The following is a 288,358-nucleotide window of genomic DNA, read 5'->3' on the forward strand; positions in this document are numbered from 1 at the left end:
CCGAAAAACACAGACATTCACATACTCCAAGTGCCCAAGGTTGGTCTCTTGAAAGCCCGTAGATTAGGATGGATACATGTACTACCCTTACAGATGCCAAGAATATGCAAGTTACACCATGTCAAAGAATTGGAAGTCGTACGGTCACCTGCTAGATAAATGTTTTAATTTAAGGAGCAGAAAATTATCTCACCTTTGGTTTTAGAAGCTCGCTAATAGTTGCCTTTTCACTTTCGCTCCCGAACAATATTTGCCTAAATGTTGTACTCCACGAAGAGTTATGCTGACTTTCCGTTTTACTGAACTGTCTTTCTTCCGAAAGAAAGTTGTTTGACTTCTATCTACTTGTCCTCACAAAAAACTTCAAATGTTTCGCACGTTCTCGACACTTCCGCATCAATCCAACCTGCTTCTACTCGACACCGCACAAACAAATTGACTTCAATCTAAATTCGTTGTGATGAGTAAAGTACGGTTGGCAAGACTGTGCCGTATCCGCTTAGTTGAAAACGATCTTCACCGAACGAATGCCAGAGTCGTTTTGCTGTAAAGATGAGGTAGTCTACACCGTTGTCCTGGCATATGTGAGATAAACGTACATACCACTACTGCTACAATTTCTTATCACGGAAGCTCTCATCGTAATAACATGTCAATCGCATGTATTATAGGGTGCGTGACGAATTTTCACAGTAAATTCAAACAAGTTTTTCTCATCTTGGCGTACCAATATTTGATAAGTTTAACAGCACTGAACAAGGTATTGTGTCAACTATCAGAAAAAAAGAACCAGGGATTACTAAACGTAGCGATGTCGAACTAAGAGAGCAATCGATTGGTGAATCGAATTGGTTGATTGAACATAATGAACTGTTTGCTCGATTTATTATTAAGAGGGCAAGCCTTAAAAGCAATTTGTTATCCACATTAGCAGAACAGTTACACTCATGAAGGTATCGTTAAATTTCGGTACCGAATAAATAACTTCTATAGGGTGTCTTTAAACTTTATAAGAAAATTATCAGACTGGAGTGCGGTTTGTTTTAGATTGTTATACAGTGTGTTACCCTAAAATTTGCTGGTGTAGTTCAAAATTACTCTTTTTCGTAGTTTAAGGGTGCACTCCGTACATCCGACATATTTACCTACAGATGCACGATGCGTTGGAATGGTAAATTATGCATGGAAACCCAATTCGTAAATGACTGGCATCTGAGCCGGCTACATGTGCACCGATTCAGCTACATAGTTTCTTATCAAACGAACAGCAAAGGAACGAACGCTTAAGAAAAAAAACCTATCTCAAGATACTGATTCCACGCGAACTATAAACCTCGAACTTCGAAAAGCTGTTCCCTATCATTTCTAAGATACGCTCAAATGCGTACAAATTTTAGATGTTGTGCTAGCAAAAAGTGCGATTGTAGTTGTGGAAGTCACTACTCCATAGCTGATAATTTATATCTAATCACACCCCACAAAAGATAAGTCGGCTGATTGTAAAACATTCTGTTTAAGGATTAATTAGATTGGTTATTCTCCAGCTTGTTTAACGCCAGGTACCGCCACCGTCAACGTTCCACGTTTCATTTTCGACGTGCTTTACCATGGATGAATACCTGCTCCAATCTCTTATAGGGATTTTCAAATGATATCATAACAGTAGCAGCATTTATTCCAACTGCAGCACATACCTTCTACAGAAAGACCTAGAAAATGTAACGTTGACTGCATGGAACATTCCATGGGGCGGTAGGGGAACCTAGGATTGCCAACGGGCCAGGTACCAGGCCTCAAAAACCTAGTTTCTCAAAATTAGTCAACAACACAAAGTCTCTTTTTCGGCTGCAGACCTAGTGCAGTCCGCTCGTTGCGCTCGCGGCCAAACTCATTGGTTCATACTGTCTAGTATAATTTACAAGGTAACTTAATCTGTAAAAGTATATTAACCTTCATTCAACCTCCACTGCATGATTAGATAAACCTAATGCTGTTCTTTTAACACACACCCGAAAGTGGGAGGCAGCAAAATTCAGTTCCAAAAAGTTTTTGACCCATAAATAAATGAAAGTGCAACATAAAAAGTAAAGTAATATTTTATATCTATTCTTTGAGAAGCTAAGGTTTTGCTTAGCCCTCAAAAATCGTTCATCGTCATGTTAATTCTTATCACATGCATGCAACGCAAAATCTACTACGTCTACTGTACCAAACTTGGCTGGAATATTGCTAATTTATTATTCTTTCGTATGTCCTCCTTCCCATCCCCCTTCCACCAATTATGAAGTGGAGTTTACAAAAATTTGGTACACATATTACTTAAATATGTAGCCTTCGTCTAATAAAATTTCATCGCTCTAGAGGAAGGGGTAAGAGGGGCTACCATTTTACCGCCTAGCTCAGCCTTTTCGTAGTATTTGGGGTCACTAAATCAAATGATCACAGTTTGAGTGTTTAATCTCATCTTAAGCTGCGGATAGACGAATGCAAGTTTCACTGAAAGAAATTTTCTAGTTCTTGCAACGAAACGTCATTTCTCATCGTGAAATATTTATTTCAACATACACAAGTACACGGGTAAAATATTGCAATCAACTGTCACTCTATTTCATGGGGTTATTGTTGACAAAACAAACGTACAAATTTAAATAAACATCGTATTGTGTTGTTGTAGTTTGTTTCTATTGCTTGAAAATGAGCCGTTTCGAATTACTTCTTGCTTTGTCGGTGGCTCAGCATCGCTTGAAACATTTAAAAAATGTTACCGCCGACTAGCAACAATTGGAAGGACGCCGTTTGCGTCGAAAATGGGTGAGAAATATTTTCCTACATTGAAACCAGTCTCAGGTGGATGATGTGATGACGGAAGCTGAGACAATCCGGAACTTTTTAAAAATGTCCGTGGTAGATTTTGAATGGCTGCTCGCTTGCGTCACACCAAAAATTAAAAAGCAAGACAGAAATATGAGACAAGCGATAAGCCCTTTGCAAAGGCTTTGGCTTAGATTTTTGGCAACCGGAGATTTATATCCCAGCTTGCAGTAAACCTTCAAAGTAATTACGACGAAAGTACATAATTTTTGATCAGACTGTTTCAATAACTCTTCAGACAATCGACATTGTTGGTACTGTCAATTCAGAAATGTCATCACAATATTGCAATGAAACTTTCATTGCTCAACCACCAAGTTTGGATCATTGAAATATTGCAATGAAATGAAATTATTTCATGTTTCCAGCTCGATACACGAAAGCAATGAAATAAGCTGTCAAAATTTATTTCATTGCAGTGAAATATTGCATCCGTCTATCCGCAGCTTTAGACTTCTTCTATCTTCTTCTACGTAACACATATTTTCAATGACACAAAATTGGTATAATCAATTTACACCAAACATAATTATAAGAAAGCCATTGTTTCAAGTGTGAAATGTCCGACATTTTTATGCCTCCTTCCTGCCTATATCTTTCAGTCACCACAACAATAAAATTTATGTAAAAAATTATGATGCTACCTTACGACGGATGGCCTCAGTTCCAATATGCAATCCTTTTTTTTCCTTCTTTTCCTTTTCTTCAACTAATCATAATGTTGGTTTGATTCAAAAAGCTTTAAGTCTGTTGACATGCATACAACTGTATTACGCAAAATCTTTTGGTCTGGTGTGCACCAAACTAGATTTAAGGGTAGTCAATTTTGTTGTTGAACTTAATTTTGTAGATGTGATCACCTTTCATTACCTCTCCCGCAAACTTTCAAAAAACCTTATTCCCAAACGACCAAGCAAAAGAAATTAATGAAACCTTAAATCGTGCTACAAACATAGTACATAAACTCTTCAATTCTCATAATTTTTCTTTACTTTATGGATTGGGTTTTCATTTCTTTAAACTGCCGGGCGTCAATTATATGTTGTCCTGGTTCAACTGAGGTTTAAGCACAGTTTTACTCATACTAGCTTCAATTGATTAATTTTAAATGGTTTCAATAAGCTGGAAGCACATTTAGATAATGAATGCAATATGTATTTTAACATGGTTTCGTCGAATAAAGGTAATACTAAAAAATAGTATTTTCAGCAAAATTTAAGTTTGTCAAAATCGAGATTTTGAATGAAAACACTCTTTTGTTTGGAAATTATTTCTACCCGGATGAAATCGGGTTAATCAGCTAGTTGTTACTAAAACTAAGGTCTTGAATCACTACAGTGTACTACTAGTATACTTTCTATACGTCATTGAAAGTTGAAAGACAAAATGATTCAGAACATGGGACAGAACGCATTATTTCACTTATATTTTCAACTAGCACTATCAATTGAGTTTAACTTTCGCTTTTCATTTGTTTACGCAGAAAAGTTTTTTGTTGCAATGCAATTGCCTTATATTTTTCAATTGAAGCGTCAAAACATAATAATTTGTGATTTATGAACCCAAAACCTTGAGTTAGTTCGGTTAGTGCTACATTGAAAAAGTTGTAAAAGTTAAGTACCACATAACATACAATTGCTTCCGGATGAGAACATTTTATGTTTGGCTAAACTAGGTAACATAAAAAGGTCATCATCATAGGTTGTGCGATCGTAATATAGCGCCCGGACCACGTTTGTCAGAAAAAATCTGTGTATAATCATGCATAACGGTGAACACTGGCTTCTCGAACGCGTTAATCGCGTCGACAACGCTGTTTTCTAAAACGAGGCAGTGCTCGTGAAAATAAATTAGGGCCTGAACCATACTCGTAAATATCTTCGCGGCAAAAAAAACGCAGGTGTTAAACATCGGAACCCCACCAAGATCGACCTCCCGCCAATACGAAAAGCCAGCAAGTCTTCTTGAAAAACATCCTGTTGCGACGATCGCTCGACACCCCAGGAGTGAGTGTTCCTACCCGATTAGGATCTTGCACCGTATAAAAGGGAAAGGCAGGGTCTCAATCGGGTAGTAGCGGAATAGCAGTACATGTGATTAGTGCGCCCAGAGTGAAAGTAGTGAGTGAGTAACGTTAGTAACGAACCACCGAAATTAGAAGGACAGAGGGGAAGAGGAGTAAGTAATAAGGACAAGGGAGGAATAATGTAAAATACTTTACTATATGTAAAATAAACCAGTTTCAGAACCCTTGTGCCCTGTGCCCCCTGTGCCCGAGGCCTGGTTAGCAAAAACATCCCAACAAATCCAGAAACCGTCGTGAACAAAGGAAAATCCGGGTTGCATTCTATATTATGTTAATGAAAATAATAAAATTAATAAAGTATAAATAAATATAAATAGAATTCACTGTCAAGCGGTTACTCCGGTTAGAAAATTGGCCCATGAGCGCCGAAGCGATCCCTCCACGGCTCGGGTTCGAATCCGAGACCGAGTCCTCCCCTATACGAGAGAACTGGCTATAAACGCACACAACGAGGAAAAAAAAGTCTAGTAAGCCCATTAAGGGCGGTTGAGGATGACCGAAAACGGTCGTTACGCCAAGAAGAAGATTAGAATGTTAAATTTGACATTCTAATCTTTTTTTTTTGGCGTAACGACCGTCTTCGGTCATCCCCAACCGCCCTAATCAATCAATTTTTTTAATGCACGATTGAGAATGTTCGTAAGATTAACTAATATGAAAAATTGAAATTTGTATCATGCTTTAATTAATAACTTGTTTACAATTAAATTTAATTTCCGTTTTGTTGACCTTAATTACTTACATAAGTGGGGCTGCAACCGTTGGATGATCATGGTATGAAGAAGCTCCAAATCCGAAACTACTCACGGTCGCTCGCCAAATTGGTCCAATTCCGTATCCCGGCTCTTCTTGTGGCGCGGCCTAAGTCATTTTCCACCTTGATTTAGACCTACCACCTTTTCTCTGTTCTTCGGGACAGTTTTCCAGGATTTATCGGCTTGGTCGTCTGATAGCATTCTCATGAGTTTGACTCGCTCCTCGAGGGTGAGGTCTACGTACAATTCGTAGAACTCGGCGTTTTGAAAAAACAGTCCAAAAATTTGCATGCGAACAAGATATCTAAAATAAATTATATAAGAAGTAATCTCTACTTTACTTCTTAAAACAATATTTTAAAAACAAAATCTTTCGACGCCGAACATATTGCGTCTACGTGTCGGTTATTGCATTTAGGTTAATAGCTCTTGAAAGTAAGATCTTGCTGTTTTACTTCAAGTTCCCTATGAGTTAATTTACTGTATTTATCAAATTACAATTTTAACTAACAATGTTCACTCAAATGTTTCACTCAACACGTTTTTCACGAACGAAATTATCGTACAACATGTAGACGAAGCTGTTAAGGTAGTCCTAACCGAAACTCTAAGAAGAAGATTAAATTGAAAAACAAACAACAAGAGTAATGCTTGTGAAAGCTTTATTTGGCTTCCGCTTGTTCTTTACACCACCGTTTGACGATTCCTTGCGCTCTTTTATTTAGCTTCTATACAACTAGACAGATGGTTACTTCATTCATGAATAATATAAGTATTGAATAACACATACTAACTTTAATGCTTAGTTTCCCTTCGCATATGTCACACGATAGAAATTGTTCAAATCCCTCTTCTCTTCTGCTTCCTGTTTTCAGAAAAATCATGTTTTGAATGTGAAGCAACAGTACCACCGATTTTTCAACTACAAGACAATTTATTTCATTCATCCGTACTGATGACTTCACAGCGTCCTTCTGCAACGAAAAACTTATCGCCCTCATACCATGTCCAGTCCACTGTAGAAGCAGTAAATTGGACAAATAGATTACTTGACATTCATTCCAACTACAATTGAGTTTCTATCGAAGAAGAAAATAATTTTACATTGACCTACGTTCCGGAAACCTTTGCAGTCCTTCCACAATGAACGGTGCATTATTTTATTCCATAGATATACGTTGTTCCACGTGTTTATCAGTAATGCATGGCGAAACATTTGAACGAGTGCTACCAGTGTCCAAGTGTTGTATTTAAACTACTCATTCCTACAATATGCTTTCATTTATGCTTATTGTGCTAAATTGTTTTCACTTTTGGATAACCCTTTTTCATCATTATACGTTTTACCTCGTAATATACGGTTTTGTTAATCCCTTACGCAAAGCGCTAGAGAAAGTAGTGATTTTTCTTGCTTAAGCAGATGCCATACGTAAACTAGGTAACATTACAGATCGATACAGATATTAACCTGCTTTATCATGTCTACGATGCTCGGATTATCATACGTTTGAACATTCCTTCTGTGTTGGCTTAGCCTTTTATCTCTTACCATTCACTTACTAGCTTAATGCATAATAGGGTACACTTTTGTTCCATAGTTCCACCCATTTTTATGGAGCGAGAAATTAGCCGCTACAAACTTCCGAATGGTCGTCCCATGCGTTTACCTTCGAAAAGAAAATGAAGGCGTTAAGATGCAACTATCTTGCAGCAACCGAATGATGGCCAATATCTCACCTGACATTCGCGGCTACAGTACCACTGATGGTTGCACCCGGCACAGACAAACTTGGCCTCGTTCTTCTTGCACCCCTGACACTGTGGCACTTCGTTTTCGTTTATTTCGGCAACGCGCCGTTTGCTTATGGCGTCCCTGTGCGATCCAGCCATGTCGTCCCCTTCGTCGATCACCAACCGGTCCGCGCTATCGTCGGCTTCGTCGTCCTACGAAAAGAAAAGGGTTCAAAGAATTTTCATTTGAGATTTAAACAGGTTTCCAAAAAATCATTGCCAAACGTACTATGTTGAGATATGATTCTCCTTTAAACAAGTGTTGCTCTCGAAGGCGTTGCAACTGTTGATGTTGTTGCTGCTGCTGTTGCTGTTGTTGGGCTAGCAATGTTTGCTGGAAGTTGGATCCGACGACGGGAGTTATCGAAATCTCACTGTTGTTTTTGGACAAGTTTAGTCCACCGATAACACCGGCCGTTTGAAGGTTTGCCAAAGCACCGGATGTCACCGTGGAGGATGAGGACGTTGTCGGTTGGGCGGCATTCATCCGTTCCGGTCCGGTGAGCAATCGGGCCAGGGTGGGCGAGAACGAGTTGAAGTTGTTGGCTGTGGCCGCTGCACCGTTTCCCGGTCGGGAAGCCGATTTGGTGAGAATTCCGTGAAGCAGTGAGTTCGAGCTGGTGTTCACCGCACTCAAGTTTGCCCCGACCAGCGTACCGGTCGTGTTGTGAGATCCGATGATGTCCGAATGGGCGGTCGAGTTCATCACCGGATGCAGCGTCACCTCTGGCAGGGATGCTTTGGATAGGAGCGACGAATGGAGCTGAGGCATTGTTTGCTGCTGTTGCTGTTGTTGGTGCTGGAAGTGCTGCGGGGACTGCTGGGGGGATGATACGGTGGTGTTAGTGGTGGCGGTACTTTGCCCGGTCGAAGCTAGAACGGCATTATTGGCCAGCAATTGCAGATTCGACAGCAAGCTCTGCTCATTTTGGCTCATCTTGGCAAACTGGACCAGCACGTCTTTAAGGAACTGCTGCTGGGTGGTGCTGCTGGCGTTGGCAGCCCCACCGGAAGCGGTCACCAGTGACGAGAGCAAGTTAGAGCTGCTCTGGCTCGAGTCATTGCTAGATGGACGCGAATTCTGTAGAGGAGGTGGGAATGACGTGGACAAGTCACAACGGGTTCTCTTCTAATTGAACAAATTCAAACACATAATATTAACATGAATGTAATACTAAAATGAATTGTATCGTGACCTTGTAAAGTGCAATACTTAAATTAATTGTGAGTGAATGTTTATGTTCTACCACATGATTACTATGATCTCTCTTTTTATGCCTCCTTTGTTTTACAGTGTCTTTAGAACGAAGCAAACAAATGAGCGGATATTTGGAGATAAAATGTTAAAGCAAGCTTGGTAGCAACAGTTGTTTTGCATCAGAGTATCCTTAAAGTAAGTTTAGTAGTGCCATTTTATACCAGTTTGCCAAATATGATTTGAAATGTCAAAGAAAGTTGTTTGGGGAGATTCGATTTGATTTCGATGAAATGCAACTTCTTCCTTTGCTTGGTTAACATAATCCCCCAAAAAGCCTTCAACCAACCAAGAAAATTGCTCCGCAATTGTTGCGAAGAGATTCGTTTGCAAGACAATGTGTGACACGAACCTCTGCAGCTGCCAGAAGATCGGAAAGTCGATTGGCGACGCTGTCTGTTGAACTGGACCGTGCCGCGCTTCCCATTCCAGCGGCAGATTTACCGCCGGGCAGTGCAGTCAAGCTGATGGCGCTTCCTTCCACGAACGATCCAATACTGTTGCCCGTAGATGTTCCTCCATTGTTGCTACCACTGGAGCCCCCGACGTGCTTCATCCTTCGGCCGCGACGTGGTACGTTCTCGGGATGCTTCTGCCGATAGTCTGCTATAATACTGCTAACGTCCTTGCGCATACCTTGGCGACCGATTTGGAGCTGTTGCTGCTCTCGGCTGGTAGTTCCGCCGCTATTTACCGACGATACGCTTGGATTGTGGTGGCCGTTCAGAAGTGCCTGAAGTAGAACAACAGATAGAGGGTTTTAATAAAGCTAGTCTATCAATTTAACGCGATAAATCAATTTTTAATTTTTACAACCTTTAACGATTGTATTTACAGTTCGCGGAAGTTGTAGGAACCTACCGTATTGGAAGTGTTGCTATTTCCAGCCCCGGACGTAAGCGACGTCAAGCCGGCCGACATGGCTAGATTGTTCAGTATTTGCTGCTGATTACTGAGAACCGGCTTGGGGAACAGCTGTCGCTGGACCTGCATTGCGGCCGCTTTCTCCTTCGCAATTTCCGCCGAGTTCATGCTGGCCCGGGCCTGCAAGATCATGCTGGTTGTGTTCGGTAATGGCACCATCGTTACGGCATTGTTGTTACTATTAAACTGTGATACAAAGTTGTTGGTGTCCCTCGTGGACCCACTTCGCCTGCCACCAGCGTTGCTGTGACCGCTGCTGCCGGTCGTGATACTACTGTTTCGGCGATTGGGGATCTGTGAATGTTTACCTCCGAACGAATTCAACCCATTCGAAGCGTTATTATTATAATGCATCGAGGTGGACACGGAAGCCGGACGGATCTCTACTTCCGGCGGTGGTGTCGGTGGACGCGGCCCAACCGAGGACGATCGTTGTTGGTTTAGCTGATGATGGCTACTCAGGTTGGACGAATCTAGATGACTAAAGGCCGACACCTCCCCTAGCCTCGTCTCCGTAATACCGATCACGTGCTTTCGGCGATTTAACCGCAACAGAATCTCCTCCTTTACTTTCTTCAAGTGCAAGAGATTATTCCACTTTTGCTCCGTGTCACGAATCATATCATTGAGGGTTTGAATTTCCTTTACTAGCGTATCGGCATGGCATTGAATTTCGTCCACGGACGTGTTCGGTGTGGCCTCGATGTACTCGTTCACGACACGTTCGTGCGTTTGATAGTTCGCTTCCACCTCAAGCTTTAGCTTTTTGGCCGGTTCAACCGGTTCGTCCGGTTCTGGACCCGAATGGTTCCCATCGTCTTGATCCACCGAGCGCCTTCGTTTCCGACTGACCGCGTCGGGTTGATTGTCCGCACCACGCACAGTGTCGCTCCGTGCCGTCGGTTTACTCGTGGAAAGATTCTGCACCTCATCCTGCACGTCCGCAATCCGTTGAGATTTTCCTCCGACTTCATCGACTTCGCACTTTACCTCCATCATGCTCCCTTCCTGTGATGGTGAAGACGGTCCTTGAGCACATTCCGTTCGCTTTTCCGATGCAACAGCAATTGGTGTTGATGTGATAATAGTTTTGTCGTGCATTTCTAAATTATCCTTCTTCGAGGCCAAAGCAGCCAACGAGGATTGGCGTTGGCCGCATTTCTCCGGAGAACTATCCACTACATCGACGAGCACAGGACACGCGCTAACGACGACACTGGTGGCGACATCCGCGTTCGGTTCTTTTGCATTTACGGAAACCGGAGTATCCCGTTCCGGTTGTTGCGGTTCGGAGAGGGTGGATGTTAAATCCATGGCACTTTCTTCTGGATGTTTTCCTTCGTCTGTTTTATCGCTTTGTTCCACCACTTGCTCCGAAACAGATTGTTTGTCCGGAACGCGGTCATCAACATCCATCTGGAATGCTAGATCATCGTTGAAATCTCTCTCGTCCTGTCCATTTGGTTCCTGTCCATCGCTACCGTTGTGTTCCATAAAGTCATCAATGCCTTCCATTATCTCATCCGCCGTTGGTTCATTTTCTTCTCCATTGGTTGGCGGTTGCCGCTCGTCCTCTTGTTCCACTGCATTATTCTTCCTCGAATTAGTACCTACTTTCTGTACTACCTCAGCAGCTATGGTCGTGTTGGTTTCCTTTGCCTTCCCATCACCCGGTTCCATACTGGTAGCACTATTTACCGACGGTGTCGTTGCTGCTGAGATCGATTTCTTGCACTCAAGCGCCGACACGACGTCGTCGCTCGAGTCGGCAATCCTTTCCGACACCTCTATCGCTGTCGCCGTCGGCATTTTGTCGCCGCAGATAGTACTCGAACTAACTTCCTTCGACTCTCGTTCGGTTTCACGTTCACCCACAGCTTGTTTTACCGACTCTGCTTCTTTGGTTTCACTTTGGTTGTCGGTGCTACTGGCGGTGGTGATTTCGGATACTCTTGGTTCCACGGTTGTTTCTATCTTCTCTTCTGGTGATACAGCAATCGATAGTTTACCGACGGACGGTGATACCTCATCCGCGTGTTCTGTTGGCGATGGTTTTAGGTTTGTTGTAAGATTTGCTTCCGAACACACCACGAGCGCATCGCTGCTGTCTTCCATAACGTGCATGCTTCGTTTGTTTAATCTAGAACGAGAAAATAAAAAGATAATTAGGTTGACAGTTCCTTAAGTGAATGATAAAATTTTATCAATTTGATGAGTTGGTTGGAGTATTTTTTCTGTTTCATTTATACAACAATTAAATTAATTTTTAATTAGAAGTAAATATTATCAGTTCATTCATTCATAAGTGTGTCTAGTGCATTTTCGACGAGATTCGTTCATATAAATTTTCCTTCCGCGAGCTTCAAGTTAAGTTTAGCATTTCACACTCATCCAACACAAACATTCATTAATATCCATGATCTTCAATCAGAATTAACAATATCACGATAGATAATAATGTTGTCTTAATGAAAACATCTACAATCGTTTACATAACTTTTTCTTGCAAGTGCTCTAGCCATTCTTACTTTCGCACATACTGGAGACGTAATGCTACTAGAAGCCAATCGATTCTGATTGCTCCTTGTTGTTTGTCCAACCGGAATGCAATTCCAACCCGCCTTACGAGTCCCACAAAGGATTCGATTACATTGAAAATCAATAAACCGTATGTCGGCTTTGAAGGGGCTTTGATCTTTTCTTTCCTTGTCCAGTTTGTTACTTCCGATGACCGAAGGTTCTACATGTCAGATCGAGCAACATAACCTAGCGTGTTTTATACATACCACTAATCCCGAGACAAATAGTCACAAGGATAGATTAATTAACATAAAACGCATTCGCAACGTACATCCTACCAGCGTCGATCGGGGTATGAAGTTTAGTTTTGTGTTTCTTTGAATGCCGAATGGTCTAAAACGCTAGATTAGTTAGGTAGAACCGCATCCGCGTGGGAAACTATTTTCAAGGAATCGTAAAACCTTGAAAGGCACTAAGACCACGAACATCGTTAGATATGTACACCACCTTTCCGAGGGCATAGACAGCAATGCAATCCAATCAGATGCAGTGCTGTGCTGCGCCGGGTTTCAAACATCACTTTACCTTCACGATCACGCTCTGCCGACCTTCGAATGCTATTACACCATCGCTGCGCATGCTCGCTGCGGCTGACTCGACGTGGCTGCCATGACTAGGAAAAGGTAAAGAGATCGTACCCGTACTAACCCCAAAAATCAAAGCCCCGTTCAAGAAAAACGAGGTGTAGTAACCACCGTATCTATCTTCGTGATCGTTCTGCTGATTCCAATGCTGCTCAGAGAGCATTTCTGGCTGGAGTAGCGGTTCTAACCATCCATCCGTAACCTTCTGACACACTTTCTGGAAGATCGGAAAAACCGGCGCCAGTAAACTTCTGGTAGCCAATCATCTCTTCGAATGGAGTGCAGCAAAACGGGGGGGGGGTTGTTTTATTTCTATGAACTTCAGCCGGCACTAAACTCTATATTCCACTGCCCTCGTCGATCGATGGCCGTTGGGAAGGAAACGTTTGGGTAGGTTCGATTAGCGAAAAAAACTGTTTGCTCGTAAAAATTTTGGAACACTTAAGAGCAGTGATGTCAAACACTTAACTAGCGAGTGTAAACGTATATCGCGCGAATGACACTACGGGTTCATCTCGAACGAATCTCTTTGGTTTCATTAGACTTAAGGAAATTCTAAACAGTCAGTACTGATTTATTTTCATGTTAACTGCATGTCTTTTTTTAAACTTTTGTTAGTGAGCTGTTTCGTTCCAAAATCGAAGAGCTTCATTTAATATGTTCAACCTGATATGTTGATCAACCTTGGGCTGTCATTAGTGCGATATACGTATACACTCACTAGTCGCATACTTTGCTCAAGCTGCTGTACCAGGATTATAGAGGGCCCGGTTGACAGAAAATGACATTGTTGCTGGTACTATGTAGTTCCAGCAAGAGTCCCAGCAATCTGCCATGGAAAAACTTGCTGGTACTACATGACAGCTGCAAAAAATTTGAATTTTTGTCAACCGGGGGGTTTTCAGATAACAGTAGCAGCATTTTTTTCTAACTGCAGCACTTGATATTCCAGCAGTATCAGTTGATTTTATAACGCGATCATGTTTATTATAGCGTTAGTTTATTATAACCCTATTCCTTACAGCGAATCATGATCAGCAAAAACCTATATTACTACGATCAAGAGAAAGTTTCTTGAATTGCTTAAACCTGACATTTACCTGTAATGAAATGCAGAAAGACGCATTTTAACCCATAGGAAACAGTGAGCAATAAGAACTTTGTCATAAGAACATCAGTTGCATGAAACCATTTTCCAAACTATTTACGAAATCATATCAAGTTCATTCAAATTCGTGAAACCCCATTCACCAAAAAAAAATGCTATTCAAACGAAAGTCAATACCTAAGGATCAAAACTTGCCATGAATTGTTTCAAAGGGATCTCGCGCATCCAACGATCTTGCACGCCGCATGTTTGTCATCTCTGCTTTGGAGAGTCGAGGAAGTTCTTAACATCTGTGCGGTGGCAATGTAGGCCAATTCTTACAACAATTCGAAATCATGGTTCGATAAAAACCATTATTTTCCTAGCACACCGACCATTATTTTGTTTTCCTTCCTTCTTGCAACTGTCGCAATGTTATGGCTACGTTTTATCGCACAATATTACACATAAGCCTAGCGGTGAGATAAGCAGTCTATCAAGTTATTTCTTAACGCGCGCGCTAAACAAAAGTGCCCATTTTAGTTTTAAAAAAATAGTCCAGGACAAAAAATAGTCCAAGTCCAGGACCTCCCTTCCTTTAACACTACGACTATCGGACCAGTCATTTTGACTGGTCTTGTACAGCCACCAGTGATTTTGATAGGTCGCAGTAAAGTTGCTCGTGTCTACATCCTGGTAGTTCTAGTGCTAAGTCTTTCATCGCCTTCAAAATGTGCATAAAATGTGCTCATTACATTCACCGCGCTTCATCAAGGTTGGACGACGGAAGGCTGAAGTACTCCCAAGAACGGGCAATCGATTAGATATGTTCACGAAGTTAGAGCTGGCGACGGGAGGGGCGCTAAGGGTACATGTGACCGTGAGCAGCAGCATGCCCATAAAACTGAACCCCGGGCAAACGTAAAGAGGGCGCACTCAACGACGGCGTATGCACGTACAGCCGCAGAGGGAAGCTGTGGTGCTGGCGTTGACAACCATCTCGCCGCCAAGAATCGCAATCAAAGACGACTTCCGATGCGATGAAGTCATGTGCGTTGACAGCAGCGTTGTCCATCCAGTTCCGAGGCCTGATAAGCTCGGCGGGAACGCGTTTGTCACCTGGAGAAGGCACGTTAGAAGACTCTACGAGCAGTCTGTGGCATTTGATGGCGGTTTTGCCTGTGTGGTTCGGAATATATCAGACTGAAGGGGAAGGGTAGGGACAATATGCGCTTCTAGCCGTAGCCTCAATGGGCTAGGGAAAAAAAACTAACTCACAGCGAAGGTTATCGAGTCGTCTGTGGTTTGCAGCGCTGAGGTGACGGCATGGCAAGCGGGTTTTGCTCTGTAATTATTATTAGTCAATCATTGATCTACATGAAGAGCGCTTGTAATTGGCATGGCATTTGCGGTTCCAAGAAAGTTTCTTCTGAAAATGGAACGGAGATGACAATCTGTAGAGAATGCTTTTCTCAAATGGTAACAATATAGTATACTACCACAACTCACACAGACAATACCCATACGGGCAGTCTTGTTGAAAACCTATATTTAAACTTTAAACTACTTAAGACATTTTTATACACAATAGCATCAAAACTGAAAAAAGAAGAAATACAATATAAATAGCTATAAAACATAATAGGATGTTTTATACTATATTGAAGTATTGAAGTAAACCACCAAGCACAAAAAAACTAATTATTTGTTAAAGGAAAGATTGATAGTTTTAAGCTCACAAACGCTAACAAGCTGGAATATGAAATAAAAGTAATTTAAAAAAAAAATTAGTAATTTATTCCTTATTAGTTTTTTCCATTCGTCCAACAGTTATTTCTGTACGCTAAAATAAATATTTTATTTAGATATTGTTGAGTAGTAAATTAAAAGAAAAATGCGGAATGACACTGGGGATAGTTTCATTTCGTCTCTTTCTGTATTTATATAAAACATTAAACCGTAAATATGTTCCCCGTATGTTTGGATAAACATTTTTAGTTCTTCATCATGCAATACATTACGTATTAAATCTTTGAAATTTAACTTCCAACGCATGTTTTGTTTCCTATGCCCATGGCGTTCGATACTAACGTGGGCGTTCACATTTTTATTAATTCATCAATCCGTACCTGAATCGTGAAAATTTCCTACAATTTAAAAAATCCAATCAACAAAGCTGTCTTTAAGTAAACTTCAGTTTATTTATGCAAAACATACCGTATTTTTAAACCACCTTTAAACGGTGTAGCAGCCTTAGCACCTTAAAGGTTTAGTATGACGGATTACGAACTAACCAACATTACGATACGAGTATATCTAAAGACCTTGTTGCATTAAACTAAGTGTAACTGCACCAAAAACTTAAGACGCCTTATAACATCCGGTTTGGCTTATGGTCACGAAGTTCCCGAAAAAACAACTCTGCAACACGTTCGCGTCGCACTCAGCGAAGTAAGGGAGTGTTGCAAAACGCTTCCCGAGTGCGAAAGAAAAATAAACACATACAAGGCTGAGTGATTGATAAGAAACACCGAAGCGGACAAACATCGTGGGCTTCTGCGTGGCTGTAGGAAGCCAAAACAAAGACGTTTTTTTATTCGTTGAAGTCGCTTCCAGCCACGGAGTTCGAACGGTCGGCTACTCTCGATTATCGAATAGGCATAAAGTATGCTCTATGAATGGTACGCCAGGGGAAATAATGCATAAAACGGAACATCTTTGAACGACCACATCCTGTGAGACATTTTCTTCGTCTCATTGATGACATCTTTCTTTTGGCAACCGGGTCTGACACTTTGTTCCGGTTCCTTCTTTTTTGATTTGTATGGTCCATCTTCAAAATCACAATGCGCCAGACGTGGCCTGTATGCGACGAAGGTATCAGCCATCGGCGTGACCTCGATGAGTCACCACGCACACAAGCGGACCCGGGTCCGCGGTACCCGCTTCCGACTTGCAGAACAACAATACCGACAGACCACCGCCGGTGATTCCTCCCTGTTTCATCAGCTCAAGTGTACCGACGCCGTCAGCAGCAAACCGCAAACCTTGGGAACCGCTTCCTCGTCCTACCGCACCACCGTATCGCGTCGCGGAGGGGCTCGCTTCGCCACCCATGTCAAGGTTGTGTACTTAAAATGTTAAACTAACCCATATATTCCCGAGTCACTGCACGCCACCGACTTGTCGTGCATTTGCCGACTGCACCGTCGTTGTCATTCACCGCCGGCTCGCTTGCAATCGACACTCGATCTCAGGAAATTAAACGAGCGGGCAGAGTGTTGTAGGTCTGGAGGTGTGAAAGAAGTAGAAGAAAAAATGTCAAGAGGAACATATCCAGTGAGTGTGGGGCCTTGGCGTTTCGTTTCGTGATGTAGTAAGGCGTCAACTTCCAACACGCACAACACTTGTGTGTCCAACGGATGACGATTCGATGATGTACCGCCAAGCTCACGGTGAATCCTTTCCTTCGGGTAGCATCAAGTGTCTCGATGCCGTGTTGTTTGCGTGGGACAAACGCAGAAAAGTGCCGCCCGAAGGACTTGGTTGGTTGGAGGTACATAATGAGAGGCCATTCGAAAGCCCCGTACCTTGCCGGGTACAACGGTAGAAAGCGATGCCTTTACTCAGCTGCGACTCAGTCGTGTACAAGGATTTTTTCCACGCGCATACACACACACACACATGAAATCTTGCGATCGGCTGCAACGAGCGTTCGTGCGGACGGAAGCCGTCTCAAGGATACGAGCAGAACCTCCGCGGTGCTTCTGCCCGAGAGATCTTAGAAGCGCGCGACCAGCGCACGAGAAGTAGGTGAAGTAGGGGTCAGAGACTTGTTCGGTGACCTCCTACACTTCTTTTACGTTCAGCCTGCATCTCCACCTCCTCGCGGCCGCAAGCCCCGTGACCCTTGTGCGTGGGCCTTGATCTCATTCAACGCTGGCCACGAAGAGAACGTTCCAAAGAGGTACGCTCACCCGATAGGCAACGGATGTATCTAGGTCTCTGCATACACTCTGACGCACGTTGACCTCATCGATCACCAATAACGCATGGGCAGCATAACACCCACACACTGCACCGACCCCACCGCCATCTTCATGCTGCACTGGTTCATTGAACGAAACGCCGCAGCTGTCCGTCAAAACTGTGCTACGAAGAGCACCGAGCGGCGGCGGCGGCGGCGTCGGGACGGTCTGGTGGAGCTACATGGAAAATGCATACATGGCTTGCCCCCATGCACAAGGGTGGATTGTCGCGTCCATGTGGTGCTCGCGCTTCTGTGTGTGTGTGTGTTTAGCGTGGCCTTAATTTGGCTTTGATTGGTTGAAGGTTGGGGTGCTTTCCGACAGCCGGCCGGCCAGGGGTTATGGTTCTGCTGGCTCGGTTCTCGGTTGCTGGGTCAGTCGGTTACCACTCACGGGGTCACGGAACGGGGTACACGTTCCTGCCGGTGCAGTTGGTGTGCCGGAGGGTACCAACGAAGAATGGTGTCACCGGTTGGGGCGGCGAATGCTTTAAATAAAACGGGAGCAAAGCGACCAATTGCATTCTATTTCCGTAGCAAAAACCCCGCTGGGCCGTTCGTCAGAGAGTGGAGCGAAAGTTCACAGACTCGACTTGACGTGCATCCTTGCACCATTCCACACGTCCACTCGCGCCGTGGAGAATCAACGCCCAAGGTTTAGGAAGTTGCCCAGTTAAGCTAAAGATCATCCTTCACGCACGAAGCGCTCTAAAATTCGACAGAGACTGACCAATGCAATGGACATGTTTACCATATGACTTTCCACACACCATGTGCCCGGGACGCCCATCGGAGGGGTGGGAAACGGGTGAATTAAACCGACGCTGCTCTCCGACGTCTCGAATCTGGCACAACGTACGAGAGTTAAACTTTATGGTATGTGGTTTGCATTAGATTTGGGTGCGAAAAATCGAATGAAATGTGAATAGGGATCGCTTTTGGAAAAATAAAAAGCACTGTTTCTTCACATTGAAAAACCTATTTTAAAATAAGCTTTCTTCTGAGTATAAGCAAACGACACTAATTCATCTTCACTCCATTGAGTATCAATTTCACAGAGGTTCAACTTATAGATTACGTGCTGATCAGCTGTGGAGTGTTTCCCAATAACTAAGCATAACATTAACTTTCATTAGAAATATAATTAGTTCATTATTTCTAAAAATATTGATACCGGTGGAAATATTGTAAACCAACACAAAAACATGACAATGCAGATGGTGGAACTTTTTACTATAAATGTCTGACATTAAAAGCAACTAAAGCTCGTAACGAAAAAAGTTAGTAATTTGAAACCCACTATGCTTTATTTTACAGTGTTAAATGCACTGTGATCACACTTCTTATGCATGCGATATTGCCAGTTCAGTTCTACTTTTTTAAAAAGAAAATAAGCCAAACAATAGTAATGACATTTCTCATATGTTTTGACGCATTTTTTTTACATGTAAGTGCCAACGAAATGGGGTTTGTTTAACCGCTTCACAGTTTTTGTTACCTATTTTGTTTCAATTTTCGTTGTGCAACGTTGATTCAAAGTGTACCATCCTCAAAAACACGTCATTACATGTTTGTACATTTTAACTTATGTATGCGATACCAATAAATGAAATTGAACAAAATTTTACACAGTATTGATCTAAATCACAAAAAATCTAAAAAAACACTGATACTGTGAAGGGGTTAATACGTTTGACTTTACATAGTCGAAAATTATCATATGTCTTTTTTGTATATATATGTAGAGTGCTAACCGTTTTAAAGCGTTTTGATTAGTATTGCTAAATAACAATACTAATCAAAACGCTTTAAAACGGTTTGCACTCTACATACATATACAAAAAAGACATATGGACTATTAATTTTATATTCGTTACTTGGTTAAAAGTATCAAAACTATTTTACTTTGTTTCTGAAGTGCGAACAAAAATGGTAACACCGACTAATCGTTCTTCACAGGAATAATGGAGATCCACATTCACTAGACGTATAGCAATTCGAGTAAAAAAGATGGATTTTTAATTTGGTATACATTTTCTTGTATGTGATTTGTCTTAACGTACAAAAACATTCCTATAACATTCCTTATAGCATTATTCCATTTTCTCAATCAATTTCACCTCCCAGTTAGAAGAAGGTAAATTCAGAGATTAATGACTGCAAGCAATATCACTAGTTGTTATCAAAGATTAATTTTTTTTAAATGATACAAGATACATTTTATCTATTTGTTACAAATAAAAAACGGTGCCATTAGATGTGGAATAGTATGCAATTATGTTAACGGACCGTTTGTAGAATGAATTTGTAATGTGCGGATAAAAACAACTTATAATGAAACGATCTATGGACATGGGGGATTTCTGTTTCGTTGTGTAATTATTGTACTCCCCCCCTTCCATTTCAGGGCTAGTTTTATCTTTTATTTATGATCCTAATCGTTCTCGTTCTTGTGCTACCTTTTCTCGCACCTGTGACTTTTTCCTTCCTGTCATCGCACCACCACGTCAACCGCGATCGATTTCATTCTGGTACTTAGATGTATGTTTCACAGCTTCATTCATCTGTCTGCGATATTTGCAGCGCACATACGAATATCATACCTCGTCGCCTGGCGACAGGGTAAATTCCCATACAGAAACACACGCAATGTCGTAGGCTGTCGAGGGTGGACAGAGAAGAGCACACAGAAACCGGCAAACTGGGAGGCGGAGCGCGAATGCAAATGCATTCTTCATTCGAGCGCTACACATCTCCGTCAACGGCCACCGTTGCATTCCACCACGTTGCCGACGGTCCGCCGTACGTGTACCATAAGAGCGTGATGGTAATTAAAATTTATACCTTTTCGACAACTGGTTTACTGGAATATTCCATCACAATGACAGGTTACTACTGGAACACGGAGGTTACGGAAGAAGTGTGCTGGTGGGAAGGCATCAAGCTGCCACCCTGCATCTGAACGTTTTTTTCTCAATCCGTTCCTCAGGCTGGGAATGGATATATAATTGTTATTAACATCTTGGCGACTATCGCACCACAATGTCCGAAATTTTCGATGCTCTAATCCCCGCCGGTTTCGCCAACAAAAGCCACCATGCGCCTCCACCGACCGCAGTATGGATCACGTGGCGTGTGCTCAACGAATAACACTTTCGATTAAGATTGGGTAAACACACTTTTCTCAACTCAGTATAGTCTGAAGCCGTTAGACCATTTGTTTTTATTGTACTAGGCCTCCCAAGAGAGTTACTGAGACCAAAAGACTTTATATTATAGATCGGTGGTCAGACGTTCGTAATACCGAAGGTTGCCACAGACTAGAGATTCGATCCCTCATCTCTAGAGTACTGTTTTCTCATTTGTTATAGTAAAACATAAAAAGTTAGAAAATTTAAGTACCGTATTTTTTCTTGTATAACGTACCCTTTTTAGTTAAAAAATGATCAAAGTCGGATTAAGAGGGTCTTTATATACTAAATAAAAATTAGAAAAAAAAATTGTTTTTGTCATAAACATTGAATATTTTTTAGGGAGTCGTTATACACGGAAAAATACGCTAGCTTAGTAGTTAAGTATCTAAAGACAAATAATTGAAGTTCATGCAACAAAGCCATAAGACAACAAATTTATTGAAAACTGCCATTATTTGTTATTTATTACAATTTAAAAATATAAAAACAATGAAAATTGTTTTATGAATACAAGACAATGTTTTTAGGCCAAAGACGATTTTTGCAAAAGGACATTCCGAATATAAATAATCAAAGAAGTTCTACAATGAATCACCAGATCATGAGATTGATTCTGTCTTTTAAATTCTGCCACATAATATCGTAACAAATGATGTCATTGGGAGGTATATTGAACCATTTTAGAAGTATCCTATTCACTTGTGGAACTACATTTTTATGCGTTGTTAGCTTCGCACTAGTTTAAGCTTTTAAATTTCAACCATTGGAAAACCACCTTCCATTAGACTCCTTCGTTTATACCTGCAGACACAAAGCGAAACAATCCGGAGCGAGCGTAAACCGATCAAACTTTACGCCGGGGTATGAAAAGGGGCGTCGTGTGGGGCGAAACTCGTTCTAACCATGTATAATCGCGATAATCTATTCTTGAAGCAACAGGGAAGAACACGCTCCGGGTTCATCTTGTGAGAGAACGCAAACAGCCGCCGCTGCAGCTTTTGTCATTTTTTTTCTTATTTTTTACTAGCACTACCTCGGGTAGTGGTGAGGGGCGGAAAAAACCGCCCCACCAATGCGCGAACGGACGTGTTTTGTGTTGTTTCGGTTGCGGAGATGATAGCGAGATAAGCGGGTGTACCGTGTTCGGAGAAGAGGCAGGGTGGAAGGATGCTGCCCTTCGCCCAACCCATGGGAAAAGCAGAAAACATCTCGCGCTCCCGTGCCAAGCTGCAAACAATCGAATGTGCACTCCCGGCAGAGAAATGCAACCTCAAGATCGCGAACGTTAGAGAGGGCAACTTTAAACGGTCCGCCTTCGATGGAAATGACGATCGGAACCGGAGCCTCACCGTTTGTCGATCCAACTGGCGAAGGTCAACACCGACGTTATTATATGGACTTTGCGGAAGGGCTGACTTCGCGGTCAGGTGATCCATCCGGTCGGTTACATAAAGCCCCATACCTAGGTCGGTGGTGCGACCTTCCGTTGGCGTGCACAGGCCCTTAGCCGGCGTTCCCGTTTTGCAGTGCCGCGAGTGTACGCTAGCAAAGAACCGAAGGCAATCTTGGCAGAGAAAAGGCGACCGAGCGGTGGCATGGTCAGCCTCCGGTTGGGCATCCAAGCCGATCGCCGAGGTGAGGATTAGAATAAGGTTATGGTTTGCCTTTGCCAAACACAGCACGTCCGCTTAAGGGAAACGAAAAGATACAAGTACAAAGGCTTGCATCAAACACAACTGTCACAACTGCCGACACGTGCTGGAAGTGTTGCATAAATTATTTAAGAAATAAAAATGGCAGAACTAAAAAAGTCAACACGCCTCAGTTGGTTTCGCGGATGTATTTCATCTGTAACTTCTAGTACGATAGGACTCAAAGCTTGAGTACAACAGAACAATGACTGATGGGAGAATTACGCCATAATTTACCAAGAAAAGGAGAGAAAGGAGAGGTGGCGGGGGATGCTGAGGCGATGAGTCGAGCACACGAATCTAAAGCACGGCATCAGTTGTTTCTCTTCGTGCAAATTAAAATCAATTTACACCATTTTTCCCACCGCCGTTCAACGCGAGCAGACATGTTTCTAATACTTGCATTCGTTTTTCCCAACATACTCAGAAGACCCTAGCTCTTCTAGGTAAAGCAATATAAACCGCACTCCCGGGAGGCCTATCTATTCCTGCACCTGAACCATCTCCTACCGTTCAGCGGCGTCGAGTTTCCTGTTACCATTGTTTTCGGGATGTGCACAGTGCCCTTATCAGCGGCAGCACATCAAGAACGCAATCGACGGCATCAGCGCTGGATGACGGTAGTGGAATTGTTTGGTTAATCGGCGGCAGCGATGGATGGGCTGCTCGATCACGTCGGACGGCAGCGTCGTCGTAATTGATCTCGTCATCTTGCGCTACTCGACGAGCAAGCATTAGAAATGGCTGGGCTCGCTATGGGAACAGCGAGTGATCCCTTCGCGATTAGATGGAGAAGCAGATCGAGGTGAAAGAAAGAACAAAACAACCCGATACCTATAGCATGGATAACAGAAAAGAAACTAGAAAGATATGGGAGCCGTATCAGCAAGAATAGGCGATTAAAATGATCTAAGAAATCAAATCTTGTCGGGGTTGATTTGCAATGAAACGATAAAATGCATTTTTTATGACCAACAATGGAAGCGCAGCAACTGGAGGACGGTGAATGGTGGTCGATCTGTTGTAGTGTTAAGAATAACAACTCTTTTTAGAAATTGGAATCAGACTGAAAAATCATAACGGAGATTCAAATCTGTTAATCACTCTTTTGTAATTTAAAACGCAAAAAATGAGTTCTTAGTCGCCAGAGTGATTTTAATCCCTAACAGCGATTCAAATCCCAAAAGTTTGAATGAGTGAATGAAAGAGCTACTCGTTACCACAATGATTTAAATCCTCAAACATCAATTGGTTTTGCAACCAGATACAGCACGTTCAATATCATACGAGTAATTGTTCAAACTATAAAACCCGCATAACAGTGGTAAGCTTATCCCCAAAGCGTACTTTTATACCTGTAAAACAAATTAAAATCGATTGTTAATACTCAATACTTTAACTCATTTAACATTAACGTCCGATTTTAAGCGTTTTTTTTTTCAATCTAAGTAAGGCATTCAAAGTTACATTCCTTGTTGCATAACAAAGTTACTGTAAAAGTAAAATTAAAAAATGAGATACCAAAAGCATGTAGCCTAATGCATTGAAGCTTTAGCCTCAAAAATGAGTGCATCAGTAAGAAGAATTGGTGCGCTGTTTCAAATATCGCTTCAGAAGAAATAAAATGTTGTAGCAACCGCTGTATAGCGATATGATCACAAGAATGAGTGAATACCTAATGACAATTCGATGATGATTGATTTATTTGGGATAGTCAAAAATGGTTCCGGAACCAAAGGACTTCCCTTCAAGAGTCGCTTCTCTCTACTTAAAAAAGCACTAAACAATTTTAAAATGAAAAAAAAAAAATCAAAACTATGAATTTAAATTCATCGTCTCAAGCACTGTAGTCACCGGACACTAAGATCCACACCCCTTGCCAGGAACATCCAAACGTCCCACCGCGCGATCGGTCATGGTTTGTTGCCATGTGTTTGCAATAAAATGCAAACCCTTTTTTGCTCCTCTCCCCATGGCCATATTTACGACCCATGCAGCGCCTTCGTCATCGTCATCGGCGGCCCCGGAGCAAGAGTTACCTCCACACTGCAGCTTGCAAAGGGAGTTGAAGTTGTGCTAGGAAGGGAAACAAAGACTTCAAAAATAACACCCACGCCATCTTGGTAGTTGGGGATCGAAGGGCCGTGTGCAAGCTTCGCTTGGCCGGACGGAAAAGTCTAGAGAATCGATTCTGCACAATATTTGTTTCTTTTGCCACAACTAACTTCGTGCCTTTTTAGCGGTGAGTCAGCGTGCGAAGCAATTATCTCGCATTTGTCACACATCATCGTGAAGCAAAGGGCCCGATGGCTTCCGTAGCGTTTAGTGCGGCGGAGTTCGATGCTCTCCCGCCCACAATCCCTTATCCGTTGTCACGATTTAGATAAGCCTCGGTCAACTCCCTTGGTAACCGAACTGGTCGATCTTTTCTTCGATGGCATAACACCACGAGTGGAAGTTAACTCTTCGGAAACTGCTGCTGACGAGGAGAAGCACTCTGCTGCCGATGCGTTTTTTTCACTTTATTTGCCCCACTTAAAACTCATTGAACGTGCTGCTGCATGGTGCCGTTGCCGTTGCCTTACTCGAAAATCACACCGCTTCCCGAACCCGACGCACGCCATACTGCGGACACATGCGTCCAAATGGCCCGAATGGCACGTCCGCGGGGTCTGCGCGAAATGAATTGGACCTTATTCATCGGCACCGTCGTCGTCGTCGTCGTCGTCGTGCAGTCATAACTCATCAGCGCCTGCAGCCGAACTCCGGCTTCACACCAGGGCTCCCGCGGCCATCCCATCGCCGCAAGAATGAGGTTAACCGAAGGGAGAAAACGCATCAGAAAGGAAGCAAATAAAGAAGAAACCAAAACTAACTCCAATGTAGAAATAAAAGACAAACATGCTGGGAAGAAGCACTAGTTTCTGCCACTGCTCGGTAGTACTCCGGATTCAAAGTGTATACACAGTGGCACAACTAATTGACTGGACACAGCCAACTTTGGCCTAAATTTTTCAATCAATCAAAAGCAGTACTAAACCATAAGATTAGGCTTTCAACGGAGTTTTTTTTTTTTTTTTTTGTATAAATCATAACTTCAGTACATTTGTTCATACAAATCAAGCATTATTGGACGTAAAACGGAAAGTATAAAATAAATTACTAACAATACATGTGTTCCATGGAGAACGTGTCCACAAAAACACGCGTTTGAAAAAAAAGAGGGAGTCACCATGGATCAGAGTATGAAAAACCAAACAAAATTTGATTAAATAAAATACACTAGTCGTTCGTAGAACTGGAAAATAACTAAAAAATGTTACGAAGCTGTAGCGTTTTGAAAATGGACGGTAAAATTACCGGATTTCGAACGTTTGGGCATAGTTAAATATTTCTGAAAAGTTACTCATTAGAAAAAGGCAAATAAAAGATTATTGGATCTAGTTTTGAATTTAATCCAACGTTAATCCGAACCACAAACAAGCCAAAATATGTAAACGTTTGTGCATTCCGCTCAAACGTTCTGTAAACATTGACTATCTTGCGGATAGTATAGACACGTCATATCATGTTTGAAGTTATTTAAAAAAACAAATTACCTTTTCGCCAGCACAAATCCACCAAACAACCAGAAGATTTTACCCTTTTCTCTTCTGCTGCACATTCGTAGGATGAAACGATTCAGTCTTTTCAAAAATGTTTTTTTTCTGTTTTGAGTGAACTTCGTTGAAGAAAGGTCTTTAACTGTGTTTGTGGATATATTCGTGCATTTGAACCGAGATAGTTTAAAAGAAAACACAATTGCTCGAATGTTTTAGTGTTAGTTTGGAGTTTACTCATCAATCTATTGAATAATATAATCTATGTTAGGTATTGATGCTTTTGTTAAAACCATGTACTATAAACTCGTTGATCCACTGTCCATTGTGCATCGTTCACGGGCAACATCATTTTGTAAAACGTAAGCGTTCACCACCTACCAAATGCAAAGGAACAAGTACTGTGCTGTATTTACGTGACCCAGTTATCCTCCATGTAAAGGCGTTTGCTTCCCCCAGTCAGATGAATCTAAATTCAGAACCCGGGGCTGAAGGGCTATTTTTCCCGAGCCCACGGTGAAAACGAACATTGCTTCCCGATGCTTGCCATCTAGTGAACGAATTGTAAACGTTTCACCGGGTTAGATCTGTTTTCCTCTTCTACCCTGCCATACGTCGAGCCACCAGCGACGCGAACGGAAATAGGTCACTCACGACGAGTGGCTCAAGCCCCCTTCGGCAAACCATAACCTCTCCCACGCGTTAAGAACCTCCACCTCCCGGCTTGTGATGTCGGCTTTGACTAATGACAGGTAACAAGCGCGACCGCGAGACTTGGACACTGGATTCGACTTCCCTTGCAGCCCACCCCACCCCATTCTCAATTCCCCCCTCCGTTCTTCCTGGTTCTAGCCCGTGGGACACTAGCCAATCGTAGCGCTGCGCTTGACTCTCAAGGTCGCTGCACAAGTACTTACGTAACGCGCGACACGGCGAGTCGCCCCGCAGCAGGCCTTCGGACACACCGATGGATGATGGTCACGAGGCCACCACCGACGATCGCGACTTAGCTGCTCGCCTAGTTGATGGTTGGATATACGACCCTGCCCGGATAATGATGTGGCGATCTCGCGGTGACTCGCGCACACGTACACCCTACTCTAGGCATATGCAACGAGATATGCCATTTCTGTGCGGACAAACAGCGTCCCAACGACTTCGGAAGGTGCCACCCACCACCGCCAGGTGCAGCCGATAGCGGGATTACTGCAAAACAATTGGCAGTGCAGAAAGGGGCGCAATAAAAACGTCCGACTCATCGATCCAGACGAGCGTATACTCTCTGGAAGATCGTCACCAATCTACACTGTCCCCACCTGAGGGCCAGCAGCAACAATTGCGCCTCTCGCCACCCACAGCTAATGATACACGTCCAAGAGAACCGAACGATCAGCGAGGAGGGGTGGTTTGTTGTGCCAAAGAGTGAACAATATCGACATGTCATTGCGAGCTCTGTTTGGCTCGGATCCGAGCTATAGAAGAACGTAAATAACCTAGCACAGTGGGCAGGAACCACGAAACGAACGAAAACAATATCCAAAACACAACAAATGGACTCAGGAATGACAAGAATTTAGAAGAAATTTCCAGTAAGTACACTGCGCACATTTCATTAATTTGTGGTAAAACGTTGTAAAAAAAACACTTCTGATATAAGCGAGTAGGCTTAGTAAAAGAACCTACGTCTTGCATAACGATTCTTTTTTAAGAATTATTTTCAAAAAACGAAATTTTAACAATAAATTAAGAATAGGAATAAATGTACAAGTAAATAAATTTCTGAATTGATTGAAACAGTATTGGACGCCTTCGGCAACAAAGATGGAAACCATCTATAACAGGGGCCGGCAAAGTCTGGCCCGCCAACTGATTTTATCCGCCCCGTAGGAAAACTTTAGAGCTTCATACAAAAAACCCATCCCGACTTTTATAGGATTTTTTCACGATATCAGGTTTGTTTTCTTCCCAAAAATGAAGATTAAAATTGTTTAACGAGGTTCAACGAAAACAAGTATGAAAATGTTTAAAAAAGTTCATCGATAACATTTTAAATATTTTATCGTTTGCCACTTTGTTTATGACTTTATTATTTAAAATTAAACGCTCCGTTACAAAGGGTTTGAAAACATTAAAGTATTAGGATTAAGGTATCCGGCCCCCGCTTTGGGTTTCTTTTTAACTACCTTGCCCATTGAGAAAATGTAAAAAAAAACCCTTCAAATTAAAACATATAGGGTAAGTGTACCCATAGTGGAGCTAGTACCAATAGTGGTGTTAGTGGAATAAAATCCTAGCTCTACGCCGATATATAAACAATGGAGTTATTTGTTCTTCTATGAAATGTTCTTTGATCTTCTGCGGAGTGTTCAAAAGATGAACCATCTCATTCCGTAATATAGAAGCTCCAAAATTCATATTTTCAAAACAGGTTGTCTCAACATGCTGCATTCCTTAAGAATCTGTAACGAATATCATGATTTCTCTAAGGCTATAAATCACTGCAAAATCATTAAAACTATATGATTTCGCTACTTACATACTCCAATATTTGATTTGATAATTGATTTACACGAACTTAGTGCATTTTAGCGTAATTTTATTATATTTTCATAGTTTTTACCATAGTGCCACTATAGGCACAAAAACCCAAGTTGTTCCTATAGTAGCCATAGATTTTTTCACAAGTATATTTTAGTTTTATTCCGGTTTTGGCTAATATAATCCGATAAATTTGATGTTTTTTTTCTGTTTCTACAAAATAAACAAAGCGGAACTGGAGACAAGGCTCAGCAGAAGAAACAGAGGACAGAAAAAAGAAAGCGGGCGAAGGATACGCTATAAAGCATATACTATAGTTTTAGCTGTAATATTCAGAGCATTTTTTATGAATTAAAATGTGACATATTTCGGTAAAACAATACAGTCTTTTCAATTACAACGCATTGGTCAAGGAGTATTTTACCGTTCTGTTTGAAATATGCTTCAAAAATAAGTAAAAGTCAAAATATATTCAAGTTTTACGTACTACCACCACTATAGGAACACGATACCACAACTATAGGAACCATACCACCATAATAGGAGCAACCGACTAGGAAGAAAAATACGCTTTTTTTCCTGTATTTTGTATGGTTTACGGTGAAAATAGATATTTTTCAGAAGAAAAGTCATGTTTCGATCATAATTGATTCAAATATGTAGAATATTGTGTTCTTAACACTCATTAATAACACCTAATTGGTATTTACATTACTAAGTGCACCACTATTGGTACAGTTACCCTATTAGCCTAACATAATAATAACAATAGCTAAACTTATGATAATAATAGGTACTAGGAATAATAATACCAAAACGAAACGCATACCCTAAGAAACACCTTTGCCAATATTTTTTTAAAATTTCCATAAAATTTTTACTTTTTCCAGCTTGGAATGTTATTGCACATATCAATGTTTTGTTAGGTATGCATCTTACAATCAGCATAAACTTGTGACTTCCGGAATTATTCTGCTGGAAAACTAAGTTTAACCCCATCAAAGACTCGTTTTGTTCAAATAAAATTGGTTCTAGTGTATTCGACTTCATTCTCACTGAGCTGAAGCTTTTATCGCAATTAGAGAGCTTCTTATATTCTTGGTTTAACACCACCAATATTCTGGCTTATGTTAACGCTAGTTTTTGTTGAAGATCGTACCAAAAGTATTGCCAAACATTTAGAAAACGAAAAATAAACTTTAATTCGAAAAAATAACTGTATCATGTGTCGCAGCAGAATTTATTCCTTACAGCGAACTTAAACTGATTCACTGCATGTCGCTCTGTCATGTTGGGCCTGCGAAACCTTTGGGGTCACTTGTAGATTTTCCCGATAAACATAATTTGCTGCACATGGTTTGTTGGCACCTTAAGTATTCCGCATTTATTTGCGATGCTGTTTTTCTCTGATTTTATGCTTTTTCATAAATTATTGGTAAAATTATTCCAATCTGGAAAATGCTCAAGTGTTGTTATGGAAATTAAAAAATATATTGAGCAAAAATAGGACTATGCTATTCTTTTATCCTTCGGTGTTAAATTTGGTTAGAAATGACGAATTGCTACGACCGTAGATTCTACAAGTATGAAAACTTCCCTAGAGTGGGAGTTCGCTCACGTTGCATCTCAGGGAAGTTTGTCTGTATATTGAAAAGATCAGTGTCGATTGACCATCGCTGGGGTAGCGCGGTTGGGAAAAGAACTCGTCAAATGCAGCAGAGTTTGTCAAGGGAAGAAGCGAGAGGGCGCAACGGAAGAGGGGCAGAGCAGAGGGCAGGGCCAGTTCGCGCACTTCAGCTCACCTTCAGGTTGTGTGTTTCTTTGAAAAAAGTGCTATCGTTCCACTGCCTGGTACTGTTGACGCGCGTCCGTTTCCTGCCTTCCCGAGACCTTCAACCCTCTCCGTTGCCCCCTTCTACCCTACCATAATCACAGAAGACGGAGACGGATGTCACCGCGTACTGGGCGGGTTTGAAAAACAGGGCCCGACGAAAGGTGGCACTGGTCTGAAGGCGATGGCAACCATCACGCACACTGAGGCCGGTGCGATAAGAAAAACTAAGCGCACAGAATGGAATTGGCTGTGGCGCCCTTCGACGTCGTTGGAGCGGATTCGAGCATACGGCGCAACAGTGTGTTAGAACGTGGCTGCCCTTCGAGTCGGCTTCAGATCACCCGGTGTTGGCTCTTTCCGGTGTTTGGAGAGCGCACCGTGCCGTCCTCCGGCCGATCGATGACCATAATTGTAGCCTCGCGGATGCATTCGATAGCCGAGGGACGGCGAGGGCGCGCACACCAACCGTCGATCGTATGATAATGGGCCGGCACTTTTTCCGCAAAATGGTAACCTCGAGAGTTAAGATTTTTCCCATCGATGAGAGCGGGCACCTGCGAACATATGCCTTCACTGGGAAGTTTCCGGTTTGAACCATTCTTCGTTTGACGATCAGATGTTTTGATTGATTAGGAAGATCGCTAACCTAAACGAATTAGTAAACCGAAGCCGTAGCCTGTTTCCAGGTATGTCCAAACCACTGAATCTTTGAATTCTGAAACAACACTCTTTATGTTGTTTTCTGATAAAGTTGCTTAATTCTAGAATGCACAGTACACTATACAGATCGCTGGTTTTCAGCCAAGATATTGTGTTCAATGGGAGTTAAGGGACCCCAAAACATTTTTAATATACCATAACAAGCTTCAAAAGCAACTTAAACTACCAGGGTTTTTGACCACTTGTCGCCGTCTGGCTTTAAATAATCTTTGGTCCGCGATAAAGCTGGATGTTTTAACGCACAATCAAAGGTAGATGGTTTTATTTTTTGATCTCAGCGTATTAAATTTAAATGATACAGTTTTCAAACTTGTTCTAAATTGTCTTTATTTTGCTTTTAACAGAAAGTTGTTAGCGTTTTCCATTTTTGCATGGAGAACCGTTAAAATTTGTCTATTTTTTTAATGCGTTTGCATTGAAATATTATTCAAATATTATTAACTTTACTGTAACTACCAATGTGTTAGTAGTTTGTGTGTAACTTAACTTAGGAGCTGCAAATTCTTCACCGATGACCAGTCTTTAGTGTTCAGCTTTACGTACCCCTTTCTCTTCAACTCCTCCCAAGCGGCAGAGTGACCCAGAGGCGGCAGCTAACCGCATACCGCAACGGACACGACGGTATTAATCATTTTCCAATAAATGCGCTGCCTTCCGGACAACAAAAAAAAACCGGGCCCTTCAAAAGGCTATTCCATTCCGACAGCGTGGGCCTTACGAAGGGATGAATCACCCAAATCGTGTTGCTACGAGCGAAGCTCGTCAAAATATTCGAAATGGTGCTAAAAATAGTGTTTTATCCAATCTCGGTGCTGCAGCCCACCTTTAGCTTCTTTCTCCCACCGGAACCAGGATTCGGCGGGGGATTTTTTTAATGGTAAAAATAACAATTTAACGAGTGCCAATAACGACTGCTGCTGCTTACAGTCGGTCGGTTTACAATTTGTCCATAAGTTTTTATGGGAAAATGGGAAAAAGGCAAATCTAGCAAAGTAACTAAATGATTTTCAGCTAAAAAGCTTGCGCGCAACATTATAAAAGAAACTTATTCGTGATACTGTAGGATTTTTTTTTATCACTTGTAAATAATATAGTTTTGGGGATGAACTTATCGAAATGGAGACGCTTGGTGTTTCACCTGGAAATGTTAATTTTTTTTTTAATATAGCCCTCCACCGCAATGAACTATTATTTTTGCCACAACAACAAAAAACACGCGCGGCGGGTTAGAAACCAGATTTTTATTCACGGATGTGCAAATCAATGCTGGACGTACCTAGCGTTTCGGTGAAGTGTAAACGCTCCATGCAGATCGTACCTCATCATTGTTTCGCTGTAACGAGGTGACGTGACATGTGGACACAATGATGGAGGAAAAGAGATAAATAAAGGTAAGTAAGTGTGAGGGTGAGTGCAGGCAAAATAGGTGGGTGGAACTAAGATCGAGAATCATCCCATGGTGGGTTTATGTAATTGAGTGAACTAAATAATTGAAGGAAAAGCAAAAAGGGATACAGGGAAAACTATCCTCCACCCACACGGAATGTCCGTTGCATCCGTACGCCTACATGGGAAAATAAACGCCGATCGGGGATGGAAATGGAGCAGCCCGGTCATTCTGAGAAGGCGTACGTAATGGACTTTTCTACCATCGAGCGTTGGACGACGCCCAACGCAGCAATCAGGAAACGGAAAATTCCGCACAAGTTGTGACCGATTTTCAATCCCGCCTGCGGAAAAACCGTGTCGATGAACAGCGTATGTAGTGGTGGTAGTTAGGATTACAGTAAAATTAATTACAGTAAGTGCAAATGATGAAGTTTTCAAGAATTGACAGATGAAATAAAATGTCTCCGACGTAGAATTAGGTCGAAAGAGCTACAAAACTTGACGGAATGGAAAACATGGGATGGAAATCGTCCGTTTATTATAGCACTTTCGGCATATGTACTAGAAAAACAGCTTCCAGATGGGAAAATGCAACAAATCGCAGCTGCACGGAATGTTACACACCTTGCACTCGGGTTGCTTCCTTCGACTGTTTAGCTTTCCGCGCTGGCCATCCGGCCATTGGCGAACGGGTTTCGATTTCCTTTCGGCAACAGCAGCAACCGCGCCATAACATGCGCGCACACACAAGCCAAACTCAACAGGAAAAACTCTCCACCAGGCGGCGGCCAAAACAAAAACTCTCGAATGCTATTTTCGCGTAGAGTTTAACTTATCTGCCTTCCTTTTTCTTCTTTCTCACTCTCAACGCTCTAGACACAATTCCGGTTGGTATCCGGCACTAGAGGCACCTCCCGCGGCCTTCCGTGAACAGTTTTGTTCTAACTCGACGGATGACGGATGACGCAGGGGTGAGTTGAGCAGGGCAAATAATTTGGCCACCGGCCAACCAACATGTACACACACACACACACTAAAACTGCCCTGGGTGCCGCGTTTGCCAGCCAACGGACGCTCAATGGTACAATTTGTGCAGATTTGATCCGTAATGTGTTCTAGCTCCGAGCATTTTGCGTAATTTTGCAATGCAATTTTCTTTGTTGCTCGCGAGGAAAAACTTTCGCACGTCGCCCGGAGGTGAGCAGGTATTTTCTATCGCGTTTCGAACTATGCCTGCTTGCGTGGAATGGAGATAGATATTTATATTTTTCAAATCTACACGCACATAACGAGACGTTTTTATTCATGCACTTCACTTCAAAAATGTTAAACTTACTTGTTGCATCTGCGCAGCAGTGAACAGCTTTTAACTTATTTTGAAAGTTTACAGAAAACTGATAATTAGTATGTTTTCAGCACTTGTGCGAGTGTGGTATAATTATACTTTTCAAAAAAAAAAACGCAAACACTACATAACAGCCATTGAAACAGCAACAAAAGCATCCATTTGCAACCGATCTTTCTTATCTTCTCCAAAGCACTTTTTGGTCACAATTTTCCCCAACCCTTTTTTCCCCACCAGGAAAATCCGGAAAAGTCGCACTCGAAACCCTTAACACAATCGCACAAAGAAAGTGAATTTTTCAACTGCACTTCACCGCTTCCGTAGAGCGTCTCTTCTCGTTTGTTTTGCTCCGGACGTTCGCCGCCAGTCGAAGGAACTCCGACCAGAAATAAAAAAACCACATGCAAGATAGGGGAGAGGCAGAAGGCCACAGAAACTGCCGACGTTGCGTGTCTCGCGATTGCGATCCGGGGTCCGCGGACGACGACGGTTGCACATTGACTGACGAAGCGCGACCTACGTGAAGCTGGCATTCGTTCGCTCGCTCGCGAACCACCGGCAAAGGTTACGATCCGCGGAAAACCAGCGCGCCGCGAGAGCGAGAGAGAGAGAGAAGGCGAGAGGGCTTGCGCTATGACATCGAGAGGATGCTTCCCCGGAGCTGCCCTGCAGCAGCGGGCGGGAGGAAAAAAAAAGACCACTAAAATACAAACTCGCGAATGGCTCTGAAGGCCCTATCTGTCCGGCGCTAGGGAAGGGCAACGGAGGGGGAGGGGGGGGCTTCGTGGCAACGCGAGCTTTAGGGCGCACTGCACCCTTAGCGCTCCGGCTTTGGGGTGGCATTGCACCGGGCGCAAAGTGTTCTTGACACTGCAGCCTCAACAGACGCGGCCTGACCGAGGGAAGGTCGGGCGGGCGGACACTTTTTCTATCTCTCTCCCGCTCGGTGGTGGATTATGGATTATGGATGGCCCCGAGTGAAGTCATGTCCCATAAGAGCAAGCTCATCGACGGTGTGACATTCCCATAATGTGTGCACTTCGTCTCAACTCGAATGCAACGCTGCAGCACTTTTCGCGCTTGAAAACAATGCAAATGCAACAATGAAAATACTAACTGTCCCCATGGGACGAGGAGTTCAATATGAAGGGTAAACCAGAAAAGATACAATGTTGTTTTGAAGAAGCGTAAGAAGAAAGCCCTCAGAACAAAATTAACTGGACTTTTTACACAAACAGAATATGAGACAGAAAATAACCAGAAAGCAAAGCAAAGAGAATAAAATCCAGATTTTCCAAAGCAATGGTTTGACACTTGTAACACTTGAATACATTGCTTTGGAATGTTATCATTTTTGAAGAGCCTTTACATCCCTTTAAAAACTACTTCGTTTTGGTATATTTGGTGATCGTATGGCGTTTTATTTTATGCTCCTCTCCATCATTCCGCTAGCTCGTTGTAAAGCAAAAATTATCGAATCGGAATTTTTCCCAACTTATATTGTTTGAAAATGTAAAATATGAGGAAAAATAAAGTTGTACGTTAAAATGCAATTAAAACATCGTTTCATATTTTCACGATTACGAAATGATATATCATGTTGATATTTTTTAAGATGTACATTTAGATTTTAGGGCAAACTTTTTGTCTAGTCAAAGGTCAAGCAACGGTCAACGGTATCCGCTATTTGGATATTAGTGTTGAAGTATAAATTAATTCCTAATGAAAAAAATAAAAACAATTTCATTTATAATAGTTTCTTGTAAAAAAAAGAACATTAAAGAACAATATAAAAGATTTACTTGGTGCCTAACTAATAGTCCAAATTAACGCAAAAGGAGCACATAAATAAATAAAGTGTGTACTGTTATTGACACCTTAGGTCATAGTTAACGTTTATTGAAGTAAAGAATGTTTGCGATTACTAAAGAATTTACAAAACACATTCAATGTAAAAACAAGATAAAAAAAGAGAAGCATTTAATTTTCAAAAATGCATAAATGCATCTTTACTCATCATCTGCCTACCTGTCGTTATAAAACATCAGATTGGATATCACAAACTATGATTAAAAGGATTTGTAATGTACCACTGTTTTCTTATTCCAATATATTATTGATGTTCTACGAAATTCAATAACTGAAGCTTTCATTTCAGAAAGACATACATTTTTACAAACATTAGACAGCCATTTATAATTAGCGAAATGTATGGTGTGTTGATTTTGACGCATTCCATTCCAGGAGAACTTCCCTTTATGAGTTGTTGCTAGCTTAGTGAATCGTTCGTCTCAAACAATTCATTTTGGTAGTACACAACCTTTTTCTTGAAAGGTCAAAACACACCCAAACTGATTATTTGAACATAATTCCATCCTGTTTTATCAAAACAAACTTTTCGGTATGATTACTAATCAACACTTTCAAAGAATAATTTTGACATCATTCTATTTACCCAAACAAAACTGCAACTCAACTTCATCTTCTTGCCTATGAAACTGACGCAATTTTACTGGAATTGTCCTCACTGGAATCTATTCCCAGAAGGGTCTTCCATCTTTCTCTCGAAGGTCGTTCCAGAGAAAGAGTACGATGCACGTAATGTCTAATGTCGATCTTTCAAACCATCATTCCTTGGTTGGTTGTAGCAAAAACGGAGGTTTCTCCTGAGTGTTTTTCCGATCGTACCGATAAGGTTGCTGATCCTGTGTTGTGCACTTGCGCGTCATCGTTTCTTGTGCCCGTAAGCTTATTAGTGACATCGCTAGAAAAAAAACGCTGGCTTATGTTGTTTTCTTTTCTTCTCCCGACTAGCTTTCTCTAGTGTTAAATTCCGTTTTCTTCAGTTGTTGTTAGTTTCTTAGCTACCATATTTACCATAGACGATTGCAATACTACCATTAAAATGGTCTCATGTAATCTATGGTTTAGTGGTAGGAAAATCAAATGCTACCATTTAGTAAACGATTGACAAATGTTGTACTTGCTCCTGGAGAACCATATTTCGCGTTGATCCTTTGACACAAATCTTCGGATGGTATAAGCACTACCCTACACCACCCACAAATGCAAACGTTTGTATAGTCCTTTCATTAACGGTGGGTGAGATCGGTTAGATATGCTTCACGCCGACGTCGGACACGATCGATCTTCCGAGCGTGGAACATCGATGTGAAAGGGAAAGAAACAAAAAAAACGGGTCTTATTCTTCAGACTGGCCGGAGGAGGATGTAGGAGGTCACCTTGGCGATATGCGAAAAGTGGTGTTGCGTTTCTTTAGCATTTTTTTCCTACTCCTTCCCTTGATGATCTTCAAAGCCTTCCCTCCCCCGTTCTCTATGAATGGCAAACGAATGACGAAAGGGTTGACCTCTTTTCTTGCGGGCGAAGGCGCGGGCGAAAAAATAAAGCCACACACACCGCTCGTAGATCGGGCTCCAAGAAATACACCTTCCAGGGATACGCGCCACCGACGCGCGCCGCCACTCAAGGTCCCTCCCTGTTTCGGTTTACACAAGCCGATTAGAGGCTTGGCTTGAGGATCACCGTGCCAAGGACAACCTTGCCGTCGTTCCCTAGCCTCATTCTCCGATCCACCCCGGCAAACAGTGCTGCCCATAAGAACCAGCTAAGCCGAGTGTTTGTAGCCACCGTCGTACCGTCGATCCGGCGACTAAACACAACGTCCTCCTCCTCCTCCTCCTACCCCCGTCATGTTTGGTTTAGCACTAAGCACTACCGTCAAGGTTTAGAATTTGTTGACTCGGAGCCAGCAACGAGGGTGGAGGGATGGTTGGAGGGTGGTTTGCACATGCTCGCATGGCTTTAGGTACGAATCAATAAACCTAACCAGGCCTCACACCACGGTCGAGGACAGCAGCAATGAACGGTGTATGTGTGTGTGTATATATGGTTATGGGCAATGGTGGGGAGGTGCACCAACGCACCACCGAAGGAGAAAACTTGGCCAGAACCTAACCTCAAAAGAGAACGGAAAAACGGTCGGCCAAGAGGCAAACACCGGAGACACAGTGTAGGACACAGTGGACGTTGGCATTGAATGCAAATGCTAAAGCTATATTGTTACATCCGTAGGCTCCACCGTCGAAGGCTGACCGTACGCAAGGCGACGGGAGTCCGTGCCACGATCTCTCTAGCTCGCTGGAGATGTGCGCCAGGAACTGTTCCATAGCAAGATCGGCAATGCATATTAGAAGGCATCTGCAGCTATCCTGCACCGAAAGCCACACGGCCAAGCCTTGACTTGGTTGTGCGTGCGTGCGAAGGTGAACCATCGGTGATCGGCAATCGAGGTCAAACGTGAAATTAAGTGGACCGTCAAAGACGACGGCAGGGGGAATATGCTCACGACGCTCGCCGAAGCCCAGTTTGGCGAAGAAAAGCACCGCACGAAGACGTAAAAGTCGGTGCACAGCTACGCGGTGCCTAGGATCACCCTGACCTGCGAGAAGATGGCGATAGAAGGGGGGGATAAGGTGAATGGCACGGTGGACAACCACCGGTAATAGACAGTTTGAAGTGCAATATAGCTTTCTGTGAAGAGGGTGAGGTGTGGGGGGACAGAGAAAAAAAATTGCAGGTCCTCTGAAAATCGTCACAAAAATTTGCCATCAATGCAGAACAGTCATCGCCATCATCGCACTTGGTAATCGATGGCAGGGAAGCTCGTCCCAAAAGGCAAGAAAAACTTTTTCATGTTCGAGACACACCTTTGTTAGAGACACACCTCCCTAACCTCCTTCCCATTCCTCGCCACCAACTCTAACACTCTTCGCAAAACCGAAAGGACCCACTTCGAACGATGGCTATCGGCGAAAGGTGATCCACTCACACACAACGGTTTGCTTTGGCCGCTTCAACAAACCAAGGTTCACCATCCACCATCAGAACCCTTCCCGCCGGCACCGGCTCCTCTCATCGCCCAAGATATAGCCAAATTCGTGCGGTTCAGTGAACCCGGACCGATCCGGTCACGGCGAATGCCAAAAAAAGCCTTCTTGCTGAGTGGAAAAACCGCGACGGTGAACGTCAAAAACCGAGCGTGCAGCAGACAAGCACCACCACCACCACCAAAAAAGAGGTCAACTCATGGTAAGGGAAGGAAAGCAAAAAAGGGAGAGTGTTTGGTGAAGGTGAGAGTTTTTCCTGCCGAGCTCCACCGGGGGAGGGATTGAGACAAAGAACACCACCGGGCGGGGAGAGCTAGAAGTGGATGCGACGGCGAAGCTGTATGATGCAGATTTGTTTATCTTTCGATTTAGCAACACACCATCGCGCGAATCGGACATGCAACGGACGGTTGGATGGCCACCGAAGAAATAATCACTCGCGAGCGGCGGCATTTTGCCGAAGGGAAACGTCCGCCCCATCCCGGATGCTGCTGGCGGGTGCGAGTGGGTGGGTGAGAACTTGTCGAGAACGGCAGTCCACCATACTGTGTGCAATTGCAGCCGCTTGCATCGATGACCAACGCGCGATACTGCGATCAGAACGAATTGGTCGTGGTAATGCGGTCGGTGCAAGCCGCAAAGATGCAAGTTGGCCCGATCGGAAGCTTCCTCTGGGAAATGCCAGATGGCGGGGGAAGAGATTCAATACCAGAGGCAGATTTGTCGTGCCGCATGACGCAACAAGAGAGCAGAGTGTCGAAGAAGATAAACAATGCATTGCGGATGATTTATATACATTTTTACGTAATGATAAAAAAAGTGCGAGGAGATTGTTTTAATGGTGTTAAAATTGATTAACACGTTGACTGCCAAGCGTTTTTAGCACACTTTTTTAGAACAATCTTTTTTAATTTAATTTGTTTATAACATTTATTAAACCAACAATTTTTGAATTTTAAGCAAAAATTTAGCTTTCCCAAGAATTGATATAAAATATTACTATAACTTTTATGCTGCATTTTCATTTAATTATGGGTCAAAAACTATTTAGAACTGAGTTTTGCTGTCACCCACTTTTGGGTGACATGGCAGTCAACGTGTTAAGAAATCACATGACAATGGATTGCATTGTTTAAAAACTTGTTGACTGCCAAGCGTTTTAGCACACTTTTTTAGTACAATATTTTGTAATAAAATCCTTTTATAACATTTATTAAACCAACGATTTTTGCAGACTAAGCAAAAACTTAGCTTCCCAAAGAATTGATATTAAATATTACTATAATTTTTATGTTGCATTTCATTTATTTATAAGACAAAAACTTTTTAGAACTAATGACAGCTGGCTATCAAAAATGATAGCCATGGCAGTCAACGAGTTAAATATGTTACAATTATTCTAAATTCTGGGAATTCAAACGTGTAAAATGATTTATTAGTTGTTTCGATTAGAAAATGATTTATTAGGGGATTTGAATCCTTATTTGGGATTCGAGTCCCAAAAGAGTGAATGAGTGATTAAAAGAGTTGCTAGTCGTCATAGAGATACGAATCCCTAGTAGAGGTTCGAATCTATAATAAAGATCCGAATCCCAAAGAGTGAGTAAAAGAGTTGCTTGTCGTCATAACGATTCGAATCTCAAAATATAGTAAAAATAGAACTAGCACACGATCCCTAGTTGTTGCCCTGCTTATATAGTAGCGCTTGTGGGATTGGCCGATAGGAGGATGTTCCTGGTGGTCCATTCTGCTCCAGGCCGTCGTCGAAGGTCCTCTTGACCATGATCGTCTGCTTCACTTCCGTAGCAAGGGAACATGTACGATCGTGTTCTCCGGGTATGCTGCTGCCGGGTTCACGGTGCTGGGAATCGTTGACGATCTGGTACCGTGAAGATATTGCGTCAGCTAGAACGTGCCGTTACTGGGGGGAATGCGACGGTGTCATATATCGGATGTTGCTTCCTGTCTTAGACTGGAACTGAGTGTATGCTTCCTGTCTCAGACTGGTTGAGTGTAACGTAACTATATGTGTATTCATATACTAGTATAGTTTGTATATTAAGTCCCAGTTGGGGATTCGAATCCTTTTTTGGGATTCGAATCTCTACTTGGGATACGAATCTTCACTTGAGATTCAAATCTTCACTGGGGATTCGAATCTTCACTTGGGATTCGAATCTCTGTGACGACTAGCTACTCTTTTAGTCACTCATCCACTCTTTTGGGATTCGAATCCCTGTTAAGGATTCAAATAAAAAAAAAGTACCAAAAACTATCCGTTAGGATTTAAGTCAATCATTCATTAGCAAGATTCAACTCAATCATTCATTCTTACTCAGTACGCACATCACTAGTCTCCGCATTAAAAATTGATGGGTCATAAAACTATTATATGATATTCAACTACTTGATCAATTTGTAATTTGAGGTTAAACACTTGAGCTGATTTAAAAGGTGGTTGCGAAATGTCGCATGATTTCAGAGTTAATTTCAGTTATCTCGTTTCACTCGTTAAATTTTTATACAGAGAATTAAACTCGCGTAGAATCTATAAAAAACGTTGACGACCACATGTGATTTGGTCAGTTAATTTTAAATTGCATAGTTTAACTATGCTAGTTTATTCTACCTAAGATGCTCCACTTTCTCCTACACTATACGTTAAATATTTGGAAAGCATGGAAAATTGTTCAAAAAACCAGTTTAAAGATGAAAAATTATAAACATTGAATCAAGATTAAATCTTTGTAATATAAAACAAACCGTACTTTTCATATGTAACAGACCACAGACCAACAGACCTGCCACTCATCGGGCGGCAAGTGAGATTACAGAATTTGTCTCCCTGCGAGTCATCACTCGATGACCAAACCGATTCCCTTCTCCCGCCCTTCCAAGCAAGAACTCGCATCTTGGAGCCCATCGTCCGGCAACACATTTTGCGCTTATGTAAGGGTGCCCTCTTCCCCTCGGCTGGAAAAGGGTAACGTTACGAGCAGCAGCCCGTGCAAAGCAAACGCCTGGGGCCCGGTTTTGCCACTCCACAAAGTCACCTTGGCAGTCGATGAAGCGACGGGCAACTGCGCTGCAAACAGCGTCCGAAGCGCAGACTGGCACACTGGCGGTGCCCTTTAAACATCAACTAATGCACGCAAGTGCATCCAGTGCTCCACCGGAGCGGACCATCGCCGTCGCCATCGGCATCACGGGTTTCGTCCGTTCGATAAGTTTCAGCGCGAGATAAGGCGAAGCAGAAGGAAGGTTCTCTAATTTCTTTGTAGCCGTTACTGTCAAATAGCCAGACATTATGGAGTCCACTCTGAAAACGAAACGGTTTTGCTCGCTCGATTCCTGCCGCACCACCTGCCAGACGGTAATTTTGTGTCCGATAGAAGTTTTAATGGGCGAAACGTGACAAATTTGCAATCCGCGAACGGGCAATCGGTTCACCGAGCAGACGTCCGTCTTCTAATGAAGGGGTTTCAAGTGGACATAATGCACCCAATGGAAGGGAAGGTTTGTTGTCTTAGTACTTTTTTTGTGTTAAATTGAGAATTGTTGAGAATTGTTCAAGTGTAGTTGAAGATATTATAAATTACCTGAGTATAGCTCCACCGGATCATCCGCATCACGATCGGTTGGACCGATCCCAGCTGAGCGAAACCTTGAAGAAAAATTAGAACTCAACGATGAAGAAGTGAACGTGAGTTCCGCCGCTGCGCTTCCAATCGGCTAACCTAGATAACGCTGGTGGTAACGCATACACGCCGCACTTGGTATTACGACATCGACACCGGCGCAAGAGAAACAATCTCTTTCAGGGACTTGGAAGACCGTGTGTGGATTTCGCTCCGCGTTCCGTTTGGACGACTGGAAAAGATGACTCGGTGGTTGGAGTCACGTTGCTGGCAAGATAACGTCTCCTCCGTGTTACCCCGACCGAGTGTGTATTGTCGGTGATCTAAATTTGGATGCATGCGAATGGCAAAGCGGGGAAGCCAACTGAACCAACCATGTAGCAAATGTGGAGGATCTGCACCTAAGCGAATAATATCCACCAGTTGCAAGGGAGTCCATAACCTTCCCCGGCGTTGAGTTACTCAAAAGCGTGAGTTTCTTCTAAACGAAAACAAGTGATCCCTCGCGCCAGTTATTCAGGCTAGAAACCAGTAAACCTTGGATGGTGTATCTCCGGGACACTCCGCGGCGTTCAAGTTACACGCCCCGAAGGCCAAAGCGAAGAAGCTGATACTGAACGCGGCGGAACTGTAAACAAATCGCACGATGCTATAAAAAGGGTGTGCTTTATCAAACGGAACTGAACCTTCAAGAGGGCCGGTAGGAATTTGTCGTGACTTTAACCTCCCACCAACAAGTCGTTCCAATGCAGCCGATCGATTCTGATCTGCTGTCATCGGCTTCGTTGGGTTTTGGTTCGACGAAAGGCCGAAACAAAAACCCGTACTCCACCAGTAACAAACTGGCAAAGGTCAGAAGATTTCGGCTGCCAACGACACACTTATCCTAGAGGCAAGGCAAGCCGACGACGTCGAGGTTAGGTTCGACGACATTGTTTCGGTAGCGATTTGTCAAATTAATGACAGGCCGTTTCAACGGATGTACTTCGGAGCGGTTTGGGGTTGCTACAAGCGCAGCATAACGTTGATCCAAAGCAGATCGTGCGATAAGATGTTCAAGCCATTGGGGAAGGGCTCTCTATGGCGTATCTATTCCACGCATAGCGTCCTTGACCACAAATGGAGGCATAAAAACCAACCTGAGCGTCTTGCTTTATCGTCCAAACAAAACCATTCCTTTACGACTCACTTTCATCTCCACACCACGGGACGAGAGTTCAAACACGTCCGACGAAAGACCTCCACACGCACACACACAGCGAGATTTTGCAACTGAACGATCTTGACGACGATCGAGGTGCAAAGTTTGCCAATTGAAATGGTTCATCCAAGGTAAAATGGTGACCATGGATGAATCCTTCGGCCGGACGCTGTGGCAACGGAGCTGCAACTGCAAGCTGCGTAAAGTAAACACCGACCGACTCCACCTACTGACTTCTGGCCAATAGTAGGCAAAGAGCGAAGGACATGAATTCGACGATTGGATCTTGAACACGAACCACTAATCACCATGAGATATACTGCCTCCGTTTTTCTGGTTTTACAGCTCAGCCCGCCTTTTTTGTGCCAAAAAAAAAACAATGCCCGAATCTACATCCGATGATTGACAGCCGAAGGTTGCACACGTTCGGGTGGCATGCAAGGGATCTTGGGCATCTTTGGGGGAGCGTCCCACGGTGGTGAGTGGGACTGTCTCTGTGGCGGCCAAACATCCCATCCAAGCGATCATTCCGAAGGCTACCGACGTAGAATGGGAAGGGCATGACATTTTCTATTCCAAGCTTTGGGAAGGGCATGACATTTTTTATTGTTTTGGAATGGCATAACATCCTCACATTTCCCATGAATAAAAAAAAAATGGTTGGTACACTTCCATCAGCGTGTATGTATTATCCTCAAGTCGCTGGAACGATCGATGTGTGTATTTGGTTTGCGCGGGGGAACATGAAATATTCAGCTTAGAGGTTTCTAGGACTTCCCAGACACGTTTATGTAAGCGTTTTAGTTTTATTTCTATTCGTGTTGTCCCTCGTCGGGAAATGGATTTCGCAACTCGAACTTGTCTTGTTCTTGCGTATGAAGGAACTCCCACTCCAACCGATTTCGTTGACCTTCCGGGGCTAATGGTACACACCTGTTGCGAACCGAACGACAGAGGCGCACACGCACACATACACTAATAACCGTGGCAAAGTGTCGTTGACCGTCGGCACCGAATCCATCAGGAAGGTTAAATTAGTCTCAAGGACGGATGGACGGATGGATGGTCGGTTCAGGTCTTCTTTGCATCCTTCCACGAAGAATCGAGAAAATTGGACGAAGGCAGATTACGTTGTGCCCTTCTTCCTTGCGAAACAAAATGGCCAACGACGAAATCAGCAAGAAAAACCGTTCACTCGTTCCGGTCTGAGGGTGGAAGCCTTTGTCCCGCGGAAGGTCCTTTGCATTTCGTGTCTTTGTGTAACCTTTTCTGTCGCGTATCCTCAACTTGCAAAGGCGAAGGATTGATGGTGCGACGAGGTTTGGGATGTTTATGTTGTTTATAAATAATAATAATTCACCCCCTGCCCAGTGCATGGAAAACCCGCAAACGAGTGTGTCGTTATGTGCACAACATAGTATCAAACACACACACGCACACGTACCTAGGCAAAGCGTTATGTACTCGTCATCGGTTGATGCACGGTGAAATATGGCTACTCATCACTAATCAACTGCAAGCTACCGTTCCTATCCACCAGTTGTATCTTACCGCTGAAAACATAAATGGAAGTCCTAGAAGGACACGGAAAGGTCGAACACTGGAAAAAGGTTCATGGACCCCCGGGGGTTCCACCTGCAGGAGATTCGGTGGTAAAAGTTTTTGGTCTTTTCCGATTTTACACTCGAACAAGGAAACTGGAAAGGTTTCCTCAACTCTCGAACCGTGAAATTGCAGGCGAATCATTGGCCGACTCTCTGCTTTTCGTGCCTTCGTCTGGCCGCCGTTCTGTTTTCAATTCACCAAAGAGAATTACCCAGGTATTGGTTGTAAAATGATTAACTTATCCATCCCGTGTGTGCACCTTTGAAGCCTTTCAAATAAATTGTACAATACCTCCCGACTAGAACCAAACTTGAGTCTATGAAAACACCCACTTTGAACAACCAATCTTTCAAGAAGGTTATCAGAAAAATGGATGAACGGAAAGTGATAAAGAACGAAAGGAAAAGTAAACTTTTGATAGTGTAAACTCTCCTTTGATCCCCGGTTTACACTATATTCCTGTGACATTTAAACATGAAAGGATAACCTTTAACTGCTTCAAACAATGCAAAGGAAAAATTAAATTCAACCTAGCACCAGAACCGTTTCATTAGCGCATGTTTTCGGAGGAAAAACTTGCCACAAAATAATGCGAAGTTTGCACAACGGATGAAAAAAACGGAGGAGTAGCTTGGCGGGGGTTTTTTTTTCTCCCACGAAACAGCCAAATCATTGTCAGCCGCAAATGAGATGAGGTTAGCGAACTATTGCTCCAACACGGTCGTAAATAACCTGTACCTTTTTTTCTACTCTGTCTCCCGAAAAAGTTCATTGACTGGCACGGTCGCCAGAACGGAGCCTTCAACTTCAGCAGCAGCGTGTAATGGAACGTTGCCTTTGCTGGGGGTGGAAAAATTGATATTCATATTCATACTTTGATTCATTTTCCACCTACCCGATTCCCATCGCAAAACGGCGACAAATGGTGATGTATTCGGTCGGCAAGGACCGTGGGTTAATGTCCTTCTGTCTGTCCGGAAGGCGCCCGATTTTCGGGCATGAAGCCAGGGCACTCCTAGGCTCCGGGATCGATTAGTTCAGAGGCAATGGCCAGACAGCTCAGGAATGGTCATAAATAACACAAAAAAGGCGAGCGGACGTAGATAAATTAGTAATAGATGGACGTGTTACGTGCCGAGGTGTCAACAGAGGCACATAACATTGTGTCAAAAAGCGGATCAGGTGGAAAAAAACATATTACTATAATTCTTCTCACAGTACACCCATAATTAGCAAACCACTGAAATAAATAACCGCTGATCCGCTCATGATCAAGACATGACATGAATGTCACTTGTTTGTTTGTTTCTCCAATGATTCGTCCAATACTTTGCATTTAAGTACCGGTTCTGATGGCCCAAAGGTTAATGGGCAACAATTGCAAAAAAAAGTGCTGCAAGTGATGTTTATTTACAGTGCATCGCAACTTTTAGTACAGTGCTAAAAAAGAAGATGTAAATAAAAACAGGATAGTTAGGATTAGAATTACTATAAGTTTAGTGCATGTAACAGGTAAATTTATTAGATTTGACTATCTATTTTATTCTTCCCAAATAATGTTTTTCGAAATATCGTCCATTGGAAAGAACTGTATGTGGACACAAAGCGTCGATTTGCTTGCAAGCATCACATACAAACAAGTCAACGAATTATTTCAGCAACATTCAGCAACCGAATTGCAAACCCGATCCGGTAAGTGCAACGCGAATAGGAGGACCGCTGCCAACACCGGGAGCTGATCCGCGAATGTTTGCCATTTGGCAGCTGATGGGACTACTGACACACACACAACCACAAATGCACAGCAGCACGCCCACAAAAACGCGAGGAAAGTAATCGGAATCGTATGGCACCGAACCGTAACGGAAGACACGGTGCTGAATGACGCGGGGTGGCGGGGTGTAAGGGCTAACTAGGGAAGAGGAGGATTTTGAGGATCCAGGGGAGTGGTGGGAAGGCATGGCGGGGTGGTTAAATTACTTCTGGCGGCGCACGGAGATGATCGCGCCGTTGGCCAATGCAAACGCGGTTCAATGAACTCTAGGCGAGACATCACCATTTGCCGCCGTTGCCGTCGCCGCCGATCGTAGTTCGGTCGTTGGTCCGAACGGACGTTGTTATATTTCGTCGATCCCAATGCACCTCCGCCCCTCCCCCCCCCCCCCCCACCCTCTCCCTGGGCGCACTTTTCCCTGCCCACCCAAAGTGAAATGATCTCGAAGCACGGCACGGCAACATTCTCGCAACCAACACTGCCGGGCGATCGTTTTAACTCGAACTCGCGCATTCTCGAGCACTGAACCCCACACACACACACACACACACCGATCCACTTCCAACCCGCCAGATGGGTAAATATTCCCTTCGGTTCCCCCGACGGCCACTGTTTTTTTTTGCGCGATAAACGCCCGTGCGTAGGAGAAGCACGATTCAATGAACCGGTGCAATCATTTTCAAATGTTTAAATGACCCCCTTCCCCAACAATATCCCCTTATTCCGCCGCTCTTCCCGGTAGGATCCCATTATGGTTTTGCTCGTAAACTAGACACAACAATCGAATTTGATCCCTCCATTCCCTCAAAAGGAATCGGAAAGTGGTCCTTTTTTTCGTTGATCGTTTAATCGAAATTTCTTCCTCGCGGAACAAACCAGACCCCCTTCCACACCCCTGCGAGACCGGGCCAATCAATTCCAATAAGGACAGCGAACTGTAACACGAACTTCTCTTGTCCATCATCCCGAAACAGGTTGCATTTTAAAACCGCACGTCAAACCGAGTCCAATAGCCGGGAACGGCACCGGACGTTTGACGACAATGACAATCCGACAGAGTGCAACAGGAGGGTAAGCAAGCATTTGCTTCGTCCTTCCAAAGATGGCGCAAACTCACATCGAGCTCGATTATTTATTTATTTATTTATATTATTCTTATAAAGTGTGTGGCCAACATCACGGCCTGGACACTGAGCTTAATACTAAGGACTAACTCTAGCATAAAGAAGCAGCAATTCATTTTTAAAGCGTAACATAGAGGAGTTAAAGTCAAAGTACTCATAGTAATTATTAAAGTTTCGCATCATCACTAACAGAGGTTCGTTATGGCTGTATAATCGCCTACGTAGTTGAGGTGCTAAAAATTGTCTATTTCTTATAATTCTAGCAGGAGCATATATGTTAATTCTAGCCAGCAAATCAGGGGCGTCAATCTCTCCTGTCAAAAGTTTACCAATGAATACGCATTGCGCAACTTTACGCCTGTGGTCAAGGGATTGTAAACCTAATAACAAGCAACGTGTACGATAGTCAAGTCGAAACGATACAGATCGAGAGAAAAGTCGTAACGCGACACAAGTAAGCCGACGCTGAACTGCCTCTATTCTATGTGTCCAATAATCGGTAGACGGAGACCAAATGACGCTATTGAACTCTAAAATTGAGCGGACCAGACTGACATATAACGCTTTTACACATGTAGGATCTGTGAATTCCTGACACTGCTTGCAAACAAATCCTAGCAACCTCGTAGCTTTATCTATTATTTTCTTGTAGTGCACATTGAACGTTAACTTACTGTCTAGGTAAACTCCGAGATCGCGGACCTCGGTTACGCGAGCAATATCGGTACCCATGATTTTGTAATTATGAACGACAGGTTTGTCTATTCTATGATAAGTTAACACACAACACTTTTCAGTTGAAATACTTAGGTCGTTTAGATGGCACCAATCACTAAAGTTATCACAGAATGTTTGCAAAGTATCGCAGTCCATTTCAGTCTCAATTGGCAGATAGATCCTTAGGTCATCCGCATACATTAAGCAAGCCTTTTCGGGAATCACAGTAGTCACGTCATTAAAAAATATTGAAAACAGCAGAGGACCAAGATTGCTCCCTTGTGGTACGCCAGAAGTACCTTCAAACACATTGGAGAACACATCACCTATCTGCACGGAGTAGCGACGATCGTGGAGATAAGAGCTGAACCACTCAACCAGCGATGGTGACACACCCAGCCTCTGCAGTTTAGCCAGCAGTAATGAATGATTCACACGGTCAAAGGCCGCTTTTAGGTCCGTGTATACAGCATCCAGTTGGAGTCCGCACGCGAAAGTTTCATGGCACACGGTGACAAATTCAAGTAGATTTGTTGTTACAGATCTTCGCGGATAGAAACCATGTTGGCGCCTGCTGATGACATCCCGGCAGCAATTCAGAAGATCACGATGGACAATCACCTCGAATACTTTTGAGCAGGCGCACAGAGAAGTTATGCCTCTGTAATTCTCAGCATGCTTTTTGTCGCCTTTCTTATGAATAGGAAACATCCAAGAAAATTTCCACGCAAAAGGGAACGTACCCTGTTCAAGCGACATGGAAAATATCTTGGACAGAGGCATTGCGAGAGAGGCACTGCATTTTTTTAATATCGCTGACGGTACACCATCAGGTCCTGGCCTCAATGATTGCTTTATCGTATTAATCGCTTTTTTTACCGATTCCACCGACACATCAATATCAGATGGAGTAAAGTTGACTTGTGGTGGATATACGGTATCCATAACTCGTGGTCACCTTGTATCAACGCATACTGCGTGAAACCACTCGCGGTCGCGGACTTATCAAAGCGGAGGGTTTGTCATCGTGTACAACTTGAACTTAGATGAAAACTCAGAAGTTTTTAACTTACTGGATGCGCGACGGGCATTACGACCACGTCCGATCAGTGTCCACCGAATAGTTCCTTTGTCTATTCGGCATCGATTTATTTATACTGTTTCTTAAGGCTAGTTTACAGGTGGTTTAATAAGTGTTGGTAATGAGGCTGACCTACTTTACAAAAGTTGTTTATCGGTTCTATAAATGCTGGTTTGATAATTTTGGTGTTTTTAATCATGGTTAGGTTATTGACGTCGATCGCGCAAACGTTTTTGCGCGCATCGTTCCCTGTCTGTTTCATAACATCCGGCCCGCCGTGGGTCATGCTTACTTGGCTCAAATGCCCGAACCTGTTGGTTCCCTGTTTTTCATGCACCGGCTTGCCGTGGGTCATATTACTTAGGTGCAATGCTCGCGCACCATCGTGTCGCAACTTGCTTGCGCTGTATCGCTGGGTGCGTCGATCTATCAATTTGCCTAGATTGCAGTTTGGGGTATTTAGTTGTTGTTTCTGAGTTGAGGGTTTATCGAAATGTGTTTTGTTTGTTTTCTGGCGGTGTCACCTGATCTAGTTGTTTTCGATACTTAGTTCATAACATTTGATTATGGAATGGAGAGTTCATTGTGCTTTCCACGCTCAGCAAAACACGGTACTTCAGTGGTGGTGGATTTTAAGCCGTATAGCATAGGCATGCTACACGCCCCCCTTTTCTTGAGGAAGGTTATGGTTCTTACTCAATTGTCAAGAATCATGACCTTACTCACTAGGTTGTTTAATTATTCTGTTTTTATGAACTGTGCTCTCCTTTTTAGATTGACAATTTTGTATTACGCAATTGGTTTCCCGTATGCTTTTTATGAAAAATGGTCCAATGTACATGGGATCTAGTTTTCTTCCTGTTTCATTTGTAATGTACACTGTATCTCCTATTTTTAGGTTTATTGGATTTGTGGTTTTGTTCAAGGTTGCCTGTCGTTTTTCTTTTGTTCTGATTAAATTTTCCCTGGCTATTTCGTTTGATTTTTGCAACTTGAATTTCATTTCATTGTAGTATTGCTCGATATTATAAACTGGTTCTGTTTTTGCTTTATATAAATCTTGTGGTAAATTTGCTGTTCTCCCGAAAACTAGTTCAAATGGTGTATATCTTGTATCTGTATGGGTTGTGGTATTGTACACAAATTCGTAAAATTTAGTCCAGGTATCCCAATCATTATGGTGTTCGTTTGAGAATGACCTTAAATATTCGTTTAAGCATCTATGGTTTCTTTCTAACGCTCCTATGGTTTGTGGATGATATGCGGTTGCAAATGTTTGTTTTATTTTGAGAATTTCTGCTACTTTGCTTAAAATTTCATTGTTGTACTCCAGACCTTGATCAGATTTTAGTTCTAAGAAATTACCAAAAGTGAGAATAAAGTTTTCTACCAATGCTCTGGCTATTGTGTTTGCTTCTTTGTTTTGTATGGGGATTATAACAACGTATTTTGTTAGGTCACATTGAATTGTAACTGCGTATCTATTTTCGTTGTTTGTTTTTGGAAGTGGTCCAACTGTGTCTATGGATATTACGCTAAATGGTTTCGAAGGGGTTGTCGTCACAACTGTCTCTTCTTTAGTATGCTTAATTGTTTTATTCCTAATACACGCGTTACAATTTCGTACGTAATTTTTTATGTCTTCCTTCATGTTTTTCCATCTATACTTCTCTCTAAGTTTTAGATACGTTCTGTACTGGCCTATATGTCCTCCCGAAGGGGTCATATGATAATCGTGGATTATTCTCAGCTGATTTTCCCTTTCTGTGATCCAACTGGTTGGAGTGAACAGAATTATACTGAAATTAGAAATAGTCCTATTGGCTACTTCCTTTACCATTTCATGGGAGAAGTACTTGAACAATATATCTTGCATTGACAAAGCTAACTTGTCTCTGTGGTAGTCTTTTGCTACTTGGCACAACTTTAGAAGAGCAAGCTCTAGTGCTTGACTTCCATTTTTCGGTGCATCATTATTAGAGGGGATTATTATCGACCCTAGCGCTTTATTTCCTTTATGGTTATATACCATGAGCTCTATTCCTTTTCTACTTTCATTTGTCTTTATTTTCAGTATTTTGGATACCTCGGAAGGTCTATCCGTTTCCCACATCGCAGGATGATCAGTCCTCGATTCATTTTTCTTCTTCTTTTCCTCACTCTTCTCAGATTTGTTTATCTCCTTCTTCTTTAACATTGCTCTCGTTGTCACTGTTAAGATTGTGCTCTTCATCTGTACATTCATCTTATCCTCCTTATTTTTGGGAATAAATGATTTTAGTTCATCTGAATTGATGACTATTCTGGACAATGCATCTGCAGCTACATTGGCTTTACCTGCTAAAAATTCAATCTCGAAATCGAATTCTTCTAAATCTACAAAATACTTTATCTAGGTTACTGATATGATGCTGTGCACCGCATCCAGTAACAATTTTATCATCTATATATACAAATGCGAGTTCAGGTGCCCATACTTGCTGCATCGAGCTCCTGCATTCTTTGCACTGCTTCTGAGACAGTTGCAAACTTAGTTGCCATTAGCAATGTCTTCGTTCTCTCGCCACTAATTTTTTCCACAAGTGTATCGACTGCCAGTCCTACTACCATCTTATTTGCAAAGTCGTCAGGGACTTTATTTTCCCTATACAAAGCCATCAGCTTGTTGGTGAGGAGTTCAATCTCCTCTCCTATTGCCTTATTGTCCGACTTCCTGATTGCTTTGATAGCAGCGATCACTTTCAATGGATCCGTTTTTTCTTCAAATCGCTTCTTGATTTCGGCGATGAAGTCATCAATTTTCATAATGTCCTCGGGCATCGCTTGAGCTGCCTTCCCTATCAGCTTTGTTTCTAATACCCTTACTAACATTGGTTCATTATCCTTGGCCAGATCCCTGGCTATCTTGATCGCCTTGATGAACATTTTCACATTTTCTGGCTTGCCATCAAACGACGGTAGAACCGCGTTAATCGTTTTGAAATCGAACGTAGCCATTTTCTTATGCTTTTTGTGTAATTTTGTCAAATTAATAATGCAACGTACCAGTATACTGAACTGTACGTGTTGCGGTTTTGACATATGCAACTTGACTAACTCTTTAATCTTTGTCAGCAAGTTTCTTGCTGCTACCATATATGCAGTTACTTCGTGGTCCGAGTACTTGCTCTCATGCTTAAGGAAATAATGTTGTAACCCTTCGAATGTTTCTTCTGAAGTTAATTCGATTGCTCTTAATGTGGCCTTTCTATGCCTTTTCGTATAATCTTTAATCCTATCTAAGATCCTTTCTAATTTTTTAATTCCATCCGCGGGTTTAATATTGTCTGGCATCGTTCATCGTGCAACTATTTGTTGGATTAATTGTAAACTTTGTTATAGAAATTCTCATTATTACGCATATTATCCCCAATGTCTCATATTTTCATATTTTTTCGTTTCATTCTTCATATTCTGTTTCATTGTCGTATTATTTTCTTTTATCCGTGGAGCATCTTTCTTTACTTTAGTTCTTATTCTTACTCTAATATATTTATGATAAAAATGTAATAAACTTAACTTTCATGCTTCTCGCCACCATCGTGTATCGTTGACCTGGGGTGCAGGGATATTCGTCATCATCCTATATTGCTGCTATCGTCATCCTTCCTTCCTTATTTCCTTCCTTCGGTAGAGTCGTCTTCACTGCTGTAGTCGCTTGGTGTGCGCCTTTTCCTTTGATACAAGTGCCGTTCCGGTTACCACTCGATTCATTTCCGCCAATAACTGTGTTTTGCGTAACATAGTCACTCATACACACAACATGATTTTCTAACGATAGGCGTTATGCATTTCACTCTGTTTTGTTTGCTGCGTGCGTCGACACTGCTTTTTCGCGCACCATTATTTTAATTGTTTTTATCTTTGTATAATTGGCACTTTGTTTCTGTGTTCGTTAAACTCAAATTTGCGATAACTATCGTCACTTTTATCGTGGTAGCTCTAATGCCTTTAATGCTTGTTTTTTGGCGTTTTTCACAACGAGTTTGTAAGCATATTTCAAACACTGCAGCAGTAAGATTGCTGTCACCAAAACCAAAAGAATGTTGAGCTTGAGCTCATGTCCTTCGTGCATTTCTGTATGCACTTCCTGATTTTGCACAATTGTAATGTCTTTTGTTCCAGAGACACCAGCCTGCGGCTTGGATGATTTTCCTCCCATTTTGTCTATTTTTTAAAGGTTATCGTTTTTGAATTGACACTTTTCCGCACTCTCAACCATCAAGGTTCTTGTTGGTCACGATGATTCGAGTCACTTATTATTCACTTCACTCCGAAGATTGCTGATTATAATCACGGTCGCCATGTGGTGGATATACGGTATCCATAACTCGTGGTCACCTTGTATCAACGCATACTGCGTGAAACCACTCGCGGTCGCGGACTTATCAAAGCGGAGGGTTTGTCATCGTGTACAACTTGAACTTAGATGAAAACTCAGAAGTTTTTAACTTACTGGATGCGCGACGGGCATTACGACCACGTCCGATCAGTGTCCACCGAATAGTTCCTTTGTCTATTCGGCATCGATTTATTTATACTGTTTCTTAAGGCTAGTTTACAGGTGGTTTAATAAGTGTTGGTAATGAGGCTGACCTACTTTACAAAAGTTGTTTATCGGTTCTATAAATGCTGGTTTGATAATTTTGGTGTTTTTAATCATGGTTAGGTTATTGACGTCGATCGCGCAAACGTTTTTGCGCGCATCGTTCCCTGTCTGTTTCATAACATCCGGCCCGCCGTGGGTCATGCTTACTTGGCTCAAATGCCCGAACCTGTTGGTTCCCTGTTTTTCATGCACCGGCTTGCCGTGGGTCATATTACTTAGGTGCAATGCTCGCGCACCATCGTGTCGCAACTTGCTTGCGCTGTATCGCTGGGTGCGTCGATCTATCAATTTGCCTAGATTGCAGTTTGGGGTATTTAGTTGTTGTTTCTGAGTTGAGGGTTTATCGAAATGTGTTTTGTTTGTTTTCTGGCGGTGTCACCTGATCTAGTTGTTTTCGATACTTAGTTCATAACATTTGATTATGGAATGGAGAGTTCATTGTGCTTTCCACGCTCAGCAAAACACGGTACTTCAGTGGTGGTGGATTTTAAGCCGTATAGCATAGGCATGCTACAGACTAATTCACGCGGAACATTTGCAACTGCGGCATTCAAACGAGGCATGTCGTAACTAACTCCACTTGAGAACTGATTTCTAAAACGGTCTGCAAAGAGATTACAGGACTCTTGGTCATTAGCGGAAACTGAGCCATTGTACGTTATGAGCTGAGGTATTCGGGTATTAACGCGCCTCGAGTTTACATAGCTCCAGAATTGGCGTGGGTTACTTCTCAGGTTCTCCTGAATCCTTCTAACATACTGATCATGCAATATTTTGTTCAGTCGTCGATACAGGTTATGTGCCATAATGTGTCTCATTTTTGCATAGTGGGTCATTTTTTTTCTATAGCTACGATAGCAAGAAGCTTTCACACGTTTCAGTTCCTGAAGCTGGCGCGTTGACCACGGGGGACCACGCCTCCTGATTCGTTGGGGACAGCAGCGTGTGAGATAACCCATCAATATGTTATTAAATTTATCAACAGCCAGGTTTACATCGGGTTTACATTATCGCGCCGTGCAATAAACATACAGCGATACAGTGGGCGGAAGTACAATAAGCGGAGCTTCATTATTTCAATAACATAATAATGCTGCTGATAAGGTTACACTTTGTTTAATCCGGTTGTATGAAGTTTTTTACAATCTCATCCGTTTTTGTGCACACCTTTATACACTTTACCAATCTTATCTTGGTTGTATTTTTTTTTCTTTACATGACACGATACACCTCCTAGTAGGACTTAGTCCCTTTCCAGGGAGTGTTACTGTAACCTATTGAAAGACGGTCGATTAGATGAAATTGGAAAATTCTGAACGAAAACATATCGACATCAAGTTTATGACCTAGTGAAATGTACAATTTCCCTACAAATGCATAAGAAACTAGAAAGGGTTGCTCTCAACAGCAACAGCTGGGGATTGAGAAGAATATTACTTCCTATTTTCAGCTTGTTCATCTTTATCTTGCTGCAATCAGTAGTTACTTTACCAAACAAACTAAAGTCACAAAAATCGCATTTTTAGTACATGCATTTTTTTATATATATTTGGACGGGCCTGGCCGGGTATTGTAAGTACATGAAAAACTGCTACAGTGTATAAAAATTGAAAACGGTGTATAAAGATTAATAGTAAGCACGAAGAGTTATTGCAACCACTGTAGCGAATCAGGAAAAAGAGCTTGCACAACGAAAAAAGAAACAAATCCAATTTAAAAAAACACATGCAACCGACTAAGGAAAGAAGCAGAACACCACGTTCCACTCCCTGAAGGGTATCGGACGGAACACCGTGCTATTCTGCTTTACAATTTGCATTATGAATATCTCCGCAAGTAGGTTGATTTTATTAGGTAGCAATTCAGAGTGAACCCCGCAACCGTTAAAGGGTTGAATACAATTTGTCCAGTAATCGATGGGAAGTATGGTATTTCTTATTAGATAGGATTGTACATATATCACTAAATTTATTTTTAGCAAAAATTCTTCTCGAACATCAACTACCAAGTTTGAAAAAGTATAAACAATCATTCTAGTGCTTCGACCCCAAGCGTAAAGCGTATTTCAAAAGGGCTGTAAGGGTGGAGGTTAAAAAACTGCTCACGATGCAATAGCAACGAATTGCATCGCAGTGCACCGGGGTTCGTTCCCCCTCTTATGCGGTCGCAATATAACTCTGGCATGCATTTAGCCCGTTCGTGTCGTGGCCACACGGTGGCATATTGGTTCATTTCGTTCAATTTAAGGTTACGCCGGCGGTCTCGAAGGACGAAAGGTCACGGAAAGAAGACAGCACAGCACAGCCGTCGACGAAAGCGATCGTTTAACGTTACCGTAGTACTGCACTATTTGCAGGTCAACTGCAGCGACCGGATTGCATGAGGATAATCGAACTTCGAGTTCGGCGGGAAATACATGCCCTCATAAAAGGATAAATTTTTGGGAAATGGGAAAAAAGAGCGCATCAAGAAGCAACAGAGTTCAGCCGCACACCACAGGAGGGTGGTTTTTCGAACGTACCGCGAAAACGAGGTTGCACATCCTTTTCCATTATTTCGGCGTGTCCTTCAGCTCGCCCAGAAGGACGACGGCATTTCGACATCAATGAGGGCAAGTGTGTGGTCCTTCTGATACGACAACATGGGCAATCGTTTCAAGGATTTCGATTCGCGTAGTGTTTTGTGATTGACATCGATGAAAGAATGTTGTTCAAAACTTTTATCCTTCGAAGTCACATTTCTTAATTTTTATTTTCCTCAGTCTCAAGTATATGATCCGATTATTTAATTGGGAGTTTTTAAGGGTACCTAAGTTTTCCGTAAAATTTATTTGTTTTACAATAAATAAATGACTAGAGCAACAGAATATAACAACTTACACCGTTTTCGAGCCCAGGTAAGCAAGCTGCTTATGCATCACTGTACAACCGTAAGTAAACATTTGATATCCAACTAAAATGCTGTAGCCTATCTGTGCACGATCCAAACGTAAATGGATATAGTTCAACCGCAACTAAACACTTGGCGGTCGAAAAATCGAAAAAAATATTGATTGGCAGGTTGCAACAATTTGATAATGGAATTTCTTCTATCTTTCGCAAGGATTAATTAACGCACTTTCCAATAGTTCTTGTGATGCCCTTGCATTTTATTCTAATCAACAGTGTCAATGACCATACGGTAATCCCGAATCAACGACGTACCCTGCAATAATCCATTCCCTCCCCCACACCCAAAGGTAGTTCCCGCCACGTTGTGCTCCAGAAATGGAAAACAATTCATTCAATCTGCATCGCTAAGTGCAAACAGGCGCGAAGGCGACGATACCCCTGAAGACGCATTTAATTGCAAGAGGAAAACCACAGGCACAAACACAAACACACACCGCAAACCTACGGTTCCAATGCCAGAACGATCTTGTGCGATCATTCACCTGCAGCCGAGCCAGCGTCGGTGGTGTCGTCGGGATGCATTTTGCACACTTAGCGCCAGGCTACGTGTCAATTTTTATTGATTAGTGACCAGTCGTTAACATGCGGACCATAGTCTTGCCTTAGAGTGGTATAGAATAGCACTGTGTCGCGCATGGAACCAAGGAGGGTGCATCTTCGCTTTGATGCATCTTCCAATCTCAGAATGTGACCCTTCGACAGGTTGAGGTGATAATGGGCAACGCAAGCGTAACCGGGTGACAACTTCATACTCTAATTACACCGTTTTCTTGTGCAATGATTGTTCTAATATAATGAAATACGAAAACGGGCAACAGAGAGCAATCCAACTGATTGTCCGATATTGTGTCATTTCCGTCCTTGTCACGTAAAAAGGTCAATGGAAATGTTCCCAGTAATTTGGGGTACCATCTAAGGAAGGGTTGTTGGTGGTTTCATCTAAGTTAATTCTCCAACGGTTCGGTTATCCTCTCATGCCATCGGTCTGTAAACGTCAAATTGCCAAAGGGTAATGCCGTAACGAAAGACTAAAAAGAAAAATATAAACTAAACATTTGAATGTATTCCAACGATAACGATCCTAGCGGGGAGGAAGGATCCCCGATGACAGAGCATTAGCATTGAAGATGAAGAACACTATTGAACTCCTGACGATGGTGGAGTTTGATCATATCGTAACGTTTGGCATAATGTTGGGAATTTTATCTGTTTTGGTTGGCGGTGCAGCTAGCGTTCATCCGACGAGAAAGGATATCCAAGGCTGCAGCAAACAGTAAATTGTGCCAGCCAAAGCTCAGGCCAACACATTCGAAGGTCGCTGGAAGGAGAAATGGTGGCGCAAGTCAATGCAATGCTATCGACGACGTGGTGCAGTGCGATACCATTCCTTCAAGGATACTGAAAGGATACCGCTCTGTAAAGATTGGGGAGAGGTTATTAACCAGAATTCACACCACCCACACGTCCGGTCGATGGCCTGTTGCTTCAATGGCGCTGCAACGTCCTTCCCCAAGCCAAATACCAAGGGCGAGAAAACTGGAAAATGCATTCGAATAGGGTTGGGAACGTGTTGGAGGAGGTGGTGAGGGTACCATACAATACACCCCTGGAGCGAGGGAGAGAGAGAGAAAAATCGAGTGATTTGCAAGCACTTTACCGCTCTTCGTGATTACACGCCGTCACTCTTTCGCCTGTGCAGCAATCACGTCGAGCTTTTGGTGGATGTTAGTACTCCCTTTTGCCCATTTCTCCACTCCAGCATGAAGGGAAAATTTTCAACATTTGACGCTACTTTTAACACGTTCCTTTAGGGCAATACGTTTTCGTTCTTTTCCATGTTTTCCTCTAGAAGATTGGATCCCTTTCATGGTGTTGTTTTGTGTTCCGAACCGAACGTCAAACTTGTTAGGAATGACGGGGACAATCAGAAAACTTGGGCCATTCGAACATTCCGTAGCATGCACCCTTGCAAAGTGGTATCGAAATGGAAAATATCATCACCGCACCGTATGCTGGGGAGAAATTAAACCAATACACCGGGAGCCTTAATGAACTCAATGCAATTACTGGCGTCCGTGTTGGCATCGTTCTTTTGAATTCCCAACCAACTGTCCATTCATACGGAGGGAAATTTAGTTTTTCACTTGTCAGTGAAGCGATGGGCTTATCAGAAATCACAGATCAATTACAATGAAACGTGATACATCCGGACCACAATTGTGGAACCAATCAAATTATGCTCTGTTGATAACCAATTGGATTGATGACGGTTTGCATCATTGTTGACAAGGTGCTTCTGCTGGCCGCTTGCATTGACATGTGGCAACTGCTCTTGCAGAGAATTTCACCGTCAAGTATATCCATGCTTTGCAAACAAGTATTTTCCATATTTCAGATTTTCTCGAACATGAAGCTAAAATTTACCTCACACTTCAGAATTCCAAGACTTCACAATGGAATCAGCAATACGAGATGTAACAGTTTTATTTATATATTACGAACCTGTACGACTGTTATGCTTTTGAATACATCTTTACTGTAATATACGCTCTAAAACTGAGCTTAAATTGCATTTTACCGTAGGGTAAGTGCTCCTATAATGGTGTTAGTACCAATAGTAATAAAATTCTAGCTCTACGACGAAATAAATATAATGAAGATATTTGTTCTTCTATGAAATGTTCTTTGATCTTCTGCGAAGTGGTTAAACGATAAACCTTCTCATTCCGTAATAAATTAAGGCTCCAAAATTAATATTTTCCGAACAGGTTGTACTAATATGCTGGATTACAGAAGAATTTATCAGATATCCCATGATTTCCTTAAGGCTATAAATCGCTGCAAAATGCATTGGGTTGTGAGAGGTGTATGAGGCCAATGCATTGGTCTATGACCAAGCCAATGCATTGGCCTGAGTATTTTGGCCATTCTGTTTTAAATTTGCTTCATCTCTCGTCTTTCGTTTATTTTTAATGTTTTACGGTGTTGTTTTCCAGAAGAAAGGTCGCGTTTCGATCATAATTGGTACAAATATGTAAAATATTGTATTCTTAACACTTATAAATAACATCATATTGTTAGTTACATTACTAAGTGCCCCCCTATTGGTATCGTAACCCTATGCGATTTCCTATTTACTATTCAGAAAACAAAACCTTGTCGGTTTTGTAATGTATTGCGAAAATATTAGATTCCTTTACACGAGACGACGATCGGAAAAGGATAAATACAACTGGAGTGCGTGGGAGCAATGGTACGGCATGGTGGTTGCACCGCAAATGAGGCCAAAAGGTACCAGAAAGGTCAATTGAATCAAATTGCAACAACCACACAGTGCAGCGCACACCGAGCCCAAACCGACAACGATCATCGTCTGCGCTTGAGTTTGTTCCGATTCAGCCTCTTCTATGCTGCTGAACCGCGCCAAAGAGCTAATGCTACTACTTTTGCGAGCCGCGTTACCTTGGCATGATTTTTGACTTTGCCCTTTTCTGCGACTTCTACTGCGGCCAACGGCGGCAGCAGCAACAACAACCATCCGTTCGCTCGGTTCTTTCTGTGCTGCGCCGGCCAAGGCTACTCGGCGGGCGATAGAAGAAAGGCATGGAAGTTATGCTTCAGGGACGGGTGGATTAGCGCATTTGCTTGCAAAGCCGTGCAGTTTTAATGTGGCGTATGTGTTTGTCTGTGCGCGCACGGGGTGACACACCTTGATGGTAAGGGCAACCAGGCAACGATCAACGTCGTAATCCACATCATAACACAGCAAATCATTTCCTTGCCCCAAGGACGGGGGCAAGCAGCCGCTGGATGGATTGGCGGTGCAAGTGGAAAGCCAATAGATAAAAGAGCGCATGTTGCAAAATGTTGTTTCTATTATTAGGTGTCATTCTGACAATAATTTTTTACAACAAATAGTTGAATGGGAACATAAGATGGACATCTGATTTGAGAACTTTGTCTATATTCTAAGCGATAAAAAATAGTAGCTTTTGCAAATACAAGCTGCACTACATGCACACATCATCACAAAGTACCAAACGCGAGTCCTGAGACAGACGAAGAAAAAACTTCCGAATGGTGGCAACAGTCTCATCCACACAAATGACGCCGGCATCCCGTCCACGTCTTTCACATCTGGCGCATGTGCAGTGCATCAGTGAACACCATCAACGACAAGAGCGCGTCATCTCATACCCCACACGGCTAGCAAGTACAGCATCCACGCGTCGGAAGATGCTGGTTCCAGGCGTAAACGAGTGAATGGAATGTAACGAATGTAAAAAGAGTGTACGGAAAACTCGACGCCACGCAATAACGCTTGGAAGCATTCCCGACATCCCTTCAATTCCATGGACAGAGGGATGCAGTTTGATGAATTTTGCGAGGTGGAACTTAAAAAAATTTGTAATTTGCGTTGCGATGAGAAATAAGATGCATTCGATATTGATGAAGTTATTTGATTGAAAAAAAAAACTTTGCAGACATAATGGTGAAGGTGTATCGGAAAAGATCTAAACAACCGTTCGCAGGAAAACGTACCGACTTTTGTTTCCAAACACGATGCAGAACTTTCGTTCATAAGAAAAATATTTTAAGATACACTGAAACATTCAAGCATTATTTTAAAATAGTTGTATCACTATTTCATTCATTTAAAACATCTTTTCGAAGAAGAGGGAAGTAAATTGTTATGATGTTAAAAATGCCAAGCAGAATAGATTAAACCATTTTGCTTTAGCAAATATTGGAATAAATACCATACTTTTAATGCATCAAATGCAACATTTACCTAAAATTGAATAAAGATATCAAAAATAATCATGTACTTACATTTTAAAAGATCTTTTCCGGAGCACCGCTGCCTGTTTGTGTTGGTAGTTACGATATTTCACTTTAAGCCTTCGATTTTTCTCCTCCCCCGACTCGCTGCTGTCGGAGTCATCGTTTAATCCGTATGCCCTCACTATGGTCACTCCCTGTGGCGACGACACATCCATATTTTCTTCTTCCTCCATGCCATCATCCCCCTCCTCGTCCTCTACTTCATTGCCTTCATCGTCTTCCGGCTCGTCGTCATCGGTAAGGATTTGCACATCTTCATCGTCATCGTCCTGCTCGTTGCTCGAAACCTTTCTGCGGTTTTCCAGCGGTCCCTCCTTTCCCCCCTTCTTGTGACCACCAATCACGATCTGATCGACGTCATCATCCGTGTACTCGTCGGAGCTGATGTCCGATTCGGACGAACGTTCGTCGGACAGTTCCGTCGCACCGACGCGGTCCGTCGTCTCGACGTAAATCTCCTCGTCCTCATCCATTTCCCCGTAATCTTCCTCCTCTTCCTCATCTTCCTCCGGTTCCTCCTCCTCCTCGTGCTCTTCCTCGTCGTCGATGGAGAATACTTCCTCGCCGGGACTTTTAATGGAATCTTCTTTGGTTTTCTCGGACGGTTGTTTTTCCGGTGAACTCTCTATCACAACCGCGTCCTCGGGTGATTCTTCTTCCATTTCTCTGGGCGTCTGAAATATTCAACTTGGGATTAGAAACACTACAAAGTCACAGCCTACTAGAGCACGCTTACCTTCTGCGGTGTGGCGACGTCCGGAGGTTTAATCTCGGCCTTCTCCGTTTCGTTTGCTATTTTTTCGGCCTCTTTGTTATCTGTTGACGCATCGGTGTCGGCCGTAGAAACTGACCCACCATCCACAGCTGCTGGTGGAAGTTTCTCTCGTTCCTCCGGTTGCTCTTCGCCTGCCTGTGTTGGTTCCATCTGGAACGGGCACCGCAATTTATCGTCGCGTGGGTTGAACTGATGCAATTGGTGATGTCTCTACCCCCCGTGCAGATTGAACCACAATGCCAAACCCCGCCGAACGCACTATCCCAAAACGCCTTATCAATCAATTCCACCCTTTGCTTCGCGACGCGTAGCCTATCGCGAAATTAACCTCACTTGCGCATGTATTCGACGGCGGGTTGACAACGACTGCGGTGGAAGCAAATTTTCTTTACACTTGTAAAATGCAATGAAAGCAGATTTTTTTACACTATTGGCACTGGAAACTTTGCTGTCGCCGATGCCGAACGCCCATGTATACTTAATATTGGTTTAAAAATACACCCTATGCACAGTACGAGAACGACTGTTGGTAGCCTGCACAGGAAAAATATGTACAAATGTGTAAAATAAATGAAACCCCGTGGCAGTGCTGTAATAGAATGCACCGCAACAACACCGCGCACAGAGAAAAACGCGACCGAAGATAAGGTACACCGCAAACGAATGGATTTCACGATGTAATCCTTCTGCAGCACGTTAGTTTCACTCCGGCGACGCGTTTCGTCCGCGAAAAACTAATCGACCGAACAAATGCTATCTCAAATGGAGCAGAAACTTGCAGCACCGGTAACTTCTACAAGATTCTGTTTTGCTACAAGCTTCAGAAGTTTTTTTTTCTTTCTCGAGAGCATCAGAGACAAGGAAGTAGACTTCAAACTAGTTTGACAAGTACAAAACAAACGAAGTCTTGATGAATATACAAACGAAACGAACAGTTTTTATTAGAAAGCATCAAGAGACATTATATTTGAAATATTTTGAAACAATATGTTGATAATTTTAATATATTTCATATCATATATGACACTGCGAGTAATGATACACTCAATCTAAAGCTATTCCGAACAGTAAAACTATGAAGTGTAAATATGAAACTTCAATTTTGACAATCTGCAAAGTTGACAGCCCCAAGGTTGCTAATACAAAGCAGTACTTTCTACAGTTCCAGTAACCTTGTTTGCTTCAAACGAAACATTTAATTTGTACTAAAATTATTTAGTACCTATACCTACCTAGAGGGCGCTAAGCCGTGATGAGTTTAAAAAACCAGTTGAGGATGCATATTGAAATATTCTAATAAGAACTAATTATCCTTTCTTGGTTGATGATGTTGTAGAAATCTAATTACAGTGAGATTCGGTAAGGAAAACAGAATTGATAAATGCCAGAAGTTTCTTAACAAAAAATTAGTTTTAAACATATGCGATATTTAAACAGGTTTATTCATTAATTGTTTTGTAATGCTTTCAAAACGCCTTAATGTATGATAATAAAGAAATAACACAAGACGTGCACATGACACAAGTCCAATAGTAAATTACATCAACTGCCATGAGACTCAAATACCAAACGAAACCTGCTTGAAGGCTACATCTAACAGCCCTTTCTCTTCACAAGACCACACCACTCCACCATTGACTGGAAAGCTGCTCGTCGGAAGGTGATCGACCTGCGTACAATTCGGTTTCGATGACCTTCTGCCACGCATAACGGGCAACAAGCACAGTTAAAATGACACCATCGTGTGCCTGTGCCTCAAAATTGGAATAACATGAATGACTACATTTGCTTCCAACGGTTGGAAACCCGGGGATGTTCACAAGCGTACAATGTTTCTGGGTTTGTCCTACTTTGAAAAGTATGTCATCGAAACATTTGTATGTTTGTTTGATAATCAAGAGTTTTCTTTTCAGAACCATACCACCAATTTCAGGGGGAGGGAAGCAATTGAGCAATTGAGGAAATAATTACAACATACCTTTAAACAACTTTGGCTTGATTTTTCACAAACAATTTCGGATAGTACATACGCAAAAACGTACACTCAAAAGTTTGATAATTGTTTTCTTTGTTTTATTCGAAATAACTATAGTTTACTTTCTCCCCGTTTAGTATTTGTATTGATGGCATTAAAGCCACCGGTTCGGCTTCCAGCTGCGATTTCTTCTTGGGCATTGTGATAAAGCCTATTTTTGATGATTTACCTGTTTTAATTTTGGTTGATTTTACATTTCCGGTACTCCGGGTGCGTTATTTTTTCTTTTTTTACTAGAAATAATGGCAAGTAAAGTTTACGTTTAAATGTCATTAATCGCCTCATGAAATTTAAACATCTTCCATCATTTTACTCTGTTTGATCTAATAGATGGAATAGTTTGAAGCTACATTTTATGGTCTCTTCTCGTGATTCTAGTTTCGTTTGATAGTTTTCTAGTTACAGTTCCTAAGTGTACATGATGTGTTTTCTTCAGCTTTCGCTTTTCCTGCATAATGGTTTGATTCGCTTGTACAAATTGTAGATCTGTAAAAGCCGTAGGTTGCTTTAAATTTCAACGTTTATGTGGACTTTGTGCTCTTAAGCACTTTCGGTCTTGTAGTGTTTTTCGATTTAGTGTTCATATGGTTTTCTGTTTATTTTTATTTAGTAAATTTATTTTTTCTCTTTTCTAGAAAAGCTGTTTCTTGAGCTTTACTTATCCTCAACACAAATGACTGGTGTATCCGAAAAAACTTAGCCAATATAAATATATTTCAAATTGTTACCACCATGCGTCATAGTAATATTACAGATGACTCACACTTTATCCAAGTATGGACAAGACTTGCTGGGGGAATTTTGTTGTGTCCATGATACACCCTCATGCTGCCCAGAATAAGCTAATCTTTTTACGCTTCGGAAGCCTTCACGAACACCATGCATCCCCATGATCCAGCGTGCCCGGGGGCATCCAGGTGAGTTTATTTCGCATTTCCGGATGCCTGTTATTTTTGTTTTACCACAGAGCACCTGTTTTCTAGCTTTCCCGAACCGGCAAAGCGGGTGTGGTTGCGGAAGGAGATATGCGGGCACGGTATCCCGCACGGAAAGCGTCTTTGTCTATCGCTTTTGTCTATTGTCTTGCCGTCTAACTAAATCTTTCAATTCTCGTGCTTATCTTCAACCCGGCTCGGAGGAATTTCCCTGCACAAAGAAAGGATCCAGCGACCCGGGGCAGGATTATCAGGTCATAACGATAACGAGTTGGAAGTTTCCGTTGCGAAGCGGTTGAGCAACGTTCGCCCGTTTCCGAGCTCTCGTAGCACGACACATCACTCATCCGGAAGAGCTTAATTTAAAACGAAAAAATGGAATGACTTGATGGGCTATTTGTAAATAAATAAAAACAAAAATTAAATTCATCGCCCACCTGAAGGAGACAACATTTTGGGCACCATCCTCTTTCTGTTTCCATACCCGCATACAGTTCTTTCTACATCAACATCCATTCATGAAATATACTCCTCTCTTTACATCTGGTATGGTATTTGATTTTATTTTTGAAAATTGTTTGCTTTTACTGTTTTCCACTTTGCTCCACACGGTTCGATTTTATTTATATCCACTTGAAGGTTTTTTTCCCCCCATCAGCACGGACGGTGGTGTCCGGTGGAGACGCGCATTACAACTATAAACATTGGGGGTTTTGGGTTGGTTATTCGTAGGGTTTGCTTTTTTGTGGTTGCTTCTGGTTTGCAGTATGTTGTTATAATTATTTTATATATATTTATTATTAATATTTCTTACAGCTTATACCACTATACAAGTAACATATGACCACGAGTTAGTTTCTCCACACCACCCTGGCTGGCGCTTAATTAGCTTATTGATTCAGGTTCATGGTTTTGTCGAATAAGTGTGTGTGTGTGTGTGTGAATGTTTTGCCCCTGTTTCTCCTTCTAGTCAAATAGCCACCCAAAGGGGGGGGTAGGAGGTGGCTTGAGAGACGGACAATTCCATCAATGCGATAGTTATCTTTTAGCCGATCTAGTTTTTATTTAGCTTCGAGCCAACTAGTTACCCCAGAAGGACATGGGGAAAGGGGGGGAGCAGCAGGCCCTTTATCCCTTTCTTTCCGCTTTATCTTCCTGCGAGATTGATTCGTATCTATATAGATTGTTTAAATATAAATAAATATGTTTTTACATCACAGTTCGTTAAAATTAAAAACAAATTGTTATACTTATATACGACTTCGTGTGTAATCCCTCGCAACTCTTAGCAAGTGTCTTTCCGACCCTTCCCCATTGCCAGTCATTTCCTTTCGCAAGCCTTAGGAGGATATTCAGGCAATTCTTTGCATTTTGCCTCTTCCTGTAGTGCGGAAAACATTGTTCATCTCTTTCGCTTTCCTCATCTCGTAGGGATCGGGGGGGAGGGATTTGTGGGGGGTGTTGAGAGATTGAATATTTGGTAGTTTTTTGCGCTACGCATACATACATACCTACACACACGTACATCATCTACACATGGTACTAGAGCTCGGTTTGAACCACGAGAAAACTATTCCGTTTTCCCTTTTACATCGTTTTTCCTACATTTTACACAGCTAAGGTATGTGTCTCGAAGGGACCTGCGGGCCTTCGGTTTTTTTTTTGCGGAATTGGTGGTGGTGGTGGTTTGTGTTAAAATTTTACTTTAACTACTGCTAAATTCACTAGAAACAGGTTTAGATTAAATCTTTTTCTGCTATTTCCGCCGTCCGCCCCGGCCTGCATTCGATGGTAATTTTTTATTCTTATTCATTTTTTGGATACTAATCATTAGGCTTATGATGTCTGTTTCTTGCTCTAGCCGTCATTGTTGCACTGTTGCCTGTCGCTGTTTCTTCTCCCTGCACCACTTTGCACCACCTCCTCTTCTATACGTTTCAGTCTAAGAATTATAACAAGCTTACACGAGGAAGGAAAAATCATTGGAAATCTTATCGTTTGTGTTGAATAAAATCGATAACTAAAACCCCCTTAGCGATGCGTAGTAGAGTAACGTAGATTTTTACTGAAAACATGACATTCATGAAAGTGGTTCCAACTGAGAACCATGATAACAACAGAAGCGTACCGCTGCAGGGGGGAAAAGGGAAACATATTGAAAGCACTAAAGATAACATCAACCTTTCCCCGTTTGTGTTCCTCCGCTGTTCGACTCTCTAACCAGATCACTTCAATTTTTCCCAACAATTTCAACCGCTCGTGGAATCGAATCGAAATAAAACCTATATCAAATGGATGCCAATTATTTACATACAACGTTTCTATTTGGTCTAGTTTTTTTTTGTTGTTTGCCACTATGCTTCACTTTGCTCTCGTAAGAAGCGAGTAGAAATGTTTCCCGCTTGTTTTATTAAACTTGCTTTCGATTCTGTCTTTGACATGTTGACTATTGGCGTCTCCCGTCTCTTCCGGTCGTGTTTGTTGATTCACACATGTAAATTTGACCTAAAACTTCACCTAACAAATGTTTACGTGTTTATTTGGAATTTTCTCTTATAATCGCTCCCGGTAGCTTCCCGTATGTTGATAGCTTACTGTACGGGTACTACGTGCCGAAAGCTTACCAGATTTTCCGCGCTCGGTTTTAGGGTTAGCCCTTCGTTATTCTCTCTACCGAACACATTTACACTCTAGTACTTTGACGATTTTCGTTTTCCCTGCTTCCCTGTGTCCGTGCTTCGGAACGTTGTGGCGTGTGTTCTCTTTTTTTTCTCTTCTCCTATTTACATTAGCCCACAAAAAACACACACACGCCCATCAACAAGGACTAGCTTTTTGACTTGTTTGCTTCCTTTTGTACATGTCTTATCGTTCACCTTTGTGCCGCTTTTCTAGTTCCTTTTCGCGAAGGGTTTTGTATGGTTTGCCATTCCTTTTAATACTATCGGCCCATTCTTCATCATCGCAGTCGACCGTAAGTGAACAATTTTACTATTTATACATTTTGTTTTCTAATTTTGATTATTTTTGTCTTTCGTCCATGTTTCATTTGTGATACGTTTTCTCTCCTTTCACTTGACAATTTTCTTCTTTTTTTTCGTTCGTCCGACACAAAACCTATCCCTAGCAGATCGTGGACAGAGAAAAAAAAAGGAAAGATGGCGTTATTCGAACACGTTGCGCGCGTTGGTCATTGTTTCCCAGTGAGAATGTTTCAACATATTCGAATCCCGGTATGCGCGCGCTTGGCACCAAAAAAAAAACCCCCGGCCGGATGTCAATTAGTGCTTCACCATCAATTAAGTTTAATTTTGTTTACATTTGCTCCCTCGGAGGCACTGGGGGAACCATTTCTTTTGAGGGGTCAGCGAACAATGTAACGGGCGTGCTTGTGTCGCAGTTTATCGGAAAATCAATAACTTAACACAACCAAACACAGCCATACACACACAAACACACATTTCAAGTAATGTGACAACCGGTAGAAGAGCATGTTGTTTTCATCTAAAACATGTACAACATGAACAACGTGTTGTCCACAAGTACATCGTCTTTCGGCGATAGGGAAAGAAACGATGGATGGTTTGAAGTGGATGATGGAATGCGAGTGTTGCTTTTTCCCGCGAATCCCCATTTCCCATTTTGCATAATGTTATACATTTTTCCACTCACACCTCTGGGGGTTTACAGCAATCGGAAAAGAAAACAAAACAAAAACTCGAAGCACAAGAAACTACACAAATTCGAACATCGCCCCCACAGTGTGAGATGTGAGCAGAATTTATTGAATTTATGTAAGAGTGCAGTCCATGGGAAAGAAGCCTGCAAAGCGCGCACTCGAGTACGATTCGTTTCGCATTGCGAATTTCGATTGGCTGCCCCGAGGGCATACCCTCCCCTCCCCAACACCGAAACAACCTTCCACTTGCCCCACCCGTCCCGTGAGTTTTCCCAATTATTTGAAACCCTGCGTTTCCGGGTCACTCTGTCCCTCTCCCCCTAGTGCGCATTTCCCACTTCAACTGTACACACGCTCGGCCAAAGTGCTTGTCAAAGAACTTCGCCATCAATCAACAGAGTAACTGTGGCGCTCACATATATGTGTGTATGTATGAGGGAAGGGGAGGGTAGAGGTAAACAAAAGGACACTTGTCGATTCGAGAGTTTCACCACTGGTGCGCTTCCATCCAGTACACGGGTTGGCGTCAGCACACGTTCTGCACAAAGCTCGCTTGTGACCTGGAAGCTGCAAGCTAAAAGAAAAACACGATCCCGTTAGAAGCTTTTCCACCGATGAGGAGGGCAAGGAAAGTGCCCTTGGTCGTCCCCCTTAGCCTAGGGGGAGGGGGGAAAACTGCACCGAGTGCACGTGGTGCGGTTACACGTGGCTTGGGAACACACATGAAAGAAAGCTTTCCATATATCGTGATTCGCCATCTGATCCGTTCGAACAACTTTCCCGAGATCACGCAAGGACGCAAGGGCTTGAGGGGGCCGAGGACTGTGCGTGCGAAAAGCTTTCAACCTGTCTCCACGTCCAGGTCCTCCGAGCTCGCTTTCCTCCCGAGGATTTCGTCGCTCGTGCAGGCGAACTGTTTTCTTCGCAGGCCGGAGCCTTTGTCGTCTCGCGCTTGGAAGCGCGCATGTCCGCCAAAAAGGGGATTTTCGCGAAAGGTTGTTGTTGTTGTTGTTTCGGGATCGAGATCTTCTTCTCGCAAGGGAGAGGAGATGTTGTTGCATCGAGCCGAAAAGCGGGGATCGTGTGAAAAAAGAGGGGGGGAGTTGAAGACTTTAACAAAACAACCTCGCGGGTAATACATGCAATAGACTGCCTCGATACGTGTGTATGTGTCCCTTTACCGTCTCCCCTCCCCCACCTGGCACGATAACAAACGCCAGGATAAAGCTTAAGCTCCCCGAACACAAGACACGGGATAAACCCGCATGTCATACATTAACGTTGTGGGCTCTTTATCCCAAACTAATGGACAGCGAAGGAACCGCCGGTGGTGGCCAGAGGAGAAGGTTTGGCCGGATAGTTGGTCCCTGATTGTTTGTGCCTGTGTATCTCCCCCCGAACGATCGGCATACCCTCCGTCCACCCCGGGGGTGCGTCTCGAATACGGGTGCATCGTTCGTTTGCCAAAGAAGGACAAATAGTTTGGGACACAGGCACTTGAGGGAGAAGCGGGTTTGCATTTAGTTGTCCCAAATGGGATATATCGGGGGGTGAGGGTGGAGGGGGTAGGATATTAGAATCGCGCGATTCGTGTCGTTCAAGCCACGCGGGAGGTGGGATTTCGGTCGTCGTTCGGTCGATTGTGTTTGTTTTGCTGTTGCTTTTGATGGTTGATGGAATTGTGTGTATCTTTCTGCTTCACACACAGCCAAGCAGTCCTTGTTGCTAGGGCTAGTGGCGCTAGTGCTGTTATCCGAAACCCCATACGCCAACGTTCGTCATCATCATCATCATCGTTGCCATGCTCTGAAAGGGAAACCTCCCAACTTCTCGGCGCAGGCACAACATCATCGCTTCGGCGATGCACATTCTGAAGTTGAATTTACACTAGATGAAAGATGACGATCGGCTTCCAAACCCTCCGGATGGACCAATCCGCGCCTTCTCCCCCGTTTTCCTTACCACAACACATATTGGTTATCAAAAACATATATCGGAACAGGGTGGGTAAGCGAAAGAGTGAGAGAGAGAAAGAGGACACATTTTGATTGAACATCGGCAAGCGCGGAATCTGCAAAGCACCTTCCTTCCCGCCGTATGCCTCCTAAATAATCCATTCCAAGCATTCCCCTTTCTTTGGCCGCATCCATCGTGTGTGTATGTGTGTGTGTGCGTGCGTGCACTATACCGAGTAGTGCATTAAGTCTGACATGACCCTCTCCCCGGGAGAAGGGCAACGAGGGCCGTGTTTGATGAACCGGATGGGGCGAACGCAAAGGTTCTCCCCATTCCGGGCCCGGTTGCATCGATGCAATTTCGATTTGCGGATGCATCGAAAACATACACCCGGGCACACATACACAAACAGTTTCAAGATCGAAAAGGTTGTTTTTGGGAGCCCGCGCAAAAAGAGGTAGGAGGAGGAAACCAAACCCGTGCCGTGGGCGAAGGGGAATGGGAAGTGGGTGGTTTCAATTTCGACACTAACGACACAACACGGACGACGTTTCGATGGCGAAAATACTTTGGTTCGTCGGCAAGGGTGGAGATGTGCTGGTTCGCTTCGAAAAAGCTGCATCGCGCGCGGTGAGGCTGTCCTTATGATGCCTGGAGTTAACTGGAGCTGGTGTATGTACGGGGTTGTGGATACCGCTTGCCGGGAAGCGCGCGCAGCTCCATGCCCACCTCCAGGAGTTCGGTCCGCTCGATGGAGTGCGTGTCCGCTGCGGTGAGTAGGAGGGTTGGTGGCCTGTATCCGTGGCCACACCAGCTCGCAAGAACTCGCGGTTCGTGCCGTTCGTACACTCGTTTGTTTGGTTTGGTTTACGCTGCGTTGCTGTTCGGTGGTGTTGTTGCGCGCGCACGTCCGTTCGTTTATGTTTCGGGCACACCATTTCTGGGAATTATTTGTCGCTCCCCGAGCCGGCGGCTGTGGTAACGTTGGGTGAAAGCAACGCCAGCACCAGCATTACCATCACCGAACCAGAACTACACAAGAACCAAAGCTTCTCTTCGCTGTTCTCCGCTTTCTTTATCTTCTGGCTTGTTATCATCCCCTTCGAGCTTTCGGAGGGTAGGGGATTTAGGTTCGGTTTTGGGTGCAATCTAACGCACGCTCCTGTTTGCACTTATTGATGGTGGGTTAAGCCCCGGAACAGCGCGTCCTGTTTCCCAAGATGGAAGTCTGTCACAGCGGGGCCCCGCATGATGGAATGGCTTCAACTCGAGTGGAACGTAAAACTGATCCCTAAAATCGAAACAAAATAAAAACAAGAAAACCACCGTTAGTTTACGAGCGAACCCAATCAAAATGCGATGTCAATCCGGCTTCGACGAAGGCTTTGGCGTTTAATTTGCAACGTTCGGTTAATATTAGTTCGGTTCAATCCACACATTCATGTCCATGGAAGATGCAAAAAATAAACTAGTCAATAATGGATAAGTATGGAGTGTGCAAGTGTGAACATGTGTACCCGAGGGCATGTTCTTCTTCCAAATTATAGTTCGAATTATGTATCCGTCCCTAAACCACATTCACCAACTGGGCCCAACAATTGTCACCAACAATACAATCCATTACCGGTCGCTACTAAACTCACATATTCCAGGGCACGTTGTCGTCGTCGGTGCCAAATTTCCGTGGCCGAATGTTGTGGTTACGATAATGATTGCTTTACCCATAACCCTACCTCCTGCGCCGGCCGCCTTTTCACCCTGCCCCTCATCACAACTACCCCCGGAAAAGTTCAACCTGAAGCAACACGTTCGAATGTTCGTACGAACAGGTTTTGTGTTTGTTGGAACAGACAAGCGACCGAACCGTCCTAACAAAGAACTGCTCGGGCTCGGGATTCGGAAGCCTCCCCTTTTCGGAAAAAGGATGTTTTTCCCTTCCACCAGGGGGGGGAGGGACGAACCGGACGAAAACTCCCAGGGCCTGAGGGCTAATTGTGGGCACATTCCTTCCGCAAGTGCGCGCGGCGTTCGACCGGAACTGAGCCGGGTTTGTGTGGAAACAATGTGGAAAGTTTTTTTTTTTGGTTGGGAGCGGGGAGAAAACCCTTGAACGGAACGGACAGTAAGCTCCCTTTCCCGGTTCCCGGTTCGTCGAATTTCTCGCGAAAACTTTCCCATTTCGTTGTCATACGGCTGCGAAGAATGTTACAGACCCAATTATAAGACCCCGTGGTGCGGTTTGAAAGTACGACGTCCTTCGTTGGGAAGGGGGACTGATAAAATCCTTCCATCCCGGGCGGCCAAGTCGCTGCGCGTTTGGCGGGTGACGACCACTTGGTGGTGGTCCACGTGGCGAGGCAGAAAGCAAATGCGCCAACAGGACAACATCTTCACACACACACACACACACACACACACCCTTCCCGCGTTTCCGACAGCGAATGACGAGCACAGACCCAATCGTATAATGGAGTCTTGAGTTCTTCTCGCTGAAGTGCTTTTATCGATCGTTTGTGTTCCGGTTTTTTTTTTTTGGTTTTCTATTTCACCCATTTAGTACATATATTTATTTACAACTTCCAATCGATCACGTGTCAGGACGCAACCCGCATTCCGCTCCTGGGTTCCTTCTTTTCCTCCACCGTAGTAACGTATACTAGGAAAGCATGGCTTCCGATACTTTCGATTCCAAACCCAATACAAGTGGGAGGGGGGAGGGGGACTAGAAAAAAAAAGGTACATCTTCCAACGTGAAGCGACGCCATCTTCTACCCCCGGGATAGAAGGATGATAGGTGCTTCCCTTTGGTTCCAGGAACCCGTACTAAGGCGCTTACGTAACGCTGGCAACAAAGTCTTTACTGGTTCATTCGAAACAAATTGCCATCCTCGTCCAACCGGTTCGAGGAAGAACTGGGAAGGGTTTGGCTTGAAAAGAGCCTGTACTTGTCTCGTAGACGGTTTTGTAATTCTTTCGTATTATTGTTTGCAAATTACATTCCCTTCCAATTACGAGGGCAAATTTTAACGAATAACGTTGTACAAAAAAGATTGTATCCTAAATCTTTCCAGCTAAAACGGCTTTTGCACGGATATCCGAAGCTGGTCAACCCGTTGGATAAAGGAACAAGATCCCTTTCTCAGGATTGCACTCAAACCGGTAAGGTTCAATCTTCACATATTGTAAAAGAAAAACTAAAACTAAAAACGTTCATTTTCCCAACAGCACAACGCAAAGTATAATATCAGAAAAACCTCTTAAAGGAGCAAAATGAGCTAGAAGGAGATTCACTGCACTCCTTGCCTTTGGAAAATTACAAACTCTAAGTGAAAGGGGTGAAAACAATGAAAATCTGTTGCATAAAAACTGGAAACTCCTCCACCACCACCTTGCGGGGGAAGGGTAAAACTTGGAAAATTTATGATTGAACACAAAATGATTAATTACGTCGCTATTTATTTTCATTAGAGCAATCAATTATTTTGCCAGGCTTTCGGTACTTAAAGGGCTCCACCTAGGGAAGGAGACGGACCGTTTGCCACGTGAGCAAACGATGGGATATATAGCTTGCAACAAACGGAGATCAAGAACTAGCACCCACCCCCAGGAAAGGGTTGTTTGATACGTTGAATTTACCATTTTTATTTGCAACTGTTTACTGCAGCTATTTGTTTTGCCTTCTACTGTTTCTCTACAGTGTATCGCATTGCACTTTTTTTATGCCCACCAGTTTGATTGATGCTCGCAATTAGCAGCGACGGTTGGAAAGAAACATTTGATGCCGAACATGGTGCCTTCGTGTAAACGTCCGTCAACCAAACGGGCGGGGGGGTCTTGAGAAAATTCTTTTCCCCAGTTCAATAATGGATCTATATAGAGGCATGCCTCGCTCTCGTAGAAGGGGGAAAACTCGTTGAAATCGCCACAAACATTCTACGGAGTCGTAAGGAAAGCATACAAGCGCCAGCATGAGATGCTTTAAATGTTGCCATTTTAAATTTATGAAATCATCATGCGGTACAAGAAACATTCCCGAACGGTTCCTGCTAGTCATCGTGCAATTTTCCAGCGTGCTTGTCAAGCACATTCGCAAACGTGTGCGAGCTTGAGGTACGCTTCTCATCATCGTCATCATCATGATGATGATGGATCGTTCACATTTTTCAAAACTATTTCACAACAACAAAAAATGTTATCTATAAAATTACACCGCAAGCATCGGAGCTCACGTACCCCTTCTTCTCCCCAAAGGATGGAAGGAAACTGTACATTCCCGGAATGGCATTTTAACGTCAAGCGTAACCCCCATTTTTACTTCCGCACCACCTATCCGCGTCCACTAGAACGCGGTGGGGTAAAGGGAAAATCGATTCCGCATATGCAAGCAGCATATACATTTATCATTATTGAAAAGTGCAGATGAGAAAGATTAATCGCTTCCTCGGGCGGAAAGGGAAAAATTGAATAGCAACAAAAAAGTTAAAGAAAAAAAATCACATCGTAGTTACACCATTAGTACAATCCCGTACAAGCTTTCCTGTTACGCTGTTCTCCCCTGCCGGCAGATCATGTCAAATACTTTTTGTTTTTTGGTTGTTGTTTACTGCCACCATCGCTAGACTTGGATTGAAAAGTAGCGAACGCCGAAGCAATAGATCTGATCGATGAAAACAGTCAAGCACGGTAGGGGAGGTATAGTTGATTTTCGGTTTTCCGAGTGATTACAGTCTGGTTCAGTTTGGTCGGGTTTCTCCAGTCCTTTACAATTGCAATTAAAACACCTTTTGTGGGTGAAGCAGTTTCCATTTGTTCGCCGATCGTACTCAAGAATGTTAAGTACATTTTAGTGTTGTTGTTGGCTTAAGACATAATTGAACTTTGAACTTAAATTATTGCCAACATTAAAACGGTAGGAGGGTGAAAAACAAACTGTTCACTTCATCATAACGAACTGAACTTCAAAGCTAATTCTCATTTTGTTTTTATTTGGTCAGTCCGAAGGCTGATTCTGAACGCTCAGACATCTATGAAAAACCAATAGTTCTAAGTTATATCATCTGGTTTGGTTTTAATATTTAAAAAAAATTATATAACGTTAGTTTTCAACCCATTTGAACCCTTATTCATCCGATGCCCGTTGGAATCTTTATTCATCCTCAGCAAATGTTTCTCAACCGTGAGGTGATCCTCTGGTGGTGTGGTTTGGTTACTCTACTTACGGTCATATACATTTCGGAAAAAAAGGTAACACACATCCGACGTTCGCGAAAAGGTGACTTGAAAGGTGGCAGATGAAGTAAAAGATATTTCACGTCTCCGCCAAATTCATTACCGAAGCACAAGAAGAAAACAAACAACCCACGAACAACGACGTAAACCATAGTATTTATAGAACCGAAAATAGCACAATTTGCAATCGTGAAAACACATTTGCCGAAAGGCTAGCTCCGGTGTGTGTTGGGGTTCACCAGAAGGCGGGGGGTTGTGTTAGGTTAAAGGTAGGAAGGGGGGGAGGTACGGCATTCGTACGCTCTACTTGCGGTAATCCAAAAACTCGATCGCACCGCATTCGAACGACCGCCCGGGTGAAATCGTATTTTATATGCAGACAAAACATAAAACAAGCCCGCACGCAGAATTATAAACACGTAGTTTGGTATTGCAAAAGCTTCCGGTAAACTATTGCTGTTTAGTAGATTTTATAGGTGTTATTTGTGGAACACAACACGGTTCATGAACTAACTTAACACTTTGCCATCTGGAGACCCCATACGGAGTCCAAAAGCATCCGTTCACATCATTTTGGTGTGCTGTAGACGCTGTCAAATGACACCCGCCATACATTATACTGGATGTAAACAAACATTCAATGGAATGTAATAAACTTCGCAGAGCGTTTTGCTGTACGTACGTATATTCTAATATAGAAAAAAGAAAGTGCATAAACAGGGTGGTCTGATGCGAAGATACTGATGCAAACACGCCGGTCGTAAAGCCTTGTAACACCATGAATTGTGCGGACGTTAGACGACGAGTGTTTAAAAAGGGAAATGGACTAAGCGACAAATTTATAAATGAAAGTAGTAATATCCTGAATTCAATCATTAGAAAAGATGTTTTCGCAATTTTCCATTGCCATTGCCTATAATCAGTAAAATTGTTACAGGGTTTAGCTGGAAAATCTGCACTTACCCTCTGTTATAGTTTGGACTTATATCTGCCATATTTTGGAACTTGTTTCTATTCCATTCCATTTGCTTTGAAAAATCCAACACATTCCAGCAATCTAATGTTGGTCAAGCAATGGTTTTAGAAGGCATTTTTAATAATTTCTCAAGAGCTCGAATTGTCCAGCTCACGCATCTTCGACCTCCCAACACTGCAGTGAATGAACCAGTGCTGACCATTAATTTGCTTTTAATGACAAAACATCAACCACCGACTATTGTCCCGAATCAAGCTTTGCGATTCCTCGGTTGGCCGAGCTGGAATACCTAGATTTAGCGTGTCGGTAATAATTGCAGCTATTTTTGTTACGGAGCGTGTTCAGTTCCGTGTCCCTCCAGGGACCATCATGACCAGCGGCAAGTGATCAGTGGATGTGACTCGGTTGCGTGTTGGTAGTGGGCTTCTTGTAATTTTAAGAGAAGGGACCATTCTGCACGCGAAAGAGTTCCGTACTTTGTGCGTACGGAGAGCGCCTACATCCCTTTACTTAGGCTGGAAAATATACTGTTTGGAGAAGTAACATCTCTCTGAAGCGCGCCTTATCGCAAATGTTGGTTCTTCCCTGCATATGTGTGTTTAGTTTTGAATTCCAAACGGCCATCGACCGCACGACAGGATACGCACACGCCCGAAACTAAAATTCCCAAAGGCATTCTTCCAATCAGGGCTCAGAATTTCATTAGGAAAATTCCAAATCTCCCCCGCTTCCCCTGGGAAAAGGGAAGGTGGTGATGGAAGCAGAGGACACTGACAGTTTGGGGACGGCGAGGAAGGCAGGAGACGGGTGACCCATACGCACCCACTTTTTACAAACCAATCCACCTCCCACCACCCTTAAAAGCGAGGGGATGTAGACAAATATGAACGAATTTCCCGGAGCCGGAGTGGGCAATCTGGCACGATCTTCCTTTGGGATTATAGAGGGGTTGGGGTACGGATTATCGTACAAGAACCACCCACACGCACACACGTGGAAGGAAACTGTGTCCGGTCGAGGATATTCTAGTCTTCGAGGAGGATTTAAAAGGGGGAAAAAGATCCCAGGGTTTCTTTTTCGTCACAACAGATCCCCCTTTTTTTTGCAAAGGAGTGTTTTCCTTCGTTAGGTTTGGGTGGGAAAATGCTTACAAGTGGCGCTCTCAAGTGCCGTGGGAACCAGCGTACTATCTAAAAAAAACAAGAAGAGGGCTTACTTGCACAAACAGAGCAAACGCAAGCAAAAAGAAAATCAAGTGGAAAATTTTCATCGCCCCCCGTCCGTTTTCCCTTTTCAACCGTTGAGAAGTTGCTTGAATCCTTGATATGTTTTTTTTCTCTCTCTTTATTATCATCGTGAGTGAAACGCAATTTCATTCCTTTTGCATCGGGCAAAACCCGTGGCCCCACCTGTCACCTGTCAGGCGAGCTGAAGGATAGATTTCCCTACCATTTTCCCGCAGCCCTCAGCATATCACCGCACCACCGCGTCTACCATACGGATGGGACAAATATTTTCCCCGTACATAAAGGATTTAAGGGCCATTCGTCGTCGTCATCGTCGTCGTCGTCGTCGTCGTCGACGTCGTCTCTTCCGGAATTATTGATTTTCTGTCATATGACTTTAATGGTTCACACTGCTCCGTATCTGGTCGCGCGCGGAACATGGAAACTGCACCACGTCCACGCGTTTCCTGTAGCTGTCCTTGTTTGCCCTTAGCGCGCTTGTAAAATGGCGCTCGTTCCGTCTTCTCGCAGGCTCGCAGCAAGGTTAGTTTACGGAGCAAGCATTCCATCGCTCTCTGCGCGCTTTGCGTCTCGGCGGAATGCCACGACGAGGTTGGAAAACCCGGGGCCGAACGCGCGCGCCAACCGTCAGCGAATCCTTTGCGCGAGGGAAGGAAAATTTGGGCAAGTTTATCGCCCAAACGTTCGTTGCGGTTTAGCGCTGTGCCTGGCGTGTGAGTTTATGTTTGCCTGTACGTACTGGCAATTTTGGGGCGTGTGTTTGTGTGTACGTATGCTTTCCGAAAGCACCCGTCACAGACTACGGCACAATCATTAAAATCAGCCTTTTATCCTTTAACGAGCACCGAACAAGTCGTGGCGGCCAGTGATGTACCGTTGGGAGAAAACATCTATGCCTTCGGAATGTATTATTCACCGAATTTCAATGTGGGATCGTTTTACAAATGGAGAGTTATTTGGTGAGAAGTATATTTATGGGAGTTGTGTTCTGAACAATTATTATAAAACTGAAATGCACCAATGTGCGGCTTTCAGTTATAGTCAGTTTCTAGCGTTTAATACATCTTTGTGAAAATATTAAATATAATTTTCCGTTGTATTTAGCATGTTAAAGGTTACGATTAATACCAACCAGTAACTTCAGGCAACTAATAAGGCAGAATATCATCGACGTATCATTAGTGTTCCAAACGGTGTCAAAGAGAAGATTTCCTCGTTCAAAAGACTCCGGAGAATCAAATCCCATGGGTGTCCAAGGCGCAGCGCTAGTGCGAGCCAACTCCACGCCAGAGGTGTGTAACAGAATCTCGAGTCTTGGAACCGGAGTCATCCTCCGGTATTACGAACCGTTAACCATCGATCTACAATATACGATCTTACGGTCACAGTGACTCTCTTAGGAGTGAGGCCTGGTCCTCCCACTAGGGAATGTTGTGTCATTAAATGAAAAATAAAAAATGAAATAAAAATAAAATCCGGCTAACAACAATTTGGGACACACTGGAAATGCTCGGAAATTAAAATCCACAATCATAATATGTAATTTTGACACAGACCGCTCTTACCGAAACATTATTCAATGCAAAGGAAGGAATAAATGATTGTATCTTTTCGATTTAAGATTAAAAACCTAGAAATTATAACATATAGCTTCCGTTGGGCATTAAATTTGACAGGTTGGACCGAAAATGTTAAATATTATCTTGAAATTATTTCCATATCATTATCATAAAACCCCATTTGGTACATCTCTTGCAGAAGTAATACAAGTAAAACCCAAGAAAGCATCCCCAAACAACGGCTCCATCACGCACACAACCAAATCGTAGAATTATACATACACACACACACACACGTATACAAACGTACATTGCCATCCAGGGATACGAAGGAACGGCCGACTTCCGAAAGTTCACTCGAGAGCTTTACCCGAAGTTTTGGCCGCGCGCGCGTTTGTTCGACACCGATTCCGCTTTGTAGGTGGTATATCGTCGTGTGGTGGAAACCTGTGGGTTCGATGATTTTCCAAAACCCATTTCAGCCACCTCCGGCCCGCCGCTGCTCTTCCATCTCCACAGGCACGATATAAGTAAAAGGACACGCTCGTCGTCGTGGTGGAGGTAAGCAGAGGAACAGTGCGTTGCAGTTTACAAAACGTGCAATGAGAGAGCAGTATGTGCCACGACGTTTCATGCACGCGGAAGGATAGTGTGGCACCGGCGGGGCATTCTCCACGCGTGCCACCATCCCCTACCGGTGTGGCCAGCGGCGTGCCATCCTTTCTTTTTCTCTTTTCCCACCAAAAACCTGCTCGTGGCTTACGAGGAGAGCGAGAACGACCATATAGCACCGATCGCGTGTGTGTGTGTGTAAGCGCGCGCGCGCACAAGTGTACTCCCTTCCGGTTTTCCTTTGGCAAGGGCAGGCCCGTTCCTTTTTCCCGTACGACGACGACGGCGACGACGTCGACGAAAGTGCGTATGCATAGAAGAGTCGGCGGTAAAGTTCGGAGCGGGACAAGGATTTCCGGGCGAAGATGCGTGCAACGGTATGCGTGCCAAATGGGGCGCTCTACTGCCGGTTTGTGAGTGCTTGTGTGTGTGTTTGCACGGCCAGCGCAGTTCCGGATCCTGGCTCGTGTGTGCGCCGAGGGATGGGAAGCGGATGTTTATTTTCCCTCCAAAGGCGCGAAACGAGAAACGAATCGCTAACGAACGAACAAGCGGACCAGTTGTCCCATACTCCTTTACCTGAACGTCCCCATCCCGCCGGGAAATGCAGTACCCCACCAACGCATCCTTCACTTTCTTCCCAACCATCCCCCTCCTTTAGGGAAGCAATTTTTCGATTTAAACTGCAAAAATTCTTTCTTCTGCACCGTAAACGTGGGGGAAAGATGAAGCAATTGGTCAACCGAGGTAGGGAGATGGGGAGTGGGGTGAGTGTATGCGGCAACAATAGCAACAGCATCTCACACCCATTCTCAGGATGCACCGGAAACAGAACTGAACCCCACGCCTCCTCCTCCCCCCGCAGCAATTCGTTTTTGTTTCGCTTCTCTGCTCTCCGTGTAAATGGCCTTTTTCGGTGGTCAAACGGCCCGTTTTCCACCCAACCCATCCACCCTCCTCCAGGGTCTGTGGCTGTGGTTTTGCCAATCCGTTTGGGTGCCCAGCATCGATACTGATGCTGCCGACAGTAAGAGGTGGGTACGGTCCATGTGTGTGTTTGTGTTTGGATGCGCTGGAATAGAACAGGTGAGCACCTGGGAGGGAAAAGAGGGTGTGTGGATCGTTAGAAATTGAACTACGCACAAGAACGGACCACACGCACGCACACGCGGGATTGGAAATTTGAGAGAAGCGCACCCCGTAGGGAGGTGCATATGCAAACTTGCATTAATTGTGCTGCCTCTGCCCAACACACACATACACACATACATCCCTCCAACGGGTCAGGGAGTTCGCCGGCAAAAAACCCCCGCTTACCAACAACAACGGTACGTCGGGCGACGTAAGGAAAGATGATATCGAGAACGGTTGCAGGGGGCGTGAGGGGGACGCTGCAGCGGCGGCGGCGGCGGCGGGGTTCTACATTCTACCTTCTGCTCCACGGTGCAGAACCGGGCCGCAGCCTGTCCTAGCCACAAAAGCTCAATACATATATTTCCGTAGCCGTGCACAAACTAATGGCGATGGAGAGAATGGGAAGCCTCTTTCGCCAACCGTTGTGCCCAGCCAGCCAGCCAGCCAGCCAGCCACTTCGGACGGGATTCTGTGTACGCGTCGTTTTTGATCCCCGGGTGCCACGAGGTGGACGGAAGAAAGGGGGAGGATCTAACCGCACCGCGCACCGGGCCATGGCGTGCCTTAATTTCCAAAGGTGGAGTAGTGCGTACCTGGCGAGGTCCACTGTCCGTACACGTACGTACGGATGGACGTTCGTCGTTCGCTTCGCTTCGCTCGTCCGCTCGGTCGGTGACGGTTTTAATGGTAAACATAATATATTGCAAGTAAATATGGCTACCCGACCGGCCGTGAGATGAGATGAAGGAGCGAATCTAATACCTATTCGCATGAAAGCACGCACTGCACTCGTTGGTGTTGGGTGGTTGGACGCGGGACCTTCCGTGGGGATCAGTGTGCATCGGTGTGTGAGGGGTACGTTGCGATCCCTGCACCCACCCACGACGACGATGACGCACTGGAGAGAATCCGATCGATTGAAGGCTGCATTTGAATTCTGGGTAGGCTCGGTAACCTCAAACCACATAACCGACGACAACGACGACGTCGATGCGAGAACCGAGTCCCAGGACCTCACGATAATGACGAAAGCCAGGCGTGGGAGGGGGGCCGGTGTGGCGACGGAGGGATCTTTGCAAAATCAACCACCAAGCATTAACTACCTAGTGCTGGCCCTTGCCCTGACGCGCACACACACACGCACATTTTAGGCCCATGCGTTGGCTACCCCATTTTCCCGGGAACATCATGATGATGCAAAATGCAAATACGAAAATTTCCATTCGGTCAGATCCATCTCCCATACCAGCGCTTCTCTCCTGCCCCTCCGGCCTTGCCGGTTGAAGCCTTATTTTATTCGCTATATCTCTTCACGGGTCCCAAAATGCGTGGCCCGCCACACACCACGGTCCGGAAACCGGTCCGAAAATTCCCGGGAATCTTCACCCTTGTGTGCCGGGGGGACGCTGCGATAGGAAGGCTGGCTCAAGGTTTTTGTTTAGAATCTCGCTGCGTGCGGTTTTTCCGGACAATGGAAAATTGAATGTCGCCGGGTCCGCTCTCTCTCTTTCTCTCGCCTGTCCCCCGGTTCGGTTCGGTGGTGTCTCGGAAATTAATAACCGCCCTCTGCACAACCTTCCGCACGGATGGGGACCGAAAATTTCATCTAGCCTCTGTGTCTCACTTCCATCCCAGCACATCCGGAGGAGCGGACAGTTGAATGGTGCTTCATTTAAATATAACCCTAAAAGAAACGTCGATAGAAAACTGTCACACGCCGTGCGCGTCCTTGCCATCGAGCTGGTCCTCGTGCCCGGGGTTCGCGTGCCTTTCAATCAACTCGCCGGATCTATCCGATTTCTAATTAAACTTGTTTTTGTCCTGCCCGAGATTGAAGACCGGACCATCAAAGTTACGTTTGGGATCGATGCATACGGCTTGGACCCAGGACGACATTTCTGCTGAAATCAATGGGCAATTGATTCAAATCTGAGGTGACTTTTCCTAAAATGGATTCCAACTAATTGTTGGCAATTTTCTTGCACCATTAATACATGTCACTTACGCCTGCCTTTGGAAGCTTCCTACAATAAGTAAACTTTGGTTAGTGAACAACAAGGCAAGTAAGAAAAGAACCTCAAAGACGCAACAAACGTTTCGATCGATGAAGTTTCGAAGAAGTCATCGCCAACCGGAAAGCAGAGACGAAAATAAATCGAACGCGGTTTCACAGATCCTAGCAGGAAGAGAAGCCTCCCTGTTAGAAGATGCGTTTAACGCGAGGTGGATGATTGCGGCTGCAAGTGCACATTTGCCTCCCAGCGGTGGGCGAACCAGCCGGGTGGTTTCTAATCAGCAACCCGCATATTATTTGACGATGTGTCCCATCTCTAATTGAAGCCGTCACCGAAACACCGCGCGAGATCGAAACGGTGGTGGGACGACCTCCGTTGCCAGTGGCAAGGTACGACGATGGCGGTTGCGGGCAAGTCGGGTCTATAATTGCACGGCCACTCGGTTGGCACAAATCAACCCATCCTCCAGGCGAAACCCAACCGCGGCGGATGCGCTCGCAACTTTCAGGCGTGCGCGCACTGACACTAATGGGAAAATCGTGAAGACCGCCCCGGTTGCCATCAAGGCACCGTACATCCACCGCGAGCTCGACCCCAGAAGCTCTTTCACCCGGTCGACTCTTGTTGTTAACCCTCGCCGCCATATGCAAAAAAAAACCTCAAGGCATCAACAAAAAGCAGTTGGAAAAAACCAAATTGCGAACCACGAACCATCATGCAGGGGATTTTATTAAAGCGCTGCCAGAGAGATGTCGCGATGGGAACCGAAAAACATGCCGCATCATCATGGCGACCCGCAAAATTACGCGGGTCATTCAAAATGGCCGCGCTGTCCGCACGGCACAGGTGAAGGAACTGTTGACGTGTGGACGGCACCGAGTGCACCCCCAATGAAAGTTTGTGTCTGTGTACGGGTAAGAGAGGTGGTTAAATAAGTTTAAAAAAGAATGGCAGATTCTAAATGAAATTCCCTCCGGATGACATACGGTAGCGATGTCTGTCGCGCAACGCTATCTTTCTTCCGTCCGATCTAGCAAATCTGGTTGCCGTTCGCTTTTTGGCCCGTGGATGGGAAAGGCCAGCCCTGCCTGCCTGCCGTCGTCGTACGCATACAATGGAAACGCAATTCCGCGTTCGGTACTACGGTACATACCTGGCAAACTATCCGGGAGCCTGCCCTCACGAAGCCTGATAGTAGGATATCTGCTCCGTTTATATTTCGCGTTGGTTTTTCGTTTCGTTTGCCCGATGCACTCTTCCTAACGATATGGCTGCCCGGTCTTCTCCGTTTACCAATGGTTCGAAGGATGATGTTTCGCTTTTTCGCGCACGCAGTAGGCCTTCGTTTAGTAGTTGCTTTGGAAATGATTAAAATCAAATCCGAACGGGTTGCGCTGCGACATCATGGCGGCACTTTGGGCGGCCGCTAGCGAGTGATGGTGTTGTTGTGCCGAGGCGCCACTGTTACCACCGCCAACGGTACCAGTCTGCTGATGAAGTTGCTGCTGCTGTTGCTGGAGCAGATGATGTTGTTGCTGCTGCTGCTGCTGCTGCTGTTGCTGCTGATGGTGAAGGCTCTGCTGGAGTTGCTGTTGCTGCTGCTGCTGCTGGTGCTGCATGAGTGCTGCATTGTTCATCATCGTCGCTTGCTGCGATTGATGGTGCTGCTGCTGCTGCTGGTGCTGTGTCTGATGGTGATGGTGAAGCTGCTGCTGTTGCTGTTGGTGATGCTGTTGCTGCTGCTGTTGCTGCAGATGGTGTTGCTGTTGCTGGTGGCTTTGCTGCTGGTTTTGCTGCTGCAACAGGCTGCCAAGGTTATTGCCGAAGGGTGTCGCGAACGCACCCATCGCATCCACCAGCGCGTGATTGGTTGCGTTGGCATTCCCGGCCCCGTTGCTACTGCTGTTGATGTTCGTGCTACTACTGTTGTTGCTGTTATGCGTATTACTGCTGCTGCTGTTGGTGTTGCCGCTGTTGCTGCTGCTGCTGCTGCTGCTGCCGCCAGCGGCGTTCGTGGAGTTGCTATGGTGCTGTTGATTCAGTGGTACCGTTTGGGATTGTGGTCCAGCAACAGCGGGCTCTTTACGAGCCCCATAATGTCATTCACCCGTGGCCGTTATCGTCGTCCATTGCCACGGACTGTGATAACTGTTTGCTCCGCCTCCGCCTCCACCACCTACTCCTCCTCCCCCGGCTCCTCCGACGGCACCAGGAACTCCGGCCGAACCGGCACTGCTGCCGCCGCTGCTGCTGCTGCTGCCAGATGTGCTGCTGCCGGTCAACGAAAGGCTACCAGCGCCCGCTCCAACCGGTGGAACTCCTACCCCCCCGACCGCTGCGGCCGCGGCCAATCCTTTTTGGGCACTGTGAAGAAAATAAACATATGCACATTAGAGAAACATGTGCTTAATCCCTATGGTGGGAAAATGTATCTCCAAAAAGTTTCTCAAGCTTAGCAACGTTAACAATCGATAGAGGGAAGTAGGCAATTCTATAATCCAAAAAAAAACGGTTCTATTTGGAATAATAAACAAGCCTGCAGATGGTTAAATTGGATGTCAGTCGTATTTATAGCATACCATCTGAATTTCCTAGCCTTTTATGGTTTTTTGCAGATAACTTCCTTGATAGCTTTTGTGCATTTTTGCAAAATTCAATAAGATACCGAAATGAAGGATTCAATGACTACAACAAATGTTAAGGCAGAATTATTGACTATTCTTGAAAAAAACTTAACTCATTAGCTGTAGGCACTTTGATATGGGCTTATGTAAAACATTATTACTTCCTTTGTCAAAACGACAACTTCACAAGTTTTCTTTTCCCATGCTGAAAACATACTCATGCTCGTTTGTTATCGCAACGCTCCACGGGTGGTTCTAGTACTTAGCTGCTCGAGAAGTTTCTCCATGCGTTTATATGATCTTCAGCCAATTTCGGTCACAACTGGAGATGCAGTAATGGCCACCCCACCCTTCTTGCCGTACCATGCGAGAATGTCAACATCGTGAAACGTCTCTCGATTACGATCCACCAATCTTGGGCGACACACGATAGCACTCCTTTTATGGTCGCGGCAACACCAACAAACATGGAAAATACATGTTAAAGTAATTAAAGAATTCACTACAACTGCACCCTAACTTTATCGTTGGTATGCGCGAAAAATTGACCTTATTGGTATCAGGGGAGAGGAAGAAAACGACAAGCTAGGTTTGAGTGGGAAAAAGAACTTCTTCGAGGCATCCGGATACGGTAGAATACGGTTTAATAAAGTAAGCTAGACAATTCAATGGTTCATACACTCCGGTGATTATCTGTGGAGCATAAAAATGTGTGCTGTTGCTCATCATTGACCTGGGTTTTACAGTATTCAAGTGTGCAGTTTTAACGCAACACAACTAACGTCAGACCTGGATGAATAGAAAGTAATTGATTCCTCGTCCGTAAGCCATTGAAAATCATCTGTTGAAAACTCGTGGCGAAGCGAATCCTACAAATCCCAAGTAGTATTCGTCCTCCTAGTTCCGTGTGCACTCAATGTAGGTACTTCAGCTGCAAGCAGCGAGGCACCCAATATATAACCTGAGCCCACTCTCGCCCGGTGTAGAGGGTTTGCATGTACATGCGCCTGCAGCAATCCCGAGACTCGCGAGCTCGCGATGCTAATTGAATTAAAACCTCTCGAAAGGAAGCGAAGGGAGCAGAAGTGTACCAAAAAAAAAAACGTAATACACTTTCCGGTGCACGCACACCACCCATATATCGGTGGTACAGTCACACACATACGCACCAGACCGACCCACGGTCCCCGGTTCCGATAAGATGTCCCCCGTGGGTCATGGATGCGCGCGCGAGTACGCATACCCGTAAAAGTGATGAATTAGATTGATTTTCTTCGACGCGAAAGCTAATGAAATTGAAACCGTGTCCGTCGACGGTGATGGAGCCTATATCCCCCATGTACCATTGAGGTTCGTAAATAGTCTGCGAGCGATTCGGAAAGCTGAACAAACTTCAACCAAAGCTGAAGTGGTGGTGCTGCTGAGTCCGTTCTATGGTTTCGGGTGTTTGAAACGGATAAAAGAAGCAATAACAAAAAATATGATAACTCAACGATGTAGCCTTGAAGGGTTCGTCGGTTGGTTATATTCTTCTGATCGGAAAAATCGGCCCCATTTGTGGAACAATAAATAAGAATCCCGAGCTTAAAAATTAATATTTCCTCTTCCGTTCCGTGTTTTATAGCTTGCGTTAGGGGTTTTTATTTTGTGCGGATAAATTGCTTGCAAACTTTCAAATAGCTTTAAGCATTCTCCAGACTCTGATGGAAGCGAAATAAATAAACCAGCGACGCCGTGCGGGATATAAGCTACAAGTTTCTTCCATCTTCCCGACGTCAGAAGACGTTTGATGGATACGATGGATTAAAACTGTACCGGTCGGTCTGGACAGCGTCTCGCTTCCTGGCTCGGTTCGGGATAGTGGAAGTTCCTTTTCTTTACGACGCACCACCGCTTGGCTTTATGATGCACGTTAGATATCCTCAAGCGGCAGGATGGACCCTGTGGTGAGGCTGCGCTCGGGGCATTGATTGAAATACATTACCACTCTTTATTTGAATTTAATAGAGATAGATAGTCGACCACACCGACCAACCGCACCGACACCGAGATACAGTGGGGGACGACACACCACTGCCGGTGTAAACTTTCTTCCAGGCGAACCATAGTTTGACGCTTGTGTACTGTAGACACAACACTACTAGATACGGTCTCATACTACCGTCTCGATTCAAGGGCAACATATTTTAGACAATTTTCTTCCGAGACCAACCGCCGGAGTCCCGGCTTTGGGGTCGTTCCCGTCGGAAGACGAACAAAAGACGATGATGGAAAAACAATAAACCAGCATTTTAATGGCACCATCCGCCGCCCGGGGAAAGAGTAGCAGCAGCAGCAGTTGAGCTGCCCGGCGGTTGCCAAGCCGATTCCTAAAGACAACTTCGCACCGAAAAACCACCGCAGCGCAGCCAGCACCACTTCCGAAAACGGGGTAAGACGCAATCAAACGCCAAACGTTTGCCTCTCGTCAGTCAGCGTTCCAGCAGGGGCGGGCGGGCGCAGCAATATGGCGTCGGTTCTTTGATGGTTCGCCTGCTGAAAACCCGATGGCAAGATGGCTGAGGGATGCGACCCGGCGGAGCGAGAATTATGGTGAGGCGAGCAGCGGCGCGGTTTGTTGAAGTTGAAATTGAAAACACAAAGGGAAACTGTCAAAGAGATTGATCTCCAACCGCACCCAAGCCCAGCGCAAAAGGACGGAGTCGACATTACTACAAACTAAAATTCTGCGATGCGTGCCATAAGCTCTATACAGTGATGTACGCTAAAATATCAGCATCGGGTAAAGACATGACATGAATTTATTTCAATTATAATTGGTTGACATCAGTGCATGAAGTTCTGATATTTTGTATTGACGCGTTCTTACTCAAAACCAACAATCAAACGAGACTTCCCATCCCGAGATTCATTTAAAACAAGTAGCATAAAGGGCTTAATTTTATTTCAAAGCAAAAATTAATAAACATCTTTCTACAACAATACAAAAATAACAAATTCATCTAAAACTGAAGCATAAAGTACTTCCTCAGTTGTGGATTGTTTCTGTAAAATAGACCTCAAGAACATAGTTCCCAAAACTGACGAGGCATGAGATTTGTGACCACAAAAGTCACACACCAGCATGGCAACAAAACTCAGACCCACGAGATAAACATAAACGAACAAGAGACATGCGGGTGGGTGCTGTTAAATAAAGTATTCGTGCTTCCGAGAACTGAGGGCAATTCCTATACGCGAATACACCAAAGTTCCGTTTTCCGAATGTGTGTACACGTGATAGCTTTGCGAGCAATGTTTAGGTCTCAGATTTTACTCGAACGTGCTGGTCTGGTTTCTGGTGCGCCTGCACTTAACAGCCCGCAGTCGTACATGTACCCCCGAAGGCTCATAGTCATTCAATTTCGTATTGTTTACCGTACCACGGGGGAGCACGTCACATATCACCGAAATGGCACCCTACTTTGGCCGGATGTAATGTATGGTGTGTGCTGCTGTGGCCAATGTGCACATTACGCATTATTCCGGGCCGGCGGTACCGCTTCCTTATCGACATTCGGTATGTTGCCCGTAACTGAAGTGGCTCCAGAAGGAAGAAAGAAAACAACGCATGGACGTTTAAAAACGGTTGAATATAAAATTCAAGCACTTCTTTAAAACAGTTCTATTTCCACTTTTCGTTGCCGATGTTTATACCCAGCACAGGAACGCACCTAACGGAGGAGAGGACTCAAAAATGAGCCACCGTTTGAAAGCGAAACAAACCCGGTGGAATGTTGTGGGTGGAAGGCACATTCCTGAGCAGATACCTAATTTAAAACAACTCCACGGACAGGTACGGATCCCTTGCACAACCCGGACCCGACCCAGCCCAAGCCCAGTTAGCATTCCCTTGTTCGTGCATGTAGTCGTGTGATACACACATACACGCACACACACACACACCCGCGACCGTCGACAGTCGCGAGATCGAGACAAAGGAATTTGTTTTCTTGCCCATCTTAAGCCCTCGACGTCGACAACTCGTAGATATTACCCGGTTTTGAAAACGCAACACACAAGAGAAGTGAGCGAAAGGGAACACACGCGGTGGCCATGAATCGGTAATCAGCTTTGCGGGGCTATTTTACTTCCGGTTATCGTATGTTTGTGTGTGTGTGATTCCAGAGCTTCCTAAGCCATTGAAAAGAACTCATCCCGGAAGTGCAGTCCCGATGAAGCTGGACGGTTTCCCGGGGGTCCCTCGCCGCCTTCCATGCCATTAACTTAAGCTGATGGATTCATTCTGGCGCGTCGGAGATGCAAGGAAATTAATATTAATGTCTTTCCGAACCCTGGACACGGCCAAGCGAGAAACCACACCGCCAAGCGTCAGGGTGTGTGTGATGATGTCAACGAAAACCGTAGTTCAAAAGTTACTACACGGTGAGAGGTCCGCGTTGAGATGTCGGGCGGACGACGGGAAGTCATCATAATGCCTGCGAGAGGATTGTTTAGTTTTATGGCGTCCAGACTGACCCCACGTCCTCCTGGTCCAAGCGTTCCCAGCTCGGAACGCTACCATTCGGCGGTCATTTTGTGTTTCAAGGCGAGCAACGACACTAGAAGAAGAAAAAAAACAAACAAATTTGCACACACGATCGTACGTACATGTACATATTATGCCCAGCCATATTGCCACCACCATTGGTGTATACCACCCCCCCCCCCCCCCCCCTGCCCCCCTAAGAAACGGTGGCAAAGAGTCGTTCAGGTCGTGGCTTGTATTTACGGGTTCCAAGGCCTGGCGCCTCTGCTAGCTAACCAGCGATCCGCGCGCTCGACTCGGTGGTGTGTGCTGATTCCGCCGGATTAAATTGGCAAGTATGGCAAATAATTAGCCGCCAGTTGGCAGAAGGAGGCCACAGGCCACGACGTCCGAATGACGCAATCGTGGAGCGTGCATTCGTATGCGTTTGTGGCGACGACTTCGTTGAACATCTCTTCAACAACCGCGAAATGTGTTTTTAACCGTAAGCTGGGTGGACACTCCAGAGACACTACACTTGAATGCACTTGCAAGCCCTTTACTCACTCTAGGAAATTTCCTTCCGAACTCCTCCAATTGATGAGGGGCCTAGAAAGCGATTTCCTGTGCATCATAAAACCAATTGTATCACGCTAATGAGGAACAGATGCATACCGTGCTTTTACCAAGTACGGTTTCTTTTGGTAAAATTATGCTACACCCCGTTGTTTTCATGCCATGTTTATGCCCGTTTGATAGCCGTGCGATTGTTGCAAAACGGTTGGCGTACGACGGCGTCGCCATCTCGTTAGGAAAGTCGAAGTCGGCCTAATCATGACGCTCACAAACACATTTCGCGCTCGGTACGCCAAAATGGCAAACCGTGCACAGTGGGGCTAAGGGAAATAATTGGCGGGATAAAACTAATAAAAGGTGGACCGAGGTTCGTTATGCAGAGTAGATTCTTGTATACGAATTAATTGTAAAGACAATTTGTTTTATTGATGCATAATCAGCACACTATGAGATTGTTGTTGCTGCACATATTTTAATCCTGTGGACGTCCTTAATATTTCCACGTAGGAAGACGAACACAGCTAATAATGAAGAAAATATTCCCGTATCCCCCAACGATGTAGGCATTTAAGTCACAGCTCCGTACATTTAAGCCCTTGATTATTCATAAGGAAACGGACAAGACAAATGTTGCATTCCAGAGAAGAGTCAATAAAACTTCGTATTTGAAACATGATGCGATGGAAAAAAAGTATGGAAAGCAACAGTAGAAAAAGAGGATGCAAATAAAATAAAATATCTAATTTTAAACCTAAATTATTCCTGATTACATGCTTATGAGTGTTTTGAAATGACAGAAAAGTTTATTCACAATAAAACTACAAAATGATCGTTTGGAGAACATAGTGGAAAATTGTTCGGGAAATATTTTTTTCACTTTTGTCTAGTGAGATTAACATTGAACACAAATGTCAAATTACCTAGATTTGAAATAATATATTGAGAATAGATAAATGTTAGCTTCATACAATACATGCTTTAAGGTTTTTTATTTGCTTAATACGATCAATTATTTACTTTTCTGTTTTCTTCAAGCTAGACTCTACTGTGCAGCGGTTCTAAAAGAGCAGTCGTGGCGCGAGATGAACTATGAAATGAGGTCGCGCACTCATTGCTTGGCTGTGAAATTCTTTGCGCGCGCGCGTGTGTGTGTGTGTGCGTCTGTATGAACAGCCCGTTCTCGATCGTGGCCATCGCACGCCACATCTCCGCCGTCCCCTGGACCCCCAGCAGCATCATGATCCAGCAATTGGCGCGCGCAAGAGCTGCGCTACGATGGCCTATGCTGTGCTTTGCGATCCGGTGGATATGTAATGGCGCACCAAAGCAGCACTAGCAGCACCAGAAGCAGCAACAGCACATCGCGAACTCACCGCGACCGACCGCAGCACGAGAAGATGGCGGTGGAAGCGGTCATAGAACGGAACGCGCAGCAGTGTCATTGACATTTGGTGTTTCTCTATTTTACCTATCACCTCCGTTGCGCGACCGTTCCTTTTTGCTTCGATGGGTTCCAGGTTGTCACCGACATGCCCCCCCCCCTCCCTCCCTCCCTCCCCTTCCCGGAACGTTCCAGGGGGAAACCTTCCCTCAAGTCTAAGTGTGTGTGTATGTGCCTTGTCCGATTCGATCGCCCTTTTATGTTGCCTCACTATTCTACGGAATGTGTGTTCAACGCTTTGGGAAAATTAACATTTCCGCTTTTGTGCTCCACGGTGTGCATGCTGTTATGGCTTTTGTTCCGATTCGCGACCACCATTTTATGTGTTCTTGGTTTATTTAGTCCACCCATTCTTAGTCCCTTTTACACCGACCGTGCAGATGATCGTTAAACTGCAAACCACGAACCGGGACTGGCGATCATGGCAGTCATACAGCGTTGCTTAATTGGATAGTAAAATAACAAGTTAACCTTAAACAACCTAAAAGTGTGAAAACTACCGTGCATACTAGTGTTGTGCTTAATGAAACTTTCACCTCAGATTCATTCAGATGGATTCGTGAATGTTTACGGATACGAATCTTCCAAGCTTAATGAATCTTTCGAAACCTTAATGAATCTTTCATGGATCTGTCACGAATCTCCACGATTCTTTCATTGCCATGGATCATACGTCAAAAAAAGGGGTGGGGGGAGGGGTTCATCTACCCAATTTTGCTTGATCACTTTTCATCAATTGATGTGTCTTTTGGGATTCATTAATCTCTCGACGAAAGATTCATCAATCCCTAAAACGCAGAGAATCATTCAGATTCATGAATCTGAATCTGATTTACACAACTCTAGTCCATACGATCTTAGTCCAACAAACACAAAGGTTAATGGATGCGTGGGTAATGCAGAAATAGGTTATGGAGAGAACTCTATAAAAAGCTGGAAAAAACATTAAATGGTATTAGCAAAATGGAATCATTTCTTTACATTTCCAATGTAAAATACGTACTGTAAACTGGTTACGGACAATCGTAAACAGTTTTAAGTCCAAAGTGCGGCAAATTGTGATACCCATGCGGGATGGGACTTTGCAAACTGGAGCACCTACAAAGCGAGATGGGGGCCATAAAAATATTGAAATCATCCTGGCAAACATAAGGCCTACGGCCAGGAGTGGAATAAGACGATCAAAAAGAAGATCAATTTCCCCCTGATTGCAATCTTCATGTCTCTCACACACCGCGTGCTTTCCCCTTGCCTCCCGAGAAGTGATCTCGCTAGCCATTTTCTTCGTTTTTTAATGAGGCTTGATCTGATTCTGTCTTCTAATCTTCGCTCGTCAATCTCGCGTTTCTTGCTCATCCCTCCCCATCGCACCTGGGTACTTGCGTTCGTACCTACAGTGTGTCTATGCTTTTCCATGCACCGTGCGTTTCGTTGGAGCAAACTGGCGCGAGCGGAAAGAAAAGATGTTTGCAGTTCCAGTCCCTGGCCTGGCAACCGAACCAACCCTCCTTTCCATTCGACCGGGATGATGCCGAACGGGTTTTTGGTCGCCACGAATGCGTCTCGCAGCCTTTTCTTCGAACATACATTTCCCCTTCTCCTTTGGTGGTGGTGCAGCACCACACGATTTCCCATTTCCCGTTGGTTTTTCCCGTTCAGGTACAGCCCCCTAGAGCCCGGACACTCAGGCCGAAGACTGCCGCGGCGCGACCAACTAACTAATGATCATGTTTCGGGGGGGCTTGTTTCTGGCACCACCACTCTGCTCTCGCTGGACAAATTCCCTTCCATAAATCCCTTCGGCATGTTCTGCCCTTTCTGGTGGCCATTCTCGGTGAGAACGTAATCCAGTTTATTTCGTACGCCACTTCTCGCTCCTCGCGGCCAGATTAACGGAACCGTCTTGCGCTCTTCTCGGTCGTGTTTCGATTTATTGCATTATTTCCGCTTAATTACGATCCGCTTTGTTCCGTTCGTGGGGAGAGAACTGGTGGTGGTAGTGGTCGTGGGGAGGGCACTATATCCTCCCACAAGGCTGCAGCAGATCGTCGCTGCTGATCCTTTGATTTATGACTATGTATGCAACTCTTTAGTCGAAGCGAAGTTCGTTAGTAAAACGCACTTTTATAAAGCCCATTTTTTCCACAAAAGGAAACCTCACACATAAAAGTTACCTACTTCAACGGTGAATCACTCAATGCATCATTTTCTACATACCATTTTGGGGGAAACGCATGCCCCCGCAGAACATATTAAAGCTGGCGGTGGGGATATTATTTTAATGAGCAAAAATAATGCCCACCCACGGTATGGCTTTAATCCGATCGTGGCATTAAATGATTCGTAGCAAAGTACGATTTGTTTTACCGGAAATCATCAATTCGTCCACTCATCTCTCTCTCTCCCCCGACAGTGTGTTTTCCTTTTTCCGTTATGAATATTTGTATCCGACTTCAATTTGGCATCATGCGAGAGTGGTAATGTATCTTGTTTGCTGTTTCTTTCTCCCGATAGAATTTTAAACATCGCTTCAATCCCATCTCAACGTCATCAACCGCCATTCTATATCGTCACCGCCACGCTGCTGCCACGTGGACGGTGGCTACCGTTTGTTTAATTATTTTTAATTCCGTTACCTTAATTCACCCCAATCTGACAATGTAATTGGTGTGGGCCGGGTGGGCGAACAGGGGGGATGGGGTTCATGCACTTTTTGTACGTCTTCCTTCCAACCCATCCGGCATGAATGAGGCGAGTGCATTTCATGTGTTGCATTTGATGGGTTGGCGACTGGTGGGGCGCGTTTGGTGCACTTTATTTTCGTTCGCGGCCCGATAACATTTGCCGGGGTGTTTTGTTGTCCGCCAACCCTGTGGCAAAACGGTGGTGGAGGGGTGGAAGAGCTGGCTCAAGGATGGACATTTAAATTTGCAGGAAAAAACGAAGGAAAATATAATGGTGGAAAATATGATGCACGAGCAGTCCGCACACACACATACACACCCCGATGGTCGGAAAGGGTGACTCTCTTTACGACGACGACGGTGAACGCTACTGAAAGTCGAAGTGTAAATGACCGATTTCTGGCACATGAACTGGTTCTGTTATCAAACCGCGTACCGCGACTTCGCTTACAAACTACACAGACATAAATTATCACCCCTTTCGGAGGGGGAGAGATGGAGTGGAGTTTAGTGGAGGGTTCGAGAAAACGTGGCAGCTAAAAGAAAGAGATACAACGATAGAAAGCATGTCGAAGAGTGTGAAGGAAGGAAACTTCAACTAACGAACGAACGGTTCGACTATTGCACAAAATGATTTTACTGCTGGCTGGATTAACGTACGGGATTAACTTTCGATCCCAAGCTTTTCAATTGAATTTCTGGAAAAGTGAAGTGAAAATGGTGGCAATAAAACAAGAGACAACAAATCGAATCAAAACGATCGTTTCACGGGAGGAGGTGCAGTCGAAAAAATAATCAATGCATCCAGCTTCCAAGGGGTCAACAGCAAAATGCATCCGGGTCCAAAATGGGGAGTTACCATAAAACTCATTTACACTTACGATTGCAGATTTGTACGATTGGTTTTGGTGCCCAGGATTGAAAGGGAACGATGGGGACAGCTTTGCAGCTGCAACAACCAAATTGGTGGATTTTTAATTCCTTCATTCGGCCCTTCCTCCATTGCGAACGAATGCCATCATCAGCACCAGCATTAAGAGGCTATGTCATAAACCACCGCGAAAAAGGATCGCATACGAGACGCAGCATTATTTTGTGCGTCAGTTGATGATGTTGACATAGGAGAGAAAGGGGAAGGGGAGGGGAGCATAGGGTGAAAGCCAAACAAACCGAAGAGAGAGAAAAAAAAAGAAATAAATCAACTCGTCGCGACTGTCGCCAAACAGTCGGAAAGCCCTGAAGTCAGAAGGTTGCATCCAGCATCCACTTCGACACACATGCCCTTCCTAAAAGGCATCTCTTTGGAAAGCGTAATTGTACTCCCGGGTTCGATGATTTTGCAATTCTGGCCGGGTTCTGCATTTGGTGATGGCGCGATATGTTTCACCCGAAGCACGAAGTTTGTTGTCCAATGTTTATAACTTGGGATTTCCAAAATTAAAAACACAAAACCAGCATGTCCAGGAAACAGGAAAAGATGCTTGACTGACAAAGATCTGTAACGTCGAATGACTCATTGGGTTTTAGCTATTAGAGATAATACGAGATTTCTTCATACTAGTGAGTGCTTTTGTTTACTTGATGAAAAATCTTCATTTCGGGATGCTTCAAAAAATGCTGTCATTGCATTGCACATATACTCATTTTTCCTTTTCGTTGAGTTCTTTTATTTTCTCCTACCCAGTAAGAACAATGTTGGCATTCACGTTCGCCATTTTTGTACCACTCGCCACAAGCATAGCATCAGTTTCGCCGAATGGCAGCAATTTGAATTCAATTTTACACGTCGCAAAGAAAGAATGAGGAACACAATGAAACACTTTCTTTCTTCCAACCCCCAAAAAAAAAAGGAGGGCATGGGAGATGATGTCAAGGGCTTCGCAGGGAGAGAACACCGTCGGGGTGGGCGGGGTATCCCATTTAGCTTGTAATTTCATTCCAATTCAGATCATTTATTACCATGCTTTCAAGCGAACCGCCGCACGATGCACCGTCCACCGGACGAGTCCGCGAACGGTCAGCGAAAGTCAAGCGCATATAAAAAATATGTAATTCACACAAAAAATTCCATTCCAACAAACGGGAAATGGGAAAGAAAAGAAGTATTTTTTAATCAAATGAGAAGGAATTTGATTTATTTATGGATTTTAAATAAAACGTAATTTTCGAACAATAAAACAGTACCAGAAAAAGTAGAAAGTAGCATTAAATAATGTTGTCCTTCCATCCAGCCACAATCCTAATCGGTAAATAAACAATTAGTATCGATAAACCAAACACTACGAATGTTGCAAAACTACATTAATGTTTGAAATAAACTTTCAAGTGCAATAAAAAAGCAGCAACTACAGGAAAGGGCTATTTAAGAAAAAAAGAAGAAAATCAAAAGCCGCAAGGAAATTTGACCGACACCGCCATGGCGTGTTTTGTCGACACGGCCAAAGGTGAAAGAGTGTCAAAAACACCTCTTTTTCCATCCTTTCTTCCCCTACCTCCCCGCCCTTTATCGAACTCGGAAACATTCGCTTCCCTCCCGGCGGTTATGGGTGGGGCGGTGATTGATGGAAAATTGTTTCACTGTGTTCCGTTTAATTGCACTGCATTTGTTTGCACTATTCGGCTCGCAAGGATCAGCCACAATCGGGAAACCAATCGAACCTTCACGGCATTATCTTTGGTCCACCCCCCTTTTTGGTGTTTATAGAATCAGGACGACCCGAAAAGTAATATAGTGAGAGAAAATTGAAAAAAATGCATCCAAAACAAATTGTAAAATGTGAAAGAGATTCCAAAAAAGAAAAAAAAAACAGAAGTAACACAGATTTGGAAAAATGGTGAGGAAAATGTGACATTTTGTTCGATCGAGGTGGGAAGACCGGGAAGGTGGGTTTTACTTGTTGCCATTCGCGATGGAGTGATATTTCGTTCGAACGCGACAAAAACGGTAGGAAACAAAAATAATATTCAAAAAAAAAACGTAAAGCGGCTGGCGGAAGCAGACATCGATGCACGAAGGTTTGAAAGTTGGTAGTGGTGGGTATATAATTTTCCACTAGCGGGTTTCCCACCACCAACCAAAACCACAGACGGAGGGATGAAAAACGGTGAAAAATGCACCCACGCCATTTCCAACCCGAACCAACAACAACCAAAAAAAAGCCCATCCAACAATCAAACACAGTGGACAGCAATAACAACAACCGGATGAAAACAAGTGAGCAACAGCAACATAAAAGGAACATTTCGATGGGCTTTTTCCCAGCAATGGGTTTAATCGACGGTTAATATTTGCCGGGCTCTTTTGGCCGCCAAAAACCCCGAGCGCCCATTCGCGAGATTGAACGGTCGTGATTGTTTGTGGTTGTGAATTTTGGCACAACGTTCGTTATGTTCTTCGCATTCTTCCGGTCGCCCCACCAACACCATAGTGGAACTGGAAGGTCAGTCCCCCTTTCCGCTGGCCGTGGAGTTTTCGGTGCGCTTCTGCGGATCGAAGGATGTAAAGAAGATCGAACGATCATTGATCCCTTTTTTCTCAGGCGACCGGCGCGAACTCTGCCGCTTGTGGCCGAACTTTCGGGGAACAATCCCATTTGACTCAATTTATTTTTTAAATTGGATTTCAACGAACCCGCACACACACCTTCGCGGCGTACACAGGGAACGGGGATTGACATTCATCTTCAAGATTCGCATCTCTCGATCGGTGTCGGATGGAATTAAGAAAATGGTCAAAAACGCCGACCCCGCATTTAAGCCAGGTTTTTTTAACGTGAAAAAGGAATAAAGAACCCCGAATCACATCGAATCACTTTTATGGCGGTTTTACACTCAGCTTCCCACAAACGCAAACACGGCATCTAATTGCTTTTCGGGAAGCGAGAATTTTCGAATCTAGCTTTGAATATCGATTACTGCGTCGTTGGGAACTCGATTACGGATGGAATACCATTCGGTGTCCTTCGAATTTCGCATTGTTTAAATTCGCTGGGGTCGTAAAGTTATTTTCCATTTGATGAAACCTCCCCCGCTCGCATCAAGCGACGAAGGCCATATTCCGAAAAAGAGAGCCGCGCTTGCTCTATAAGCACGTGTTTATGTTATGTCCGAGATGCGGGGCCCGTTTAATAACGACGACCTACGCGTATTTATAAATCGTCACTGGCGCGGGTTTTTGGTGGCACACAGCTGAAAAGCATGGACCACCGCCAAATCGTAGCAATATCGACCAAAGATCGGCTTAAGCATTAGATTAATGATCGTACAAACAAATGTTGGCGGTTCGTGTAAAATAAACACACCATTCGATCTTCTTGGATGATGAGACCAGCAGGCCCCCAAAGGACCACAAATGTTTTGACTGGACATAATTTATTCTCGCAAATGATCGCGTCACGCAACGTTCGCTGTTGCAGCTTCCACCGAGAGCCCGGAGCCGAGAAATTCATTTTCCTAAACCACCCTCCCGTTTGATGTTCAGGCACATTTGCAAAGGTCGATTGCGATGCAATTTGGCATCACTAGTAACGATTAGTTGCGGGGCACTATTTCTGATAAGAGAAATTTAGCTGCGCTTGGCTGACTGATGGTCATTACCCACAAAAAAAAAAAAAGAAAACCAAAGGTGATCGGGTCAGATTCATTAAAAAGGCATTAGATGTGACTCGCTACGGATAGGTTGTTCTCTTATCTCACTCTGCATTCACTTGTGACTACGTTGTTCGTTGAACGAGAGGCTCATGAGCCTTGGTTGATACTGATGTTAGTCGCTAACCTACCAATGTTTTACAAGTAACCAATGATGCTTTCTTAGTCAAACACTTTTGGCTCTAGATCAGGGGTCGGCAAAGTCCAGCCAGCCAACAGATTTGATTCGGCCCTTAAGAAAATGTAAGTGCTTCATACAAAAAAAAACCCATCTCAATTTTTACCGGATTTGTTCATGATGTAAGGTTTGTTTTCTTAAAAAAACTGAAGATTAACGTTGTTGAACGGGGTGTTTCTGTTAAAAATTTAAAATTCAACGAAAATAAGTATGTTGAACAAAAATTTAACAATAACATTTGAAACTTTAATATTTTAAAATTTAATACTCCATTCAAAAGGGTTGAAAACATTAAATCAACGTTGAATATATCCGGCCCGCACTTTCGGTTACCTTTCAATCATCTGTCTTTTTTTTGGAAATGTATGCCGACCCCTGCTCTAAATGAAACAAGCCAATAGAAAATATATAATTTAGCTTATTCATAACAATAACCTTTAAATCATGATACCCAATTTTTTAAACAAATCTGTCAAAAGCAAAAACCCATTACAACGTAAAGAGAATATTGCAAGAAATAAAAATTAATGTCTTAGAGGTTACAATTATTTAAAAACAATTATTAAATGCAAATCATTCGCATGCGTTACTGAATGCTTTATAAGAGCACCATTTTTGACCTTGTTAATACTGCGAACTCAAGTATTTAATGTATGAAAACCTTTTGTTGTTGTTAAATGTTATGTGTTTTTTTCCACACATTTCTCTCACAAAAATTCCCTTCATGTATTAAAACAACTAAATAAAATGTAAAATTAGGCAAATGAAACAAAGGGAAGCATGCAAGACCTTCTAAACAGTACAAATAGTATAAATCAACAAACTCAATTGTTTGTACGTATGTTTTGTTAATGTTACTTGTTACTTTATTTAAATCCGTTTTTTATTTCAAAGTGGGATAGTTCCTTTTACTTATTCTGTAATAATATCACATGTTGATGATGTTTCTTATGGCCAATAGGCATAAAAAAGAAGATGCATATGAAGAAACAATGCCAAAAATCCATTTCCATCGCCTTCGTCTCACAATGGTACTTCTTCTCCATCGAAATAAATCTACGAAAAGCAAATAAAAAAAAACACAACAACAGAACGAAAAATAATAATAATCTCCAGACCTAACACGGCCATGACACCAATTTGGATTTCTTTCACCTTCTGCTCGACCGATTTGCGCCGCCTCCGGGACGCTGGCCGGCCTCTGCCGTGGGCTGCTAACCTCGATTCGAGTCGCATTTCTGGGCAACAAGTACGCCGACCCCCGAGAGAAGCACCCGGTCGACTCTCTCCGGTCCGTTCGAATCGACGAGACTCAAAGTTGGAGACGGCGGTTTCGTTCGGGGGGTGGCGGGAAAATCGGGAGGGAACTTTCTCCCGGTCCGTTGTCCTTGTTTCGGGTGGCTCGAAAAACCGGTCACTTTTCCGACCGGCCGGCCGGGCAGGATTGGTGGTGGAAAACCCCAACCAAGGGCGACCCCGAAGGAAGAAGCGAACGGGAGAACATTTCCTCGATCGATGTTTGGCATTCGGTCTCGTCGGCTGGCGCGACATCTTCCTACATTCACCCGGATTGTCTTTTTGTTTTTTTTGTCCCTCCAGTGCCTTAGTTTTTCGTTCCAAACCTATCTCCATTCCTATCGGAGTCTCGTGGCCGTGCGTCGTCGTCGTCGTCGTCGTCGTCGGACGGGATGGAATTTACTTTCGTCCGATTCAGCGTTTTGTGGCCCATTTTTTCCCTTCGAGTACGAGTCTCGGGCGCCTACCGTTCCGCAACCTCAGCAGATTGCAGCGAGCGTGTGTTGGTCCGATGCCTGCAGAACACGCCTTTTCTCGCACTCTCCCATATTGGACCCAAGCTGGAACGAACGTACACGGAAGACAGTCAGCCGTGCAGCAGCAGCTTAACCTTGCTGATGGTGAAAGCAAAAAAACATAGCCGAGCACTCCAACCAAACCAAGTCGGGAAAACACTGGTCGGGTCGGGAGCTTCCTCCACCCACCATCGGCAAAAAGCAAGGACGAACGAGGATATGGAATCGTCGTCTTCATTCATTTGCCGATATGCTCGCTTCGGGTGTTTTAGGGCATGGGGCCGGGGCAACCTTTTTTCTTCCTTTCTTCCCGTACCGAACCTATCTGACGGGTGGCTATAGAAGCCGAGCACAGACCATCGGACATGTAGGGGAGAGTTTCGGTCAGCTGTTGGACCATCCCGACCGTTCGAGAGCGAGAGTTGGGGAAGACGGAATCGACGGAAGCTTTTCACCGTAAAACTAGGAGCAAGGTCATTTCGTGACTACGATTTCAAGGAAACGCAAGTTTCGGTCTACTAAACCAGAACTAAAACTTGGCTCACGGAGAACTTGGGCTTAAAGCATCCATTAAAGAACACAAAGATCAGACAGAGGCTTCCCATCATCTCCCGATTTTAGAAAGGAAAAGATGTCAAAACAAACCAGTGCCGAGTAAAATGTGCACCAGAACTCAACAGGAACATAGTAGAAAACATTGAAGTACAACAAGTAGTAGTTGCAACAAGTCTCGGTCATCGGTTCGAGAGGAGTATCCGGATACTGGAATGCCACCATTGCCAGTTGTCGGTGTGCCTGTTGGTCGCTTAGGGATATGTGAAGCTAGGAATGCAACCATTTCTTCGCTGTGCCTTCAATTATGCATACGAAAGCGCACCGTCTGAGGGACACCGGATAAAGGTGGATTTGCGCTCGGGCAAAGAGAGAGAGCGAGAGAGAGACAGAGGGATGAATAGCTAAGCCAAGCGATTGCTCTTTCTACATAGCTATGCAAGCTAGGTTGCATGATGCGCGCCCTACAACGTACCAGAGGGACCAAACCTTCGGTGGCCTCCACCAGTTGCCGGACGCCATGGGGGGAAAAAAAGGGAAACGAAAAAGAAAACAATCGAACGGTTATTTCAAAAACCGGACCGGATTCCCAAGCAGAAGACATTGGGGGTTTTAAAACGATTCGCTAGAGCGCCGGCTTAGGCCGAGCTACTCTCGTTTGGTTTTACGAGAAAACTGCAGCAGCTGATGCATAGACACACGGCAGGCGGCAACTGACCACCCCTGAGATGATGTTGATGATGGTTTGTGTGGACGGATAAACCGGTTTTGCAAAGATTGTTTTATTTCTTTGCTGCGCGCTGCCTTTTCTGCCACACGCGCACTATTATTCGCACTAGGTTGCGAGAAGAGAACTTGTTTACAACAATGAACAGGAAACTAGGCTGGTTGGCTGAGGCGGAGGGCTGGAAGAATTGCAAAAAAGGGAATCCCTTTTCTTGGAAGATGTGCCAGCGAAACGTTCCCATTGCATCGGCGAGCCATATTAAAAGACGCTTTCGTTGGTTGGATTTCAGATTAAAATTTTTCAAATATTTCCCCGTTCCAGCAACGGGAAGAAACAGATGCGGGGAACGGTACGACATGCGAGAGTGCGATTGCATTTTTGGATTTTAATAATTTTAAAGGGCATTCCGACAAGACGAGGCAAGAAAAAGGGATACGACAAATAGTTTATGCCGGTTTTCGCGGGCAATTTTTATTTCTCGTGATGCGAAGAGAGAATTTAAAAAAAACGTACTTGCCCAACATAAAGCGCCTCCCCAATTGGAAATCTGCATATCTGGCGCACCCGTTGCACCGGCGGGTCTCCCCTTTCCGCTCCGATTCCCGCCGGGACGAAAGGAAGCAACGGAAGGAAGATGAGCACAATTGCGATCATATTTTTAAAAATTCTCCCGAGACCCCCGTCCCGCCGTTTATATTATTTTGATGAATACTGCAAACTCATGAGGAAACGATGATGAGCAGAGGACGAGGCGGCCCTTGGAGGGGCGCACGCATCGAAAATAAATCCTTCATCGTCGTCGTCGGCGGCGGCGGCGGCGTTGTTTTACCCATCAATTAAAATAAACAAGAACTGAGGGCGGTGCAGTGGAGAGTTAATGCCGTGGCACGAAAAACAAATGTGCGTCGGCAGGGAAAAAGATGGAACTTGTATAATTACTGAACGGAAAAGAAGGAAGATTTAATTTTTTGTTGTTGCTTTTTTCTTCCTCGGGCAGCATAAATATTGCTTTCGAATCGGCGGCGGCGGCGGTGGTGCGCCATTTGGAGAGGTAGCAAAGCAAAACCCTGCAAAAGCCTCGACGTCAGAGACATAAAATTTGCACAATTTTAATTAATGAAACGTGATATTTGGCGAAAGTTTGACAAGCAGTAGGGAGAGAGAGAGATAGAGAGAGAGAGAGAGATAGAGAGGGAAAGGGCGGCTGCCGGTGATACCGTTTTTTTATTATTTATATTATTAATATTTGTAAAAAAATCCATTGCTGTTCCTGCCGAATTCTCCACCCACCTTCCGAATGGAGGAAAACTTTCAAGACTTCATGCATAATGATCCAACTCCGACCGTTTCGATTTGTGCAATCCCTCCTCTCCCTCCCTCGTTTCGCCACGTGCAGCATATAAGGAATCATATTTCCATGCACATGTTTTGCGCACAAACTATAACTTGCCTCTGGCTGGGGGGAAGTTCGATGCTAACTGCACAACCCAGCCGGAGGAAAGCTTACATGGAACCGAAAGAAAACTTTCCCTACCCATCGAAAACAGTAAAAAGAAGGTGCAGTGTGTAACCTTTGGAAAGATTCCTAAAAACACCTCGGTGTGCCGACGGGGTAGATCATTGTCGTGTGCATGTCGGGCTATAACGTGCCACCAGAAAGTAACCATCATTAGCGAACACGAAAATAAACTTTGCACGTCCGCTTGTATGCGGCAACACGGCGCGTTGGATTATCTTACCGAAAGTACTAATAACTCTTTTCGCTGCTCGTACATCTGAACCGTACGAAGTAAGTACTCCACGCCCTTCTTCGGAGGATTTTTAACATCATGCTCTGCTCCTCCTGTCTTTCCTCGGCTGCCAAGGGCGACCAGTTGCATTCCGAACACAGATGCGTCTGGTAGTGGCGGAGCGGCACACCAAACGGTAATCAGGAATCATTTTCGTCGTCAGTTTCATTCGCGCGCGAAGACGCGAACAACACTTTCCCACGGGAGTGATTTCTTCCACGCGCGACGACGTCATTGTCATTTCCACCATCACCATCGAGAGCGCGATCGCGTTCGCAAGTAAAACGTACGTACCAAAGCCTCAAGTTGCCGTTGGTATGGCATCTGCCTGTTTCTCTGTCTGTTGGTGTCTTTTTCGACTCCAGTCAAGCAAGCACACACACACACATACACAAACTGAAGGCTCAGCGTGCCGAAAAGAAACATGATGCGCTGTTTCCCAGGGTTCTGGAGGGAAGGCACGTCAGAATGCGCATCTTTCTTGGTGGCCGCGGCCTCCACTAGTTGAAACCACATGCTGGTTGGCAGCTCTCCCTAGTCCCTACACTGCTGAAAAGGCCGAGGGCCACAATTTTCATGGATTTTGGATGGTTTTCTCATTCGCTCGTGTGGGAGAATTTTCTTACCCAAAACTGGAAAGCGTAAAAAGGCACCCTGGAAGAACCCTGTGTGCAATGGCTTTACAATGCACGTAACGAACGTTTTTGTTGGGTTTTTGATGGGACAATACAAGGAACTCGTACTGCAACAATCGACACGCTTTACCAATCTACCGAACATTAATACATCTTTTGGAAGCCAATATTTCCATTTATGCAGTTTTATTACTTCACACAATAGAATACGACTCTCAAACCACAATCTTCCCTTCAGTCCATTGCTATCACCGGGATTTCAAGAAGCGCTGCTTAAAGCTTTATTCAACTGTTTTTGCATTTTTCACGATTTAGAAAATAACGGGATTGAATTGTTCTCAAAACATGCCACAACAATTGTTTTACCAGCAAAATCGGACAATCGTTTTACATCGACTTAAGTTATCTTCATCCTCGGAGTTGCTAACGGCTAACATTTTACAAATATTAAAAGATTCTTTGAAAAGCCTCATATGAAAAAATAACGGGAAATTAATGAAACAAGTCTTGATTTTGAATCAGGCATTCGGACCCCAATTAAATTGCAAAAAAAATATTTTAATCATTTTTTTTATCGTTGGTTACTGCTTTATGATCTTGCTTGTATTATTTTTAAAATTTTTGAAATTATTTTAAACAAAATTTTTTAACAAAAAAAATGTTCTTTCTTCACTTTCTTCCCATTATTTCCACAGATATAACATTTGCACCAATTGTACGAATGTGTTATGTGAAAAGCATAAATGGCGGGTGAACAGTTTACGTTTAACATGTCTCCATGTGTTTATTTATACATTCACATTTTTGCATGTATGATAAGATAATTCAATAAGATTGTAATTAATTGGACCTGCTTCGAATGGGTTTTGAAAAATACTCATTTCTGAAGCCTTTGGCTCCAGTTAAGAAAACCTTTCATTGAACTGGTTTTGCAGGTTAATTCAGATTACAAGCGTAGTCAACTGGGAACAGTAGCTTCGATTCTTCTTTCCTGTCCTTGAAGATTTAGTTAATTCAAGTGGTTTGTTATGTCTACACCAAATGCCAATTTCCAAAGCAAGTTTCCATCACGTAGCAACGGTTCTTGATTGTCCTTTATATCTAAAAATGTCTTCAAACAGAAAAAGATTCTTTCATATTTCGAGCACTCTGGTCAACAGTTTTCTACAACTTAACCATCTCAATTCTGTGTAATGTCGATCGAATATCGATCAAAAGATGCTTAAGCATTGCACGGGAGGGTCTCACGGGCCATAGTTTGGAGACCCCCGGTATAGAATGATGGAACTAACCACATTATAAAAGGGTACGCAAATACAATACACTGCCAAATCATTCAATGGTAGAATTAAATTCGTCGGGGTGGGTTCACTAGACATCTACAATTCACATACGTAATAAAACTGAACGATTATTTTTCAGTAACTCACCTGCCAAACAAAGGATGCCACAGGGGCGAGGACAGATCGGTCGTGTCGTCCAGCCCGTTGGTGGTGCTACCCACTTCGGCCAGCTCGTCGGTGTTCAGCAGCCGCCTCTGGACGGCCGCCGGATCCAGCAAATGCAGGCCCGGTTTCACCTTCAACTTTGCCTGCTGGTGTAAGCCGCCACCCGCACTCCCGGACTGCTGCTGCAGAAGATGTTGCTGCTGTTGCTGCTGCTGGAGGAAGTTGTGCTGCTGGTGATGTTGTTGTTGTTGTTGTTGCTGCTGTTGTTGCTGCTGCTGTTGCTGCTGAAGGAACATTTGCTGCTGAAGCTGCTCGTGCTGCTGGGCGGTGTATAGGTCCATCCCGGGGATGGCCATGAGGTTCGCCAGTTTGCTTGAGGCGCTACTACTGCTGCCGCTACCACCGCCGCTTCCCGAACCGGACTGTTTGTGGAGTTGCTGTTGCTTTTCAGGCTGCAGCAGATTCATCAACGATTTGCACGTCACCCGCGGCTTTTGTTCCTCTTGGTGATGGTGATGCTGTTGCATCTGTTGCTGCAAAAGCTGCTGCTGTTGCTGCGCCTGCTGTTGTAGATGCAATTGCTGCAGCTGAGAGTGCTGTTGCTGTTGCTGGTGGTGATGATGGTGCTGTTGCTGCTGCTGCTGCTGCTGATGTTGCTGCTGCTGCTGCTGCTGGTGGAGTTGCTCTTTTTGGAGCTTGCGAGCGAGCTGTTGCTGCTGCTCGTGGAACTCCTGGAAGTTGGTCGGAAGATTGAGGAACGAGTTGGCCGCCACCGAACCGAACATTCCGGCAGCACCGAGGTTACCAGCTTGTTGCTGCTGAAGTTGCTGTTGCTGATGTTGCTGCTGCTGCTGCTGCAGTTTTGCCTTTTGCAACGCGGTAAGCTGCTGTCGGTGGGAGCTTCCAGAGCCTTGGTGTTGTCGACCACCGGACGCGGCCGCAGCCGCCGCCGCTTGGTTCATCAGGTTGGCCATGTTTTTGAAGCCACTCGGATTGAAAGATTGTTGCTGCTGGAGGGCTTGCTGTTGCTGTTGGAGGGCTTGCTGTGCCTGCTGTTGCTGCAACAGTGCCGCCGATGTGCGTGAGCTTCCACCACCGGGTCCGGAGGCACCGCCATACCGGCTGCTGTTCCCGTGCGGAAGCGTCGGTGGTGTCATGAACTGAGGTATCGAGAGTGGGTTGATAATGTTTGACGCGGCGGCTGCAGCGGCAGCGGCAGCAGCTGCCTTCTTCTGCTGGAACATGTTGGCAACCGCCGTAACGGCCGCTACGGAACGTTGCTGCTCCAGTGTCTTCGGGCCGATCACGGGCTTTCGGTCGACGTGAGCGGCGGCCGCCGCGGCGGCTGCAGCTGCTGCAGCTGCTGCCTTTTTCTGGGCCGCTTCCTGCTGCTTGCGCTGCTGCAAGTTGGCGGTAGTCATCGCTTCCTGAAGCATGGCGAGCTCTAGCTGACGCTTGTACTCCAACGGGCTGGTGGCGGTCGACGGTGGCATTCCGCAAAAGTCCTGGAACCGAGGGCCCATGAAGGGTAGCATGTCGGCGAGGCTGTTGCCCGTGCCGGCACCGGCCGCTCCACCTAAGGCGGCGGCCGCCGCAGCAACCGTGGCTGCCGAAGCCGTCGCCGGCAGGTTCATCATGGCTTTCAGCAACTCAGGCGCAAACTGTCCCATCTGGCCGAGGTATGGCATCCAGAGCATCTGGTTGAAAGCCGCCGTCGTGGCGGCATCGATGTCACCCGCCAGCCCGGACGCTAGCAGCGAACTCATCATCGGGTTCTGCTTGGCGGCCTGCGCCGAAAGTGTCTGCTTGAGCGTCTCCAGTGGGCTGGCCGGTGTCGTCGGAGTGGCCGGGGTGTGCGATTTCTTGCTGGACGGCGCTGGAGGTGTCGCTGCGGCAGCCACCGTGGACGCGGTTACATCGAGGGAGGAAGATTTGGACTTCAACTTCACCAGCTCTTCCTGCGTTTGCAGAATCGTTTCAAGCTGCTGCAACGAAATTACCAGTATGTCCGGGTCCTGCAGGATGTTGGGGAACGCGAAGGCTTCCGGGAGTCGAAGTTCCGGGCGTGTGGTAAGAAGCAGTGGTATTTCCCGTGCCGGTGATGCCAGTACCGCGTTCAATCGGTCTTTGGGCACGAGCAGCGGATCGGGAACCTTCCAGGCGGGATTGCCAACGAGGAGTCGAAGTTGTGTCAGTGGATCCGGATCGTTGCCGGATGTGAGCATCTCTACTAGGCGTGCGGAATCGTTCAGATTGGTATATCCCGCTCCGGCCGACGATGAGGCCGACGGTGTCGTTGGAGTTACCGGAGATCCTAAATGGCTAACGCCTCCACCGCCACCACTTCCTGCCATCGCACTTATCAGCGAGGCCACACTCGCACCGCTGGTCGCCGTGGCCGTCGTAGTAACCGTGGAAGGAACACCCGACGACAAGGAACCACCACCGGTCTTACTTCCACCGGTCGTATGCTGCTCGGGATCTGTTTTGATTCGCTTCGCCTTCGGTTCGGCCGTGTCCTCGTGGGCCGTCGCCAGCCCACCGACATGGTGGTGATGGTGGGAGGATGAGGACGACGATGCGGTGGACGAAGACGACAGTCGCTTCGCCTCCTCCGAGCAGCTCACCGTCGGACTCGCCGATTTCCGGCACTTACCTAGGTCAAGCGGTTCCTTCTGCTGCACGGTCGCGGGAGGTTTGCTCGTGGTCGTGGTCGCCACCGAGCTACTGCTCGTACTCGTGGCCGTACTCGTGGTCGTACCGGACCCACCGCCACCACCCGCCCCGGCGATTGCGCGCGAACTCTTGGCAACGGCGGCAACGGCGGCCGCTGCCTGAGACATCAGTGCCTCGATTACACTGGACGCGGTCGAGCTGTTCGAGGAACTGGATCCCGAGATGGACTTTGGCTGGAGGAAGAGATCGGGCGACGGTGGCACCGCCGGCAGTCCACTCGGTTGCGGGGACTGAATGGCGTCGGAGCTGTGCGACACGGGCCGCGGCGAGGGTGAGAGACTCCGCTTGCGGCAACTTAAATCCTTTGGAAGTTCCTCCTGTTGGCACGAGTCGGGCGATATCACTATCGGAGCCTCCACGATCGGGAGCTCCTTCGCCGTGGACGTAGTGGTAGTCACTGAACTGGTGGCACTAACACTTCCATCACCGCCACCACCACCACCCGGGGTAGCGGATGCGTCCTTCGGGGAAGGAAGCGCCGCCAGCGCCGCCGCTACCGTGGTGGTGGTGGTTGCCGCCTCACTACACTTGTTAAAATAGGAACTCGCGTGTTCACTTGCCTCCGTTAGGTCCTTGATCGTGATCGACAGTTCGTCCTCGAGTGTGGTAGTACTGGAGGTGCTGGTACTACCGCCGCTGCTAGAGGTCGTAGTAGCCGTCGACGTTGCACCGTCTCCGTTACTACTGCTCGTCGCTATGGGAACTTCCGCCGATTGTGGTTGCTGCGATGAGGCGGCAATCGCCGCAGGGGTCGTCGCTAGCGTTTGCTTCTTCATCGGAGGTGGCGCGAACGGATTCGGCAGCAGATCGTCCACCCCGTCGCAGTCCATGCCGCCGCCGTGCAGTGAGTGGTGCGTGCTGGTATCGAACAGATCCCCGGTGAGTCCTTCGATTTCTCCCGCCTCGTTGAACGACAGACACTTCGGCGAGGTGCTAAGGGATTCGCCTAGCCGCGAGATGATGTCGGCCACCGGTTCCGGCTCGAGCAGCACATCGTCGTCGTCGTCGTCGTTGTAGTCGTCCGCGATCGTGTAGATCGCACCCGCGGATGAGGAGGAGGTCGCGTTGCTGTTACTCTTGGAGACCTCCACACCACCTCCACCACCAGCAGGAGCAGCACCGGTGGAGCTAAGGTGATGATTGTCTGTGCAGCGTTGTTGTTGTTGTTGCTCTACCAGCGAGTCGAGCAGCTCGGCACCGGTCATCGTACTACCACTGTCGCCGCAGCTCGTTGCCGCCGCCGCTGCTGCTGCTGCTGCTGCCACCGCTGCCGCATTCAGCAGGTCGTCCGCGGCGGAATGGCCACCGGTGGAGGACGACGATGCCTGCAGCTCGCCCTCGATACCCTCGATCAGGTCACCAAACTCCGCACTCAGATGATGGTGATGGTGGTGGTGCAGATGTTGAAGAAGTTGATGCTGTTCCTGCTGTTGTTGTTGTTGCTGCTGCTGCTGCTGCTGTTGCTGCTGAAGGTGCTGCTGGTTCTGCTGGTGCTGCAGCTCGTGCTTCGGATCGTCATCGTCGAGCTCACTATCACTACTGATGGTGATGTGCGGTGGATGCACTTCCGCGTTCTCGGTGCAAGCCGATTTCGTCCGATCTGCACCACCATGCCCTTCCCCACTCGCCACCGCCATCCCTTTCGCAGTCGAAGTCGAGGACATTGTGGTCGTCGTCGTCGTCGTCGTCGTAGTGGTTCCTCCAGCCATCGTTGCTACACAATCCGGGCCGATGGCGCTCATCGTCGTCGTCGTCGTCGCCATCGTTGTTGTATTGCCATCGTCGTCGTCGTCGTCGTTGACTCCTTTCGAGCGTTGATCCTGCTGTTGCTCTCCTCCTCCTCCTCCTCCTCCTCCTTGCAGCGATGCTGATGGTGTTGGTGTACGTCGCTTCTGCTCGAGAACGCACACTTCGTCGTCGTCGATTTCCACGACGGGGCCGCCGTCAGAGGTGGCGGCAACTGCCGCGGCGGCCGCCGCCGCTGCTACCGCTGCCGCCAGTGCGGCCGTCTGTGTGTGCAGCAGCAGCAGTGCACTACCATCCGCATCCGCCGACGATGCGTTAGTGCACGACGATGGCCGCCGTTCCCCAGCTTCCTTCGCACGCACACCAACGGAACCGGGTGCTGGTGTCGCGGACGACGATGACTCCACCACCAGCTCGACATCGTCGAACAGCGCGTGGTGGTGGTGATGATGATGGTGATGATGATGCTGCTGCTGCTGTTGCTGCTGCAGCATGTGGTCAAAGGCTTCCAACGAACTGGGTCCTCCGCCACCGTCCTCTAGCAACTGCACATCGTCGTCGTCCTCGTGTTCGTGGTGTTGATTCAACCCAAGTTCATCCAGTGCAATCAAGTCCGCGTCCACGTTCGGGCCCCGTATATCCTCCTCGTCGTCGTCGTCGACACTCAGGACCGTCCCCAAGCGTCGACCCCCCATTGGCACATGCGCACCAGCGCCATTGTTGCATCGCTGTTGCACCGGGATGATGCTTGATGGTATCTGTGACTCGATGCTACCATCCATCTCCAACGACGACGACGACGACGATGCTGCCGCCGCCGTCATCGTGGCCGAGCTCGGCGAACGGCGGTTTCGTCGAGCGTTCATCTCCGAGGACTTCATCGCAATCGGCCACTCCCGGTCGGCCGTGCGTGCCAGTGCTGCCAGCGTCGAACCGTGCACTTCCTGCACATCGTCGTCATCGTCGAGCACCATCGTCGTCGTACGCTGATGCTCCCCTTCGTCGTCATTGTCCAATTCGAGCAGTTCCATCTTTTGATTGTTTTCGTTCCGTTCGACCTGTCGCTTATTGCTATTGCTTGTGTTTGGGGCGCCCTCCAGCTGCTCCACCGCGCCACCGTTGCTATTGCTGCTGGTTCTACTACTAGTATTACTACTACAACTACTGCTACTGCTACTGCTACTATTGCCCTCGTGCAGCTTCGAATGGAAGAAACCACCACTCGCCGTGGCCTCGCCGCTGGTTGTCGCACCGTTAACGCTAGGATGATTATCGCCGTTACCATTCGTAACGTTGTTGTTGTTGTGATTGCTCGTTCCGGACTCGCCGGTACAACTATTGCCTCCAGTGACGCCACCTCCCACCGACAGCAGCTCGCTACGCCGGCTGGCCTGCAGCTTTTCCTGCAGTTCCTGCAGTTGCCGCTGCTGCTGCTCGTGATAGTTCCTTATCAGCTCCGCTATCGCTTCCTCTCGGTCGCGTTCTTCCGCCGCCGCTGCTGCCGCTGCTGCTGCTGTCGCTGTCGCTGCCGCCGCCGCAGCCGCATCCTCCTCCACCGCCGTGGTCGTGCGTATCCGACCGAACACTTGCTGCTTCCGGTCGTCGCACGAGCGGACGGTGCCGTTCATTTCCTCCGGCGCCGGGATCGTCACCATCGTGGTTTCAAGCCTTTCCTGCTTTACGCCCAAGCTGAACGTCACCTTCCGTGGTATCCTCGTTAGGGCGCCGCCACCGCCGCCTCCGCTCGCTGTGGAAGTCCCGGTCGCTGTACTGCAGCTGCTACTCCTGCCGTCCACCAGCTCCCCGCCGTACCGTTTCTTCTTCTTCTTTTTCTTGGTCTTCTTGTGGTGCTTGTGATGGTGGTGATGGTGGTGGAGGTGGTGATTGCTGCTATCTTGCTGGGCTTTCGCAGCCAGTTTGTACTTGTTGTTGTTGTTGTTGTTATTGTTTGGTGAACAGCCGGTGTCCAGCGGTACCGAGCGGCGGCCACAGCTAGCGTTCGATGTGTCGCCGTCCTCCCCATCGTCCTCCTCCTCCTCCTCCGTCTCCTGACCACCCTCGTGGCCACTCTCGGCGGACGATTGTTGGTGGTGTGGGGTTGGCGGCAGCAGGGAAAACACGACCGACGAGCTGGTGTCGGTGCGCGGTATCGCCCGCCAGCTGCCCGGACCGGTGCGCGTTAATCGTATACGGTTGCGCTTGTCGTAGTCCTCGCACCGGACCTCGACGATGCGTGTGTCCTCCTGCTTCACGAACAGGAAGATGGGGTTTACACTAGGAACTGTGGTACTGTTCGTGCTGGCGGCCACCGCCGTCGGGGTGCTCGTTCGCGCCATTGGCGGCAGCTTCAGGGAGCAGGACGAGCTGCTGCGCGACTTGACCGAGCTGGCCCCGGGCGTGCTGGAACGGGCGCGTACCACGGCCACCGGGTTCGGCGTGGCGGTACGCGATTTCGGCCTCACCGCCGGTGTAGTGCTCGGGGCGGTTGGCTTTGCCGCACCGGAGGCGGCTGCAGCCATGGCACGTTTGCGCGCGATTGCGCCCGGTTTTGGGCCGCGCTGCTTCGGAACCTTTGGTTTCGGTTTCGGGCGGACGCGCGCGTTGAAGAAAATCTCCGGCAGGCAGAGCGTGTCGATGGTCCGATCGGTGAACTGTCTCCGCCGGTTCGACTTCCGGTGCTCCTTTGGTTCGAGCGGTTGCGGCAGGGGGTCATCTTTGGCGGCGGCCGATTTTCGGCGAGCTTTCTGTACTGCTTGCGGTGTCGGTAGTGGTGTTGGTGGTGGGTGTTGCGATGCAACCGGAACGACCGGAGACGTCAACTCCTGGCCAACACCACCGTCCACCACTTCTCGCTTGACGACGACGGCATGCTCCGCGCTTTCGACGACGTCATCGCATTCGGTTTTCACAATGGCCACCGCCGGTGTTGGAGGCTGCAACGTACCGGCCATCGTTGCAACGGACACTTCCGGTTGCTCCACCGAGGCAGGCGATGTGACGTTGCGTCGCCTCAGTATCAACTTCGTATCCTTGGACTCGCTGCATTCCCCTGCAACAACGTGCGCTACATAGTGTTGTCCTTGTTGGCCAGCGCCACCAACGCCGGCCGCAGCTTCCTCCGACCCAAGGCGATGTTTTCCCGCTTCGACCCCAACTTCCGGCTTCGACGACGATGGTGGTGGTAGTGGTGGTGGTGGCGGTGTCGTCTCCCAGGGAATCGTTGTGTCTAGCGAGGGCGTTTCGAAGCCCGAATCCCGGTCGGTGTTCGATTCGGCCGCCCCGAGCCCATCGCCCCCGCCACCCCCTAGGTCGAGGGACCGCAGCACTAGCTCGCAGTTGAACTCCTCCGAGCTGCTGGCACACCCATCGTCGCCACTCGTACCGCCCCCGCCGGCCAGCCGACCGACGTCGACGATGTTGTTGTTATGGTTGATCTGCTTTTCCCCGGCGACCCCACTGGCGGTTTCCACCTCCACGATGGACGATTTGTTGTTGTTGCTGGTGGTCGTTGGGCCGCCGGTGGCCGCAATCGGTATGAGATCAGGAAGGGCCGAGTGTGTCGGCGGTGATGTGGGCCCGCAACCGTCGGATGTACCGTTGAATCCGAGCGATCTCCATTGGGCACTAACATCGGCACTCATATCCGCGGTTAACCATTTCCCGTCGTACCGCACATACACACAAACACGCACACACACACACAGGCGCGCGCGCGCGATTTGACACGCCGCTGCCGCTCGCGGTGCCTCGTGGGAAACTCGTCCCTCGCCGCCTCTTCACACCACCACGCGGAAAAACACACCGCTTTCCCACCGCGTACTGTGACGGGTTGGTTGTTATTTGCTCTCCTCTCCGCAAAACACGCGACCAATCAAAACGCTGCACGCACACCGCGACTCAACCGCACTCACACAAACGAATGCACGCGCGCGCGGTGAAATTAATTTTCCTCTCCACGCAAATAACAACACAATCGTACACACACACACACACAGACTCGCGAGACTGCTGCTGCTTCGCGCATCTAATAACTCATTTTGTGCAGCATCGCAATTCAATCGTATACACCTTGTGTAAGAAATTTTCCTTCCATGCGTCGCGTTCAATGCGAGACCATTTGCTTCCTTCTTCCTTCGGCGCCCGTGTTTTCCTTTTCTTTCGGGTCAATGGCTCCTTCGACGCACTGGATCGGTACGAAAATTTCGATTTTAAAACATTCTATAAACGCATGCAATGGTCACTTTAAGTACGTTTCATTTCCTTTGCTTCAGCGGAGCGATTTCGTGTTTGGACAATTTGGATCACATATTTTCACTACACCTCATCAACAATCGAACATCACAAACACACGTTTACCTGTAGGGAAAAATAAAAAGAATTTAAGAAACACTTTGACGGTGGGAAACGCATGGATTTCCTTTCCTGCCACCCCAACCGACGGATGGGAGATTCAACGGTGCGGGAGGGTAATTTTTTCACGTTTTCCAATCAAAATCGATCGCCCGTATGGTGGAATGCCATTTTATTTTAGTACGTTTCACAAACACACAATGGGGGGCAATCACGGTGTTTTACGCGACGGGAACGAAACGCACTTTCCACTTCGCGATAAGAATCCCACCTCGATGGCAATGGCTTATTTCGAATGACGATGTTTTGATTTGCTTTTCCAATAAATTGAGAAATCTCTAAACGGCCACACGGACACAGAAAAATCGTGAAAAATTTTCCTTCGCGCGAGCTGTCAAAATCGTGTTACGATTTTTTTCTCTCACTCTCTCGCTCTTGCTCGCACACCACCAGCGTAGCGATTTTCTCTCGCGCAGAGAGCGACTAACAACTCGCGGTCCCCGGTTTGAGCGAGCGATAAAAAAAACATACAATAGAACCCACACAACCGTACGAGCGAACGCATTTTCCTTAAAACATTGCACTTGCTGATACTGTTGTTGTTTTCATCGCGGCGATTGCGTGTACTGCACAACTACCACCGTGTGCACTTGACAGCGCGATCCGTCTTCGCCGAACAACTGTCATTCTCCGCCAGCGATGGCGAATGACAGCGAAACCGCGACGTTTCGTGGCCGACGGCGAGACGGTTCAAATTGTTTCACGGAATTCTCTCCCGGCTCTATGTGTTTGTAGTAGCCTGATTTTTTTAATGTTTGATCCAAAACGTAGTCGACGCGGTCAATGGTTCCGTGAACTTTTGCGTAAAATAGTGTGCGGTGTGAGGCTCCATTCTGTACGTGTGTTTTGTGTCTCAGCGTGCTGGTGGAAGAAATAATTTATCTCGTTCCCTTCCATCTCCTACCCAGCGCCCCCTTCACACCACGGACGATGACAGTTGATTGGATTGATTTGGGAAAATCTCATTCCTAGGGGAAACCAGTGGGTGCAGGGGACTCGGAACGCACACTGCACATTAACGGCACCATTAATCCCCCGTTATGACGGCGACGGCCATAAATCATGTCACACTAGTGCGTTCGATTTTAAGTGCTCACTTTTGCTGCGACCGAATGCTCTTCCATACTGTTGAAAACCCAAATTCAACCAAATGGGGATTTTCCGAAGCACATCTCCCCGTTAGGGGTTCACTTTTCCTCTGGGAGGAACGAAACACGGGATCATGCACGACCGCTTGTTTTTTCAGCCACGCAAGGTTCATAAATCTCATTTTTAACAAACGGGGTCATTAAAACCAGGAACGATAACTGGCACATTGGCTCATTAGCACGAAAAACAACACTCAAAAGGAAGACATCGCCATAGTCGTTTTCCTGGACAACCCAAACACAGCCAACTACAGTCATTGCATTAATCGTGTTTCAACCACAAAACCGTTTCCTTTTGTTTGGTTCAATTGCAAACATTCACTTGCAATCTTAGAAAGGAAACAAAACAAACCATTCTTTAACATAACAACAGATACAAATTTCAAACAAAAGACACTTCCAGACAAAGCCAAAATCGAAACTTAAAAGACAATTGATACGCTACGACCCCAACTACTACGATTCGTCGCCAGGCAGGTGGTTGTACGCTACAATAATCGTTGTAGTACGCATTTCTACGAACGCCGCACTCCTCTATGGCACAAACTTAGGCGCCATCTCTGCTCCTCTTCTGTCAACCCAACTCGTAGGCCTTTATCACCCGCACTCCTAATTCCACCCACGAAACCAGCCGTAATTCCATAAACGCGTATCGTAATTGATTTTTTTCCATCCCGTTGTTGTGTTGTTTTGTTATTCTGTTTGAATCGGTATCTCCTTCACCCGCATGCATCGATATCCGCTCCATCGTTTTCTCTCACTCACTTCCGTTCACAAAACGATACACGCTCACTTCTTTTCTTGCTCTCTTTTGCCTCTCCCCACCGCTCGTCCACCCGCACTCCAATCCCATTTATTCTCCTACTATCAGCATTCATTCTACCTCGTGTGCCAAACAAATTCTATCGGTACAATTATTTGATGATGCACTTAGTATTATTATTACAACTGTTGGCACTAGAACGAAGCGGTTGCGCTTCCGGTGGCAACCGACTTGTTTCTATTGTTTCACCAACCTTCTACTAGTTCTCTTGCTCTCTCGCTCTCTCGTTTTGCTCTTTCGGTTTCACTGCAGCAATTTGCTGCACGCGTTGGACGCGCTTTTGGCCGTACATGCACCTCTGAGTTCACCGTTTCATTGTCCGTGCGACACTGACGAGCGAACGGGAAGCCACAGAGATGGAAGCTCTCGACGCGATCTTCGCAATACGGAATTGAGCTCTCTTTTCTGTTTGCTGTTCGCTCATTCTCTCGTTCTCTCTCACTCTCTAAGAAATATTCCTTCCGTTCCGCGAACCCGCGAACTCCGCGAAGAGCGGTGTTTGTCCGTAGAAAGCGAAAGCAGCAGGCGGCACGCATACCAACGCATAGTCGCGCTCGCGAATGGATTGTCCATTGCTACGCGTGTTGAAAATCTGTATACCTCGCGGTGGATAAAACTGAGAAACAAACAAAAAAAACACCGCAAGGTGTGTGCTGTGAGATTTCTCTGAATAGGCCTTTTTCACCGGCGATGGTAAGGTGGCAATGTGAGGAAGGTGCTGGTAAAGCCTCTCGACGACGATGATCGCGAAAAACATCGCGCATTCACGCATTCCATCGCGTGTCGTCTCACTTCTCTAATCGTGTATGTGTTTGTGTTTGTGCTTGTATCGCTCGCAGCACACGTGCGCACACGTGTTACGTCAAACATCGGGTCAAGCCACTATATGACGTCATCAAAACAAAGCACCGTCATACCCACCGCCGCGACAATGGATATTATGAACATCGCATACACAAGAGAGAGGGATAGATATAAAGAGAAAGAGCCAAGCTCATGCTCTCTCTGTCACACCTCATGTGTTTTTCATACTGCTCAGTTTAACAGGGATTTTAGTTCAAAGAAAAGAGATAATAAACTCATGCCCTCTCTGTCACACCGCATGTGTTTTCGATATTGTTCAGTTTTTCATGCATTTTAGTTCTCCAGCATTACGTATTTTCGTAACGTTATATTTTTTATAAAATTTACGAAACCCATCTTTGAAATATATCATACATTTAATAAACTTTCTTTCAAATACTTTTAATGGCCTTTTTTGAAAGTTATCAAAAATTATAGCGACTTGACCAAACGCTTTAAATCGAGCTTGGGAAAGGATAGGATCTGAACAAGATTGTATTATTATCTAATTAAAACAATTTTTTTTTTTTGAATTTTTGGCCTCTGTGCTGCACTTCCTTTTTTCACTAGGAACTGGCATAACAATTTAGTTTAGAAGAATAATTTATAATTTTACAACTAGTACAATTTTCCTCAATGTGCTACGGTATTAAACGGAAAAGTCTGTAAAACTGACAAACAAAGAAAAAACATGCTCTGTGAAAAGGAGAGCGAGTGTATCAGGAAGGCAAGAGTGTGGTGGTGAATGTGTCCGGCATTTTCCTGTGTGCGATGTTCATAATTTCAACCGTGCACTCGTCGGTCGACCATGGAGGAGGGTACGAGAGCGCTTTGTTTTGATGACGTCATAAAGTGGCTTGACCCGATGTTTGACGTAACACGTGTGCGCACGTGTGCAACGTGCGATTCGGGTATGCACGCACACATGCAAAAGGGGAGAGGTGAGCCGTCACGCGTTGGAATGTGAGAACGCGCGATGTTTTTCGCGATCATCGAGAGGCTTTCCCAGTGCCGGTGTTTTCCACCTTTCTTCGCAGCACCGTGGGAAATGGCCTATTCACTGCGGCAGTGAAATCTCGCAGTACACCTCCCATGACACGCATCCCATGCCAGCTTCCGCATCTCAACCCACGAGCGTGTCATCAACGTGCGTGCGGTGACCTTGACTCGGTCATTCTTCTTCCGAACCGACGATTAAAGGGATCAATTTTCGTTGCGCCGTGTCCGTACTCGCAGTGTCGTCGGTTCGTGTAGGTTTATTACAAATCATGTAATATGCAAGTGCATCTGTCGATGAATGAAGAAATTCCGGTTTTTTTTAGCAAATAAAAACAAATCTGCTTGATTACCAACATTTACTGTTTGTGCTCTCAGTTTTTATTTGTCAGGATTTATTCAGTTTTATTGCGACTTAGCTAAAGTATCATAATTTTAACTACATAAGGTTTGTTCTACATAACTGCACGGTAGAGAAAAATGTACCATAATAATATGTAATAATAATGTATACCAGTAATAATTTATAAAAGAGACAAGATAAACGGACACAGTTAATGGAACATGAATCTTTCATGGATCTTTCACGAATCTCGACGAATATTTCATTAGTATGGATCATGCGACCATAAGCAAAAAGCACCCATGTTTTGCTCACCACTTTGCACCAGTTGATGGATCTTTGGGGTTAATGACTCTCTCTTTAAAAGATTCAAGAATCTTTAAACCGCAAACAATCATCCAGATTCATGAATCTGAATCTGAATTACACAACTCTACACAAACAATCTGCAGAATAGAGCTATCGTGCACAGTCATAAGCGATATTAAAAAAAGTGCAGTTGCTCATATCTAGGTCATTCGATAGAAAGCTCGAGAAAACTGCATATATCTGCATCCAGGGAGCCTGCTTTTCCTCTCGAGCATACGTCCGTTCGGTTTGCCGTTTTCGAAGGCTTTGAAGTGGGAAACTGCTCTAAAATAATCAGCAAGCAACTGGGTGCAAAAAATGAACCAAAATTGCTCTATTTATCTTGGATGGCTCTTTTTCTAGAAGCTGTGTGATGTTTTGAAACAGTCATAAACATAGCGAGCCTCTTCTCATCAAAGCTATATTTAGTCCGAACACGCAACGACAACGTTGATCGATATTGTGTGTGTATAGCGAAAGAAAAACAAAACAACACGTGTTCTCATGTGTACTTTTGGCAAATATGTCTGTTGCTGGTGGCCGAAGGTGAGTAAAAAGCGGTCTCTAAGCAAATAAGTAGGTGTTGCAGATAAATTCCACTAGTAAACAGTTTTCCATGTAGAACTACAGAAACCAAGATGGATAAAAAAAATGTCAATGACTCTGTAATTATCAGAGATAAAACGTTCTTTTTTTCTTCTTCCATATCCACACAGGAAACCCCTGAGATGCTACTTATTCTGTATGCCGTATAATTTTAATAAATATATTTTTACAATTTATTGTTGGTTGGTTGGTTGTTGGTTAGGCGAGATATAATCTAAAAACACAAGCTCATAATCAGCATAGCAAAGCCATGTACCGATTGTTTATAAATGATTGTGTTTTCTAATCTTTGGCTCGAAAATCTTTTAAGCTTTAGTTCAGAAAGGTTTCTCGTGTTTCTCACATATGGTAGTTTCTGATTGATTCAGAAACATCGTTGAATACTCATCCGGGAATGATCCGAAAATATTGACTTACCGTTCATTGGTTTTCCCGGAAAACCTTTTCCACGAGACACGACGCATCGGTATCCCTTTTCCAACGATGGGAAAATCCATTTCGCTGCGCTGATGGAGTTTTCTCCTTTGATATTCCATGTTAAATCTCACTGCTTCAAAGCACACGTACACTCCCACATACACACACACACACACAAACACGCGCGCATACATTTGCTGCTGATCGAGCGACGGCCCGTTTTGCCAGGCTCCCGCACAACGATCAAAACCCGCACCCGGCGGGTCCCGAGCGTAAATGAAAAATATTTGCATAATACAGCCCCACCCAACGCGATGCCGGGCCGGTACATCTTCCCGGCATACACCGAGACCGGGTTTATACTGGTCATTTCCGGCGAGCGAAGTACCATTATGACATGTGTTCTTGTATCGGCGCGGTGCTGCGTGCCAAGAGGAGGGGTTTTCCACCCGGACATCATCTCTTGGTTGTTTTACATTTTCTTCGATTTTGTGTGTGTTTTCCGACACCTTTTGCGCGGCCGTCGTATAAATCAGGGTAGAGCTTAAGAAACAAAGCGACGGCTGGAGAGACGGAAAGAAATATCCCCATTGGTTCGCCCACAAATCGGACAAATTTCCGCGACCGGATGGGGCCATTCCAGGATGGGAAGGAAAACTGCGGGATGCAGAAGAAGCTACCGTTAGGAGAAAATGTACGAACATTTGCGACGCATTCGCAAACGGACACGCACGCCCGTGTTTCTGGTGGAGGTGTTTGCGCGGAGTGAAATGAGCATTTCGGCCAGTGATACAGTTTTGAGGTCTCCGCTCGTGCGTTGATTTCTCGGAGCCACTTTGGAGTACGTGAAACACCGCATCGCCGGTCCGGTCCGAAGCGATGGCACGGCACGATAGTCGGGGGCTTGCGCGTGATCATAAAACGTAACTGACAGACACTCCCGGGGGCGGAACGCGGAGTGAAAGTCAATCTCTCCAAGGCCGGAGATTTCACGTGCCGTGCCTCTCGTGTCCGCCCTACTCCCCACACCCCACTTTCGCGAGGAGTCGTTCATACATCGCATATGAATATGAAATTCCGTTTGCCAAAATGGCGAGTATTTCCGTGGAACGATAACGATCGCGGGCCGCCGCCGGTGTACGCATGTCATCGTTCACCGGCCGAGCAACGGAACCCAACATTCACTGCGAAATGCCTTCTCACGCTGCGATGGTTGATAAAAGGTTCGCTAATGTAATTTCATTCCACGTGTGGGTTTGCCATTTGTTTTTTGGCCCACTTGCCACTCACCATTTAAATGCGTAATATTTTTGAATGGTCGTATCACACTTTTAAAAAATTAGCCAATTTTTTTCCCCTCGCGATTGTGCGGCTGCAAGGGAGGCAAATTAATTAAGTAAGTTAATTACCCGAAAATGATGTTCAAACGAGGCTCCAAATTGATCCGAAATGGGAAAAAGGGGACCTTATCCGCGGCATTATCGCCCCATCCCGAAGCTGTTGCTCTGAAGCGTTGAAAAGCGCGAGCAAATTATAAACGCAACGTACGTACAGAATGCAAACATAAAAAAAAAGATAAACCACCTGAAACTGCACATGCCAGGACAGAAATCAATCCAATCACTGTTCATCGAAAAAATTGTCTTCTGCTTGTCTATCAAATGTCATCCCCGTCCGGACATTTCCATCCAGTGGGAATTATTCAACCGTAGAGTATCGATCGCAACTTGTGCTTGTGCTGTGGGGAGGACTCGATTTTCTCTCATTCCGGGGGCGGAAATTCATTTTGGGACCCTTTTTCGCAGGTGGAAAACGTAGGGACGAGGGGTGGACAAGAAAAATTATCTCTCTCATCTTGTCGTTTTCCCCCTTCCACCAAGCAAGCGGTTTGCTGGTTTGTGACGCTCGCCTGAGGAACTCAATGTACAATACCTGATGATGAAAATGGTCACACCCGAGGCTCCCGGGGGTGCCCTGCACACCCGAGCAAAGTTTTGCAGAGTCCATTTCGGACTCGAAACGGCCGGCGTTTGAATTATTTCACTCGATGATTAGATTCCTTTCGGTTTTCTCGAATCGCTTCCGCAATCGAAATGCCACGGAAAACGCCGCACTTGGAAGAGGGCTTCCGGGCCCGCTAGCGAACCGTCGATTAGGACGGCCATTTTGTTTCTCGTACCACTTCGCGCATCGTGTTTCTTTCCGGCGAACTTTGACCTCGTACCCGTGACCAATGAGTACCCTCCCGGGCCATCGGAAGTGCCATCGAAATCACTTGAACGATGGCCTGGGAGTTTCTTGTTTTTCAGACGTTCTTTTTTCCCGTACCTTCACAAAGGTTCAAAGGGGCTTTCGGGGAGGAGCAGGTGGGTGACACTGTAGATGTGACGATGATTAATGTCCCCCAAATAAAGCAGAACATGCCATGATTCATAAACCGTGCATGAAGAACCGGTCGGTCCGGGCGGACGGTCATACTCTTTCGAGCGACACAGGGAAGTTCTTAAAACTCTAGACCTAAGTTCTAGTTCTATTCAACTACGACAAGACCCGCATGTAGGCCCCTGGGTCTTTTACCGTTTTTGTGGAAAAGGTAAAATTTGGTTTCGCCCGAAAATTCTTCCCAAAAACCAAGCCCGGGACGGGAGTATTGAAACACAGCCCGAAGTGGAAAAGGAGTTGAACTCGTTGGATGTACGAAGTCTAACTAAAAGTTTCTACACATGCTTAACTTATTTATATTAACCATCCCCCGGACTAGACAGACGCTGGTCCTCATCAGCAGTTTGTGACATTTTTATGTGCAACGGAGGTAGCATTTTATAGTTCGTTCGCTCGATGAGGAATACCAATAAAATAAATTGAGGTAATATACTGTCGATGACTGCGTGCGCCTTAAGTTTAAGTACTCGCAGAGACAGCAGAAACCCATAAAAAAAATGTTAACGAATGCAAACGAAATGAAGGTACCTTAGGAAATTAAAATCGTTACCGTTCGATAAACGTTGTCACATTGGAAGGGTTAGGTTAAAACATTGTTTAACATAAAATAGACAGGCTAAACATTTCCTGAACCTTTGAGCGGGAATAACAATGTTTCAAAGCAAATCCTTGCGGCTAGTTCTCCCGGTCGAGGAACACAAACGCTTCGCCTCTCACTGTCTCACTCTCTCTCTAGGGTGGATTTGACGCCATTGTAGTGGCCTTTTACGGTCACCTTTGCCATATCCCGGCCCCTCCGCGCGTCGCACCCGCTCGTACACTCGCGAGCGAACGGGATGAATACGTAATTATTCGTTAATTTATGCAAAGAATAAATGCACTTATTCTTGCTTTAGTTCTGCTCCAAGCTCGTCGCGCCATTGTGTCGTACGTCGTCCGTACCGGCTGATTCTTCATCTTTGCAGGCCCTGCCTGTATGTCTTATTACCGCTTCTGCGTCTTCTTGGCCATGTACGAGCGTTGTTTTCCGAGGGCCCACTGCCCAACGGCCCACATTATCTCTATTGCTCTTCCCGAGGAGAGAACTTCAAGATAAAGCATTTGTTGAAAAAGAAGTGAAAAAAAATCAACCACTCCGATCTCACACATTCTAAGAACAAGAAGTTGCTTATGGCAAAATTGGTCAGAGTTGCGACAAAAAAGTGCTTTGTCCAAAGTTCAACTCGACACGACGGAAGAAACTTTTATTTCTCGACCTTCGTACGGGTGGGTCATTGACCTGGCGACTAAATGTTTTTTCTACTTTCTGTACTTGTGTATGGTAGGATATTAAAATGTACGTTGAGTTCAGGCCGAAGAATGGTGTTTAAGCGACGCAAAAGCCTTGTGACCCATAAATCCAGTTCGATTGCACGCCCCGCCGTCATTTAGGGAGGGTGATAATTGCACAATCTTTGACTGCCTCCTCTCTCCCCCCCCCCCCCCCCCTCCCCTCTCGGCTTCGAGCTGCATCTCCATGCACCCTCCAATTCAGTCACAAAACTGAAGTATAGTGATCGATGGAGATTGTAATTTCGACCGTCCTTCTTGGAGATCTTGGAATTCGAATTCGAACGGAACACCAAACACGCGGAGTGTGCAAAAGATCAGACGCGGTTTCGGGCATGGAGAAGTGGGGCGGAAAACGGGCGGGACTTTGACGTGATCGTCGTGCTGCAAGATTGCGCTGCAGTTGCATCATGACATTTGACGTTCGGCCCACCTCCCTCCGGTGCTGGGCAAGGGGAAGTTTTGGAGAGTGTGTGCGGTTTTAGTGTGGTTCCTTTTTGCTTCTTCTGCGCCGTTTTTGTTTTGGTTGAATTTTATTTCTCATGTTTTGGGGCAGCTGTGAGATTTATTGCGTTAAATAAATAAGCGAAAGCGTCGGAGCTGCAGGCCACCGGGTTCTATAAGGCATATGCATTCTGTTAGCTGTGTGTGTGATCATGCGGCAAGGGCATAGTGGCAAGCCAAAAGGGTGGTAACGGTGAATTTATGCACCGAAAATGTTACGTTCCGCTTTCATCACAATCCGCTGAGAAATCTTAAAATTGAAACCGAAAAAGAAATCCCCGAGGGGTCGAAGGTCCGCAAGAGATTAAATTCGATCTTTCGGCCGCGCGAGAAATCTTCGCTTGGCGATCCTGTATGAGTGTTTAGTTTTACGTCCCCTAGTGTTTCCAAGAATTGTTATTAAGAAATGGAACCTTAAAAAGCATCGTAAAGAGATGGAAAAAACACAAACCCCTTTTAGTCATAGGATTCAAGAGCAATATTTATTTTTACACAATCTTACCAACGCATCGAATGATCCATTCCAGTGACGAACAGTGAGCTAGTATGAGTCATCTGCAGCTTGCAAAACAAAACGAAACAAGAAGCACTTCTTCCACAACTGCAGCGTGCTGAGAAAGCGAAACTACTTTTACAATCGTCGCCCACTTGGTCAGCATTCTTCACTGGTGCGCCATTGATTATTGATGCCTTTGATGTCCATTAGTTTTCTTTGTCGTCTGTACGCCTTTAGAGCGAACCGCGAGCGAGATGCACTTCAATGAAAGTGCAGTGAACAGATGCTTTGAACAACGCAAATTTGTTAACTATTAATAGAACCATATGCTCCACAGAGTGGCGATTCTGACAAGGTAATCTAAAATCTCTGTGTAACATCACCCTCGTATATTTAAGCTGTTTGAGCGAGAAACAAATTTTTGATTTTAATTCTTTGTTTTAATGATTTTAGTTCTTTTAAATAGTGCGACAAGTTCATTATTCTCCATTTAAGTTTTATATTTTCCTACAAATCATAACAATCCAGAAATTAAAACCCAAAAATAGTAGAATTATATGTTTTTTGTTTGTGTTTCTGTGTGTATCGGGAGAGTCACGAATTTTGGCAGTAAGTTTTAACAAATTGTATTTCATGTTTAAGTACAAATATTAATATAAATGTTACGAACACAAAGGATACAGTAATGAACATTTCTCTAGGTCTTTTATGAAGAGGGCAAGTATAAATGCAATTCACCGCACCTTCAACGTCCCTCACTCATCAGAAACTTGTAAAACCTCGGTACCGAAACGGTAATTTCGATTGAGTATCTTTAAACTTCATTATAAAATTGTTGGACTAAACGTCGGTTTGTTTCAATGTTTTGTTTACGCAATCTATGTTTATAAAAATCAAACCAACTGGTTTCTAATCTAATATTTCCCTTATAACGTTTAAAAATATTCTATCGAAGTTTATCTATTTGGCATCGAGGTTTAACGGTGCTCTTATTGGGAATAACAATTTTTTTCGATTTTTAAAATTACACTCAACTTTGTACGCTTTCAAACTGATCTTTCTGACTTATTTCCCGCCTGAATAGAATCCTTTACACTTCTTCCGGCGTGCAATAAAATGAACGCGGACAAACGATTACTCGGTTACTTCAATATAATTGCATTTAGCAATCCTGGGTATTAGATCTGATACCTGACAGAACAACCTTTCCAAAGGTATCAAAATATTGAAATGCAGAAACAAGAACCAATTTGTTCAAATTTGTTCACAAAACACTGTAGTGCAAGTGTCGAAATGTCTCGAAGGAATATCGTGGATTTATACGGTGAATACTTTCATCCTTTACAACGCTTTAGGAACACAAAAGTAAACATTACATAGTTTGTGGAACATATTGCAACCCATTTTAGGTCCCGCAAAACGAACCTGGTGTCGTTGCGGAATCGATCGCTTCAAGGCAACATCAGGCCTTGAAACCTTCTTCCTGACATGACATTTTAATTCCTCGAGTTGCCTCCAATTTCGGTTCACACTCGGGGCCTAAGCGTCTCGAGAATAAGAGGTACCCTTCGTCAAGTAGCAGTGAGTTGCAATGACGCTGCAGCGTTTTTTTGGTGATCGATTGCGTCATCACACTCATTAACACCATGAAGGGGTTGAAGGTTATCGGAGTAGGTTTATTTTACTTTAATTTCCTTTTTTTTACGGAGGCAAGCATCGAAACAAAAATGTGGATCTATTTAGGGAACAATGTTGCCACCGGGTAGCTCAATCTACATCCAAGGCCTTGAAGTGTCGGGTTCACTGGGTTCGAGGGTCTACTGCACCCACTTCGGCTACATTATAATAAAGACACCAAATGGGTCACGGCACGGTAGAGTACCAAGCGTGGAAACGTAGAGCACCATCGCCCGCTCATCGGGGAGTTGGGGCTAGTTTCTAGAGCAATTTGTTCCGTATCACGATTTCTATCGGAGGACATGTCACACGAGCCGTGGTCCCGCTAGCAGGACGTATACGTACTTGCTAGTTCCGGTCTGATTTATAGCCTTCACGCGCGATGAGTAACGAGTTGCGAGGAAAGCGTGTACAACCTCCTTTTGCGGAAATGCAAAATGCTTGTCGGCTCTTCCAAATCTCTGCCCTCCTGGAGGCGGTCTGCAAATTGTCACACTAGAATGAAATTCACATTAATTTCGTCTCCTCTTATTTGTTATCTTACTTCCATCCTAGGAGCATAGAAAATAACCCAAAACAACCCCAACCTCTGCTAGGAGCTAGTCCCGATACCTGGCGTTCTGGGAGATGATCGTAATCGTTGCATCTGTTTATATTTATACTCTGCTTCGGTGGACCAACTTTTTCCCGAACATTTTCTTATTTTTTGTCCAACCTCGAAGGTCGTTAATTCGCATCCTAAATCCCTTATTTTTTTCCTTTTGTTAGTTGTCTGTACTCGGTACAGTGTTTCTCAACAGCGGCGCCAGCACGTTAGGTTCCATCCTCGAATGATCCCTTTTTCTTATGTTGTTCTTCGCGGGGACCGTCGTATCTGTGAAAAAGTATATGTTTTGACAGCCGGTAGACTCCAGGGAATGTTTGCACTCGTGTCGGGACCAGCCCGGGCCCGGTTTTGATGACGTGTTTGTCATGTCAATTGGGGGTTTTTGTCTACTATCTCTCCTGAATTACCAAAGACAATGAAATAGACAACACGTTCAATACGATTTTGGAACGTTCAAAATTATCTCATTTTTAAATTTTCCCAATAACTTCACCACAAACTTTTCTAAATGACTAAGCATCACTGGATCTTTAGGAAGTGTAGACCAAGAATAGTAGCTAATCTTTTTCTCTTTTCTTTCACAGTCCCTGTTGAAAAAGGGGTTTGTTTCTTTTTTCATTAAGAGGGTTTCAATTCTATCCCCTATCAAACGACCCTCGGGGATCAACCTGTGACTGACGGAAGGGCAGCATGCGGTGTTAATGAGATGCACTGCCCTCTCGACCAGCATTTTCACATTAAAGGTGTCGGTGTGTGTATGTGTGTATTTGTACGGATGTATGTACGTGCAAACGTATCGCGTGTTTGTTCTAATGGATTTATTTATTTATCTCCAAACACTTGCAGACCCATCGTACTGTCGGACGGTGGTTTTTGAAGAATGTATGTGTGTGTGTGTGTACCCGTTGTTGTTTCGTCTCCGCCCAACGCCCATGCCCCTCCATGCCCCCCCCTCATTAGACGGCGGGTTTATTGATGCATAACAAAACTTCCCTGTGCGTTCCCTGCACGTTCGGTTGCACGATCGGCCGCGTGGCAAGAAGTGGCAAGAAAAGATGTTTAAACAATTTATTGCTTCCAACTGTTTCATGAGCTCGCCGCTCGGACTAGGAACTCGGGGCGAGAACTAGCGATACAATTCAATAAATGAACAGCGAGATGTGTGATTAAGCACGAGTTTATTTTCCGGCATTGATTGCCCAACGGCCAGGGAGGCGCAGAACATGAGACCGTTTGTTGCGCAAAACAGAACTCCAACTCCATTCACTCCATTCGCTTTATGCACAACAATCAACTAAAGTGGGCCCATTTCAAATTGTTGTTTTTTTTTAAGATGATAGCCATCGGTATGATTAAGTCTGGGTGATTCAAATACCATACTGGAGTACTTAATTTTTATAGATCCTACGAAAAAAAGGGCTTTTTTAAAGTACGAAACCAACACAACTCACCACGTCTTATCGTCCACCAATTTGTGCGTGGTGCCTTGAAGTGAAACAATCGCAAATCGAACTGATAAGCGAATGGCTTTACTTTGTCCATAAAAATCCCCACGCTTATAAGACGCTTTCTTACCTGACCAGAGTTTAACGAAAAAATACAAATAAATGTTATTTCGGATGGCATCCTCACAGCGGAATTATATTTACAACCGTGATGTCATCGGGTGCGTGTTATCAGCAGAAAACTAACTTACGTAAAACGTGTCTAGTGGCGTTTGCATTGCTCCTTTCCGTTTTCCCCATTTTCGGTTTACGGCCCACCTTCAGGCGATAAGGTCTTATCGAACCAATCTTCTTGTTTAATTATTCAGAATCGGTCCAACGGAATTGCGAAAGGTGTACTTACGTGTATGTCTTCGGAGATGACACTTTTGATTGGGACATGGCAGGAGTTTTTTTTTACTATTTTTTTTTACTTTTATTTTGACGAACATGTGCGTCGACAGACTTGGTAAACATTTTGCATATGTCAGCTTCAAGGGTAAACATTCTACGGTCGAACAACTGCTAGCTTCGATTTCGGAGTACGATTCATCAATCTACGCACGTTTTTCAACATTCTTTTGCGTTTTAAGGAACGTTTAAATAAATGTATGCTCCCAGTTCTTTTGCAAAAATCAAGTTTCCTTCTGATTAATGTTGGTTTTTCATATGACGTACAGAGAAACTGAAAGTATAATCTGAAACGTACCGAAAGTTACTGGTGACTCGAATTTTTCACCTGCCATGTTTCCTTCCGGCACGATTTATCAACCACCTCCTAACACGTTGCTTCCTCTAATAAGTTCCTACAGGGTCCGCAGAAATGATGCTAAGTTACTACCATAAAAAAAGAAAAAAATGAAACAGGGAAAATCTGCTAAAATCGGAAAGAGTTTTGGGGTAGACCGGGTCGACTTTTCCCATATATTTTTACGTCAATTACAAACCCAACCGTTCGCTGCGGCTTTTCGTCGTAACCAAAACCACAGAAGGTTCGAATATACTTTATGTTTTGTTGCTTTTTTGTTCAACTGGAAGAAACCTTCGTCAAAAGACACACCGGTTGCGACGGTTTCGGATGGGTTGGATTAGGTTTCCCTTTTTTTGCAGCTTCCTCTGTGAGTTGTGTTTTATGTTTCACACTTGTGTCCTGTCTTTCGCCATGTTGTTTCATCGTTTATGACAATATCCGTGAACGACGCCCGGTCTAAGGTTTGTTGGCCATGTTTGATTGTTTCGAGGAACGATTTAGACGACGAATTGGAACGATGATGGATGTAAGTCAAACATATTGTTTCTTTCCACTAACTTACTGATTCAGGGAGGTATGTTTCTCAATGATTTTCTTCGATAAATAATTTGCTGCGTTATGAAACTAAATTTCCCTGCCCTTTGGCCGGCATGTTTTATAAAGTTTCAAAATGAAGCTGGTAACTTATGAATGTTTAATTCTTCACCCAAAAATTACCCTTCAGCTTCCGTTGCCATTTTTTCACCATCGGAACCCATGCCAAACGGGGAATGTAGAAAGCGAAGCAAATCGAGATATCCGATCCGGTTCGGAAAGATAACGCCCCTGGATTGTTCATTAAATTTCTACCACCCGAAACCTTGCTCGGCTTGTTAGCCCGTTAGGAGATAAATGCACACCTCTCGGGTCGATGTGGTTGCGATGCACTCGACGAGGTTGTAAGAATAATAAATTGTGAAATTAAAATTTCCCCACGCTCTCTCACCATCGCGCTCTTGCCTGCACCGAGGCAGCGTGTTTGTGATGTGGTATTTGTGGCGCAGTCGTTTGGATTTTATTAAGTTTTATGATTCTTTTACGGGTGGTTGTTCTCTTGTTTTTTTTGTTCTCCCTTTTATGGGTTACTTTTTCTTGCTTGTGCACTATAAAGATACAGCCGTTGCCATTTTGGCCAAAGATTAATGACTTTATGGATGAACTTCGAGCTTTGTTTTGGAGTACACTTTAAACGTGCCAAAAATGCACTAACAAGTGCGGTTGGAGATATTTCGGACATTTAGAAGATATATTAATCAAATTTTGTTTGTGTTTGAAGCTCCATTTTGTGTCGGAATAACATCCAGCTATACAAAACATGTAACCAAAACCGACCCAACTGCGACTGATCCGACAAAAACGTAACGGAATTCGGTTCCACACCAAAAGAACACGTGTTTGTTCCATTTGCAAGCTGACACGCGCGCTTCGACGAATCACCATGGCGCGGTTTAGTTCTCCAATTCCATCAGAGCAGTCACCGGCGTTGGCCAAATCACATCCCAATAATAGTAGGAATAAAAAAGAGACATATGGAGGCAACAAACGACACGAAAATGCGGATTAGAAATTACAATCCAGGCGACCGCGTGGTATAGCAGCTTTCCGGTGGACGCAGCTCGGGAATTGTTTGTGCTTTGCTTTTAATCTCCGTTTGCACAACGAGCTGGTGGAGTGATCGGACCGTGCCTGAAAGAATATGCTATATCTGTCTAATGCAGCTTGTTGAACCTCCAAATCTTGACGGACGATTGAAATCGCTGGTTTTTTTACATCTTTTTGAAATGCTTTTGGAGTTTTATCAGCATTTTTCTATTTTGATTTTGATTGCAAAGCTCTCGTTTTAGTTCTCATGGAGTAATGTTGGACAATGTATTTGAAATTGTCGTATAATACGACAATTAGAAACAGTAATTCTTTTGCTGGAAGTCACATCCTTTATTGAAGTTTTAACTGAGCATAATTATATGTACAGACAACATGATTGGAAATCATTCAAAAATTTGTAGCTAAACTTGGTGCCTTAAAAAACAAACGAGAACTTACAGAAAAGCTACAAAAGGCCCTAAAACTTTACGAATTCGAATTTCTTTTCGAATCATCCCTTGTAACGAACTTTCATTTCAAACCAAACACATTTTCTTTTCTTGTCCGAAAGTGATTTCTCGATGTCGGCCTGAGCGATTCAATTCAAGCGCCATAAACCGGCGAAATCAAACGAACCGAGCCTCATCTTCAATGCCACGAGATTTTCTCAGGCTTTCCGCGGGCGCACACATCCCTTTTTGACCCGTACGTTGGAGGTTTTGGGAAGGCAAAGTTTGGACGAAGTTGGAAAGTTGGTCTGCCGCCCAACTTCTTCCCTTTTCTCGGTGCACTCTGCGGATTGCTTAACGAAGTTTGGCGGATTGGGGAATCCCGGCTGTGCCGGGGCTGGCGGCGGTGGCGGTGAAAAATACATCACCAACCCGGGGTACGCGAATTTATCATTGGCTTGAAGATCTTGCCGGCTGCCGCGAGTTGTGCCTGTGTCGGTGGTGTAGTTGCAGCTGGCAATAAGATTTACCTATCCGCTGCTCGGAACACTCCCGACGGAGCGCGCCGGTGCCAATCTCAAAGTGAACCGAAATTTTGGCGCGATTTTCCGATCGATATCGAGCCCGATGAGAGCAACGCTGATGGGAATCGTGCATGCAAAAGCGGGCTTTTTCTCACGGGCCGGATACAGCCGGGTGTTTTAGGAACGTTGACGTTTCCGGTTGAAGAGGTTTCATTCTATTTTTATGCCGTGTTGTATAGATGTTTTGTGATAAACTGAAAAATCCCAGCTAGAGTGGTTTTATGGAAAGGGCTTGTGAAATGTTTTAATATGTTTGTAATGATGTTACAGTAAGAACGGGTAAGTTTGTTTAACATTTCTTCCGGAGCTAGAAGCATGTTCTTTTTAGAAAATCCCCATCGAAAATTGATGCCTTCAAAACGTAAAAAATAAATAAATCGATCCCACCGACAGCATAATGGAGATACGCCATTAGCACAGACACACCGGGCAGCTGGTTTGCGGACAATACTTGTCTCTGTCATCGATCGATTTTGCTGTGCAAACATTCGATTTAGGCGTGAGTTGCTTTAGCACCGGGCAAGCTGGTACTTCTTCGTTTTTGCCTCTCTTTTCCGACTGCTTTTTTCCAGATGACACATTCGACACGACGCTATCGGGACGAATTCGCTGAAATATTTGCTGACCACCACCAAGGGCGATAATTTAGACGGCCGCACACCCGGCCCGGGGCGAACTAAATTGTTCAACTCCTTCAATAAATCCAATTAACGTCGATTCGCCGGTGACTTCATCTGTGCGCAATTGTGGACAGAGAAAGCAGCCTTCATCGAAAGGAAAGCATCTGCAACAGGACATTGACGCGTGGTTGGTGGATTTTTGTTGTTCGAAAAGATCCTTCGCTGTTCTAGGAAAGGCGGAAAACAGCAGTCATATTTGCGGTGACATTTGATGGGAAGTAAAAAATAAAGGTGTACATCCATGACGGCTATGATCGAGAAAAAAAAAGAACTAAAATAAGAAAACATAGCACACCACGACGGAAGCAAAAGTATGCAATCGGCCTCGGAGCGGCATCGATCGATTGTTGCGTTTGGTCGTGTACGTCCTCGAGTTTATTTTACCAATGTTTATTCTATTGGTTAGGTGTTGCATTCGTAAGTTTTTTGCGGAGGGACCGTTGAGCCACGTACATTCTAAATGTGTTCCACAACGGTGTCCTTGTGGGTTGATTTTTCCTTTTTGCGTTATTTTGAAACATGTCTATCTTGTAGAATACATTAAAAACTCGAGGTTCATTAATAAATTTGAACATTATTTTCTGTATTTTAAACATTTTGTTGGAGAAACGTTTTAGGGAATCTTGGTAAATAAAACTAATCTGACAGAAAAGTTTTCCCTTATCCTTATCAAGTTTAATACTTTTATACTAATATCAGTCTTTTTCCCGAATGTTGAAGATTGCTTGAAGATTGCGTGAAATATTGAAATTGAAATGTATTTTAAGGGCTCAAATCCTGTACCAGGATATTCGATTGCGTTTGACAGCCTATTACAAGAGGTTAGTTTGTCTCTTCAGTTTTAAATTAAAATCTTTAAATATTTTGTACAGTTTTCAAGGAATGCATGAACACATTTATGATATAACTGACGGAAAATCAAAACGATGGACGAATAAAAACATGGAATCTTTTAAATGAATTTCCACTATTTTGCACTTTTTAGAAACCTTTTCAGCTAAAAATTGTTGCGGTCTTTTCATTTTCGAGTAGTTGAAAATTATAATAATTTGCTGAAAAAGTGGTGATAGGAGAAAAGTTTAGGGGCAGCTAAGCAGAAGGATTGATGCGAAACTTTGAATAACATGGTTCATATGATTTTGACTGATAATAATATTTATCTTGATTTCGGCTTTGGATTATGTTTGTCCTTCAGGCAAGCATGTCGGTCGGCTTTCAAGTGTTGCAAAACCAGTTGTTTACTTGTTTGTTACTACGGCGCACAGACACCAAAGCACACAAACATTCAGCCCGGTAACGCCATGCTAAAATGCTGCTCGATGACGATCGATGCCAGCATTCCAAATGGTTGTTTACTTGGCGAATTGACAGCTGAACAACAATAAAAATAAGGGAAAAATAAAAAACGAAGAAAACTCGTGAATTGTTTATCGCTGCCTTTCTAATATAACCACTTTTTTCCTCTTTTTCGCAACGACACTCGGCTGCCCGGTCGGAAAAGGACGGGTTGCAATTTATCAAATGAAAACGCGAGTTGTTGTTTTGTAATTAAACTTAAAGTGTCGTTACGAAAAGCCCTCCTTCCCAGCTCTCTTCCTCACGCCACCCTCTCGTCACAAGCATTGTGCATACCATGCAGTGTAGTTCGGCACGTGTAGACACACACACACTCATACATGAGAAAACTTTGACTGCAAACTTCGCCATTCCGCGGACCGGAAACTCGGAGTGGCGCTAAAAACCCGGGCCAAGATTTCGCGCCGCTGCTCCGTGACCCGTCGAGACTAATGGCAATTTATAGATCCACCAAGCCGAAGTGGTGTTTAATGCTGCCATTTGCTGCCTTATTTACCTACCCAAGCCCCGCTCTTCCACTCCGTCCGGCCAGAATCGGGAACGCGTGTGAGGTTAGAAATAGAACCTTGCGGTTTGACCCCGTTAGTTTGGTCGGAATCCTTCAATATTTCCTGTAGGAAGGAAGGAAGGAAGGAAGAAAGGAGGAAACGGGTGTGGCTTGGGGGTAGGTGTAGGCGCCATAAAAATTTAAATGAATGCCAGATGTTGTGCATGCTGTATTTCGTTAGCGTTTTCCGGATGGACCATTGTGGACATCGTAGGTTTTCTGCGAAGTCATTAAAAATGTATTCTAAAACATATTTAGCAACGTCGCGGGGCGGCACTAGTTATTGATTTTAAATCATATTCCTTTCCGTAACGAATGGCAGTGACAATGTGTTTTCTTATTCCATTTGTGTTTTGTCCCACTCACAGTTCCGTTTATTGCGTATTTTAACCGTGCAAAATATGTGGGTAGCCTTGTATCGTATTTTTTCGGAGTTTTGCCCCCCAATTCCATAAAGGAAGATAGTTTTGGTAAAAAGTCATTAAACGTGCGGACGCGACCGGAATCCATGGAACATTTGCCGATATCGATTAAGTTTAGCTTGTGCTCACACAACAATGCGCGACGAAGGCTCGAATGCCTATTAAAAGATGACCCTACGAAAAAGAACCTGTTCGATTGGGGGCTTTTCACTTCCCCTCGCCACTCGTAGGCCATTCCTCCGGCCCATACAAATGCACACAAACACACACGCGAACCAGCCGTGGTCATCCTCGTCGATTACGTAATCTAATCACTCGAGTGAAAACGCATTAACGAGTCGGCTTTTCCTATTTCCGGCCCATCCTTTCTTGTCACCTCGAGAGCGAGAGAGAGAGCGAGAGAGACGAAAGGAAGGAAAGAGTGACTCATTTGGGCGAAAGAGCGATAGGGAAGAGGCATCGTTAGGTCCGGTGGAAAGCAGTCCGGATGTGGCGTTTTCCCGCTCGTGGGGTGGTTTCGAACATTTTCTCAGCAAAAGCCCTTCCAGCCCTCCAAACGGGACCCAAGTACAAAACGGGAAAAGGGGTATTTGTTCGTCCATTTGCTGCGGGATTCTCATTCCCTCCGCACGAGATATCGTTTAGCGATAATCGTTAATTTGATGTACGAGTTGCCGCCATCTTGCCAAAATATGAAATACGGTGTGGATATTTCTACCGGCTGGCCGCAACGGATCGATTCTGTTGTTGAGCAGAAATCTATAACGAGAGACAAGCTTGCTGATAAAGAAAGAAAAATAAAGGAAACCGTGGTACAGCATTAACATTTTCCGTGCGATTGATATCAAATTGTTACCAGGAAGAAACCGAACACCACCGAGCTGCGTGTAGAAGGTCATCGACCTTCACACTGTACGAACAATTTATTTTACCAAAGTGGTGTCAAATGTATGCGAACGCTCACAGAAGTTCCCACAATCTTTGATGAGATGGAATCGATAGTTTCAATGCTACGACACGTTACGGAAAACTGTTCCAATCTGCACCATCAGAAACAACCTGTATGGCTAAATAAACGTATTAGAAAGAGTGTTCCTCCAATTTGAGGTTCGCTAGTTCTCATGTGCATTTTGAAGCGATACTATTAAAGTTGTATAAAAGGGTGACCAAATAGTAGATGTTTGATTACCTGTACATAATTTTAATCTTTTTTTCTAAGAAACAACAACTAAACGGACCAGCTTTTAAAATTGTAACTTATGTGCCTATTGCATTAATGTTGTAAACATTCAAAATAAATAGGCTGGCTAACGTAACATAACAAAAAAAACACACATTTTTGAACAACTGTACCTTTGAAACTCCCCACAAGGGTTTAATTTTCACATACTGCAAACTTCTACTTTCTACTTTATAGAAATGACGTTTTTTGTCTCACAATTTAAAAAAAAGGTAAAATTGATCTTTTATCTTGCTGTTTTATTTGTCATTATGAGGGTGTCAAGAAGAATGAGCAAATTAGAATCTGTGTCTTTAAAGTGGTGTTCTGGTTTACCGCCCATACTCCCATATCAGTCCCATTTCACTTTTCACACTTTTGAGTTAGCCCCATGACTAATGTTCATTTTCAATATATAGTTATTGAAACTTGAACAGTTTTGTAATGTAAAGTAATTAAAAAAAACAACAGATGAATATAATTCAACCTTTTTGTAAGGAAATAGACACTGTTAAAGTGCAAACATCCGTATGGAATGAAACCATCCGTATGGAAAACCCGAACATCAATGTTTTGACGTGCAAGGTAAACAAAGTATGCTATGGGATGGAACTGATATACTAGTACTTTTGCTTTCACCTTCGAAAGTACCCGCATATCGTGTTCCATATGGTTTATTTTCACCACTTTAGAATTGAAAACATTTATTTAATATGAACTTTCATTTCTCAACGAAATGTTTATGCTACAATACCAAAAATGTAATCAACCAATAAAAAATTTTATATCACTAATAATAACAAAACATATTCTTGTGTAAAATTTTTCAACCGCTATTTTCTCAAAATGATGATTTTTCAAATCGGACTCATATACGAGTATGGGCAGTTTAGACGATGTGGAATATTTTTCGACTTGAAGGTGCATTTTGAAACAACTTCCCTTATTGTTTGTTCCATTAAATCTACCTTTGCTCATAAATAAAAACTTGAATTCCGTATGATGATAAATGATGTTTTTTAGTATGTCTATGGTAAACTGATATTATATATTGGAACACTTTCCTCTACGCCTTTCTACATGCCTCGAAGCTTCCTGTTTGCATGCGATTAATCTGTCTTTTCTTTTTCTTTTGCGGTAAATTTCCATTGCACCTGGACCAGTGGGCCCGACTCGAAGTGCTGCTTCGGAGAGAGCAATGATTTCTTATCAATTTGCAACATCTTGAAGGAGGGTGCGGGTGAAAAGGGTTCGCGGCGAGAAGAAGAATGCTCGCCGATCTCATCTCGGCGATAAAGTAATCTGCCCTTGATGCCTGATAAGCCGATGCCGACGATGTTCGAAACCATCGAGACTCGGTACGGAGGGTTATGATTAGATTTGCCGGTGGAAAATGTTCATAGTTTCTCGAACTTTCTTGAATCGTCCCGCCTGTCGTGTGAAGGTGAGGGATGTTGGGGGATCAGGGAAATGTTCCTCTCGGAAAAATAGGACTGACTTCGTCCCGAAAATTTGCCGTGTCTATCGGAAAAAATAGAAAAGCTTTTCCGCAAGGCCATTGCTTGATTGAATTGTCATTAAAAAAGGTTGTGAAATGTGAAAGGTTTTAACTCATACCCGGTCAAGTCAAGCAAACGGCAAGCGCAAAAACGCAGGACACAAACAAAAATACACACACATAAAGTAACATACATTCACACAATAGCACATACATACACACATATAAGAAGCCACATTGTCGGCCAATGTCACCGCAATGACGAACGAAAATAAATGAACGGTCGCTCACTGGGCTGGTATCAAGGCGACCTCTCTCACCCTCCTTTCACCCTTGTGGTGGGTACGAGGGTTGGGGTGGGAAGAGTGGTACGCATCTTAAATTCCAACGCTTCAATACCCCCCTCCTTTACCCCATTTCACCCCTTTCCTTTGAATTGAATTCCTTCACCCTCTAACGCACATTAAAGCAAATGAACACATTTCGCGCGGGATTACGGTTGGAATTCTTGAAAATCGATATCCAATTAGATCAATTATCAATTCATCATCATTGAATCATCCCCAACCCGGTTGACGACTGGAGTAGGCTTCAGGTTCCACGCTTTTAATGGGAAGCACATTGCTTTCTATAGAGTTTGGTTAAAAGTTTCGTTAATGCCGTTACTTCGATATGCTACCCAAACCAATCAAAATAAATTGTGGATATAAACAGAATTTGTTTTTCAGAAGCACCATTTTCACTGAGAGCTACTCGTAGTGTGGGTGACGTTAAAGTAGGATTTAAAACACCAACCGACCACAAGCAGCCGTTGGCAGGCGAATGTGAAATTCATGCCAAGGGCTTCCCTGCGACCCGCTGTTGATGTAATTATACCTTTTATACCGTTGATATACAACCTCATGCCCATACACATGTACACATTCGTGGACGAGGGGGGGTTGAAATGTAATGGTCAATCGTAAATCAGTTTAATCGATTGAAACAAATGGTTTTTGGGTACCTACAACATATGGTACTCCGTTTTGCGCGATGGAAAATTACCTGGCCGATGCCGAGAGTTTGACGCTAGAAATAGCTGGCAAATGGACAAGGTTCGTTTGAAGGTCACTCCGATGTATGATTAATTTAATAGTTTATCAACAATTTACGCTGGTAAAGCGATGGACGAAAGGGTAAGTTAGTACGGCGAGTACAATATACTTACAGATTAGTAGAAAATAGTTTTTTAGTTCGTGTTCTGTCACAGCTGTGCTAAATTACATCATTTTATTTGCAAAAAATATTCCAAGTTCTACAACGTTCTCATAACTAAAAACAGGCTTAAGATCTTACACAAGGAAATGCAGGTTGCTTGAAAGAAATCGAAATATTTGTTATTTTTTTTAAATAAAATATAAACTCTATTCCGTTTTCCTTCAATATTATTTCATCTGTATTTGTTTAATGTACTCGATAAAATTCTGTTTCCACGAAAAGAAAGCGAGAAATAATCGTTTTGTTTTTGTTATTCAATAGTTTGCTGCAAAATCGCTTATTTTTAAAATTAATCATTGAACAGTGCATACACACAAAAGATTGGGCATGTTTCTTTTTATCTTCGTATATTTTTTATAAAATAGTAAGTGCATAGTTATAAAAGTTGGTTGACTTCAAATACCCAATTTTTAGTGATACAAATCTCCCATTATAATTTGAAACTTAATAAATTAACGAATAACAGTGTATCGTTTGCAAAAAACATGGAGTGTTTCAATCCTTGTTTATCCTATTTTGTAAAAGTGTATAAATTTCAAACACGCTATATGGCTAACATCAGCTCTGATAAATTTGTTCGTCTGACTTTAGATATTTTCTGGGACTTTGAAACGAACATGAGACTAAGACTATTTATTAAATACTGCTAACAGCTATGTAAATGTAAAAAGAAACAAAAACTAAAATGTTAACACCTCCGGTCATCAGACTTACAAATATTTTAAGTCAGCTTTATTGAGTCTTTCAAGCATTAAAACATAGTCTGCATGATAGTATTTTGAAAAACAGTGTTCGTTCCACTAGAAGCGATGAAAAAGTATGATGTTAAAAAGAAAGTCTACTTGGGCGTTACGTTACTTGTTAGGTTACATTAAAATATTAATAAACACAAAATGCAGTAAACATGTAGGATATGAAATATCTAAGAAACAAAATGAGTTAAAAAAGTCTAATATTTTGTTCATTTGAAATTTTGTACTACTTAAATCCGTGAACTAAATAAATCATATATTAGGCAGGAGTTTGGTTCCACAATACTTTTATCTGTTACATTCCTTCTCACTCTTGACTACATGACTTAAAAATCTCTTTTAAACATAAGGGTTGATTTGATAAGCAATTTTTTTTCATTGCACCTACCACTTGCCATTTTCAATATGTATTGATATTATGCCAATCTTGTTGCCGGATTTGAATATTTTTTTCCATTTACTTGAAGTAGTAATCATTGCTTCTCAAAGAACTCTTCGCTTGGGTGCCATAAAAGCGGGTCCACTGCTGAAGTGACTAAGTGACACACATTCCCTATAAAACGGCCAATGTCGTGTCGTTTGACCTCTTCCAGAGTGTTTTGCGTCGATGCGGAGAACGCAGCTTAAAGGCGCATAATAAATCGCCATCCACCCTCAATTGGTCCCCGATGGCACCTTAAGCCCAGAGCTGGCCGGCCAACTAATTGACAGCAGTATATGACACCTTTCCGTGCTGCACCAACAAACCACCACCACCAGCCCGTGACGTGACCTTTCGCGTCCCGACACCCTTCCCCGCATGGCTATCCGGAACGAACGGATCCCGGCCGCGCACTCCACGTGTCCCGTTTAACTTCTGTTATGATATGTTCCCTTTCGGTTGTGGACGGTGGACGAACCGGTGGGGAAAGGAGGAGAGCCTGGTGGTGCACTACGACGATGAAGGCTGTTTACGTATGCGTTATTTGGCATTGATCCACATTTTGCCACAACGAACCGCAATAGGGGGATTGAAAGAACGAAATAATAGTGAAAAAAAGAATAAACACATCACGCTGCACTTTTAGTGCAGTTGCTGCTGCATCGCGACGGCAATGATGCACAGAGTGTGCACACGATGCATCCCCCCTCTGTCGGCATGACGGGTCCTCATCCTTCTCACCCTTGCTCAATCATCCATCACATCGCATCACATCCATCCATCTATTCGTCCATCCTTGCGTGCGGCAGGAAACCGATACGGTAAAGATCTGAGCGAGATTTTACTGCCGATTTTTTGCTCCTCGTTTTTGCACGACAACGAAGGCGTTCCTCGTCGCCGGGGCCACCTTTAAGGTGTTTCCGGTTGGCATGTGATTAGGCTCTCCGTGCCTCTCGGCTGCGTCGAGACGGATCGGCACATAAGTGTCATTTGTATCACGACGAGAAGCTCTAGCCTTCGACACCTCGTTCACAGCTTAGGGTGGAAGGAGTTTCTTGTGATGACTGGTGTGGGGAGGGGCGTCGAGAAGGGTGTACCAGGCGACGGCAGCTGTTGTTTGGAGCAGCGCAAAACTAATCTCGCGCGAGGCCCCGGAGATCTGGCCTGCGAATTTGCAGCTGCCTGGTGTCGGTTAATTAAATTTGCAGAAACTAGTACAGTCGAACCTGCATGTAGTGAGTTCTCCTGTTGAAGGAGAACTTCACAAGTGTTTGCTAATTTTGAAGCTGCGGCAAACTTCCAGGAAACTTATTTCCATCAGTTTAATGCAAATAAGAAGTTATGGTGTGAAATTAAAATGATCACAATTAGACAATGTTATTATAATTTCAACATTAGCATGTCATTCTCTACCGAACAATAAGATACATTTTCAATGTCAATATTTTCGAATACAGCAAGAACATGAAAATGGTGACAGGTTTATTGTATACTGACAGAGTTTTAAAAGCTTTTTCATATCAAATCGTATACTTAAAGCACTACACACAGGAATTATTGGACATTTGAAACCATATTCCGTAATATTTAATTATAAGATGTCTTGTTTTCCCCTTTTCACATAAAAACATTCCGAAGAGTGTATTGTAAAATGTCGGAAAAATCAATTTCATTCCCATTCAATGACTAACAATGACTATCAAGCAATGACTAATCTTACTTTTAAAGAGTGTTTTCTCCACATTTCTATTTGTTTCCATGAAATAACAGTATTGCAAAGATTTGTTTTAAAAATATACAAAAACCAAGTAAATTTGATACTACGTTATAGAGGTTCGACTGTGCTTGCGTTGAACAGAAGGAAGCTGGAACAGGGTTGGCGGGATGGAACGGCCAAGCGTTGCCGAAGATGGCAATGAATCGCTGTTGCTGAAACTGCTGCTGCAAATATGTGTCCGTGTATTAGTGGGTGCGTCGTTTTGGTGGGTGAGTTATGGACTTCTCCGCACATCTCGTTCCGGTGCCTCCTCCTCCTTCGAAGAAACTGCGTTTGATTTGGGGCATGTTCAAGATCGTCTTAAAATTATCAACGGTTGGTTCACACTTTCAAGCTGGCATCGGCATCTGGAGCCTCCGGACGAAAGTTTATTGGCAACCATACTTTACCGGATAGTGACTGACACCAACCACTTCGTCTTTCTGTGTCGATTTTCAGTTGAAACGTTTTTGATTAATGATTTTTTGTTTTTTGGTTTTGTTCACAATTCGTCTGCTTTCAACTAACGCAACCATTGTTCTCAGCATTGTGACTTGTGTCGCCTGGTTTTCGAGATGGAAAAACTGGATTCGGGTCGCGTATGGAAAACGACAGAAACAGATACCGCGTCAAACTTGCAATCTAATGCTAATTTATCTGCCCTCAACTTCGCTCGCTTCGGGGAAAGGTCAAATAAGGTGGAGACCTCCTTCACCTCTTCGGGCTTTAAAAACACGGAGAGCGATGTTACGTGTGTGTATGTGAGTAAAACATTTGGCAAATCACTGTGATTACGTAAGTGGATTTAAAGTGCCTTCCTACAAAATGTGGCCGTAAAAAGCCAAGTTACGAAAACATCATTATGGACAAACCAAATAAAACAAAAACGAAATAAGAAAATCACATCGGGGTGGAAAATGCCACGGACGCTGTAAGGAACATTTGATTATGGTTGGAAAATGGTGCTTAAAATTCTTTTTAAAATTTTCTTAAATTAATTCTTTTAAAGCTTATGGTTTGCCATTCAATTTATTTTAATTGAAATATATAGACTTCGCTCACCTGTTGCAGTTCCCTTGGATATCGATTTTCAAAATACTTTTTAAAAGATAACCGATCAAGTATCAATAAATCGACGTCACCATTAGAGAACTTTGCCTAGAAAGACTGCATCCTGCCAGTGAGCCGGTACAACTTCATCCTTATCCGTCGTGTAAGCGCATCTGATACCGTCGGATACAAATTTATCTCATCAAACCGTTACCATAATTAGAATAATTCTCACCGCACCGCGGCGGGAGAGAAGAAAAATTGTCCAATCAACCGTCCAAGCTGGACAAAATCCTCCGAAGAACACACGAGATGAAGCAGAGCGAGCGGGATATATTGGCAAAATGATTAGAGCGAAAGAGAAGTGAAAAAAGAAACACATCCATCCCTAGCAAAGCTAGGCCCGGGAAGGGAAATTATATCGAATTAATGGCTCTCATTAGCGTCACGCCATGGCACGGCCAGGATTGCTGAACCGTGGAGAATTGGGTATCCCGTTTCGAGGAAAAAAGATGCCCAAAAACCTTTTCGCGTGACATAGCCTGGTCGGTTTCGTGATAGTATATCGCTGCTAATTACCTCGGATTTATGAAAGTTTTTGATATATAATTGATATTAATGCTGTAAGATCTAGTTTTTCGTATTAGTATCACTCTTGGGGGGTTCTTTGTAGCTTCTGTTTTAGTATGGAAGCTACAAACTAAGCACATTTGTTTATTTGAGACGGTCGGTGCTTTTTTCCTGAAGAACACTGTAGGGCAGTGACTAAGCGAACGAATGTGGATGCGCTTGCGCACTCATACGTACAGCATGTGACGCATCTTTTGCTCCAAAAGCAACTGAAGCGTAATTAATTTTTCATCATTTTTTCCATTTTCTTTCCCACCATCATCAAACCCTGGAGTAAGTGTGTGAACGCCGTTTCACAATTGTCCATCGACACTGGGTGGGTTTTATGGTGGTTAATAATAACTAGAGTGAAGTTGTTGAGTTTAACGAGAAAATCCCTCCCCCTCCCCCTCCCCGGGAACGTTTATCTCCTCCCATACACATGCGAGAAGAAGGCAAATGGGATTGTGTTAAAAGTTTTCCACCGACAATTTTCATCATCCTACAACCGGTTCAAAACCGGCGCAAGGACTCATCTTTCGAAAAACTTCTTCAACAACCGGCAGGGCTTGATCTGCTTTGGTTTGGGTTTTCCCTTCTCCGACGAGGAAACAAGTTGCCGGCAAGTTGCGTTTGAGTGGGGAAGTTTTCCCCGGAGATAAAAGAGAAAATCAAATGCGGTACCGTTAAAGATCGATATGAACTCATTTCGGACGAGCATCGGTAGAGTTCTCGCCCCGGCAAAATGTAAGAAAACGAATGTACGAAACTCGATCGAAGGAAGGTTCGCTTTTAAAGCGCTCGGTACTTCGGTTTTTTCCTGACTCATCAGCCTCGAGGGAGGGAAAAAAGGCCGCCCGGACACTTGCTGCCCTGCCAACGGACGCAATCAGCCCAACCCGGAAACGTACTCCCGATATCGGAAAAAAGGACCATACGAAATACAATGCCTTCTGGGAAACGAAAGGGTTTGCTGAAGACGCTTGATTATTAACCCCCAAGTTTCAGGAACTTTCCCGAAGAATCCGATTTCCCTAGGCCGGTCAATATACTTTTTGCCAGCCAAACCGCCTCGAGACGCGTGAGAACATTCTCGGGAGAATATGGTGTGAGAATGTCCCGCTCCTTCGGTTGCAAGCAGCGGCCCGCGGCGATTCGGGGAAGTAGTACGAGAAAAAGCTTCGCGTGCTTATGAAGCTTTCCGGAAAGCTCACGGAGAGCGGAGAGCCGGAGGCAGAGAGTCGCGCAAAGCTCTCTCGAAGGATACGTCCGAAGGTGGACGTTTTTATTGATCCTTCAACCGGGAGCCGGAAAAAAGGCGCATCGCATGAAATATTAAAAATGTGTGTCATCATTTTTAATGAATAGCGTTTCGTAGGCACATTTTCGAAGGAGAGAACTCATTCTTTTTTCGAATCTAAATGTTCCAAAAAAAATCGTTTAAAAATGCCTTCTTTGAAATGGAGGAAAACCTTTGAAGCTTAGTTTAATTTTCACCGCGCGAAAACCCCCCTCTTTATGGTCGCACTCAAATAGAAGAAGTACTTATCCTCACGTTCTCTTCAAGACGATTGCTTCCATGCATTTCGCAAAGCATCCTCACAAAATGAATGTGTTCGTTAACGCTTCTTTCGGTGCTTGCATTTGTTCGCCTGTACTTACTTTTCACCTTCAGCCCACACACGCACACCTCCTCCGAAAGGGGGTTGGTGGGTGGTAGAATAAAAATAAAACGAAACAACTACTGAATTGGCATCGGTTTTTAGCCGGAAGGGGTAGGAATGCCAGGAGACCGAAACCAGAAAGTGGAGCTACGAAGGAGCACTCATTAAAACAATATCAAATAACTGCTCTGTTTGTGTGAGAAAGGACATACATTTATATGTATTTGTATGGGAAGACGCGAATGTGGCTCCAACCGTCGTTTGGAGTGCGAAAGGAGGAGGAGGAGGTCAACATGTTGGGTACCGTTTTTGTCGCGTACGGGAAAATCGCATGTGTTGAACAAGTTACGAGCAGGAGGAGCAAAGCAAAGCAAGGATGTTACACCTCGTTCGCATGTTAAGCCCATGTTTAACATTAACAAAAAGGCCTTACCGTACTTTCAAATCTTTCGCCGTCCGAACGGAGGAAGGTTAGATTGCGGTGCAATATTATTTTGCAACGTTATGTTTTCAGAATGAGAATCTTTTACGCGTTTTATGGAACGCTTGAACCTTTCAGATGAGGTCCTAAACCGTGTAGTGTATGAAATTGCTTGTTACAGTTCCCTTTCCATAAATCGCTTTGACTGAACCTTCAGTAAACCATTTTTTGGATTTATTTCCAATCCATAAGCTAATGGTGGGTAAATAAACATGTTCAATCATGTTGACACAAATAATTAATCGCTCTTACTACATGCTTATGAATGTATGGGCATTCAACCAAACGCATTTTCGAAGTAAATGAATCGTTAAACTATCCATGTTGGTCCAGTTTACGCTCGATAAATTCAAACGCTTGAGCGGAAGCGTCTGAGCAGTTTGCGCCGAAATGTATGCCATCAGTTGTGCGTGTAACCAGAGTTCGGCAATCTGCAGAACGCAGGTCGGGTGAGTACATTTCTTACTGCGCAAGGGAAGACTAACGAAATCAACTAATTAATTACTTCTGTTTTAGTATCAGTTTCACACTGTAGCATAAATCTTCTTAAATATTTTTTTTCTTGTTATTAAAACTGAGCCATTAAATATAAAGTTACTAGTAATAAATATTAATGTTTGGTACAAGTTTACCCTTTTTTACCCTTTTTCATCAATAACGTGCAATTTTGTTTCGTAAACGTTCATCAACAAGTTAGGTCTTGGATATTCTGCTATGATTAAACGAACCCATAAATGAAACTATGTATATGTCGACCCCTGCTATTTACCGACTGATAATTTGTTCTACACACGAATGTCAAAAATGTATGCAACATGCGTCCTCAGAGGGGGAACTTTGTCAATCGGGGGAATTACAAGCCTCCCCGTACCGCGGGAATCCCCGAAACAAGCCAGGTAAGGTAACTGTCTTTAGAAGTAAAGATTAATCTTCCCCTCGATGGTTAGCCGTTCTTTGCTGGGATTTATCAATTGTCTTCTACCATGCGGTAACGTGGTGGTGGTGGTGCCGGTCCGGGAAGTTCGCGAAACACCCTCCGCGACCTTGCCCGACTCACCGCGAACTCGATCTTCCCGACCCCGGCTGTGTTCCGCGGGGTCGTACACCGCTTGATCGGTCGTTAGAACTCGTTTTTCCAAGCGGCTCGATCCGGTCTCGCGGATTGTCCCATGGCTGTGTGTGCGTGCACGTGTGGATGGGTTTTTCGGTGTTGCGTCAGTGGTTCACTCATCCGAAAACAAAACCTGATTTCACCTGGCACCGGGCAGGTTTAACACAACACGTAAAAAAGCCTTCGGCCAAAAAGCTGATGCCCGCCGCCTGATGCTACTACCACTGGTGCGCGGTCGCGGCCGCATGTCGTAGCCCGTTTCGCTTGATGGTGTGTAACCGCAGCAACCATGATCTCCATGTATCGCGCCCGCTTACTATCGATATCCGTGCGCGCGCGGTATCGTCATCACCTCGTCGGCCGGACCTCGAGACGCACAGACGCTTCACAGACGCAGCCTGCCGGAGAAGGGCATCCGATCCGGTCAGTGTCGATTCGGACGGCACAGGTAGCGGACTACAATCGCGGTTCGCACGCACGCGGCGAAATAAACGGCCGTGTAGAACTCTGCCGATTTTGTGCGTGAACTCTGCGATCGAGGCGGCATGGCTTTGTAGTACAGTTCATTCGATTGCCGAAGTTCGCATCTGGCAGTTCGAGCGTTGTGGCACGGAGACTCGGCGCTGTTCCTAAAGCAAAAGTATAAGCCGACCTACAAGCAAGTTGGACGGGATTTGCGCAAGTGGTTTAGGGTGTATTTTTGTCCCAGATTTTATCGCGTCTGTGTGTCAAATTGTGATAACACTTCTGTTCTAGTGATATTATTGAGGGCAACGAAAAGTGACAGTGTTCTGGCACCTCTTATCCAATACAAGAAATGGCCTCTCCAAGGACACTGTGTGCGCTATCGGTGTGGAGTGTCGGCGTCGCGGTCCTGCTGCTGGCGATCGTGCCCGATCGGACCGACGCCAACTTCATCACGTATGTCGACGATTCCGGGGAGAGCGTCACGGATGACTACGTGATCGATCCGCAGCATCGGCGGAAAAAAGTGAACCCGAAGGACTACAACGAAGCACTGGATCGGCTGATCGCGACGGCACTGAATCAAAGCACGCCGGCAGGCAATGACTCCGTGTCGTCGGAGCTTGCATCCAGCTCGGCGGAACAGAGTGTGGCCTGCATCGGAGACCGCAAGGTAGGCTAGCAGGCGAAGCAAAACACACACCAGAACCTCCCATGGCCAATGTCGAGCTTACGCAATGATCGTGGTGAGAGCAACCAGGATTGCCAAAGACCAGGCCTGTCTTTTTGTTTTGGGGCAAGAGGCTACCTTTTCGGAGCTTTTTTGTTAGCCAACCTTCACCCCGAACTGGGGGATCGTAACGAAACGCCCTGGTGAATGTCGTAGACGCTCGAATAGCATCATGTTTTGCCGTTTCGGTGCAACAACAGCTGTACGGTTAGTGGGGCGTCAACATATCCAGATTTACACAAGTGGCGCCCCTCGCGCGGTAGCTTCTTCAAAACAAAATAAGGAAATGTCATCAATTATCCAGCTGGAGTTGTCCAGTGTTTCTAAAATGTAAATTCCCATCCCCTAACTTCAGTGGTTCACCTTGATGAAGTGATTTCTTATGCCTGCACGGGGGCAAGTGATCATCGGTGGTGTGCTTGTGTGCGAATGCACTCACACGGAAAGTGCGAGACTCATTTAGCGTCCATCAGCACGAATCAGGACGACCGAAGCTGTTAATTGCATCGACCCCAGCTACCTGACAGGCTGGATGTGGATCTCTTTCTGTCTTTACTGCCGAAGCCCCCTCCGGGACACTTTAGTTTCTTTTCTTTTGTTTCATCACATCAGGTTAATAATGAGGCGGTATATGGCACTATGGCGAGTTGAAGTTATTAATGCTGTCCCAGCCGGGGCAATAGGTGCGTTGTATAACAGTCCTAATAGCACACGTCCGCCGTAACGGGCACACACGTGTGAGGTTTCCGGGCGAGCAAAACTAGATCCATGCCTGTGTTCTCCTTTCTACCCAGCCTGACAGGGCACAAAATGTTAAACGGCCAGTGTGCGAAGCTGTGTCGCCAGCAGGCTTATGACATGGGGCACTAATCTCCGGCTTGCCAATCGAGTTCCCTTTATTGCGGCCTATTCCTTTTGACGCGTTTGTCGCTGACTGCTCAGAACTTTCCTCCGCGGTGATCACTAAATATGGCCGTCATCGGTATAAGCGGTTCCCAATAAAACTGTTCCAGCCTAAAACTCTGCGAAAAGCTGGCGGGCTAATCGCTTGCAACATATGTAAATGGACGGTTTGTGTTAAGTCTGGCGAACGAAAGCGCCTCCACCGTTTTTGTTGTTGTTAATGTTGTTATTGGCGTCTCCCGCCGATGCCGTTTTTGCTACATTCTATTTCCATTCCGATGAATTATGCATACCGAACGTCATATCAACGCCAGTATCACTGACCTTGGTGGCTTAGAGATATGGAACGAGGAAGCGATCGAACCACAATCCCACAACGCAGCCTAGATTTGAACGACTCAAGCGCCCACCAGTTGCAGTGATCAACGAAAGGGTAAACGGCAATCCCGTTCTGATGATCAAGCTAGATATAAAATGTTTATCAAGTTTAATATCAATAGCCTACAGTACTTGTTGCACCTGCGATACAATCTTACCCGTGCGTGAGCTGCATCGGATGGTGCGGCAGGATTTCTTCACCTTCGTAACGCTCACGAAGGACATTACTTTCTACCGCTCGCCTGCATGCCTCGGTGCCATGTGGCATTCGCACAGTAGGAGGTTAAAAATTGCCAAAGTTAACGTGTCCGTTGGCTTCTCTTCCACCCCGGTCTTACCGCGTACCGTGTACCGATGCACCGGAAAACACAATACCGATCCAACGTTGCACATCTGAATTCCGCATGGACGTCGGAAACTTGATCATGAAACCGAACTGGAATCGTTTCGCCTTCGCGTTAAAACGCAACGCTTGAATGCAGTCGTATCGCGGATCGGATGTGCGAAGGTGCACGATTTGTTTTATGTGCTCAACCTTCCAACCAAGACCGGTTAGGGAAATGTTAAAGTTACCTCCGTCTGGAAACTCGGTGGGGAATCGGATTCCTTTAAAAAGGTTCGTAAGTGTACCAAAAATTTGCCAATCGACCAACAATTTTCGACGAAAACCAAAATGAAGCCCACGAAACCGGACGAATCATGTCCGAGAGGAGTTTTATTTATGGCCAAACTGGTTCCCGATGCGATCATTTATTTTGTGCCAGCGAGCCTTCGCTGGGATCGCGCTGGAAAAACCTTGCCACCAACTCTGCTGGCACTCTGCAGTGATTGATATTAATCGTTCTGGGAGGAAATCGTATCGAAGGCATCTTTGGACTTTCAAAGTAAAAATTACCCTAAATCCAATGAAAGACACTTTCTTCGCTGCCGAACGATTTCTTTTTTTGTCAGAACTGGCTACGAAGTAGGCTAAAGAACGGGTATGCAAATATAATCTTTTTAAAAATTAGCATAACTTATGGCAGCTTCCAGATGGAGACATGGCTTTCAGACAGAGTATCATTTCGGAACATTTTTCTATTGCACCGAAGTAAACGTTTGGGAAGGCAATATGTGTCTAGAAGTCTCGCCAAATTGATTATGAAATCGCCTTTCAGAAGATAGAAAAACAGAAAACCTAAATGTTTACCTTTTTTCCTTACGATAATAAATAATTGTAATCGAAGAAAGATTTAACCAGTGACAGGATAATCATTAATTTGACTATGTTTCACGTTTCTTCCTCATCAATAATCACTCCCCCGGGGATGTAGCCGCTACAGATCCACACCCTGGACAAGCTGACCGTGCGCAAGTGCTGCCCCAAGGGCCAGTCGTTCCATCGTCTAAGCATAACCACCTGTCACCCGATAGATCTGTACGAGCACATGAGCCGCTTCTCGTTGCTAGCCCGCCAGCTGGACTATTACGGGCCGGGATGTCACGAGTACGGCAGATATCTGCGCTACAACACGACGATCGACAAGAAGTGCGTCGGACAGCGGTAGGTGCCAGGCGGTGATCGAAGTGACATAAACAAACAAAACTAATGACTGGAACTGTTCGCTCTCCGGTTTCCCCCAACAGGTTGATATTCAACGATCGCGGCACACAGATGATGCTCATCCAGAACGGATCGTTGCTGGTGACGCGAGGCGATCGGTTCGAGTTCTACGATGACTTTTGCGTGGAGGAATCGGGCAACATGGTGCTGGCGGCGCACATCTGCGAATCGCCGACGGCCGAGACGGATCTGTTCTCCGGATGGTTGGGCACGGTGATGATTGTCCTGGCGCTGATCGCATCGGTTATCACCGTGCTGGCGTACATCTTCGATCGTACCCTACCGCATCGGTACGGGCCTCTGATAGGGAGCCATGCGGGATTCCTTGCGCTTGCCATTCTGTTCGAGCTTCTTTTCGACACTATCCACGAAGGTAGGAGGAAAAGAAGTTGAAGTCGATTTGACGGCGATAATGACACGGTGTTTCCTTCCCGTTCATTCCAGAACAATACCGCCCGATCGTGGAAGTCCTGGTGGAGATTTCATACGCCCTCTTCGTGCTCTTCAGCTCGATACTGTTCTTTTCGTCCGCCACCGGAACGACCAGCATTAACTATCGACTGCTGCTGGTGGCGGTGTTCTTCATCTCCTCCTGCTCGCTGATCGCCATGGCACTGACATTCTACTCCGAAAGCGTCCTATTTCTGACGGTCTTGGCCAGTTTGACGATCACGTTGACCATCAGTGCGGCTAACATCTACACCTCCTTCGGACGCAACCATCTTGGGTTCAATAGCAGCGAGAATCCGTTCGAAATGATCAACGAAGGCAGCACGGCCAAGCGAATGGACCAACGAAAGGAGCTGTACGTATAGTGGTACTCGCGTATCTCCCAAGGATCAACTGACATTAATCGCCTGTGTCTTTTCTTCCAGCACGATCGTTTCCACGTTCGCCTGTGCCACCCAGATCATCGTGTGGATACCGTACTCGATGAACAAGTATACGCTGCTCTCCGTCCTCGCCTGGAATGCCATCATCATTTTCGTCGTGTTTGTTGGCCTGAGGCGTCGTTCGATCGGCCTGTGCAACGTTGGCCAGCGGCTGAAGGCCCAAAATCCCGGAACTCCGTACGCCGAGCATCAGATGCCGCGAGATACGCAAACGGTCCTACCTTCGGGGTACGCGGATGACGATGCGGACGAGCTGCGGGTGGTATGAAAGGACGTACCACTTGCGTGCCCCTGATCCGTACTTAGAAGAGATTATTCTTAGGCACCTCCATAATTCGACTTTATTTCATTAAAACTAGCATATAGCGGCATTGTACATAAGACGAGGACGCTGGGAGTTGATTATAGTTTGTTTCGGGTAGCGGAATAGTAAAAATTGTAACTCACGGCCTCACTAGGAGTCAGCATCGCACAACTTTCACGAAACCGAGTCACCACTTCGCGCAGGCTGCAGCAGCCCCGGGGACATTTTATTTTGCGAAGAAAATATAAAATAAATCAATAAAACAAACAAAAGCCAACGCGACCACGGACTGTGGGTTTTGTTTTTTGGTTTTATTTGCAGAATTAGTGTTCCCGAGAAGAAGCGAAACAAACTTACCAGCCGGCTCAAACCTGGGCGAGAACCGGTTTCCGGGCCGCGACCGAATCGCGGCAGTTTCGAGCGGTTCGAATCGGGCCGGCTGGTGGCCTTGAAGATGCTTTAGGGTAGCGACTTTTGTGGCGATGCCTTCTTTCTTTCGCGAAGCTCTCGATTTTCTGCAGCTGACCGAGGTCGCAAAATGTTTTACAGCGTTTTCGGTTCCATACGAGGTTCGCTCGGTGGCCTGGTTTTTGGCGATGAGATTGCGAATTCAACCCAGACGGGGGTCATGTAACAAAATTGGCAACAGCAGTGTCAGCGCAGCCGAAGGTGAGGCTTTTAAGACGACTTCCTTTTGGCTTATGTTTTGTGAATGTTTTTCTGCATTAGCATGAGCATTTTTATGAGAAGAAAATAAGAAAAAGTTCTTTATTTACCATTGTAACAAGTTGCGTTATATTCTTTATTTATACATGAGTGCTTTTTTGACTGTTTTTACAATTTACTTGCAGAAGTGAATGCTGTCAGCAGAGGGTGATTTAGGGCACTACAAGAGGTAACCAATGGTGGTCATTTCCAGCGACAGGAGAAAGACATGTACACGTAAGTACCAAAAATGGATAAGTTTGGGCGAACAACGGGAATAGCAATGTGAAACAGCTCCCACAGGGGGAATTAAAAGAAAAACATTAAACAAAACCCATGGAAAAGAAACTTTGTAGTACAATCCTGTACGCAGGCGTTAACAAACAACAAAAAAAGGTAGTGCAATTAAACTATCCCATGCACATTCACCCTGAGGGGAAAATACCCAACCCACCGCGGTGGGGTAGTTGGATTTTCCAGCAGTTATAAAAACATCCCCATGCGATCGGGTACATAAAGCGATAAGACGTCCTTGGGTGAAGAAAGGTATTGCTGGAAACCTGTTGGCGAGCGAAGGGGTTTTTTTCAACTGGTGACGCATCCTCGAATGGGAAAATATGTTCAGTGAGCTGTTGGAGCAGGGTTAAAGTAGTTTGATTGGTGAGAGATTACTTTAAACTGATTTTGGTCGACTAATTGTGATGAATAATTTCAAACATTTTGAAACACGTTTTACTTCAAGCTGATATCACATGTTTCACTTTAAGATCAATATTTTAATTCACAGAATCCAAGAGCCTTGAGCATGATTAATAAACTTTTTGTTTATGAGTAATTATTTAAATTTTATTTTTTTTTTCCCAATTGTTCTGTTGAATCAATCGCAACAAAAATTCAATTCATTCATAATAAAAAGGTATAGAGTTAGTAATATGATTAACTGAGAATTTTTTATTTTGGGTAAAGTTGTGCAATGTGATGCAATAAAATGTAATACATTTTTATATAAAAAAATTATAGAACATTTAAATGGTCAAAAAAATACCAGCATCAACTGATGTTCCTTCCTCCGTATAACTTCGCATCCGTTGTTAAGTGTCACATTTCAAGAAGAAGATCAAAGAAAGAGACGTTTAAAAAACACTGCTCATTTATGCATGGCATGCTCCGACGAGCTGCACCCATCTGCGTACAGCTCGAATGATCATAGCGATCTGCCTTCCGACAACAACAGAACAATAAAACAAAAATCTACCGGAAAAGGAAGTGTGCTCAACGCTCCCGCGCATGACTCCCGGAACGAAGTTATATCGTTTTTAAACCCTTAAAGGAATAGTGTTGGTTTTTTTTTATTGCTTGAAACGTTTCACTTACTTATTTCGTACCGACTGTTGACAGATAATATTGAGAAGATCGAAGACATCGAAGTAAACTACAGAAAGAAAGGTAAGTAAAATAACCGAAATTGATAAATTTACTTCAATGAAATAACAGAAATAATCAATTGTGCGAATAAATTCCAATTTTAATAAAATTACGAATTACGACGATGACAAGCTCAAAATCGATGGCCGCTCCTTCAAACAACTACCTTAAGGCCGTAATATGGCACTTGCTTTGTATCCAAAGAAAAATAATAAAAAACATTTGGGATTCCATTTAAAGAGAGAATAAAAACAGACTGCGCTCACAAATAGTTAGTCACAAATCAACTGTTTCTTTAAGGCGTGGCCACTGTGGTTTTGTTGACCATCATCGTAGCACTATTGTCGCCATTGCAATTTGCTTATTGGTCATCATAGTTTTGCTTTGGAAAAGTTGCTCAGTTGGAAAGAACTATAAAAATGGGGTAAAAGCTGTTGATATAATTAAAATTTTTTCATAAGATTTTCATAAACCGAGATTATTTATTGCCTTTGATTATTATCATTTCATCATACAGAATCATTTATTCCGTCACAGGCTGTCAAGGGTTGAAAATAAATCTCCAAAAAAGGGTAAACCTTTCGATATGTTTACGCTATGTTTGCTTGCGTAACCCAACATATTGGGCTATTAGGTTGGGCCGGGCTGGAGGAGTGTGTAGTTGTGCGATAAAGGGTTTTGTGTTTCGGCTGCATTTCTGTTTGGCAAACTCGTATCGAAAAGCGTTGTTCTTCGGAGCACGGTAAGATTCCGGCGTTTCGGTAAGATTAGATAAAGCTTATCATTCGCCGCAGGTTACCACGCAGGCGAGGGTGAATCCTAGTAGCAGCAGGGTGGATAGTATTGTTTCGTCTTCAACCCGGGGCGCCACACGGCGATCGCGACCATGATCGCATTTTGGTTGGGTTTTTGTTTTTTTCTAGACCACTCTGAGACCGGTTCGGAAATCCAATACCGTCATTTGGCTTTGGCGCGACCGGATCGTGAATAAATTAGCTATTGCTCGAACTGCCTGGTCACAATCGAGCTCAAGTTGTGTGTGGCCACAGTAGTGCCCGATCGCGCACATGGTCGCCGTCTGTCGTGGTGTGTGGAGTTGCGCGCGCGTTTCCAGCTTCAAAAGAGAGCTCCAACTCACCCCCCGAGAGGGTGCGAGCTTTTCGGAGTTTTTGTAGCATCCCCGTGTTGTTCGGTAGAATAGTCCACCCTTCTCTGGAGTGTGTGTATGTGTGTAAGTGTGGTTTAATCTGTAAAACGGCACAGAGGCGTGCATCAACCGCAGTGCAGCCCCGAGGGCTTAGTAGCTAAGTGACGCTCTGCGGGGGTTTGCAAGTGTGTCTCACTCTCGTTCTCAATGTCTGTGGTTCTCTCCATTGTCATAGCAAAACGACCACCAGTGCAAAGGGTGGATTCGACTCCGCAGGCTAGTGCTCAAACTTCCGAGCTCGATCATCAGGCTCCAATTGCCGATCAACACCCGTGGTTCGATGGTGCCTCGTATCATTAGTCGCTCGATACGCGCCGTTTCATCGTTTAAGGTGTGGCCTACGGGTTAACACAATTCGTCTGCCGACGGCGGACACGAAAACAAGGGTGCGAAAAGACGGAAAAGTGAAACGATAGGCCGGACGAACCCCGGTTGGTGCGTTATGCAAGCTACCTGGACGGTATCCGGGTGTTGCTCCAGTTCCCGCAAGTAAAACAAACACGGTCCGTCCTCGGCCGGGCACGGGTGCGAGCAGGTAAGGAAGGGTCAATTGGAAGTGCGTGCCATGACGTTAAGTCCGTGCGCGTTTGCGGAAAGTGACTTGGTCCAAAAATATCTCCCCAAAGCTTGGAGAGTTTAAATCGTGACTGATAAATTTAATACAGCAAGATATCGTCCTTCCTAGACGGTTATCTTCCCGGTTGGTTCGAATCGGTGTCAGTAGTGTTTGTGCTAAGGTGAAGAATCGACGATCGACAAAGCCCTCCAGGGACCGGCACAATCCACCCCACGGAGATGCCATGTGGACGTGACGTGCAGGCGTGATGAATCAGTGCTACCGGTAACCGGTTCGCTCGTACCGCGTTCGTGGTGGTGAATTAATAGCACGCTTCGCCGAGCACCCAAGAGCTGCGTAAGACACCTCGAGCACGAGCTCGTCGACGTCGGAGGTTGCATTTGTGCTGCGGCGGCCGTCAGACACACGGCCATATAACCGGAGGGTTCTTGTTGCTTTCTGGAGTGTGCGCGCGTGACAAATCCGGTTGCGCCATGCGGCTACAAGTGGGATACCGTCGCCGATGGCTGTTGGCGCTGGTGGTGCTACTGGTATCGCTAGCGGACGGGAGCTTGGCCACGATAGATAACGCTACCGGCGCGATACGCGAGAACTCGCTGCCAATCCCGGGTGACGTGCTGTCAAGTGTCGCTCCATCGAACAGTGCAGAAGTTGATCAATCAACTACTACCGAGGTGCCTCCGGTGAGCGCGGATACTACGACCAACGCACGGCCTATTACGACTCCTTCCACAACGACGGAGGAGACCACGAGCACCAATGCGGCACAAGTGGTTAGCACAACGCGTGTGCCGACAACAACGACCTCGACAACGCCTCCAGTCCCCAGCACGACGAGTGTAAAAACAACAAGCGTCGCCTCTGTTACCACCGGGCGAAGTTCCACCGGGGACGCCGGCAACGATGATGACGCACTGCCCTCGAATTGCTCGGAATTCAACGTAAGTAGAGTAGTACGTTTTACATGCCATCGCCGTGACTTGGCGTGGTTGTGATATGGTGGCGTCAATGACACCGATAAGGATGGGAATTCGTGGATATTCACAAAGGTGCATCATTCTTAAAAATGGCGCATGAGCAATTGGGCGATATTGGTTCGTACCTATCCTGAAGTTCTGCTACCGGGGGTCACCATCTCATAATTGCCATTTAATGACCGACGTCAAATTGTCTCGACGTTTGGCCATCGAAAGAAATGGAGTGAAAAAAAATCTATCCCAGACGGACGCAGTGACATTAGTCTCGTCACACACCTATATCTAGTCATTCTGTCGTCATCGTTTCACGACGACCATGAAGGAAGCAACCAGTCCGCCAAACTGTACGGTCGAACTCTTTTACGATGACGTTCGCCCGGAAATGGACGAAGAAACGAAGGGTGATAATTTGATATGCAAATCATCATCGTCGCATTGGGAGTTGGGTCCACTGGAGTCGTAATAACTACACACATTTGTGTAGGACGTGGACGTTCCGGAGGAATTTAAAACGTATTGAGCTAATGGGTCGTGAAAGATTTGAAACCAGGAACATTCATTGGAACACAGGACGGGTGCGATGTTGACGTCGTCCCTTTATTCCACTGAGTGTATCCAAATTGTGGAATGTCCCCCGGCAATTAGCATAATTTATTCTCATGCTGAAAGAATCATGGGCATAACGAATTCATCTTCGGCCGGTTTAAAAAGATGTGAATCGAACGATTTATTGGAAAGAGTTGACGGAAACGGATGTGTCTTGTTCCATTCGCAGGTGTCCTCCATCCGGCTGGTGTACAATGAAAAGGCACACATTCGCAAATGTTGCCCCAAGGGGCAGATGATAAAGCCAAGCAGTAACGAGTGCGTCCCGGGAAACCTGGAGCTGAAGATCGAGGCGATCGACGCATACTTCTACGGCAACAACGAGTGCATTGAGATGGGCGAGGAAGAAATCACCCTGGAGGTCCAAGGGGACCAGGACCAGTGTAGGGATGAGATCGCTCTGGTGTACAGTGCTGACCAGGGCGATTCAATGTACGTGCTGCAGAATGGATCCTTGCTGGTGCTGGAAAGCGGATCGACCGTGTCCGTGTTCGATGCCTACTGTGTGGAGATGACCAGCGACGCCGACAATATGCTGCTGGCGAAGGTGTGCCTGCCAAAGTCGGGGTGGCCCCGGTGGCTCATCATAGTCGGTATCACCCTGGCAACGGTGACGCTGCTGTTCGCCGCTCTTTGCTACTCGTTCGTGCCGAAGCTGAACACCACGTTCGGGTATCTTATCGCGGCCCATGCGGGCACGTTTGCGATCGGGACCATATTTTTAGGCCTTGCACGATGTGGTGTCGGTTGCATCAGTTCTGGCGGCATAGGTAAGAGTAATTTTCCGGCCCTGACTTGGAAGCTCGGAAATAACCTTCCTAATGGCTTTTCCCTTTTTCTGCTTTTAGGCGTGATGGAAATGTTTGCCAACGGACTGCTCGGAACTTCGGTCTTCATATTCTTCCTTATGAACGTCTTCAATATGATGTACGTGAGCTATTACATACCGAATGGGCTGGAGTACGATAACAAGAACAAGCGTGAGATGTACGCGTTTCTAGCGGTGCTCTATACCATCACCTTGATACCACTGTTCCTGTTGCCTAAGGGTGAGTTACTTAGGGTCCATATATTGGTTTTTTTTTTACTAAACTAACCTATCATTACCTGATTCTCCAACGCAGGTGCCCTGATATGCATGGTGTTTATATACTTTGGCGCCATCGTTGTATCGCACGTCCTAGCCTATTACTTCGCAGGAAGGCTTTCCTCGGGCAGCTATCGAAGCATAGTTGATACGAACGGGGGGCAAACAAAGATCGATCAGGAACGATTGAAATACATCAACCAACAGTAAGTTCATACCCGGTCCATAACAGTTCTAGAGTATCGTTACTAATCGCTCCTCCGTTCTCTTTATCGGTACAGGAAGAAACTCTGCCTCATGGAGACCGTTTTCTCGCTGCTGTGCTGGATTTTTTTCGCAGCACTTACACTACAATTCGGTACGTCGGCAGTGGCCAAAGTATTCATCGTGTACAGTGTCGCCCTGCAGGGCATGTTCATCGGACTGGTGTATACGACCGGCCGGCAACGTTGGACAATCATACGCGAGTGCTGGAGCAACTCGGGATCGTTGAACTTGCGTGATGCGGAGAATGGCACAGAAATGAAAACGCTACAGCGAAAGATGCTGCATACCGTGAAGAACGGAGATGCATACGAGTAGTGCTACTGCTGATCCGGAGATACTCGTTAACCCGGGCACCCAAGAGCGCCATATGCTACGAACTGTGATGAACGACGTGACGGGACTGTAGAATCGCATTTGCACGCTAGAGACCGCTGCGGTCCGTTTGCCAACGACTGAGCTCCTCCCGCGCACTGGTCGATTCAATTCAAGTCAGGATTATGAGTGAACAAAGTCTAGTGTCGGTTAGAAACTATATAGTAACTAAACGCTGTCGAGTCCGTGATTACCAAATGTTTACACAACGCTTCAGGAAACCAGAACAGAGGAAAATACCTCACGAAATAGCAGTTTACCGCGCGATCGAGAGTATGTTTAGGGTATTCATGTGCCAAACTGGACAGGTTTTAACGATCACTGGGTTCCAAAAGCTGGACCAGCCGTTTCGAGATCAAAACTATTCAAAACCAATGTATTCGAATGTAGGCAATAGCTTTAGTTTGTGCTAGCGTGTTAATTAAGATATAAATAGGAAAACTCACTGGCGAAATAATTGAGATTCACGAAATGAAAAGAAAATCACGGAGCACTTATTTTAAAAACTTAATTTTAACACTCGGTCGATTCCAAAACTATTACGAAAGGGAAATAGTAATAGTAGTAGTAGAAAAACAAATCCCGTTGTATTTTCCCAAAAAACATATTTATTTGAGAATAAGCGAGTCATATTTTAAGATGCACATAATAATATGAGGTCTTTATGTTTTGTCAACATTAAGTTTATGTTGATTATCAGGTTAAGGGCGTGTTCTGTAAAAACAACGTCGTTTTTCTGTAACTGAGTTGAAAAAACTTATGAATAAAGAATAACTGAACAAACACTATAGGCCTTGGGTGACATCCTAGTTGGCTTCTTGGATTTGAAAGAAGTATAAAATTATAGGAGGGCATGATGTCGGCTGAAAGGTTTTCCGTGCATTAACAATTTTATCCAATAATGTAATAATAATAGGGACTGCATCGCCTGAACACGTCAATTTTGTGTCACAAAACAGGCCACTGCTATTAAGCGAAGTGTAAGTACATACATTCGATGTCAGATCTAAATTGGTTCGGTCACATATTTTACAGTGCATCGCAAACCATGCGTTGCGTACACCACGTTCTACTTCAAAAGGGCGAGATATTGAGCCGACATCTCATGACGACGGCGACCCACTCGGTGGCCGACTATCTCCGATCGGTAACGCTACGGACGTCGTCGTCATCGTCTGTCCTTTGTCTCAACATGGCGATTTGTACTTGTGATTGCTTGCCCGCGCTCTCGGCCACACATATTACATAACAGGGCCATTCCCTCCACAATGCGGGTTTGGAGTTGTTCAAATATTCACTTCCGGTAATCGCTGATTAAACCGCGCCAAAGTTCATACATTTATCGAAGTCCAAACATTTCCCGGCGAACGTTTTCGGAAGGGAACGGTCTCTTCCCTCAACGTATTGGTTATCTGTATGTGGTTCCTGGCTGATAAAAAAAAACAGGCCGTCTCCAGGTCGGCATTGGCGTCTGGTAGAAATGTAAGTGAGATGGCGATTTGGGAAGCTACACAGGTGCGTTGGTCGGCGGGGTTCGGGCACCACAATGCCAGCGGTTTCCGTCAGTTTGCGCCGCGCTGCGATCGACTTTGGATGCATCTTCACGCAAATCGAACGTTTTGTGTTTGCCTCAACGCATGTGCGTTTTATCTTTAGTCCCACGGTGTGCATGGTTTGTTTTGGGGTTTATCAACATCCAGCCCAAAGCAGCCGGTTTCGGACGGGTGGAGTCGAAGGCACACCCTTAAACCCGGCGATCGTCACGGCCGGAAATTTCGGAATCACTTTGCACCTCTTGCAGCGAGTCGTGCATCAACTCCGCAGGCTGTGGTGTAGTGGTAATGTTCGATTTCGCAACCGTCTTCGTCTCTCTTGTATCGGTACAAATCGGTATCATTTGTCTACTGACCGGTTACGGCGGTGATTAACGATTCAGCTATCGCTTATCAGTTTATCAGTCTGTGAAGCGCCTGCTGTACGGGTACGTCTAGTGTTTACCCAAGTGAACGAATATTGAAGGAAGAGTATTCAAGAGTGAGCCGCCATCAGAGACAGACCCCAGTAACGATGGTGCGCGGCTAGTGTTAGACCTAAGTTCCGCCCGAATAAGAGAAGCTCAAAAGTCACAGAAGTGTTTCGTGTGAGTGTGTTATTTGGTCAACGTGGGTAGCAGGAGCGCTTTGACGACATTTTCAAATACCCTTCCCGATGTGGGCCATATAAAACCTGTCCGGCAAAGCTGCGGTGTTTATCTATCGATCGCGGTGTGTATCTGGGTAGCTCGTAGGGAGTCGGAAGTAAAAATCGAAGAAGAACCTGAAGTGGACTCTCCAAACACGACAGACCTCGTGGTCTGGGTGCAGCCAACAGTTTCGCGCATAACCCTGAAGCGAGTGCTTAATCAAGCGTTAGTGACGATGCTGCTGTTTAGTAGAGCGGACGAATCCTTTCGGAGTTCGGTGGTGTTCTGGTGTGTCTTGATGGTGTGCGCGGTTTTAACCATGGGTAATGCCGCACGGCTTGAAGGCAGTGGACAAGGTGAGTACTCCACGTACGAGGAGTACGACGATGAAGGTCCCTATCATAGGCCGTTCGAATTGCCCGACACGGTCGGTGACGATGGGCTGGAAGATTTTGAAGATCACCGTCTGGTGGTGGATGATGTGCTCGATCCGATCACTGACGATGACATTTCTTACTCAGGATACTACGACGAAGATGGGCAGGACGTCGTGTCCGGAAGTACAGTGACCGCGGGTGAAGGAAGTTCTGTCGTTCCGAAACCGAACGTGTCGGTTAGTGGTACTCCAGAGCACGCTCCCACGGACGTGCAGCAGTTCGTGGCACCAGTGAAGCAAACCACAGTGAGTTCCAAAGAAGACGTTGACCTAGCCGTGGAGAATATCTATACCAACATGACCACCATAGATGATGCGATGCCCATGCAGAATGTGACGACCTGCGCTGGATATCAGGTAGGCACCGGCAGATACCGCCCATATCGCATATTATGTCATACGTTTGGCATGCCGTTATTTATGGAAATGAGGGATCGAACATGGCGATAAAGTTTGAGTCACGCCCCGCTCTTTCGAAACGGGAGTATTACTCGTCATATCAACAGCACGTAGGGCATTTGCAAGAAAAAGTGTTGAATTCCAGACAAACGTGTTACATTCTTGCGATAAGCTTCCGCCGTGCAAAACCCATGATGTCATTGCTATATTGCTTCATTTTGATTTTAGACACTCTCAGAACAACCGGTGTACATTGGACCGGCGGTGAATTTTATCCGAAAATGCTGCCCCCAAGGACAGCGTATGGTGCACGACAGGGTTAACATAATCTCCTGCCAGCAGGAAGGGCCTCAGGTAAACAGTTCCACCATGAGCGCCATCGTAGCAAAATTCTATGATGGATGCATCGAAGATTTAGAGGAAGACGCTGGGCTTGGGTTTAACTACGGTAATCCGTGCGCCACGGAGCGGGGTCTGGTGAGCTTTGGGGCCCACTCCATGGACACACTGTACGTCATCCAGAACGGGTCTCTGCTCGTTATCTACAAGAGGCCATACGATTTCGAAGTCTTCAACAGCTACTGCTTGGATTACCACGCCACGGAGGGTACGATCATGGCGTATGTGTGCCCGGAAGAGGTTACCTTAGGCACGGACGTATTCGCGGGCCAGCTGGTTTTGCTCGACGTGTGCCTGATATTCGCCATTCCGCTGCTGCTGCTGACGGCTACCTTCTATATGATCATCCCGGAGCTGCACGATCTGCACGGGAAGGCGTTGGCGATGAATTGTGTTAACTTTGCTATCGCACTGCTGCTGGAATCGTTCTTCCAGCATAAAGCCCGCGGAAAGCGGATGAACGCCGAGCAGGTCGTGCTGGAGAACTACGCGGAGTACTTCGTCCTGGCGACGTTCTTTTGGCTGCTGGTCAACAGTGCGAACAACACTTTCCATGCCTGGTAAGAGATGCTAACAGGCGGCTGGTGCTAGTGGATACCCAGGTGTAACCCGTGCCCTTTCCATCCATTCAGGTTCTACACACCGAGAGCAAAGGATGTCACTGCACGATGGGAAAACCGTCGATTTATCGGATACGCTTTAGTAGCTCAATTAGTTCCTCTTTGGATCATACTATCCTTCTCAATCACGTCGCAAGGTAGGAGTGGTGCTTCTCTCTTCTCTTTCTCTCTCTCTTTCCGAATTGCTTCATATTTTCCCTTTTCCCCTCAGGGAATCCGGCCATAAAGCATTACTTTTTCTGGACGATAATGGTGATTTTGGTGCTAACCTTGGTTTGTCTGACCGCCTGCTATGTCGGTTTACGGCGAGTGATAAATCTTTTCACATTCTACCACGAGGTCAGGCAACGCTTACTAGACCGGGGGCACGAATTCAATATTGGGCAAATGGCTCCAACACATATTCCGGCGAGAAAAATCAACAAAGTTATCTATATGTGAGTTGGGCAACTGCACCCCATTTGCGTGAAGCAATCAAAGGTAGGCCAGCCGATGATCGACCGTATCTTCTTCTTGTTGTAGGACAAACTACACCGCCTTACTTTTCGTCGTGATGGCGGCCGTGTGGACCGTCATGACGGTGACGTACTACACCTCGTACGAGCTGCCTATCTTCTACGACATTCTTTTCGGCCTGCAGGGTATCCTCATGTTTATCATTTTCGTCTGTTTGCCCAAACCGTTGGCTACGGTGAAACGGTGGCTTCGGCATAAAAATTGTGGCTGTACCTACGTGGAATCGACGGAGTGCCCACCGTGCGAGCCTGCCAACGGTCACCTCATGGCCCAACGGTGCGTCGCACCGATGGAGCAGTTCGTAGATGTGGCCAAACTTCGCAAATCCAACGTCAACAATCCCTTCAAGTATTTACCCGAGTAACGCGAGTGGCTTGGAAAATGGAAAGCCGTCCTTTTTTCATGTCGACCAATTTCTCTAATATAGGTGTTTAATATCTTATCATTTATTGATATTCGGCCATAGTCTCCCGAAATTGTCTATTTTGGATAACATTCTTCTCAAAAATTATTTTCACTACACTGATTAATATACATAATGACAATTCCAGAAAAAAACAAACTTAGGAGGGTAAATTGAACGAATAGGTTGTAAGAATGGCATAGTTACAATTACACAGAGAAATATTTTTAACAGCGAAAATAAAACTTACGCAAAACATTATATAAACCATAACGATCCGGTAGATCTCGTTTAACAAAATTTCCTTTGGAGGTTTACTGCCATATAGAGTAGAACGTCGAGCATCCCGGGTGTTCGGGTTGCCGGAAGATTGAACCATCATCCGAATCATACTGGATTCGTCAAAGAAAAGTTAATTGTACCCAAAATAGGTCAAACAACCATTTTTATCAATCTAACAGTCTTTAAAAAAAATCCAACACGTTTGGGTAGCTGTGGACCCACGAATAGACCGACCAACCCCGGATAATCGTCGAATATTTTGTGAAATCCATTGATTTTATTCGATATTCGATTCGATTTGGCCCCTAGTATGCTTGAAAATGATAGTACACATTGTCGAAGAGAAAGATCGAGTCAGTTGTATTCAGAGAGTGATTGGAAGAGACAAATTAAGTAAGCACAAGGAAACCTGAAATCCTTCATACAGCATCCTTCTTATTGTTCGCTTATCTACTTAAACTGTACATTCACCGGTAGACTTAGTGTATCTTCTTAGACCAGGATCAGAACAAACGATAGAAAATAAAAGTAGCATCTTTCTTTTGTATTTTTACATTTATTGGTCGTATTCGTTCATGCGAAAGACAATGTGTTTTAAGATTCACAAGAGCAATGGAAAATTAACAAGTAGAATATAAGGGACGTGACGTCTACACTTTTCGGCATTTTGATTGGCGTACACATTTGCTGGTCTGGAATTTCTGCTCTTCTAGTGGTTTGGCGAAACAACTAACTTGTAGTGTTTAAGTATATGCATGTGTATAAATATCGTAGTAAATGGTACCCGTGATGTGTGACCTACACTCGTGTGTTCAGGTGGAAAGAGAGAGAGAGAAAGTGAACATTCTTATAACAGAAACAAAAATAAAAAAATAAAATGAACCAAATAAAACTCTTCACAAAATTGCTAACAGTAAACTGTTGCTTACTTAAGGTAAAACATGTTGAACAATCAATCGGTTACGTAATTCACCCTGCACACCAGTCGCTCTAAGGCGGTCTAAATTGAAAAATCGAATGTTTGATAATGCTATTTTTGCAAGCGATAAGTTCTGTTGATAATAGTTTGGCGGCAGCTATATGGTGCTCATAAACAAGATCAGATATCAGCACTGATATCATATAGCTGAATTGAACTGATCGATGTGTAAGTGCACCGTGAGTTAAAGTGTTTAATTGCATTAATCTAGGTAAGCTTACGCAGTAAGGCCTCCATCCTGATAAAGTGTGAATTTCTTTGATTCCGACAAACCTTCGCTTGCAGACAATGTATGGCGCTCTGATAACGGTGACCGGGACGGGGAAATCCTTTCACCATTTCATTTTGATGGTATTGTTTGAAATATTGGAAGATAATTCTAACCGACAACGGTTGTAAATGTTTTGTTTAAAAAGAACGAATTAACCATTGTAATACGTGTCCCGAAACCTATACCGTAAGAAGGTTTCGGTAACGAACTGTGATTGACCACCGGGCGAGGAAACCACCGGTCGATCATCGGATTTCCCCAGCGATTTTTTTTCGTGAGGGACGTCCGGATATCGATCGGGGTTCTGTTAGTAGCGTTTCACCCGGTGCAATCAATCGATATCGTCGAAGGAGGGCGACGGGCAGCGCTTCTCGACCGCGAATGGTTCACTGATACCGACGAGACCGGTAACACCACGCGTACCGGTGCTCTGGAAGTAGAGCAGCTGGTAGCGTTCCCCTAGCGGGAGGCTGACATTCTCGGAGAAGGTCAGCTGCACGGTGCGTGTGTTTTGCAGATGCTGAATTTGCTGCTCGTTCAGCTGGTGCTGCTTATCCTTGTACGTTTCCGTATACTCGTACGCAAGGTATTCGCTCAGACTAGTGAAGTTTTCCTGCAATCAAGTGTAATAAGTTAAGTGGGAGTATTAATAGGAACACGGTACGATCGTCGCCCGGAGAACCCGACGAACCACTTACCCGATAGATTCCGATCCAGTCGGCATTGCTCTCCTCGAAACCAGTCGGAATGACGTACTCGATCGTGTTCGGTTCCCCAACGAGCCATAGGTCGATCGGCCGGAAGGTGATCGTACGCTCGGTCGTGTCCTCGTACACCTGTCCGTCGGTCAGATCCGCGACGATATCGTCGAAAGAGTGAATATCGGTATTGTTAGCCATGGCGAGCTTATAACTGAGCCGATTATTGTGATACTTCCGGAAGTGTTCAGCATTGTACTGGGATTTACGACTGATCTGTTTGTGGGTGTGTTTTTTTTAAACGAACCGCACACAGCCAACACGTGCGAGTGCGAAAATAGGTTCGAGTGGAACGCGGTATAAAGGAAACGCCACAGCGCCGATTGAAAGGAGACGCGCAAAACCCGGACCCACGACCGGACCGTGCACATACAGCAATCCGGCGGCAAACCGGCCATGGTTTGGCCATGATGTTAGTTTGGTGGTGATACGAGTGGAACGTAGGTGCGGAGCGTGCGTGCGTGCGTGCATTTTGCGGACATACGTTACGATTCGATTTGTTTATTTATTATTGCGTGCATCCATTACATTACGATTACGTGCAGTTAAGTAGCAGCGTGCCAGTGAAGTTGTTGTAAATAAAAGAAAGAAAAAAAAGGAAAAAATACATTTACCACCCATAAGCGAATAAGGCAAACTATAAAGCAACAATTATTGGTTAAATTAGTTTTACCCATATACTGAAAGTGTGTTAGTAACAAGCTAAAGCATGCATTTGAAGTGACAAAACAAAAATATCTCACGCCATACAGTACAGTAATAAGCAGGAAAAATAAAGCTTTTTCCTAAATAACTTTCACCGGTTTTGAACAAATAATCAAATAGGAAAATGAAGTAGTTTTTTGCGGAAAGTACTAGAGATTGAAAAGGGTTATTCTTACTATTTAATACGATCGCAAGAATCGCCTTATGTTTTTTGCCTCTAAATACGAGTTGTTTTTCTAAATATTTCATGTTATTTTTGTTCAACTCCTTTACATATCTTATAACAAATGCTAATTTAGCTACACAAGATACATCAAAAAGTGAATTGAAAATGCTTAGTTTTGTTGCCGTTTTGAAATCTTGAACAATTTCTGATTAGATATCGATTATTTCTATAAATGGATCTTCTTAGTTTCATTCTGTTGAAAATATAAGTTAAAATTTGGAAATTCGTGCATATTCACATAAGCAATCTAAAGCAGTTAAAGTTTCTTTTCCCATTCGAATAATACTGTTCAGTGTGGTCAGGAAATCCTTAATCAACTAAACTAAATACCAAAGTTACCATGCCTTAAAATATATGATAAAGTGATCGAAATGGTTAAACACACACGGTTTGCCAACCATCTTCCCGAATGAATGAACGGAAAAGGCTGTTTGTGCGATCGATAAGCGTCCTGAAGCTAGCGGCTTTACGCAAGACCGGCAAAAGTCGAACTCACCCTAGCTGCCTCCCTAGGGGTGTCAACTAGTGCGCTCGTTCGGTTCGGCGCCACGGGACGTCGTTTCTTGCGCCTTATCGTCTTGTGCTTGCCGCTGGCCGCCTGCTCGGTGGCGTACTGCACATTGCCATTCTCGTCCTGACTAACCCCAAGCGAACACTGTGTCAGAGGTCGGGGCCCGCGTATCAACGGGCGCCAGTAAGGTAGGACGGTTTGGTTACAAATGAAACAGAAAGGAAGTTAGAAGGACAAGAAACAAAAAAAAACAAACACAAAGACACACACACAAACAAACATACAGGGCAGGTTTTTTCGCAGACGTTATGGAATGGAATGGGAAAATGGAAAACTCATCGAACATCGGGAGATGGGGATGTGATTAGATTCTCTTGTAAACATCACAGCCTGATCAGGCACGATTGAGGACGGAGGACGAAATTGGATTTCCTTGTCGGTTGTGGCTAGTTAGTAAATCGTTCAATCAGGGACCCTTCATGGTAGCACATGAGCACATTGATCACCCGGTGTGCAGATTGATCACCCGGGATGAATGTATTTGTACAATGGTGAACACCCGGAAGATCCTCGGCGGGTGAGTGAGTGGGAATAAATGTATCCTGGGTGGATGTGTTCCAATGGAATGGATAACTCTTTCGTGTTGATAAACACACACATATGTATCTTAACCACACCACATTGTTCACACAAACCCCTTCTTTCCCAGGCACGCACAAAAATGACCAGGTCTCGGAAGCCATCGTCATGTGCCGCCAGCAATCGATCACGTCACATACCTTGAGGGTAAACTCACTGGTGACCGGCTTGTGGTCGCTAATACTGTAGCTCGGATGGCTCTTGTAGGAGGTTTGCTCCACCGTAAGCCGCACGTTGCGGTAGTTGTTCTCATTCACGGCGTACAATATCCGATCGGTCCAGGCGGGTCGTCGTCTAAAAGAAAGTATCGTTAGTTATCGCTCCCGATATCGACTATTGCAAGATGGAGTGGTTTGCGCTCGCCTATCCTTACTTCATGTCATACTCGCTCGTGCCATGCTCGAACTTGAACGTCGGCGGAAACTGAGGCAACCGTTCCTGGAGCTTCTGGAACGCGCGGCCTTCGCGGCGCACTAGTAACAGCTGGTCCTTTTCGATCAGCTGCTTCAGCTCGTCGCGAGCCACCATGGCACGGATTTCATCGGCGGACGTCGTCGCTTCACCGGTCAGTCGGAAGTTCAGGTCACCGAACCAGAACACATAACTGGCAGTGGGGGAAAAGAAATGGCACGGATTAGCGCAAGGTGGTTTCAGGGAAGTACTCGCACGATGTTTACTCATGGTCAAAAATGGACTCCTTCGCCTTGATGTGGAATTTCTGCTCCTGCACGATACGTTCGTAGTCGCTAATACGCTCCTCCAGCATATGGTCGTGTGCGGGCAGGTGGGAGTTCACCAGACAGATTGAGCTACCGTACACGTTCAACCGTATGCTGACCGCTCCCTTGTTGCCCTGCAAGAAGCGTTCGATTTGTTGTTGGATTAAGTTCCCTTGGCCCACCGTTGTTTCGCAAAAGCCCTACCCAGATTCCACCGAGACCCGTACGGGTGTACTCCGTTTCGACCTGGCGAAGATGCAGCAGGTGTTTCCGGCGGGCAAATACCGACAGCAAAAGCCCCTGCATCTGTTCCGTCTTGATAACGACATAGTCCCGCTCCTTCAGCACCTCCTTGAACTTCTGCGTCCATAGATCATCCTTGAACAGGTTGAACAGCGTGTTCTGCGGCTGAGCGTTTACCTCTTGCAACCTAAAATCGAACACAATAACGCGATATAAAAGTGGGTCATAGAAATATTTTCGTTTCATTTCCGTTTCCACTTACCCAATCACGAAAAAATCCGGAAGGTGTGTGTCCTGTTCCGGTCGGTTCTCCAGGCCGAGCAGTTTGTTGAGCGAAATGTTTTCCGGAAACTTGGTGCTCACGTTCCAGGTCACGATGTAGATTCTGAGGGTGATGGGAAGCAAAAAGGTAAGACTGAAGGTTTACATAGACGGTCATAAAGGTAGATCCTAGTACTAAATACACTAAACACAATAGATTAAGTTAGATCTAATCCAACGAAATCGGTGTTGAAAGTGTACCGAAAATATCTCAATATCTGTATAAAAAATGATCAGTAAAAAAATTCTGTTAACTAAAGGATGCCACGATTCATTTAAAATTTATTTCGTAAGGAATGACGAAATTAGTTAAATTCAAAATACACAATCTTCAACGTAATGCTGCCAAAGCATGTAAAAAACTAAAACAAGGAAACATAATAAACAATAAAGTTTACAGACATCATACACGACGTCACTGACGGAAGCATTAAGAAAAAAGACTAATGCTATTACCCATTATCCTACACTCTCTTTTTATTCGATTAATTCACTGAAAAGCGCGTTGCATAAACCGCATTACCCAAAAAACCTTCCGTTCACGTGCAGGAAGCAAAGCGTCGGCATGTCCATCATGTCCGATGATTTTTTTTTGCATTTTCCGTTCGAAAACCAATTTGCTATCAATTGGCCTTAATTTCAATCCTTCGTTATCAACAGTTCCGCATGTGCATTCGCGTACGATATACGAGCCACTTGACCGTTCTACGAGTAGTTAAGTTTTAGTTGTAAAGATAAGGGCTCGCGATGACAGGCAAATCTTTTGGAAATTAAAGTACTCCGACTTTTTGAGGTGCGGCATGAATTGCTAGCCACGGTGGGCTTATGGCCTGCTTTGCTACCCAGGGTTATCGTTACCTATGCGAATGGTGCGTTCGATACGCCTGCTTTGCGGGATAAGATTTCCGACGACGCTTGGAAGATTTGCGCCCGAACATTGTTGTCGTAAGTCTTCTCTTGCACACGCCCCAAAAAAGAATGTCTCTTTGTTGGGAGATAAAGATCACAGATGAAAAACGCTAGACAGGTTTATTGTACACTTCTTACTCGAAGCACGATCGTTAAAAACACAGAACCGTTTGCAAAAGCGTCACGATTCTTCACAAATTCGCTCCCGGTTTTCCACTTTCCACCGATCGGACGCGTGCCTCGCGCGGGCAGTAGCGATCTTGAACTGATGATGATCGCACTGGATCGGATCGGATTTCGACTCGGAAAATGTTAACGGTGCCTCTTCACGAGCCCGCACGCCCGCGGCTGGCCGTCAGCTGGGGTTCGAGGTAATATCAGCCAAACGCACCAACACACACACGGTGGTCAAGTGGCCGCCAACAATTACCAGCGTAACCCGAAAAAAAAGCGCTTCCATTGCACGCGGAAAGCGCGGGGAAAACAAGTTCGCATGGTAAGGCCGGAAAATAAAATTTCGCAGCGTTTGACTCACGAAAGGGTGTATGCGTGTGCTGGTGCCTTTTTCCTTTTTTTCTGCCGTAGCGGAATTGACCGATAAAAGCAGCAGGCCGTTTGGGGTGGGTTGGGTATCTCGGAGGGGCAATGTTGCTTTTCCGCGGTCTAGCGGAACTTAAAGGAACAGTGTTCCAATATGCACCTTCCAGCTTAGTGTTTCAAAAATGATTAATCCATTATCACATTTAAATTTTTATCGTTAAGAAACAGCTTTAAATACGTTAACATCTTGATTACTAGCTACTTTTAGCAACTTCGAACATTTTTAACTCATTGGTTCATGCGATCCATCCTGTGCAGTATGGATTAAAAGGTAATGTAAAAGTATATTCACCATTTAACCTCCCGTGAATGATTTGTTTAAACCGTTATGTCCTTTAAACGAACCGCTAGCGTTCAAATATTCGAAAAAAGGCATGTGTCACGTTTTGCATAGCTTCAGGATCGCGGTCGGGGCTTCATTTATATTTTTACCTTTTTTGCTTTTTACATATGGCTGGAGAGGTTTGAGTTTTTTGTTCATGAATTTATAAATATGAAGTCATTCGATTGCGACGAGAAGGGGGCCTTATTGGGGATTTTACTCCATATGATTCAAGATTAAACAAAAGGTAAAAGAGTAAATGAGGCCCCGGGCTAGATTCTCCTCTTCCTACTGGTTTACATTAAGCGCCTGAAGCTATGCAAAGCGCGACGCATGCATACTTTTCAAATATTTGATCGCTAACGGTTCGCTTAAAAGAACATAACGGTTTAAACTAATCACGCAGTGGAGGTTGAATGCGGGTTAATATACTTTTACATGTTAAGTTACTGTAAGTTACTAGTAACTAAACTATACCACACATGATGGACAGCATGAAACAATGAGTTTAGTCGAAGAAATGAGTTGGAAACGGCGGCGCGCCCGCAGCGAGCGCAGCGAGCGGACTGCGCTAGGTCTACTGAAAAAGAGAGTTTGTTATAGTTTTGAGAAATAAGGGGGGCCCGTGGGCCCCCCTCATACCGCACCCCTAGGTTGATTGCGTAGCCGAAATTAACGGTACACACTACGATTCAAATACTCGTAGGTTGAATTTAACGAATTAATGTATCACCAATTGCATACATTCAGTTTAAACGTCCACAAGAGGTGTACCCACGATCGAAAACATGGCGGCCGGGGCCTCATTTACTCTTTTACCAAACAAAATTTTTATCGTCAAATTTGCGGGCCAGCCGAATTTTAAAAGAATGAAGCAAACGAATTTAAAAACATACAATATTCTGCCCAAATAGGTACGGTGCCTTTCGCCCCACCGGTGTATATTGGAACACTTTCCCCTAAGCTGAACTAAAAACTAGGACGAATTGCAATGATGATCGGATGGGCCTTAAAAGGTGGGGCGGCTGACGGGCGTGAAAATCGAATGTCATTATTACCTGCACCGTTTTTGTATTTTCTTTTTCCAAACTATAACCATGCATTGCAAATGTACGTTTCCGCAGTGGGTGAATCGATAAGTTAGATGAAGGGGATTTCAATCGAGTTTTAGTTCTCAAAAATGGCTGTAAAAGTAACTATTATGTCGAGTAAAAGGGTGTCAATGTTTTCGAGCAATAACAATTGCAACACTTTGTACGTTTTACTTGAAAAACTACATAAATAAAGCAAGAAACGATTGGGAAACATAAACATGCGTTATTTATGAGCAGATGCTCTTTACTGGCCCGTTATTAATGTGCGCTTTTCACGAAAACTGTGTGTACACACCGATGCCGGTTTCCTCATGCGCATGGCAAAGAGCGAGGTTGTTTTGATGCGATTGTCCTACCGCTACTACCACTCCTTCGCCTCGACACCACCGCTCGAAGTGCCCTCGGTCGACGCAATTGCATACTAAAGGCTAGGCGCCACCAGCCTTTGCCCAAATGTTGGATGGTCTGCGTTCGCCGGACATTCATCCAAAAGGCGCGACGAAGTACCGTGACGGAATTCCTCACCCGCAACCGAATCACCGGCAACACGTGGATGCCATTGCGCAACCTCCACCACCACCACAACCACCCACGGGGGTGTGCACGCAAACAATTTGGCAAATGAAGGAAAACAATACACTTCGCCCAACACCTCCACACCGGCGAGGAGGTTGGAGGGGTTTAACCATCGTTTCTGGCAGCAGGAAGCGCAAGCAATGGTGATGAATTATTTGTCCATTCCTTTCGTGAACTGCAAACCTCCTCAGGTGTAAAGCAATGATGGCAAACCTAGTCCCGCGTGTTTGATCGAGATGATGTTGGAAAGGTACTTTAAATTTTATGTTTTCCATGCTCGCGAAACCCGGGTGTACAATTCTACTGATTCATTGCGAAATTAATGACCTAAGGTAAAGGGTGTGCTGTCGTCATCAGCTGGAGATCAGATTGCGATTATTTAACACTACAATTACTCCAATTTATTTCTTAAGTTTAAACAATTCTACCAAATGTTAATGCATGACTTTCACTCATCGAATAGAATGTTAATTTTTATATATTCAAAAATAAAATTCTCTTTTAAAAATTAAACATAAACCGCGGTAAAGTTTCAAACGTGAAAATCGCGATAGTTCTAGTGTTTACCAGCAGTTTAACGCAGTTTAAAGTTGTTATTTAGCTTGGTAATATCTTCTATGGATACATAATTACATAAGAAAAATAAGGATCATGAAAAAAATGCCTTCAACTGCAATCACGTGCAGTGCGAAGTCTCGGGAATTCCCGGAAGATTCATTAGGCGCTAGCATTCTATTAGTGTGCCCCCTAGTGACCCATTAATTTGCCGGTGGTTGGCGCGTGTCTAGCGTTTGGTGTGACCGTGCGCAGACACTACCCACACTGCGATTGCCAGTGACGGATGCACCGACATCGATGAGCAGCATGAGTTCATCTGATAATGGCACGTGATGTCATGGATGGAGTTTGTTTTCTAATCTACTTTTCTTTATCGATATAGGCAAAGAGTAAACATGTTGAAACCATAAGAAGAAAAAAACTAGATTACTTTTAGGAGGCAGACTAAAAATTGATAAACTGTAGATTAGCGGAGGACTACACAGTTCGTCTTCCAGAAAGCAAATTTATTGTAAAGAGACCATGCGGAAAGTTGGCTTGTCACCCATTGCATTCCTTTAGGCACCATTGTCCAAACAAAGGGTGACCGAGTAGCCCTTTGAGGCCTAGCCTTGGCTCACATTTGTGCCGCAAGCTATGCAAAGCGTAACACATGCATTATTTTCGAATATTTGAGCGTTAACGGTTCACTTAAAAGAACATAACGGTTTAAACTAATCATGCACTGCCCACACTCGCATATCAGTCCCATTTGACTATTCATCACTTTTGAGCACACCATGACTAATTTTCGTTTTCAATATATTTTCGAAAAAATATCTCAAAATGGCCATTTAGTGCATGCAAATGTGAAAAAAAATACCATATTGATTGCGTCCCATATTGAAAGTCTCATATATGTTTTCTTTGCTAAAATTAAAGAAATGTCATAGTTATTGAAACTTTAACAATTTTGTAATATAAAGTAATTGAAATAAACAACAAATGGTTGTAATTCAAGCGTTTTTTAAAAATTATATTATACTCTGTTAAAGTGCAAACATCCGTATGGAATGAAAAACCAAACATCCATGTTTTTACGTCCAAGGTAAACAAAGTATCATATAGGATGGGACTGATATGCGAGTACTTTTGCTTTCGCCTTCGAAAGTACCCGCATATCGTGTCCCATATGGTTTATTTTCACCATTTTAGTATTGAAAAATTTATTTAATATAAATGTCGTTCTCAAGGAAATGTTTGTGTTATAATACAAAAGTTGTGATCAACCAAACATAGATTTTATATCACTAATAACAGCAAAACATAATCTTATGTTAAGATTTTCAATCGCTATTTTCTCAATATGATGATGTTTCAAATGGGACTCATATTCGAGTATAGTGCAGTGGAGTTTGAGTAAAGGGGTAATATACTTTTAAATATTAATTAATCTTTTAAATGATACTACACAGGATGAATAGCAGGAGTTTAGCCAAAGAAATGAATTTTAAACGCGATTTGTGGCGATTTATTTATGCAGCAACATTTTGGCTTGGCGTAGTTTATTATTTTCCTGGGATGGAATGCATAGTACAATTTTAATTCAACGCTTTACACTCAACCCTACTGAAGATACACAACATTAACCAATCACAAGATAATGGAACGCTAATGTCCTACAAACCTGTGGACATTCTAATTTATGTTCCCACCGCCATTAGGTTTCGTTGGTAAGGCTCTATTTTCGATATGTTATTATCATTGAGTCTATGAGGACTACTTTTCTTCAAAACCGAGCATTGAATGATATTTTAATTTTGCTAGACAGCGTAAAGGTATAAAAATAATCATAAAACCAGCCCAAATGTAACGCTGTCCAGCTGTCTAATGGGTTTTACCGGTAAAAATAGATTCTAAACCAATCCAGACGAACCTAGAGAGGCAGGTACGAGACCGGGATGGAGTGTTTTAGAGCGCACAAACTACCTCTCCGCGGTGTCAGGATGTTTATTTTTGAAAACTTACCATTGACCTGTTGCATCGAGATTATGCATAAATAAATTTTGCATGTCTTGTGCGCGAAAATGGTTAGGGGAGGGGAGTAAAATAGTTTACCCCGAGAACTGGTTTAGTTTGCGTGCTCTAGGGTGATCATTTCCTACACCATTCCAATGGTACGCAGCTAAAGAGGAACGTTGGGCAATAAACCTAACACCGTGCAGTACAAACCCTTTCCGGCAGGAGCAATTGCAATCGCCCGCAAGGATAGGCACAAATAGTGGCGAGTGCAAACATGAAATATGCAAAATCAATAGTTTTCCAATCCGGGAGCGTCGTTGCCTCTTTCACTCTCCTTGGTTTTCTCTGTGCATGCGACTGCTGGGCCTGCACACACACAATACGGTAAAAAGCAAGCAGGACAATACGAAAACGGAACTACTGGGGTGGGAAAAGGCTCGAGTGCCTCTGGACGGAAGATGCCCTTGCAGTGCACTGCACCAGAAGGGGCTACTGCTATTACATAGTCTTTTTCGTTCGCTTTCAACGTCCGCGGTGTTACGTGAGGGCAGCACTTTTAGGTCACCCGATGCTTTTAAGATGAAAGGGTTCCTCCCGACCCCCAAGAGGGAGGTGACGATGGGACGCACGCTTTCGCGGAGGTCATGATCGATATCGTGACACCACAGCTGGTGCACGCCGCCAACATGGTCATGAAAACGGTGGCCCCCCCCCCACCAAAGGAACACGCCATAATGACATGGGCAGACGAGAGCTCCATGGCGGCGATGTAGTTGGATTTTGCGTCAGAAACTAGTGCGCACTCGTGGATAAGGATCAGATTGTGTGGCGGCCAGATAATTGAACGAAAAGTAATACAAAGGTAGTGAATGCACAAAAGCAGTAATTTTACCCACATTGAATGTTCAATGGATATTATGGACACAAGAGTAGTGTTGGGCCTTATGAATCTTTCACCTAAGATTCATCGAGATTGATTCGTGGATCTTTTGGGATTCGAATGTTGAAACATTAACGAATCATATGAAACCTTAATAAATCTTCATGCATTTTTTTGTGAATCTTAGACGAATCTTCAAGATTCTTCCATCAACGAGGCGAACAAAAAAAGGAAGGCCTCTCTTCCCAGTTTTTCCTTTTCGTTGGGTTTACTTTGCTGATTTTTTTAACATTAACGAATCATTGGGATTCATTTCAGATGTCAGATTTTTATTTTGAACATTTTAAAGCATCATCAAATTAATGTATAAGCTTCAAGAAATTAACGTACCTAAAAACCACTTTTAGTAATTTGTAAAGCATTTGATAATAAGAATGTTTTCTACAATTATTTTAACTTTTCATTGTGTGTTATGAAAATGTGTATGAATCAACGATAAAAACTCTTTTTCGTTATCTGGTAGCTGCATTATGGCTTACGCAGAACATGACAATTTTAATAGTTTCTGTAGTGTAATTCTATTAGCGTAAGCATAAACTATTTTTTGTTTTTAAACAAAATTTAACAAAATTGTACCTTTAAGGGAAATTTGTTGGTACTTTTGTTAAATTTCTATTGATTTACAATTTGTTTGTAACAATAATTTACAACAACAAAAATTTGAGTTGAATTTGAGAAAGTTAGTTAAATTTTTTTCTTCGAGTCATTTGTGGTACACAGCTAAAATTGATCCAAAATTACACAAAATTTGCACAAATTTAAATTCAGCTTCTTCTGACTTCTATTTTTTTCACCTTGGTAACGATTTCGATCGTAGGACAGGAGAGCTTGGAGCTTAGCTTGAAGTTCGCAAACACCTCAATGTTCCAATTTCCCAGTACGTGTTCAATTATCTCTATACAACACTCGCCTCGCAATCAATGAACGCGATGGCAAACGATTGCTTTATCCCTCGGATTTGCCTCATTTGGTTTCCTCTTTGGGGACCACGGAGGGGATGCAATCGATTCACATGCTTCCCACCCTGCAGCATCACGACCACGAGAGGGCTTAATAACAGCGATAGCGAAATTCACCCCAAGATTAGCGTTGCACAAGCCACGCGACCTACGACGCAAGGAGAGAAAGGAAGTAAACATGTTGTGACGTTTTGCGGGGCTGGCCTTTAGTCGCGAGTGACATCAGAGCACGGTTAGTACGGGTGAGCGTATTCGCGGTACGAGATTTTCTTTAGGATTGCATCTTACCACAGTCATCTTTGGTGATTGCCACGTGTTCTTTTTTTCTGAGAAGGACCTTAGAACGTTAAGGTACGAAAAAGATTGACGTCATTTGGGCATCGTGTCGTGTTGGTTGAACAAGAACCCTTGCGCAACCTATGACGCCAAATGTGTGATAGCAGCTGCACAAACTTACTCAAGCGTTCTTTCAGATTGTAAATAACGTTGCCCCGGAGGGGCGAAAGGGGTAAGTCTTAAGGGCAGCTGGCATCGTTTTAAGTGTACAGAGGATTAACGCTACCAAGATGTAGGATTATGGATTATTTGTATGAACCTAACGTACCATGGCACATAATTTTTTTTTCTACCCTCTACCCGAGGATAAGGGCATGATAAGCGCGATAAGTCAGGAAGTCTTCCTCAAGTTTCGCCGTTCCTAACGGTTTGATGTTACTTGAGCAATCTTTGCTAGGAAGCACGCGTAAATATGATTCGACCCCCTTCGATACGATAAGGGTGCCTCCTTCGGCCACTTATCGTCCACGTCCTATCGATTCGCGGTTCCTTCCTTCCAAAGCCCTCGGAACTTCAATCGATAGACGGTGGGGCAAAAACAAAGAAACTCGTAGACCCTTAAAGGTATATTTTTACCCAACCATAACAATGCTACTCAAAGGCCGGGGAGGAAAGAAACGGGCACACGATAAAGCAAATAAAATTCAATCGATCCAGACCGGGTCGGATTGTGCCTTTACGTAGAGGCGTTATGTCATCAGCGTACCACCACCTTCCTATCGCTAACGGAACCGGTGACCCCTTAAGGTCTGGTCACGCCGAAAAGGATACCGAAAATAAAACATGATCAATTTTATTGAACCTTTCCGATTGGTTTCGCATGAAAAAAGACGCATCACCGCGTCAAGGATTTTTTTTTTGGGGCGCAACATTTGTGGTAAAACGGTAAATACGGTTCGATGGAGCTTTCGAAACCGTTTAGCCCTTTGAACTCTCGGCTGGCGGAGTTCGGAATCAAAACGTTTACATCAAGCGTCCTCCCGGAAGACCACCTCCTTGGTCGAGTATGTTTGGCTTTGGATCGATAAATCGGTACTCACTTCACATCCCAGCTGCTGTTGCAGAAACTCATGTTGCTCTCGATCGTTGTCTCTGCCGGTGTTCGTCCTTAATTGGTGTGGTCCTCGTCTCGGACTAACTGTCTTCCTGGGGTTTGCACTAAACTACTGGCACGTAAGTCACGACTCCGGGATGCACCGTGGTCCGTCGATCCTGAAGGTTTGTCCTACACTGCGCGCCCGGATCGAACCGATTGCGGCTTCATCGGTTTTCCCCTCCGGCACTGCTGCTACTCGGGTTTGCTGCTGTTTGCGGGGCGGGAAATGGGGACAGGATCAACAACACACCAAAACGGTCACTCTAACCACCAAAATCCCGAAGAAAATAGACTGCTTTGTGAAATGTTCGCAAACCGCAAGAATTTGACTACGACGCGAGCAAACAACAGATGCGTTTGATCGCCGGATACGAATCGTGTTACCCGTGTTTGCGGTTGTCCATCTTGACGCGTTCCAAGAAAGCAAAAAGGGATGAACTTCAGTTCGATGTTATCTTATCGTTATCGCGCGTTTCTCTAACCGCGAGCGCAAGCGAGTTTGACCACCCTTTCCGTGCTCCTTCGACTCCACCAGGTTCGTTATCAAATAATTATCGCATTGTTATCGGATGTTGGAGTAACCTTAAAAAAACCCAACCTAAACCAATGCGGTGGACTCATGTTGGTGCCTTCGCGAACGGGGACTTTTAGACCAAATTCCTGCAATTTGGTCAAACAAAAATTTGATAAAATGTTGCAAATCGTTTGGCGGACGAAGGTGACCAACCCAAGCGCCACAAGCTTCGGGTCGAGATAGGGAATTCAATGGGCAAGAGCGAGATGGTGATATCCTTGTCTCTTTTACACCAACGCAGAAATTTCCCCGTCCCGCCACTGCCAGAAATCTCTCCTTACCGCGCCCATCTGTTGCCGCGGCAGCTGATCCGAACTGAAAAATCGAGGTTTGTGCATCAAAGTGCGCATGCGCAATGCAATACGGTACGAAGTTTAAATGCCCTGCGCGATCGGGTCTTCGAAGACCCAGCGCGAGCGATCGAAAACCCAGCGCGAGCAATCGTAGACCAGTCGAATACCCAGCGCGGTCGAATACGGACGTACGGGTACCCGCACGGGTATACCCAGCGCGGTCGAATACGTACGTACGGGTACCCGTACGAGTATACCCAGCGCGAGCGGTCATTCATTCTTACGTACGCAGCGCAAGCGATCGCTAAATGAAGAGCAAAAACCGAAACGCGGTGGCCATATGAATTCGCTCCGCGAGAGGTTTAAATGGCTAGAGCGGGTTGAGCGCGAACGATGCATTCCCATACAGTCCATACAAACGACTACGCAGTAGATATATATTGGGCCTTTAGCACACCGTTCTCAACAAAGAGCGACGGTCTTGCGGTAGGTGCGCAGAGGCCGGAGTGGAAACAACGCGGTTCAATTCCGCGTAACAGCTCGAGACATGAGAATGTGTAGAAGGAAGAGAAGAGAAAAAGAGCGAGGGCCCCGAAAGGGGGCCACCATTTTTCGTTTTTGCCGCGGCAACTTCGGTTTTGCTTCGGAAATTTCCAACCAAATCTTTCTGAATATTCGTGTCCCGATTTGGCCACAATTTGGCTGGCTTTACTTCGTGCAGTGTTTCGGGGGAACGTCGCTGCCACCGGGCCACGGTCACCGATCGTAAATACATCGCGTCGTTTGGCCTTTCGTTCAAAATGCCGCCACTGTGAAGCCCCGACTCAGTCGAGCTGTATTGGATGCCGGGCGGTTTGTCGGTTCACCCCCTTCTATGGGGTTAGCTTTTTTTTTCTTTTAATTTTCAAAACCGGCTCGTTTCCATCGACTAGCGCGCGAACTGAACTGCGCTGCCAAGGTAAGTCACTGCACGAGTGGTGTGTGATAATGGTGAGACTATGACAAGCGTGTCTCGGCCTGTGTCCAGGAACTTTCAAGGTCATCGCCGGGGGCAATGGTGGAGGGTGGTGGAGGTTTGTTTCACGCTCCAGAGCGTGATCATGCACTCGAGGTGTCCGTCGGATTGCTAAAAGTAAAATAGTTTAGAAAACCGATTTAAATTCCATACACAACTCTGAATGATATCTCTTCAGTCCAGCCAAGCTGCGACGTTGATCTTCGGTTGCTTCGTTGTCCTTTGTAAAAAAAAAACGCATATCTACTTCTTGCAGCAATTTTAACCTTGTGCGCAAACAAGATTTTTCCTCCATAAACAAAATGGTCAACATGCGGCCTTGATGAAACGCTGTTGTGGCGTTTTATATTGGTTTAATGAAACAAGCAGCTCGTTTTTATCGTACCACAAACCGCCCGCATCTTTGGCGCTGTATCAGTTTTGCGGGACATTTAATTGCGGTAACGTGCTTTGAGCACTTCTTGCGGTTGCTTCGATGGAGGAAGGGTGGACATTTTGGCAGTATGTTAAACGGAGTAACCTTTGCACACATTATTCTCTAGCAACCGTCGTTTCCACGGGAACTTTACGACCTATTTTTTCTCCCCCACTGTAGGTCGGTTGGTGTTGTTTTTTTTATCGGTTAATAATCTATACTGGGAAACACTAGCCGCGAGGCTATTCAATTATAATTTGTATAGGACGGTACCTTTTCAAATGCTAATTGAACATCATGCTTCACACCACAGCACCATTCAGCAATTTATCGAGTTTATCCGACTGTCGTCTGACGTCGTCGTTTTCGCGTTCGTTCTTGTATGGACGCCTTCTGGCGGGTGTATTGAACGGATTAGTAGTGTGTTGTTGAATCTATTTTTAATGCTCGATTATTAACAACCAACACATGGTTGGCACACACGTTTTTCGCGTGAATTAAGATGCGCTGCTCGGGGAGGAGGTTTACGATTTTCTGGATGGTTTCATTTTCATTGCCGAACCAGCATTCAAACCACAACTACACTTCATAGGCACTGCGAGTACGTACTTTTAACTGTGTCACACATTTGTAAACATTCCAATGTACACAAGGAAAAAACAACTGGGCCAGACACGAAACTGGGGAGCACACTTTCGGCGACGTAGGGAAGCAAACTGATACGGCCAACTTAGCATAACAAAGTACCACAAATTCACAAACATCCGATAGAGGCTAATGATGCACGGCTAGAACACGACACTGCAGGCATTCATTAAACACGATTAACGAACGGGGTGTTTATGTCCGTTTCCATCCACGCCTCCCGAACCCATCGCCTAATGAAAACAAAACACAGCCGACAACAACACCCCACAATTCTTACCTATCTCATCAAGAGTCGAAGAGAAACTGCAGATTAGTGTTGGCAGAATCGGGATTCGGAAGATTCGAAGATTCGATTCCTAGACGGATTCTTAAGATTCGAATCCTATTTGACGGATTCTAAAGATTTGATTTTATTAGGATTCGAATCAGATTTGATTAGTTTGGGACGTGATTTGATTCGATTCTGAGTTGTTCATAATCTATTTTAATCGACTCAATGATTAGCCGAATTAATCGCATAACAAGTCGATCTAGAGACAATGTAATTGATTTCAGTTTACTCAAATCGAACGCTGGGTAGAATGGATTATTGGACATAGATTGAGTTTTTTGCGCGACTTGGAAAAGTTAGACTTTTAGCGTACCCGACCGGGAAGATAGAAGAGGCTGTGCGCTCCTTGCGATATGAGGTCTGACCGGTGTCCTCGCTCGGGTGGACTCGCTCTAACGCTCGGGTTTTTAGATCCGGATCTCTAAATGGATTTGAATCGAAAGATTGGATCCCAACAGGTAATCGATTTTCCCAACACTAGATAGAACCTGCGAGTCAGCTGCCGAGATTCTGGAGTACTCGATCGGGCACTGCAAACGACGGACGTCAAATCGAATTATCTACGCATACAGCTTGGCTGCAAGCATCTTGGGCACGTTTGAATTTCGCTTACCTTAGCTTTCGATACCGCTGCACGTGATTGTAACGGAATTCAAAATTTCGGATGGTTGACAATCGTGTGCAAAACTAACAACACGCTCAATGATTTCTTCCTTTTCTTTTTATTCTCATAGAATACCTAAACCTACTTTCCGTCCGGTCGCGTTCGTTGTGTTTTAAATCGCTTAAAATCTATTGCTAGACATCTCTCGGTATATTATTGGAATGTAAAAAAAAATTGACGGAAGGGCTAAGCGAAGGCGAAAACGCACCGTTGAAACCGTCGGCTTATTATAAATTCTACTATATACACATTACCGCAGCCGCAGCTATGCGTTCAGACTTCTTTCGTACAGAGCTTAGTAAAAAGGGGGAGAGGGAGTTCAAACAACGTTGTTCTTGATGCCAGCATGTTTAACTGCACTGAAACCTATCTACTTAATCTCGAAAATGAAAGTCGCTCCTATCGGAAAGCGGCCATCACAGGCCATTAAAATAGTAAGGGAGTATTCTCTACGTTTTCCTTAAAACGATCTACGTCAATCGTATAAAAAGATGTTCTACTGATATACTGAATGGGTTAAAAGTATGAAGATTCTCGCTCGAGGTGTAGTTTGTATTTGTCTTTATCTTTAAGGCAACACTTCCTACAATTGTACGCTTCTGGAGTGATCTAGAGAGTGTCTTCGATTATGAAACTAATGAGCTTTTCTAACGTGCATCCTAGGGAAGATCAACTTTTCCGTTCGGGGAAGGTGAATCCTATCCTACTGGAGACGCACGGTAATTCATCTCCGCCTGGTAATTCTATACACTTTGCGTTTATGAAATGAAAAAAAAAAAAAATGGTAGCAATCAGCAAAGAGTGTACCTGTATCTAAATTCAAATCGTATGTGACATTAAATGTTGCTCCTGACAACTACTTTGAAAACTTTAGGAGGAACAAAGGAATTGGATCGTGAAACTGTTGATTCGTGCTTTGTTTGCAAGCTTTTCCTCTATTTGCTGTGACTGTGATGATAAATTGCACCGATGATTGCAGCGTCGGTTGCTCAATTGAACATTTTGTACCGGTGGTAGCTCCTCCAATGTATTTGCTTTTCTCCTCGGGCCCTCGTTTCCAAGCGGACCCGTGTCCTTCCTTTCCACCGTTTTTCGCCCTCGTTATAGCAGTTACCGTAGAGAGATCACATTTTCTCGTTTACTCTAAAAGTAAAAAAGGAACCAAAAATGGAAAGTATTCATTAGAAGGATGTTTTGGTAGTTTTCACAAATATTTGACGCTGTGATGGATGTACTTACTAAGTTAACTAAATGAAAACTATCGCACTATAGCAGCGTCCGGGTTCCCGATCGTGTCTCGTTGCCCTTTCGTGTTGAATGGATTTGCGGTGGTGCGTTCGTTTGTTCGCGCGCGTCGTCTCGAGTTCTTAGCATCTAAAATCACCTCTTCCGCCAACACGGCAGCACAACGGAAGCATCCTTAGTACGAGACACCACCCTCGTTGCCGCTGTATCTCCTCCCTTATCTAACCTTAGCTGTATCGTTCCGATTTACCACACTATCATTATCGCTGCGACATGTCTCTCGGCTGCTCCCATGCGCCCTGGCGGCCTTTTGAGGCCCGTTGGCCGTAACGAACCTTCGACCCCGGTCAGTACATCATGCCGGGATGTACACCGCCACCACGCTGGAAGTACACGTTCGGATTGCTGCTCATCGTTTGCTCGAGCGTCGTGTAGAGGTTTGTCTCATCCGGTCGCATAAACAGCCCTGGGGATGGGGTGGAGCGGAAAAGAAAGCAAAGGAAAACATCATTAAACATTGCGCCATCAAGCTAAACATAACCAAGGTTCGCGTCATTGTGAAGCATGGGGAATGTTTTAGACATCAGATTTAAAAAGGAGGAAAAGTAGCAGAAACTGCAGCAACAGTCGCATCGGAGACGCATCGGTTATATCAGCTATCGAGAGGAAACCGAGATGGAAAGAAGAGAAGGCTGGCAGCAGGGAGGGTAAAGGTTTGTAAACACGCGAATTATGAGCTGTACCTTTTCTGCAGCATGTTTTTCGAGCTTATTTTTGTAAATGGACCATCTTTTCGTACCCGCGCACTAGTTGTAGCTATTATTTTGACAAGCGAAATCTTTCCCCGGCCAACGAGTCGGAGGCTTGTTAATTAGGGGAAAGAAATTTACTACCGCCCCGCCTACCCTTGGCCATACCCGCAAACCCTAGCCTCAAGCTGACCGGAATGGACGCTTTTCACACAAGACGGAATGGCGGCGGCCCAAAACACAAAAACTGGCGCAACTGGCCCCACGGCACGGCGGTTTCACTTTCGGATAATTGGCCAAATGGTTGGTGTTTTGTTTTTCGTTGTTTTTTTTGTGTTCCACTGGGCGCTTAGATTGCGTGGCCCCGTCCGGGGCGGGGACTCCGGGAGGGATTAGTTTGAAATCGACCGACCGACCGGTGTGATCGAACCCGCACCCGAACCGTCCGCGTGTTTCGCCGTCGTTTATCTTGCCGCCCCGGTATGTTCGCGTTTTTGAAGTTTTGCTTTTAATGCTTCAAGCATAATTAAATTTTGGTTTCGAACGTTTTGTTTTTGGTTTTTCGCGGCAGTGGAAGGAAGGGCATTGGGGCCGGCGAAAGGGAAACAAATTAATGAGTTAACACGAAAATTCCATCCGAAACTGAGGAAAACAGTTTGCAGTAGCAGTTGAAGAATGCATTCCAAAAATTTTGATTAACTTTAGACGACTGGCAAAGGTTAATATTCCCGAGTTGTGTAACGTAGCAACAGTGCAGCTTAATTGCGATTATAATAACCCTGATCTTTTTAATTGATTTTTTAGAAAGACTAATTAAACCTACAAATTTTATCCTATACAATAAAACGAACCAAAGATTTTTTCCACTCAAAAGGTAAACTTTCGATACAAGTGAACTCAATGGGAACTTGTTTTAATTCATATTTAAATGCTACTGCAAAAAGTCACCGATCCTTTTAAGTTGCCTCGGGTCGTTTAAAATCGTTCGAAAGTTAACTGATGAAAAGGCTACCTGATGACGCACGTCGTCGAGCATTGTGTGACGGATTTTAAAAATTCAAATTTTCCTGAATCAAACCGTCGATACAGACGGTTCGCTTTCTTCGGTAGGGGAGGATTTTATTTACCAAAAACGAGTTGAATCAAATTTGTTTATGCGCATCGCTAACCGGGACTTGCCGGTTGAAACGAAGTGATTTAGATAATTTATTTTCACAAGGATGATAAGCCAACAAAAGGTTTTATCTGCGTCCGTGACGTAATCAGCCTTTCGCCGTAAATGACAGGAAGAGCTTTACGAGATGGTGAAACCGGCCAAGACGATGTTTCACTCCGGCGCGGAAAGTGGTTGAAAAGTAAGCTTTTTTTTTAAATTATCGGGAGATAATGATAAAGAAGTGGAGAAAAAAGAATCTCAACGTGAGGAAAGGTGTCAGTTGTAAAAAGTGACAACACATTCGAAGGCGCGCGCGCTCGGGAGTAAACTCCGTTGGGGCGTGTAGAAGTTTAATTTAATTTAGTAGCAGGGAAAATAATAAAATAAAAACGCACAACCACTCGAGTGGCGATAGTGTGGCCTTTGCAGAAAGTGAAAACCCCATGGCTCGTAAATTAGTTGCTCCGCGCGCTCCCCAAAACCCGAGCGAAAGGGAAGCGGTGCATTAAAATGGCGCACGCGGGCAAAAGCTTTCCGGCCCGCGAGTAAGAGCTCGGAGTGCGGAGTTGGGGTTGATTAAGTAGCTTAAGAGACTGCACCACGGAATGCAGCCTAATCCGGCCAGTGTTGGGAGGCGAAATCTGCTGCTGTAAGATCCATCTATTGTGCCACCGGTCGGGCCGTATTGAAATTAATAACAAGGCGCTCAGACAAGGGACAACAATAAACCGACGAACGAGCTCGCGAATCAGTGGGGCGCACCTAAATGGCCAGGGTGCGCTGAATGCGCGATGACGGTGAACAAATGTGCGATTACGCGCCAGATATCCGTCGCGGATCGCTCTGCGGAGGGAGTTGGCAATCCGGAGCAACTAGGCGGGAACATAAAACTCGTCGCCCTTCCCCCCCGGAACGAGGGGAGGTGCGCGCAACAGGGGCCAAGAGGAACACTTTGGGCTAAGAAAGTGAAACCTGAGTCGACCCCCACACATACAGTCACCTCCTGGGAAACGCAGCACCCCATCGGGCCTGAAATGGTGGATGAAATGTAAGAGCGGACGATTGTATAATGAAGCATTACGTCCACACGGTGCAGCTTCCATTCTTTGCCTTGCTCAACGGAGATTTCTTGACGGAGCGAAGTGAAGAAAGAATTTCTTTCATCTCAGGAAAAGCATGAAGATGAAAGCAAAACACTTCAACCAGGCTCCGGCTCGTCCCGGGTTGGAGTGGGCGTATGAATGCCCGCAAACATCGTCCCTCATTTGACTCCTCTCACTTTATGTAAGGTCAGTTTAGAGGTACCAACGTTGTTTTTTCTTTTTGACGTTTGACTTGTTTGACGTTGTTGAGATATTGACATATTTTAAATAAAATATTTCTCCTCCCTTCGTTGCGACATTCGCCATCCATCATCTCCACGTCGAGATGATCATTTAGTGAAGTGAAGGTAGTGTACGAAAAAATTGAATTTTTCAACCGCCTACAAACACCGTCCGAGGTATTTAGGGTTCGTTGGGAGAAGCGGCGATTCCCGTGTACCGTAATGTGTTACGCCACCAATCCTCCGTTAGGCTCGATTTGTTAGAAAAGACAACGCACTTCTTCGCCGGTGCTTGCCGGAGGTTAAATGAACCAAAAATTTGCATAATCGGAAAGCGCTTCATTAGTTCGTGGCCGCAAGGGTATGACTTATCGCGTAAATTGGGAGGGTGGGATGGTAAAATAGTGAGTTAGTGCAGCAGGTAGCGAATGAAAATCTTATAATAAACAAATTAAATAAAAATGCTATAAATATAAAACATTCAAAAGCCATACTTCGCGTAATCACAGCGAGCATAAATGTGTGTAGTGTGTGTATGTGGATGCCCTACCCAGCTGCTAGGGTTTCGTCAAGCAAGGACACCCAATATTAGGGGGGATGGATTAAGTATCGTAAGGAGGGTGATCATGGCGACTACGAACACTACACGTATACGTACCTGGGTATCGGGCCTGCTGCGGTGCCAGAGAGGGGTAGTAACAGAAGGGGTGTGTCATGTGTGCTGGAAAGTAATGATACATGCGTGGCGTATAGCTCGGTGGTGCCGTAACCAGTGCAACGCGATCTAGAAAATTAGGAGCAGAGAAACACAACGGTATTGGTTGGTTTTTGGTTGGTTTGTTTGTTGCTCGGCTTTTTGCCCCGTCGTTCAGGGGGCGAGTTCCCGGTGGAGGGGGGGAGAAAGGATGGAATTGGATGAGGGTTGAGGTTCTTGCCTCCTCTAGTGGTCCAATATCCTCCGTGCATGAAACCGACCGCTGATCGTGCAAAGTATGTTGAGTATGTGTAAAGGTTTGGGTGATGGTGAAAAATGTACAAATTTGACAGTGACCGATGCGTGGATAGGAATAGTAACGTGAAAAACACTCTTAAAAATACATAAACCAAATGATGAGGTGATTTGTTATGGCCAGTTGCAAAACAAAAAAACATTCCACAAACATGAACACACTTAAACATAACGTAAAGCCATACCCGCCTGAAACCGAGACATCAAAACACCAAAAATGTAAAAAATAAATTAAAACGAATAATAACCGCAATCAACGCCGTTGATAGAACATCAACACCTCGCCATTATGTACAATTTATTTACACGAACGTAACGATTTAGAATCGTTAGGGACGCGAATGAGCAAATCAGCAAACACTAGCAAGCGAAGGGTTAACGAAAGGGAGTTGTTCGATTTCAGTCTAACAGTTTCATTTTATGGGACAGATACGATCGACATTGAGCCAGCTAACGAGCTGCCTGTGGCTACATTGGCCGAAGAAGGTTTACGAGTCAAAAGTGTGTTTGGGAAGAGAATAAAACTCAAAGAAATGTGACTAAATTATGTTGAGAACGACTGTAAATAGCAAACAAAAGATAAATCGGAAGCTCCAAGAACACATCATTAAAGTAGAATCCAGTTCTGAAAAGTCGACCAAAACAATAGATAATAATCTTACATAAGAAGTGTTAATGAAAACTTTTGATGGTTCCTAATTCCCTTCATCCCTCCCTTCCGACTAAACAACTGCAGTTATTCCATCGTAAAGCAAACAACACCAATCTGCATTTTATGGCAGACTATTAACTTTATGGCGAAGTGCATTTGTTCGGTGCAGCGCAACGTTCGCCACCGGAGCATGGACAAACATTTGATTCATTATCACCAACTACCACCGAGCAGCTCGCTTCTTCGCCCGGGCCAGCCCACGTTGCGAAGTTGCGTTTCGTGGAAAAGCTTTTTACTTTCCGCACAAACATGTCATCGACGCAGCATGTCTCGGTGTTTGCATGTGTTCGGGCGGCGGGCTGGAAGCTGCGAGAGCTGGTGCCTGGCGGTGGAATATGCATGTTCAACAACGTGCTTCTGCGCCCCAGAGCCGGGTGGAGGGTTATCGGTCCACGATGCGATGCACTCTCTCGATGAACCGCATCGAACCGGGTTTGGCGAACGGCGGTGGCCCGGAGTTTTCCAACCGCGTGCATTGTTTACCGATGGGTCCTCTCCAGGGAAGGGCATTAATATTCTAGCCCTCCTAGCCGGCTAGACGGTCGTCCTGGCTGGTCGTGCGAAAAAGAAATGAAAGGCGACAAGGCGCGTACACAAAAACTATGCAAATACGCCGGCCAATCGTCGTACGTACGGGGCACGGGTAAAAGTGCCCCTTCGCCGAGCGAAAGGGGACGGCCTGCGATGCGTTAGACTGTTGCACGGTGCGCTGGCATTCCTTACTCTCCCGATTCCGGCACTTAAGGCGTCCCCGCGTGAGAAGATAATGAGCGTGACTGGTTGGGGACTGTGTGTGTTTTTTTTCCTGCCTGCATTACCTTCCTTACGCTGGCTTTTTCTTCACGGCCACGTTCAACCGCGGCGTGTCAGTACGTCAGCGGTGACAATACGGCACCCTCAACCCCGTTGGCATTAGCATAATGCGCCGATAATCAATATATCCGTGCGCGAAACCATCTCGCGCCATCTTACGGTACGAAAGACTTCAACCTACGGACAAACGACGAACCGCACGGAGGCTCCGGTGGGATTGTTTTATAAACAAAATAAAAAAAGGGAAAACGATACCTGTGGAATAAAGGAAGGATGCAAGTCGGAATGAAATGTGCCGTCCAATGTGATCATTCCAGCCGATTTCCAACGGTGTCAGCAAGCGAAACACGCGTTCCGCTGCCGGGACGATAATAGCGCGAGCAAGTTAAAAATAATTTGAAAAAAAAGAACGGAGGTTACAAAAACAAACACATCGGTCCGGGACCTTCTTTCCCCGTTCGGGGCCACTTTTTTCAAGAGCTAAGCGGAAAAGAAAACCACCTTCATCATGCATCGACCCGGCACGGGTGGAACGACAGAGGCTGAAACGTGCGACTAACAACCATGAAAACTATTTCAAAAATTCGCACTCCACTCTCGTGATTGGTTTTGGTGTATGTTGTTCTTGGCTCAGTCCACCCGGAATGCCATCCCCACCGACGTCTCAAAACGGATGCAGATTTTTCTGCCGCCCTTGTCGCACCCGAACGCAGGTGATGATGGCAGGAACATTATTCATCGCGCGTGTGCTTTCCGCACAGAAGATTCTGCAGAGGTCATCCCATCCATGCCACGGGCGGGAGGGTGGGGCGAGTGGTGCGACCATGCATAAGTGACCACCAGCGCCGGAGGACTTGAGGGTGGGCAGAAAAATTGCGATAATTTCAGCGCTCAAGCGAGAGGATAATTTATTGTTCCAAGTCGGTAGGGGTTATGGGAGGGAAAGGGGAATGGTGGTCCGAGGCATGGAGATAAGGAGTGACCCTGGGCGAGTGGATGGTGGCGAGGTTAGGAACGCAACAACAGCAACAACAACAGAGCGAACAACATGTACGCTCACGCTTCGTACTTGACATCCCGCCGGCTTCAGGTCTCGCAAAAGGGTCGCTGAACTTCTTCCCCACTCTTCACGTTCCAGGAATTCAGAGGGCTTCGGAGAACCTTCCGCGCGACAGATAACACGTAACGCCGAGGACCTCTGCCGTCCCTAAAATACCGTAGCCAGCCACGGTGGACGAATCTGAGCCGCATCTCGCTGCCCATTATCCGAACCTCTTCCGTCACGATCGGCGAGTCGCGGCGCGAGATGAGATTAATCGTCGGCTCGGGTGTCGAGGATCGCGCCTGCACCCATACCGGGCCTCAACCTTGGCATCCCATCTTCGGCACGCCCGTGACCTCCGGACGAGCCGGTTCGGGTCTTCTTATTTTGCCTTGCTCAAACTCGACTCACTGCGAAAGTCCTTCCTCATCCCGCCTAAGGTTGCATCATCACCCACCCGGTGACGCATCTCTCCGCCCCCCTCTCCCCCCTCTCTGGGTCGATGAATCCTTCCACGACGGTCAGACACATTCCTTTGCTGCTCAATTTCAGGAGTTAAGGGAGTTGCGTTCGTTGGCCACCGATTGGAAGGCACTTTTTGACCGATCGTTACCGGTCTCGATGGTCGTCCCGGGAGGTGGGGGGGGGGGGGGGGGGGGGGGGGGGGGAAGTGGAGTGAGGACTCTCCTGCGGATGGCAGCGCAAATTTGGACGATGGTACTTAACACGAACTCAATCAGTACGAACGAGAGAAGCGAACGTGTTCGCGTTTCATTTCAACAGACACGCAAACGACGGTAAACATAATAACACACCATTTAGTGGCGGTAATCTGACAGAATGCAGTTAACACGGGAAGATTTCTTTACGTGTTATTCTTTGGATTCAAACGGAATGCTTGGGGGTTGAATTCGTAAACATTTGTTTGTATTTTAAACATACACCTCATTTTGTCAGATGCGGACTACCAACAAAACGTCGAGAGTTCAAGTACTTTAAGTCAATATAAGGAGAAATATTTTTATTTCGAAATGTATAGCATGGTTTATGATCATACGTCTTTGAGGAACGTTAACACAGCTTTTTACTGTTATGTTTTTTTTATTTCATTAACATTTCAAAACTGATTGTTACCTCTACCATTTACAAGGTAGCATACAGGGTTAATATTTATGTAAATGTCTTGCTTTTGTTTTACCTATCCTTTAGTCGTTAAGAGGATTTAATTCAGATGGAATGATTGAAAAAGTGGCATACATTTAAAACTATATATAACTTAAAAATAATAACTTTCGTTCACGTAGAACGAAAGAAGTAACAAATAACATTGGAATATAGAGTCCTAATTAGTGTTGTGCCTAATGAATCTGTTGGCGAGATTCATTCATACGAATCTTTCACCTAAGATTCCTTCAAATGGATTCATGAATCTTTGCGAATTCGAATCTTCAAAGCTTAATGAATCTTTCGAAACCTTAACGAATCTTCATGAATCTTTCATGGATCTGTCACGAATCTCCCCGATTCTTTCGTAGGAGTGGACAATGCGACCAAAAACAAAGGGTCCCTCAACCCGTTTATGGCTGGTGACTTTCCATCAGTTGGTGTGTCTTTAGAATTTAGGATCTCTCGACGAAAGAATCATGAATCCCTTATAAGGGAGAGATTCATTCAGTTTCATTAATCTGAATCAGATTTACACAACTCTAGTCCTAATAATTTTGCTGTGAACAAATTTGAATGAATAATAACAATAAAATCATTGCGATAAAAAAATGTGAAGGTCACGTATAAATTCATACAGATTTCGTAATAGATGGCAATGAATACAGAACGTTTCCTTTCTAGAACGTGTGCTTAAAAAAGGTTCTGGAAAATAAGAATAAGAGTTTGAAGAAATTTTCCAGATGATCGTTTTATTCACGTTGACATTAAGGAATCTCAAAAAGTGTTTCTCCGTCGAGTAATTATCTGTTTCGTGTAAAATACCAAACAGAGTGCTAATAATGAAGATGTTTTCCCCCCGAACATGACTGGCGACTAGCGCTTCGAAGGAGGCTAATGAAGATCGTTCACCTCCCGCCCGGTACGCGTTGACACCGGGGTGATACAAATGACTGGCGAGAAGGACGGCGGATGCAAGAGGGTTGCCATTTAGTCGAGACTGCCGGCGAAAGTCACCCAGCCGCATGCGGGTCAGAATGGATCCGTTCCGGCGTTCATTAGTCCGGCGGAGGAAGGGGACGACATTGTGCTTTCAGGGTCCGTTGACACGAAACCCCGGCGATGAGATCTCCGAACGGGTGATGTTTGTGTGGCCGTTAAGAAACGAAAGGAGCGCAAATCGTATTCTTTCATTGAAACATCGACATGCGCTGATGACGATGTTGGCTCGTGGTGATGCCGATGGTTTCACGATGGTCATGGTGATCGCGATACTAATGACGCTGCTGCCGGAGAAATGCTCCTGCGAGAGCGAAACGAAAACGAGCAGCAGCATGGAAAAACAAAACCACCTCGTCAGTCGAATGACGAGCAGAAGATAATTGTTTTCCACTCTACTTGCGCTGAGTCGCGTGAGCTGGGGGAGGGGGTTGGCTGGTTGGTTATGTCTGTGGGAGGACTCTCCGAAGTGCATGCCGGTGGCGCATACCGCACCTTTCGGTACAGGGCTTTGGCGTGTGGCGCAATTTTCTTCATGTTCGTTTGCGCTTGGCGGCGCAAAAGGCGTCGGCGGTTTGGGTGCAGCTTTCATAGTGAAAATCGTTACCCTCTCCCCCCCCCCTGCCTCCTTCATCTCACCCTTCGCCACGGCCTGGGGGAGATGCTCGCGATAAATCGTCCCTCCGTGCAGAATGAATGATTTATAGACGTTCATCAAACGGTCGATCGGCGAGCGAACCGAGATGCGACGGTTTTATTACCGCTTCTGGTTACGATCTCGCCCGCGGTTTAAGTTTTTGGGAAACAGAAATCGAATCGGCGTGCATCGATCGTGCATCACGGGATGCTCGGAATTGGTGCAACCGAGCGGCGTGGAGAAAGGCGCTCGCTGGATCGAAGCAACCGTGGCCATTTTCACTCGTCGTTTTTACGCCCGAACGGTTATTTGTTTGGTTCGTTTTATGTCCGAGCTGCCGTTTCGAACGGAAAACTGCCCCACAAATGAATAAAACAATTACGCGCAGTGAGAGGAGAACAGGGGGGCAAAAAAACTTTCGATAAACCTTATCAGCCAACCGGTACGCAAAGCGCAGCATCGCAATCGGTATCGGTTGATGGCGCAATCCGAAATCCGGCCGAAACGCCAGCCGAACGGAACCAAACGCAAACGAGCGCGTGTGATATGTTTGGTTGGTGGCCGTTATTTTTGTTTTTCAGAAATCATTGCTGTCGTGAAGGATGCAAAACGAAACCGTCCCAGAGGGGGGGAAATGAAAGAGAAACCTCATTTGGTGCCATGCGTTTTTTATTCAGCGTGTGTGCAACTTTTTTTCCCTTCTGCTCGCCAAAATGGCGCAGGAAAAGATGCTTTGGTTTATCTTTTCTTTTTGGTGAACCCGGCAACAATTTGATTGATTTGTTCGCGAAGCTCGGTCTCGAAATTGGTTGCGCAACGTGCTCCGTCATCGGTGCGCGTTGATAAAAGCCACGCTCGGGTTTGGTTGGAAGATGAAGACATTTGGCAATTATCGGGGATTAAATTTGACATTTAAGATCGCTTCCTTGCTTGGAGTTGACGTAAACCAGGGGTCGACAAAGTCAACCATCAAAACATCTAAATCCGTGTTGGCTTTTGAATGATACCACACATGGTTTTACCATAAATGAATGTTAAAACCAATTTTAGTCAACTACCTCGAACAATTTCTTTGAACTTTTTAAATTATTTTTCAAATATAGGCCGTTTAAAAATGTTTTAATTTTATGTATCCTAACCGGAATCTGGTTCACAGTATTCAAAACTTTCCGCAACTGAGCTATCGTTTTTTCTGAGTGTACTTAAATAAGGTATATATCAGGCTTTTTTTATTGTAAAATATTTGGATTGTAGGAATACATTCAAGTATAACAAAATAAATAAGTATAGAAGGAAACAAATGAGAAAAATGAATTGTTATGATTTGTTTTTGCTTCAAATGTTATGAAAGAAGCTTAATATTTTAGTAAATTTTAGTAAATGGTTCAAGGAAAAACTTGAGCTATTCTAACTCATGTCATTCATGTAGGACACTTTAAAATTTAAAAAAATTGGTGAATAACATTTAAAAGTGACTTAATAGCACTTTCAAACCATTAAGCCAATTGTTGGTAACCAGTTCTGATAACTTTTTACTAATCAGGGCCCTTTCGGGAAATGTGTGCCAACCCCTGAAGCAAACGATAAGCTCAGGCCGAGAACGTTGATGCAATGTAATAGGATTATTTAAGCTTAAAAATAAAACGTGTATCAAAAAACTTCAAATTCATTGGACACAATGTGTTAAAAATGTGTGCTTTAATATTTCCTGTCATGCTTTTCGCGCAACAAAAGATTTTGCTGTGATTATTTTGTTTACGGTGAGCCCCTTACGTTCAAAAGATACCAATCATGCCCCATGCATTAATATTTGTCCTGCGAAAAAAACAAATGTTGATCATATCCCGCCGTTTAGATGAACGCTTCCGAAGGACGATAGCAGGGAGTAATTATTTCACGCTCACTAAGCGCTCATACTGGTTCCGGTAAGATGGCCCCCCATGTCACTAGAATGTTCTTCTAGTTGATAGAAGTTGGATAGGCTTGTCTTTCAGTTTTATCTGTCTTTTCAGAACATTACAATGTTTAATTTTATGTTCCGTTCCGCAACAAGGTAGGGAAGGAAAATTAATCCACGCACGTGTGCATTCAGTGTCACTTGCGAAAGGTTCGCCGTTTGTCTTCAGCGTTTTTGATCGTCTGATTTGAACTGAAGCAAGACGGCGGTTGTTCAACAGTAATCAGATTATCTGGATTATATCTTGAACTGGTTGTGTTTATGTTTGGGAACGTTTGGTGAAAATCAAAATAATGTTGTATGTATTGCTTGATGTCGGCTTTCCGTACAATGCTGGCCCCGGCAGAGAGTTCATCCACCCGAGTCCGACAGACCTAGCATTATCTAATCCCTGTGGGGTTTTTCCACCACCTGCTGCAGCTGGCGTTTACCGGTTGGCCTATTTCCATGGCCGCGCTGTTGCATCGGTGTCTGGTTTTTGGCTGCAGTTGGCTGCACATTTCCCCGCCCCAAGAAGCCAAGAATGCAACGGTAAAGGAAAACTCCCCCACCCCCCCCACACTTCCGTCTTCGCGGTCGACGATCGTAACAATATGTGCCCGTCTGCCCGTGCGATAGCGTGATTTATGGAAGGTAAATTGTACCACTAATCGCTCCACCCGGCAAGAACCTTCTATGTGTGTATACATTCACCCTTTTCCTGTCTTTGGTTTTGCCACCACCATCACCTTTTCCCCTGGATAATGACCGCCTGCCGGTGCATTATTTTCGCGCGTCGATTGTTTGGCTACGGCACTGCCGATTCTTCTCGTTCTTTCCCCTTATTTTCTACTCTGCGATAATGTTTTACCTTGTCTGTGTATGCTGTTACCTTTACCTTTCCCGAAAGCCAAAGCATTTTATGCGCATGATTTCCGGTTTATAGAAATGAAAGGATTGATCAAAATCCGTCGCAACAATGTAGCTTGTCCCCATTTAGTCTCTTCCCGTTGCCTAACATCACTACAGTGAAATGAACTCAGTGCCGTCAATTTTGTCTAACACGAAAATGATCCGTATCGGAACCTGGAAAAAGGTGGAAAGTCTTTCTCTCTCCCTCTGTTTTGTTTTGTACTGCGGAAAAATGGATGAAAATTACTATTATGATAATTTTCCGGTCGGTCGCCAGCGCGCCAAAGTTATGCACCAAAGCTGAATAGTGGGCTTTCGGTAATGATGTGTTTTGCGTCTATGTGCTTGGGTTGGTGTTAGTGAGTAGGTTAAGAGGTGGATGAGTGATCCAGTCATTTTCTGCAATATTGGAAGAGCTGCTGTCAAACATAGTGTTTTCCAACTGCCACGAGGATAAAATCCACATTCATATGCAGGTCACCGTTTCCTTTACCTTTAGCTTCAGCTTCAAAAGGCGCCATGATAAATGCATTTAGGGGAAAGCATCTCATTACAGTGTAGTTTTTGGGTTATCGATTCAGAAAACGCCCTTAAGTCCGTTCAATCAATCCATTACATAAAACATGCGGAATTGATCGGAAAATGGAACCCACCATCAGATCCAAATGTCAGGTTTTTCTACGAAACCATTTTTCTTCCTAAACTTCTTTGAGGACGGGAGTCCCCACCATCACCGGCGAGAAAGCAGGGCCTTCTTAAACCATTAATGCCCAGATTAAGCGTTGTCAAACCCACCCAAGATGCCTTTCTCCACGATGAACACCGTTGGGTAAATTTTTACGACCTCCCAGACTATCGAGTGCTGAGGTTCTGACATTCAGCTACGGCACAAACGTTTAACGGAATAGCTTTTAACACCCGGTGTGGTCTGTAGATAGTGGGATACCATCAACGATAGACAGCCATGTCTAGTGAAGGAAAAGTGTGCACCGGTCATTACTCAGGTAAGTTTGTTGGGACATTCTTGGGCCTGAGTCTCGCGAGAATTGACCAACAGATATAATCCTGTCTTTTTTCGCTATTCGACTTCCGGTCAGGCATCAAGAACCTCATGAAGTCTGGGAATGCCAATCACTTGGCAAGTTACTACTGCAAAGTAAGACCACCAACGCGGATTCTCACGTAACTCCAACATTGGCCACGACTGGTAACGACTCCCATGTAAAAGCAAGAACCTCCGCAAGCACTCTCCAAATATCCTCTGGCAATAGCGGTACGTTCGATGCATTTAAATTTTTTCCTACCAGTTATCGGCATGAAAGTGTCAAACTCACGTTCTGAAGTTGTGACTTTGTGTTTCTGTCTTTTTCTGAAAATATATCACGCACATCCCGGGCGATGTCTTCCTCTGAATGGTTATGCAACTAAGGGACGGACGAAGAAAGAACAAAAAGGGAAGGCAGCGAGTCTTTATACAACAACGAAAACCAACCATTTATGTTGTCCGGAGGTCGTTGATGCACCCGCCGGGTTAAATGTGCATAATTTATGTACCATTTAGTCGACTCATAACCGCAACCTGTCTTGCGGCCATGTTTAAGGTTACGCCTGCACTCTGACGCAATGGGTGTGAAGTTGCCTGTTGGAGCGGGGTTGGGATCAGGGCCGTTGAGAGGTCAGTGAACAAGCGACAGAAGGTCTGGTGCCGTTTCGAAGGTCATCGTTGTGTTTGAAAGGGAGGCGTTCATATTTCTCTTCCCGTGTCATGAGCCCCGCCGAAGAGACGTTGGGAATGTTAAGTAGCTCTTGACTTCTTGCGGGGACTTTCACACTCTCCTCGTACGATCGAGCTCGATTTAAAAGAAAATCGAAAGAAATTTATCCAACCTACCGTCGACCATCGAAACATCGGTTCCATGGTGGTTGGCTAGCGGGCTCCCAAAGCAAGGACTCATATATCCATGGAATCTACCGAGGTCTGCGATGTTCTTTTCCGTGCCTTTCCTTTAGATCTTTCTACCCTCGAGGGGTGGGAGCGAGTGAAAGCACGTCAGGCGAGGTTGTGTGTTGTTGAATGTTTTGACGGTTCACCGAGGCTCGGCGTGGCGTGTTTTGGAAACGGTATCCCCACGTGTTCGCGTGAGCCAGCGATCATAACGCGTTGGGGTGTGTCGAGGCGCATCCAGCCTCGCTGCTTCGCCCAGCATTCGGTAGGCGGGTGGAGTCGTCGTTCATCCAACGCCAAATGTTGACGACGTGAATTATTATGTTTCAACACCCGTGCCGCTCCATCGTCGTTTCTATCTATACTATGTTTCGTCAACAACGCTCGAGAGGCCACCCCCTGATCGCTTTCTTCCCGAACGCTCTCTTGACACCACTCCGTCGTCGCGATCCCTTAGTTTGGAGTTTGATGAACCCTCCACGCCACGGTACGCCTCGCAGTGTGTGTTTCTACCTCTCTCCTTCGAACCTCTGGAAGTGCTGGGATGGCGTCACTGCACCGTTGCATTTCTAGGTTAGATCGACGGCGCCGATCGCACCGATCACCAGAAAGATGGATACATTCCTGACGTTGTTGGACGGCTGGACGGTAGAAGCTCTGAAGGAAGTCGTCAATTTACAGACTGAAACGCTGGATCGAATGGAACTGTGCCAAATGATCGACTCCTTGGAGAAGTTATGCGAATCTCTCACAATTGCTGTCATTCTACTTCAATACCTTGCTTACATAACGGCCTGTCAGCCGACTAGAGACCCGAAAGAAGTTCCTGCGAAACGGAAACGATCGTAGGTGAATAATAGAAAAGGCAGCCTAATCATAACTTTCAGCACAGCCGTGAAAACGTAAACCAAACCCAAATCCGTTCCGTATCCCCGCGGGACGCAGGCGTTCATTGATTAAGCCGTCGTAAATCCCGCCGGAAAACCCATGGCAAGCAGATTCCATTTACGACACCGCATGCACGGCGCGCGCGATAAAACCCCGAAATCAAAGGCATCACAGTAGGCTCCCCTTGAAGGTAAACCGCGGGGTTGTTAGGTTTTGGTTAGTGTGCGAATTATTTATTGCTGGAACTTCGAACCTTTCGCAGCGTCGATTAATACAGCAACACCAAAGCAAACTGTTGGTGAGAGTAGTGAAGCAATCAGGTATTATTTATTTTATGTTTTACATGTGAAAGATCGTTTTCATTTCGTTCCACAGGCTCATGCTGATTAATGGCATATGCACAATTGAGCAGTTGCTGGGATTGGGCAGAATTTTTATTTCTTTCAACAGTCAAACTAACGGTGGTGTTCTGAAGCTTTGCAGATGTGATTTGAGAATGTGATAACAATTTTGAACATCGAACAACCAGCCTCCTGGAGTCGCTCTTCCTATCCACACTAAGAATGTTTACGAAACGGCATTCCCATCGCGACATTGACACCCTTGGCATCGGAAACAACGCAACGGGACCCGGCTATAACAATATGCAGACTTTATCCACCCCGGTCTCTTGATAGGGCTGCAGATAATCGAACACTGATACGGGGTTTATGGACCGGTAACAAGGATTCCTGCGCTGGCATGTTTTACGACGTGCAAAAACGACACCGGTATGACCGTGGCGATAACGAACATCTCGATTCGGGGGAGAGATATTCATAGACCCGCGAGCTGTCGGCCATACGCTGGAGGCGTACGCCATTGCCGGCGGAAACTGACGTTCTCCAACGCACCGGAACCAGACCCTGAGTTGGGGCGTCCGTCTCGCAAGGAGCGAACGAACGAACGGTCGAACAAATGGAGGTAACAACCAATAATCATCATCTTGCCGGTTCGTATGTGAAATGGCACTGCTCTACCTCGGGAATCGTCTGGAAGTCAGACAGGCAACACCCGATAACAGTACTTTAACGGCCCCTTAAACTGGGGCCTCCGGTTCGGAATTGGTTTGTTTGGCTCAGTTTACGGTCGTTTCGTTACGTCCGCGTAACACTGACGCACGTGGAGCGATCGGGAGCGATCGAGCGTTCTGGAGCGAAGCACCAAGTTGAGTTTTGGGAAGTGGCCGAAGCCCGGAGCGAACGTCCAAAAGGCCCAAATGGTGGTTGAGTGATTGTGACAAATTAGAGTCAATTTTGGGGATGGATTTGAAACTGGGTCATATACGCCGTTTGCCGAAAACTGGGCCGTAAGGTGAACGCGGGCGACACCTCGTCGGTTTGGGGAAGTTCCAAACAAATTGTCTTAATGGTCGCCGTTGTCGTAAACCTGATTCGTATAAAAATCTGAACGAGCCATATTTTATCGCTCCGAGGACATCCGAGCTGGTTCGGAGATAAACGATTCTGCGTCAGATCGAATCAGTGAAGAGATGACAAAATAGGTCTGTCGTTTGGGTCCCCACCTGCTTAAGACTGTAGGCACAAATTCTACCTAGCTCCTTCTTTCGTGAGTCTTTGTAGATCTGAAGTTTGGGGAATTCAATCCAACTTCGTTTCCCGTTAGCTCGGCAGCTGTTGACGGTATTCGGTAACTTTGTCTCTGGCCCACTGACTCCGAAGTGAACGCGGCGCGTGCACTGGACTGATTAATGTGCTACCCCGTTCGCATTGTTTCCGCCGGGATGATAAAACTTTCTCTCTAACCGACCGACCGTCGTTTTGTCACGTTGATTAGGTCACACATCTTGAGTCCGCGCTTCAAAAGAGACGCACGTTTGCCCTAGAATACCTTCCGATGATTTTTCTTCGTCGAAGATCCACGCGGAACTCCCGCGCGTCTTCCATTTAATCGATTCCCTACGGTCCAGTTGGCGCAGATACGGATCACTTTCTGCGTTTCCCAGTTTCCCGGCACGGCTTTTGGCGAGAAAATTGACTCACTTTTCCGACCTGATTCTACCGCCAGCTCCACGGCACACACGTTTCGTCACAGCTAATGAAGTTAGCCGGTCGCGTTACTTACTCGGGGAGAGAGATTTTGTGGAAACCCGAAAACCAGCGCCACTCTCGGCTGCGGACGCACGGATTATTCACGGACCTTCGGTCATCCGCAAACAGTCGGTGTGTACTGTACGCCACCGATGAGTTTTACAGAGCGCGGACAGCCCTTGCCCGGTTCGGCAAAAAGGGAAAACTAATAGGCAACCAGAGCGGCCGATGGAGAAGATTAATGGCGTTGCCCGCGTTTCATTGAACGGGCAAAACGTAGGGAGTGAGGCGCACGCTGGACATTATCATAAATTTTGGAGCACCTTCGCCCGGGAGGAAGGAAAAATTACCTCCACGGAGGAAAATGGGTAATGGCGGGCGCGCTAGTTCACGCTTCCCCATCGACGCATGGGGTAAATTAATAATCCTCTCCAGGTTGGTGAAATACGTTTGTGTTTTCATGCACACTACTGCCGCTTTCACCGTGCTTTGTTCGGATGCACTAGACACAGGTTTGTTTTCTTGTCTCTTCAGACCGATCGGAAGCTATCAATAGGACACGACACAAGACATAACCTAAAACAAAGAAGTCACCGAATGAACCTAGAAACCTTCATCTCAGGCCAACCCGAACCCATTCGAGGAAACGGTGCACGAACTATCACGCGGGCATGATCACGTGCGTGGAGGACTTGAAGCCTAAAATCAAGGTCAGGGTTTTTCGAGCATCACATTTAGCATAATGTACCTATATGCATGAGCATTTGAAAAGAAATGGACTGCCGAACCTTGCGATAGATTTTAAAGGTCCAACTTCCAGATAGACTGTAGCCTTGTCTTTGACATTGGACCTCCCCCGCCGGGTGGTCTATCTCTTCCAAACAGTAGAAAACAAAATTCGTGTAAATTTAATTCAAAAGACCAGCAATTAACTGTTTCGCGTCAGCATGTTCCAACTTCGCTGGGAACAACGTTGCGGAACCACAACCGCATCGCTTGGGCGAAACATTGAACATCGATCCGCTTTCGCAACCGCTCTCCTTCTCTGTTTCGCTCGAAACTGTGTGTTTGTGTTTTAATTCCGGAACAGAACAGTTAGACGTAGAATAACTAGACACCGTGGCCCTCCCCAGGGGTTTACCAAGGGTGCTTTCCTTCTCTCCAAAAGGTACCTTCTTGTAGGGAAACCCGGAGGAGATGGTGAAGACGGTAGCGGACGACAATTGGGCACCGTTTGTTTCGTGTTGTGACTCGGCAGTGAAGGAATTAGAAGAATTCATATTTTCCCAAAATTCTCACCTTTCAACGAGTGAACGAGTTACAGCAGCGAAGATTAACGAAGATATTAACACACGACACAGTGGCAGATAATGGACTCTCGGACGATGTTCCTGGTAGGAGATCCATCATAGGTCATTTAATTTCCCTCCTTCCTTTTGTTTTTCGCTGGACCACACGTGAACATGTTGGAAGAACGGCGTTCGGTTGTAAAGAACGTGGTGCTGTATTTCAGCCTCGAGGGAACTCTTTGATTGCTTTCAACTCAATTACTCCGGAGGAAAGAATAGGAACGTCTAATCCAGCCTCTCCTCCGAAACGTTCCGTTCTACTGCACAGCGTTACCCGACGGCGGTGGTTCCGGTTTTCCAGTTCTTCGGCTAGCCGAAGGTGTTGAAAAACGTGCTTTCAAAAAATAGATCCATCCCTGCGTCGAGCGCTCAGTATTTGGGTCAGTAGTCAGAACGGTTCTGGTGCCGCGGGCCAGATTATTTGGGAAATGCGAGAAAATGGCAAACGGGATACACTTCCATTACGCTCCAAGGTGGAGAGATTCAATTTGAAATTAACGGTCTTTTGTTCGAGGGTGGCCTGAAGTGTTTGGCCTCAAGATCACTACGGAACGGCTTTCTTTTTCGCCTCTCCGTTGCATTAAATACTTGCCTGGTGACCTGTGTGGTGCAGTTTGACTCGAAAGTGTCTTGCCTGCAGGTGTTATGTTTGTCACACACTCACCTCAGGTTCGAGAAGGGCTTGGGGAGCCCACTTCTATTTCAATTAACCAACTACACTTCATCCGTGGTGGGTCGCCATTCACACGGGATTCGTTAATTTCACAGCCTCCTGAGTCGGAGGATGTCGCATTTGGCAAGCCCATCGGGTGAGAAACCATGAGTTGACACTTTTGGGCCTCGGTATACCCTAAAACTCAAGAAAGAGGTTGGGAAGAGGGAATTAGAGGTGGTGTACACCCTTCTGCAACAACGATGCCTGTCTGGTCGCGGGTTAAATATGGGTCATGCGCCTTTTGAGAAGGAGTATGAATTATTTATTGCTTAAGCCTAGCGCGTGTCTGCTCGGACGGCCTACACTCCGAAGGAATATGTTCGAACACCCATTTTTGACACATTGAATGGGCTTTTGGGCTTGAGCAAACACACACCGCAGCACACCCAACACCGGAGTGCGAGATTTAGGGTGGACAGAACAACATTCGTTTCTTTTTCTCGTTGCATTGTTATGGCGTCGGTTCCTTTACTTCTTCTTGGGTTCTCCAGTCCTCATCTTTCGCGTCTGTTGCTTTAATCCATTATCCAACCTGATCTCGTTGAAAGTAAAGTCACTGAGGTGAGATGACCGCGCTAGGGACCCTGCGTGAACCCTTTTGGAGTACCGACGAGACTCCGCGGTCGGAATTTAGGATAAGCAACTGTAGTTTTCCCAGCATTCCAACCTTTTTCCTCCCGCCCACCGTTGGTCCCGGTGTGTGTGTGTCCGGTTTAATCGCGCAAGATTGTATACCGCAGAAACCGCAAAACCTGCGAACCCCCTTTAGGAGCCTGAAGCCACCGCGCACTCTCGGGACAAACTTGTTTCGGTTCGGTGGACGCCCGGACGATGGTGGAGCCTCATTCTGAGGTGCAAGCGTGCGTTACATCACAAGATCGCGGTTTCTGCGGATTATGTGACCGACATTCCTCCCGTGCGCCTGAAGTCTCCCCGGATTGAGGTTAGTAAAATTGTGCAGCCACAGCGAATTTAGGACACGCAGGTCCAGAGACTCCTCACATCTCTTTAGCGATGGAGAGTGTCCCTATTTAGAGCCGGTTCGATCCCTCTCTGTAGAGCCGTTCGTCATATGTTAATTATCGTTATTAGTACTAGGCTGGGTCGGTTTGGAGGAATCAGGCTCGAATGACTCCAATGATGGTCAGGCAGCTATCAAAGGCTCCCCAGCATCTCTGCGGAGCCATTTATTATCCATTTACATTTATGACATGATGAGATGGGCAATTAAAAGCAATGAAATTGTTTTCCGAACGCAGAGGCGAAGTTCCGCGCTGAAAGAGTCAACAAAGGCGAATGAGTTTCGTCATCCTTGAACTCACTGACACCTTCTTAAAATTGGATGACTCTGTGTGTTTGTGTTCATATCTGAGACTGACAGCAGGTGTCCGGAATTCTTCCACACACAATCTTCGGTTTGCTACAGGAATCAATTGAGGAACACCTCCGGTGGTCATCGGAACCCAACTGTGTGTAGAAGTCCAATCCCTTCCGATCGGATCCTACCAAACACGATTGTGAAGGCTAGACAGAGAACCTACACCGGTGTTGATCGGTTGATCGAGATTTTGCGAGTCCTCGCGAAGACGCAAGAAGATATCGGAGAGCTCAAGATGCCAGCACGTTCCACTCATAACCTGTGCCATCGAACGGTGTGCACGCACGATCGCGGCCAGCCATAGCCGTTATTGATTCCCCTGCTCATGGTCAGCTCGTCGAGGGCGACCGTCTTGTGGTGCACCTCGCTGAAAGGAGGTTGACGACGTGGAAATCCTGCAATGACTGAGGAATGGGAAGCCGACAAAAGGATCGACTCGGCATTCCACCGCGCTGACGGTTGTGGAATCGCTCGGGAGGATCCGCGGACTGGCAAGGCAAACTTCAGTTGACTTCATATCAGTCAAATCAATCTTCATTGGCTCGTCTTAAGCGACCGGGCGTCGCAGGTGACGTCCGTGGTCGATTTTGTGGCAGGTTTCGTTCAGTTCTTCTTCTCTTCTCGATCTTGTGCGTCGGGCATCATGATCGCGTGCGATCGCGTTCATTCCCCGCTCCCCTTGGGAGTTGTCCGGGACTTTAGAAGAGCATCGCCGATGGAAAATATCGCGTGTGTGCGTTTGTGCTTCGAGACAGAAAGGGCATAAGAATAAAGAAAAACCACAGCAAGAATCTTCCAACACTGGCAACGCATCTGAAGAATGCAATTTGGTTTCTTGTTTTGTGCCGCCGACCAACCGACGCGACTCCAACAGTAAAAAGATAAACGATCTTCCAGCATCCAAACGTAGAGTCGCGCGAGAGATTAGACTGGAGGTCTCCAGAGATCTCTAGTGTGTCTCTCTGACCGGTTTCGTTTTTCGCTCGATTTTTGATTGACGTGCGGACCCCTCGAGGGATTTATGGGTACTTGAGTTCTAAACGGGCGACTACGCAGAACAAAAGTACAAAACGATCCGATGCGCTCCCAACGGCTTGCACACTATATTTAGAAGTGCACCAGCGTGGATCCCCCATGAATAGTGATAGACCCGAGTCGAGTCGACTCGGAACGGGACCATCGAGACTCGCATGATTGATGGCCTCGCTGATCGTAGATAAGCCACGCGGTGATAAGGGAGAGTGTTTTATTTTTAGCGCAAAAAGTTGTCATTATTTTGCGATCAATCAAACTCTCTCGGTACGGCCGCGGGAAAAGTGAAAGAAGAAAAGGAAAACAAACACGCCAGAATATGAAACATCTTCGGGAAGATTGAAGTGTTGTATCCAATCGAGGGAAAACGGTTTGAGGAAAAAAGGAAGATATAGAACAAGCGAGAGAGAGAGAGCGTCATCTGGGGAGCTGTAATTGGTAATGATTGGATTTTAATTGATAAGGATCGTGCGAAACCTATACGCTACAGGATTGCGGGCATTCCTGATGGTAATCACATTATTTCAAGAACAATCAACATCGATCGGACAGTGTGGTAATATTTATAAGCGCTATTCTCCTTCGTTACATGAAAGTTTTCCATTCCATTTGCTTGTTTGACATCACACTTGACGAGGATCGTTCGATTATCACCTTTTGTGTTATTTTTTCACAAATTGTTTTCTTCTTAACTGTTTATGACACATTCCAAGAATTTCTACCCATGAGTGTGTTTTTTAGATCCTATGAAACGCTACTCGGTACAACATCACTCGCTAACGGTGGAAAACAATCCAAAGTTCATTGGTCTAGCTCAATAAAATGCTCAACATTAAGGATGAGATCATGTGAGCGAGTGCTATTAAATGTCGCCACGAATGGCCGGTTCCGGTTGCATCGGCTTCAAACGAAACTGTAAACGGTTGTCGTCTGATTTGAATAATAACCACACTTGGCGTAGCTATCATTACCATTAATTGTTAATGAATAACTTTTCGTCCCTTTCCTTCACACAGCATGTGTTTTCTTTCGTTTGTGCGTTCCTTGTCTATTCCGTGGTACCAGCATCCTTGATAAGGACGGAGCCACCGCGATTAATTAAAAGAGTAATTATTAGCGACGGAATTGACTGGCGATTATTTTTACTGCGTTTGTACAAGGTGGCTTCACCGAAATCGAACGATATTCTCTTCATTCCCTCGGCGACCGTCATGGTGGAGCAAACACAAGAAACGCCCACCGGTCACCGCAGGAAGCGATCGGATCCGTTTAATGAACCAGTAAGCTACCGTGAGGCCTCGCTCGAGTAATGATTTGCCTTTATAGCACCGAAGCAACAGAGCTTCTCAGCCGTCGAAGCGCTGATAAATCTTCCGATTGTTCTGCAAATATTGCACCATTCCGGGGTTTCGCCGGAGTCGGGATAGAACCCCGTGAGCTAGAACCCTGTTTACCCTAACGAGCCGCCCGGTTCAGCCTTGTGTGTGTGTGTGTGTGTGTGTGTGTGTGAGTGGGAATAGATACCTTCGGTGCAATAAATTGATACCATTAAATATTTATTGCTTCCCGTCCTCGAGGCAGCATCGGGCGTAGGCGCTGATCGATCTATCTGCGTTTGGGTTGGAAAAAGTGGAAAACTTTATGATTCATTTGGAGTGGAGCCGGCTTTGGGAGCTGCACGAACCCCATGGTGCATGGTGGGATGGACAAAAGTGACAAACTGCTGTCAAGGCGAGATCAATCTGACAGCCATTGCTTCGGGACTGCACACATCCGGCCGGCAGATGGCGTCGCGTGCAGCCTTAGCAGGGAAGGGGAGTGACGCTAAAAATAGACCACCTCAAGCCACATACACACACCGGTTGGTAACGAGTTCAGTTCTTTTTCCGCTCCCCACAAGCGAGCGCTCGATTTACAATTCAATGTACCGCCACGAGGGTGAGCACGATCGAGAACCTTTCCTCCCTCGAGGGCCTTCTCCTATCGGATGGTAAATTATGCCAATCGGAAAACAATTGTTTATTTATGCGCCTGCGCTTGCGGCGAAGTCCGATTGCCCAGTCTAAGTTCCGTCGCGACTAAAGACTTCTGCTGGTGCGCCGCAGCTAGACGAGCGGTTCCAGTTGGTGCTGGTACTATCGTTCTAACCATCTTCCCGATCAGCGCAGAAGGCAAACTCGAGGAAAGTGCAGGTTAAACGGTCCCAGAACCTGGTACGACAGTCTCGTCCACGATTGTTTATTGAAATAAATTTCAATACTAAATGCTGCGCCTAGTTCTAGTCCCTCCACAAACCGGGGCCTTTTCCTTCCCAACGCACTCCTCGGGAACGGTGATTTGCGTTTTGATTTATTAATAACAAATTGTTGTCGAAAAGGGAATTCATCTTCGTCAAGCGGGTCTACACTTTGGGCTGGAAGGAGGGGAATAAGGTAGGGTGCGCCGGCGAGAAATGGCACGGGTTGCATTCCTGCAGTTTCTGTGGCGAGTCAGTTCGGTTTTTTTATTTGGTTTCGTGGTTTCGGGTTGTCGATCCGGTTTGTTTTTCCTAGCTTTTGAGCCGGACTTTGAAGTTTTGGACACACGTGTTTCGAGCTGACCGGTCGCCGTGCGGTCCTGGGGTGGAAATAGAAACCGGTTCAACACCGGGGTCTCTCTTTGCCCTTGCGGTTTGATTGATCGAAAACGATAAATTTCAATTAATCCCACCAGCGCCCAACTGTTGCGCTAGCCCTCGCTAGAACCTGGTAGCTATTTTTGCTAGCCCCCTTTTTAGTGGGAGGGGAGGGTGAGTAACCGGGAGGCAGTGGAGGAGTGTGGCTAGAAACACCTCGGGAGAACGGACCACATTCCTGCGGAGTTTCACTTCGACACAATTTCGGAGTACATGAACCAATTCCCCAAGCCTAGCCAAGATCATACGGCCGAAGATCAGTTTGAAACGAAAGCATATGGTATCAGATCGAACACCGCCAATGCGGGAAGAATTGGTTTCGATCGATTGCTTAAGATAAGTACCAGCAATGTTATTATCGCACACCAGAAAGGTGGGAAAGAATTTGGAAGAAGCTTGCATCGAAACTCACAAAACATCGACACAATGTTATGCCGAACGTCAGCGTCTCTGAGGTACAAAGGCCGGTCTAAAGCTACCACAACTATGGCGCAGGTCAAGGGAGTCGCACAATTCTTGTAGGTTTCGTCCAGTAGCACCTATTTTACTTAGCTCCACAACCGTTTAATTAACCACAGCGAATGATACCCTCTGTTCGGTACAACGACCGACGACCGCCGCCTATTGATCGTTCCATCCAAAGGTTCGTGGAGTTTATGCGGCTTTCAATTGATTCGAAAAACGCCGAAATCATTTCCACTTTATGTTAAGAAGCTTCCTCACTTCCGGTGCGGTCTAAGATCTGGCCAATATAATAGCAAGCTATAGCAAACGACTACAGCGACACGGCGTACAAAGCAGTAATAGCTGCGGTTTCTTACCAAGTCCTTCTCTCTGGCTGACTTTTCATTTCAAATGACCAAAGAGGAGACACAGGTCGGTTTGAACAAAACCACGGGTGGTTTTAAATGACGAAAAACCGCAAAAAAATCGCCGCCTTCATCACCGAAAACCGTCGACGTATGTACAGAACTCCCACTGGGGGGAAGATGTACCCATTGTTCTGGAACCGCTCCATCCGTCGAGGCGAACGATCGGTGTGAACGTGCATAACAGGAGGCTTTACTTGGACCCAATCAAAGCAGCGTTTGCTACTCGCGCTAAATCCTTCCGAAACTCTCAGAACGATCTCGTTAGGCAGTTCAATAGCCAAATACAGCAAACCGACCTTCCTTCTTTAGGGTAGAATATTGGAGAAGTGTGATCACGATCTCTCGACGTCTCGCTCGACGAAGGTGAAGACATGGAGATGAATTCTCCACCACCTAGTTCCCATCGCAGACGGGGTCTTCCTGCAAGCTGTCGTAAGTGACGTGACTTCTTAAAGGCAGAACGGTGGGTGGCTAAAGCGTAGGATCTAGTCAAGACACCAGACGCTCCCGGTCGATCCCGGCCGCGTTCCCCATTCACTTTCCAACACCTTTGCAGTTGATTAAGCATTTACTTCGCGAGTCGCCGAGTGCCAGTGAAATCAGCGAAACTGAACTGGCGGCAATTCTGAAACGCGAGCTTCTTGGCAGAGTTCGAGACCCGCAGCTTACTGGAGCTTGAAGAAGTTTCGGTTGATTCCCTTTTCGACACCCGCGGGACGCTTCAAATGCTATATAATCTGGATCGACTTACGTTCTCCCGTAGTTCAAGTTCAGGGATATGGACTTCCCTTTCCCGGGTCCATTGAAATCGGCCAGTATTCTTGGCGGCGGAAACTATCTCACTCTTTCTCTTGCCTTTTCTCGATTTCTTCTAACAGGTGTGGCTTAACCAAACCATGCAACCTACAAACGCTCTCTGCATGGCAGGTATTCTGGTGGGAACAGGTGTGAAATGTTTGTGAGCGCTATTCATTAGGGTTGTTTACCCAGACGCGGTTCCGCCAATTTCTAAGCAATTGGTTCTGGCACAGGCTTTTGCCAGTTTCCAAGCCTTTTTTTCCTCCACCAGTGTTAGAGGAGTCGTTTACCGCAAGACCTCCACTTGACAGCGAGATCGTTGATCGTGCCCTTATCAAATGCCTGCGCACAAGCGGGAAAAAGGGAAAGGAAGAAAATCGTTTGGTAATCGAGCGATTCTACGTTTGATTTGTGCCTTGCTTGTGATCTTCTGGTGCTTGTGAAAGTGAAAAAACGTTTCTGAACCAGTTGTCTATCCCTCTGGATGATGGGTAAGTCAGTTCCTTCCTGATACCGCAGCGAATCGTGAGGGCAAGCAATAACCTTAAACTATAAGCAGTTGTATTTGTTCAGGTGCATCTTCTAGGTCGTTCGCGTGCCATGGTTGACGTGGAAGACACATGGTTCTCACAAATATGCCATCCCACGATTCCATTACGACGTCCACCTTTGCTGGATAAAGGAAGATTAGACCACAGCAGGTAACAAGCACCGAGTTACCCGTTCCGGTGAGTTCAATGCATCCGGCAATTGCGCGAGTCCGTAGTCGCAAAGTTCCATTTGCTGTATAAAATACTGCTTGAATCTGGGGCATAAATATGGGCCCTCCTTTTTTTCAGCTACGGGTCTCTTCCACGATACGTGTACCCATTCCCTGTTCGGATCGTAGAACTGGGAGTGAGCCGGGCGGACGGGAGTTAATAATTTTAATATTTATTAATTAATTTACATGCCCCACTCGACTTGGAGCACGCGAGTGCGTTCCGCTTTCGACGAAGGCGAAGCAGACGATCGCCGTTGTATGTCGTTGCGAGCACAGTTACACGGACCGCACCGAGGGATCGTAGGACGTATCGGGCGTCGGGAGTAAAATAGTAAACATTGTCATTGCGCATATTGGATGACTTCGTCCGGATAAACCTGTTACGGTAACGGGTAGGGAGCGACTGAACCGACGACGGTTGCCGCTCGTGGGAAGAGCGTTTTGACTGAGCACGCATTGAATATATTAATTGATAGGAGGGAGCGGAGTCTAGTTGCTCGAAGCTCCACCAGAACTCCCTACTCAAGGGACGTACCAAGGGTTTTGTCCAATGTCGTTAACCGAACGGCTTCCGCTGTTTAGAAAATAGAAATTAGTTCCCTCTGAGGTGGAGAAAAGAGCTGAAAAGGAAAACCGTCCATCGACTGCAGGGGTCTGCGATCGATCGGGCGATCCGGTGAATGAGCCACAAGCACCCCGACTCACAACCAGCAATTTCTTCAACATGGAAGCTAACTGTTCCATTTGTAACTGTTTTTATGTCCGCGGAGGACGGCGCGCGCGAAGGGTTGGCTGTGTTTTTCTAGTCTCTGCATGACTTCCAGAACTCCGGACGCTCTGGGGAAGGGGGATGTCTACGATGTGGCTCAGTGCAGCTGACCAGCAGCAAAACCACTCCACACCCGGTGGACTGATAGGAGGTAATATCCGTAATCATTGTTTGTGGTTTTTCGGATTGTTAGTAAGCGAAGTAAGCGCTTGTTTTTCCTTCACCTGGCCAGATGGAACCCTTCTTTCTCTCGGTGGCGGTATCTAGAGAGGCCAGATTTCGATCTGGAGGGCTCTCGAGAAGTTGAGAACCATTTGCCTGTTCCCCTCAGCGTGGCGTTACCGGGAGGTGGTTTGTTTACATAACCTCATCAATCACACACTATCGTGGATGGATGGCGCAATCTGGCGTCAGCTTGATTCGGTGGCCTACAAAACGGTCGTACCGAGGTCGGTCGAGCTGTGCGAACGGTACATCCGGTGCGGATTTTTCCGCTGACCATCCGATCGAACGCAGGAGGAGAGTTATTTAAATTATTAATCCAGCTCATACTCCCAGGGTCTACGATTGGGATCTCGATCGGCCTCGATTGAGCCGCTAGTTACTGACGCCCTTACTCAAGTCTGGAGATGGAATAATGGTCTTGCCTAGAATGATTGCCTCTCTGCCGATGGTCAGACCGTTTGGTGTTTTCGTGAGCTAATGGTTGCGTATGTTGGTTTCTAGGTCAGAACTAAGAACCAAGAATAGCTTGACGTTATGATGATTGAGCGATACTCTCGTAACGGCATATGCGAGAATTGGTAGCATTGGGCTCAGAATTGAGACCGCAAGCTCCAGATTTCTTCAGTCTTTCGTTCTGTTTCCAGTTCTAGCAACTCTGCAAAAGTGGTACATATTCGAATCGGAGCCGAAACAATTGGATCGAAACTGATCGCTAATTAAAATCGCACCAACGGTTTGCCGCCGCGGAATGAATGTTAGATTGAAAAGGAATTATGAATAACTCAGGAGCTCGAGCATGGGATATTGGACGGTGGTTGAACACCCACTCCATACTGTCATTTGTTGCCAAGCGACTTACTACTCCTAGAATATCTTGAAAGCGATTGCTACATCCCCGGGGATTGCACTTAATTGCGTCGATTTATGAAACCGGGAGCAAAGACGGGTGGGAAAGGAAAAATATGATCGCAATTGGTGATCGCCAGAGAACATTTTCATTTCATTCGAGACCCACTCGCCCTCGTCGACGCCACATATGTCGTGCGGTGGTAGCATAAATGAGCAATACTGGTCGTTCGGTATTACCCGAAGGTAGATTGGCTTGCCGCACTGAAAACAATTTCATTCTCTTCGCACCTCACATTGATCGGTTGCGTGACGATCATGTTAAGTTCAGTTTTCTTTTCCACCGACCGAAAGGTGCGAATAGGCAAAGCAAGGTAGCATCGTACACCTTGTCCACCAGATTGCAACCGTCGAAAGGCTCTTCGAATGGAGGTTCTACCCCATGCCAGTTGGTAAAAAGAATAACACGAGAGAAAGAAAAAGAGTATCCGAAGGACGTCGATCGAATGTGACGAAGCGCACGCCGACCCGCGCCGGAAAATATTGATCTTAAATATGGTTCTACGTTTATGGGCATCATTGGGTGATTGGATTGCAGCATCGTTAGCTACGCCCCGACAAGCAACTGTTGCACTGGCCCTTTTGATTACTGTGCGGAAAGAAGAGGGGGGTGTTAAAGAAGAAGGGTGTCGGTTAATGAATACACCTGTATCATGCAGAATTGAGCGACCAGTTTTTTCCTCCGCGTGCAAGTTTCTGGATGATTCCAGAGTGTAATTTGTTTCTTCCCCTCTCTGTACTTTTAAATCATTTTAAAGGAAAGTGTTTTATGCTAAAATACTTCATAATATGAATCTGTCAAAGGAAGTATAAAAGAACGGTTTAAACACATTGATTTGAATAATTTTAATACCGTCCTTTTATATTATTTCTATTTCATTCCATTTCTAATCTATAAATTGATTATGGGTCTACTCTTTTCCTGGCTCAACGTATCCTTCCGCTACCCTCATCAACATTCTGTTGGCCTACGAGGTGCGCAAGCAAGCACGATGACACTCTCAGGTGTCGCTCGATGGCCTGGAAAGTGAAAAACAAGAACGAAAAACATGCTTGCATGCTAGTGGTGTGATAAAAACGACTTCTACACGCCCCGGGACGGCTGAACGGCTACCATCCGAAGGGACCTCCAATTGTCATCCAGTACAGGGTTGTTCTTTTCTCTTCTTCCCTTTCCTTTCTTCCCGTCTCCGATCAACTCTCTCTACCGTGGAAAAGGGGAAGGATCTCAGGTAGCTTCTTGTTGGTTTGCGATGTAGTAGCTTCGTTGTCTAGATTCATGCCCCCGGGAGAGCATTTGCTATTTTCTTGCAGAAAATACACACACACACACAGGCATATAATCAAGCCCTTGGCCCTACCGCGTGAATGCGCAAATGTTCGCGCAAATCAATTGTGTGTATACACAATTATTTATTCGTTTTCTCACAATCAGCGCTAAATCAGTTTTTCAAACATTTCCCCCGACGCCGTTCCAACCCCTTGCCAGATGGGGATTTGTTGCAATTTTTTGCCTTACACCCTGAATGGAAAAACTAGATGTAACCCCCCGTTTCCCCTTCTTTTAGACTCGATTTCCCTCTGCGGACAGTTTTCCGTTTTGAGCCACCGAGCCGATTCGCTCTCGAGCAGAGTTTGGTTCTTGCGTTTGCCACCGTCCCCTCCAGTCGTTCGTACCCCTTTTGGGAGGAGTAAATTAAATAAATTAAATATTGTGTCGCACAATCGTCGTCGTCGTTGTCGGCGAGGAAAATATTTCTGGACCGCGTTGTCCTGGCGTGTTCCCAGCGCATTCCGGGCTCCTGCTGGATAATGAGGAGGAAAATCAGGAGCCCGACAGTCGGAGGGGGCGATGGGGGTGCGAAATGGTCGCTTTTTATTGCACATGCACGACTCTGGTTTGTTTTTTTTCCAGCTTGTTTGTGTTTATTCGAGCGCGTATTTTCTTTTATTCGCGCAATATCCCTCCTTCAAGCGTATCGAATCGTCTTCGTCGCGGCAATAATGGCCACAGCCGATGTTGTCCCGATGCAGGCTACGATCACATCCTCTGTCTTCGTGCCGGACCAAAGAAATGTATCTGATCGTGGAGAGTCGGAGGACGAAGAGACAAGACAAAAAGAAGGAAATCTCTTTTCCGCTACGATAACGAAGACCAGTGGTGAGTGGGTGGAGATGCAGGGTACAAAAGGAGAGTAAAGGAGAAAAACATCCTTCCAGAACCATATCAAACCGAATCCGTGGTTTCATGCGGCAGATTCGTTGCCTATTTATGTATACACAGCGATATTTATGCGTCCCGACTGGGATCGGATGTTGTCTTTGGCGTCGTTATCGGAAAGACACTCTCGGGTCGGTGGACAAGCAGTGGACGTTCGATTTTATTCTCTTCCTCCCATTCGTACCTCTGGCTCCTTTCCCGGTATGAAATCGCGAGCAGCACGATCATCTTCTCTGCACGATCGGTTCTTTTTACAACATTCCCGCGCACGGCATGTACATTACCCTCGAGCGGAAGGCCTGGAATGTTCTGGCTCGAATTCAATCCAACTTGCCAAAGGGACACTGGATGTTGTCGTCGTCGTGTTCGAGTCGGCTCGCGATCCCCTTCTAAGGGATGGGCAAAAGTTTTCACTTTATTTGCTCGCATCGATCGAACGAGAACTTATCGGAACACATAGATTTCCGTACGATAAGGGTTTGAACGTATGTTTGGTTTTCGCTTGCTTGCTTTTGCCAACGGAATATTCGAATTAATTGCCTGTGAATCTGCCAGCTCAAGCACGGCCTTATTTGGCATACCCATCGATCCCGAGACAGCTCGGTTAAAAATGTACTCTCCGTTGCCCATTGCTATAATGTTTGGTATGCAATTTTTACTGCAGCGAAAGAATGCCAAGACGCTATGAGGTCGAACAGTGCCAAGTGTAACACCTACGAACGATGGGTGATTTCTTTTCCCGGGACGAACAAATCGTACTATTTGCTTACTCCATACGCAGGATAAAGAGTCATTCGGATTTTCTCTCAATATTTAACAAGCAACACTCCAATGATCGAGATTGAATAAATTTAGCAATGCTCTACCTAGACATTTACACGAATTAGTTATCTTTCGGCTCATTTATCTTTCCCCGCCAAGCTACATTTTTTTCGATTTCAACCACTAGAAAAGCAACATTGTTGCCTTGAACAAAGTCTCAACCAGGTTCGTTTCTGATCTGTTTATAAAACCTTTTCACGGATTTGTACCAATTCTTCAGTTTGTGATTTCGAGGTCGACTAGCTTCAATCGGACAAGACAACCGTCTCTTTGGGTAAAGAGAGGTCGGAGAAAGGGAGTGAGATGCGCAAAATATCGCGCCCACTCACAACATCATTTCACGGTTTCATCTTCACTTCGATGGTTATTATCTCTTCATGAAAACAAATAGTTTATTTTTCAAGCTCCTGCTTTATTCTCTCGTTCGAATGCAGGGGTTCGTCGCTTTAACCCTCGCTGGCACAAGTCTTTCGTCTTTTCCACGTGTTGTCTGTTGGTTGGGAGCTCTTTTATGCCTTTTCCCACCCCTTGCCAACCCGTTTGGGCTGGTGGAACAATTAACAACACTTGATCGTGTTCTCCGCAGCTCGGCTCAAGCCTCTTGTCCTCTCCCCTCTCCTACCCCATTTTCCTAGTAGAATTGGACTCTGTTTTTTATTATCAGCTTTCCAGCGGCTCCTATCGCCGTTGCTTTTGTCGACCTGGCTGTCGATGGCTTCTTTTCCCAAACCCGCCACGCCACCCCCTCACTTTGCCTGTTTACAGAACTCTCGTTTGGTTCTTACGGAGGAAATATGTTCGTTTCCAATGAGTTTCCTTTTTTCCCTCTTGCATCCGTATTCGTCCCTTACCAGATCACACTTTTGTTCTTCCCAGCACAATGCACACCTTAATGATGATTCCGAGGGCTACAAATGGTCCGACCGACCTACCCGATGGCTTGTTTGCTTTGTCGTGCAACGTACGAGGGATGAAACCGAAATCGAGCAGTTCAAAGATCTCGAAGGAAGATGCGGAGAGGACGCCTTAAACGGTAGCAACCTCCTTGGTGGCTTGATAAGCTTTTTCTTGTGGTGTGGTTTCCCTTTTTCTCCAAATCACAGATGAGTGCCGAGGAGTTCTAATTAATCGTTCTGCTTGTCATGTTCTTTTCCTTGCGGCCGCACTGTTTACTTCTTTAGTGGCAATAAAAACTTGGGATAGGTTTTGCCGGTGTTTTATGACGAGCTTATTACCGACTTGAATAGGTTGATCCATTTTCATGACGTGCGAGCCTCCTGAGCCGCCTTTCGGTGAGGGTATAATTTTTCATTGTCGTTATAAAGCAAACTGAATAATTAAATATTTTGAGATCAATGGAAAATCTCTGGTCTTTTTCTAGAAAAGTTGGTTAGTTAGGTTTGTCGTTCTTGTGGAAAACATTTCATTCTTTGGAATAGTTTTATTCGTAGAAAGCACACCATTTCCATCATGCTTCAAAAGCGACCGCGGGGATAAAATGGGTAGAAGGCAAGTGTTTAGTCGGATTTTCCTTGCCACCCGGCCGCTCGTCACTTGTTGAAAGCTCTCTTCTTCCCGCTTTTCTTTCCTCTTTTACGCCACGAGCCTGTCAGCTCGCCGCCGGTTGTAACAAATTTCATCTCATTGTTTGGCGTGCAATGGTGCAAAAAACTCTCTCTCCCTCCCTCCCTCGTCCTACCCCATCAACCCACCCGCTTTTCCGTGGTCACGGTGTGGTATCGATCGACGGTTACGTGCGGCGACGTCACAGTGTGCAAGCCTCCTCGCGCGAAGAGCACGCTTTTCTTTGCAATTTTCCTCGCTTGGAGTTTTCCAGTTATGTTACGATTAATTGCTCAGCGCCTGGTTATTTGTTGCGCTACCCCTCCTACCCCTCGGCAAGCGTTCCGCGGCGAGGCGTTATCTTCCCTTCTTTCACTTCCATGTTACGATCGGAGTTAAAAATCGACCAGCTGATGCTGACGATTGCCGACGACGATGTTTATTAGTAGCACCACGTTCGCCAGCATTTGAACGAAAACGTTGTATCCAAGCGGGAACGTAACGTGGTGGCGGGTTTTGCTTGAGGGAGCGGAGGGTGTAGAAATAAAAAGGAAAAGCTGTCCACGAAACACGCAGAAACCATTTCGAAATTGCCCCTCCATGCATGGATAAGGGAGATAGGGTGGTCAGCAGGAATGCCACCCACTCTCACCCGCACACCAACACTCGTGGCTTTCGCTGAAAATTCGTCTGTCAATTTCGCTATCACATTCAGGTTCACCAGCTGCGCTCAATGTTCGCCCACAAACAGATCGTGCTTCGGAAGACTTTAAAAGGTTTATCAAAGTGTCCCCAAAATTCGGTTCGGTGACCACCCATTGCGAAATGGTTGACAACGGTGTCAGGTACCGTTACTTCCTCGAGGCCAAGCCCACCATCTTGGTAGAAGAATCGGAACTACGAGAAGGATTAAGAACAAACAAGCAAGTGAGAAACAATCTCCTTTATTGCGTTGGGAAGGCTTGAGTGCGAACTTAAAAACTTTGTTCACAACTCCTAGCAACAGCGCACGAAGGACTGTAAGGGTTAGGATATAACAATTCCAATCTAGTTTTGGCCAGATTGAGGAATCGTTAAAAGTCGGACGATTTTTGTTCCTTCCTTTCTTTCATTCAATTCCTCACTTCTCAACGCAACCCAATCAATCAGCCTTCTATCAGCGGAGTCTTAATGTGGGAACAAACAAGATCCACTTTTGCGAGAAGGGATGGAATGCGAGGCATTGAAAGGGGTATAATCAATCGTATGTCAACCCGAGTTGGAAGGTAGGATCTTTGAAACCGGAGTCAAGGTGGACCATCGGGTTACATCGGAGTTGAGCGTCTATTTATCAGCATGCCACTCTTAACACCTCGTTTTTCTTACGCACGAGATACCAAATCGAATGGAGTGCAATGGCCGGGGATCTTGATTTCAATCCATCGTGAAAATATGGCTCACCAGATGAAACCGATTGCAAAAAGACACGGTAAGATTAGGAATGTTTGAAAAGTATCTGGAATTAAATAGAATACAATTCATTTACCGACAAATCAAGCAAATAATCAACCTCTCTTATGCCTCTCTGGATGTTTAATCAGAAATAACTCCATTGCGGAGACCTTCTTGCAAGCAATGTTCACGAAAGAACACGAATGAATGAAAAACAGGAAACCGGTGGTCAGCACTTTCCGGGACCCAGCGTATGATAATAAAATCAGTGAAAATTACACCAATATCAATTATCGTAATGAGTGCACATTAAGCACCATTAATTACGACTGCGGTTTTTCCTCCCTGGTCCTGATATCTTGGCACGTTCGGCCTAGAATCGATTCCTAACCAATGCTCGATCGGATCGCCGGGCAAGAACGGGCCTTTGCTTTCGAAGAGCAAGCTCATTCTGCCAGGGAAAAGGGCAAGAAAGTAGTAAATTTCTGGATAATGCCAATTTGCTCTTTTTAAATTTTCTTCAATGCCTTGCAACGTCCTTTGGACCGATCATGATCGCACGTATTCTGGATGTAATTTGCGGTGGTAATAATTTCCCAAATTTAATTATACACATACTTTTCGTGGACTTCGGAGGTGCGAGCCACTTTTGGAACATGCTTTTGATTGAACGAAAAAGAAGAAAAACAAAATAGACGAAACAAGCAAAGGGAATCCAACTCTGTCATATCAGAGATCCTCTGGCATGATTGGCAAAAATTGGTTTAACCTCAAATTACTACCTTTGAGTAAACTGCATTTGAAGATTGATGAATCGAAGTAGATAAGAAGCTTATTTTATTTAGAACCTGGGTTCAACTCGGCAAAAAAAGTGACAAAATCAACCCAGCCAACCCGGTAATTAAACCAAGAGCTTAAGAAAGTATAAGAAGAGATCTTTCGAGTTGAAAAGATTTGAGAGATTTGTTTTCTTAATCATACATAAATGTACATGGCGAATATGTTTCATACATGGAACTCATTTTGAAGTTTTCAAAAGAAATATGATAATTTTTCCAACTTCGTTCAGTTTGCTCAAAGAGTACAAAAAACATGTAATTTGATGATACTTTATTTTCCTGACCCACTTCCATCTCTTTGGGGTGCAGTAGGATTGGCTTTCTTCTTCTAAATCAAATCACCAATTATGAGTTATGAGGCAGGAGTCGGCAAGTTCACTGAATTCGATTCAACACAGTATTGCAGCACACTTCGGACGATAATGATTCGATTAACGGATGTATTGTTTTCCGTTTGCGCCGTTCGGTTCGGAGTAGGTTAATGCGGTCAGAATTGCTAACTACAAGCCTGTTGCATCAAACCCCTCACCCGTTTCGACCCCCTCGAGCATCTTCGCGATCGCGTAACATCATCGTTTTGTCATTCATTAAATTCGCGAAACATTCCGCCCCTCGCAATCTGGGGTTTTTGGCAGATGCGTCACAATCGGTGGCTTGCATCTGAGGCTGGTGATTTTTTGTCTCATTTTGCGGTTCAGTTTCGGGGCTGTTTACCCCTCCCGATGGAGTACCACACCCTGTTACCACACCGACCCGGTCGAAACGGCCGAAGATTTGGGCGAGAGAAATTTTCACTTAATTTAATTTTGATTACCATTTTCTTTTCTTTTCCCCGGCGGCGAGCTACTGTCAGCGAGATCGTTTTTCTTTTCTTTTCCCACAAAAGGCATACCTAGAGTGTCCGATACATATGGAGAGAGAGACGAGGAAAAGAAGCACGCACGGCATTCGATCGTTCCGCGCTGATCAGCTGATTTAACTGTGATCTAATTTCCCTGCGCTCGTGGCCATTTTCGTCGGCTACCATTTCATACGGCGCTCGATCGTCGCCAAGCGCCAAGCTTTCCCGCCACGTTGACGAGCGGGAACATTTGGTAACAATTTTTGTTTTCTCCGCCTGGCGGGTTTTTCTCCGTCGCGCGGAATGCGAAGAAAGCGTTTAATTTCGGTCGGGAAGGGAAATGCGAGGAACTAATGTGTGGAACGGGTAGAAAGAAAATGGTGCATTTGGGTTTTTAGAGAAGGCCCCATGTGGAAATTATGAAAGTGCTAGGCGAGAACGGAGGCGATCGGATCGCAGAAGGAAGAAAGAAACCCAGATCGTACGGCAACGAAAAATATGAATTAAAATAAAAGCTTTACATCGGAAATCTGCAAGTTTGCAAATGAACGATGGCGATCACTGAAACAAGCGTAAAAGCATCGAAATTCTAACGTCATAATTCGGATCTCGGTTTGGTTAGAAAATCAAATTAATAATTTTCAAGCATAGATTGACCAATCTTGCCGTCCGTGAACTGGCGATCAAAGGCGATCCTCCTTTCTTTACCACTTTACGACCCTCGGAGGACCATCGGCTGACTCCTTTCGCCTGAGAATCATGGCTTAAAAGTTTCCTCCCCACATTAACGACCAAACGCTACGCATTCGTCCCCACCGAGTCGACATCCTTATCTTTCGCAAAACGTGGGGATGGCGAGATTGAGTTTCCAGTTTTATGTTATTCGAAGAATTGTTAACTCATTCACCATTTCCGAGGGAAAACGCCCACTCCAGCGCTTAATATTTCCCTCCTCCATTACTTGCAGCGTTTGAATGTTGAATCATTTATTGTTTCTGTTGCCTTTTTTCGCGTCTGTAACGCCGAGAAGATACCTGAATTCGCGTTCGCCAAGAAGATCATGCTTCGCGCGACTGTATCTCATTTCGGGGGGCACTTTTCGTTATGCTGCAGGTTCGATCCTTTTCAGATCGCTTGTCCTCGGCGATCAGCCAACCCTTACGAAAGCCCGGAGTCTTTCCACGCCCCGAGTGTGGAGCCACCCGCTTTTATCATCCACAAATGTTACTGCAAAGTGTTTTAGTTTTTGTTTCCCTGTTTCGTTCTTGCTCTTTTGAGCTCTTCCTTTTTGTGTCTTTTTAGTTTTGTCAATCCCCTTTTGCAGCTCGTTTTGTGTCTGCGCCGAAACTTAACTGAATCGTTCGCTGCCGGTTGCTAATAAAATTTTCAACCATGGGCAAGAAAACATCAGCTTCTTTGCGCATCCTTCTCGGGCATCCTTGAGGAATCCGACCCGAATCCGACATCGCGCCAAAAATGGAAGAAACACTGGGCGGCTAAAACCTTTTAGTTGCCATTTTCTGCTTTCATCCTTCGCGCAAAGGTGGTAAAGTCTTGGTTCTCTTTGGTAGGATTAGGCTTTTGCAAGGATTAAAGATCGCCATTAGCGGGAAGGATCTTCAGTGGATCTTTCGCTTGCGGCGAGTGAGAATATCAAATTATTTTGATTTATTTCCAAGACAAAACCAATTACCGAACGATGAAAACCATCTTCATTCAGGAATTTTTGTATTTCCCAGCTACGAATTGAGAGAAGCGGTTGGAAAACATTTACTTGCGTTCATACGTTTGGTTTTATTTATGTCGAAATTTGTTTACTATGAATATTTTTAAAAAACTTAATAAAACACCTATTATCACACATTTGATATGACCTCTGAAGGCCTATCCTCTCTACGTCACACTAAACATCTCGCTAATGGGAAGTGAGAGCGTCGCGGAGAAATTATTTTCCAGCTCATTATGCATCGAATCAGCAGGTGCACTTTCACAACTCTGCGCGCCCGGGTGCATCTCATTTCCATATCAATATCCCACGCTAATCAAGCAGATTTACTCATACGGTTGATTGCAGTGCGAAAGGTAAAAGAAAGAAGAAAGAAGAGGGACGGTAAACAGTTTCTGCGCGATCAAGCAAAGGTTCGCCAACAGGCGTTTGATCATAATCTTATGTAAAACCGTACACGACACACACATACACACAAACTCCCGCGCAAGCAAATATACAGGCACGAAGGTAAAGTGTGAACTAACAAGCAGCATGGACCAGATTTTTGCCAAATCCGCAGCGCCGGAATTTGGCTCGACTTTGCGAAAGCAAAGGGAACGAAAAGTAAATCGATTATTGTAAGATCCAAAACCTGTATATGCGAACACACATAATTGAACACAAACACGCACATTCACACACGAAGGTTGAGTCAAGTTCGCCGTGATCGCACCCTTCTTGTATCTAACCTAACAAAAACCTCGAATTTGCACACAATAACACTGGTTGGAACTGTACAACAGCTTGGTTCTGGTACGTAGGAGAGGAACGTAACGAAAGTAAAACCTTCGACGCAAACGCGGATGACCTCATCCGGAGGTGACACTTTGGGAGGACACGAAGAAGGTTCGGCAGGCGGGACTTCGGAGCAGCGGGGAACTTACCTCCGCCAAGCGTTGCGACGGCCTGGTGCTTGGTGGTGGTGGTGGCCGTCCCGACCATCTGGCCGCTGGCGGTCTGGAGCGTGGGCGACGGTCCCATGACGCCGTACTTGATGGGCTTGAAGTGGAAGAAGGAGGGCGAGTAGCCGGAGCCGGCCCGGCTGAGCGAGCTGAAGCGCTCCTCCCGATCCTCCACGTACAGACCCTCCTTGCCCATGGCGGCCAGCTGGCGGCCCTTGGGCATGAACATCACCAGGAACACGGTGGACGAGGTGGCGACGAGGCCGAACGCGAGGCAGGCGTCCCGGTGCCGGTCGGCGACGGCCAGCCCGCACAGGGTCCAGCCGAGCCAGATCGGGATGATGCCCCCGATCGCGAGCCCGATGTACGTCGCCTCGCGGTAGTTGTCGCGGATGCCGCGCGATTTGATCGCCAGGATGGCGACGAACACGATCAGGAAGACGATGTAGATGAGCGAGAGCAGCAGCTCCGAGAAGGGCGTGTGGCAGAGGGGGATGGTGGTGGTGGTGGTGATGGTGGCGCTGTTGGGATGGGCCGTCGAGAGGTCGCCCGCGGCCAGCAGGAGGTGATAGCGGCTCGAGATGGCAGAACCTGGAGCCTGGCCCACTCCTGCGACTGGACCCGCGGCCACGGAGACGCTGTCGACGCTGGGAGGCGATGTCAGCAGCCACTGACCACCGACGGCCACCTGGATGAGGACGGCGAACAGAAGTAGCAGGCCCTGGTAGGGCGCCGGAAGGTAAACGCCGCCGTTCAGGCTGATGAGGAACACGCACTTGACGAGCAGTGAGGCGAAGACCAGCGCGAACGCAACCCCGGCTCCGAAGCGCATAGTGGCGCAGGATAGGACCGTCGGGTTGACGGTGAGTACCGCGGCCAGCCCAGAGCAGGCAAACAGTCCCAGCAGCAGCATCTGGCCGAGGAAGAGATGTCGGCGACTGGGGGACGTGCGCCACGCCTTGCACAGCACGAACACCTCGAACGCGGCCATCATGAGCATGGACAGCGAGGCCAGTACCAACACCGGCACGACCCACGGTTCCTTACGCAGGCCGCTCGCGTAGCCCGCTCCGGCCGCTGCCGCTCCCGTCGACACGATCGTCGGAGGGGTGGCGGTAGCGCGGGGTCCAGCAACCAGCAACGGGGGTGAGGGAGGGTTCCGCGCCGCCAGGATGACGCCGCCCGGACGGACGGTGGTGGAACGGGACGCGGCAGAGGCCGCCGTCGATGGCACTACGAAGAACTCGGTCGACATCTCGAGCCGATGCGCCTGCGCGGAAGACGCATTGTTGATGCTGACGCTGGTGTCTTCCGCCTGCACCACACTCTCCCCTCGCACACCCTCACCAACGACACTACCCTCGTGGACGGCCGCTTCCGCGTAATAGTCACCCGCACCAACACCGACACCAACACCTCCCGCATGGCGGCTATTGGACGAATCCGCGTGCCCTACACTCGCCTGCACGTCCTCAACCTGCTCGTCCTCTTCGAGGTTCACAGGCTCTTCTTCGTCTTCTTCTTCCTCCTCCTCCACTTCCTCTTCCACTTCCTCGTGCGCGAGGTCCTGCGACACTCCACCCCGTGCGCCGGTAGCACTTCGCGAGCTCACCACCATCACGTCACTTCGCTTGATGTCATTGTCGTTCGACTGGATCGGGGAGTGCACCAGGCCACCCGATGGACCAGAGGCACGTCCCAGGAACTGACCTCGCGCTTGCCTTTTCGGAGGACTCACTGCCACCGACGGTACCGACACACCCGGAGCGGGCCCGGGCCCAACACGCGGCGACAAGCGATCACCGAACTTGGGCAGATTCAGCAGCGCCCGATGGTGGTTGTTACTCTCGGCCGCCTCCAGATCGGCCTCGGCACTGTTTCTCGGTTGCTGGGCCGAACTGCTGCTGCTGCTGCTGCTATGCGCCAAACACCGATAGTGCACCAACGTGGCCCAAACCAACGCTATCGCTAGCACGAGCGACGACCGTTTCGGTCGACGAGCCATACCGGACTGACGGACGCAACTGTACTGGCGATCATGGCGTTGATCGCACACGCCCCAACCGACACAACGGGAACTCACCTATGGTGGCGAGAGAGAAGAGAGGGAAACGCTACGCGAGCGAACCGAGAGAAAGAGTGCCGGTGCGCTCGCCGTTCTCGGAACGCGATCAATGACTGTTTGAGCGAAGTTCAAGTGCAGAATGGAACTCACAAGTCGAAGGCGCCCCCGCCTCGTGCACTCTCTTCTGCCGGGGTTTCGTCAGAAGAGAGAAATGCACGCGCTTGAAACGAAAACAATCATCGTGATCGATGATGATCATCGCGCGTGTGCATTTCCCCTTCTTTTGAAACGAGCCTTATTTGATGACGACCGTTCGTCGATCTTACGGCACTCAATAGCTGTACGTTCCCCTGTTTTTGCGTTTTGCGAGCCTACAAGACCCACATGTGTGTATTTTTTTTTTGGTTTTGTGAAAGAACCCGCCATAAAACGGAGAGGAAACGAAGTTTTTTCTTTCACTTCGAATTGCCGGTGCCATAAACTCGCTTTGCTGCGATGTTTTGGCCCCGCAATGGAATGTCGGCGGTTGTTGTTATGATGATTGTACGCTGGACATTTCGCAATAGGGATGCGCACTGATTTGATTGCATCGCCGTGCCATAACGGCACGATCGCGCTGGAACCCGACCCATTGAGTGCTTTATGGTGGTGAGGGTTCATAAATGTTTCTCAATTAGATAATCGCAATTACCGGCGCGTTCGGTTTGATTCTTGAGTTATTGTACACGGTGTCATGAAGGGTGTGGCCGGTCGAAAGCAATCCACAAAAAAGAAGGATCACTTTTAAGGACGTTTTACAGTCCTGTCCGCCAAACCAGGAAACAACTTTCACATATCTACTCATACCTTAGATGGGATTTTGTAGCCTTAAGAAAGCTCTATTATTCTATTCTTTTCAATCACACCCTGATACGGACATCAATATCTCTTCGATGGTGGAACACAGAAACTTGTTTGAAAGTGAACCAATCCCCCGCCGGCTTTACAAGTACAGTCCTCTTCGAATAAAGAGGAGTCGAGTCTATCCGTTTCTTTTCCTTCTACTGCATTCCGTTCTGATGCGTTTCTTCGTCTGTGTGCACGAAAACTTTTTCTCTACTCAAGGCACAACTCATCAATGGGAGAAGTGTGATTCCCCACGCACATGATCCTGCACCACGCACCGATGACGCAATCGGTACTTCTCCGCCTAGCAGTCCGGTCTATCGATATGCAATTCCCACCTTTTGCCACCTGGTTTTTAACACTTTCCGGGGCCATCTTCTAGCTCGTGCTGGAAACTCGTTCAGACGAGGCGAAGACGAGGAACCTTGGACTGATGAATCCCTTTTACACTTGCACCTCGGAGGTCGGTACGAACCCTGTGTGAACGGCAACAGCTTAGCCAAACAGCAACCAGCTCCACCATCTCGTGGTGTTGTTCGTAACTCATTTCTGGCGTGTCTTGTTAGCATGCATGACTGACATGATTTCACGTTTGTTACGATGCTTCTTTCCAACCACCGAACTGAACGGATGAAGACCGAATGCTCATAAGGTGCTTGCGGAGGGCAGCTTTTCAGCCTCAACTTTGCTTAGGGTCAAGGTAAACCGTTCCCATACGATGGACGTCTAGATCGGGAGATGTGTCCGACGTTTCTCGAGCGATCATTTCCGATCGAGTCGAACTTGTCCACCCTTAAAACAAATAAAGGGGTGGCCAACAGAGGGAGAGGGACATTTCCCCCATGAAAGGGAGGGAAAAATTATCAGAAACACAACGATCACGACCGTGACCGTGGCCAGTGATTGAATAATCTACGATCGTTGACATATAAACATAACGCTTTTTCCATCCTTTTTCCCCATGCGAAGGTTGTTGCACAAACTGTCAAACTGTGGTTTGTAATACATTCCAGTTGGGTTTGAGATCTGCATTTTTTGCTTCCTCTACAGGGTCCATCCTCGTTCTTTGGCTTTTTTTCCACCCCGTTGTCGGATGGCAAAAGCGACCCGCGGAACGTCATCGTGAAGCCGAACTCGCCGGATGTCATTGATTACGCCGTTCGACAGCGAGGTCAACAGTGCAACAATGTTTCCTGCTACAATCCGTGACTGTCCCTCCGAACGTCGCATCACATCTCCTCTTCCCCGCTCTCTGCATTGAAGCGGACTTGAGTCGTTTTATCTGCTTTTGTTTTTAATTTTGAACCCTCGACCTCACGACGATGCAACTGACGCCAGGGTTCGAGTATTCGATTTGCTCACGATTCGTGGTCTCCATCCTGCATCTCTCCGGTTACGGCATGTTTGTTTGTATTTTTCGGAAGCACAAGTGCAAGGAAAACTGGGGACTACATTCGGAAGGTAGCAATCCCGAAATGATGCATAATACTGGCGTTGGTTTTCAAAATGTCCTTTCAAGTACAAGCGAATCTCTTCTGGCTCTCACGAGAGGTCAATGGCCGCCAAGGGATGTGCAATTCCTGAAAATAATGGAAACAGCTCGATCGATAAGCCTGATCCTCGGTTCCTTTTGTTTCCAAAAGGAGGATCGTTTCGGAGCGGACAAAATAAAAAGTCCCAAATTTTCCACCTCTTTGCTTTCGGTGCTTCGTAAACAGTACACAACATCTTCAGAGCAGTCCAATCGTGCTTAACTGTGTTATTTAATTCGACGTTGCAGTTTTGTCGTGCACTTTTATTTAATCGGTTTCCGAATTACTTTGCGATGCAGTTTTGGGCTCATTTCTGTGCATTTGCAGATTTAATGTAAACGGCCTCGAGGATGACGATGGTTGTAATTCAATAAACTTTCGATGCCAAACCCTCGAAAAGCGAAACGCGACGAACGTCGGCGTCTGTGCTGTCGAGCGAGAACGGAAATGTCCGGGAATGCCGAGGAACGTTATTTGGGAGGATTGGGAAGATGAAGTTTTGCGTCTCCGGTTTGAAGTTGCTCTCGACGTCATCGGCTCGTCGGGTTTTGCCTTTATTTGCACCCACCTTTGGTTTTGGAACGTTTCCTTTTATTTTCTTTAACACACCGTTTTGATGTCTCCTCCGCAATCGTAAACCCGAGTTCCGTGTGATTACATGGCATAAAACTGTTGTGGAAATTAAGATATGTAAGCGAGGTCCCCGTCTCATCTGAAAAAACTACCCCAAGTCTCGATGTCAAATGCAACGCAAAAACCGGAATGAACCGCATGAGCATGCATATTTATGAATCACGTCGCGCGCTTCTCAAACTCCACCCCAACCAAACCCAAGGCGAAGGTTGTTGACGGGTGGTTTCGGGAACTCCAAAGGGTTCCGAAAGCCGCCCAAAACCTCCCTCTGCGGTGAGGATGCGCTCGCACTGACATAAAGATTGTGGCAAACAAACAGTTCACTGTCACGTTGCGTACTGTTATCAATTGTTCTGAAATCTTGCACGTTTGCTTTCGTCGCCGCCGTCGTCGCCGTTGTGCACTACAATGCATTCTTGATGCTGTCGTTTCTGCTCTTTCTTCAGCTGCAGCAACTTGAGGAAGCTTTAATCAGAACGTGTTGATCTTTTCCTTTCGTTCGTGGCACATACGAGCGAAAGAAAAATTGTGTTCTCTTCATATGGTGTGTGGTGTTTGTTTTCGTCCCTTATTTATCTTGACCCTTACGTTTTGGAATTGAAGGGCATAAAACAACAAGCTAACGAAAACATAAAGATAAACAATTGAGAAAGTACTCGATAGGCGTACGAAATATTCATGGTGTATCAAGAAATAAAGAAATATTCTGGAATTTTTCGAAACCACCATGAAAGGGTAAAATAAACATTAATTCTACTTTACGAGAGCAAAATCAAACAAAATCTTTAAAAGACGTCAAACCCTAAGCAACAAAATTGTATTTAAACTGGAAAAAATCAGTTTTCAGGAAGCACAAATAAACTTTGTAAAAATAAATTTGAAAATACGGTGACAGCTTTGAGCAGAACTTCGCAGTAAATTCGTAAGGATGAAATGCTTTTATTTTTGGAATTGCATTCACCCATCATTAAAATTTTACCCATCATTATATTTGTTATACCGTTATGTTATACCGTTTAGCAGTTTTCATTGCAATATCTTCGCAAAGATCATTTTCGTTCTTCGAGGTTATGTTACTTTCATACCTTCTCAACCAATGTTATTCCACCGACTTTCCACTGAAAATCAATCTTAAAGCAACAAACGGGACGAGAAAGAAGGAGCCCGAGTGCGGGATTTAAAGTTTGGAGGACGAAGTCATAAATGTTTCCTGCAAAATGTCGAAAAGCGGCATGCAAAAACATTATTACGAGGCGTCATGATTCATCCCTCGTGGAGTTGAATAAAGTTTGTGTGTGTGTGTAATAGGCATGCCACAAAAGACACAAATTTAAACGTCCTCCGAAATGCGAACGGGCAACAACTTTTCACGGCGATCTTTCGCGGACGCCTCGGCATCGCATGGCGGTCAGTTCGGTGCAGTTTTGTTTCTTCAAAAAACCCGTGTGGTTCCTTCAACTCATCATCCCTGGACCGCACGCCAGAATGAGTTGGAATTAGTCTTGGGTCAAGTAACACTTTTCGATGTGCCGTACTGTGGTACCACACACAATTTACTGTGCTGTGCATTTGTGGTAGCACAGTAAAGTGTCATACGGTCATACAACGTCTCTATTTATTCAGCAAAACCGTTTCGATTCAAAATGGTCAGTGTGTGCAAAATGTTCAATTTAATAAGGGTGTGCAGAGTGTTAAAAAAATCACAAAAGGATGCAAAAGTATCCCTGAATAGAATAATACAAAATTAGTGCACAGTTTCTAAGGAACAACACGGATAAGGTGCATAATTTGGCTTGATATTATGCATGCTCGATAAGGGCTGTAGCTTAACCGTAATATATAATCCAAAAGCGATTAGAGCCAGTGTTTAAAATGAGTTCCTTATATAAAATCATTTGTTGTTAAAAGCTGATCTATTCGAAAATCCTGTTTTTGGAATTTTAGATTCTTTTCGTTTTTTTTTCAAGTATATTTGAGCCTATCGCGCTTCAATTGCAGCCTTTTTTTCGTATGGTGGCAGTTTTTTAATACAAATAATAGTGTTTGGATTATGTAATTAACGATGTTCAAAATTCTAAAGACTGGACAATTTATTGCTATTCTGTGGTAGTTATGGAATTAGTACACAAAGAAAGCAAAGAACGATTCATACAAATCATTGGTATAACGTTATAACTGTATTATTTGGTAAATTTTTACTGTGGTACCACAATTTTTTCTGTGCCGTGTGTGGTGCCACACTTTAATGTGCTGTGTGTGTTGGATAGCACAGTAGCACACGACCCAACACTAGTTGGAATGCATCGAAATGAGCGAAGATGAGTTCTCTCCACGATTGGGCCATCCTTTTCCATTTCATTCGTCTTTATAATGCTGCGATGCGAATGGGATGTTTTGGGGTCGTGTTAATTTTATGTCTAAATTTTATGATTTCTTGCAGCCATTAGCGAATGCTATTAAATGTTGGAATTCAATCTTTGGTGCTTCGTTTATATTGATCGTCGATTCACTCTTCTACAGTTTGGTTTCGTTCCTTCGGCATCTTCGGACAGTCGCAGTACATCTTGTCAGACTTTTCACCCAATATTGCATTTGATTGCACCGCGGAACAGAGACATTTTAATAGTACGAGATCACGTTTCCTGCGAATTTCCCGACTACGCGGGATTGTCGGAAGATTTGGGTTTTTGGCCGGTTCTTTTTCAGCTCCCGCCTGAAGTTGTTAGAAATGATAAATTATCAGCCATTTGTGAGGTGATGAAGAGGAACGTTGAAGGAGGAAAGGGAATGGAAGATAACAATGTTTCGGTTACAGCTCATTAGTTTCCACCCGTCCCAAAGTGCTTTAGCCTTCTGTCTTTCCCAGTCCCGAAGCTGACGAAGATGCGAGATTCAGTTTCCTCTTTTGGTTGCGAACATCCTGACGATATGGCGACGGTAATTAAACGCGTTGCGCGTTCTCCTCTTTCTCCTTCGCGTCTTTCTCCCATGGCGCATGCAGCTCGATCGTGTTCGAGTTGCAACATGTCTCGAGTTCGAGTGCAGTTTCGTTTTTCGCGAAGATTCAGTCAAGATCGCTTTCCTTTTGCCCGTGACACAATCCTGTTTCTGGTTTTTGACCACAGTGGAACGTTTATACTTACGGAAACAAAAAGAAAACTCCATCCGTTGCAATGGCAAAGGGTTTTGAACTTCGGGACAAAAGCTCGACTCCACCTTGGTAAAGGAGATCATTTATTATCGTTATCTGAAGAAGATGGGCTCGTGTTTATTTTTAAATCCACGGCGATCTCGGCGACAAACGGGCCACGATTTTCAGGAAAAATAATACCATTCCTTTCCACCAACCTTACATACGGCAAACCTCAATTGCGTTGGAATAAAGATGAGCGCAAGAAAAGTCACTGGTTTACGACCACCCGGCTTAGCCGCGACACAACGGTATGAGGTTACGTTCACGGATAAGGGTCCTTAACATGTTGTCTTCGCTTTCGAATAAACCAAATCTCGAAAAGAGAGAAAGACAGCAAGTGACATTGCAAAATGGCGAATGAAAGTACAATGATCTGTATTCGGTACGGTTACGTTCGCTGTTTGCTCAACTTTGTGTCCAGAATTTGGAATGAGGTACGGTCCTCTAAGTGATTCTCTTTCTTGAAGCTTGGTTGTGTTATCCATTGGAAGTGAAGCTGTTTATTGCGTGATTTCACTCGTTTAAAACCATCTCTTGGTTCCAAAGTTTTTCCACTACTTTTCTTTAATACAAACATAACAAATCGATGCTGGTACAGGTATCATCCAAAACAAGCGATTATGTGATTGTTTCCCGTTTCCACTTCTTTGATCTGAGCCACCTTTCCCTCCGTTCCTCTCTCTTCTTCCCGCATCGCACCGTTTCAGCTGCACTTGAACTTGGATGAACTCGACCTCGCAGTTGCATCGCGTGAGCCGTGTCGCAGTGCATTCCGGCGCGATCTCTTGGCGGGATCCGCGTGCTCCGGTTACGATTCGTCATAGTACAGAAGAAAACGAAAAGTGGATAGCGAAAGAGAGATATGGAGAAAGAATAACCTTTCGTTGGGGCATAAAGAGGAACAGAGATTTCCTTTCTGTTCTTTTTCCCGGCCAAGGAATGTTGAATATTGTTTTAAAGCACTGGAGGCTAAAAAGTTCGAATTCACGGATCTGGTATGATGTAATGATTGAAAAGGTTCCATCAGTAGTTTTTGCAGAACATTTTGAAGATGCGTCGCACATATTACATAGCTTTAACTTCCACTTGTGGTGCTTCAATTTCCAATCGATTATTTAACTTGGGATCATTGCGAAACATTGACAAACGGGGAAGAACATCGCGAGCATAATCCGCTGTTGACTCAAGCATAACATGCGTAATTAAGCTATAACCATAGCCCACGTAATGAGTGTGCCAATAAGTGTAATGGCTGCAGTTACACCATCCGATCACGCGCATGTAATAAAGCGTCTCGACGTGGTAACAGTCCGCACATTGTTTGCCGGGTGGACCAGCGTTGACCACATGCGCAAACACATGGTGTTCCGTATGGATGGGCCAATACTCTACGCTCATTACGAACCATCGCCAATTCGTCAAGGGTCAGCGCAGCTCTCAGCCGTGGAGGGTTTCTTTCCGGCCCAGAATGAAGGTTCCTTGTTCCACGGGTCGCCGACGGAGTACGACGAGTTCGGTTGCCATCCCGATCGATCGATGGGGGTTTGCGCATAATTATCGAAAAATCCTTCATACTCACTCAACGGCGTGAGGGAGCAATTGTCGGAGGATGAAGGAGAAAGGGAGAGGAGGATAGGGACAGAGGCCGAGGTCAGTAATAACATAGTTTGTCTTAGGGCAACGCAAGCTCGTGCCAAGCCGTGTCTCTGGGGGCGGATCCCGGAGTTCTGTGGCCTCGCACAAATTGACCACCCCAAGACAAACCTCCCTCCCTCCCTCCCGGCAGATCGAGCATGACTCAGGAGAAATGCAACCGAGCGCGCGAATCTTCCAGCCGGGGTTATAGAGTTTCGCTTCTCGATGGTTTTCTTTTCCATGCGCCATGTCCAGACATACCCGGGATGGATCCAAATTGGCAATCCTCCGTCGCCATCGCCATCGAGCGACTGGAATGTGTTTGGCCTAGCCTGGCTGAGGGTCTTGGTTTGGTTGGATTTCGTGACCGCGACGAGTTTAAGTGTGCTTAGGTCATCTTTTTTGGTGGCTTTCTTTTTGAGCACATGAACAACTTATGCCAAAGACAAAGCTTCTTCTCTGTTATAAAAGTTATAACTCCACCGATAATCCATCAGTTTCAGGTCTCGATACGGAACAGATGGTGACAGTTATGTTGATGTAAAGATAGCCTATTTTGAGTTTTACCTATTATAATTCACCCGTTTTTATATCTTATCAAAACATTGTAACATTTCATGAACCGCTCCGTGTTGGAAAAAGCACACATACACAGAGTGAATCTTCAAATGATGTTAGATAACGTTACTCGTCTATTGGCTTTTTAAGCTAACTGCAAGTTAGTGAAACTCATTATTTAATCGTATAAAGCCGCGCGTAAAGGAAATATTCACAAATCTTTTCGCTGTTGAAGAAAGCGGTTTTGCAGCGTGGAAAAAATAAAAACGCAAATTAACACCACTCCACCTTCAAGCATAAATCGATCCCATTTCTTACGTACTCTTGTTTCTGGTGTTCGATAATTAACACGTTGGTCTGAGGCAGCGGGTTTAGTTTTTTACTTCGGCCCAACAACTCCCAGTATAAGTCAAATGAGGTGTACGATCAGTGAACCAATCTGGAAAGAGAGGAACTAACACACGGGCACAAGTGAAATAATTTAGACCACCAACTGGTGGAGCTGGGGGTAGAGCGAGGAGCCGAAACCAGGCCAAATGGAGTGGATGATTACCTACTTTTAATATTCCCCACCAACTTGAGTATGCTATAACGTTCGTATGGGGATCCTCGGATGTTTGGTTTACGACAAATAAGGCAACACAACGCCACCGAAGTCCTCACGAGGTGAACCTTCAGTAATGGTAAGTCCTTCAGTTCATGTTAGGCAAGGGAGAAGCTTCCGTGGTTTTTTACCAAGGCACGTTTTACCGATGACCCGAAACGCGACCTTGCATTCTGGATCAGTAGACCCTGATCTTGGTCTACATTTATTGCATCTAATGAGGGTGTTACGGGAAAACCATGATGAATTGAATCCTCCTCCAACTGGAATGGACCACCGGGACTACCGGCATGTTGTAGCAGCGAGACGATTCTCCAAACGATCCTAAAGCTGTAAAGACGCAAGGAAAAAACACCTCGTTCAACCCTTCTAAGCCCTTGGAAGGTCACCCAGTCGCGAAAGACTTGTCACGAGCTGAAGGTACTTTAGCTTCAGTGGTCGTGGCATACCGGGAAATACTCACCACACGCCCCGAGGGCTCCCATTAAGTGGTCGAGCGTCATCCAGAGTTGATGAATTGCAATTACCGATACGAACGGTAGGACTCGGTCGGTCCTGAGCTCGAGATCATAATGAGAGCTGAGCATCATTAAACGGGTATTTCGCTAGTGGTAATGCTCGCTCCCGACTCCGGATGCCAATTTTTCGCGGAGCCTCCGGCGCAACGCGACCAAAACAACACACGAAAGAAGGTTAGCACATTTCGCCGAAACGACCCTTCTTCACGTCGGAAAGATAGAGAGTCCTTAAATGGAAGGAATGAATTAAATTTTACAGTTAGACTACTGTGTTCCGGCAAGAGGACGCAGGTCGGCAATATGTCGGATCAGGAGCTGCCACATTCCCAGCCTGGGCACATACTTGAATATTAATGAAGATGAGAATCGATAAATCTTTTTTTACTCCTGTTGTTGTTTCTCTTCTCCTAGACAACCACCAACACGTCTCTGTACAGACGCGTACGGAAATTATTTTAAGATGAATTTGAGAGTCATACTTCCACTTAACTCACACGCATAAGGGTGGTGGTAAATTCTGCCCGGTACAATGAATCTAACCCGAAATAAGTAACTTAATGAAATGCACACGCTGCATGCTGTGCTAGCTTTTGGGGGTGTCTAGCTATGGGTCGAAATGAGACAGTCGTGCTATAAAAAGAAAATGGACCTGGAAAGAAAGGGAACCAGAGGACGAATGAATGGAAAGCGCTAGTCGATCCAAAACATGGAAATGTGCTTTATCGGAGGAAAAGGGCTTAAAAGGGCATCCCTCACAACAATGACGACGACGACCATGAGTCCCATCTGGAACCACCAGCCTTAAGGGACCAATCGGTACAAATGTAGAATAAGAACGATTCAAGTTTCAAATTAGCATACAGAAGAATGTGACCAAAAAAAGAAGAGCAATGCCAGACACATCCTTACCATTCTGTATGCTTTTCTAGGTGAAAAGGTTGTCTTCGGGAATGTTGCACTTGGATTCTTCCATCTTCCATCTTTCAGAGAATATTTTTCAAGTGTTCGTTGAGAGTTGATGACGACAAAATTCATTTCAATAATCTTTTGAAAGATTAAGGTTTTTTCTAGGATACTAGTTCTCCACTGTTTCGAAACATTTTGGAAATATATTTTCACTGAGTTTTGACGACATAGTTTACTTTGACTTACTCTCAGCAGAAATATGGTAATAGTTTAATTCTTCTTCTTCTTCTTGACGTAACGACCTGTTGGTCATGCCTGCCCATTAAAGGCTTACGAGACTTGTTTCCCTGTTGTACGTGGATAGTCAGTCCTCTCGTACAGGGGAGGGTCCGGTCTCGGTTGGGATTCGAACCCACGCCGTCGAGGTGGTGAGCCCCGGCGCTCATGGGCCGATTTTCTAACCGGCGCTACCGCTCGGCTGTCGCGGACCCCCCCGGTTAAGTAGTTAGTTTAACTTAATTTAATTTAATAGTTTAATTAAAATTGCCTAATATTTTCTCAAACTTCTGATCTAGATCGAGCCTAATCATGGCGTATGAATTCCTCCGGGATACTGATACTACGTCGGAGATACTGTAAGTCGTGCCGGACTCCCAGCACAATGAAAAGACACTAAGGCCAGAGTAATTTCCTGCCAATTTGGAATAACACGATAGATTAATTTGATACAACGGAACTTCTTGGTTGTTATGTTTGGTTCCTTTTCTTGGTTGTTATTCTTACACCGCATCTAGACGTGATCTGGATGTTAGTCATAGGACTGTTAGTTAGAACTTTCCACAAATCCGCATCCGATTCGTCTTTACTTTCTTAATGTACACATTACTTACAATCTATAGCAGGTTTGATTAATTGGAATCCCTTTGCTAGTCAATATGGGTTTTATTGTGCCTGCTTTTAGTCTACAAGGCCCGATGTAATAATGGCCACCGTGCGGCTCTCATATTTCTCCTCGGGCTGTATTCTCTCGGCAGCTGTACGTTCTGTCTGCACCTTTTTTACTTCGATCGTTGGTCGGACGGGTGCAAGATCGTTGTGTGTGCTCTGCTGCATTCTATAGATTGGTTACAGTGGTTTAAAGCTGTAATTGCAAGCCACGTTGCTCCGTACGCTTGATGCGCTACCCGATTCGACTAGATATGTTAGTCGATCGAATCAAACGAAGGAGCTGGGTTTTGGGCAACGGGGAAACCAAATACAAATCATTCTTGTCGGTGCAACTGCATTCGGATTTTGCATTGGCCGACAAACCACCAAGGAGTCCGATGGAGCGCAAAGTAATAAAATCGTTCCTCGATACTACAAGCTGCCTGTGGTTTCATCCCGGAGGAAGCTTGCGGTGCCATTTGCTTCGTTCTTAATATTATTGTGGACTTTGGTCGATGCTTCCACGGAAAAACCTCTTCGTCATCCTATTGAAAGCCCTTTCGCCACCGTTTGAATTGGAAGGATTATGCCCGAGGTTCCTTAAGCGAGTTCTACCGAGCCGTGGAATCACGGAACGAAACTCCCATGATCGTTTTATTCTCGCTAAGAAAAGTAATGTAGTGGAATTGTGGTTTATTATTTACCGGTCTTAACTTCTAGCCTTCTCGGGGAGCGCAGAATCAGCAAACCACACTGATTGAGCCTCGAGCAGCACAATGCTCATTCGTTAGCCAGTTGGTACAGGAACGTCTACGGGATCGACAATTTATTCCTCCTCGGAAGCCAAGGAGAAACGCACGCGCGATAGGATGAGAGTTTTCGTGGGAGTTTCGTGTGGCTTAAACTTGGTGGTATAAGGTGTTGCACCGAGGATACTGACTTGTACAAATTGCACATTCTTCCAGGATGGCCATACCTGTGTCGTTTATTTAATTTGAACTAATGGTGTGCAGTACCATTAATCAGCTCGTGTGCCACGAGTGTGTTTCGAGCGGGGGAAGAATATAAATAATTTTCCCTGTTGGTGAACCCTGTTTGTTCACCGTTCAATGTTGGAAGACGATTGACCAGAAAAACAAGCAAACCCTTCCCAGAGGGAACCGTAAGTCTGGAACAAGCCGTCGCCACGGTTCTATTCCATCGTGTCCACGCTTTTCACGATTAGGCATGTGTGTCAAATATCTGTAGACTCTGGTATGTGCTTCCTGGATCGCGTCATGAAAATTCCATGCTACACCAAGAAAAGCGGGTCATTCGATCAGCCGAAGATGCGATGGCGAACGAGAAAACAAAGGCCATCTAGCATCCCGCAATGCGGCCATGTGTGGAAGACCCCGCGGGCCTTGGAGCGTGTTCCCGATGCGAACACCTTCGCAGTCATAGAACGGTTGGGATGACCGAAATTCACAACCAATGCCTTGAGCGATGGCGAGGTCAGGGATCGCAAGATTGTGCAACATTCTATCGTTATCCCTGTCGTCCCGAGACACCGACCTGGGAGCGACGCTAGTGGGTTGGATGGGGCTGATGGTGATGGCATGCAAAAACGCGTAAACCTTTCACCCAGTTACCGATGAGTGACCGTTAAGCTATGGTCACTTAACGATGCGAAACCAGCTGTTGGTCCTCGTGAACCTCAACTCAACGGACCTTGGCGACGTCGTTGCATTCGTGGACAACCATTGCAGAGGGAGGACTTTAGTTGGCAGTCATAAATTATGCGCTGCAATTTGCGCCGAACCAGTGGCCTGCGGGTTCCACAAAGTCTCCCGATGGGACGAAACGATCAGCTTCAGGAAAGGCACTCTAGACATCGATACGCCTTCTACCGGCGATGGATCCCGAACGTAGCCAAATATGGCCCATGAGAAGCGACATGGCCGGAGGTTGTCATCAGCGTGAGGCTGTCGATTGGAATGCGCACTTTCCGGGCCCCGATCGACCCGAATCCACCCAGTGTTGCATCGGTTGACGGAATTGGAAGGTGTGATGAATACGATGCGCGCAGTTCCGAGGTACCGGTTCAGGAGTTATGCAAAGCAGTATCGATCGACCCATATAGCTCCCTGGCTAGGGTCTCCTTCCTTGCTCCGTTTACATGGCTTCACAACGACGAACTCAGCCTTCGAAGTCGTTTATGGGCATCGATTGTGCTCCAGTGCTCTGTTACATCGTCGTTATGAATTGCAAACTCACTGGACTTTACCCTTCTTTCGATCATAGCCTCCAGTATGGCTTTTCAGCGTACCAGAATTCGGTCCCCAATCGAGGGCAGCATGTCTCCCACCCCGGATGAAGCGTGAGGTCGTTTGGAGAGGCTGCGATCACCAGATAAGATCAGCAGGACTGGCCGGACAACCCGCTCCTTCGGACATTCAGGGCCGGAAAGGTGAACCTCTGAGGTGACAGAGAAATGCGATAATCAATGGCCCTAGGGCGCCCCGGTATCTCGTTGTGGGAACCGTGACCGTTTCTGCTGACCGAGACCTTCCGAGCCACGAACGACGAAGTCATAGCTCTGTTGGATCGTGATGGAATAAGCCTAGTTTCGGAAGGGTTATCTGGTAAGCGGTACGGTGGAATGGGGTGCGAGGCAAGGCGGACAAAGTGGACAATTTTATGTAAAGGCAAAATTTATGAATTTCCCTTGGATCGGTGGGAGTAATGTGCGATTAAATTATGCAAGGGGCGAGCAAAGTGTTGCACAAGAAAATTGTTATAGTGCACTTATTCCGGGTTCTCGGTGCTTTAAATCATTTTTCATTCGATACGGTTGAGCTTAATGCCGATCTTTTAAATGAGTTAGGTTATGTTCTTCCAACGTACGCTGGAATATTTGCTTCGTTCGCCTAAGAACGCTTGGAATGAATGCAACCGTGCTCACTTTTATGAAGAACGTATCAAATATTAGTCATTAATCCAAAAATCTCGATCTCTAAGGTCTGTACAATGTCCGACCGGTAGATGACACAGCACTTCTAAAATATGCTCACAATACTCGAGCAGAATGTTATCGGCTTCCCTTGAACGTAGCGTCACAAACGGGAGTTCTCGTTTCATTTTCGAAGCAACAAACCTTTGAACCACTGTTAAGTGACCCTGCTCAAAATCCACGCTGATCAACAAACACAGGGTAGCAGACCACAATCACACTGCACCTCTGTCATCGCTTTCCGAGTAGAAAGCTTGGATAAACAACACTCCCCAACACGTTCGGATTGATTATGTGTTATGTTTTAAACTGTTTCGGTCTTTCTTTCTCCCCAAAACCTGATGTTGGGGTCCCCAAAACCCGCGGATGTTGTTCACGTTCTACTACTCGATCTAGAAAACTAACGGAAAATGACTGCTCTTCAAATGGGTTCCTCTTGGCGATGATAAGGGTAAAATCGTGTGTGACGTTGCGATCGAGAAGGAAAGGGAACTTGCCGAAGCCGGAGATGCGTATATCATTAAAGCGAGACTTTGGCTTTTGGGATTAGAGAGATTGGGTGTTTATTTTCTGTTTGGTCAATCTTCAGAACAAGCCTAACCTACACGAATACACACCGTTGGGCAAACTATAAATCAGAGGTCAAGGGCCACTGCGCAAAGCAGGAAGAGGTGTAATATGTTCTTAGCGCGTAGTTTCAAAATGTGCTGACCAGTTGCCGGACCCTCCTTAAGAATGGTTTGTAAAAATACGAGAAGAAAAAATGGCCCAATGAACTTTTGAACTTTTTTCATACTTTCCTCCTCGTGCTTCGTTCCAGCTCTCGTACTACTTAGTACAACGGAGAGTGCGCGGTCCGCCATATCTTGATCGATCGAGATCAAGTCCCAAACGAAGACGATCGAATCGAGTGGATCCAGGGTGGATTGATTTTTTTACTTCTTCCCCAACCGACTGAAGAAGACCGACCTTCTGGCGGCATCGGAGTAAAGAATGAAAGCATCGGTTTATCGGCATGGGGAATCGGGTTTGAAGTGCTGCTCGATCCGTTACTCGGGGAGCGCGGGACGACTACTTATACGCCGAAAGGGAGCCCCTAAAACCAATCAATTGAGAATTTTCATTATAACCGTTAAACCCCGCGGTGACCGGCAGCTCACGTGGGCGCTGGAGGGAAATCAAGGGTTGGTCGGAGGCAGGGTAGCACCCGAAAGGAAGAAGAGCGGGAGCCCATTACCGGCGGGACGATTTCCGAGCATCACGAACAAATCACGGGTCTTTCGCCGGTGGTCGATCGTGTCCGTTCAATATTTGTTCTAGAGCCCGTTTTGGAGCGGCAAAGGGAAGTCCACCGCGTAGGGAAGACATTCGATTATAGTAAAAAGCGACTTACGCTAAGGGCAAGTAATCGCGGGCTCGGGGCAATAGGAGAAGTTCGCGAAAAGCGTGATCCTCCCGAGGAAAAACGAACCACGCCGGAGCATGGTTTGTAATCGAAGGAAAAAACAGATTTGATATATTTCCCTCCCTCAAAAGGAAAGACTGTTGTCATTCGAGTTTCTTGCAGCGCTTCAGAATATCTGAACGACAGTTTTCCTCACAGCAATCCAACCAGAAGCAAACGGAACAACGTAATCCCGGGTGGAAAACAAAACGCATAAGCCTCAACGGACCGGTTCAATACCAATGTTGTCCCAATCATTCGGATGATGCTGGTGGACCATAAAAAAACAAAGATTGTCAGTAAAACGGTCTGACAGGCAGATTTGGGGAGACCCTCTGAAGGGATGGATCGATAAAACGCCACGGTCAAGCGATTTGTAGTCATTATCTAATTTTCCAGTTCCGTGGAATGTTTACGGTTTGTTATAAAATACGACTGCCTCGAAAGCTAATGCAGTCGGATGCATATCCGAAAAAACTTGGACCAGATATAAACATGATTCTTTATGAAACACTCACCCAGACGACCTGAAAATTAATTCACGTTCAATTTGGTGGAGGATGTTTGGTGTTCGTCAAATAATCAGGAAATTGACTAGTCTATTATTACTATAAATTGCTTCAATGCTAATTTCATTACAAATATGAAAGGAATAACAGACCAATAAATTGAGGGAGCCGTAATTGTTTTGTTGATGTAAAATAGCACGTTTCTTTGAGGTGTTTTTTATGTTACGACATTATGCCTGTCGATCCGAAAAAGTTCACTGACCTAAACTGGAATGATTACACGAAAAAGCAAAAAGCTCGTTGGAATCATTGAAGTAAATTAGAACTGATGAAGATCGATCGGTGTTGCGTTCGAAAGGGTGCAATTAGTATGTGCCTATGAACTGTGACATTTGCACATTTAATTAGGTACAGCATGCGGATCCATGAGCCCCACCGAAGGTGGTTTATATGTTGACTTCATTTTTATGTCATCAAGGACTGGTGCTGGGAAACGACGGGCGAGTGATTAGATTTGAATAATTTTTCGATTCCAACCGGTCCACGTCCGCAATCGTGCGATGTTTTCGATCCCGTTCCTTTTTGTCTCTCAACCAAGTCCTTAGGTTCAAGATCCCTTAAGGGAGAACGACGAAAAAAGAAGTTTACGACAGGCAAGGTTGCCCCGCAACGCTGGGCTTGGGGTGAGGTAATAAAAATAGTCGTTCAACCTGTCATTAAATGAGCTGCAATCAACGCCATAAATAACAGCACTTTTACCAACTACGGAGCGCGCGATTCGCCGTGCGCGTCGACGGAAAGCGAAACCCGATCGTGGAGTTTACATCGGAAACGTCATTTTGCCTTCTTTGGTATCTTCCTTGGAACTTTGGGAGGATAGTGGAAATGAGTGGTGGAAAAGTTGGAGAAGATTTTCATTTCATTCTCACTCGTATTCGTCCATTTCATCCTTTCATCTTGTTTCTATTCAAAAGATCGCGATCCGTTAAGCGACGCGTCCAACGAAACTGCTACAAACACCGAAGTTCTCAATTCCTTTCAGGAAACACCAACAACAACACGTTGGTGAACCCGGGAGATGAGGTGATTTGAGCCACGGTTCGATTGGTCTTTTCACACTTTGACCGCACGGATGGGTCGTGAATCGATCCTGTATAGTCGGCCATAAAATACTTAATACTCGACGTTGGGAGATGATGCGTGGAGAACCACTTGTGGGGTGAGGATAGACGTAGACAAGTCCATAACAGCCCAGACGAACCCAGTAGCCAGATCTGATGTCTGCATCGGGAGCAGGTCGGTAAGAAACAAGTCTCTGCCGGTCCCGGTGTCGATCAATGACTTTCGATGGCCAGAACGTCTCGACGGACTTAGTCCGCTTTTCTTTTCAACACTCCTGGAGTTCCTCGGACGTCGGCCTTTCGTTGGACCCTTGCATTCAGTTTGTCATCAGTCAACAGATGGAAGAGTGTCTCGAGAACAAGGCAAACACACCGTCCGACGAAGATAACTGACGACAGATCACCCTTCCTACAAAGTTGCAGATCTGGCGAGGACGTCTTCGGAAAGTGTCCGGAATGCCAGAAGAAGAACCTTTAAGTGCAGAACAAAAAAAAGGTGGAATCATCAAGAAGCCTGCTGGAAGACTGGTCTCTGAAAGGGTCCCTGGAGTCCTGCCCTTTCTTCCCATAATAAGACAGCAAACTTCATTAACATAATGGCGGTCATGCGAGATGTGCCTATGTTTAGTCCTTTGGTGGATACGGGAGTCATTGCGCGATCAAGCTAGTGCGGCATTGAACATTGTATAACCAACCTCATAGGTCCGGTTTAACGATGGTGAACCCGTTGAACTATTACGCATCCTTCAGGGATCCAGGGAGAATCGGGTTGTAGTGAGAGCAATCCATCGTAAAACCCCGAGAGCTGGACGGTGGACTTGAGTATCAGTTTACCTTACTCGTCCGGTACAAATAGCATTTTGTCCATCGGTTAGAAGAGACTCTGCGCTTCGAGCTGATCGACGATTAAGCGCACTCGTGCGTAATGGTGTCTAGAGTCGAAAAAACAATAAATTGCTACGAACTTGTGGAACGGTTTGAGAAATTGCCATTTCGCACTTTGCATTAATTGATGGAAACTCATTGAATGTTTTTGTTTGAGTTTCTTTGTTTGCGAGTAGGTAGCCAACGTTGCACAACATTTGTTGTGGGTCTTTAAGTGCTCGCCTTTATGGACCCAAATATACCCGTATATTCTCACCGCTTGCTGACAAGACGGTCAGTCGAACTGGTCAAATGTCCACCATCTTTCGAGGGTTTGGTGGATGGATGACTTCTTCCCAGATTTGTATCTTGTGTGTGTTTACCACGGCAGTTTTCCACACGGTCGGCGAAAGACAATCTCTTCCACGTACCGGCCATCGGCGTGCTGGTATGTCGTTTTTCAAGCCACCCCCGCAAACACATCACGTTTCGTAAGCGTCGTACAACAGCTGATTTATTTCGCCAGCTCAAACTGTCGGTTCCGAAGTTCCGTTCTTTGATGCCCTTTCCACCTCTTTTCCGTGTATTTAATTATATGTAGCATCGGATTCCGAGCGATTCTCCACGTGCTGACAAACAACAGCTTTTGGAGCGACGCGCTACCACGTACGTTTTGACCAAGGGCTCCAGTATCATTCTTGACATTTCCTACCTTTCTCTTCCGTTCCTCTAACTATGCGGAAAATGTGTAGTTACATCAACCAACCGTCTTTTCAAAGAAAGGATAGAACCCCTTCGTTTGGAACATTAGTAAGGGGATGGGGTGCGTGACGAATGGAACAAATCTTGTTGTTGTGTGAGACTCTGTTCTGAACGTTCCATCTGTAGTGGTTCGCGAAACGGCATTTGATTCTGCTCAACGATCGACGTGAGAAAGACGGTAAAGCCGATAAAATGTCATTCCTGACTAAACCGAGTCCTTAAACTTTGACCTATTACCTGAGACCTGAGACCTTTGCGATATTGGTATAAAAAAATATCGCTTGGAAAATGTGTTGCGAGATCGGAAGGAAGATGTGTTAACGTTTCATGGAAACATGGAAAAGTCTCGCTAAACTTGACGTAAAATTCTCCTTCATCTTCAATAAAACGTTGGGCTACAAATAAAAGAAAACTGTGATATTCATCTTGTTTACAAATTGAAATGCGATGCTACAAAGGTGGTGCTTTATCTGATTTGGAAGACTTCATAACAAATATGATTTCCACCGTGGAATGTGTTTCTGGCCCACCAGTCATGATCCGCATCCCACAAATAGCTCTTCGCGCCGTCAGTGTCCACCCAAACTTCAGAGGACCACAACATCGAATGGACCACAATCGTAAACCAATCTCTCGTCTAGCACGGAAGATTTACTATCTGCTAGGCCCTCGATGGCACGATGTTAGATATGACCGTCGGGGGTAAAAAGGTATCCGCACGCCAGGGAAAAATCATTCGCCGCTCTAGATTCTAGAGGTCCACTCTACCAACCCTGTCTTCGTTCCGCTGGGAAACGCTAAGTTGTGTTTGTGTCGGGACCTTGAAGGGCCCGGCATGATAAATTGTGAAAGTGTCCACTTCGAAACTACGAAACACTTGTGGGTAGGCGGAAATGTGGTCGAGTTCATGCGAATAAGAGAATAAATGGCACGAACTAGAACATGGAGCACGAGCTTGATACTGGCCCGTAAAACGGACTCCCCGTTCGAGGCTAAGAACACTTCAAGAAGGGAAGATTAATGCACCGAAGGCTAATTGACTGTGACCGGGAGAGGCTGAGCCCGGGCGAAGAGGGTACGTCTCTAAGGGAATTGCAGAACTTTTCCGCCCGGGATGGATCGTGAGGTCAGTTTTAGTAAATGAATTCAATAAAATAAAATAAAGTAAGTTTTTAATGATACACATTACACTCCTTTACCACCAGAGAGAGTCCAAAGGGCGTTCATCAGTAAACCTCAGTGAACAGCGAGTTCAAAGTTGTGGATAATTTCACTTTATCTTTAAGTGTCTAATTGAAACTCTTCTCTAAAAGTAACCCGTACCATGTTTGGATGCATTTTCTAGAACCTTTTTAAATGAAAGTTGTGTAAAGCGAAAGACAAGTTACCTTTGACGGACAATTGTCGGCATTTCAATGACTATATCGTCCGGTAAATCAGACCAACGCACTCTGGGAAAAGGGGTGGAGCTTGGGGAAAGTAATGCTTGAATTATATTGGATTGGATTGGATTGGAGATAAGCCTAGAAATTGCTTATATGAAAATGTGTTGGAAGTATAACAGTCTCATGTAGCGCCTGTTTTGCATCTAGAATAAAGGAGAGCAATTTTCAGGAACAAAAACGTGTCCGACAACAACCTTATTAATTAATCTACGACGCAACAACAAACTATTATGACGTCACAAGGATCAAAAGGTATTTTGAGTGTAGTTGTTTTCGTTTATACACAGGTTCTATCTTGATTTACATCAGGTACATCCACGGGAATTATGTCAAACAAAACATGTCCATCTATCTCTCCTACTTTGTTCTACTGTGAAACGCTATAAAGTTGCCGCAAATCCATGGTAGGAAAATTTAACGTTGGAAAAGACGACACGAGCTTGGTCCCTCAAATCGAAGCCCTCGGCTCAGCGATCGGATGGTCCGAGACGCCAGTTGTTGATGTATCGATGAATCGCGGATGAATCAGGGCGTTAAGATTTTCACCCTCAAACCCGAGTCGGCGACCATTAAGTGATCATTTTCCGGCTCGTTGACTTCGTCCGTACTGGCAAACAAAACTTTTCTTAGCGTTTGCATCACTCCGTCCGTCTTATGCAGGCGGCTTTTGTCGTTTTCCTTTCATATCGCAATGCAAACACGACCGGTGGAAAGAAGTCACAGATTCCTGGCATCCATTGGCTTCTCCGAAAGCCGAGTCGCGTGATCAGCGTGAAATTAATTTGTTTTCTAAAACACCTACATCCATCGTAGGTTTGAGATTTCGGTCGATCAAACAACTTGGATGAAGTGTTGTCTTTACCATTCGGAAGCTTTTTCTTTTCTGTGGTGAAGGGAAGGGAATTAGAAAACGCGTTCGACTGTCTTTTTCACTCCTTCATAATTTTGTCGGTGAAAGAGACAAAAGATAAACATGGTGACGCGTGGCTTGACAGTTCCTCGGCAGGACATTCCTGTCCGGCTCGTTTCGATCAAATCCAAAGGGTGATTATCCAACAATTTTGTTCCGACGTGGCCACAAATCATCTTTTCTTAGAAAGAATTTGGTTTCTTTTTTCTAGCGATGTCTAATAGGTTTGAAAATAGCAAGGAACTGTAACCTTCTCCGAGCAATATCCCCGGGCTGCACGTGAAAAACATCCTTGCAGGTTGCAAACATAACTCTCCGGCGCAGCACTTCACTACGCTTTAATCTGCCATTTCCAAACCCCGTTTCGCAGTCAAGAGTCGAAAACCACACAAATGCACCGACCAGAACTGGCGGCTTCCCTTTTTACCTCTCGAGTGTAATCGATCATTAGGCTTAACAGGGATCACTCGTTCGGTGATGCGGGCCTTGCATGTGGTTCTGGCCGTTCGACACCTTTGGAGCGATGTCAGAAGGAACTTTCCGATTCGCTGCAGTTGACGGGATTGAAGCGGGAAGCCTTGTGATTTTATTCCGTATTATTTTATTAATGTGTCCTCTCGGTTAGTCACGGACGAGAAAGGCCAGTGAAGATGAAAAACTGTAGCTAAGGATCGGGTATCGGGTTACGGTGTCCAGCTTCCAGGGAGTGAGGATGCATCCTTCTCACCCTAACTGATCGTTGAAGTCCGTGTGCAACTGTCACGGTTCTGTGCAGCACGCAGACTGTATTCTCCACAATTCTGGTGCAAGAAATCTTTCGAAGGCAAATGCAATACAAAACAGACCGCTAAGTGGATTTATTTAACCATCCGCTTCAGCTGGGCGTGCAGAAATTGATACATGACGAGCTTAAGGGAAAATGCTCTCAACAAGAGGAATTGACAAAAACCAAACTTCAGGGCGATTTCTTTTATTAATATAATGTTCAGCTTTATTCTGTAAGACTGCTCAAGAGGACCTCAATAATTACCCAAAGAAAAGAATTCACACCAAGCCCCAGGGTGTTCCAGGAATGCAAGACCCAACGGTAGCAAGTAGATTCATGTGCCAAACTCTAAAACCATTCTCACATCATTTTCTTTGGCCCTTCTTGGACAGAATAATCATATTCACGATGCAAATTAAAAATTTCACAGTGAAATTGATTCGAATGTTGCATTAAAACGATGCTTTTATCGCCATTAATTTTGGGACCTGCTCCTCGGGCGTTCTGTCAAGCGGTCAGTAGTCGGTAGTCAAGTCTTGCGCTTCCTTCAATATCCAACTTGAATATTTCGTTTCGGTTTTCCTTCAATTTCGGAACCGGATTTCTCTCCAGCCAGGTTTCGTCCTGGGGCTAAACTGACGCAACGCATGTTTGATTAATGATGCTCATTTGTGATTATTGCGAAATTCCACCCGTGCGGAACGTCCGGGAGGCAGGGCGTTGGGAATGCTCCGGAATGCCTGCTCTGTTGTCCAGCAATGCAAGGGAATTCCGTTCATCCTTCGAGGGTTTCTGTTTTTGTGGGAATGTATTTCATTTGCAAATTTTCGGCGATCCTTCCATCTCGCCGCTCGCCCGACGGCTTCGATCTAATGGTTTTGATCGAAATCAATGATCGCAAGCACACAGTCAATGGTTCCGAACAAAGTGTGTGTAATTAGACCTGTCGTCTTCGTCGTTGAAACGAGAAGCTGGTTTCTACGTTTGCTGGTTTCTTTTTAAGGTTTCCAAAATGAACTTCAGGAATTTTGACATTCCCCAAACCTGATCGATTCCATCGACGCTCCAATTCCAGTAGCTTCGGAAGGGATCGCGAAACACTGGCAATCTTGTTTTTCTTTCCAGTTCACCTGATTCTCTTTTTGTTTTGCATGCTCCATTGGCCATCCGTTCCTCCTTCCTACAATCTTATTTCAATTGGCTTTTTTCCTTCTTAGATTTGGAAAGATTTCTCCCCTCACCACAAGGTGAGGAGATTTCCGGTTAATTATGCGCCACATTGATCGTCAATAAAGGGAGGGACTGTCAAAATGTTTCAATTTAAGGATGAGCGTGTCAAGTGTTGTTTCTCTCTTTCTGTCTCTTTGGCTGGCGGTGTTTTTCAAGCAATGAAATGATTCATCAAACGCCAGAGTCTGTTTATCTTCGTTTTGTATCATTGTAGTTTGACAACTCCTAACGGGGATTGGTTGTTTGAATTTTTTTCTCTTCTAGCGGTCCCTGCAAGATGCATAAGCAAGTGATGAAGCGGTGGACGATAAACGAACAAACTGTTTTAAAATTGTATCCACCTCAACCGGCCAGAACTGGATGTCATATTTTAATGTTTCGTTTGATTGATTTGTTTGGCTTTTGATCTGAAGCATATTTAAGGATTACCGTTAGCCACCATCAAACGCTTATCAGCTGAAACACTCGATTGATTTCGAGCAGGTCGGTGAAAAATCACCTAATCAGGTGAATGACGGAGACTCTGAGAATCGACCTAGGGTTAACAATTATCGATAGATTCAACCAAGTGCTACCTCACACTTGATTCGCTCAGTAGCCAACTTGTATTTCTTGGTCAGCTTCTTGTAGCAATCGTCGATAAAATTACAACGCTTGGCTAGAACCGTCCGAGAGAAGGTGTAATGAAAACCCTCAGAACAACCCGCGTCGTTAGAGGGTGATCTAATTAAAAGATGAGATATTTTCTGTTATGATAAGTGCAATTAATGATGATCATAATTATCGCCAGGTGATGATGGCTGCAGCCAGAGCCATGACGGGAAGAAAAATGTATCTCATCCCATTCCCGAAGGCTTCCGTACTGGTTTACGATCTGGGAGTCCTGGGAGCTACCGGTCGCGTCCAATGTTCGTTCGGTGTCCGAGGCACGACCAAGTACTTACAATTTTCACCATTATAGCATCACGTTGGGCCGCAAATATCGCTGCGAGGAGAAGCATAGTGTGAAACACAGAAACCGGATTGGGATACTGAAGGTTGAAATCGGTGGTCCTTTCGGCCGGTAAACAGCTGACACTGAGGAAGAGACTTTACAGTGAGTGTGAGAGGCATTTAAGATTTTCTGCTATTCCTTATGAACTAGTACTTTCGATTACGCAGCAAGAATGATTGTTTACATTACTGGAATGAGGAACAGTAAAAGCAGCTTCTGCATTTTGCATTATTTGATTGCATTGCAAATGAGATTATTTGAAATGTTGTTCTTGAACTGCTTCTATTTTTAAATAGAACTTAAATTACTTTAAAGTTTACCCAATAAGCAACACCACTTGTCGTTGATTGGAAGCTTCAATCATCTTAGATGTGATGCCATAAAAGATTGGAAATGAGAATCGAATCAATGTGAATCAGATATAGTAAGCATTAATTTAAAAAATAAGACAATGGATTGTTTTGTCAAGCTGCTTGAACCAGCACTAGTAAAAAAACGAATTGATTAATGTATTCAAGAGCAATAAAAAATGAACTACTCAAACAATTCACGTAATTTAAGTAAACGTGTGCTTGGTTTTAGGTTCAACAAAAGTTTTACTGTTAGCGTATGAAATGAAATCAAATAGTATTCAGAGCCAGATGAAGGATCATCACCAAAGATGCAGATTTTTTTGCTACGTTTATACTGGTAAGTTTTACAGTGAATTTGATGACAGAACAAATAATCGTCATTTTCATACACTTTGCATCTTGTGACTCAATTGTTGCTGGTCTCAAACAGCTTCTGGGTGTATTTTAATTGAAACGCTACTGACTATGCTTGATTCCCCACGCCAGCTTCTGGTCATTTCTCTCGGTAGAAAAGCGGTTCTGGTAGCCGAACAACCCCAAACTCTTCGAGTGACAGTGACAGTGACGTTCGGTTTCCTCGATGCCGTTACGATGAAGCGAAATTCGAATTCAATCGTAACGGCTACTGGAGCCCATGCGAAAGAAAACAACATCGCCTTCTTCCTAGCACAAGAAGAAGCAGGAGAAAGAATTAAAAAAGTACATTCCGACGTGCCGACGTTCGTACATGAAAAGGCAGCAGAAGAACAAACATTTCCAAATCATACTCACAAATGAATGGGAGCAAAGTGTGGCTGCGTTTCGCCGTTGGCCCTGTTGGCGAGAATAGAAAAAAAGTCGAATGAAAATAAATACAGATTGTTCCCTGGAGGTGTATCGACTAAGCAACTAAATCGTCAAACCACCAAACCGCGGAACGGCAGAAATCCGTCGAGAGCAGCCAGTTTGTTTTTACGCCGTGGAGGAGTCTGCGCGCGCCACGGAACGAACTTTTGCCACCGTAAAATAGCCCGCCAGGGAAGGGTGATGTGGAGGGCACAACCAAAGATCCGTTAACCGCAATAACTAGCTGTTGTTTTAATTATCTCGCGGACCAGCTTCATCCATTGGCACCTTTCATTCGCGAACTCGCCAGAGCCCTGGGGCAGACCGTAAATAGAACTAGAACAGGCTCGCGGCGCGCACCCTTGGGCACCCACGGGTGGTTCTGGTTCCTCGTGGCAATCCACGCAACCCCAGCCTTCCACCAGTTTCACCTTTGTCCGTGTCTTGTGGTAAGGGTCCGCGCTCCTGGCAGGGGTGCTCTAGCAATTGTTTCGTAATCAAGCGGCTATCATCTTGTACTTAGGCTGATATTGAGTACCATCCCGAGGAGAAACACGCAGGAAGAAATGGAGGACGCGGACAGTCAGTACCGGACCCGGTCTCGGACACCACCGATGCAACTAAATGTCCCGCCAATTCTACGCTTTGTCTGCCTTTACACAGTAGCTGCCACCTCGGGTCTTGCCAGTTCGGGTTATCTTGTCTCTTCGTCCCAGCATCCGCAACAACACCAACAGAAGCCCACGGGAGCTCCAGAGCGCACTTATTACACATTATCTCCTCCGGTGTATACCTCCAGCCGGGGAGGAATGGAATTGAACTCATTTGCTTTCCGAACGGTTTTTGCGAACCGATGTTACAGGATGCGTAGCAGATATTTTATACGCAATTATGTCTCGGGAAAGGGGATGAAGGACGGGGTAGGCAGTGCGAGTGATGCCGGAAGGAAGGATTACCGTGACGCTAGTACGACTCCGTCGAAGGTGTAAAGAACGCGTGGGGAATGCCTAAACGTTGTAAACACAATAACAGTTGTTTCATCTTGTGATACATACATTCGCTAACAAAATGGTTCTCGCTCGTTTCGATCGCGCCATGTTGTTCCCTGGCACGTGCCAAAGTATTCTTTTCTAAATATGAGACATACAAGATGTTTAAAAGATTAAAAAATTAGTGAAAACATGTTGAACCTAAGTAAAATGTTTGTTTGTCAATTTGCTAAACTTCAAAGTATTTGAAGATACTTTTGCAAACAAAGAACAGATGGTGTTTTGCAATTCTTAGGTGTTTCCTTGTATATTAGTTTACTTATGTTTTTGGTTCGCACGTTCATTAAAATGTTATAAATAAATGTTGCTTGGAGAGTATAGGAAGCATTTCAAAACTATCCGAAACCCTACAAAAAGAGCTATTGAAGAAACTGTTCTTGAGCCATGGAAATTGCAAGAAATATGTTTATCTCACAAAACATCGTCATGCAACAGTTTAAAAATGTCTGCAGCTTTGTTACAATAAACATAAATAATAAACAGATACTCAAATAAACCAAAACAAACTGACGAATTTTCAGTACATTTTCATAATAATTCCTATCCTTTACATACAAAACAATGTTCACACAGTTTTAATGTACTGAGTTATCATAGCAGATAATCGTGAAATATGATTCAATCCCTATTTGTAAGTTTTAAATATGTTGGCTTGATGCCTTTCGAAGATAATCGTATGAACATCTGTTCGAAATATAGGGAAGCATTAGGCTTCTATTGAAGGAAATAAAACCGGTCGATTCAATCAATGCAACCGTATCGATCGACGATTTTCGATGCGCATTAGCATACCCATATAGACGCGTGTGTTTATGTGCCCCGATTATGCATTGACGCGGGTAATCAACACCCTACTTACCTCCTTCGCCTCCATCCCCCGCGTGTGTGAAGGGATTTTGCGTATCCGACCGAATGACTGACTGACTGACTGACTGACTGGCTGGCGACTTACCCGACGATGGCGCAGATTAGCTGCCCACAAACGCTTCGCCTCCCGCAATGCGCAACCAACTCGGACCATCGGTGGGCTACCCTTCCGCGTAAACATATTTCATAATCAGACATCGCAAATCGTAACCGCGGGATGGAAATGACCGTCGAAGGATGGAGGAAGAGGGCAAAAGAAAAAAAAGGCAAACTGCACAACGTATAACGCTCTTACGGCGGTGGATTAATCCTTCCAGGGAGGCCTGGTCAGGAAAACGCATTACATGGTAGTTTTTAATCAAGAATTGCATCATCGAAGAATCCAAACCTGACTGAGTAAAAGTTTACGAAGGGCCGCAAGCCGATCGAGTGGCGATCAGTATGAAGTCTTCGGGTTTGAAGCCGACACTCGACATCGACGCAAAGATCGACGGAAGACGCGAGGATCGGTGCCAGCGAAATTGCAGCTTAAACCGATATTAAACGGCCCGGTCATATATCTTTTGACACGTCGATCGAAGGAAATGGAAAACTCGAGTGGAAAGAGGAAGGTAAACAAGTGGTTGAGCTGTAAAAATACATAATTAACTAATTGTACGATGATGAAGAAATACGAAGCGGAATAAATTATGCTACGCCCAGCGTTTGGGTGTGGTCCGGGCAGAAAATGGACAACCGACGCCGATCGTAATCTTAATGAATATTGGAAAGAGTAAGACAAACTCGATATGAACCAATACGACCAGGTACACAACGTTCGGAGATGTGTGTGTTTTTTGTAAAACACCAAACTCAAGCAAACAAAATTCTCAGGCAACGAAGATTCGAAACGAACCTCATTTGTCAGAACTCTCACCAAAATAAATTAAAAGTCCCAGCGACAGATTGGTGGACAAATTAGTAACAATTTTCTGTGAAACGAGATTGCTAAAATAAAAACACTAAACTTTACAATGCCGACTCCCATTAACGTTTTATATTATATTTGCTTACCTAACAAAGCCCTAACGAGAAGAATTTTGCACGAATCAGAATGCCTGAAAAAGAAGAAATGGGAAAGAAATTTTCAAATATGAAATCTGATCCCTGACCGTTCGTTAAACTGTCGGTAGCTTGCGTTGGAAACAAATTACTTCCTGATAGTGCTTAAATGCGGAGTATTAACCCTTTGCACTCGAAAGCGTTTTCGCCTGCGCGAACCAGCAACTCGAGGCGAAATTGACCAAATTGGTAAACGCCTAAGCGGATTTAACGGTGTTGAGACTAAGTGGCCGCGGTGGGCCCCGAGCTCGCAAGGGGGCCTGAATCTTCAAGGGTTTCCTTCATATTTAAACAAAATTTCTATAGACTTGATCAATTTTATTCAAAGATCGACAAGTACTAAATTGTAACCGGTCAATAACGGAACATTTTACTGTATCCTATAAAAATTATTGCCAAGAACCATGACGAACTAATGGAAAGATGGTCCGGTATATAATCAGAGTTGAACAGTATCAATTGTAAACAAGCATGCATTTGCAAAAAAAACAACAGAATTTTCGAATATGTCAAGCATAGGCAGTTTCAATGAAAGCAATGCGTTTTTGACATGTCCTATTAGATGTTGCCATACATTTCAAAAAGCTGCAAATAACGCAGAAAAAGTTTACAGTTATGTAGTTCATTAATCAATTCATCGTAAATATAAAAATGTCTCTTTGAACGTTGAAGCGCATGGATCAAGAACTGCAAATTGAGTAAGACAGACCGGCTCACCAGCTTCAACCGGCTGGGCGCCGTATCGACGCCGCTCGAGTGGAAAATGTTAATGCTTAAAACAGATGGAAAGGTGCGGTTTTTTATTGAAAAGACTAGTTAAGGAATTTGAAAGCTTTGAATATAAGGCTTGTAATTAAAATTAAATTTTGTTTTCGTGGATCACAACAAAACTAAATTTTAATAAGTAATCTAGAAGCCTTCGCTAATTGTAGATTTCGTCACATTCACATAGAAGTTGAGAATAACACTAGCAAGTACCACTTTACTATGGTTTATTTTATTATTTTTATTTCTAAAAGCATCCTTTGATCATAAACCAAAAATAATTTTCGCAGCTGGAATCAAAGCTGGTATTTGTGGTTTTATTGTGATTCACGTAATCTTCGGTTTCGACTATTGCAGTTGTGTTTTTGCATTTAGTATAGATTTTTTTTAAAGAAAAACGATTTTATAGCATTTAACATTGTTGGGAAAATAAGGCGTTCTTAGATTACATTCCATTCCTCGAACACATTTCCCAGTTTCTATATCCAAATCCAAACCATCGCGAAGGTAGGATAATTGCGGTGATTGCATAGTTTATGGCTCATTCTTTTCCTCCGTGGACTACGCTACACGTTCGTTGTAGGTTCTTTGAGGCCCTCCGGGTCCGAAAGAGTGGCCGGTTCTTGGTTCGGGGTGAAATATGTGTGTTTATTATTGCTCTTTAATTTGTTAGTTTCGTGCGTATGGAGTGTTGGCACCGGGAGATAAGCTGACCGATCGCCGACCGATGGCTCAATGGTGACGACCTGGTGTTAAGGTTCAAGATCCCCTCCACACGAGCCCTCCAGAAGCCTCGCCCGAACGTAAATAAATCCCAGGGAAAAGGGCAATTCCGCGTCGGGATAATTGACGGTATTTATGGGATTTATGGATCGATCGTACGGTTTTCTTTCATTGCTTCGAACGTCTTTTTTGAACGAGAACATGGCTCGATTCGTGTTCTCGGGCGAAGCCAAGGCGTCTCCGTTTACAACCGCCATTCCGATGAAACACCGTTCGTCAGGGTTTGTAGGAATCTCACCGATCCAAGGTTTAGCCGACGAATCTCCGTTAACTAGGGAGAACAAATCCATAATGGGCTTCCGTCACAGCGTATCGGAGGTGGCTGATGGTTGTCTGGTTCCTTCCACATTTGCCACCGAATACTTCCAGCTAATGAGTGGTTGTTTGGACTGGATCAATGAGAGGGAGCCACTTTTTTCTGAAAATAGGTCCGTAGTTTTATCGAAATTGCTCGAATTCGCTTCATTAGAAGAAGTTTGTTCTAAATTATTCTTCCCTTAACGGGGTTCCACTGCCCTAGATCTGTTTACTTCGTCATACGAAGGATGGTTAAGAAAATTCTTTGAGTTGAGTATTCTCAGAGGGAAAATGTTATTTACCTCAGTCGGTTAATAGTTCGTTGGTTTTTCGTGTTTAAGCATCTTCGCTGTGATGGCAAGCTGTACACCATTTTCGATATATGGAGAAAATAGAATGAGATAGATTAAACATCCATCGACGTTTATCGTCAGCTTTCCTCTTCGACGTTATGTCGTTTTACACAATTTCCCTGCGCCATATTACTAATGTAGCGAAAAGGTGTTGGCATAGGCATTTTCTCATGCGGAGTGCATTCTTATTAGAAAGTGAAGGAAAAAACACGGAATGCAACGGTGTATGCAACCAAGTCTTCTAATGGCCGTGAAACCCTTTCGAGAGCGCTAAACTGCGCGGTTCGGTGCATTCAAGTGAATTAATTTCACTCGCTTTCGTTTTTCTTTACTCTCAAGTGAAGGAAATAGTTGGCATGATGCAAGAGAGAGAGTTTTCACACTTTTCAACAAAACATTTATGAATTAAAAGACGTTAAACTGCTTTGGTATGATCAATTCAAAATTGAAATATGTTCATTAGGTAACAGTAAAATAAAACACGTTTCTATGAATTTCATAAATCTTCTAGTTTTCTTTTATTCATAAAACATCCCAAAGGGTTGAATATTTATTATTATTATTTAATAATCTAAGCCCATAGGTTATCCACAGTGCCTTTCTCATTTGCAATAAAAATAGCCAATATTATTTCAATTAGAAAATCTTAAACGATTTTTACAACTTGAATCAACCATATTATTTCCGTTGGAATTGTGACTTGAAATACACGTTTCATACAAATATTCTGTTCAAACGATTCTAGTTTCTTTTTCAAATGGTTCATATCAGAATGCAATATTCTAATAAATCTTGCATTAAATTGTTATGGTTTTTAACAGCCAAACACTCTCCACTCCTTGGACAAATCGTACGTTGCTTTTTGCTTACCGCTGGCTTGTGAAGAACCGAGTGTATTCCTTTTCAATTATTTCCCATAACAGCTCAACGACGATGAAAGGCTCACACAGAGGGATGCGTTTCGCCTCTCGCCGGACGCAAGAACCAGCAAGTAAATCCTTCCGTCACGGACGAATGAATATTCATCAATTTTACGACGATGACACAGCTAATTGCGGTCCTCGGCTAGAATATTCTTCAAGGGATTGTGCTTGGATCTTGGATGGAACGATTTCTTGCTGATCGACAACCCATTTTGAGGGTACGTTGCTCCCAGCGGTTCATCGCTAGCAGAGGTTGCGCATCTTTTCTCTGCCTCCGCAAACAATGGCGCAGAGTTATTATTATTGTTATTGCCCAGCAATATCCCAACGCATACATTGTGCTCTATTTGTAGAGAACGAAGGCGATGCCTGAGCGAGTCTTAAGCCATCACCGGTGCGAGAACGGGGATGCAACAATTATTCATAAATTATCCTACGCGCCACAACGTTAGCAACCGCAGACAGAGCTGTTTTGTGGTGTTGGTTTCTTCCCAAGAACGGTGTTTATGTTCGCAAATCGTCCAGACACCACGAGGGTTGACCTATGCCCGTCGGCGTTAAAGACAAAGTTCTTCCAAACGACTCATTTTGATCGAGTCAAGGTGGCCGTTTTTCACAAAACCAAGCTTTTGCTAGAAAGCTTTCAATTTCATTGCAGAATATTCATGCTGCATGTAAATTACAGGTTGCTCACAGCCGGAGACGGAACACAACTCGGATCGGGGCCTTGACGTAAAAAGAACCTCGAAATGTTCAAAATAAACTTTTTAAACTAACAACTACTTACGGGATGTTGAAAAACTTGAAAAAATATTTCTTTTGACACACTATAGAAGTGATTTTGTTTTTTTAGGCGCCAGCTTTTTTCAAAATTTTGACACAGAAGCTCCACCAGGACCGGTTGATAGGAACTTAAACATGCGAGGGCCATGGAAAACACTGTCGAAGTCGATCACGATCGACGCTGCCCATAATGGTCACCTTCACGGCATCGTCAAGGCCACCGTCGCTCGGTGCAGTAGCCTTCACCTTAAACGATCCCCGCGGAATCGAAATTCCTTCTCCGCCCTTGATACGTTTGGTGTTCGGACTTGCAAAACGGTGCAAAGTTGTTGAGCACCCGAGAACGACCCGAAAACATCACCACAACGCGATATCGGCAAGATTGTTGGCGAGAGATTTAAATGCGACCACAGCCCATGAACCCGAAAAACAAAACAATGTTTAACGATCGATAATTATTATAAATCAATAAACTTTACATGCTCATCTTAACATTCGGCTGCGCTTTGGGAAGAACCTGCCGAAGGGCACACGACCTGATGGAGATATTTTTTTAGATTTTCTTTTTTCTTTTACCTAACAAGATTGATGTTTCGTGAGAGTCGTTTGCATTTGCTTTTTAGTTTTTGCGTGTGGTCACGTATCCTCTTATTTGACCGTGAAAACCAGTCCCGAAGGAAGATTGGTACAGTTTTCGTGTCGAAATCGTTTAATCAAATTAACATAGCCAACGATTAGGAAAGGGCTTCCCATTTGCAACTTCGGATTCGCCGGGCTTGCGCAGTTATCGCAACCGTCAAATTATCTCGGCTTTCCCGAAGTATGGAGGAAAACTAAACATTAATGCAAAAAAAAGGGTGGACGGAGAAGATTGAGCACAAAGAGACTTGAAAATGTTTATGATGATTGCATGGTGTGGAATGATTGCGAAAATGAAGCTCTTTTCAAGTGTGCTCATAAAAGTTCCTAAAGGATGCTAAACATCTGACCTTGCGTATGAATTGGTGCATCTCGCTAGACGTGGAGATTTAAATTCCGTCAACAGGGCGAGAAAATAAGTCCTTTACTATCACAACCCCACAGGCAAATATTGTGAACCAGCATTCGAGTGACGAAATGATTTATTAGCCTCGAACGATGGGAATGCAAAACCGTGTTCACAACAGACTGTGCGGAGTGCAATTGCACCGTGTGAGGTGTGCAATTACCGTGGCCGTTGCATGCAGGCGAACGCTTTTCAGCACGTCAAGGACTCGGACGCGGGCATAGAATCGTCAAAACGCGTCAACGTCGGACTCATCACCTTCTTCCTTTCCCGATGCAGTAGGCGATTTCATCCCGGACTTCACTCGATTGAATGCAGGAACGTATTCGCAAAGCTCGCTTCCCGCTGGGTGACTAATGGGTGACATGGACGAGTCTGGCGAACTTTCGGTTTGCATTTTCTACCCTTCGTGTCTTTGTGGGTTTGCGAATGCTGGCGAGATCTTATTGAAGGAACTGTCAGAAACAGTGATGGTTGGTTACGTCAAAGAAAATGCTCTAACCTGCATGTATTTGTTTTATTTGTATTCCCTGTTTTACGTGATTACATAAGCGATTGCGTTTTTAATCTACTATCCGTTCTGTGGTAGAAGGATTTGTTTGATTTTTACCTTGTTCCAATCATGACGGAATCGTTTTTGTAAATTTGAACAGTTTGTTCTGTTTAAAATTCTTTATTTATCTAATCATTTTCATATTTTCAGTATTTTTCAAGCATTCATGACATAGTTTATTATTACTTTCACATGATGAATATACCATCTTCAGTAAACATAAGCCTTACAATAAAATGTTCTTGATTTGAAGTTACAATAAAACGCAATATCCTACTCATCCTTATATTAAAAGTTCTCAGGCCAACAGCGTTGATCATATACATGTCTTGGGATGTTTTCTCGGGTGTTCGTACTGAGCCTACCCATTCCCATTTCCGATGCATCTCTGTAAAAGACAGTCGTTCCAGTGTGTTTCTCTGCCAATTGGAACGAATTGTGAATGCAATCGAACCGATCGAACGAATCCCGACTGCAGCCCGGGTTTTCCACGTCGTTTTGTGGAACCACAATGGGGGAAATGAAACGATTCCCGACTAACTAGCTGACAAGCTACAGGAAAGGCCATGGGCTAACTGATCGCGCCCCAGTCTCGATTGACATTTGATGCGCAACGAGCGAGGGATACAAAAGTGCGAACCCAGGATGGGAGGAAGCATTCCAGCGGTGTGGTGGGATGTGGCATAGGGAAATTTATGGGCCATTGGTTTACGGGGAGCATTCACCTAGACCTTGGATGGAACATTACCGATCGCATGGATGCATTTCAACCAGTCGGAACGTGGGCTCGGCTCGTCGGGTCTGAAGGATGTCAAAATTTTGATTGCCAATCGATTTCATTCCGTTTTTGGGAGTGGGGAAAATAAAACGGAATGCTGATTGTACTCATATGTTTTCCTATGAACATTTTATAATTTCTTTCCCTAACAATCCTTTTGAGGTCTTTTGAAGGAGATGGAACTGTCACCGTTTGTTTTCCCGTATCGCTTTGAAACATAACGAACTCACCGTCACGGAACTGGGAGTTGGTCTGCACGTCCGCGCCGAGTGGCTTCGAGGTTTGGTCAAACGTTGACAGCTAGACCAGCCCATCCCCGAGCCGTATGCAGTGAACCTGAAACAGACCAAAACCGATCCATCTTTACAGCCCGCGTCAGAAACCGCGCTCCACGGTAAGCGAAATATTACAACCGCAAGCAACATAAATTTACCCTATTATTCTTTTGCTGTGCATATTCGCTGTACGTAGGATGATAGTTATGGACGCATAGTGTTATGGCAAGGTTTTGCGAGAATGTCGTTTTACAGCACAAGAAAAAACTTGCGAAAAGGTGTAAAACGCTCCAGCAATCGGAATAAGAATATTTTTTTTTTTTAATACAAGAATTTTCCTATGAGAACTGTTGCAGGGGGTTAAGCAATTAGAGTAGCAATTTTTTTTCAAAAATGAATGAAGCTATCTATCTTTGTGTAGGAAACAGGTTTACATAAAAGATCAGTAAGCATAAACAAAAAACAATCACGTTTGTTCGCCTTCTATCCGAACTTCCATCTCAAGCCCAAAGTAGAGCTTTTGATGCAAATTTTGTCTCTAACATAGTGCCATTTCTCAATATTTTCTTTTCTAACTGTCCTACAGTAACGCTCCTACACCCCAACTCATTCAGTCTCTCATGCATCCTTGTTAGCAAATCCATTTTTGATCAAATATCCTCCGGCAAAACTGTAGGTCTGCGAACAACCCTTGGCTAATGCATATTCATTACAACAATCGACCAGACGAATGATTTATGGACTAGAGTTGATGTTTCACGAAGTTGTTTGAAACCCATAGTTGGAATGAAACGAAAAGTTCAATTTAATTAAAAATGCACACAAATAGTGTTTTAGAGAACGTTGAACTAAAAAACACAGAGTTAAATCAAATCATAGTCGCTCATCATGCAAACCAAGAGTCGCCTCTGAGTTGAACTGTTTGGCTTAAATTTGAAGCATTTCACGTCCAACTAGGGTCCGAGCAAACATTTGCTAGGGTTCACAGAGGCATTTAAGAAGCGAACATTGAATTACTTAAAAAGTTTAATTTATCACGAACAACACTTTCTTTAAATATTTAATTTAGTATTAATCCTAAAAACATAACTGCATTTCGTACAACTGATTATTATGTTTCGCAAACGATTATCGCTAATTAATTTACATTTTCCCATTCTCGACTGTTCGGGCTCAGCAAACAGGATCAACCCATCGAGGTGTCGGATCAAATTAGCAAATTACCTCGTAAATCAAAGTCCCCCAGAACGGCACAGCGTTCTCGATGCTTCAATTGGCCACAAGGAACGACCCCAGGGAGCGTATTAAACCGCGTTCCGTACGCCTGCCAAAGCGACATTGACGCAAGATTTACCGTCCCGTCGATATAATTAGAGCAAATCATCATGTTCCCAAGGTCTTCATTGTGATACTTTTCCGATGAATTATTATTGCCATACGCCAGGACCCCGGGGACTGTTCGATTTAGAAACCGATAAATCATCATTAATAAATGAGTTCGCTTTTGCACTGGTCTGTGTCGGATAGCGTCCGACCTTCCCGAGAAACAGCCTGGATTAGGTGGATCGGTTAATTTGTCGGATTAGAGCAGTGAGTAAGATATCAGCGGACTGGATGAAGAAAAAGATATAAATACACCTCTCCCTAGTAAGGATGCCTTCATACAGGGATCAATTAGCGCCCGCAAAGGGTTTGTCCAAAGCTGTCCTTCTGGTAAGTCCACCACAAAGGCAACAAGGACCTGTACCTCAATGTTTACCATTCCCCGAAGTTCGCTGCCTTTTGCGACCGCGATCGCACGATCCAGCGCAAGACGCTGCTCTATGATCAATTGTCGCAGCGTGTACTTCATCTCTTCGTGCACTTTGTCTTGACCATTACCAGAGTTAGGCAGTGCACTTCCAACCGAATGGTACGACGATATCACGGGAGGAGAGTGGTGTAGAATTTATTCTCCATCACTTTTGATTTGTGTCCTCAGCGAACGAACGCCGGACTCTCACTCACTTCCCGAGGAGACACTGTATCCGTTGGGAGCAGCTTATTTATGCTGCCACAGAATAGCAAGGCGGATGTATTTTCACCAAACAAGGGAAGAGCGGGGATAGGAAAAGAATAATACACCGATGGGACACATGCACATGGGGAGAATTACTCGACGATGACTAATAAGCTGAGGTCGAACCGCAGAAGACTTGCCGAAGAACTTGGTAGAATGGAGCACTACCACAAAACCATATGGAAAGGATGTAACTCATAGGTATTGTTCTTGACGTCGCTTATCAGTCCATTAAGAGCAGAACATTTTGTTTTTGCAGCCTGGCTATGGTTGGAGATAAGGATTTTGAAATGAATAATAAGCGTCTTTTAAGTCATTTTTGTACCTACTGCTTCTTATTATCTTCGTTAAATGTAACAAAGAAACGACAAGTTTTTGATGATTAATACTGTCATAGCTTCAGTTGTTCAGGAACTTCAGTTGAAGTTCTGATAATATAAAAACATTCTTTAAGCTGCCCACATTGCTTGCCATCGTCGGAAGGGTGAATCATTAAAATCAATAACCATTCGATGAACGATCGCGATCTGCTCTTATCGCCCCCGCGGGAGCGTAAAGAAATTCTTTAAGATTCTATCACAAATTGCTCTTTCCATTCCTTATGCTATGTGGAACAGGAATGCATCTCTTCATCATCTCGTGTTCATCGAATCGTGCTTCTAATTTATGTTCTAAGGAACGCGAAACATGTGTCCGTTCAAAGCCGATCGAAGGTTAAGGACAAGGATTGCCGGACTCGTTTCGCCAAGGTCTCTGCAGTACGAAGGCGCGAATGAAGAAGACCATCTTCATGGACCACATGAAGACCATCTCCAACAAAACCGCCTTGGATGTTTCGGTCGAGACCAAAAGTGGCGACAAGATGATTTATCACTCCCAGTGGAAGGGACTGTTAAGTGGACGGAGAAATCAATTTATGATTCACGACGGAGTGGACTGAATCAGAAATAAGAAAAATAACGAACAAGAAATAAGATGGAAATGTAATTATAGACAGGCAGAAGTGTTCAACAAAGATCGCCCTGTGGCTTCACGAATTTGGCCGTGGTTTCTATCGATCCGTAGCTTTGGGAACCAACAAATTTAAACAAACCGAAGTTCACGTCATGAACGATATGCAAAATAACCTTTGATTGTAGCTGAATGCACCGATTTAAATAGAATTATCATGTGCGACAAGTCTGCAAGATTCTTTTGTGATAAACATGTTTATGCAAAATGAAATGAACTAGGTCTTGCACTGAAAAATGTAACAAGTTAATAAATAACTAAAATGAAATCTTTGAAAAAAAACACACATATCCTGTAGACCTGATGCAAGAATAAAAGAGTTTAAATAAAAGTTTTAAAAGTTTTGTAACTATCCAAATAACAAAATAAAATAAAAAGTAAAAAATAACAAATCTTCCTTGGTTTTGTGAGGTGCCTGCTGTCGGGAGTCTGCATTAAGAAGGCTAAAATTTCGCTCGTTCTATTCGACAAATCCTGTACTTTCCATCCCAGAATTCGTTCCATCATTCGTTAATTTATTCCGTTCTGAATTAGAAGACGAGAGTATTTTATCGTTTCTCCGTTTCTATTTTCATATTTGCAAATGGTGGAGAACAGATGATCGATTTTTATGCTTAGTACCTTTATTAAACTTGGGTTTTCACTGTCACTCGTGCCCAAAAGTTTACCATTAAATCGCTCAAAATTTGGTGTTAAACAGGCGGTTTGCTAGCTTTTTCTCTATTCATCCTTCAAGAACTTCAAACTCCTTATGATAGAATGTTGGATTATACATGAGCGGGCGGAAAATTTCTAAGCCCGAATAGCAGTAAACATGCACGTGTTATAAGGGTATAAGACACCGTCGCTGCTAAACTGAGCACGAAACAATCGATCCTCAATCGCTCCCGACTCCAGTTGGGTTTTGTATCTTTCGTTTTTCTTTTCCATTAGAAACAGATACCAGCTTTGTCCTGAACGCAACCTCAGAAGACGATGTAGACTACAATAAGAGATAAACTTATAATTATGTACAGCCCCACGCAATCGTCATCGCCATCGTACTCGTCGTCGTCGTCTTGTGTTAGATTTTGAGACGTCGTTACACACGCACATTGACTGCGTTTGCGCCTATTCTCGCACGATCTTATGTCGCATGAATCTGTCTCAAATCGTTCTAAGATGCGCTCTTCTTCGCTCCACACGTGTGCATGAAGAATCGTTAGATCTGCGTCTTTGTGGATGCAAATTAGTTAACGGAAAAGCGATCGGTGACTAATTGCCCTGGGAAAATGTGTGGGTGAGGAGATGTGTTCCAATAAGACCTTTGGAGTGAAGTGGAAACGAGGAGAAACTATTCCGAACGTCCTTCAGATGTGGTTTTCTCCCAGTTTGGTCTCGATCTTTATCGATCAGCAGAATTTAAATTACACCACGCATCGTGGGATAATTATGTTGATTTAAAAATAATCAGTTTTCCCCATCCGTTGCTGGGGGATGCACTTTCGATGCACATAGTCGCCACACGCGACCCAAAGCATGAACGTTGGTGCTAGAACCAGTCGAAAAGAATCATCGGAATAATGCTGTGCTTGACGAAAACAACAAAACCTCCACCAATTCCGCCACTACGCATAGTTTCCACAGTTGAGATCTGTCAGAATGATTTGTGGGCTCGCGGAGCCTGCTTGCTTACTTTCCATTCTCCGATTGGGCAGCTGGTTCGCTTTCGATCTTCTTCATGCTTCGATGCTGCGTCGTGACTCCGCGATACGCACTTTTTCACGTTGCGGTCGTTACAGGCATTTAAAAACCAATTCACCGCGGGATGTGTAGAGAACCTGCTTTCGAGTTTTCAAAAGCAGTGGCATTCCCACACGCGAACCTTTTTCCGTCCAGAGCTGTTTATGGAATTTCATAATTTTTCAAAGAAATTGAAGACATAACCAACCGACTGCTCAACAACCAGCTGCCAGATTTCTCTCCGTATTGCTGGCAGTGCTTTAGACAGAGTGAGGGACCAGCATGAGTAGCTAGGATCAACTACCCCCCAAAAAGGGTGTAATGCGGAAGCGAATCGTACTTTTAATTATTTTTTAGAAAACCGGTCATTTTTCAATGGTAAGATTCACATGGACACACATGAGAAACATTGTTCCGGGAATATGTAATAAACAGTATTTTGACACTTTCGTTAATAAGAATCACAGGTTGATACGTCGAAAGTGATTACACCAAAACATGTCGATCATTTGATAGACATACAGTACAAAAAAAATCGAAACGATTCTGAGCAAAGCTGCTCTGCCGTGACCTGTATAAGTTTACAGTAACCCACACCCCAACGGATGTAACGTCTACGTCATCTGGTCAGCAATACCCTACCAGATGGGTCTCAACACTCTTTCGGATATCAAATTTACATGATTGGATCTTAAATGCAATCACTGAGGAGTTTACACACCTTTTCGGATATGGGGTTTACAAGATCGGACCGACATTACCCTTAACTAACAACTCCTAATATAGTAGCTACATGATTAGGCAAATGTGGAACAGGATGTCTTTATACACTTTCAGATATTACATTAATAGCTCCAGACTAGTAGTAACTTCACACGGAAGTTTTCATTCACGTGTTAGTATTACAATCACAGATTCAGCATTTTCAACACAGAAGAGTCTGTATTGAAGTGTATTACATATACATCATCAAGTCAACAGTACCTCATAGGTGATATTACACTTAAGTGACGTATTTATTGGACACCCTCCCAATCGGACGAAACCCTCCTAGCCGTGTCCGAGAGGAAGATGCTCAGGAGGATTTTTGGCCCCGTATGTGAGGAGGGACAATGGAGGAGCCGATATAATGACGGGCTTTACGAGGAGACCTCACTGTCGTACAGCGAATTAGATCCAGGCTTCGGTGGGATGGCCATGTCATGCGAATGGCACCGAACGACCCAGCCCGTAAAGTCCTTTTAAGCTATCCTCAAAGACAGAGGAGGCGGAATTGGACCAGTTAGGCGAGCGACCGTGAGCGGTTTCGGATAAGTAAGTAAGTAAGATTAATGTATTCTGACCTTCACATGACTCTCTCTTTGATGTAGCCCTGCTCAGTTTCCAGGGTCAATGCTTGTCTGAGACTTGTCGTAATCGGATGGTGTTCAAAATAGACATTTGCTTCCATTTCGGGCGATACGCCTCAAACGTCAGATGTGGAAGCAAGCAGTTTTGTGCGCAGATTGAGGTACTGTATGGAGCCTCCTGTCATTCAAATAAATCGTTTGTCTTCGGACCATACCGTTTGTTACCTACAAGAACGTACTAACTTAAAATCCCGGTTTACTTCTGAAATCATCATTTCGATGGTGCATACATTCTAATAAATACCAAATATCTGGTGGGACTCACCATCATCATCAATATGGTTTCTTTCAGGTAGGGAAATGAATAAAATAATTATATTTTATATCTTCAAAAAAAGGTGAAACTTTATTGCTACTTCATATATCACATTTTACCGTTTCACTTACCTCAGCTCAATTCATCCACGGCTGTCCAAGCTCCTAGATCACGCACTTCAGGATCACCTTAACGCACCGCAAGTGCGCTCTTCACGGGAAGCAAAGATCGCAATACTACGATTGTCGGCGAACACTTACCAAAATTTTCCTTTCCGATCGATTGCACTTTTAAGTTCCAAATATAAGCATCAAGTGTAACAATTATTGCATCTCTATAAAAAATGCAATGAATTTACAAAACATCAAAAAAACGGTGAAATCTCTTTGTGTATACAGACATTTTGTTTTACCCTGTTTGATGGGTCTGTGTAGGCTGGTACCTTTACCTTTCTCGAAAGGCAAAGCATTTTATGCGCATGATTTCCGGACTATAGAAATGAAAGGATTGATCAAAATCCGTCACAACAATGTAGCTTGTCCGCATTTAGTCTCTTCCCGTTGCCTAACATCAGTACAATGAATTGAACTCAGTGCCGTCAATTTTGTCTAACAGGAAAATGATCCATATCAGAACTTGGAAAAAGGTGAAAAGTATTTCCCTCTCCCTCTGTTTTGTTTTGTGCGACGGAAAAATGGATGAAAATTACTATTATGATAATTTTCCGGTCGGTCGCCAGCGCGCCAAAGTTGTGCACCAAAGCTGAATAGTGGGCTTTCGGTAATGGTGTGTTTTGCGTCTATGTGCTTGGGTTGGTGTTAGTGAGTAGGTTAAGAGGTGGATGAGTGATCCAGTCATTTTCTGCAATATTGGAAGAGCTGCTGTCAAACATAGTGTTTCCCAACTGCCACGAGGATGCAATTCACATGCAATAACAGGTCGCCGTTTCCTTTACCTTTAGCTTCAGCTTCAAAAGGTCACCGTATGGTACTGGTAAAGAAAGAGACGCCATCGTAAATGCTTTTAGGGGAAAGCATCTCATTAAAGTGTAGTTTTCGGGTTATCGATTCAGAAAACGCCGTTAAGTCTGTTCAATCAATCCATTACATGAAACATGCGGAATTGATCGGAAAATGGAACCCACCATCAGGTCCAAATGGCAGGTTTTTCCACGAAACCATTTTTCTTCTTAAACTTCTTTGAGGACGGGAGTCTCCACTATCACGAGCGGGAAAGAAGGGTCTTCTTAAACCATTAATGCCCAGATTAAGCGTTGTCAAACCCACCCAAGATGCCTTTCGCCACGTTTAACACCGTTGAGAAAATTTTTACGACTTTCCAGACTATCGAGTGTTGAGGTTCTGGCATTCAGCCACGGCACAAACGGAAATTAACGGAAACGCTTAACGGAATAGCTTTTAGCACCCGTTGTGGTCTACAGATAGTGGGAAAGCATCAACTATAGACAGCCAAGCCTAGTGAAGGAGAAGTGTGCACCGGTCATTATTCAGGTAAGTCTGTTGGGACATTCTTGGGCCTGAGTCTCGCGAGAATCGACCAATAGTTTGGTTGAGGTATCGGATCATGTCTTTTTGCGCTATTCACCTTCCGGTCAACCACCGAGAACCTCATGAAGTCGTTTTGGGAATTCCAATCACTTGGCAAGTAGCGAGACCACCAACGCGGATTCTCACGTAACTCCAACATTGGCCACGACTGGTAACGACTCCCATGTAAAAGCAAGAACCTCCGCAAGCACTCTCCAAATATCCTCTGGCAATAGCGGTACGTTCGATGCATTTAAATTTTTTCCTACCAGTTATCGGCATGAAAGTGTCAAACTCACGTTCTGAAATTGTGATTTTGTGTTTTTGTCTTTTCTGAAAATACATCACGCACATCCTGGACGATGTCGTCCTCTGAATGGTTATGCAACTAAGGGACGGACGAAGAAAGAACAAAAAGGGAAGGCAGCGAGTCTTTATACAACAACGAAAACCAACCATTTATGTTGTCCGGAGGTCGTTGATGCACCCGCCGGGTTAAATGTGCATAATGTATGTACTATTTAGCCGACTCATAACCGCAACCTGTCTTGCGGCCATGTTTAAGGTTACGCTTGCACTCTGACGCAATGGGTGTGAAGTTGCCTGTTGGAGCGGGGTTGGGATCAGGGCCGTTGAGAGGTCAGTGAACAAGCGACAGAAGGTCTGGTGCCGTTTCGAAGGTCATCGTTGTGTTTGAATGGGAGCCGTTCACGAGTCTCTTCCCGTTTCATGAGTCTCGCCGAAGAAACGTTGGGAATGTTAAGTAGCTCTTGACTTCTTGCGGAGACTTTCACACTCTCCTCGTACGATCGAGCTCGATTTAAAAGAAAATCGAAAGAAATTTATCCAACCCACCGTCGATCATCGAAACATCGGTTCCAAGCTGACTGGCTGGCGCGCTTCCGAAGTAAGGACTCATATATCCATGGAATCTACCGAGGTCTGCGAGGTTCTTTTCCGTGCCTTTCCTTTAGATCTTTCTACCCTCAAGGGTTGCGAGCGATTGAAAGCACGTCAGGCTCGGTTGTGTGTTGTTGAATGTTTTGACGGTTTACCGAGGCTCGGCGTGGCGTGTTTTGGAAACGGTATCCCCACGTGTTCGCGTGAGCCAGCGATCATGACGCGTTGGGGTGTGTCGAGGCGCATCCAGCCTCGCTGCTTCGCCCAGCATTCGGTAGGCGGGGGGAGTCGTCGTAGATCTAACGCCAAATGTTGACGACGTGAATTATTATGTTTCAACACCCGTGCCGCTCCATCGTTGTTTCTATCTATACTATGTTTCGTCAACAACGCTCGAGAGGCCACCCCCTGATCGTTTTCTTCCCGAACGCTCTCTTGACACCACTCCATCGTCGCGATCCCTTAGTTTGGAGTTTGATGAACCCTCCACGCCACGGTACGCCTCGCAGTGTGTGATTCTACCTCTCTCCTTCGAACCTCTGGATGTGCTGGGATGGCGTCACTGCACCGTTGCATTTCTAGGTTAGATCGACGTCGCCGATCTCACCGATCCCCAGAAAGATGGATACATTTCTGACGTTGTTGGACGGCTGGACGGTGGAAGCTCTGAAGGAAGTCGTCCATTTACAGACTGAAACGCTGGATCGAATGGAACTGTGCCAAATAATCGACTCCTTGGAGAAATTATGCGAATCTCTGCCAATTCCTGTCATTCTACTTCAATCCCTTGTTTACGTAACGGCCTGTCAGCCGACTAGAGACCCGAAAGAGGTGCCCGCGCAACGGAAACGATCGTAGGTGAATAATAGAAAAGACAGGCTAATCATAATTTTCTGCACCGACGTAAAAACGTAAACCAAACCCAAATCCGTTCCGTATCCCCGCGGGACGCTGGCGTTCATTGATTAAGCCGTCGTAAATCCCGCCGGAAAACCCATGGCAAGCAGATTCCATTAAAACCCCGAAATCAAAGGCATCGCAGTAGGCTCCCCTTGAAGGTAAACCGCAGGGTTGTTGGGTTGTGCTTAGTGTGCGAATTATTTATTGCTGGAACTTCGAACCTTTCGCAGCGTCGATCAATACAGCAACACCAAAGCAAACTGTTGGTGAGAGTAGTGAAGCAATCAGGTATTATTTATTTTATGTTTTTACATGTGAAAGATCGTTTTCATTTCGTTCCACAGGCTCTTGCTGATTAATGGCATATGCACAATTGAGGAGTTGCTGGGATTGGGCAGAATTTTTATTTCTTTCAACAGTCAAACTAACGGTGCTGTTCTGAAGCTTTGTAGATGTGATTTGAGAATGTGATAACAATTCTGAACATCGAACAAGCAACCTCCTGGAGCCGCTCTTCCTATCCACACCAAGAATGTGTCCGAAACGGCATTCCCATCGCGACATTGACACCCTTGGCATCGGAAACAACGCAACGGGACTCGGCTATAACAATATGCAGACTTTATCCACCCCGGTCTCTTGATAGGGCTGCAGATAATCGAACACTGATACGGGGTTTATGGACCGGTAACAAGGATTCCTGCGCTGGCAAGTTTTACGACGTGCAAAAATGACACCGGTATGACCATGGCGATAACGAACACCTCGATTCGGGGGAGAGATATTCATAGACGCGCGAGCTGTCGGCCATACGCTGGAGATGCACGCCATTGCCAGCGGAAACTGACGTTCTCCAACGCACCGGAACCAGACCCTGAGTTGGGGAGTCCGTCTCGCAAGGAGCGAACGGTCGAACAAATGGAGGTAACAACCAATAATCATCATCTTGCCGGTTTCGTATGTGAAATGGCACTGCTCTACCTCGGGAATCGTCTGGAAGTCAGACAGGCAACACCCGATAACAGTACTTTAACGGCCCCTCAAACTGGGGCCTCCGGTTCGGAATTGGTTTGTTTGGCTCGTTTACGGTCGTTTCGTTACGTCCGCGTAACACTGACGCACGTGGAGCGATCGGGAGCGATCGAGTGTTCTGGAGCGAAGGACCAAGTTGAGTTTTGGAAGGTGGCCGAAGCCCGGAGCGAACGTCCAAAAGGCCCAAATGGTGGTTGAGTGATTGTGACAAATTAGAGTCAATTTTGGGGATGGATTTAAAACTGGGTCGTATACGCCGTTTGCCGAAATCTGGGCCGTAAGGTGAACGCGGGCGACACCTCGTCGGTTTGGGGAAGTTCCAAACAAATTGTCTTAATGGTCACCGTTGTCGTAAACCTGATTCGTATAAAAATCTGAAGGAGCCATATTTTATCGCTCGGAGGACATCCGAGCTGGTTCGGAGATAAACGATTCTGCGTCAGATCGAATCAGTGAAGAAATGACAAAATAGGTCCGTCGTTTGGGTCCTCATCTGCTTAGGACTGTAGGCACAAATTCTACCTAGCTCCTTCTTTCGTGAGTCTTTGTAGATCTGAATTTTGGGGAATTCAATCCAACTTCGTTTCCCGTTAGCTCGGCAGCTGTTGACGGTATTCGGTAACTTTGTGTCTGGCCCACTGACTCCGAAGTGGACGCGGCGCGTGCACTGGACCGATTAATGTGCTACCCCGTTCGCATTGTTTCCGCCGGGATGATAAAACTTTCTCTCCAACCGACCGACCGTCGTTTTGTCACGTTGATTAGGTCACACATCTTGAGCCCGCGCTTCAAAAGAGACGCACGTTTGCCCTAGAATACCTTCCGATGATTTTTTTTCGGCGAAGATCCACGAGGAACCCCCGCGCGTCTTCCATTTAATCGATTCCCTACGGTCCAGTTGGCGCAGATACGGATCACTTTCTGCGTTTTCCAGTTTCCCGGCACGGCTTTTGGCGAGAAAATTGACTCACTTTTCCGACCTGATTCTACCGCCAGCTCCACGGCACACACGTTTCGTCACAGCTAATGAAGTTAGCCGGTCGCGTTACTTACTCGGGGAGAGAGATTTTGTGGAAACCCGAAAACCAGCGCCACTCTCGGCTGCGGACGCACAGATTATTCACGGACCTTCGGTCATCCACAAACAGTCGGTGTGTACTGTACGCCACCGATGAGTTTTACAGAGCGCGGACAGCCCTTGCCCGGTTCGGCAAAAAGGGAAAACTAATAGGCAACCAGAGCGGCCGATGGAGAAGATTAATGGCGTTGCCCGCATTTGATTGAACGGGCAAAACGTAGGGAGTGAGGCGCACGCTGGACATTATCATAAATTTTGGAGCACCTTCGCCTGGGAGGAAGGAAAAATTACCTCCACGGAGGAAAATGGGTAATGGCGGGCGCGCTAGTTCACGCTTCCCCATCGACGCATGGGGTAAATTAATAATCCTCTCCAGGTTGGTGAAATACGTTTGTGTTTTTATGCACACTACTGCCGCTTTCACCGTGCTTTGTTCGGCTGCACTAGACACAGGTTTGTTTTCTTGTCTCTTCAGCCCGATCGGAAGCTATCGATAGGACACGACGCAAGACGGAGCCAAACCAAAGAAGTCGCCGAATGAACCTAGAAACCTTCATCTCAGGCCAACCCGAACCCATTCGAAGGAACGGTACACGAACTATCACGCGGGCATGATCACGTGCGTGGAGGACTTGAAATCTAAAATCAAGGTCAGTGTTTTTCGAGCAACACATTTAGCATAATGTTCCTATTTGTATGCATGAGCATTTGAAAAGAAATGGACTGCCGAACCTTGCGTATCACCTTGCGATAGATTTTAAAGGTCCAACTTCCAGATAGACAAGGCTACAACATTGGACCTCATCGGGAAGTGTGTGTGTGTCTTTCTATTGCATCAGAGATCCCTCCCCCGGCGGGAGGTCTATCTCTTCCAAACAGTAGAAAACAAAATCCGTGTAAATTTAATTCAAAAGACCAGCAATTAACTGTTTCGCGTCAGCATGTTCCAACTTCGCTGGGAACAACGTTACGGAACCACAACCGCATCGCTTGGGCGAAACATTGAACATCGATCCGCTTTCGCAACCGCTCTCCTTCTCTGTTTCGCTCGAAACTGTGTGTTTGTGTTTTAATTCCGGAACATAACAGTTAGACGTAGAATAACTAGACACCATGGCCCTCCCCAGGGGTTTACCACGGGTGCTTTCCTTCTCTCCGAAAGGTACCTTCTTGTAGGGAAACCCGGAGGAGATGGTGAAGACAGTAGCGGACGACAATTGGCCACCGTTTGTATCGTGTTGTGACTCGGGAGGAAAGGAATCAAAGAATTCATATTTTCCCAAAATTCTCACCTTTCAACGAGTGAACGAGTTACAGCAGCGAAGATTAACGAAGATATTAACACACGACACAGTGGCAGATAATGGACTCTCGGACGATGTTCCTGGTAGGAGATCCATCATTGTTCATTTAATTTCCCTTCTTCTTCAACTCTTTTGTTTTTCACTGGACCACACGTGAACATGTTGGAAGAACGGCGTTCGGTTGTAAAGAACGTGGTGCTGTATTTCAGCCTCGAGGGAACTCTTTGATTGCTTTCAACTCAATTACTCCGGAGGAAAGAATAGGAATAGGTCTAATGCAACCTCTCCTCCGAAACGTTCCGTTCTACTGCACAACGTTACCCGACGGCGGTGGTTCCGGTGTTCCAGTTCTTCGGCTAGCCGAAGGTGTTGAAAAACGTGCTTTCAAAAATAGATCCATCCATGCGTCGAGCGCTCAGTATGTGGGTCAGTAGTCAGAACGGTTCTGGTGCCGCGGGCCAGATTATTTGGGAAATGCGAGAAAATGGCAAACGGGATACATTTCCATTACGCTTTCCAAGGTGGAGAGATTCAATTTGAAATTAACGGTCTTTTGTTCGAGGGTGGCCTGAAGTGTTTGGCCTGAAGATCACTACGGAACAGCTTTCTTTTTCGCCTCTCCCTTGCATTAAATACTTTCCAACGCCTGGTGACCTCTGTGGTGCAGTTTGACTCGAGAGTGTGTTCCCTGCAGGTGTTATGTTTGTCACACACTCACCCCAGGTTCGAGAAGGGCTTGGGGAGCCCACTTCTATTTCAATTAACCAACTACACTTTACCCGTGGTGGGTCGCCATTCATACGGGATTTGTCAATTTCACAGCCTCCTGAGTCGGAGGATGTCGCATTTGGCAAGCCCATCGGGTGAGAAACCATGAGTTGACACTTTTGGGCCTCGGTATACCCTAAAACTAAAGAAAGAGGTTGGGAAGAGGGAATTAGAGGTGGTGTACACCCTTCAGCAGCCCGATGCCTGTCTGGGCGCGGGTTAAATATGGGTCATGCGCCTTTTGAGAAGGAGTATGAATTATTTATTGCTTAAGCCTAGCGTGTGTCTGCTCGGACGGCCTACACTCCGAAGGAATATGTTCGAACACCCATTTTTGACACATTGAATGGGCTTTTGGGCTTGAGCAAACACACACCGCAGCACACCCAGCACCGGAGTGCGAGATTTAGGGTGGACAGAACAACATTCGTTTTTGTTTCTCGTTGCATTGTTATGGCGTCGGTTCTTTTACTTCTTCTTGGGTTCTCCATTCCTCATCTTTCGCGTCTGTTGCTTTAATCCATTATCCAACCTGATCTCGTTGAAAGTAAAGTCACTGAGGTGAGATGACCGCGCTAGGGACCCTGCGTGAACCCTTTTGGAGTACCGACGAGACTCCGCGGTCGGAATTTAGGATAAGCAACTGTAGTTTCCCAGCATTCCAACCTTTTTCCTCCCGCCCACCGTTGGTCCCGGTGTGTGTGTGTGTGTCCGGTTTAATCGCGCAAGATTGTATACCGCAGAAACCGCAAAACCTGCGAACCCCCTTTAGGAGCCTGAAGCCACCGCGCACTCTCGGGACAAACTTGTTTCGGTTCGGTGGACGCCCGGACGATGGTGGAGCCTCATTCTGAGGTGCAAGCGTGCGTTACATCACAAGATCGCGGTTTCTGCGGATTATGTGACCGACATTCCTCCCGTGCGCCTGAAGTCTCAACGGATTGAGGTTAGTAAAATTGTGCAGCCACAGCGAATTTAGGACACGCAGGTCCAGAGACTCCTCACATCTCTTTAGCGATGGAGAGTGTCCCTATTTAGAGCCGGTTCGATCCCTCTCTGTAGAGCCGTTCGTCATATGTTAATTATCGTTATAAGTACTAGGCTGGGTCGGTTTGGAGGAATCAGGCTCGAATGACTCCAATGATGGTCAGGCAGCTATCAAAGGCTCCCCAGCATCTCTGCGGAGCCATTTATTATCCATTTACAATTATGACATGATGAGATGGGCAATTAAAAGCAATGAAATTGTTTTCCGAACGCAGAGGCGAAGTTCCGCGCTGAAAGAGTCAACAAAGGCGAATGAGTTTCGTCATCCTTGAACTCACTGACACCTTCTTGATATTGCATGGCTCTGTTTGTGTGCTTGTGTTCATATCTGAGACTGACAGCAGGTGTCAGGAATTCCTCCACACACAATCTGCGGTTTGCTACAGGAATCAATTGAGGAACACCTCCGGTGGTCATCGGAACCCAACTGTGTCTATAAGTCCTATCCCTTCCGATCGGATCCTATCAAACACGCTTGTGAAGGCTAGACAGAGAACCTACACCGGTGTTGATCGGTTGATCGAGATTTTGCGAGCCCTCGTGAAGACGCAGGGAGATATTGAAGAGCTCAAGATACCAGCACGTTCCACTCATAACCTGTGCCATCGAACGGTGTGTACGCACGATCGCGGCCAGCCATAGCCGTTATTGATTCCCCTGCTCATGGTCAGCTCGTCGAGGGCGACCGTCTTGTGGTGCACCTCGCTGAAAGGAGGTTGACGACGTGGAAATCCTGCAATGACTGAGGAATGGGAAGCCGACAAAAGGATCGACTCGGCATTCCACCGCGCAGACGGTTGTGGAATCGCTCGGGAGGATCCGCGGACTGGCAAGGCGAACTTCAGTTGACTTCATATCAGTCAAATCAATCTTCATTGGCTCGTCTTAAGCGACCGGGCGTCGCAGGTGACGTCCGTGGTCGATTTTGTGGCAGGTTTCGTTCAGTTCTTCTTCGCTTCTCGATCTTGTGCGTCGGGCATCATGATCGCGTGCGATCGCGTTCATTCCCCGCTCCCCTAGGGAGTTGTTCGGGACTTTAGAAGTGCATCGCCGATGGAAAATATCGCGTGTGTGCGTTTGTGCTTCGAGACAGAAAGGGCATAAGAATAAAGAAAAACCACAGCAAGAATCTTCCAACACTGGCAACGCATCTGAAGAATGCAATTTGGTTTCTTGTTTTGTGCCGCCGACCAACCGACGCGACTCCAACAGCAAAAAGATAAACGATCTTCCAGCATCCAAACGTAGCGTCGCGCGAGAGATTAGACTGGAGGTCTCCAGAGGTCTGGAGTATGTCTTTCCGACCGGTTTCGCTTTTCGCTCGATTTTTGATTGACGTGCGGACCCCTAGAGGGATTTATGGGTACTTGAGTTCTAAACGGGCGCAGAGGAAAAGTACAAAACACGTCCGATGCGCTCCCAACGGCGTGCACACTATATTTAGAAGTGCACCAGCGTGGATCCCCCATGAATAGTGATAGACCCCAGGCTCGATCCAGAACAGTGTATGATCGGATCATCTTGGAGGTCGAGTCGACTCGGAACGGGACCATCGAGACTCGCATGATTGATGGCCTCGCTGATCGTAGATAAGCCACGCGGTGATAAGGGAGAGTGTTTTATTTTTAGCGCAAAAAGTTGTCATTATTTTGCTATCAATCAAACTCTCTCGGTACGGCCGCGGGAAAAGTGAAAGAAGAAAAGGAAAACAAACACGCCAGAATATGAAACTTCTTCGGGAAGGTTGAAGTGTTGTATCCAATCGAGGGAAAACTGTCCGAGGAAAAGAGGAAGATACAGAACAAGCGAGAGAGAGAGGGAGGGCGTCACCTGGCAAGCTGTAATTGGTAATGATTGGATTTTAATTGATAAGGATCGTGCGAAACCTATACGCTACAGGATTGCGGGCATTCCTGATGGTAATCACATTATTTCAAGAACAATCAACAGCGATCGGACGGCGTGGTAATATTTATAAGCGCTATTCTCCTTCGTTACATGAAAGTTTTCCATTCCATTCGCTTGTTTGACATCACACTTGACGAGGATCGTTCGATTATCACCTTTTGTGTTATTTTTTCACAAATTGGTTTCTTCTTAGCTGTTTATGACACATTCCAAGAATTTCTACCCATGAGTGTGTTTTTCAGATCCTATGAAACGCTACTCGGAACAACATCACTCGCTAACGGTGAAAAAAAATCCAAAGTTCGTTGGTCTCGCTCAATAAAACGCTCAACACTAAGGATGAGATCGTGTGAGCGAGTGCTTTTAAATGTCGCCACGAATGGCCGGTTCCGGTCGCATCGGCTTCAAACGAAACTGTAAATGGTTGTCGTCTGATTTAAATAATTACCACACTTGGCGTAGCTATCATTACCATTAATTGTTAATTAATAACTTTTCGTCCCTTTCCTTCACTCAGCATGTGTTTTCTTTCGTTTGTGCGTTCCTTGTCTATTCCGTGGTACCAGCATCCTTGATAAGGACGGAGCCACCGCGACTAATTAAAAGAGTAATTATTAGCGACGGAATTGACTGGCGATTATTTTTACTGCGTTTGTACAAGGTGGCTTCACCGAAATCGAACGATATTCTCTTCATTCCCTCGGCGACCGTCATGGTGGAGCAAATACAAGAAACGCCCACTGGTCACTACAGGAAGCGATCGGATCCGTTTAATGAACCAGTTAGCTACCGTGGGGCCTTGCTCGAGTAATGATTTGCCTTTATAGCACCGAAGCAACAGAGCTTCCCCGTCGTCGAGGCGCTGATAAATCTTCCGATTGTTCTGCAAATATTGCACCATTCCGGGGTTTCGCCGGAGCCGGGATAGAACCCCGTGAGGTAGAACTCTGTTTACCCTAACGAGCCGCCTGGTTCAGCCTTGTATGTATGAGTGGGAATAGATACCTTCGGTGCAATAAATTGATACCATTAAATATTTATTGCTTCCCGTCCTCGAGGCAGCATCGGGCGTAGGCACTGATCGATCTATCTGCGTTTGGGCTGGAAAAAGTGGAAAACTTTATGATTCATTAGGAGTGGTGCATGGTGCATGATGGGATGGTCAAAAGTGACAAACTGCTGTCAAGGCGAGATCAATCTGACAGCCATTGCTTCGGGACTGCAAACATCCGGCCGGCAGATGGCGTCACGTGAAGCCTTAGCAGGAAAGGGGAGTGACGCTAAAAATAGACCACCTCAACTCACATACACACACCGGTTGGTAACGAGTTCAGCGATTCTTCCGCTCCCCACAAGCGAGCGCTCGATTTACAATTCAATGTACCGCCACGAGGGTGAGCACGATCGAGAACCTTTCCTCCCTCGAGGGCCTTCTCCTATCGGATGGTAAATTATGCCAATCGGAAAACAATTGTTTATTTATGCGCCTGCGCTTGCGGCGAAGTCCGATTGCCCAGTCTAAGTTCCGTCGCGACTAAAGACTTCTTCTGGTGCGCCGCAGCTAGACGAGCGGCTCCAGTTGGTGCTAGTACTATCGTTCTAACCATCTTCCCGATCAGCGCAGAAGGCAAACTCGAGGAAAGTGCAGGTTAAACGGTCCCAGAACCCGGTACGACAGTCTCGTCCACGATTGTTTATTGAAATAAATTTCAATACTAAATGCTGCGCCTAGTTCTAGTCCCTCCACAAACCAGGCCTTTTCCCTCCCAACGTACTCCTCGGGAACGGTGATTTGCGTTTTGATTTATTAATAACAAATTGTTGTCGAAAAGGGAATTCATCTTCGTCAAGCGGGTCCACACTTTGGGCTGGAAGGAGGGGAATAAGGTAGGGTGCGCCGGCGAGAAATGGCACGGATTGCATTCCTGCAGTTTCTGTGGCGAGTCAGTTCGGTTTTTTATTTGGTTTCGTGGTTTCGAGTTGTCGATCCGGTTTGTTTTTCCTAGCATTTGAGCCGGACTTTGAAGTTTTGGACACACGTGTTCCGAGCTGACCGGTCGCCGTGCGGTCCTGGGGTGGAAATAGAAACCGGTTCAACACCGGGGTCTCTCTTTGCCCTTGCGGTTTGATTGATCGAAAACGATAAATTTCAATTAATCCTACCAGCGCACAACTGTTGCGCTAGCCGTCGCTAGAACCTGGTAGCTATTTTTGCTAGCCCCCTTTTAGTGGGTGGGGAGGGTGAGTAACCGGGAGGCCGTGGAGGAGTGTGGTTAGAAACACCTCGGGAGAACGGACCACATTCCTACGGAGTTTCACTTCGACACAATTTCGGCGTACATGAACCAATTTTCCAAGCCAAGCCAAGATCATACGGACGAAGATCAGTTTGAAACGGAAACATATGGTATCAGATCGAACACCGCCAATGCGGGAAGAATTGGTTTCGATCGATTGCTTAAGATAAGTACCAGCAATGTGATTATCGCACACCAGAAAGGTGGGAATGAATCTGGAAGAAGCTTGCATCGAAACTCACAAAACATCGACACGATGTTATGCCGAACGTCTGCTTCTCTGAGGTACGAAGGCCGGTCTAAAGCTACCACAACTATGGCGCAGATCAAGGAAGTCGCACAATTCTTGTGGGTTTCGTCCGGTAGCACCTTTTTTACTTAGCTCCACAACCGTTTAATTAACCACAGCGAATGATACCCTCTTTTCGGTACAACGACCGACGACCGCCGCCTATTGATCGTTCCATTCAAAAGTTCGTGGAGTTTATGCGGCTTTCAATTGATTCGAAAAACGCCGAAATCATTTCCACTTTATGTTAAGAAGCTTCCTCACTTCCGGTGCGGTCTAAGATCTGGCCAATATAATAGCAAACTATAGCAAACGACTACAGCGATACGGCGGACAAAGCAGTAGTAGCTGCGGTTTCTTACCAAGTCCTTCTCTCTGGCTGACTTTTCATTCCAAATGACCAAAGAGGAGACACAGGTCGGTTTGAACAAAACCGCGGGTGGTTTTAAATGACGAAAAACCGCCAAAAAACCGCCGCCTTCATCACCGACAACCGTCGACGTATGTACAGAACTCCCACTGGGGAGAAGACGTACCCATTGTTCTGGAACCGCTCCATCCGTCGTGGCGAACGATCGATGTGAACGTGCATAACAGGAGGCTTTACTTGGAGTCAATCAAAGCAACGTTTGCTACTCGCGTTAAATCCTTCCGAAACTCTCAGAACGATCTCGTTAGGCAGTACAATAGCCAAATACAGCAAACCGACCTTCCTTCTTTAGGGTAGAATATTGGAGAAGTGTGATCACGATCTCTCGACCGCTCGCTCGACGAAGGTGAAGACATGGAGATGAATTCTCCACCACCTAGTTCCCATCCCAGACGGGGTCTTCCAGCAAGCTGTCGTAAGTGACGTGACTTCTTAAAGGCAGAACGGTGGGTGGCTAAAGCGTTGGATCTAGTCAAGACACCAGACGCTCCCGACCGATCCCGGCCGCGTTCCCCATTCACTTTCCGACACCTTTGCGGTTGATTAAGCATTTACTTCGCGAGTCGCTGAGTGCCAGCGAAATCAGCGAAACTGAACTGGCGGCAAATCTGAAACGCGAGCTTCTTGGCAGAGTTCGAGACCCGCAGCTTACTGGAGCTTGAAAAAGTTTCGCTTGATTCCCTTTTCGACACCCCCGGGACGCTTCAAATGCTGTATAATCTGGATCGACTTACGTTCTGCCGTAGTTCAAGTTCAGGGATATAAACTTCCATTTCCCGGGTCCATTGAAATCGGCTAGTATTCTTGGCGGCGGAAGCTATCTCATTCTTTCTCTTGCCTTTTCTCGATCTCTTCTAACAGGTGTGCCTTAACCAAACCATGGAGCCTACAAAGGCTCTCTGCATGGCAGGTATTCTGGTGGGAACAGGTGTGAAATGTTTGTGAGCGCTATTCATTAGCGTTGTTTACCCAGACGCGGTTCCGCCAATTTCTAAGCGATTGGTTCTGGCATAGGCTTTTGCCAGCTTCTAAGCCATTTTTTCCTCCACCAGTGTTAGAGGAGTTGTTTACCACAAGACCTCCACTTGACAGCGAGATCGTTGATCGTGCCCTTATCAAATGCCTGCGCGCAAGCGGGAAAGAGGGAAAGGAAAATCGTTTGGTAATCGAGCGATTCTACGTTTGATTTGTGCCTTGCTTGTGATCTTCTGGTGGTTGTGAAAGTGAAAAAAACGTTTCTGAACCAGTTGTCTATCCCTCTGGATGATGGGTAAGTCAGTTCCTTCCTGTTACCGCAGCGAATCGTGAGGGCAAGCAATAACCTTAAACTATAAGCAGTTGTATTTGTTCAGGTGCATCTTCTCGGTCGTTCGCGTGTGGAAGACACATGGTTCTCACAAATATGCCATCCCACGATTCCATTACGACGACCACCTTTGCTGGATAAAGGAAGATTAGACCACAGCAGGTAACAAGCACCGAGTTACCCGTTCCGGTGAGTTCAATGCATCCGGCAATTGCGCGAGTCCGTAGTCGCAAAGTTCCATTTGCGGTATAAAATACTGCTTGAATCTGGGGCATAAATATGGGCCCCCCTTTCTTTTCAGCTACGAGTCTCTTCCACGATACGTGTACCCATTCCCTGTTGGGATCGTAGAACTGGGAGTGAACCGGGCGGACGGGAGTTAATAATTTTAATATTTATTAATTAATTTACATGCCCCACTCGACTTGGAGCACGCGAGTGCGTTCCGCTTTCGAAGAAGGCGAAGTAGACGATCGCCGATAAACATTGTCATTGCGCATATTGGATGACTTCGTCCGGATAAACCTGTTACGGTACCGGGTAGGGAGCGACTGAACCGACAACAGTCGGCGCTCGTGGGAAGAGCGTTTTGACTGAGCACGCATTGAATATATTAATTGATAGGAAGGAGCGGAGTCTAGTTGCTCGAAGCTCCACCAGAACTCCCTACCCAAGGGACGTACCAAGGGTTTTGTCCAATGTCGTTAACCGAACGGCTTCCGCTGTTTAGAAAATAGAAATTAGTTCCCTCTGAGGTGGAGAAAAGAGCTGAAAAGGAAAACCGTCCATCGACTGCAGGGGTCTGCGATCGATCGGGCGATCCGGTGAATGAGCCACAAGCACCCCGACTCACAACCAGTAATTTCTTCATCATGGGAGCTAACTGTTCCATTTGTAACTGTTTTTATGTCCGCGGAGTACGGGGCACGCGAAGGGTTGGCTGTGTTTTTCTAGTCTCTGCATGACTTCCAGAACTCCGGACGCTCTGGGGAAGGGGGATGTCTACGATGTGGCTCAGTGCAGCTGACCAGCAGCAAAACCACTCCACACCCGGTGGACTGATAGGAGGTAATATCCGTAATCATTGTTTGCGGTTTTTCGGATTGTTAGTAAGCGAAGTAAGCGCTTGTTTTTCCTTCACCTGCCCCGGTGGAACCCTTCTTTCTCTCGGTGGCGGTATCTAGAGAGGCCAGGATTCGATCTGGAGGGCTCTCGAGAAGTTCAGAACCATCTGCCTGTTCCCCTCAGCGTGGCGTTACCGGGAGGTGGTTTGTTTACATAACCTCATCAATCACACACTATCGTGGATGGATGGCGCAATCTGGCGTCAGCTTGATTCGGTGGCCTACAAAACGGTCGTACCGAGGTCGGTCGAGCTGTGCGAACGGTACATCCGGTGCGGATTTTTCCGCTGAACATCCGATCGAACGCAGGAGGAGAGTTATTTAAATTATTAATCCAACTCATACTCCCAGGGTCTACGATTGGGATCTCGATCGGCCTCGATTGAGCCGCTAGTTACTGACGCCCTTACTCAAGACTGGAGATGGAAAAATGGTCTTGTCTAGAATGATTGCCTCTCTACCGATGGTCAGACCGTTTGGTGTTTTCGTGAGCTAATGGTTGCGTATGTTGGTTTCTAGGTCAGAACTAAGAACCAAGAATAGCTTGACGTTATGATGATCGAGCGATACTCTCGTAACGGCATATGCGAGAATTGGTAGCATTGGGCTCAGAATTGAGACCGCAAGCTCCAGACTTCTTCAGTCTTCCGTTCTATTTCCAGTTCTAGCAACTCTGCAAAAGTGGAACACATTCGGATCGGAGCCGAAACAATTGGATCAAAGCTGAACGGTAATTAAAATCGCACCAACGGTTTGCCGCCGCGGAATAACTGTTGGATTGAAAAGGAATTATGAATAACTCAGGAGCTCGAGCATGGGATATTGGACGGTGGTTGAACACCCACTCCATACTGTCGTTTGTTGCCAAGCGACTTACTACTCCTAGAATATCTTGAAAGCGATTGCTACATCGCCGGGGATTGCACTTAATTGCGTCGATATATGAAACCGGGATCAAAGAAGGGTGGGAAAGGAAAAATATGATCGCAATTGGTGATCGCCAGAGAACATTTTCATTTCATTCGAGACCCACTCGCCCTCGTCGACGCCACATATGTCGTGCGGTGGTAGCATAAATGAGCAATACTGGTCGTTCGGTATTACTGGAAGGTAGATTGGCTTGCCGCACTGAAGACAATTTCATTCTCTTCGCACCCCACATTGATGGGTTGCGTGACGATCATCTTAAGTTCAGTTTTCTTTACCACCGACCGAAAGGTGCGAATAGGCAAAGCAAGGTAGCATCGTACACCTTGTCCACCAGATTGCAACCGTCGAAAGGCTCTTCGAATGGAGGTTCTACCCCATGCCAGTTGGTACAAAGAGGAACACGGGAGTGGAAAAGAGTATCCGAAGGACGTCGATCGAATGAGACGAAGCGCACGCCGACCCGCGCCGGAAAATATTGATCTTAAATATGGTTCTACGTTTATGGGCATCATTGGGTGATAAGATTGCAGCATCGTTAGCTACGCCCCGACATGCAACTGTTGCACTGGCCCTTTTGATTATTGTGCGGAAAGATCAAGAGGGGTGTGTTAAAGGAGAAGGTCATAGGCATGTATGCTGGTTAATGAATACACCTGTATCATGCAGAATTGAGCGACCAGTTTTTTCCTCCGCGTGCAAGTTTCTGGATGATTGCAGAGTGTAATTTGTTTCTTCCACTCTCTGTAATTTTAATAATTGTAATGGAAAGTGTTTTATGTTAAAATACTTCATAATATGAATTTGTCGAAGAAAGTATAAAAGAACGGTTTTACCACATTGATTTTAACAATTTTAATACCGTCCTTTAATCTTATTTCTGTTTCATTCCTTTTCTAAACTATAAATTGATTATGGGTCCACTCTTTTCCTGGCTCGAAGTATCCTTCCGCTACCCTCTAGGGACATTCCGTGGGCCAACGAGGTGCGCAAGCAAACACGATGACACTCTCAGGTGTCGCTGGATGGCCTGGAAAGTGAAAAACAAGAACGAAAAACATGCTTGCATGCTAGTGGTGTGATAAAAACGACTTCTACACGCCCCGGGTCGGCTGAACGGCTACCATCCGAAGGGACCTCCAATTGTCATCC

General features: G+C 45.2%; 8 protein-coding genes across 10 annotated transcripts; 3 read left to right on the forward strand and 5 right to left on the reverse strand.

Annotated features, from left to right (window-relative positions):
- Positions 1 to 6,367: 6,367 nt before the first annotated feature.
- On the reverse strand, positions 6,368 to 63,821 carry LOC131259324 (histone acetyltransferase KAT6B-like). Of its 3 annotated transcripts, none has more exons than XM_058260789.1 (7): positions 63,501 to 63,821; positions 62,753 to 63,438; positions 9,620 to 11,822; positions 9,111 to 9,491; positions 7,733 to 8,320; positions 7,450 to 7,656; positions 6,368 to 7,379 (listed from the first exon to the last, which is right to left on the reverse strand). In XM_058260789.1, exons 1-7 carry the CDS (start codon positions 63,687 to 63,689, stop codon positions 7,338 to 7,340), a joined length of 4,296 nt encoding a protein of 1,431 aa, XP_058116772.1. In that variant the 5' UTR covers positions 63,690 to 63,821; the 3' UTR covers positions 6,368 to 7,337. The 3 variants fall into 3 exon arrangements, with proteins under 3 accessions (XP_058116772.1, XP_058116771.1, XP_058116770.1); XM_058260788.1 differs by having other exon boundaries at positions 7,733 to 8,323; XM_058260787.1 differs by having other exon boundaries at positions 7,733 to 8,584.
- An 8,913-nt stretch (positions 63,822 to 72,734) lies between these two features.
- On the reverse strand, positions 72,735 to 86,816 carry LOC131258909 (G-box-binding factor-like). Its single transcript, XM_058260303.1, has 2 exons — positions 86,070 to 86,816; positions 72,735 to 73,435 (listed from the first exon to the last, which is right to left on the reverse strand). The coding sequence occupies exon 1, from the start codon at positions 86,761 to 86,763 to the stop codon at positions 86,263 to 86,265; it is 501 nt and encodes a 166-aa protein (XP_058116286.1). The 5' UTR covers positions 86,764 to 86,816; the 3' UTR covers positions 72,735 to 73,435; positions 86,070 to 86,262.
- Positions 86,817 to 87,015: 199 nt separating this feature from the next.
- LOC131271388 (serine-rich adhesin for platelets-like) lies at positions 87,016 to 119,713 on the reverse strand. Its single transcript, XM_058272801.1, has 4 exons — positions 119,593 to 119,713; positions 113,859 to 117,374; positions 108,519 to 113,789; positions 87,016 to 87,280 (listed from the first exon to the last, which is right to left on the reverse strand). Exons 2-4 carry the CDS (start codon positions 116,657 to 116,659, stop codon positions 87,016 to 87,018), a joined length of 8,337 nt encoding a protein of 2,778 aa, XP_058128784.1. The 5' UTR covers positions 116,660 to 117,374; positions 119,593 to 119,713.
- Positions 119,714 to 150,538: 30,825 nt separating this feature from the next.
- Positions 150,539 to 155,259, forward strand: LOC131258807 (uncharacterized). The gene is made up of 5 exons (XM_058260189.1): positions 150,539 to 150,859; positions 153,511 to 153,740; positions 153,824 to 154,173; positions 154,245 to 154,605; positions 154,676 to 155,259. Exons 1-5 carry the CDS (start codon positions 150,539 to 150,541, stop codon positions 154,959 to 154,961), a joined length of 1,548 nt encoding a protein of 515 aa, XP_058116172.1. The 3' UTR covers positions 154,962 to 155,259.
- Positions 155,260 to 159,384: 4,125 nt separating this feature from the next.
- LOC131267342 (probable G-protein coupled receptor Mth-like 14) lies at positions 159,385 to 162,163 on the forward strand. Its single transcript, XM_058270201.1, has 5 exons — positions 159,385 to 159,852; positions 160,664 to 161,264; positions 161,343 to 161,543; positions 161,619 to 161,787; positions 161,863 to 162,163. Exons 1-5 carry the CDS (start codon positions 159,385 to 159,387, stop codon positions 162,161 to 162,163), a joined length of 1,740 nt encoding a protein of 579 aa, XP_058126184.1.
- Positions 162,164 to 164,637: 2,474 nt separating this feature from the next.
- LOC131267351 (probable G-protein coupled receptor Mth-like 14) lies at positions 164,638 to 168,011 on the forward strand. The gene is made up of 5 exons (XM_058270213.1): positions 164,638 to 165,195; positions 165,466 to 166,196; positions 166,269 to 166,393; positions 166,468 to 166,693; positions 166,779 to 168,011. The coding sequence occupies exons 1-5, from the start codon at positions 164,638 to 164,640 to the stop codon at positions 167,134 to 167,136; spliced, it is 1,998 nt and encodes a 665-aa protein (XP_058126196.1). The 3' UTR covers positions 167,137 to 168,011.
- Positions 168,012 to 168,304: 293 nt separating this feature from the next.
- On the reverse strand, positions 168,305 to 185,152 carry LOC131260934 (phosphatidylinositol 4,5-bisphosphate 5-phosphatase A-like). The gene is made up of 9 exons (XM_058262795.1): positions 184,791 to 185,152; positions 182,165 to 182,425; positions 172,771 to 172,893; positions 172,470 to 172,695; positions 172,224 to 172,399; positions 171,920 to 172,150; positions 171,687 to 171,840; positions 169,406 to 169,681; positions 168,305 to 169,320 (listed from the first exon to the last, which is right to left on the reverse strand). Exons 2-9 carry the CDS (start codon positions 182,194 to 182,196, stop codon positions 169,039 to 169,041), a joined length of 1,500 nt encoding a protein of 499 aa, XP_058118778.1. The 5' UTR covers positions 182,197 to 182,425; positions 184,791 to 185,152; the 3' UTR covers positions 168,305 to 169,038.
- A 2,600-nt stretch (positions 185,153 to 187,752) lies between these two features.
- LOC131267361 (uncharacterized) lies at positions 187,753 to 228,654 on the reverse strand. The gene is made up of 3 exons (XM_058270225.1): positions 226,632 to 228,654; positions 191,293 to 191,418; positions 187,753 to 187,871 (listed from the first exon to the last, which is right to left on the reverse strand). Exons 1-3 carry the CDS (start codon positions 228,652 to 228,654, stop codon positions 187,753 to 187,755), a joined length of 2,268 nt encoding a protein of 755 aa, XP_058126208.1.
- Positions 228,655 to 288,358: the final 59,704 nt, after the last annotated feature.

The sequence above is a fragment of the Anopheles coustani genome, chromosome 3 (genome assembly GCF_943734705.1).
Source record: "Anopheles coustani chromosome 3, idAnoCousDA_361_x.2, whole genome shotgun sequence".
In the NCBI taxonomy this organism is placed as follows: Eukaryota; Metazoa; Arthropoda; class Insecta; order Diptera; family Culicidae; genus Anopheles; species Anopheles coustani.

What these genes read in the sequence shown, in the direction of transcription:
- LOC131267351 (XM_058270213.1), top strand. Translation starts at nt 164,638, where the DNA reads ATGCTGCTGTTTAGTAGAGCGGACGAATCCTTTCGGAGTTCGGTGGTG. An exon ending in CTTCTCAATCACGTCGCAAG is followed by an intron (nt 166,394 to 166,467) that starts GTAGGAGTGGTG and finishes TTTTCCCCTCAG; the next exon opens with GGAATCCGGCCATAAAGCAT. An exon ending in ATCAACAAAGTTATCTATAT is followed by an intron (nt 166,694 to 166,778) that starts GTGAGTTGGGCA and finishes TTCTTGTTGTAG; the next exon opens with GACAAACTACACCGCCTTAC.
- LOC131258807 (XM_058260189.1), top strand. Translation starts at nt 150,539, where the DNA reads ATGGCCTCTCCAAGGACACTGTGTGCGCTATCGGTGTGGAGTGTCGGC. An exon ending in CCTGCATCGGAGACCGCAAG is followed by an intron (nt 150,860 to 153,510) that starts GTAGGCTAGCAG and finishes CCGGGGATGTAG; the next exon opens with CCGCTACAGATCCACACCCT. An exon ending in TTTCGACACTATCCACGAAG is followed by an intron (nt 154,174 to 154,244) that starts GTAGGAGGAAAA and finishes CGTTCATTCCAG; the next exon opens with AACAATACCGCCCGATCGTG.
- LOC131267361 (XM_058270225.1), bottom strand. Translation starts at nt 228,654, where the DNA reads ATGGCTCGTCGACCGAAACGGTCGTCGCTCGTGCTAGCGATAGCGTTG. An exon ending in CGTCGCAACGCTTGGCGGAG is followed by an intron (nt 191,419 to 226,631) that starts GTAAGTTCCCCG and finishes CTAATTTTCTAG; the next exon opens with ATCGCGTTGCACTGGTTACG. An exon ending in GCAGCAGGCCCGATACCCAG is followed by an intron (nt 187,872 to 191,292) that starts GTACGTATACGT and finishes CCCCATCCCCAG; the next exon opens with GGCTGTTTATGCGACCGGAT.
- LOC131258909 (XM_058260303.1), bottom strand. Translation starts at nt 86,763, where the DNA reads ATGGGTGCGTTCGCGACACCCTTCGGCAATAACCTTGGCAGCCTGTTG.
- LOC131267342 (XM_058270201.1), top strand. Translation starts at nt 159,385, where the DNA reads ATGCGGCTACAAGTGGGATACCGTCGCCGATGGCTGTTGGCGCTGGTG. An exon ending in CGAATTGCTCGGAATTCAAC is followed by an intron (nt 159,853 to 160,663) that starts GTAAGTAGAGTA and finishes TTCCATTCGCAG; the next exon opens with GTGTCCTCCATCCGGCTGGT. An exon ending in ACTGTTCCTGTTGCCTAAGG is followed by an intron (nt 161,544 to 161,618) that starts GTGAGTTACTTA and finishes TCTCCAACGCAG; the next exon opens with GTGCCCTGATATGCATGGTG.
- LOC131259324 (XM_058260787.1), bottom strand. Translation starts at nt 63,689, where the DNA reads ATGGAACCAACACAGGCAGGCGAAGAGCAACCGGAGGAACGAGAGAAA. An exon ending in ACGTCGCCACACCGCAGAAG is followed by an intron (nt 63,439 to 63,500) that starts GTAAGCGTGCTC and finishes TGAATATTTCAG; the next exon opens with ACGCCCAGAGAAATGGAAGA. An exon ending in GAGAATCATATCTCAACATA is followed by an intron (nt 7,657 to 7,732) that starts GTACGTTTGGCA and finishes TTCTTTTCGTAG; the next exon opens with GACGACGAAGCCGACGATAG.
- LOC131260934 (XM_058262795.1), bottom strand. Translation starts at nt 182,196, where the DNA reads ATGAGTTTCTGCAACAGCAGCTGGGATGTGAA. An exon ending in CCGGATTTTTTCGTGATTGG is followed by an intron (nt 172,696 to 172,770) that starts GTAAGTGGAAAC and finishes GTTCGATTTTAG; the next exon opens with GTTGCAAGAGGTAAACGCTC. An exon ending in CGGGTCTCGGTGGAATCTGG is followed by an intron (nt 172,400 to 172,469) that starts GTAGGGCTTTTG and finishes CGCTTCTTGCAG; the next exon opens with GGCAACAAGGGAGCGGTCAG.
- LOC131271388 (XM_058272801.1), bottom strand. Translation starts at nt 116,659, where the DNA reads ATGAGTGCCGATGTTAGTGCCCAATGGAGATCGCTCGGATTCAACGGT. An exon ending in GCTCGACGAAACCGCCGTTC is followed by an intron (nt 113,790 to 113,858) that starts GCCGAGCTCGGC and finishes GATGGATGGTAG; the next exon opens with CATCGAGTCACAGATACCAT. An exon ending in TGGCATCCTTTGTTTGGCAG is followed by an intron (nt 87,281 to 108,518) that starts GTGAGTTACTGA and finishes TTTTCTTCACAG; the next exon opens with TGCCCAAAAAGGATTGGCCG.